Below are 274,627 nucleotides of genomic sequence, written 5' to 3' on the forward strand. Positions count from 1 at the left end.
CAAAAAAAAAAAGAGAGGATAATTCGTTGAATGCCGATCGATGACCGCGTAATAATCCAGTAAAGATGCGAGACAGTAAAAAAAAAAAAAATCAACGAGAAAAAAAAAAATTGCAGCAGGTTTTGTGCATTTCTGATTTTTTTTTTATCCACACGATCCGTTTTAACTCTTCAAACAAATGTTTTTTCCTGTAGATTTTTTTTTCTTCGTTGAATGTATAAAATATCGCAGCTGGATCGCTTTTTTTCTCCGTTTGTCAGACGCGGTGTCGGCTCCTCGTGTCCGTTTCAGTTTTTCCTTGACGGTTTTTTAATTTTTTTTTCACTTAAAATTGCAGATTTAATAAATATATATTTATAACTTTCAGTTTTTAAAGAATTTTTTTTCTTCAAAAATGTTTATTATTATTATTACTACGATTTCTTAGGACGCGCTCAGTTTTATAAGACATTCCAGTATGGAGCCACCGGAGCTCGGGAAGGTTCGCCATGGTCCGCGGGGGGAGGAAAGGGTTAACCCAATAAAGTGCAATTCAAAAAGTTGCGTGTTCAGGCTTCCGGCTGAGTTCACTTCAAGGCGGTGACGTCACCATTTGGCAAAAAGTTGTTCACCCAAGTTTTTTTGGACTGATCTTTTTTTTTTCCCCCGGATCAGACTAAGGAAAATTCCGCTTGGAATCCGGAACTTCTCCGCGTTTTTGGGCTACATTTGGTCAACATGGAAATCTGGGTGCTGAAGTTGGTCCCGTTGCTGCCCACCGAGGGGTGGTGGTACTTCATGTCCTTTCCGGGGCACCTCTCCAGGTGCCATCTTCTCCATTTACGCTTTAGCTCTGCTTGAACCTATTAAAAAAAAAAAAATTAAAATTTTTTAAAAAAATTATTGGTACAAGATTTTAATGTATAGACGCCCCTGCAGGTAGGAGAAGTACAGAGGGTGAGAAAACCTTCTTGACTGCTATACTTCTCTAGATATCTGTGCTGTTTGCTATCAAACTCATGATGCCTCAGCACAACATCACATGGGCAACTAGAAGATAATCCATCCTTCTCTCCATAACCTCTTAAAAATCTAAGGGACCATAAGTAGACAGTCAGGGAGGCTGCACGGTCATCTACTAGGTAATCATCAGTAGTAACTGTGAGAGGAGCTCCCCCCGTGGTAGAATCTGTTTGGTACAGTCCACACTTTGCATTATCCCAGTGCCTGGGGAGGTGACTCCTATGAAATAACAGAAGGGATTGGATTTCACGAGGAGTCACAAGAGCCAATGAAAACAGGAGATCCCCATAATTCTGCAGGTCATGGGTGAAATTGTAACAATTGTGATTGTTTTTGTAAAGGTTGAAAAGCTCCAAATTCTCTGAATTGTGCCAAATAATACAAACTGAAAAATTCTGTGTATAACCATAGGCCACTAAATGGAGATAAGGAGCTGATTGTGGACTCTTTATACCATGAGCTCTAAAGTAACACAGAGCGTCTGAGCGCCTCCTAGTGGTGACTGCAGGAAGTAAAAATTTTGAAAATATGAAAATATTTTGCTTCTTACCTCTCCATTTAGAAAGCAATAAAGAATGGCCACCACGAAACCCTAAAAAGCGAGAAAATATTCCATGTCATGTATGTACACAGTGACTGCACCAGCAGCAGAATAGTGAGTGCAGCTCTGGAGAATAATACAGGATGTAACTCAGGATCAGTACAGGATAAGTAATGCCATGTATGTACACAGTGACTGCACCAGCAGCAGAATAGTGAGTGCAGCTCTGGAGAATAATACAGGATGTAACTCAGGATCAGTACAGGATAAGTAATGCCATGTATGTACACAGTGACTGCACCAGCAGCAGAATAGTGAGTGCAGCTCTGGGGTATAATACAGGATGTAACTCAGGATCAGTACATGATAAGTAATGTCATGTATATACACAGTGACTGCACCAGCAGCAGAATAGTGAGTGCAGCTCTTGAGTATAATACAGGATGTAACTCAGGATCAGTACAGGATAAGTAATGTCATGTATGTACACAGTGACTGCACTAGCAGCAGAATAGTGAGTGCAGCTCTGGGGTATAATACAGGATGTAACTCAGGGTCAGTACATGATAAGTAATGTCATGTATGTACACAGTGACTGCACCAGCAGCAGAATAGTGAGTGCAGCTCTGGGGTATAATACAGGATGTAACTCAGGATCAGTACAGGATAAGTAATGTCATGTATGTACACAGTGACTGCACCAGCAGCAGAATAGTGAGTATAATACAGGATGTAACTCAGGATCAGTACAGGATAAGTAATGTCATGTATGTACACAGTGACTGCACCAGCAGAATAGTGAGTGCAGCTCTGAGGTATAATACAGGATGTAACTCAGGATCAGTACAGGATAAGTAATGTCATGTATGTACACAGTGACTGCACCAGCAGAATAGTGAGTGCAGCTCTGAGGTATAATACAGGATGTAACTCAGGATCAGTACAGGATAAGTAATGTCATGTATGTACACAATGACTGCACCAGCAGAATAGTGAGTGCAGCTCTGAGGTATAATACAGGATGTAACTCAGGATCAGTACAGGATAAGTAATGTCATGTTTGTACACAGTGACTGCACCAGCAGCAGAATAGTGAGTGCAGCTCTGGGGTATAATACAGGATGTAACTCAGGATCAGTACAGGATAAGTAATGTCATGTATGTACACAGTGACTGCACCAGCAGCAGAATAGTGAGAGCAGCTCTGGAGTATAATACAGGATGTAACTCAGGATCAGTACAGGATAAGTAATGTCATGTATGTACACAGTGACTGCACCAGCAGCAGAATAGTGAGTGCAGCTCTGGGGTATAATACAGGATGTAACTCAGGATCAGTACAGGATAAGTAATGTCATGTATGTACACAGTGACTGCACCAGCAGCAGAATAGTGAGTGCAGCTCTGGGGTATAATACAGGATGTAACTCAGGATCAGTACAGGATAAGTAATGTCATGTATGTACACAGTGACTGCACCAGCAGCAGAATAGTGAGTGCAGCTCTGGAGTATAATACAGGATGTAACTCAGGATCAGTACAGGATAAGTAATGTCATGTATGTACACAGTGACTGCACCAGCAGAATAGTGAGTGCAGCTCTGAGGTATAATACAGGATGTAACTCAGGATCAGTACAGGATAAGTAATGTCATGTATGTACACAGTGACTGCACCAGCAGCAGAATAGTGAGTGCAGCTCTGGAGTATAATACAGGATGTAACTCAGGATCAGTACAGGATAAGTAATGTCATGTATATACACAGTGACTGCACCAGCAGCAGCAGAATAGTGAGTGCAGCTCTGGGGTATAATACAGGATGTAACTCAGGATCAGTACAGGATAAGTAATGTCATGTATGTACACAGTGACTGCTCCAGCAGCAGAATAGTGAGTGCAGCTCTGGAGTTTTGCCCTCTTTCCTACCTGGAAGGATCCCAGGATGAGCTCGAACACCATCTTCACCTCCACCTTGTACTGGTCGGGGAAGAAGGCGAAGATGATATAATGGATTCCAAAGAGGGGGATGAGCAGAAGAGTTGACTTTGCAAGTCTCCTGGAAGACACAAGTTAATTATTGGCCATTAGTGTCAGGTAAGTGTCCTCCGTGTGGAGCTGCGCTGTGGTGTCTGCAGTCACCCGGAGCTGCGCTCCTGTGGGGGGGGCAGCAGGTGATGTAACAGGGGATGAGCCATTGTCCTCTCACATCCATCACCTTCCTATAACGGGGCAGAATATAATCTGTCATTACCAGGACCCCACGTACTGAGGAGGGAAGTATCACACTGGACGAGGGACTAGATACACAGATCAGCACACAAGATATTATTAGATACATAGCTCAGCAGTCAGTATCACACAGGATGGGATTAGATACACAGCTCAGCAGACAGTATCACACAGGATAGGATTAGATACACAGCTCAGCAGACAGTATCACACAGGAGAGGATTAGATACAGAGCTCAGCAGACAGTATCACACAGGATAGGATTAGATACACAGCTCAGCAGACAGTATCACATAGGAAAGGATTAGATACACAGCTCAGCAGTCAGTATCACACAGGATAGGATTAGATACACAGCTCAGCAGATAGTATCACACAGGATAGGATTAGATACACAGCTCAGTAGACAGTATCACACAGGATAGGATTAGATACACAGCACAGCAGTCTGTATCACACATAATAGGATTAGATACACAGCTCAGCAGACAGTATCACACAGGAAAGGATTAGATACACAGCTCAGCAGACAGTAGCACACAGGATAGGATTAGATACACAGCTCAGCAGGCAGTATCACACAGGATAGGATTAGATACACAGCTCAGCAGTCAGTATCACACAGTATAGGATTAGATACACAGCTCAGCAGACAGTATCACACATGATAGGATTAGATACACAGCTCAGCAGTCAGTATCACACAGGATAGGATTAGATACACAGCTCAGCAGTCAGTATCACACAGGATAGGATTAGATACACAGCTCAGCAGTCAGTATCACACAGGATAGGATTAGATACACAACTCAGCAGTCAGTATCACACAGGATAGGATTAGATACACAGCTCAGTAGTCAGTATCACACAGGATAGGATTAGATACACAGCTCAGCAGACAGTATCATACAGGATAGGATTAGATACACAGCTCAGCAGACAGTATCACACATCATAAGATTAGATACACAGTTCAGCAGACTATATCACACTAAGGAGTATAAAGGTAATCTCTAATAAAACCAAACAATGAGGGGCGGGGCCTGGAGCGCGGCTGTTTCGGGGGTCACATGACGAGTGACCCGTACAGTCCTTTATACTTGTGCGTTTCGCTGGCGGATGACATTCACGTTTGATTTGTCGTTCCGGCTGATGCAGCAGATTCCGGCTGTAAATGTCCTCGGCAGATATTAAATAGGAAATGGAAATTGATTTCCCTCCTCCGCCTGCGCTGCAATCGCTTTTATGATCAGTCATTTTCTTAAGAGCCCTAATTAAAGGCATCCTGCAAGGATCCGGGATCTGAACTGCTCACCCTGCAGCTGCCACTAGATGGCGCTCACAACACAGGCTCTGCCCAGCTGAGGTCTGTAATCATCCCAAGAGCTCCCCCTAGTGGTGGCAACAGGAAGTTAGACTTTTACTGTGAGGAGCAGGGGATTTGTAGCTCTGTGTAAGATATTGGGGCAGATTTATCAAGTGTCTGAAAGTCAGAATATTTCCAATTGCCCATGGCAACCAATCACAGCTCCCCTTTAAAATATTCATGAGCACTGGTGAAATGAAAGCTGAGCTGTGATTGGTTGCCATGGGCAACTGGAAATATTCTGACTTTCAGACTGCTTGATAAATCTGCCCCATTGTATAACACAAACAGAACTTTGTCATTCAGCTAGATGCAATCTTTAAAGGGACCATGTCAACAATTCTGACTTTAACCACCTTTTAAAGCCACCCTGTAGCTATATTGTAGCTTCTTCCAAGTATGTTATCGGTGTTATCGTATGTTATCACACTGCTGTGCTCTGTGCTCTCTGCAGCCAGTGTTATGTATTGTCCCTGGAGAGATGGATAACCAGACCTCACACTGCTGTGCTCTGTGCTCTCTGCAGCCACTGTTATGTATTGTCCCTGGAGAGATGTGTAATCAGACCTCACACTGCTGTGCTCTGTGCTCTCTGCAGCCAGTGTTATGTATTGTCCCTGGAGAGATGTGTAATCAGACCTCACACTGCTGTGCTCTGTGCTCTCTGCAGCCAATGTTATGTATTGTCCCTGGAGAGATGTGTAATCAGACCTCACACTGCTGTGCTCTGTGCTCTCTGCAGCCAATGTTATGTATTGTCCCTGGAGAGATGTGTAATCAGACCTCACACTGCTGTGCTCTGTGCTCTCTGCAGCCAGTGTTATGTATTGTCCCTGGAGAGATGTGTAATCAGACCTCACACTGCTGTGCTCTGCAGCCAGTCTTATGTACTGTCCCTGGAGAAATGTGTAATCAGACCTCACACTGCTGTGCTCTGTGCTCTCTGCAGCCAGTGTTATGTATAGTCCCAGGAGAGATGTGTAATCAGACCTCACACTGCTGTGCTCTGTGCTCTCTGCAGCCAGTGTTATGTATTGTCCATGGAGAGATGTGGCATCAGACCTCATACTGCTGTGCTCTGTGCTCTCTGAAGCCAGTGTTATGTATTGTCCCTGGAGAGATGTGTAATCAGACCTCACACTGCTGTGCTCTGTGCTCTCTGCAGCCAGTGTTATGTATTGTCCCTGGAGAGATGTGTAATCAGACCTCACACTGCTGTGCTCTGTGCTCTCTGCAGCCAGTGTTATGTATTGTCTCTGGAGAGATGTGTAATCAGACCTCACACTGCTTTGCCCTGTGCTCTCTGCAGCCAGTGTTATGTATTGTCCCTGGAGAGATGTGTAATCAGACCTCACACTGCTGTGCTCTCTGCAGCCAGTGTTATGTATTGCCCCTGGAGAGATGTGTAATCAGACCTCACACTGCTGTGCCCTGTGCTCTCTGCAGCCAGTGTTATGTATTGTCCCTGGAGAGATGTGTAATCATACCTCACACTGCTGTGCTCTGTGCTCTCTGCAGCCAGTGTTATGTATTGTCCCTGGAGAGATGTGTAATCAGACCTCACACTGCTGTGCTCTGTGCTCTCTGCAGCCAGTGTTATGTATTGTCCCTGGAGAGATGTGTAATCAGACCTCACACTGCTGTGCTCTGTGCTCTCTGCAGTCGGTGTTATGTATTGTCCCTGGAGAGATGTGTAATCAGACCTCACACTGCTGTGCCCTGTGCTCTCTGCAGCCAGTGTTATGTATTGTCCCTGGAGAGATGTGTAATCATACCTCACACTGCTGTGCTCTGTGCTCTCTGCAGCCAGTGTTATGTATTGTCCCTGGAGAGATGTGTAATCAGACCTCACACTGCTGTGCTCTGTGCTCTCTGCAGCCAGTGTTATGTATTGTCCCTGGAGAGATGTGTAATCAGACCTCACACTGCTGTGCTCTGTGCTCTCTGCAGTCGGTGTTATGTATTGTCCCTGGAGAGATGTGTAATCAGACCTCACACTGCTGTGCTCTGTGCTCTCTGCAGCCAGTGTTATGTATTGTCTCTGGAGAGATGTGTAATCAGACCTCACACTGCTTTGCCCTGTGCTCTCTGCAGCCAGTGTTATGTATTGTCCCTGGAGAGATGTGTAATCAGACCTCACACTGCTGTGCCCTGTGCTCTCTGCAGCCAGTGTTATGTATTGTCCCTGGAGAGATGTGTAATCAGACCTCACACTGCTGTGCTCTCTGCAGCCAGTGTTATGTATTGCCCCTGGAGAGATGTGTAATCAGACCTCACACTGCTGTGCCCTGTGCTCTCTGCAGCCAGTGTTATGTATTGTCCCTGGAGAGATGTGTAATCATACCTCACACTGCTGTGCTCTGTGCTCTCTGCAGCCAGTGTTATGTATTGTCCCTGGAGAGATGTGTAATCAGACCTCACACTGCTGTGCTCTGTGCTCTCTGCAGCCAGTGTTATGTATTGTCCCTGGAGAGATGTGTAATCAGACCTCACACTGCTGTGCTCTGTGCTCTCTGCAGTCGGTGTTATGTATTGTCCCTGGAGAGATGTGTAATCAGACCTCACACTGCTGTGCCCTGTGCTCTCTGCAGCCAGTGTTATGTATTGTCCCTGGAGAGATGTGTAATCATACCTCACACTGCTGTGCTCTGTGCTCTCTGCAGCCAGTGTTATGTATTGTCCCTGGAGAGATGTGTAATCAGACCTCACACTGCTGTGCTCTGTGCTCTCTGCAGCCAGTGTTATGTATTGTCCCTGGAGAGATGTGTAATCAGACCTCACACTGCTGTGCTCTGTGCTCTCTGCAGTCGGTGTTATGTATTGTCCCTGGAGAGATGTGTAATCAGACCTCACACTGCTGTGCCCTGTGCTCTCTGCAGCCAGTGTTATGTATTGTCCCTGGAGAGATGTGTAATCAGACCTCACACTGCTGTGCTCTCTGCAGCCAGTGTTATGTATTGCCCCTGGAGAGATGTGTAATCAGACCTCACACTGCTGTGCCCTGTGCTCTCTGCAGCCAGTGTTATGTATTGTCCCTGGAGAGATGTGTAATCATACCTCACACTGCTGTGCTCTGTGCTCTCTGCAGCCAGTGTTATGTATTGTCCCTGGAGAGATGTGTAATCATACCTCACACTGCTGTGCTCTGTGCTCTCTGCAGCCAGTGTTATGTATTGTCCCTGGAGAGATGTGTAATCAGACCGCACACTGCTGTGCTCTGTGCTCTCTGCAGTCGGTGTTATGTATTGTCCCTGGAGAGATGTGTAATCAGACCTCACACTGCTGTGCCCTGTGCTCTCTGCAGCCAGTGTTATGTATTGTCCCTGGAGAGATGTGTAATCAGACCTCACACTGCTGTGCTCTCTGCAGCCAGTGTTATGTATTGCCCCTGGAGAGATGTGTAATCAGACCTCACACTGCTGTGCCCTGTGCTCTCTGCAGCCAGTGTTATGTATTGTCCCTGGAGAGATGTGTAATCATACCTCACACTGCTGTGCTCTGTGCTCTCTGCAGCCAGTGTTATGTATTGTCCCTGGAGAGATGTGTAATCAGACCTCACACTGCTGTGCTCTGTGCTCTCTGCAGCCAGTGTTATGTATTGTCCCTGGAGAGATGTGTAATCAGACCTCACACTGCTGTGCTCTGTGCTCTCTGCAGTCGGTGTTATGTATTGTCCCTGGAGAGATGTGTAATCAGACCTCACACTGCTGTGCCCTGTGCTCTCTGCAGCCAGTGTTATGTATTGTCCCTGGAGAGATGTGTAATCAGACCTCACACTGCTGTGCTCTGTGCTCTCTGCAGTCGGTGTTATGTATTGTCCCTGGAGAGATGTGTAATCAGACCTCACACTGCTGTGCCCTGTGCTCTCTGCAGCCAGTGTTATGTATTGTCCCTGGAGAGATGTGTAATCAGACCTCACACTGCTGTGCTCTCTGCAGCCAGTGTTATGTATTGCCCCTGGAGAGATGTGTAATCAGACCTCACACTGCTGTGCCCTGTGCTCTCTGCAGCCAGTGTTATGTATTGTCCCTGGAGAGATGTGTAATCATACCTCACACTGCTGTGCTCTGTGCTCTCTGCAGCCAGTGTTATGTATTGTCCCTGGAGAGATGTGTAATCAGACCTCACACTGCTGTGCTCTGTGCTCTCTGCAGCCAGTGTTATGTATTGTCCCTGGAGAGATGTGTAATCAGACCTCACACTGCTGTGCTCTGTGCTCTCTGCAGTCGGTGTTATGTATTGTCCCTGGAGAGATGTGTAATCAGACCTCACACTGCTGTGCCCTGTGCTCTCTGCAGCCAGTGTTATGTATTGTCCCTGGAGAGATGTGTAATCAGACCTCACACTGCTGTGCTCTGTGCTCTCTGCAGTCGGTGTTATGTATTGTCCCTGGAGAGATGTGTAATCAGACCTCACACTGCTGTGCCCTGTGCTCTCTGCAGCCAGTGTTATGTATTGTCCCTGGAGAGATGTGTAATCAGACCTCACACTGCTGTGCTCTCTGCAGCCAGTGTTATGTATTGCCCCTGGAGAGATGTGTAATCAGACCTCACACTGCTGTGCCCTGTGCTCTCTGCAGTCAGTGTTATGTATTGTCCCTGGAGAGATGTGTAATCATACCTCACACTGCTGTGCTCTGTGCTCTCTGCAGCCAGTGTTATGTATTGTCCCTGGAGAGATGTGTAATCAGACCTCACACTGCTGTGCTCTCTGCAGCCAGTGTTATGTATTGCCCCTGGAGAGATGTGTAATCAGACCTCACACTGCTGTGCCCTGTGCTCTCTGCAGCCAGTGTTATGTATTGTCCCTGGAGAGATGTGTAATCATACCTCACACTGCTGTGCTCTGTGCTCTCTGCAGCCAGTGTTATGTATTGTCCCTGGAGAGATGTGTAATCAGACCTCACACTGCTGTGCTCTGTGCTCTCTGCAGCCAGTGTTATGTATTGTCCCTGGAGAGATGTGTAATCAGACCTCACACTGCTGTGCTCTGTGCTCTCTGCAGTCGGTGTTATGTATTGTCCCTGGAGAGATGTGTAATCAGACCTCACACTGCTGTGCCCTGTGCTCTCTGCAGCCAGTGTTATGTATTGTCCCTGGAGAGATGTGTAATCAGACCTCACACTGCTGTGCTCTGTGCTCTCTGCAGTCGGTGTTATGTATTGTCCCTGGAGAGATGTGTAATCAGACCTCACACTGCTGTGCCCTGTGCTCTCTGCAGCCAGTGTTATGTATTGTCCCTGGAGAGATGTGTAATCAGACCTCACACTGCTGTGCTCTCTGCAGCCAGTGTTATGTATTGCCCCTGGAGAGATGTGTAATCAGACCTCACACTGCTGTGCCCTGTGCTCTCTGCAGTCAGTGTTATGTATTGTCCCTGGAGAGATGTGTAATCATACCTCACACTGCTGTGCTCTGTGCTCTCTGCAGCCAGTGTTATGTATTGTCCCTGGAGAGATGTGTAATCAGACCTCACACTGCTGTGCTCTGTGCTCTCTGCAGCCAGTGTCATCATTGCACTGCACAAAACTGGCCGAACAGGGAAGAGTATCGCAGCCAGAAAGATGTATTCTGCAGGATATTCTGCAGGAGGTGCAGGGAGTGGACGCTGAGGACTGGGGGAAAGTCAGTGTCTCTGATGAATCCCCTTTCCGATAGTTGGGAGAAGACAAGGTGAGCGATGCCCCCAGTCCTGTCTCCTGCACCTGTAAAGCTCCTGCAGCCATTCATGTGGGGGGGGCGGCTTCTCAGCCAAGGGAATCGCCTAATAACACCTCCATGAATAAGGAATGGAGCAGAATGTCCTCCAGGAGCCGCTTCTCCCGACCCTCCAGGAGCAGATGGTGATGAGCAGAGCCTCCTCCAGCATGATGGAGCACCGGCCATAAAGGGGAGAACTAAATGGTGCAGGGAACAGAACACAGAGATTCTGGGTCCATGGCCCGGGAACAGAACACAGAGATTCTGGGTCCATGGCTCCAGGAACAGAACACAGAGATTCTGGGTCCATGGCTCCGGGGACAGAACACAGAGATTCTGGGTCCATGGCCCGGGAACAGAACACAGAGATTCTGGGTCCATGGCCCGGGAACAGAACACAGAGATTCTGGGTCCATGGCTCAGGGGACAGAACACAGAGATTCTGGGTCCATGGCTCCGGGGACAGAACACAGAGATTCTGGGTCCATGGCCCGGGAACAGAACACAGAGATTCTGGGTCCATGGCCCGGGAACAGAACACAGAGATTCTGGGTCCATGGCTCCGGGGACAGAACACAGAGATTCTGGGTCCATGGCCCGGGAACAGAACACAGAGATTCTGGGTCCATGGCTCCGGGGACAGAACACAGAGATTCTGGGTCCATGGCCCGGGAACAGAACACAGAGATTCTGGGTCCATGGCCCGGGAACAGAACACAGAGATTCTGGGTCCATGGCCCGGGAACAGAACACAGAGATTCTGGGTCCATGGCTCCAGAAACAGAACACAGAGATTCTGGGTCCATGGCTCCGGGAACAGAACACAGAGATTCTGGGTCCATGGCTCCGGGAACAGAACACAGAGATTCTGGGTCCATGGCTCCGGGAACAGAACACAGAGATTCTGGGTCCATGGCTCCGGGAACAGAACACAGAGATTCTGGGTCTATGGCTCCAGGAACAGAACACAGAGATTCTGGGTCCATGGCTCCAGGAACAGAACACAGAGATTCTGGGTCCATGGCTCCGGGAACAGAACACAGAGATTCTGGGTCCATGGCCTGGGAACAGAACACAGAGATTCTGGGTCCATGGCCCGGGGACAGAACACAGAGATTCTGGGTCCATGGCCCGGGAACAGAACACAGAGATTCTGGGTCCATGGCCCGGAAACTCCCCGGATCTTATCCCATTGAGAACTTGTGGTCAATCATCAGGAGACGGGGGACAAACAAAACCGACACATTGTGACAGAATGCAGCAGTGATAGTGCAGGAATGGACGGCGATCAGTCAGGATCTGGTGCAGGAGGTGAGTGAGAGCTGCCAGGGAGAATTGCAGAGGTCCTGAAGAAGAAGGAGAGGTCCTGCAGATACTGACTGGCTGCAGTAACTCCTCCCACCTGACAATAAAAGCTTCTGCTCCCCATAATATGATTTCACTTGTATCTCTGGATGTGATAAACATCTGACAAACCAGAGGGACACATCATGTGACAGGAGGAGATTGGGTCATTCTCAGGACTTATGGCCAGGACTGTAGACTGCAGATATTTTCCCATTCAGTTTTTGTTTACCCCAAATACTACTTTTGGGGTATCATATTGGGTTGAGGATAATGGTGCCCCCTGGCCTAGCGCCAGCGCCACCTCTGGCTCTTAGAGGTACTGCACAGTCAATGGGCTGCAGCATAATACATGGACATGGTGGCTCCTCCTCCTCCTTACAGGGTGACATGTGATGCGTCTGATCTCGTATTTTGGATTTTTACGTTTTTACAGACTTCACCTTCAAATGGACTTTAGTGGTGACTGTAAAATCTATATTTATATTTATAATTGGGAACCTGAACCTCAGATGGGAAGAAGCGATAAAATGTCACCTTCCCCGGGTTATCGGCGTAGAATCACGAGCCTCGCGCTGCGGAAATGTCACGCGCCATAAAGGGCAGGCGGTCGCCTTCTGATGCTCGTGCGCTTCCATTATTCACAAATTTCCATTTGTTTTCCTGACCATCTGCTTTGGTTGTGATAAGAGCGCGGGTTATTACTCCGCATATGAGGCCCGGACGCTAATTGCACCCCAAGGCGTCCGACTTCTTATAGCAGCAGATATACAATTTTCTTAAAGGAAACCTCCCATGTGATTTGAAGCATTATGAACCAAACATATGTAGAGAATTCTGTAGCTGCACTGACGCAGAAACATATCTTGTTTAATCCCTGAGCTGAGTGGTTTTGCGGAAAAAATAATAATAACATTCAGGACTTTGGAAAAGCTGGGTTGCACGCTGCATGACATTCATAAACACATTACATGGAGCTTCCTCAACTGTGCAGGCAAGACTAATCAACCTGAGCTGGGTGACTTATACACAGAAGCTGGGGGATGGTGCAGTGATTGATTACTTCTGCTTGTCGGGCTCAACACCGTAATTACATCAATCTCTAAAGCAGTGCAATAGGAGAAGCACCGAACCAGAAAAAAACGCAGGGATTTAACAAGATATGTTTCTGCATCAGTGTAACTACATCATTCTCAAGGTATGTTTGGTTCACAATGCATCAAATCAAATGGGAGGTTTCCTTTAAAGGACCAATCACAGAGAATCCGAACTTGTAACAACATCAACAACAGAAACAATGTCCCCTCATCCATGTGACAAAGCTGGAAACGAAGATCCATTTACAAAAACAAAAATGAGATGCAGTACCACATGCAGCCTCAGACCAGGGGGGGCGCTATTTATAAACTGTAATTATGTATTTCTAGAGAACTGACAGCCTGGAAGCGGGGGATGTTTTATATCCCAATGTTTATCTCCTCTTAATCTGATAACGCTCTGGAGATCCGCCAGGTTCCTGGGAAGGATTCTGCTAATGAGAGCGAGAGAGGAAGATATTTCTCATTGTTATTGTAAGGAGAAGCTGCGAGTGACGCGAGGATTTCCCCGCTGAGACGCTCTGCCTCATCCTCACGCTGGATACATTGTGGTGTGGGCGCGGTCGATAAAACGTTTAAGAGGAAATAGTGAATTTACGGTTTTATAATCCTTTCCATGCCATAAACATCACTGATACATCACATGGGAAAGAGGACTCCGCCCCAAAGGTCACTGATACAATGTGTCAGAAATGTCATAACTGTGCAAAAGGGAACGCAACATCCAAAGATAAAGGAAGGTGAGACTTTCACAAATTCTAGGGATTATACAGATAATACACCACCACTAGGGGGAGATCACTACATACAGATTATACACCACCACTAGGGGGAGCTCACTACATACATATTATACACCACCACTAGGGGGAGATCACTACATACAGATTATACACCACCACTAGGAGGAGATCACTACATACAGATTATACACCACCACTAGGAGGAGATCACTACATACAGATTATACACCACCACTAGGGGGAGATCACTACATACAGATTATACACCACCACTAGGAGGAGATCACTACATACAGATTATACACCACCACTAGGAGGAGCTCACTACATACAGATTATACACCACCACTAGGGGGAGATCACTACATACACATTATACACCACCACTAGGGGGAGATCACTACATACAGATTATACACCACCACTAGGAGGAGATCACTACATACAGATTATACACCACCACTAGGAGGAGATCACTACATACAGATTATACACCACCACTAGGGGGAGATCACTACATACAGATTATACACCACCACTAGGAGGAGATCACTACATACAGATTATACACCACCACTAGGAGGAGATCACTACATACAGATTATACACCACCACTAGGGGGAGCTCACTACATACAGATTACACACCACCACTAGGGGGAGATCACTACATACAGATTATACACCACCACTAGGAGGAGATCACTACATACAGATTGTACATCCCCACTAGGGGGAGATCACTACATACAGATTATACACCACCACTAGGGGGAGATCACTACATACAGATTATACACCACCACTAGGGGGAGATTACTACATACAGATTATACACCACCACTAGGAGGAGATCACTACATACACATTATACACCACCACTAGGGGGAGATCACTACATACAGATTATACACCACCACTAGGAGGAGATCACTACATACAGATTATACACCACCACTAGGAGGAGATCACTATATACAGATTATACACCACCACTAGGGGGAGATCACTACATACAGATTATACACCACCACTAGGAGGAGATCACTACATACAGATTATACACCACCACTAGGGGGAGATCACTACATACAGATTATGCACCACCACTAGGGGGAGCTCACTACATACAGATTATACACCACTACTAGGAGGAGATCACTACATACAGATCACACACCACCACTAGGAGGAGATCACTACATACAGGTTATACACCACCACTAGGGGGAGATCACTACATACAGATTATACACCACCACTAGGGGGAGATCACTACATACAGATTATACACCACCACTAGGAGGAGATCACTACATACAGATTATACACTACCACTAGGAGGAGATCACTACATACAGATTATACACCACCACTAGGAGGAGATCACTACATACAGATTATACACTACCACTAGGAGGAGATCACTACATACAGATTGTACATCCCCACTAGGGGGAGATCACTACATACAGATTATACACCACCACTAGGGGGAGATCACTACATACAGATTATACATCACCACTAGGGGGAGATCACTACATACAGATTATACACCACCACTAGGAGGAGATCACTACATACAGATTTTACACCACCACTAGGGGGGGCTCACTACATACAGATTATACACCACCACTAGGGGGAGATCACTACATACAGATTATACACCACCACTAGGAGGAGATCACTACATACAGATTATACACCACCACTAGGAGGAGATCACTACATACAGATTATACACCACCACTAGGGGGAGATCACTGCATACAGATTATACACCACCACTAGGGGGAGATCACTACATACAGATTATACATCACCACTAGGGGGAGATCACTACATACACATTATACACCACCACTAGGGGGAGATCACTACATACAGATTATACGCCACCACTAGGGGGAGATCACTACATACAGATTATACACCACCACTAGGAGGAGATCACTACATACAGATTATACACCACCACTAGGGGGAGATCACTACATACAGATTATACGCCACCACTAGGGGGAGATCACTACATACAGATTATACACCACCACTAGGAGGAGATCACTACATACAGATTATACACCACCACTAGGGGGAGATCACTACATACAGATTATACACCACCACTAGGGGGAGATCACTACATACAGATTATACACAACCCCTAGGGGTAGATCACTACATACAGATTATACGCCACTATTAGGGGGAGATCACTACATACAGATTATACACCACCACTAGGGGGAGATCACTACATACAGATTATACACCACCACTAGGGGGATATCACTACATATACATTATACATCACCACTAGGGGGAGATCACTACATACACATTATACACCACCACTAGGGGGAGATCACTACATACAGATTATACACCACCACTAGGAGGAGCTCACTACATACATATTATACATCACCACTAGGGGGAGATCACTACATACATATTATACATCACCACTAGGGGGAGATCACTACATACAGATTATACATCACCACTAGGGGGAGATCACTACATACACATTATACACCACCACTAGGGGGAGATCACTACATACATATTATACATCACCACTAGGGGGAGATCACTACATACACATTATACACCACCACTAGGGGGAGATCACTACATACATATTATACACCACCACTAGGAGGAGATCACTACATACACATTATACACCACCACTAGGGGGAGCTTACTACATACACATTATACACCACCACTAGGGGGAGCTCACTACATACAGATTATACACCACCACTAGGGGAAGATCACTACATACAGATTATACATCACCACTAGGGGGAGATCACTACATACAGATTATACACCACCACTCGGAGGAGATCACTACATACAGCTTATACACCACCACTAGGGGGGGATCACTACATACAGATTATACATCACCACTAGGGGGAGATCACTACATACACATTATACACCACCACTAGGAGGAGATCACTACATACAGCTTATACACCACCACTAAGGGGGGGATCACTACATACAGATTATACATCACCACTAGGGGGAGATCACTAAATACACATTATACACCACCACTAGGGGGAGATCACTACATACAGATTATACACCACCACTAGGAGGAGCTCACTACATACAGATTATACACCACCACTAGGAGGAGATCACTACATACAGATTATACACCACCACTAGGGGGAGATCACTACATACACATTATACACCACCACTAGGAGGAGATCACTACATACACATTATACACCACCACTAGAAGGAGATCACTACATACAGATTATACACCACCACTAGGAGGAGCTCACTACATACAGATTATACACCAACACTAGGAGGAGATCACTACATACAGATTATACACCACCACTAGGGGGAGATCACTACATACACATTATACACCACCACTAGGAGGAGATCACTACATACAGATTATACACCACCACTAGGGGAAGATCACTACATACAGATTATACATCACCACTAGGGGAAGATCACTACATACAGATTATACACCACCACTCGGAGGAGATCACTACATACAGCTTATACACCACCACTAGGGGGGGATCACTACATACAGATTATACATCACCACTAGGGGGAGATCACTACATACAGATTATACACCACCACTAGGAGGAGATCACTACATACAGCTTATACACCACCACTAGGGGGGGATCACTACATACAGATTATACATCACCACTAGGGGGAGATCACTACATACAGATTATACACCACCACTAGGGGGAGATCACTACATACAGATTATACACCACCACTAGGAGGAGCTCACTACATACAGATTATACACCACCACTAGGAGGAGATCACTACATACAGATTATACACCACCACTAGGGGGAGATCACTACATACACATTATACACCACCACTAGGAGGAGATCACTACATACACATTATACACCACCACTAGGAGGAGATCACTACATACAGATTATACACCACCACTAGGAGGAGCTCACTACATACAGATTATACACCAACACTAGGAGGAGATCACTACATACAGATTATACACCACCACTAGGGGGAGATCACTACATACACATTATACACCACCACTAGGAGGAGATCACTACATACAGATTATACATCACCACTAGGAGGAGATCACTACATACACATTATACACCACCACTAGGGGGAGATCACTGCATACAGATTATACTCCACCACTAGGAGGAGATCACTACATACAGATTATACACCACCACTAGGGGGAGATCACTACATACAGATTATACACCACCACTAGGGGGGATCACTACATACAGATTATACACCACCACTAGGAGGAGATCACTACATACACATTATACACCACCACTAGGGGGAGATCACTACATACAGATTATACACCACCACTAGGGGGAGATCACTACATACACATTATACACCACCACTAGGGGGAGATCACTACATACACATTATACACCACCACTAGGGGGAGATCACTGCATACACATTATACAGCACCACTAGGGGGAGCTCACTACATACAGATTATACACCACCACTAGGAGGAGATCACTATATACAGATTATACACCACCACTAGGGGGAGATCACTACATACAGATTATACACCACCACTAGGAGGAGATCACTACATACAGATTATACACCACCACTAGGGGGAGATCACTACATACAGATTATGCACCACCACTAGGGGGAGCTCACTACATACAGATTATACACCACTACTAGGAGGAGATCACTACATACAGATCACACACCACCACTAGGAGGAGATCACTACATACAGGTTATACACCACCACTAGGGGGAGATCACTACATACAGATTATACACCACCACTAGGGGGAGATCACTACATACAGATTATACACCACCACTAGGAGGAGATCACTACATACAGATTATACACTACCACTAGGAGGAGATCACTACATACAGATTATACACCACCACTAGGAGGAGATCACTACATACAGATTATACACTACCACTAGGAGGAGATCACTACATACAGATTGTACATCCCCACTAGGGGGAGATCACTACATACAGATTATACACCACCACTAGGGGGAGATCACTACATACAGATTATACATCACCACTAGGGGGAGATCACTACATACAGATTATACACCACCACTAGGAGGAGATCACTACATACAGATTTTACACCACCACTAGGGGGGGCTCACTACATACAGATTATACACCACCACTAGGGGGAGATCACTACATACAGATTATACACCACCACTAGGAGGAGATCACTACATACAGATTATACACCACCACTAGGAGGAGATCACTACATACAGATTATACACCACCACTAGGGGGAGATCACTGCATACAGATTATACACCACCACTAGGGGGAGATCACTACATACAGATTATACATCACCACTAGGGGGAGATCACTACATACACATTATACACCACCACTAGGGGGAGATCACTACATACAGATTATACGCCACCACTAGGGGGAGATCACTACATACAGATTATACACCACCACTAGGAGGAGATCACTACATACAGATTATACACCACCACTAGGGGGAGATCACTACATACAGATTATACGCCACCACTAGGGGGAGATCACTACATACAGATTATACACCACCACTAGGAGGAGATCACTACATACAGATTATACACCACCACTAGGGGGAGATCACTACATACAGATTATACACCACCACTAGGGGGAGATCACTACATACAGATTATACACAACCCCTAGGGGGAGATCACTACATACAGATTATACGCCACTATTAGGGGGAGATCACTACATACAGATTATACACCACCACTAGGGGGAGATCACTACATACAGATTATACACCACCACTAGGGGGATATCACTACATATACATTATACATCACCACTAGGGGGAGATCACTACATACACATTATACACCACCACTAGGGGGAGATCACTACATACAGATTATACACCACCACTAGGAGGAGCTCACTACATACATATTATACATCACCACTAGGGGGAGATCACTACATACATATTATACATCACCACTAGGGGGAGATCACTACATACAGATTATACATCACCACTAGGGGGAGATCACTACATACACATTATACACCACCACTAGGGGGAGATCACTACATACATATTATACATCACCACTAGGGGGAGATCACTACATACACATTATACACCACCACTAGGGGGAGATCACTACATACATATTATACACCACCACTAGGAGGAGATCACTACATACACATTATACACCACCACTAGGGGGAGCTTACTACATACACATTATACACCACCACTAGGGGGAGCTCACTACATACAGATTATACACCACCACTAGGGGAAGATCACTACATACAGATTATACATCACCACTAGGGGGAGATCACTACATACAGATTATACACCACCACTCGGAGGAGATCACTACATACAGCTTATACACCACCACTAGGGGGGGATCACTACATACAGATTATACATCACCACTAGGGGGAGATCACTACATACACATTATACACCACCACTAGGAGGAGATCACTACATACAGCTTATACACCACCACTAAGGGGGGGATCACTACATACAGATTATACATCACCACTAGGGGGAGATCACTACATACACATTATACACCACCACTAGGGGGAGATCACTACATACAGATTATACACCACCACTAGGAGGAGCTCACTACATACAGATTATACACCACCACTAGGAGGAGATCACTACATACAGATTATACACCACCACTAGGGGGAGATCACTACATACACATTATACACCACCACTAGGAGGAGATCACTACATACACATTATACACCACCACTAGAAGGAGATCACTACATACAGATTATACACCACCACTAGGAGGAGCTCACTACATACAGATTATACACCAACACTAGGAGGAGATCACTACATACAGATTATACACCACCACTAGGGGGAGATCACTACATACACATTATACACCACCACTAGGAGGAGATCACTACATACAGATTATACACCACCACTAGGGGAAGATCACTACATACAGATTATACATCACCACTAGGGGAAGATCACTACATACAGATTATACACCACCACTCGGAGGAGATCACTACATACAGCTTATACACCACCACTAGGGGGGGATCACTACATACAGATTATACATCACCACTAGGGGGAGATCACTACATACAGATTATACACCACCACTAGGAGGAGATCACTACATACAGCTTATACACCACCACTAGGAGGAGATCACTACATACAGCTTATACACCACCACTAGGGGGGGATCACTACATACAGATTATACATCACCACTAGGGGGAGATCACTACATACAGATTATACACCACCACTAGGGGGAGATCACTACATACAGATTATACACCACCACTAGGAGGAGCTCACTACATACAGATTATACACCACCACTAGGAGGAGATCACTACATACAGATTATACACCACCACTAGGGGGAGATCACTACATACACATTATACACCACCACTAGGAGGAGATCACTACATACACATTATACACCACCACTAGGAGGAGATCACTACATACAGATTATACACCACCACTAGGAGGAGCTCACTACATACAGATTATACACCAACACTAGGAGGAGATCACTACATACAGATTATACACCACCACTAGGGGGAGATCACTACATACACATTATACACCACCACTAGGAGGAGATCACTACATACAGATTATACATCACCACTAGGAGGAGATCACTACATACACATTATACACCACCACTAGGGGGAGATCACTGCATACAGATTATACTCCACCACTAGGAGGAGATCACTACATACAGATTATACACCACCACTAGGGGGAGATCACTACATACAGATTATACACCACCACTAGGGGGGATCACTACATACAGATTATACACCACCACTAGGAGGAGATCACTACATACACATTATACACCACCACTAGGGGGAGATCACTACATACAGATTATACACCACCACTAGGGGGAGATCACTACATACACATTATACACCACCACTAGGGGGAGATCACTACATACACATTATACACCACCACTAGGGGGAGATCACTGCATACACATTATACAGCACCACTAGGGGGAGCTCACTACATACAGATTATACACCACCACTAGGAGGAGATCACTATATACAGATTATACACCACCACTAGGGGGAGATCACTACATACAGATTATACACCACCACTAGGAGGAGATCACTACATACAGATTATACACCACCACTAGGGGGAGATCACTACATACAGATTATGCACCACCACTAGGGGGAGCTCACTACATACAGATTATACACCACTACTAGGAGGAGATCACTACATACAGATCACACACCACCACTAGGAGGAGATCACTACATACAGGTTATACACCACCACTAGGGGGAGATCACTACATACAGATTATACACCACCACTAGGGGGAGATCACTACATACAGATTATACACCACCACTAGGAGGAGATCACTACATACAGATTATACACTACCACTAGGAGGAGATCACTACATACAGATTATACACCACCACTAGGAGGAGATCACTACATACAGATTATACACTACCACTAGGAGGAGATCACTACATACAGATTGTACATCCCCACTAGGGGGAGATCACTACATACAGATTATACACCACCACTAGGGGGAGATCACTACATACAGATTATACATCACCACTAGGGGGAGATCACTACATACAGATTATACACCACCACTAGGAGGAGATCACTACATACAGATTTTACACCACCACTAGGGGGGGCTCACTACATACAGATTATACACCACCACTAGGGGGAGATCACTACATACAGATTATACACCACCACTAGGAGGAGATCACTACATACAGATTATACACCACCACTAGGAGGAGATCACTACATACAGATTATACACCACCACTAGGGGGAGATCACTGCATACAGATTATACACCACCACTAGGGGGAGATCACTACATACAGATTATACATCACCACTAGGGGGAGATCACTACATACACATTATACACCACCACTAGGGGGAGATCACTACATACAGATTATACGCCACCACTAGGGGGAGATCACTACATACAGATTATACACCACCACTAGGAGGAGATCACTACATACAGATTATACACCACCACTAGGGGGAGATCACTACATACAGATTATACGCCACCACTAGGGGGAGATCACTACATACAGATTATACACCACCACTAGGAGGAGATCACTACATACAGATTATACACCACCACTAGGGGGAGATCACTACATACAGATTATACACCACCACTAGGGGGAGATCACTACATACAGATTATACACAACCCCTAGGGGGAGATCACTACATACAGATTATACGCCACTATTAGGGGGAGATCACTACATACAGATTATACACCACCACTAGGGGGAGATCACTACATACAGATTATACACCACCACTAGGGGGATATCACTACATATACATTATACATCACCACTAGGGGGAGATCACTACATACACATTATACACCACCACTAGGGGGAGATCACTACATACAGATTATACACCACCACTAGGAGGAGCTCACTACATACATATTATACATCACCACTAGGGGGAGATCACTACATACATATTATACATCACCACTAGGGGGAGATCACTACATACAGATTATACATCACCACTAGGGGGAGATCACTACATACACATTATACACCACCACTAGGGGGAGATCACTACATACATATTATACATCACCACTAGGGGGAGATCACTACATACACATTATACACCACCACTAGGGGGAGATCACTACATACATATTATACACCACCACTAGGAGGAGATCACTACATACACATTATACACCACCACTAGGGGGAGCTTACTACATACACATTATACACCACCACTAGGGGGAGCTCACTACATACAGATTATACACCACCACTAGGGGAAGATCACTACATACAGATTATACATCACCACTAGGGGGAGATCACTACATACAGATTATACACCACCACTCGGAGGAGATCACTACATACAGCTTATACACCACCACTAGGGGGGGATCACTACATACAGATTATACATCACCACTAGGGGGAGATCACTACATACACATTATACACCACCACTAGGAGGAGATCACTACATACAGCTTATACACCACCACTAAGGGGGGGATCACTACATACAGATTATACATCACCACTAGGGGGAGATCACTACATACACATTATACACCACCACTAGGGGGAGATCACTACATACAGATTATACACCACCACTAGGAGGAGCTCACTACATACAGATTATACACCACCACTAGGAGGAGATCACTACATACAGATTATACACCACCACTAGGGGGAGATCACTACATACACATTATACACCACCACTAGGAGGAGATCACTACATACACATTATACACCACCACTAGAAGGAGATCACTACATACAGATTATACACCACCACTAGGAGGAGCTCACTACATACAGATTATACACCAACACTAGGAGGAGATCACTACATACAGATTATACACCACCACTAGGGGGAGATCACTACATACACATTATACACCACCACTAGGAGGAGATCACTACATACAGATTATACACCACCACTAGGGGAAGATCACTACATACAGATTATACATCACCACTAGGGGAAGATCACGACATACAGATTATACACCACCACTCGGAGGAGATCACTACATACAGCTTATACACCACCACTAGGGGGGGATCACTACATACAGATTATACATCACCACTAGGGGGAGATCACTACATACAGATTATACACCACCACTAGGAGGAGATCACTACATACAGCTTATACACCACCACTAGGGGGGGATCACTACATACAGATTATACATCACCACTAGGGGGAGATCACTACATACAGATTATACACCACCACTAGGGGGAGATCACTACATACAGATTATACACCACCACTAGGAGGAGCTCACTACATACAGATTATACACCACCACTAGGAGGAGATCACTACATACAGATTATACACCACCACTAGGGGGAGATCACTACATACACATTATACACCACCACTAGGAGGAGATCACTACATACACATTATACACCACCACTAGGAGGAGATCACTACATACAGATTATACACCACCACTAGGAGGAGCTCACTACATACAGATTATACACCAACACTAGGAGGAGATCACTACATACAGATTATACACCACCACTAGGGGGAGATCACTACATACACATTATACACCACCACTAGGAGGAGATCACTACATACAGATTATACATCACCACTAGGAGGAGATCACTACATACACATTATACACCACCACTAGGGGGAGATCACTGCATACAGATTATACTCCACCACTAGGAGGAGATCACTACATACAGATTATACACCACCACTAGGGGGAGATCACTACATACAGATTATACACCACCACTAGGGGGGATCACTACATACAGATTATACACCACCACTAGGAGGAGATCACTACATACACATTATACACCACCACTAGGGGGAGATCACTACATACAGATTATACACCACCACTAGGGGGAGATCACTACATACACATTATACACCACCACTAGGGGGAGATCACTACATACACATTATACACCACCACTAGGGGGAGATCACTGCATACACATTATACAGCACCACTAGGGGGAGCTCACTACATACAGATTATACACCACCACTAGGAGGAGGTCACTACATACAGATTATACATCACCACTAGGGGGAGATCACTACATACACATTATACACCACCACTAGGGGAGATCACTACATACAGATTATACACCACCACTAGGGGGAGATCAGTACATACACATTATACACCACCACTAGGGGGAGCTCACTACATACAGATTATACACCACCACTAGGAGGAGATCACTACATACAGATTATACACCACCACTAGGGGGAGATCAGTACATACACATTATACACCACCACTAGGGGGAGATCACTAGATATGGACATATATATTGCTAGCATCGATGGCAAGATATAGTGTGCAGTCAGCTCCCCCCTCATGGTAGCTTTAGTTTTACAGAATTTCAAATTGTAACAAGACACATTGTGGCTCATTTACTAAGGGTCCGCAAAGCACATTTTTGTTGGGTTTCCCGACGATATCCGTTTTGCGTCGAATTGCCCCGGTATTTTAGTGCATGCGATCAGATTTTGGTGCATCGGTCCCGGCTTGCACGCGGCACAAATCGGGGGGCGGGTCGTCGGACAACGCGCGGGATTGAACATTTAGAAATGTGTGGCAAGACATGCAGTTACAAGCACCGGGAAAAAGCAGGTGAACTCCGGCGGACCTCGTCGCAGAAGTAACGGATGCAGGATATCAGGCGTCCAATCTTAGTGAATCGCGGAAGACCCGAATCCTCGTCGGACAACGCACCGCGGGATCGTGACAGGACCAGGTAAGTAAATGAGCCCCATTGTATATATGTTAATGTGGTTTAATGTTGTAATGAGTTCCTGGAATGACACATTGTCACGTTCCCAGCAGTAGCGCAGGACGCTTTGCCGCATTTGCAGGATGTTTTTATTATTTATTGATAACCCTCCTGGAGACAATGTAACGAGTGAACAGAACGCGGCTCATTAGCGGTAACAAGAGTTAATGAGAACAAATCTGAAACAAGTATTTCCCTGGTAGTCGCATCCGTGTCCAGCACAAAGGGGCCATCGCATGGATGAGCTACAGCCGCTCGGCACGAAATGCCACTGGAAAGCTGCCTGGCGGGAGCGCTCACGCCCCAATAACCCGGAGCATCAGAACCAGACACTGAGGAGGAATGCGCCATCATTAGGAAGCACAGACTGTGACCCAGTGCCAGGAGGAGGCGCAATGTGCTGCAGATCTATGGAAAGTCAACAGTACAAACTTTCCTTACAGTTTTTCCCAATCAATTTCAAATACATTAGTTTTTACATAATGGTGTAATACCAGTCATAGCCTATAGGCAGGGGTGGCGCTATTCTAGCCACTTCTCCTCCTCCTGGACATCTATTATGATGACCCTTTAATAAACAGTGAAGTAACACGACACGGGAAGCAGACACCTACGTGTATTGGCTGTTCTCATTTCTTCCAACGTCGGGCGAATGTAACTTTTGGACCAAAATTCTGATGATGCAGATGAAAAGAATAAAATTTACCTAAAAAAAGAAGGGAAAAAAAAAAAAAAAAAGAGTCAAATTATTTAAAACATAAAAAAAAAAGAAACATAAAAATCTAAAAACAAAATAGAAATGAAACAAAACGATGCGCCTGATTGGTCGATGGACCTGTCTTCTACTTGACCTCACGACCCCGGCGGGGGCTTATAGCTGGATAGGATGGCAGCCATCTTGGGCCTGACATCAACCTGCTTGGGACTTTGTGTCATACATCGCAAGTATGATGATGTCAAGCCCATAGAGCACAGCTATGCGAGGCGGCGGCGTCAGGAGGCGGGCCGGAGACGTGGTGGGCGGAGTCAGGCGGAACCGGGAATTATACAAAAAACAGCAAATACAAGGAAATACAAGGCAGATAGAGAAATAAGAGGAAACATACAAAAAAAGAAAAAATTCTACAATAAAAATTTTAGGCGGCGTGCGGAATTACATGCGGATTCCGTGCAGATTTTATGCACAGATTTTGGTGCGGAAAATTCACAATGTAATGAAGTAGCAACTATGTGGCACATTTACTTACCTGGTCCATTCGCGTTCCAGCGGCGGCTTCTCGGACCAGCGTTCAGCTCCTGCGCCCGTCCACCAGGTGTCGCTGCTGCACCGAGGTCCACCGAGGCGCCCCGGAGTTCACTGATCTCTTCCTGGTGCATGTAAGTATGGCGCGTGCGACCAAATTTTTTTTAAAAATACAGAGGTTTTTACGAATCCGTCGGGTTTTCCGACGGCCACCCCCCCCCCAAACCCCGATTTCCGTCGCATGCAACCCGGGGGCCGAAATCGGATCGCGTGCGCCAAAATCCCAGCGGAATTCGGCGCAAAATGGTGCAAATCGGAAAAAAAAAAAAACCAGACGGAAAAACGTGAATCGGGCCGTTAATAAATGTGCCCCTATGTGTTTTAGAGAAAGTCGTGTAGACAATGGGGCTCATTCACTAAGGTCCTTGCGCCAGTTTTCTGTTGGACTTTGCACATGTATATAAGAAGAGTCCGCACCACATGTGTCACACGTGACATTGTCGCACTATTATGGCACAGCTGCACTAGGCACCATACGGCACATATTAGGGCGCGTTCCGGTGATAGACCGTGCGCCAGACTTAGTGCATTTAGTGCAGTTTGCTTTCTTCTTTGTAAATTTGCCCGAATGTGTTTTTTTTCCCCCTCTCGGAAATTGTTCAGTGTGGAAAATAAAATACTGATTGTGTCACTTTTCTTGTGCGCCCTCGCAGAAAATCTGCAACAAATTTGCAAAGAGAATTTGCACCAAATCCGCACCACGATGCTGAGTTGATGCTGAATTTTTGCTTGAAAAGATGTCAGATAAGGTGAAAAAAAAACAAAAAAAACCCCACAATCTGCATAAAAAATACAAAATAAAAGGCAACACTAAGCAGAAAAATCCGCATGAAATCTGCTGGAAAAGCACACAAAAACCGTGCGCACCGGATACAGATTTTCCACATGACAATCCGCAGCGTGCGTGTAGCTACTGTTTATTAAATTAAAAAAAACATAAAAAACAAACACAATATAAACAGCACAATTTATTTTTCACACACAGTTACAAATGTTTGTTTATTCTTATAACATTTGCTTTCTTTTAAAAAAAAGTAAATCTTTCATCAATATCCATCCTGATAATCCAGGGACATTACTCATAGATCCGGGCACCGGGACTGCGGTATCTTCTTATATCTGTTATCCATGGCCTCCCTCCTTCTAAAATCAGCTTTTATAATTATGCTAATGAGCCTGTAGGATTCAGGAGGGCGTTACCAGAGCCCCTCTGTGCTGTAGTTTCACAAGCCGAACTTATAAAGCAAATTTAGGTAAGGGGGGGGGGGGAGTGGTGAGTGTTTAAATATTAAAACTTGACTTTTATTTATTGTCTATTGTTTATTTATTGTTTATTTATTGTCTATTGTTTATTTATTGTTTATTTATTGTCTATTGTTTATTTATTGTTTATTTATTGTCTATTGTTTATTGGTAAATATACATTTTTATGATTTCACATATATAAGAATGAGTGACACCAGTATAATTTCTTGGGTTGGACTCCTGAGATTTGGGCATTTTCCTCCCTAGGACCCGGGAACCAGCCTACCACCCTAAATAACCCCTGGAGGTACTGTCCTTATCAGTGTGGGGTTGTCCTCACTTTGGGGGAGTTATACGACACAATTGGGGGACCTCCCTCTGAAACGTTCCCTTTGATTGCATTTTTGTGGGAATTATACTCACCACTTTCCCTCCTCTTTCCCTCCTTATCTAATATCCCCTATAAGTTCATTTATCCTTATGGGTGGTGCACACCAAGGGTGTTTGTTCTTTAAATTCACACTCAACATCCTGTAGTTTCACAGGCTGTTACACTGTGCAGGAGCACTTTCCCCCTTCCACTGTGTTAGATTACAGAAGGCAGAGGGAGGGTGAAGAGCTAATGTAGCAAGGGGGGTGGGCAGACAGTGTAACAGCCTGTGAAGCTACAGCCCAGAGGGGCTCTGGTAACACCCCTTCAGGCTCATTAGCACAATTATAATATAATAATAGCATAAATATAAAGTCGGGGTCAGACTCCTCCAATCAAGCATCGATGGGAAACCTGAAAAGCTCAGACCCCACCAATCAATCCCTGATGTATCAAGGGCGGGCACTGTCTCCCCTGTCATAACCACTACATTCCTTTACTGATTGAGTTTATTATAATTAGTATTTTATAATAATTCCGTAATGTGAAATACTTTACCGATATGGAGACCAGGATGGGACCTCGGATGATCCACCACCAAATCGGGGATTCAATGGTATCCCAGCACCTAGAGGGGAAGCACAGTGATCAGCGCCTGCAGGTCGCTAGGGACAAGGTTTCGTTCACATTCAAAGTTTTTGGAACATTTCTGCCGCTGGGGGGAAAATATTACAAAAACAACCGAAAAAAGGCAACGAAAACCTGCAGCGGAAATGTGCAATGTGAACGGTAACGATGTACAGTGTTGTAACGTTTTGTAACATTATTTGCTGAAATCGGGTCACAGTTTGGCCAATCTGACCGATATTTTATGTAGACATTTGGTCTGTATTCACACACGACGGGTTTTATGGTGCGTTTTTTGCAAAAGTCACAATTCTAGAACAACAGAAAAATGACATTTTTTAGATCTGGATGCCCTTTGCTGCTCCCTCCTGGATTCTCATCCTGGTCTCCCAGTATGAACAAGACTCCAGTACTAGGGATCCGGCACACATAACATGGACGCCTTAAAGGGATCACTAGGATGTTTAAGGCTCATCCTCAGGGTATAGATATATCTCCATACAGGGGTGCACCTCCCATGAGGCAAGTTGAGAATCTCACCTCAGGCGGCGCACCTCCTGCTGGACGAGGGGGCGGCACCATGCACCCGCCTGCCACCGCGTTCCACCCCTCCGCCCTGGCATTGTGCTCCCGCCCGCCCTCTGGCTGGCTCCAAGCGCCCCCCACCCCACTCCCTGCATACCTCCACCCCCAGTTTTCCCCTCCGCTCCCGGCTTCCCCCACTATCTATTGGTGGAGCGCTGGATCATCTTGAAGTTTACAGGTAGCGCTCCTTACTTCTCATCGTGGCCATGGCTGGTATTGCAGCTCTTTCCTTTTCCCTGCAGGTCATGGAGCTGTAATACCAGTCGCAGCCACTATCAATGGTTTGGCGCCTCTTGGTGCAGGTGTCAGAGCCCCAGCGATCTGATATTGATGAGCAATCCTAAGGCCATCTTAAGGTCATCAGTGTAATAGTCTCATTCCATCCCTTTAAGGCGTCCTTCATCTACTATAACTTACCCGGTGTCATCATAATATATCCTGGCGAACGTCCACGCGGTGATGAATACGGTCGGGGCTCCTGCGGGGGGGAGGAAAGAAATATGTTCTGATGATCAAAGAGAAATTCATTTGGAAAATACTCTCTTCTGTCTATTGATTTTATGCCAGAGATAATTTGTCGGGGGTCTCGGAGGGGGTGGGAGTTCATTCCCCGCAGAAATTGAACGTATTGATCCTGGAAATCTGTAGTAGTCACAGGACTCATAGATTGTGACTACTCCGACTAATAGAGAAGGGCGACCTCTGACCCTCGCTCCATTGTATGGACCCGGGAGCTATTTAGGAGAATTAAGCCAATTGCAAAAGAAAAATTTGTAGTAAGACCCCTAAACTAGGGTCCTACCAAAGGTCACAGGGGCATTAGGGTCCTACCAAAGGTCACAGGGGCATTAGGGTCCTCCCAAAGCTCACAGGGGACTTGGGGTCCTCCCAAAGGTCACAGGGGCCTTGGGGTCCTCCCAAAGGTCACAGGGGCCTTGGGGTCCTCCCAAAGGTCACAGGGGCCTTGGGGTCCTCCCAAAGGTCACAGGGGCCTTGGGGTCCTCCCAAAGGTCACAGGGGCCTTGGGGTCCTCCCAAAGGTCACAGGGGCCTTGGGGTCCTCCCAAAGGTCACAGGGGCCTTGGGGTCCTCCCAAAGGTCACAGGGGCCTTGGGGTCCTCCCAAAGGTCACAGGGGCCTTGGGGTCCTCCCAAAGGTCACAGGGGCCTTGGGGTTCTCCCAAAGGTCACAGGGGCCTTAGGGTCCTCCCAAAGGTCACAGGGGCCTTAGGCTCTGTGGTCTCAGTACAGTGGGGTCTGGAGGTGGGCTCAGGGACAGGTCAGGGGTGGGGCTTAATTTTCCCAAATTTTTAGAGTCAGTCCTAATATTTTCAGGCTTCCCCTGGGCCAATAGGAGTTGAAGATTACAAGACCCTGGGACAACATGGACGACCTCATATTGGTGAAAGACCAGTTTGGGGTGGGGCTGAGTCTCCTGGAGGCGAGCCCAGTGGGTCCGCCCATGGGTGGAGTTTAAATGTCTCTATTAAACCAACTGCAAATTTACCCTAATTTTTAGAGACCGTCTCACCATATTAGAATATGCCCTTATTAAACCAGAGATTACAAACCACACCCCTAAGTGGGCCGTCTCACCGGAATTAAAGGTGGAGCTGGGTCTTCTGAAGGCACACCCAGGAGTGGAGCTTAAATGTCCCTTTTATACCAATTACAAATTTAGCCCAAATTTTGAGAAACAGTTGCAGCGTATTAAGGTATGTCCCAAAATGAGTCAGATATTACAAAACCGCACCCCATAAGACGGGATCCTACTTAAATTTGGGTTGGTCTATGGTGTGGTCTGGGACCAGCGTGATATAGGAGGGGCTTAAATCAACCTATGATTCTAATTATGGTTTGTCTGATCTCTAGCTCCTCCCTCAACACACTGGAAATCCCATTTAGCCAATAACAGGACACCACCCTGGGCACTGATTGGCTGAGTGACTTTGTCCTATATGTTGTGGGACTTGGAAGTCAACACCATATGAATGAACCCAAAAATATTAGAACAGGACCAAATATTGATCAGTAAGGGGAAAATTTCCTGACCCATTTTCAGCATTTTGGTAAAAGTGGACACCCCCTTTAAGGGGCTAGTGGACAGAGGGGTCTAGTAATGGTTTGTTTTTGCCCTATTTAGGACCTTGATAGGGGGAAAATATTAACAAGGTCCGAAATCTGGCCCCATAATGTACCAATATCGCCCCCCCTCTGGCCCAACACAACAAAAATGAATGTGATAGGACGAGACAATATACATAATAATGAGATATTTATAAACATCTCATTATCTTTCTATAATGTGGTAAACACAAATTATTTTACCTCTAATTACAATATAACCTAATGTTCCCAAGATTCCCAGAAGCCATTACTGCGTCTATGTCATTACCGCGAGGTCAAGCGTTCCACTCACGTAACAGAATAATGGAGTTTATGGAGGAGAAGCTATAGGGGGCGCTGTAATTGCAGATGCCCTTGGTCATGGAGCCCACAAATGTCCCTCTGGGTCGGGTTAGTGTTATTTATAAAGCAATTTTGAGTTGAAATCCCCCCCCCAAAAAAAATTCCTGTAGAGGAATTCAAAAAATTTCCAAAAATATTTAAAATAGAGATTTCACACAAAAAAAACATGGAGAGAATAACGCAGCTTACCCCATCCGATCAAGATGTACCACCAAAAATACTTCCTTTCCGAGAAGAAGGAGATGACCAAGAGCGTATGGAGGTAGAGGCCCTCCACCAGCAGCCAGAAGAAGTTGGCCATGATGCAATACTGGAAGAACACGATGGCCGCTTTACACCCAACCTGCAGAGAACATTATTTAAGGTTAAAAAGTGAAATTTTGGTCAAAAGTACATGATGAAGTCTAGGTGCACACAAAACCCAAAGTAGCCTCTCGTCTAAGTAAGAATAGGTTGTCCATCCAACTCCGAGTATTGGATCCACAGCCAATTCCTCCACATCCATGAGAAGCTGCTCATGAACCCTACTTCTAGTGGTGGCTCATTGTCCATGGGACCTAAGGATCAGTTATGATGGACCCTTCATTCCCTTGACATCTAATAAAAGTAGACCTTTCCATTCTTCGTAGATGGCCAATCCCAATTTTAGGTTCTGCTAAATTCCCTTTTATGTCTTTGGAAACCTTCAGTAGTTGAGATGCGAGGATCTGTTGGGTAAGGTTATCACTATCGAGAACTGGTGGCCAATACTGCTCGATCAGGATTTGGTGACCTGGTAAGTAAAATGAATCCCTTTAAGCCTCAATGAAAGTCATGGCTGACCAGAACTGAGGACACCAGTGTCCTCCTATCTTCATGGAGGACCAGAACTGAGGACACCAGTGTCCTCCTATCTTCATGGCTGACCAGAACTGAGGACACCAGTGTCCTCCTATCTTCATGGAGGCCCAGAACTAAGGACACCAGTGTCCCCCTATCTTCATGGAGGACCAGAACTGAGGACACCAGTGTCCTCCTATCTTCATGGCTGACCAGAACTGAGGACACCTGTGTCCTCCTATCTTCATGGCTGACCAGAACTGAGGACACCAGTGTCCTCCTATTTTCATGGATGACCAGAACTAAGGACACCAGTGTCCTCCTATCTTCATGGATGACCAGAACTAAGGACACCAGTGTCCTCCTATCTTCATGGCTGACCAGAACTGAGGACACCAGTGTCCTCCTATCTTCATGGCTGACCAGAACTGAGGACACCAGTGTCCTCCTATCTTCATGGCTGACCAGAACTGAGGACACCAGTGTCCTCCTATCTTCATGGCTGACCAGAACTGAGGACACCAGTGTCCTCCTATTTTCATGGATGACCAGAACTGAGGACACCAGTGTCCTCCTATCTTCATGGATGACCAGAACTAAGGACACCAGTGTCCTCCTTTCTTCACGGATGACCAGAACTGAGGACACCAGTGTCCTCCTATCTTCATGGAGGACCAGAACTGAGGACACCAGTGTCCTCCTATCTTCATGGAGGACTAGAACTGAGGACACCAGTGTCCTCCTATCTTCATGGCTGACCAGAACTGAGGACACCAGTGTCCTCCTATCTTCATGAATGACCAGAACTAAGGACACCAGTGTCCTCCTATCTTCATGGAGGACCAGAACTGAGGACACCAGTGTCCTCCTATCTTCATGGATGACCAGAACTGAGGACACCAGTGTCCTCCTATCTTCATGGATGACCAGAACTGAGGACACCAGTGTCCTCCTATCTTCATGGCTGACCAGAACTGAGGACACCAGTGTCCTCCTATCTTCATGGATGACCAGAACTAAGGACACCAGTGTCCCCCTATCTTCATGGAGGACCAGAACTGAGGACACCAGTGGATATATGTCCTCCTATCTTCATGGATGACCAGAACTGAGGACACCAGTGTCCTCCTATCTTCATGGCTGACCAGAACTGAGGACACCAGTGTCCTCCTATCTTCATGAATGACCAGAACTGAGGACACCAGTGTCCTCCCATCTTCATGGATGACCAGAACTAAGGACACCAGTGTCCTCCTATCTTCATGGATGACCAGAACTAAGGACACCAGTGTCCTCCCATCTTCACGGATGACCAGAACTGAGGACACCAGTGGATAAATGTCCTCCTATCTTCTGGACTTCTCTGGTGGAATGGGACCTCTGAGGATCTAGGAGAAGGGATTAGGTGGTGAAGGGACACAGAATTGTGGCTTCAATAGGCAAATGTCCCAAAAAACATCTAGTAGGAGACCAAGTCCTATAAATGGGTTTTTGGGTTGTCGATATTGACGACATGTCCATAGAACAGATCATCAATTTCAGATCATTTGGTGTCCAATCATTGAGCCCTATCAAATAGATGTTGAATAGGATCTAAGCGGGAGTAACCTACCTTGGCCACCTCACGTAGAATCAAGTTTTTCCTCTGGAGAGATGTGTAATCAGTCATCTGTGTATGTTATTAGTAGCAGCAGGACTGTGATATATGGATTCATATTCCAGGATTGTAGCTTCTCCTGGAGCACTTGGGGTGTGTCCATAGGTATTGTCCATAGAGAGTTGTAGGGTGTGTTGTTAGTAGCAGCAGCAGGACTGTGATCACTGTGCATTGGTGGTATTTCCTCACACTGCTGTGCTCTGTTCTGAATAGCTCCACAGTCCCTCCTATACACGTAGGTCTGATTACACATCTCTCCAATGACAATGCATAACACTGGCTGCAGAGAGCACAGAGCACAGCAGTGTGAGGTCTGATTACACATCTCTCCAAGGACATTACGTAACACTGGCTGCAGAGAGCACAGAGCACAGCAGTGTGAGGTCTGATTACACATCTCTCCAGGGACAATACATAACACTGTCTGCAGAGAGCAGAGAGCACAGCAGTGTGAGGTCTGGTTACACATCCCTCCAGGGACAATACATAACACTGGCTGCAGAGAGCACAGAGCACAGCAGTGTGAGGTCTGATTACACATCTCTCCAGGGATAATACATAACACTGGCTGCAGAGAGCACAGAGCACAGCAGTGTGAGGTCTGATTACACATCTCTCCAGGGACAATACATAACACTGGCTGCAGAGAGCACAGAGCACAGCAGTGTGAGGTCTGATTACACATCTCTCCAGGGACAATACATAACACTGGCTGCAGAGAGCACAGAGCACAGCAGTGTGAGGTCTGATAACACATCTCTCTAGGGACAATACATAACACTGGCTACAGAGGGAACAGAGCGCAGCAGTGTCTGGACGCATTCCCAGTTCACCAAGTGAAGCTGCAATCCTGGAATATAAATCCATTTTTCCAGTCCTGCTGCTATGACATATGACTGAGACCCTTATATTATACAGGATGGTGACTCCCTGCAGTAAATAACTGGTTAAAACAAACCCCAGGACAATTTTTGCCTCATTGAATTCTCAATAAATGATACAGAAGATGTAAAATTTCCATCATTTAATATCGTTCCACTTAATCTGAATCCCCAGCTGGGAATATTTCATTAGACGGAGCAGATGTAAATCCCGCTCCGCGCTGCGGTCATGAGGCCGTGGGCGGATATATGCAAATGCCCCGTCTATCGAAGAAACTATTAGGATCTAATCAGGTTGATTAGTTCAGTGTGGAAACGTCGCTGTGACTGCCCGGAAGAGCAAATCCTCGGAATCTGGTCCCAGAGATTAAGACTTTACAGGATGCTCATTATAATGTGCAGGATGTGCTGTGAGCGTGCTCCATCCACTCCACGCTACTGTGCAGCTACTACATTGTAGGTAGACTAATAGAAGGGCATAGTCATGTGATGGGGAAGCTCCGCCCAGGGAGGGTCTTGTTATCCAGAAATGGAAAATGTGGCATTATCTGTAAAAAATGGGCAGTGATAGGATTTCTCCACCGGCAACCACCTGGTCACTGCCCGAACAAGCCTCTGATTAGTGACAGCTCAGACAGGTCTCACAATATTGTAGCATGGTACAAAAGGATCAGGCAGAGACCATAGTCTGTAACCAAGCCGAGGTCAGGGCAGGCGGTGTTCTACCACAAGCCGAGGTCAGGGCAGGCGGTGTTCTACCACAAGCCGAGGTCAGGGCAGGCGGTGTTCTACCACAAGCCGAGGTCAGGGCAGGCGGTGTTCTACCACAAGCCGAGGTCAGGGGAGGCGGTGTTCTACCACAAGCCGAGGTCAGGGCAGGCGGTGTTCTACCACAAGCCGAGGTCAGGGCAGGCGGTGTTCTACCACAAGCCGAGGTCAGGGCAGGCAGTGTTCTACCACAAGCCGAGGTCAGGGCAGGCGGTGTTCTACCACAAGCCGAGGTCAGGGCAGGCGGTGTTCTACCACAAGCCGAGGTCAGGGCAGGCGGTGTTCTATCACAAGCCGAGGTCAGGGCAGGCGGCGTTCTACCACAAGCCGAAGTCAGGGCAGGCGGTGTTCTATCAGGAGCCGAGGTCAGGGCAGGCGGTGTTCTATCAGGAGCCGAGGTCAGGGCAGGCGGTGTTCTATCACGAGCCGAGGTCAGGCAGGCGGCGTTTTACCACAAGCCGAGGTCAGGGCAGGCAGTGTTCTACCACAAGCCGAGGTCAGGGCAGGCAGTGTTCTACCACAAGCCGAGGTCAGGGCAGGCGGTGTTCTACCACAAGCCGAGGTCAGGGCAGGCGGTGTTCTACCACAAGCCGAGGTCAGGGCAGGCGGTGTTCTATAAGGAGCCGAGGTCAGAGCAGGCAGTGTTCTACCACAAGCCGAGGTCAGGGCAGGCGGTGTTCTACCACAAGCCGAGGTCAGGGCAGGCGGTGTTCTACCACAAGCCAAGGTCAGGGCAGGCAGTGTTCTACCACAAGCCGAGGTCAGGGCAGGTGGTGTTCTACCACAAGCCAAGGTCAGGGCAGGTGGTGTTCTACCACAAGCCGAGGTCAGGGCAGGCGGTGTTCTATCAGGAGCCGAGGTCAGGGCAGGCGGTGTTCTACCACAAGCCGAGGTCAGGGCAGGCGGTGTTCTACCACAAGCCAAGGTCAGGGCAGGCAGTGTTCTACCACAAGCCGAGGTCAGGGCAGGTGGTGTTCTACCACAAGCCAAGGTCAGGGCAGGTGGTGTTCTACCACAAGCCGAGGTCAGGGCAGGCGGTGTTCTATCAGGAGCCGAGGTCAGGGCAGGCGGTGTTCTACCACAAGCCGAGGTCAGGGCAGGCGGTGTTCTACCACAAGCCGAGGTCAGGGCAGGTGGTGTTCTACCACAAGCCGAGGTAAGGGCAGGCGGTGTTCTACCACAAGCCGAGGTTTGGGCAGGCGGTGTTCTACCACAAGCCGAGGTCAGGGCAGGCGGTGTTCTACCACAAGCCGAGGTCAGGGCAGGCGGTGTTCTATCAGGAGCCGAGGTCAGGGCAGGCGGTGTTCTATCACAAGCCGAGGTCAGGCAGGCGGCGTTTTACCACAAGCCAAGGTCAGGGCAGGCGGTGTTCTACCACAAGCCAAGGTCAGGGCAGGCAGTGTTCTACCACAAGCCGAGGTCAGGGCAGGTGGTGTTCTACCACAAGCCAAGGTCAGGGCAGGTGGTGTTCTACCACAAGCCGAGGTCAGGGCAGGCGGCGTTCTACCACAAGCCGAGGTCAGGGCAGGCGGTGTTCTACCACAAGCCGAGGTCAGGGCAGGCGGTGTTCTACCACAAGCCGAGGTCAGGGCAGGCGGTGTTCTATCAGGAGCCGAGGTCAGGGCAGGCGGTGTTCTACCACAAGCCGAGGTCAGGGCAGGCGGTGTTCTACCACAAGCCAAGGTCAGGGCAGGCAGTGTTCTACCACAAGCCGAGGTCAGGGCAGGTGGTGTTCTACCACAAGCCAAGGTCAGGGCAGGTGGTGTTCTACCACAAGCCGAGGTCAGGGCAGGCGGTGTTCTATCAGGAGCCGAGGTCAGGGCAGGCGGTGTTCTACCACAAGCCGAGGTCAGGGCAGGCGGCGTTCTACCACAAGCCGAGGTCAGGGCAGGCGGTGTTCTACCACAAGCCGAGGTCAGGGCAGGCGGCATTCTACCACAAGCCAAAAAATAAGCCCTCATATACTCCAAAAAAATTTAAAAGTTATGGCACTTGGAAGGGGCATTGCAAAAACAAAAATTCCCCCAAAAAGTATTTTATTATGCAAAGGAAGGCTTAAAATATACTTGGTATCACTGGGTGCATATTGACCCGGAGAAAATAGTTAACAGGGCTTATTTACTAAGGGTTGCGGATCTCACTTTTGTCGGACTGGTCGCTGTTTTCGGGATTTGCACAGCTGGGACCGGTATTTAACAGGGATCTGTGCTGGGATTGTGTCGCACGTGATCGTTTTTTTGGGCGCAGCTGCGCTGCTTCCATGCTTCCGTGCCGTTGGACAATCCGAGATTCGGACTGAGCGCGGGATTTAACTTTTAAATTGTGTTGCATGACAATGCACTTACATGCACCAGGAAGAAGAAGGTGAACATTGGGGGTCATTTACTAAGGGCCCGATTTGCGCTTTCCCGACGTGTACCCTGAATATTTCCGATTTGCGCCGATTTCCCCTGAATTGCCCCGGGATTTTGGCGCACGCGATCGGATTGTGGCGCATCGGCGCTGGGATGCACGCAACGGAAAATGGGGGGGGGCGTGGTCTAACGAAAACCCAACGGATTCGGAAAAACCGCCGCATTTAAAAAAAAAAATTTGTTCCGGAGCTTGCACTTACCTTCACTAGGAATAGGCCAGTGAACTTGAGCGCGTTCCGATGCTCTTCAGCGCCTTAATAAATCCTGGCCGGACCCAAATCCACCGCAGAGAACGCGCCGCTGGATCACGAATGGACCGGGTAAGTAAATCTGCCCCATTATATTTGATAAAGGCAGAAAATTTAGAAAACAAATTTGCATTTAAAAATATGCTGCACAGAAAGGGTTAATAAAAGTCCACCAGTAGGACTTACAAAACGCACAATTGTGCTACGGGTAAGTACATTTTGTCTCGAAAAAAACAACATTTACAGTGACAGAAAAAGTTCTAGCTTCTTGCAGGCATTGCTTTTACAACTTAAATCAACAAAATGGGCGGGGCACATAAAAAAGAGGCGGGGTTTAGGTTGCATTAGAAAATTTTCTGACGTACCATGGGCATTTTTCTTCCAAAAACGGGACCATAAAAAAAACTTTGTTACTCCCTTTGAGAAGCAGAGCCACACATGTTAATGGGTAGTACCTGGTACTGCAGGATAGCTCCGCAATACCACCAGCAACCTGTACGTGGTGCTATTTCTGGAAAATGTATCTATCATGTTGTCTTTGAAACATTCTTGCCGGACGACTCCCTTCATGTATAATGTGATAGGAAGTACTAGGAAATCTTTCGGTGAGTTCATAAATTGGAGGCTTATCACACACGTCAATAATGGAATGTCCCAAGACAAATGGTTATAGGGGGGTCATAAATGTTCATTTCTGAAGACTTCCCATTCATCACATCTCTGATAAAGTCAATATTGTGACTCAATATAAACCATATGCAAGAATTTCCTAGATAAAGCTGAAGGAGAATGGATGATGTGATGACAGCGGGAATGCGGGGAAGGCACCGAGCTCCATGGATCTCTTAGTAGGGCAGAGATTACTAGGGGTACCGATGGTTCTTAAAGGGGATCTTCATACTGGACCTCCTCTAAGAAGTCGCTCTCTCATAGTGGATTCACATGTTCTTACACAAAAATATTTTACAATTGTTATCAACCTCCTGGTTGATTTTCATGACCACCCAACTTGCAGTGGATGGTTGCCAAAGTGGAACATGAGGGGACTGGCCATGGGGTCCCACTTCACCCCCAAATACTTCTCAGTGTTTGTTTAAATCTATGATGTGATGTCTTTGCTGTGATCATTGGGTAACATTGACTTCTGGACTTTGAAGGTATCTAACACATAATTGCTTTACCAGACTGATTACACATAATTACCCTAAAGTATTTTAGAATTGTATAAATATCTTCCTTCCTCCTCCCTCGGAAGGTGAACAGGTCTGCAACAGTATAAACTGGTATTTCATCATGACCACCAAGCTAGCAGTGATTATCCTGACTCGTGGATGGCGGCCAGAGTGCGGTGGTGAGTGGACTGGCTATGGGGTCCTACTTCACCCCAGATTTATTTTTCTATCTTGGTTTAAAATTTTACAGTGATGCCTTAAAATTCCGGCTTGGACTTCAATGACTTCCGGACAATTAGAGCATCATAAGACGGATGACACACTAAAATCATTAGTATTTCTATATGTGTCTATCTCAGAAGGTGAACGGGTTTGGTATAATATATACTGGCCTTTATGTCATGACCCTCTAGGGAGCTGGTGATGATCATACACTGTGGATGGCTGCCATATTGAAGGACACGTGGACTAGCAATGGACTGGCCATGGGGTCCCACTCCACCCCATGTGCCTATTCAGTGTTTGTGTTATTCTACTGGAAGTTCTGCAGTTAGTAGGTGATGATTTCAACAATTTAAGGGCATCTAAAACATACTTCAAAAGAATCTGATTAACATGTTTCTATAATATAAGGCTACATTCACACTACAGTATGGGGGACGTATATACGGCCGATATACGTCCCCCATAGACGGCAATGGGCGCACGGCGCCCTACGGGAGCGGTACACGTGCGGCACCGTACCGCTCCGTACCCGGGGAAAAGATAGGACCTGTCCTATCTTTACCCGTAATACGGCGCCGTGTGCCATGTATCCCTATGGAGAGGGGCGGGGGGGAGCTGCACTCACCTCCTGCTCCTCTCCCCGTGCACTGCTGTTGCCCGCTACGGTACAGTACGGACGGGCAACGGCAGTGTGAATATAGCCTAAGACTAATATATCCCCCTCCTGTTATAAATCAGGTCTATGGATCTTTAGTATGGTCTATTATGCTCTATTATAACGTTACCTTTCTCCTAACTACCTTGCTTTTATTGATGATAAGACAAATGGACTGGACATGGGGTCCCACCACACCCCACATGCCCATTCTTGTTATGGTTAGCTGCAATCCTCTGATGTCTGTACCTTGGGGGTATCCACAACATGCTTGTACATGGTGACCCCCTTAGAAAGAGGCTAGCCTTAAAGGGAACCTGCCACCACATTTTTCACAAACACAGCTAGTGGCAGGTTCCTATAGAGCCCTAGTAACTATCTGACACCCTCCTTTCAGCGAAAAATAGGTCCTCCAAGATCCCAATAAAATCATATAGTTATAATCTTGCCTGGTATCTATGCATCTTTGGAGCAAGTTGAGGGGAGTGGCCTAATGTCATGTGACCAGGGTGACATAATCGCAGGTCCTTTAGCTTCTTAACATTAGCAAACTATACCCCATGTACATATCTGACCACATAAAACAATCGCAGGAGCAGCCTCCATGGACTTCTACTCCTCTCCATGCCGGCTGCTGTGATTTCATGTGATATATGCTTGGTGTACAGTTTTCGAATGCTAAAAAGCTGAAGGACCTGCACAGGGAGAGGATGGGGAGGAGCATCTGGATTCAGCCCGAGGAGGCCACGCCCACCTCGACTCACTGTAGCTAGGCTCTATGGGAGCCTATCCCTTTAACCAAGCCTAAATTGAGGATGAATTCAGATGACATAGTGTTCCCAGAATTCTATGACTTGTTACACATTATACATCTACTCAGCTGCAAGAAATTGCTCAAAACAGGTTTTCTCCGGATGATGAATTAGTCAAAATCCATTTGTCTCCATCACTCCGATGATTTGCCCCCCCCCCTCCTCCTGGAAATACCTTCCTCTACCTTCCACTTCAGGGTCAGGGGTCATCTCTCAGAGACCATCACTAATAGTTCAATGACTCCGGAGCCGCATCTATTCCTGGAATGTCTCCCGGAATCTCACGCTCCTCCGACTCACAGACACTAATGGGATTTATCCAAAATCAGAGAATCTAAACTATTATTAGATGTGGGAGACACTTACCTGCCCCAATCTCCTCCTAATGATAACAGAAACAACGTGATAATAGTAACAAATCCTCAGTAAGAAGGGGTTAAAAAAGCGAATTATGACCTATTTACTTCCATTTTTGGAGGCTGTAGGGTGTCGGCATCAGTGTAACACTTCCAGGTCCACTAAGGGCAAGTCCTCACACTGCTGTGCTCTGAGCTCTCTGCATGGAGCTTTTGTACAGCCCCTTCATTCTGCTCTGAGAAAAACAAGTTTTTGGACCAGGGGGGGGAGGGTGGGGGCTGTGAAGAACTTTTTGAGATCACATCACAGGTGCCCTGGGAGAGTCTATAATCCAGGAATATAAATCTATCTATGTTTAACAGTCCTGCTTCTACTGACAACATACACAAAGGTTTGATAACAAACATCTCCATGAACAAAACCTAACACTGACTGCAGATAGCACAGAGCACAGCAGTGTGAGGACGCAGTGCGCTTGGAGAAGTTACAATCCTGGAATATAAATCCATATTTCACAGTCCTGTTGCTACTAACAACATACACAAAGGTCTGATTACACCTCTCCCCAGGGATAATACTTAACACTCGCTGCAGAGAGCACAGAGCACAGCAGTGTGAGGTATAATAACACATCTATCCAGGGACAATACATAACACTGGCTGCAGAGAGCACAGAGCACAGCAGTGTGAGGTCGGATTACACATCTCGCCAGGGACCATACATAACAGTGGCTGCACAGAGCACAGCAGTGTGAGGTCTGATTACACATCTCTCCAGGGACAATACATAACACTGGCTGCAGAGAGCACAGAGCACAGCAGTGTGAAGTCTGATTACACATCTATCCAGGGACAATACATAACACTGGCTGCAGAGAGCACAGCAGTGTGAGGTCTGATTACACATCTCTCCAGGGATAATACATAACACTGGCTGCAGAGAGCACAGAGCACAGCAGTGTGAGGTCTGATCACACATCCCTCCAGGGACAATACATAACACTGGTTGCAGTCTGTATGGTCACAGCTGCTGACAGGTTCCCTTTAAGGTAGAGTAACCATTACCCAAATCTTCATTTCCGTTTTCTCATTTTATTTTCCCGTATCCCATCAATAAGAGTCGGATGTGGGGGCGAGAAATTCATTGTATGGAGAACACAAAACATCAAATATACATCACATGCCCCCAGCTGTTCGGCGTTGCGCTGCTTTATGGCTCATCATCAGTTTCTTCCTTCTGGGTGACTACAAAAATATATTACTCCTAATTCTAGAAAAACAAGAAAAAATGGCGCCAGACCTGGAAACGCTTGACATTACAGGTAGGGGGGAAAATTCCCGGATAACAGAGCAGCAATCCCTCCGGTTATGGCCATCTGCCATAGGCAGCTGCTGTATCACAGCATTACTTCTGCTACACTGTATCATCCTCTATAAAGCTGCTCACTGGCCAACTATGGGGACTCGTAATTGTAGGGATCACTAGACTGGAATCTGATAATTATGCATCATCATAACACATTGGGAGCAATTAGATTTCATTGCAATACCACATCTGACCACTCGGGGCGCTGTTACCAGGAGATACACAACACTCTGGAAGCACTTTCATTCAGATAAATGTAATGTAGTAATAATGGCCATGCAAAAGACAGCACAGAGCACAGCAGTGTGAGGATATAACCCAACTGCTACAATCCAGCAATATAAACCTAAATGATAACAGTCCAGCTGCTACTACCAACATACACATAACTCAGCACGTAACATACACAAGGTGTGATGACTATCTCTAATTAACACTCACTGCAGAGAGCACAGGACACAGCAGTGTGAGAGCACTAGGAGAAATTACAATCCTGGAATATAAATCCATATTTCATTGTGCTGCTGCTACTAAGAACATACACAAAGAGGAAAAGCTGAATGAAGCACTTACCGAGCCCTCCGAGCAGTGATCCGACTCTCCTCTTTCAAAGAGGACGATGTCCTTGATGAACACAGCGATGGCCCTCATAATGAACGACATGAAGAGATGCATGTGAATATAATTCCTAGTGCAGTGCAGCTTCCTGTAACAAGAAGAAGACAGAGAGGAGCATCACAAGCCATCCGCAAGATGGTAACTATCCTTCATGACACTCAGCCGGCGGAATAGTGAGTGCAGCTCTGGGGTATAATACAGGATGTAACTCAGGATCAGTACAGGATAAGTAATGTCATGTATGTACACAGTGACTGCACCAGCAGCAGAATAGTGAGTGCAGCTCTGGAGTATAATACAGGATGTAACTCAGGATCAGTACAGGATAAGTAATGTCATGTATGTACACAGTGACTGCACCAGCAGCAGAATAGTGAGTGCAGCTCTGGGGTATAATACAGGATGTAACTCAGGATCAGTACAGGATAAGTAATGTCATGTATGTACACAGTGACTGCCCAAGCAGCAGAATAGTGAGTGCAGCTCTGGGGTATAATACAGGATGTAACTCAGGATCAGTACAGGATAAGTAATGTCATGTATGTACACAGTGACTGCCCAAGCAGCAGAATAGTGAGTGCAGCTCTGGGGTATAATACAGGATGTAACTCAGGATCAGTACAGGATAAGTAATGTCATATATGTACACAGTGACTGAACCAGCAGCAGAATAGTGAGTGCAGCTCTGGAGTATAATACAGGATGTAACTCAGGATCAGTACAGGATAAGTAATGTCATGTATGTACACAGTGACTGCACCAGCAGCAGAATAGTGAGTGCTGGATCATTCTGCTGTGAACTGCTGTGGGTGTGGTTGTCTGTGACTGAGCTCCTGCACCACCTGGAGGAAGATCAATCCACCCAGGCCTGCTCTCTCCTCCCCAGGGAGGGAGTGGGATCTGTGGGATGAGTGAGCCAGGAAAATCCCAGGCTCCTGTCTCCCGGACCAGGCCGGCGGGGGGCAGGAGAATCCAGTTACCGGCCAAAGCGCAGGGGGTGAGAAGATCTGCCCGGAGCCAAGGACGCAGCGATGTGACCTCGGCTGCCACCCCCAAGACCCAGGGAAGCTGCAAGGTCTCCGGAACACAGAATATTAAGGCAAGTAACATCAGCCTAAGTGCTCCTCCTGGAAAGCTGAGTGACTGTGCGGGAAAGCTGGGTGGTTCAGCTGAAAAGCTGGGTGCTCACGGAGGTGTTGAAAAAGCATGGGGTGATCTTAAGGCCCGGGAGTCTGCTACCATCTATGGCTCCCGGATTGCTGAGCACCTCCGTGAGTACGAGGAAGCTGGAAAAGCGCTGAGGAGGCTCCAGGAGGAGATAAGGGAGACCTTGGCCCTAGCGGGGGTGGCCACTAAGAAGAAAAAGTCTGATCTTCTTAACACCATAGACAGACTAAAAGCCGAGGTCACCGCTCTGGAAGAAAAGCGACATCTAATCCGGGAGCACAGCGGTCCGTTTCGTGAGAAATTAGAAAACGACGCCCGGTTTGATGATATGCGCCAGGATAAGCTGAGAAAGCAAAAGGGGCTTGAGATCCAGGCGGATGATGGCGATGATGAGGAGGATGAGGAAGACCTGCCGTGTCCGTCTGGTGGCCTGCACCAACACCAGCAGGCCTCGCACGACAGGCTGCCTGCGGAGCAAGCGCCATTACCATCAGGCTGCGGCTCTGCCAACCTGGAGGAGGAAAGTGATGACAGCGGCCAGGGGGGGGCGCTAATGGCTCAGATCCGTCAGCTCGAGTCCCCAGTTCACCTCCAGAACTTCTCCTTCGGCGATGATTTGCCAGATGACGACCTAAAGAGAAAGAAGACGAGACCCAAGAAGACCAAGGCGTCTCAGGAGGTGAATCTGGTGTTTCGTCCCCTCCCTGTTCCCTCCGGGCGGGCAGCAGTGTCAGCCTGTCGTGTAGGCCCCGTTACCCAGCCCAGCACGAATCCTGCAGTGGACTCGGTGCCAGGGTGCGGGGAGATTGCAAAGCCACGTTCCATCATGGCGCAGAGCACCATCCTTGTTTGTAGTAGCAAGGATGGTGCAGGGAAGGCATCGGCCGAAAGGTCGGACAGTGAGGGCGATCCGGCAGGTCCTGGTACTGTGCGCTGCCCCCTAGTGGGAGGGGGGGGTGGCCCGGTGCCAGGGGCAGTGGCTCCTGTGGCCCCTAGCGCTGTTGCTTGCTCCGGTGAGCAGCGGCAGCGTGATGGGGCTGCTGGGGCTTGTAGTGCGGCGCCTCCCAAACATCCCGTGCAGCCTGCAGAGAAAGTCGCAGGAAAAGTGTTATTCTGTATTGGTGCATCAAACTCTGAAGATATGAAAGGGGCAAAAAAACTGTCTGGAGTCTGTAAGGACAAGAGGCCTCTACCACCAATCGAGCAGCGATGCTCAAACATCATAAAAACTGCTGGACAACAAGGGGTTAATGCCAATGAGGCAGAGGGCACAAGTAAGATCGGGGTTGGAGCTGCCTCTTCTCAGGCTGAATCAGCTATGGAGGTGGCTCTACCCCCAGTGCCCAGTGACGCCGAGGCAACCCCAGGTCCTCCTGGCCCAGCTGGTGTGAGTGATGCAAGGAAGCGAGGCGGTAATGTACATAGTGTGGTGAATGTTAGGGTGGTGAATGGCGCTGAGGGGGATCCTGGTGTGAGTGCTGGTCCATCTGCACCCCCAGTGGTGGCCGCTCCCATAAGGAGCTATGCGAGTGTCACCGCTGGGGCAAGTGGGGTTAACTCCTTGTCTCCTGGCTCTGGGAACAGCGTTTTGCAAAGGCGTCTTCTGGAGGCTCTCAGGAGAGGGGAAAAGTCAATCAATGTAGAGGGGAGAGAGGTTGATCTGTCCTTCTGGACAGACAGGCATGGCCTGGCAGCCTTCCAAGAGAAAAGGGGGGGAGAGACTGTATGGTCTTTACCCACAACCGGGCCCGGAGCTGCCCGTAGGAATGTGGTTCGTCTTCGCTGGAGGGGCAGTGACGCATGCCCACCCAGGTCAAGGGTGGTGGAGCTCCTCCTGAAGATGAACTTCAGGGCTAGTGACATCTTTGCCCTGATACATCCTTATGGTACTCCGGAGTTCGATGTCAGCTTTGTTCGGCCGGAGGGCTTAGAGCTCTTCTGGTCGAATTATGAGCTGGCAAAGAACGAGCCCGCATGGCGAGACTTTGCTGTGCAAGCAGTGTCTCGCCAAAACACAGTCAAGAAGGTGACCGTTTTGACCCGTAACGAGTCACTTTCTTGCATGGACATCATGACTTGGCTCAGTCGTTATGGTGAGGTTGTACAGGTACCTCAGAAAAACCGCGATGAATTTGGCATTTGGTCTGGGGCCTGGACCTTCATGATGAAGTTGAAGTGTTCAGGCGGCACAGTCGCCCACATTCCCTCTTCAGCCTTTCTTGGGCGGGACAGAATCCTGATTTTCTACCAGGGGCAGCCGAAGGTCTGTCACAGGTGCGGTGACCCCACACACTTTAGCGCCAGCTGCCAAGTGCAGAAGTGCGCTTTGTGTGGTGGGCTAGGTCATCTCGCTGCATCCTGTGAGGACATTAGGTGTAACCTGTGTGGTGAGCTCGGTCACCCTTTCAGCCGTTGTCCTCGCTCCTTTGCCAATGCGGTTGTGACCCCAGTGGAGGAGAGCCATGAGGTTGCTTCTGCTGGGGAAGGTACCAGCAGAGGTGGAGGAGCTGAGGGGCCTGTGAAGAAAAGTAAGAAGAAGTCGCCTTCTCAGTTAAGGCGGCTTGAAGCCAGACAAAAAGGGAGAGAACTGGGGAAGCCTCAGGTTGCTGGGGTGACCCTTGGTCCTTCCTCAGAGGCTGGTCATGCTACTGAGGCCCTGAGGGATGATGAGTTGGATGAGGAGGTCAGGAGGATGGAGCGCGAGAAAGGTGCCATGTCCTCCACGTCCTCCCATTATGAGAGTATGGATGAGGATAATAGGATTTGGCTAGAAAATAAGCGCAAGCAGAAAAAGAAAAAACGCGGCGTATCTAAGGTACCTAAGGAAGGGAAAACTTCCTCCCCTCTGGTTGAGCTTTCCAACCAGTTCCTCACCCTCGATGAGATCGCCTCCTCGGAAGGAGAGGCTGAGGGTGGGGTTCTGGAGGTGGCGGCGGAGCAGCCTGCAGGGGGCGCCGAGTCTCTATCCTCTGGGGATGCTGGGTCCTCAGAGTGGGAGACTGACTCAGAGCCAGGAGACAAGGACGAAGGAGAGGGTGGTCCGGGTGGGTCCTTGGGGGCCAGTAATAACATGGACACCTCAATTTCGTTAAAAAGAAGTTGCCCCAATTCTGAAGGGAAAAGGGAAAAGGGATCATCCTCAGAGGACAGTAGAGGGAAGGGAGGTAGTAAGAAAAAAGCCGTCTAACTCAATCATTCATGATGGCGGCACCCACTCCGTTGACGCTGGCGTCCATTAATGTCGCCAGCATTAAGTCTGATGCGGCTAGATTTGCGGCCTTTGATTTTCTCGGCCGTGTTGAAGCCGACATTTTATTTTTGCAGGAGACCAGGCTGCCAGATTTGGCGGCCGTGTTTAAAGCTAAGAGGGAATGGAGACACGGGCCTTCCTATTGGTCTCTTGCGGCCGAGCCGTATAGCGGAGTGGCGGTCCTTTTTACCGCACCGGTAGAATGCCGACGAGTTATTGAGTTAGAAATGGGGAGGTGCCTGATCCTGGATGTCCTCATGAAGGGACAAGAACTTCGTCTTATTAACATCTATGGTCCCCAGTCCAAGTGGGACAGGAAGTGTCTCTTTATGAGGATCAAGCCCTACCTTTTTACAAGTCGGCAGGTGGTCTTTGGAGGGGACTTCAATGCTGTCACGAGGTCCCAGGATAGGGGAGGTTCCAGAGACAAGCTGACTTATGATAGCGTCGCTCTTAATAGCATAGCCAGTGAGGCTCGCCTGGTGGATGTCCACATCCGGCACACCCCAGGTCACACGGGGTTCACCTATTATAGGGGGAGCTGCAGGTCTAGAATAGACAGGTTTTATTTAAAGGAGGAAGCCATCTCTTCAGCAGTGTCCGTTGTTGAGGTGGAGTTCTCCGACCACTGTTTAATTTTGTTTTCTCTGAATGTTACAGAGACCCCCCGGATGGGAAGAGGCTACTGGAAGCTCAATTCGTCTCTCCTGGAAGAAGCGGAGATCAGACAATCCTTTGAGGACTTTCTTCAGAGCCAGGTACCTTTGCTGGGCCTTTGTAGCAGTAAGTCAGAGTGGTGGGAGATGCTCAAGAAAAGGGTGGCGAGATTCTTCCGCCAGCTCTCGAGCCTCAGGAGCCTGGACAGGTACCGCCTGTATCAGGGCCTGAGGAGGAAACTCGAGCATCTCGTCTCGACTGGAGGTAGTCGTGAGGACATCTCCAGAGTGAAATCCTTGCTGAAGAGGTGTCAGTACGATAGACACGCATCTTTGGTTTTTGAGAGGGATTACGGGAAATACCGCTCGCCCGACCCTTACAGAAACTGCAAGATGTCAGTGAATGGTAAAGTTGTCACGGGACTGGTTGACAGTACGGGATCCCTGAAAAGGTCCAGATCAGGGATTCTGGAGGTCGTCAGATCCTTCTACTCGCACCTCTTGGGCAGGAAGGATCTAGATCGGGATGTGATGTCGGCTTTCCTGGCTGAAACTGTCCCTGAGCCAGGAGTAGACCCCTCTCTTGATGTTTTGACAGAGATGATCAGGGAAGAGGAAGTCAGCCGGGCGATTGAAGGGCTCGCCCTCAAGAAATCGCCGGGTCCGGATGGCTTAACATCTGAGTTTTATAAGACCTTTAAGGACGCCTTGGTTCCCCTCTTGACTGAGGTATTCAATGAGTGTCTTTCCTCGGGCGCTCTGCCGAAGTCAATGAGGAGGTCAGCCCTGATCATCCTGTCAAAGGGTAAGGACCGATCTCGTATTGAGAACTGGCGTCCCATAGCGCTTCTCAATACGGACAGAAAGGTTTTGGCAAAGGTGCTGTTTAATCGGCTGGTGCAGTTTGCACCCCGGCTCCTTTCGGGGACCCAGCACTGCTCTGTTCCAGGCCGCAGTACATTTAGTGCTGTGCTTTGTGTTCGGGAGGCAGTGGAGCAGGGCAGGGCTGGTAACTGGAAGGGGTACTTGCTGTCCTTGGATCAGGCAAAAGCGTTTGATCGGGTTAACCACGAGTACCTCTGGTCTGTCCTTCTGAGGTATGGCCTGCCGGGGGAGTTTGTCAATTGGCTAAAGGTTTTGTACGCAGGGGCAGAGAGTTTCCCGCTTGTGAACGGTTGGATTGGCCGCTCTTTTGAGGTTGGGTCTGGTGTTCGCCAGGGTTGTCCTCTGAGCCCACTTCTATACGTGTTTGCGATTGACCCATTCATTAGGAGGGTTGATCGTGGGCCGTTGGTGGGAGTCGGGATGGACCGGGCGGCACCGGAAGCCACTCTAAGGGTGGTAGCGTATGCTGATGATGTCACCGTTTTTGTGTCCTCGAGAGGGGAGGCGCAATGGGTGATGTCAGAGGTTGACCGCTACTCAGAGGCTTCTGGGTCCAAGATCAACCGGGATAAGTGTGAGAGTCTCTGGCTGGGAGAGGGGGATCCAGGGTTTGATCTCCCGGACACTCTTCCAGGGCCCCAAGACTCTGCCAAAGTTCTCGGCATCGAATTTGGCCAGGGGGATTACCCCATGCAAAACTGGGACGGCAGGCTTAAGATCGCCGCCCAGAAGGTGGACCAGTGGAAGGGTTGGTCTTTGACCCTCAGGGAAAGGGTGAACTTGATTAAAACTTACCTGCTCCCATTGCTGATATATCTGGGCAGTGTGTGCATGTTGCCAGAACCCCTCTGGACTCGGGTGTACAGTCTGTTCTTCCAGCTGTTATGGGGGAATAGGCTGAACCTAATCAAGAGGGAGGTTACTTACCGCACGAGGAGACAAGGAGGGTTGTGTATGGTCAACCCTGTGGTGTTCCTAGTGAATACCTTTCTTAAGATCAATATCGCAAACCTCTGGAAAGAGAGGGCTCCTCCGTGGGTATACTCCTGCAGGGGATGGTTTCGGCCTTTCTTCCAGGAATGGGAGACAGGAGGGCGAGTGAAGGATCTCCGCACACCGCATGGGCATCTTCCGGCTTACGCTACCCCGGTTCTGAAGGTGATTCGCCGGTGGGGTCTGGGAATGTGGGAGATCAGGACCATGTCGAGGAAAGTCCTTGACAAAAGGGTTCTGTTGACCCATTTCCAGAAGCCTCTGGCCCTCAGGGATTGCCCAAGTCGGGATCTTGGGGTGGGTTTAGGTCTTTTGAATTCCATCAGGATCCCCTTGAAGTTTTGGGACTTGACTTGGCGCTGCTTCCATGGAAAGCTGTGTGTGAGGGACAATCTGAAGTGTAGGAGCTCTGAGGAAAGGGGTTGTCCCCGGGAGGAGTGCGGTGGCCTGCTGGAGAGCATGGACCACTTCCTGCTTCAGTGCCCCTTTAACACAGAGGTGTACAACCGGGTGGGCGCTTCCATCCATTGGCCCGGGTTGGCCGGTCTCTCCTATGCGGAGTGGGCCTATGGAGCATTCAGAGGCCTGGGTGGCCAGGACCGCTGCACGTTATTCCTAGTTAGTCTAGTGGTCAGGTACCACACGTGGAACGCACGGTGTTTAGTATCGACGCAGCGTAAAATCCTCCCGGTGGTTGAGGTGGTTAGGAACATTGTGGGTGACCTGGTGAAGGTGCGCTCTCTGGAGTATGAGGGGCTGGGCACGGGGAGGACCTCTCTCCTTAGTGTCCCTTAGTCTGTCCTCTCCCCTCCTGGTGAAGGTGCGCTCTCTGGAGTATGAGAGGCTGGGCACGGGGAGGGCCTCTCTCCTTTGGAGGGGGTTCTCCTTTAGTGTCCCTTAGTCTGTCATCTCCTCTCCTGGTGTTGGGCTGAAGCTGACACTGTAGATTTTTGTTTTGTATCTGAGGTTATAGTGATGTAGCGGCTTGCAGGCGCCGAACCTGGGCTTTATGTGGTTTGGATTTGTTATGTTGATATGTTTAATATGTTTGTATTTTGTGTACAGTGTGTATTTATGTAGTTATAGTTAATGTGTATATAGCTTGGTTGGTTTTTGGGGTGTTGGTGTTAGGGTGTTAGGTTGGGAGGGGGGTGGACGGGATTTGGACAATATGATCCTGGGCACTGGTCTGGACTATATAGCGCGAACTTTGGACGTTAGACCAGTGTCTGGGTGGGAGGGTGATGGGCGTGGGATTTAGTTAGTTATATTTAATGTTTTTATTTCCTGTTTGTCTTTTTTTTGCTGTGTATTCTTTAGTTATTTATGGAAAAAAAAAAAAAAAAATTATTATAAAAAATTATATTAAAAAAAAAAAAAAAAATTAGGTGGTGGGATTGGGTGAAGGTTTTGTTTTATAATGCTGATTGTGTGGTGTGTGTGTGGCTGGGCCAGGAGATTTTCGTAAGTCTCTTTTAGTTTGTATTATTGTTTTGTTATTATTATTATTGTTTTGTTTTGCCAGAAGTTATGGCTTGATTTATGTTTATTGTTGTAATGTTTTTCATTTTTATATATAAAATAAAAGATTTACAGGATGTAACTCAGGATCAGTACAGGATAAGTAATGTCATGTATGTACACAGTGACTGCACCAGCAGCAGAATAGTGAGTGCAGCTCTGGGGTATAATACAGGATGTAACTCAGGATCAGTACAGGATAAGTAATGTCATGTATGTACACAGTGACTGCACCAGCAGCAGAATAGTGAGTGCAGCTCTGGTGTATAATACAGGATGTAACTCAGGATCAGTACAGGATAAGTAATGTCATGTATGTACACAGTGACTGCAACAGCTGCAGAAGAGTGAGTGCAGCTCTGGGCTATAATACAGGATGTAACTCAGGATCAGTACAGGATAAGTCATGTCATGTATGTACACAGTGACTGCACCAGCAGCAGAATAGTGAGTGCAGCTCTGGGGTATAATACTGGATGTAACTCAGGATCAGTACAGGATAAGTAATGTCATGTATGTACACAGTGACTGTACCAGCAGCAGAATAGTGAGTGCAGCTCTGGAGTATAATACAGGATGTAACTCAGGATCAGTACAGGATAAGTAATGTCATGTATGTACACAGAGACTGCACCAGCAGCAGAATAGTGAGTGCAGCTCTGGGGTATAATACAGGATGTAACACAGGATCAGTACAGGATAAGTAATGTCATGTATGTACACAGTGACTGCACCAGCAGCAGAATAGTGAGTGCAGCTCTGGGGTATAATACAGGATGTAACACAGGATCAGTACAGGATAAGTAATGTCATGTATGTACACACTGACTGCACCAGCAGCAGATAGTGAGTGCAGCTCTGCAGGATAATGCAAGTAAATAGTGCAACACCCCTGCCGATGCAAGGCAGAGGGGTTGTTGCGAATATGTCCCACCATGTAGCTTGCAGCCTGTTAAGGGTCTGATCAACCCCACAGCAGGTCACTACATAACACAGGGGAGCACTGCAGCGATAGAGTCTTCCTGGTAAGGCAGGAGTTAAGTATTAAATGTGATGTAATATGTGTCAGCCAATCACATGTGTTCATACCTTGTATCTGTAAGCTGGGATGCAATTGGAGGAGTAACCACCACCTGACCAGTGGGAGTAACAAAACCCCTGGTCAGGAAAGTTCTAGAGAGCAGAGGAAGACTGGAGTTAATCCGGTCAACTGTCCTGAGACTCTGTCCCATATTTACTTACCTCAGTCAAGAGACTCTCCTTGAACTGCCCGCTGTCCTGTGCTATGATAGCACCTCTTCCTCTGCCACAGCAGAGATCCCTTCAAAGGACTCTGTCCCTCTACACAAAGAGGAGACCCTTTGCTTCTTTATTGCACTTTTCCCCACATCAAGGGCTGTACCCAGAAGATGGACTTTGTTATTAAAGACCTTCTGTGAGACTTTTGCCACCTTAAGTTGCTACTTTATTGACTTTTTGTATTGCACTTAATGGGGGGTCATTTACTAAGGGCCCAATTCGCGTTTTTGCCCGACATGTTACCCGAATATTTCCGATTTGCAACGATTTTCCCTGAATTGCCCCGGGATTTTGTCGCACGCGATCGGATTTTGGCGCATCGGCGCAGGCATGCAAGCGACGGAAATTGGGGGGCGTGGCCGAACAAAAACCTGACGGATTCGGAAATACCGCCGCATTTAAAAAAAAAATGTGAAGCGAAACTTGCACTTACCTTCACCAGGTATAGGCCGGTGAATTTCAGGGCATTCAAGCGGGCCTCGGCGGACTTGAGTAAAGCAGCGACATCTGGTGGACGGCGGAGGAACTGCCTTAGTGAATCGCCGGAAGACCCGAATCCACCGAAGAGAACGCGCCGATGGATCGCAAATGGACCGGGTAAGTAAATCTGCCCCAATGCCTTCCTTTTAGGTATCGACATTCTGCATGCACTATTATGCCTTTTCCTTTTTAGGTAAAGAGACATTTGCTATCCTGCTACCCTGAGTAGCCTACCTCTGTAACGATGGCAACGTTAATATTATAAGATGTGTACCCATTGGGCTCCTAAGCCAATGAGAGTGTACAACATGTTTGCACACTGTCAATGTTATGCCAGTAGTTTTTTACAGTAACCTTTCATAGGCTTTCCAGATTGTAGTGTGGCTGTGTCGGACCGTTTATATTTAAACCCTGACCGCTATCTTATGCCTCAATCTGAAGCTTCGTAAGTGGGGGTAGTCCGTAAACTGCGGGTCCTTAGGGGACCGGGGGTGTTAAAGATGCAGCACCTGGAAACCACTCATACAGGGGTAAGAATGTCAGTCGGCAGGTACTTGTACATTGTATAATGTCTTATTGTGTCACATATGCCGATGTAATGCATATACACACTATATATTTGTCGCCAGGGAAGAAGTGTTCATGAAACAAATATACAGGCCCTGGTGCAAGGAGTGGATTACAGTACATGACACCACACCTTTCCTACTGTACAGTTTGGTTTAATGGCGTCAGCGACCAACTGTCACACTTCGCAATCACATGTCCTTGTCTTAGTCCGACATCAACCCAGGTGCCTGTCTCCAGGACCATGGGCGGTTTGTCCCTACAAGATCGCTTAGCCTGCACTTCACACAAGTGCCCTTTTTGTAATTCACCTCTACCGGTCATCACTGGCACGGACCCCCCAGAGGTTCCGCGCTGCTGGTCAGCGGTTGGTCCTCTGCTCCCCAACCGAGGGCGGCTCTTTCAACTGCCCCGGGGGTATGCAACACCGCTGCCGATGCAAGGCAGAGGGGTTGTTGCGAATATGTCCCACCATGTAGCTTGCAGCCTGTGAAGGGTCTGATCAACCCCACAGCAGGTCACTACATAACACAGATGAGCACTGCAGCGGTAAGTCTGCCTGGTAAGGCAGGAGTTAAGTATTTAATGTGATGTAATATGTGTCAGCCAATCACATGTGTTCATACCTTGTATCTGTAAGCTGGGATGTGATTGGAGGAGTAACCACCACCTGACCAGTGGGAGTAATAAAACCCCTAGTCAGGAAACTTCTAGAGAGCAGAGGAAGACTGGAGTTAAGCCGGTCAAGTTCCAGTCCAGTCTAGTTAGACAGGAAGACAGACCAGAGCAGGAGAGCTCAGATCACTGCCTGGGTGGAGTGAGTTAGTTAGTGAGGAAAGGGGTATCATCCTACCTTCAAGGGTGATATCTGAAGCAACCCAGGACAAGCTGAAGCTTCCTACCAGGACACAGCTACCTCCCAGCCTGCCATTGCATCCAGGCTGGTGATCTACTCCTGTGACTCCCTCCAACTGCATCTCCAGCGTTCTACCATTTGTCAAGGCACGTTGCTACTGTTCCTATCCTATCCACTACACAGGGACTCATACTCCCGACTCCAAAGTGTTGCCCCAGGGAGAACCGCTACAACAGCCTCTCCCTCCAACACCACCCTGCTCGAGACCTGCCAGGCTGTAGGACAGCCCTCCGGTTCCCCATACCAAGCACGGTGACACTAGCGTGCCTAGGCCGCAACCGCCAGCCACTCAGGTACTGCGGGCCCCGGCTGACTCCAGGCCCCGAGAAAAGGCTAGGCCCCGGTGGGGGATGTTGCAATAGCATGACTCAGTAGAGGATGTGTGTATTTCTCCTGTATGATGGGGGTTGTAGTGCATATATATAGTGCGGTGTTAGTAGTGGGATATATATGAGCTGTACTCATGACTCCATGGTATATTCTCCGGTTGCTATCACCCTGTGGTGCTGAGATCCCGTCATTCCTCTTCTCTCCTGTCAGTCGGCAGATTTAACGGCTTCACTTTAGGTGTCAGATTGTTGTGATAGAGGCGATGACACTGTGACACTTTAATACGTTTCGGCACCTTTTATAGCCACCTTGGCGCCGGGCGGATGTGGGGGAGGGGGGGCAGACAGACTGATGGGACCAGATACACACCGGACGTCACAGATTATACTCCCCAATTAGAGGTGAATAAATGTAGAGTAAGACGTCTGTGTATGAGCACATTATATACATATATCATTATATACAGGAGATCCCCAGGTTATACCGGCTGTACATATATCATTATATACAGGAGATCCCCAGGTTATACCGGCTGTACATATATCATTATATACAGGAGATCCCCAGGTTATACCAGCTGTACGTATATCACTATATACAGGAGATCCCCAGGTTATACCGGCTGTACATATATCAGTATATACAGGGCATCCCCAGGTTATACCAGCTGTACATATATCATTATATACAGGAGATCCCCAGGTTATACCGGCTGTACATATATCACTATATACAGGAGATCCCCAGGTTATACCGGCTGTACATATATCACTATATACAGGAGATCCCCAGGTTATACCGGCTGTACATATATCATTATATACAGGAGATCCCCAGGTTATACCGGCTGTACATATATCATTATATACAGGAGATCCCCAGGTTATACCGGCTGTACATATATCACTATATACAGGAGATCCCCAGGTTATACCGGCTGTACATATATCATTATATACAGGAGATCCCCAGGTTATACCGGCTGTACATATATCATTATATACAGGAGATCCCCAGGTTATACCGGCTGTACATATATCATTATATACAGGAGATCCCCAGGTTATACCGGCTGTACATATATCATTATATACAGGAGATCCCCATGTTATACCGGCTGTACACATATCATTATATACAGGAGATCCCCAGGTTATACCGGCTGTACATATATCACTATATACAGGAGATCCCCAGGTTATACCGGCTGTACATATATCACTATATACAGGAGATCCCCAGGTTATACCGGCTGTACATATATCATTATACACAGGAGATCCCCAGGTTATACCGGCTGTACATATATCATTATACACAGGAGATCCCCAGGTTATACCGGCTGTACATATATCATTATATACAGGAGATCCCCAGGTTATACCGGCTGTACATATATCATTATATACAGGAGATCCCCAGGTTATACCGGCTGTACATATATCATTATATACAGGAGATCCCCAGGTTATACCGGCTGTACATATATCATTATATACAGGAGATCCCCAGGTTATACCGGCTGTACATATATCATTATATATAGGAGATCCCCAGGTTATAGCGGCTGTACATATATCATTATATATAGGAGATCCCCAGGTTATAGCGGCTGTACATATATCATTATATACAGGAGATCCCCAGGTTATACCGGCTGTACATATATCATTATATACAGGAGATCCCCAGGTTATACCGGCTTTACATATATCATTATATACAGGAGACCCCCAGGTTATACCAGCTGTACATATATCATTATATACAGGAGATGCCCAGGTTATACCGGCTGTACATATATCATTATATACAGGAGATGCCCAGGTTATACCAGCTGTACATATATCATTATATACAGGAGATCCCCAGGTTATACCGGCTGTACATATATCATTATATACAGGAGATCCCCAGGTTATACCAGCTGTACATATATCATTATATACAGGAGATCCCCAGGTTATAGCGGCTGTACATATATCATTATATACAGGAGATCCCCAGGTTATACCGGCTGTACATATATCATTATATACAGGAGATCCCCAGGTTATACCGGCTGTACATATATCATTATATACAGGAGATCCCCAGGTTATACCGGCTGTACATATATCATTATATACAGGAGATCCCCAGGTTATACCGGCTGTACATATATCATTATATACAGGAGATCCCCAGGTTATACCGGCTGTACATATATCATTATATACAGGAGATCCCCAGGTTATACCGGCTGTACATATATCATTATATACAGGAGATCCCCAGGTTATACCGGCTGTACATATATCATTATATACAGGAGATCCCCAGGTTATACCGGCTGTACATATATCATTATATACAGGAGATCCCCAGGTTATACCGGCTGTACATATATCATTATATACAGGAGATCCCCAGGTTATACCGGCTGTACATATATCATTATATACAGGAGATCCCCAGGTTATACCGGCTGTACATATATCATTATATACAGGGAGATGTAGAGTTCGTTCCTTCCACATCTGGGCGCACACTGTGATACTTGTAGTATTGTAGATACAATGTATCAGTGTGGAGTAAATATTATAATGAGTCTTGTATATTGTTACTCATTGGTTTGGATCAGTGATTCCTGGAGGTGGAATATGATCCATAACTATGAGGAATTACACTGTGGATCAGGGACCGGAGCGCTGCAGGATGTGACTGCACAACCAGGACCCGCACACGTCTGCAGCCACACGGACGCGCTTATTAGTAACAGCTAAATGTGTAACCTCTGACCCTGGAAGGGGTGGGGCACATGTGACACTGCTGAGCTGTGTATCTAATCCTATCCTGTGTGATACTGTCTGCTGAGTTATGTATCTAATACTATCCTCTGTGATACTGTCTGCTGAGCTGTGTATCTAATCCTATCATGTGTGATACTGCCTGCAGAGCTGTGTATCTAATCCTATCCTGTGTGATACAGTCTACTGAGCTGTGTATCTAATCCTATCCTATGTGATACTGTCTGCTGAGCTGTGTATCTAATCCTATCCTGTGTGATACTGTCTGCTGAGCTGTGTATCTAATCCTATCCTGTGTGATACTGTCTGCTGAGCTGTGTATCTAATCCTATCATGTGTGATACTGCCTGCAGAGCTGTGTATCTAATCCTATCCTGTGTGATACTGTCTGCTGAGCTGTGTATCTAATCCTATCCTCTGTGATACTGTCTGCTGAGCTGTGTATCTAATCCTAACCTGTGTGATACAGTCTGCTGAGCTGTGTATCTAATCCTATCCTGTGTGATACTGTCTGCTGAGCTGTGTATCTAATCCTATCCTGTGTGATACTGCTGAGCTGTGTATCTAATCCTATCCTGTGTGATACTGCTGAGCTGTGTATCTAATCCTATCCTGTGTGATACTGCTGAGCTGTGTATCTAATCCTATCCTGTGTGATACTGTCTGCTGAGCTGTGTATCTAATCCTATCCTGTGTGATACTGCCTGCAGAGCGGTGTATCTGATCCCATCGGAATAATACCTCTGTATAGTGACTGGTTGCCTCCATACTGCTGCCACCATTGGTGGAGGGCTCAGTTACTATAATACCGCCCTCCTGATATTTCGTATCACGGCCGCAGCGTGTGATGTATCCAGTCTCGCAGATTTCATTACTGAGAGAACTTTATTGCGCTGAGGAGAGCGGCGGCTCCTGGGCTGAGGGTGAATCCTGTGTAGATGGTGAATACGGTGGATCGTGTGTTCTTACCTTTTGTTCTGGGAAGTTAATTAAAGCGTTACAATGTATCAGCGCGGAGGAGCGCCACATTTTTTGTGGCCAATTTAATCAGCAGAAGTAAAAAAGAAATGACTGAACCAATCACATTGTATGGAAAGTGGTGGACGAAGAGGCTCCACCCCCCTGGGGCGGAGGGGGCGTCACTCCTAGCACATAGGTGCACATTTACTTACCCGGTCCATTTGTGATCCCGCGGCGCGTTGTCCGACGCTGATTCGGGTCTGCCGCGAGTCACTAACATCCTGCACCCGATATCCTGCCGCTGCTGCACCCAGAGGTCCCCCAGGGTCCACCTTCTTCGCCCCGGTGATCTTGCGACACAAATTATTTTTTAAATTCCGCTGTTTTTCCGAATCCGTCGGGTTGTCCGTCGATTGTCTGGCGCCGATGCAACACAATCTGATCGCGTGCGCCAAAATTCCAGGGCTACTCGCCGCAAATCGGAAATATTTGGGAAACCCGATAAAAGTTCGGCGTCCGGACCCTTAGTAAATGAGCCCCATTGTGTCAGTCTCCACTGCTTCCCCAGCATTCCGCTCATAACCCGGGAATTACCGGAAGGAGACGCTCTATATTCCATTCATCATTCGTCTGACATCAATTACCACTGATACCTGCAGATCCTGCAATACAGATGTATAATCTTCTAAAAGTGTTTCCTCACACTGCTGTGCCCTGTGCACTCCCCTCTGCTAATGATCACCCTGCAGGGAACTGCTCAACATGCTCAAAGGTCTGATTACACACCTCTCCAGGGGCAGTGCCTAAAACTGGCTGCATGTCCACACAGAGCACAGCAGTGTGAGGACACGCCACCAGTGCACTTCCTGCAACTACAATCCTCGAATATAAATCCAAGTATCACAGTCCTGCTGCTACTAACAACATACACAAAGGTCTGTTTACTCATCTCTCCAAGGACAATGCCTAACACTGCCTGCAGAGAGCACAGAGCACAGCAGTGTGAGTACACCCCCCCAATGCACTTGGTGCAGCTACAATCCTGGAATATAAATCGATGTATCACAGTCCTGCTGCTCAGCAGGGTGAGAACTCATTCCCCATGCACTTGCAGAAGTTAGAATCTTAGAATATAAATCCATATATCAAAGTGCTGCTGCTACTTACAACATAAACAAAGCTCTGCTTACTCATGTCAGAGAGCACAGCAGTGTGAGGCCACACCCTCAGTGCACGTGGATAAGATACAATCCTGGAATATAAATCCATAAATTACAAGGTTCCAAAGAGCGGATGGTCCCATATTTGCGGCACATCATAGAGTAGCAGAGTTTCTGTTTCTTACCTGAAGAGGCAGAGGATGATCATGGCTGCGGTCAGAGAGATGAGGGATAAGCTGTGCCCGATGGTGTATCCCGTCTGAATGAGGGCATAGAACGCTTTCTGCCAAGAAAGGAGGATAGAGCTATGTGTCACCATGGTTACAGACAGCAAACCCTAAGTAGTCATGTGTAACTCCAGGTCCTCTTCATCATGTTTACAAAAAAGATACATTGCAATTGTGAGACGCGCTGGACTGTAAGAATACGGCGCCCGTGAGCTGCTCGCAGTCTGTACGATCAGTTTACGTCTGACAAAAACGGGTGTGTGCATGAGGTCTAAGACAATGATAAACTTCACAAGCAGAGATCATAAAGGGAACCCATCAGCAGGTGTCACCATACAGACTGCAGCCAGTGTTATGTATTGTCCCTGGAGAGATGTGTAATCAGACCTCACACTGCTGTGCTCTGTGCTCTCTGCAGCCAGTGTTATGTATTGTCCCTGGAGAGATGTGTAATCAGACCTCACACTGCTGTGCTCTGTGCTCTCTGCAGCCAGTGTTATGTATTGTCCCTGGGGAGATGTGTAATCAGACCTCACACTGCTGTGCTCTGTGCTCTCTGCAGCCAGTGTTATGTATTGTCCCCGGAGAGATGTGTAATCAGACCTCACACTGCTGTGCTCTGTGCTCTCTGCAGCCAGTGTTATGTATTGTCCCTGGAGAGATGTGTAATCAGACCTCACACTGCTGTGCTCTGTGCTCTCTGCAGCCAGTGTTCTGTATTGTCCCTGGAGAGATGTGTAATCAGACCTCACACTGCTGTGCTCTGTGCTCTCTGCAGCCAGTGTTCTGTATTGTCCCTGGAGAGATGTGTAATCAGACCTCACACTGCTGTGCTCTGTGCTCTCTGCAGCCAGTGTTATGTAATGTACCTGGAGAGATGTGTAATCAGACCTCACACTGCTGTGCTCTCTGCAGTCAGTGTTATGTATTCTCCATAGAGATGAATAATCAGACCTCACACTGCTGTGCTCTGTGCTCTCTGCAGCCAGTGTTATGTATTGTCCCTGGAGAGATGTGTGATCAGACCTCACACTGCTGTGCTCTGTGCTCTCTGCAGCCAGTGTTATGTATTGTCCCTGGAGAGATGTGTGATCAGACCTCACACTGCTGTGCTCTGTGCTCTCTGCAGTTAGTGTTATGTATTCTCCATAGAGATGAATAATCAGACCTCACACTTCTGTGCAGAACACTGGTCTGCATGATCACTCCTGCTGACAGGTTCCCTTTAAAGAAACATTGCAGTTTGTCAGGCAGCTCCATGATATGTCTCCACTTGGCAGCTGGCACTGAGAACAAACTTCATGCATCTGGATATCTGGGAATGTTGTGGATAGAGGCAGCTGTGTAGCTGTTTACAGGTGACACATTGTAACGCTGGGCTCAGGGCCAGCTGTGATAAAGATGTGTGTCACAGGGATGAGGAAGAGGACAACCACATGTTATCACTCAGATAAGACGCCGTCTATTAAAATGTAAATAATATACAGTAATATAATCAATTAGATGAGATTACTAAATATTACCGCCATATAGTATCATGTGTAATATATTACTGATAAGACGCTGCATAATAACTGAAAACTGAGAGATAACCCCAGAAATACATATCATCTGGTGCAGTATTTCTTGTACATAGGGGGCAGTATTATAGTAGTTATATTCTTGTACATAGGGGGCAGTATTATAGTAGTTATATTCTTGTACATAGGGGGCAGTATTATAGTAGGTATATTCTTGTACAAAGGGGGCAGTATTATAGTAGTTATATTCCTGTACATAGGGGGCGGTATTATAGTAGTTATATTCCTGTACATAGGGGGCAGTATTATAGTAGTTATATTCTTGTACATAGGGGGCAGTATTATAGTAGTTATATTCCTGTACATAGGGGGCAGTATTATAGTAGTTATATTCCTGTACATAGGGGGCAGTATTATAGTAGTTATATTCTTGTACATAGGGGCAGTATTATAGTAGTTATATTCCTGTACATAGGGGGCAGTATTATAGTAGTTATATTCTTGTACATAGGGGGCAGTAATATAGTAGTTATATTCCTGTACACAGGGGGCAGTATTATAGTAGTTATATTCCTGTACATAGGGGCAGTATTATAGTAGTTATATTCTTGTACATAGAGGGCAGTATTATAGTAGTTATATTCTTGTACATAGGGGGCAGTATTATAGTAGTTATATTCCTGTACATAGGGGGCAGTATTATAGTAGTTATATTCTTGTACATAGGGGGCAGTAATATAGTAGTTATATTCTTGTACATAGAGGGCAGTATTATAGTAGTTATATTCCTGTACATAGGGGGCAGTATTATAGTAGTTATATTCGTGTACATAGGGGGCAGTAATATAGTAGTTATATTCCTGTACATAGGGGGCAGCATTATAGTAGTTATATTCTTGTACATAGAGGGCAGTATTATAGTAGTTATATTCTTGTACATAGGGGGCAATATTATAGTAGTTATATTCCTGTACATAGGGGGCAGTATTATAGTAGTTATATTCCTGTACATAGGGGGCAGTATTATGTTAGTTATATTCTTGTACATAGGAGGCAGTATTATAGTAGTTATATTCCTGTACATAGGGGACAGTATTATAGTAGTTATATTCCTGTACATAGGGGGCAGTATTATGTTAGTTATATTCTTGTACATAGGAGGCAGTATTATAGTAGTTATATTCCTGTACATAGGGGGCAGTATTATAGTAGTTATATTCTTGTACATAGGAGGCAGTATTATAGTAGTTATATTCCTGTACATAGGGGACAGTATTATAGTAGTTATATTCCTGTACATAGGGGGCAGTATTATAGTAGTTATATTCTTGTACATAGGGGCCAGTATTATAGTAGTTATATTCTTGTACATAGGGGGCAGTATTATAGTAGTTATATTCCTGTACATAGGGGGCAGTATTATGTTAGTTATATTCTTGTACATAGGAGGCAGTATTATAGTAGTTATATTCCTGTACATAGGGGACAGTATTATAGTAGTTATATTCCTGTACATAGGGGGCAGTATTATAGTAGTTATATTCTTGTACATAGGGGCCAGTATTATAGTAGTTATATTCTTGTACATAGGGGGCAGTATTATAGTAGTTATATTCCTGTACATAGGGGGCAGTATTATAGTAGTTATATTATTGTACATAGGGGGCAGTATTATAGTAGTTATATTCTTGTACATAGGGGGCAGTATTATAGTAGTTATATTCCTGTACATAGGGGGCAATATTATAGTAGCTATATTCCTGTACATAGGGGGCAGTATTATAGTAGTTATATTCCTGTACATAGGGGGCAGTATTATAGTAGTTATATTCTTGTACATAGGGGCCAGTATTATAGTAGTTATATTCTTGTACATAGGGGGCAGTATTATAGTAGTTATATTCCTGTACATAGGGGGCAGTATTATAGTAGTTATATTCTTGTACATAGGAGGCAGTATTATAGTAGTTATATTCCTGTACATAGGGGGCAGTATTATGTTAGTTATATTCTTGTACATAGGAGGCAGTATTATAGTAGTTATATTCCTGTACATAGGGGACAGTATTATAGTAGTTATATTCCTGTACATAGGGGGCAGTATTATAGTAGTTATATTCTTGTACATAGGGGCCAGTATTATAGTAGTTATATTCTTGTACATAGGGGGCAGTATTATAGTAGTTATATTCCTGTACATAGGGGGCAGTATTATAGTAGTTATATTATTGTACATAGGGGGCAGTATTATAGTAGTTATATTCTTGTACATAGGGGGCAGTATTATAGTAGTTATATTCCTGTACATAGGGGGCAATATTATAGTAGTTATATTCCTGTACATAGGGGGCAGTATTATAGTAGTTATATTCCTGTACATAGGGGGCAGTATTATGTTAGTTATATTCTTGTACATAGGAGGCAGTATTATAGTAGTTATATTCCTGTACATAGGGGACAGTATTATAGTAGTTATATTCTTGTACATAGGTGGCAGTATTATAGTAGTTATATTCTTGTACATAGGGGGCAGTATTATAGTAGTTATAGTCCTGTACATAGGAGGCAGTATTATAGTAGTTATATTCTTGTACATAGGGGGCAGTATTATAGTAGTTATATTCCTGTACATAGGGGGCAGTATTATAGTAGTTATATTCTTGTACATAGGGGGCAGTATTATAGTAGTTATATTCCTGTACATAGGGGGCAGTATTATAGTAGTTATATTCTTGTACATAGGGGGCAGTAATATAGTAGTTATATTCTTGTACATAGAGGGCAGTATTATAGTAGTTATATTCCTGTACATAGGGGGCAGTATTATAGTAGTTATATTCGTGTACATAGGGGGCAGTAATATAGTAGTTATATTCCTGTACATAGGGGGCAGCATTATAGTAGTTATATTCTTGTACATAGAGGGCAGTATTATAGTAGTTATATTCTTGTACATAGGGGGCAGTATTATAGTAGTTATATTCCTGTACATAGGGGGCAATATTATAGTAGTTATATTCCTGTACATAGGGGGCAGTATTATAGTAGTTATATTCCTGTACATAGGGGGCAGTATTATGTTAGTTATATTCTTGTACATAGGAGGCAGTATTATAGTAGTTATATTCCTGTACATAGGGGACAGTATTATAGTAGTTATATTCCTGTACATAGGGGGCAGTATTATGTTAGTTATATTCTTGTACATAGGAGGCAGTATTATAGTAGTTATATTCCTGTACATAGGGGGCAGTATTATAGTAGTTATATTCTTGTACATAGGAGGCAGTATTATAGTAGTTATATTCCTGTACATAGGGGACAGTATTATAGTAGTTATATTCCTGTACATAGGGGGCAGTATTATAGTAGTTATATTCTTGTACATAGGGGCCAGTATTATAGTAGTTATATTCTTGTACATAGGGGGCAGTATTATAGTAGTTATATTCCTGTACATAGGGGGCAGTATTATGTTAGTTATATTCTTGTACATAGGAGGCAGTATTATAGTAGTTATATTCCTGTACATAGGGGACAGTATTATAGTAGTTATATTCCTGTACATAGGGGGCAGTATTATAGTAGTTATATTCTTGTATATAGGGGCCAGTATTATAGTAGTTATATTCTTGTACATAGGGGGCAGTATTATAGTAGTTATATTCCTGTACATAGGGGGCAGTATTATAGTAGTTATATTATTGTACATAGGGGGCAGTATTATAGTAGTTATATTCTTGTACATAGGGGGCAGTATTATAGTAGTTATATTCCTGTACATAGGGGGCAATATTATAGTAGCTATATTCCTGTACATAGGGGGCAGTATTATAGTAGTTATATTCCTGTACATAGGGGGCAGTATTATAGTAGTTATATTATTGTACATAGGGGGCAGTATTATAGTAGTTATATTCTTGTACATAGGGGGCAGTATTATAGTAGTTATATTCCTGTACATAGGGGGCAATATTATAGTAGTTATATTCCTGTACATAGGGGGCAGTATTATAGTAGTTATATTCCTGTACATAGGGGGCAGTATTATGTTAGTTATATTCTTGTACATAGGAGGCAGTATTATAGTAGTTATATTCCTGTACATAGGGGACAGTATTATAGTAGTTATATTCTTGTACATAGGTGGCAGTATTATAGTAGTTATATTCTTGTACATAGGGGGCAGTATTATAGTAGTTATAGTCCTGTACATAGGAGGCAGTATTATAGTAGTTATATTCTTGTACATAGGGGGCAGTATTATAGTAGTTATATTCCTGTACATAGGGGGCAGTATTATAGTAGTTATATTCTTGTACATAGGGGGCAGTATTATAGTAGTTATATTCCTGTACATAGGGGGCAGTATTATAGTAGTTATATTCTTGTACATAGGGGGCAGTATTATAGTAGTTATATTCCTGTACATAGGGGGCAGTATTATAGTAGTTATATTCTTGTACATAGAGGGCAGTATTATAGTTGTTATATTCCTGTACATAGGGGCCAGTATTATAGTAGTTATATTCTTGTACATAGGGGGCAGTATTATAGTAGTTATATTCCTGTACATAGGGGGCAGTATTATAGTAGTTATATTCTTGTACATAGGGGGCAGTATTATAGTAGTTATATCCTTGTACATAGGGGGCAGTATTATAGTAGTTATATTCCTGTACATAGGGGGCAGTATTATAGTAGTTATATTCCTGTACATAGGGGGCAGTATTATAGTAGTTATATTCTTGTACATAGGGGGCAGTATTATAGTAGTTATATTCTTGTACATAGGGGGCAGTATTATAGTAGTTATATTCTTGTACATAGGGGGCAGTATTATAGTAGTTATATTCCTGTACATCGGGGGCAGTATTATAGTAGTTATATTCTTGTACATAGGGGGCAGTATTATAGTAGTTATATTCCTGTACATCGGGGGCAGTATTATAGTAGTTATATACTAGGTGATATCCTGTAATAATGTATCTCTCTATGAATCCTGGTATTTCCTCCTGTATTGTTCCTATTCTGTGTCTCCTGGTGACATCACTGGATTTCGGGTCTCGCTGTGTCCCCACGTTCTCTATGAGTCACTCCTATGTTATTGCTGGATGTAATGTGACATTTGTTGCGACTCTCCTATAAATTTCGATAACTGCCTCTTTTTGCTGTCATTTGCCTCCTCTCTTCCCTGGTCGCTGCTTCATCCTTCCCCTGTGATTGCTATCATCAGATTTGCGCTCCCCTTCCCCCCTCTGATTCACCCGGCGCCCATCAATATTAGGCAGCGGATCACATCTTGGAGGGTGCTGACATTTAGGAGTGCGGTGACTAATGCCACTTCATTCTGCTTTTCATAAAAATGTTTGTAGTGTTGGGGAGAACAAGGTGCGAGCGGCGGATGAGACAAGTAAACTGCTGGAGCTGCGTCACCGGTAGCCGACCGCCATCACTTATCGCGGATCGTAGGCTCCGAGCAGACGTCAGCTATGTGAGCACAATACTGATCGTGTGGGCATGGATATGTCTAGATAGTTTACGGGATATGAAGGATACTTGTGCAGTATTTGGCGTAGTCGTAGTCGTCCTCCAGCACAATGCAAATTTTTTTTTATTTTACCTGGGTGCTTAAAATAGGCAGTGGCTTAAGGCGCCATCAATCCAGAAGACATCAGTCCTTATATCCATATCTACCAATAATCCCATCCGCCCTCCTATGGACACCTGTCCTTATATTTGTACCCCTCCCCCTCCATAATAATATAGAAGGTCTCCAATGATTATATAAATCCCGACCTTCTTCTACTTTGTATCACTAAAGTTGCCCATATCCAAGAATCTTTGTGGACTTAGCAGGACACTACTAGATTTTTGGTGCTGTCCCGCTGTCCCGAGCAGTTGGTGGTTTGTCCCGCATCCTCCGGAACAAGAAGAGTGGGCACTCTAGGGGGCGTGGATTGGGGAGGGGTAAGAGGTGTACTTCAATAAACTTAACGATTTTGCAGACTTCTGAAGTTACGCCGCAGCCTGTGCTCCGCGGGGGAGTGGCTTGCTCTGCAGTGGGTGGGTTTAGTTTGTCTCCCAGTAGAAGAGAGGGGGTGTGACATTTATATATCGAAAAGTCTTGCCATACCTGATCCGTTCGTGAGTCATTGCCAAAGAATTCACAGGCCACGAAGTAGGATGGAAACATTTCGGACCACCCCTCGCTCGTGCACTGCTTGGAGACATTCCCTGAAAAACAGAAGTTACAAGTCATGCAGATTATAAAACTCTGGAGATACAATGTTTATTATTTGTTATATCTTTAAATAATCTTAAAGGGTAACTCCACTTATATTAGCATTAAACGGAATCTACCAAGAAAATCCAAATATTAAATGATAGAGAAATAATTGTACAAAAATAAAAGGAAAATTGTTCAGATATTGTATATTATAATCTCCTTATTATATAACGGTGAGAAATTATATGACACAAGATTTATTACAACGAAGAGGATTTCATTAAGTAACAAGAATTGAAGGAAAAAGATTGAACAAGTATTAGACGAAACCTTCCCCCGTGGTGATAAATGACCAGCGACGACCGAAAAATCTGCGACCAGACGGAAAAACTCCGGACACATCATCAAGAAGTAATTATAGGATTCCATTCACACTGCGGGTACAGCGCCCGGTACCTCCTCCTGTCACATGGTGTCATTACAGCCGCACCAAGGACTGACAGTACAGAGGACACAACCCATAATCCTGTATAGTGACCACAAGTAACACCGAAATATACAAGAGCATCACAAGGGTCTGAATCTACAATGGAAAAACTATCCAGAGCTGCACTCACTATTCTGCTGCTGGTGCAGTCACTGTACATACATGACATTACATATCCTGTACTGATCCTGAGTTACATCCTGTAAATCTTTTATTTTATATATAAAAATGAAAAACATAACAATCATAAACATAAATCAAGCCATAACTTCTGGCAAAATAAAACAATAATAATAATAACAAAACAATAATACAAACTAAAAGAGTCTTACGAAAATCTCCTGGCCCAGCCACACACACACCACACAATCAGCATTATAAAACAAAACCTTCACCCAATCCCACCACCTAATTTTTTTTTTTTTTTATAATTTTTAATATATTTTTTTTTTTCTTTCTATATAATTTTTTATAATATTTTTTTTTTTTTTTTTTAATAAATAACTAATGAATACACAAAAAAAAGAGATAAACATGAAATAAAAACATTAAATATAACTAACTAAATCCCACGCCCATCACCCTCCCACCCAGACACTGGTCTAACGTCCAAAGTCTGCGCTATATAGTCCAGACCAGTGCCCAGGATCGGATAGTCCAAGTCCCGTCCACCCCCCTCCCAACCTAACACCCTAACATCGACACCCCAAAACCAACAAACCTACAAGAACTATAACTACATATAACTATATACACACTGTACACAAGATACAAACACATTAAACAAATCAACATATAACAAATCCAAACCACATAAAGCCCAGGTTCGGCGCCTGCAAGCCCCTACATCACTATAACCTCAGGACACAAAACAAAAATCTACAGTGTCAGCTTCAGCCCAACACCAGGAGCGGAGATGACAGACTAAGGGACACTAAAGGAGAACCCCCTCCAAAGAAGAGAGGCCCTCCCCGTGTCCCAACCCCTCATACTCCAGAGAGGGCACCTTCACCAGGGGGGAGAGGACAGACTAAGGGACACTAAGGAGAGAGGTCCTCCCCGTGCCCAGCCTCTCATACTCCAGAGAGCGCACCTTCACCAGGTCACCCAGAATGTTCCTAACCACCTCATCCACCGGGAGGATTTTACGCTGCGTCGAAACTAAACACCGTGCGTTCCACATGTGGTACCTGACCACTAGACTGACTAGGAATAACGTGCAGCGGTCCCGGCCACCCAGGCCTCTGAATGCTCCATAGGCCCACTCCGCATAGGAGAGACCGGCCAACCCGGGCCAATGGATGGAAGCGCCCACCCGGTTGTACACCTCTGTGTTAAAGGGGCACTGAAGCAGGAAGTGGTCCATGCTCTCCAGCAGGCCACCGCACTCCTCCCGGGGACAACCCCTTTCCTCAGAGCTCCTACACTTCAGATTGTCCCTCACACACAGCTTTCCATGGAAGCAGCGCCAAGTCACGTCCCAAAACTTCAAGGGGATCCGGATAGAATTCAATAAACTCAAACCCACCCCAAGATCCCGACTTGGGCAATCCCTGAGGGCCAGAGGCTTCTGGAAATGGGTCAACAGAACCCTTTTGTCAAGGAGTTTCCTCGACATGGTCCTGATCTCCCACATTCCCAGACCCCACCGGCGAATCACCTTCAGAACCGGGGTAGCGTAAGCCGGAAGATGCCCATGCGGTGTACGGAGATCCTTCACTTGCCCTCCTGTCTCCCATTCCTGGAAGAAAGGCCGAAACCATCCCCTGCAGGAGTATACCCACGGAGGAGCCCTCTCTTTCCAGAGGATGGCGATATTGATCTTAAGAAAGGTATTCACTAGGAACACCACAGGGTTGACCATACACAACCCTCCTTGTCTCCTCGTGCGGTAAGTAACCTCCCTCTTGATTAGGTTCAGCCTATTCCCCCATAACAGCTGGAAGAACAGACTGTACACCCGAGTCCAGAGGGGTTCTGGCAACATGCACACACTGCCCAGATATATCAGCAATGGGAGCAGGTAGGTTTTGATCAGATTAACCCTTTCTCTGAGGGTCAAAGACCAACCCTTCCACTGGTCCACCTTCTGAGCGGCGATCTTAAGCCTGCCGTCCCAGTTTTGCATGGGGTAATCCCCCTGGCCAAATTCGATGCCAAGAACTTTGGCAGAGTCTTGGGGCCCTGGAAGAGTGTCCGGGAGATCAAAGCCTGGACCTCCCTCTCCCAGCCAGAGACTCTCACACTTATCCCGGTTGATCTTGGACCCAGAAGCCTCTGAGTAGCGGTCAACCTCTGACATCACCCATTGCGCCTCCCCTCTCGAGGACACAAAAACAGTGACGTCATCGGCGTACGCTACCACCCTTAGAGTGGCTTCCGGTGCTGCCCGGTCCATCCCGACTCCCACTAACGGCCCACGATCAACCCTCCTAAGGAATGGGTCAATCGCAAACACGTATAAAAGTGGGCTCAGAGGACAACCCTGGCGAACACCAGACCCAACCTCAAAAGAGCGGCCAATCCAACCGTTCACAAGCGGGAAACTCTCTGCCCCTGCGTACAAAACTTTTAGCCAATTGACAAACCCACCCGGCAGGCCATACCTCAGAAGGACAGACCAGAGGTACTCGTGGTTAACCCGATCAAACGCTTTTGCCTGATCCAAGGACAGCAAGTACCCCTTCCAGTTACCAGCCCTGCCCTGCTCCACTGCCTCCCGGACACAAAGCACAGCACTAAATGTACTGCGGCCTGGAACAGAGCAGTGCTGGGTCCCCGAAAGGAGCCGGGGCGCAAACTGCACCAGCCGATTAAACAGCACCTTTGCCAAAACCTTTCTGTCCGTATTGAGAAGCGCTATGGGCCGCCAGTTCTCAATACGAGATCGGTCCTTACCCTTTGACAGGATGATCAGGGCTGACCTCCTCATTGACTTCGGCAGAGCGCCCGAGGAAAGACACTCATTGAATACCTCAGTCAAGAGGGGAACCAAGGCGCCCTTCAATCGCCCGGCTGACTTCCTCTTCCCTAATCATCTCTGTCAAAACATCAAGAGACGGGTCTACTCCTGGCTCAGGGACAGTTTCAGCCAGGAAAGCCGACATCACATCCCAATCTAGATCCTTCCTGCCCAAGAGGTGCGAGTAGAAGGATCTGACAACCTCCAGAATCCCTGATCTGGACCTTTTCAGGGATCCCGTACTGTCAACCAGTCCTGTGACAACTTTACCATTCACTGACATCTTGCAGTTTCTGTAAGGGTCGGGCGAGCGGTATTTCCCGTAATCCCTCTCAAAAACCAAAGATGCGTGTCTATCGTACTGACACCTCTTCAGCAAGGATTTCACTCTGGAGATGTCCTCACGACTACCTCCAGTCGAGACGAGATGCTCGAGTTTCCTCCTCAGGCCCTGATACAGGCGGTACCTGTCCAGGCTCCTGAGGCTCGAGAGCTGGCGGAAGAATCTCGCCACCCTTTTCTTGAGCATCTCCCACCACTCTGACTTACTGCTACAAAGGCCCAGCAATGGTACCTGGCTCTGAAGAAAGTCCTCAAAGGATTGTCTGATCTCCGCTTCTTCCAGGAGAGACGAATTGAGCTTCCAGTAGCCTCTTCCCATCCGGGGGGTCTCTGTAACATTCAGAGAAAACAAAATTAAACAGTGGTCGGAGAACTCCACCTCAACAACGGACACTGCTGAAGAAATGGCTTCCTCCTTTAAATAAAACCTGTCTATTCTAGACCTGCAGCTACCCCTATAATAGGTGAACCCCGCGTGGCCTGGGGTGTGCCGGATGTGGACATCCACCAGGCGGGCCTTACTAGCTATGCTATTAAGAGCGACGCTATCATAAGTCAGCTTGTCTCTGGTACCTCCCCTATCCTGGGACCTCGTGACAGCATTGAAGTCCCCTCCAAAGACCACCTGCCGACTTGTAAAAAGGTAGGGCTTGATCCTCATAAAGAGACACTTCCTGTCCCACTTGGACTGGGGACCATAGATGTTAATAAGACGAAGTTCTTGTCCCTTCATGAGGACATCCAGGATCAGGCACCTCCCCATTTCTAACTCAATAACTCGTCGGCATTCTACCGGTGCGGTAAAAAGGACCGCCACTCCGCTATACGGCTCGGCCGCAAGAGACCAATAGGAAGGCCCGTGTCTCCATTCCCTCTTAGCTTTAAACACGGCCGCCAAATCTGGCAGCCTGGTCTCCTGCAAAAATAAAATGTCGGCTTCAACGCGGCCGAGAAAATCAAAGGCCGCAAATCTAGCCGCATCAGACTTAATGCTGGCGACATTAATGGACGCCAGAGTCAACGGAGTGGGTGCCGCCATCATGAGTGATTAAGTTAGACGGCTTTTTTCTTACTACCTCCCTTCCCTCTACTGTCCTCTGAGGATGATCCCTTTTCCCTTTTCCCTTCAGAATTGGGGCAACTTCTTTTTAAGGAAATTGAGGTGTCCATGTTATTACTGGCCCCCAAGGACCCACCCGGACCACCCTCTCCTTCGTCCTTGTCTCCTGACTCTGAGTCAGTCTCCCACTCTGAGGACCCGGCTTCCCCAGAGGATAGAGACTCGGCGCCCCCTGCAGGCTGCTCCGCCGCCACCTCCAGAACCCCACCCTCAGCCTCTCCTTCCGAGGAGGCGATCTCATCGAGGGTGAGGAACTGGTTGGAAAGCTCAACCAGAGGGGAGGAAGTTTTCCCTTCCTTAGGTACCTTAGATACGCCGCGTTTTTTCTTTTTCTGCTTGCGCTTATTTTCTAGCCAAATCCTGTTATCCTCATCCATACTCTCATAATGGGAGGACGTGGAGGACATGGCACCTTTCTCGTGCTCCATCCTCCTGACCTCCTCATCCAACTCATCATCCCTCAGGGCCTCAGTAGCAAGACCAGCCTCTGAGGAAGGACCAAGGGTCACCCCAGCAGACTGAGGCTTCCCCAGTTCTCTCCCTTTTTGTCTGGCTTCAAGCCGCCTCAACTGAGAAGGTGACTTATTCTTACTTTTCTTCACAGGCCCCTCAGCTCCTCCACCTCTGCTGGTACCTTCCCCAGCAGAAGCAACCTCATGGCTCTCCTCCACTGGGGTCACAACCGCATTGGCAAAGGAGCGAGGACAACGGCTGAAAGGGTGACCGAGCTCACCACACAGGTTACACCTAATGTCCTTACAGGATGCAGCGAGATGACCTAGCCCACCACACAAAGCGCACTTCTGCACTTGGCAGCTGGCGCTAAAGTGTGTGGGGTCACCGCACCTGTGACAGACCTTCGGCTGCCCCTGGTAGAAAATCAGGATTCTGTCCCGCCCAAGAAAGGCTGAAGAGGGAATGTGGGCGACTGTGCCGCCTGAACACTTCAACTTCATCATGAAGGTCCAGGCTCCAGACCAAATGCCAAATTCATCACGGTTTTTCTGCGGTACCTGTACAACCTCACCATAACGGCTGAGCCACGTCATGATGTCCATGCAAGAAAGTGACTCGTTACGGGTCAAAACGGTCACCTTCTTGACTGTGTTTTGGCGAGACACTGCTTGCACAGCAAAGTCTCGCCATGCGGGCTCGTTCTTTGCCAGCTCATAATTCGACCAGAAGAGCTCTAAGCCCTCCGGCCGAACAAAGCTGACATCAAACTCCGGAGTACCATAAGGATGTATCAGGGCAAAGATGTCACTAGCCCTGAAGTTCATCTTCAGGAGGAGCTCCACCACCCTTGACCTGGGTGGGCATGCGTCACTGCCCCTCCAGCGAAGACGAACCACATTCCTACGGGCAGCTCCGGGCCCGGTTGTGGGTAAAGACCATACAGTCTCTCCCCCCCTTTTCTCTTGGAAGGCTGCCAGGCCATGCCTGTCTGTCCAGAAGGACAGATCAACCTCTCTCCCCTCTACAGTGATTGACTTTTCCCCTCTCCTGAGAGCCTCCAGAAGACGCCTTTGCAAAACGCTGTTCCCAGAGCCAGGAGACAAGGAGTTAACCCCACTTGCCCCAGCAGTGACACTCGCATAGCTCCTTATGGGAGCGGCCACCACTGGGGGTGCAGATGGTCCAGCACTCACACCAGGATCACCCCCCTCAGCACCATTCACCACCCCAACATTCACCACACTATGTACAATACTGCCTCGCTTCCTTGCATCACTCACACCAGCTGGGCCAGGAGGACCTGGGGTTGCCTCGGTGTCACTGGGCACTGGGGGTAGAGCCACCTCCATAGCTGATACAGCCTGAGAAGAGGCAGCTCCAACCCCGATCTTATTTGTGCCCTCTGCCTCATTGGCATTAACCCCTTGTTGTCCAGCAGTTTTTATGATGTTTGAGCACCGCTGCTCAATGGATGGTAGAGGCCTCTTGTCCTTACAGACTCCAGACAGTCTTTTTGCCCCTTTCATATCTTCAGAGTTTGATGCACCAATACAGAATAATACTTTTGATGCGCCTTTCTCTGCAGGCTGCACGGGATGTTTGGGAGGCGCCGCACTACAAGCCCCAGCAGCCCCATCACACTGCCGCTGCTCACCGGAGCAAGCAACAGCCACAGCGCTAGGAGCCACAGGAGCTACCGCCACTGCCCCTGGCACTTGGCCACCCCCCCCTCCCACTAGGGGGCAGCGCACAGTACCAGGACCTGCTGGATCGCCCTCACTGTCCGGCCTTTCAGCCGATGCCTTCCCTGCACCATCCTTGCTACTACAAACAAGGCTGGTGCTCTGCGCCATGATGGAACGTGGCTTTGCAATCTCCCCGCACCCTGGCACTGAGTCCACTGCAGGATTCGTGCTGGGCTGGGTGACGGGGCCTACACGACAGGCTGACATTGCTGCCCGCCCGGAGGAAACGGAGGGGACGAAACACCAGATTCACCTCCTGAGACGCCTTGGTCTTCTTGGATTTCTTCTTTCTCTTTAGGTCGTCATCTGGCAAATCATCGCCGAAGGAGAAGTTCTGGAGGTGAACTGGGGACTCAAGCTGACGGATCTGAGCCATTAGCGCCCCCCCCTGGCCGCTGTCATCACTTTCCTCCTCCAGGTTGGCAGAGCCGCAGCCTGATGGTAATGGCGCTTGCTCTGCAGGCAGCCTGTCGTGCGAGGCCTGCTGGTGTTGATGCAGGCCACCAGACGGACACGGCAGGTCTTCCTCATCCTCCTCATCATCGCCATCATCCACCTGGATCTGAAGCCCCTTCTGCTTTCTCAACTGCTCCAGGCGCATCTCCTCAAACCGGGCGTCATTCTCCAATTTTTCGCGAAACGGACCACTGTGCTCGCGGATTAGATGTCGCTTCTCCTGCAGAGCGGTGACCTCGGCTTTTAGTCTGTCTATGGTGGTAAGTAGATCAGACTTTTTCTTCTTAGTGGCCACCCCCGCTAGGGCCAAGGTCTCCCTTATCTCCTCCTGGAGCCTCCTCAGCGCTTTTCCAGCTTCCTCGTACTCACGGAGGTGCTCAGCAATCCGGGAGCCATAGATGGTAGCAGACTCCCGGGCCTTAAGATCACCCCATGCTTTTTGCACACCCCCGTGAGCACCCAGCTTTTCAGCTGAACCACCCAGCTTTCCCGCACAGACACCCAGCTTTCCAGGAGGAGCACTTAGGCTGATGTCACTTGCCTTGATCTTCTGTGTTCCGGAGACCTTGCGGCTTCCCTGGGTCTTGGGGGTGGCAGCCGAGGTCACATCGCTGCGTCCTTGGCTCCGGGCAGATCTTCTCACGCCATCAGTTTTGGCCGGTAACTGGATTCTCCTGCCCCCCGCCGGCCTGGTCCGGGAGACAGGAGCCTGGGACTTTCCTGCAGGATTCATCCCACAGAACCCACTCCCTCCCTGGGGAGGAGAGAGCAGGCCTGGGTGGATTGGGTTTGCTCCAGGTGGTGCAGGAGCTCAGCAGAACACAACCACACCCGTCAGCAGTTCACAGCAGAATGATCCAGCACGAACTATTCTGCTGCTGGTGCAGTCACTGTGTACATACATGACATTACTTATCCTGTACTGATCCTGAGTTATATCCTGTATTATACTCCAGAGCTGCACTCACTATTCTGCTGCTGGTGCAGTCACTGTGTACATACATGACATTACTTATCCTGTACTGATCCTGAGTTACATCCTGTATTATACACCAGAGCTGCACTCACTATTCTGCTGCTGGTGCAGTCACTGTGTACATACATGACATTACTTATCCTGTACTGATCCTGAGTTACATCCTGTAGATCTTTTTATTTTATATAAAAGTAAAAAACATAACAATACAAACAAAACATAATATACAATACATACAATATCTTACCTGCTGGTCCAGCCCCATTCACACCTAGCAAAAAACAATAACTTAAAATACACCGAAATGATTAAACACCAAATACCACAACCCCCACCCAACCGATTATCACAACCTAAACCAAACCAATAAACAATGACAAGCCACACCCACAAATAAACATAAATGACCATAAATATACATAAACCCACCCCACACCCTCTAATAACAAACCACCCACCAACTTTTTTTTTTTTTTTTTTTTTTTTTTTATATATATAATAACAAATACACACAACACTACACTAAACTAAATCCCTCGCCCGCACCCTCCCCTTCCCCCCAGACACTGGTCTAACGTCCAAAGTTTGCGTTAAGTAGTCCAGACCAGTGCCCAGGGTCATAGAGTCCAAGGTCAGTTCATAAGTCCCACCACCATCACCCCCCTCCCAACCTAACACTAATCCCAAACCCCACTATATACAATATATACAATATATACAGTATTTACAACACAACATAAAGAAAACAGAATACAAATAAAATCTCAACAACATCAATCCAAACCACATAAAGCCCAGGTTCGGCGCCTGCAAGCCGCTACATCACTATAACCTCAGATACAAAACAAAAATCTACAGTGCAGCATCAGCCCAACACCAGGAGAGGAGATGACAGACTAAGGGACACTAAAGGAGAACCCCCTCCAAAGAAGAGAGGCCCTCCCCGTGCCCAGCCTCTCATACTCCAGAGAGCGCACCTTCACCAGGTCACCCAGAATGTTCCTAACCACCTCATCCACCGGGAGGATTTTACGCTGCGTCGAAACTAAGCACCGTGCGTTCCACGTGTGGTACCTGACCACTAGACTGACTAGGAATAACGTGCAGCGGTCCCGGCCACCCAGGCCTCTGAATGCTCCATAGGCCCACTCCGCATAGGAGAGACCGGCCAACTCGGGCCAATGGATGGAAGCGCCCACCCGGTTGTACACCTCTGTGTTAAAGGGGCAATGAAGCAGGAAGTGGTCCATGCTCTCCAGCAGGCCACCGCACTCCTCCCGGGGACAACCCCTTTCCTCAGAGCTCCTACACTTCAGATTGTCCCTCACACACAGCTTTCCATGGAAGCAGCGCCAAGTCACGTCCCAAAACTTCAAGGGGATCCTGATGGAATTCAATAAACTCAAACCCACCCTCAGATCCCGACTTGGGCAATCCCTGAGGGCCAGAGGCTTCTGGAAATGGGTCAACAGAACCCTTTTGTCAAGGATTTTCCTCGACATGGTCCTGATCTCCCACATTCCCAGACCCCACCGGCGAATCACCTTCAGAACCGGGGTAGCGTAAGCCGGAAGATGCCCATGCGGTGTACGAAGATCCTTCACTCGCCCTCCTGTCTCCCATTCCTGGAAGAAAGGCCGAAACCATCCCCTGCAGGAGTATACCCACGGAGGAGCCCTCTCTTTCCAGAGGTTTGCGATATTGATCTTAAGAAAGGTATTCACTAGGAACACCACAGGGTTGACCATACACAACCCTCCTTGTCTCCTCGTGCGGTAAGTAACCTCCCTCTTGATAAGGTTCAGCCTATTCCCCCATAACAGCTGGAAGAACAGACTGTACACCCGAGTCCAGAGGGGTTCTGGCAACATGCACACACTGCCCAGATAAATCAGTAACGGGAGCAGGTAAGTTTTGATCAGATTAACCCTTTCTCTGAGGGTCAAAGACCAACCCTTCCACTGGTCCACCTTCTGAGCGGCGATCTTAAGCCTGCCGTCCCAGTTTTGCATGGGGTAATCCCCCTGGCCGAATTCGATGCCGAGAACTTTGGCGGAGTCCTGGGGCCCTGGAAGAGTGTCCGGGAGATCAAAGCCTGGACCTCCCTCTCCCAGCCAGAGACTCTCACACTTATCCCGGTTGATCTTGGACCCAGAAACCTCTGAGTAGCGGTCAACCTCTGACATCACCCATTGCGCCTCCCCTCCCGAGGACACGAAAACGGTGACATCATCGGCATACGCTACCACTCTAAGAGTGGCTTCCGGTGCTGCCCGATCCATCCCGACTCCCACCAACGGCCCACGATCAACCCTCCTAAGGAATGGGTCAATCGCGAACACGTATAAAAGTGGGCTCAGAGGACAACCCTGGCGAACACCAGACCCGACCTCAAAAGAGCGGCCAATCCAACCGTTCACAAGCGGGAAACTCTCTGCCCCTGCGTACAAAACTTTCAGCCAATTGACAAACTCCCCAGGCAGGCCATACCTCAGAAGGACAGACCAGAGGTACTCGTGGTTAACCCGATCAAACGCTTTTGCCTGATCCAAGGACAGCAAGTACCCCTTCCAGTTACCAGCCCTGCCCTGCTCCACTGCCTCCCGAACACAAAGCACAGCACTAAATGTACTGCGGCCTGGAACAGAGCAGTGCTGAGTCCCCGAAAGGAGCCGGGGCGCAAACTGCACCAGCCGATTAAACAGCACCTTTGCCAAAACCTTTCTGTCCGTATTGAGAAGCGCTATGGGACGCCAGTTCTCAATACGAGATCGGTCCTTACCCTTTGACAGGATGATCAGGGCAGACCTCCTCATTGACTTCGGCAGAGCGCCCGAGGAAAGACACTCATTGAATACCTCAGTCAAGAGGGGAACCAAGGCGTCCTTAAAGGTCTTATAAAACTCAGATGTTAAGCCATCCGGACCTGGCGATTTCTTGAGGGCGAGCCCTTCAATCGCCCGGCTGACTTCCTCTTCCCTGATCATCTCTGTCAAAACATCAAGAGAGGGGTCTACTCCTGGCTCAGGGACAGTTTCAGCCAGGAAAGCCGACATCACATCCCGATCTAGATCCTTCCTGCCCAAGAGGTGTGAGTAGAAGGATCTGACGACCTCCAGAATCCCTGATCTGGACCTTTTCAGGGATCCCGTACTGTCAACCAGTCCCGTGACAACTTTACCATTCACTGACATCTTGCAGTTTCTGTAAGGGTCGGGCGAGCGGTATTTCCCGTAATCCCTCTCAAAAACCAAAGATGCGTGTCTATCGTACTGACACCTCTTCAGCAAGGATTTCACTCTGGAGATGTCCTCACGACTACCCCCAGTCGAGACGAGATGCTCGAGTTTCCTCCTCAGGCCCTGATAAAGGCGGTACCTGTCCAGGCTCCTGAGGCTCGAGAGCTGGCGGAAGAATCTCGCCACCCTTTTCTTGAGCATCTCCCACCACTCTGACTTACTGCTACAAAGGCCCAGCAATGGTACCTGGCTCTGAAGAAAGTCCTCAAAGGATTGTCTGATCTCCGCTTCCTCCAGGAGAGACGAATTGAGCTTCCAGTAGCCTCTTCCCATCCGGGGGGTCTCTGTAACATTCAGAGAAAACAAAATTAAACAGTGGTCGGAGAACTCCACCTCAACAACGGACACTGCTGAAGAGATGGCTTCCTCCTTTAAATAAAACCTGTCTATTCTAGACCTGCAGCTACCCCTATAATAGGTGAACCCCGCGTGGCCTGGGGTGTGCCGGATGTGGACATCCACCAGGCGAGCCTCACTAGCTATGCTATTAAGAGCGACGCTATCATAAGTCAGCTTGTCTCTGGAACCTCCCCTATCCTGGGACCTCGTGACAGCATTGAAGTCCCCTCCAAAGACCACCTGCCGACTTGTAAAAAGGTAGGGCTTGATCCTCATAAAGAGACACTTCCTGTCCCACTTGGACTGGGGACCATAGATGTTAATTAGGCGAAGTTCTTGTCCCTTCATGAGGACATCCAGGATCAGGCACCTCCCCATTTCTAACTCAATAACTCGTCGGCATTCTACCGGTGCGGTAAAAAGGACCGCCACTCCGCTATACGGCTCGGCCGCAAGAGACCAATAGGAAGGCCCGTGTCTCCATTCCCTCTTAGCTTTAAACACGGCCGCCAAATCTGGCAGCCTGGTCTCCTGCAAAAATAAAATGTCGGCTTCAACACGGCCAAGAAAATCAAAGGCCGCAAATCTAGCCGCATCAGACTTAATGCTGGCGACATTAATGGACGCCAGCGTCAACGGAGTGGGTGCCGCCATCATGAGTGATTGAGTTAGACGGCTTTCTTTTTAGCCATCTTACCACCACCCTCGGGAAATGAACACCCCCTTTTTAGACATATTGTGGTGTCCATCTCCCGCACCTCTGATGTTTCAGGGGCAGATCCAGGACCTGCCCCCTCATCCTCGTCTCCAGACTCTGGGCCAGTCTCCCCTCCTGAGGACCCTGACTCCCCAGGGGGAGACTCGGCACCCCCTGCAGGCTCCGCCACCTCTGGCCCTTCACCCTCAGCCCCTCCATCGGCAGGAGAGGCTCCATCCAGGGCCAGGAATCGATTTGAAAGTTCGACCAGCGGGGGGTCGGTTGCACCTTCCTTGGGTACCTTAGTCAGGGAGGGAGAAGATCTTACACCTCCCTTCTTTTTACCCTTTTTCTTCTTTTTGGCGCCATGCTTACGCTTTTCCTCTAGCCACGCCCTATTATCCTCATCCATACTCTCATAATGGGAGGAGTCTGAGGACGTGGCACCTTCCTCTCTCTCGATCCTCCTGACCTCCTCATCCAGTACATCATCCCCTGGGGCCTCAGCGACAGGTGTGGTCTCCAGGATAGCGCCAGAGGTTGTCCCAGCAGCCCGAGACTCCCCCCGCTCTCTCTCCTGTTGACGCTTCTCTAGACGCCTTAGCTGGGCAGGCGTCTTTTTCCTGTCTTTCTTCCCTGGCCCCTCCACTCCTCCGCCTCTGCTAGTCCCCTCCCCAGCAGATTCAGCCTCATGGCTTTCATCCGCTGAGGTTGAGCCTGCATTAGCGAAGGAAAGAGGACAACGACTGTACGGGTGACCGAGATCACCACACAGGTTACACCTAATCTGCCCTGTACAGGATGCAGCGAGATGGCCGACACCCCCACACAACGCACACTTCTGCACGGTGCAGTTTGCGCTGAAATGTGTGGGGTCACCGCACCTGTGACACAGCTTAGGCTGCCCCCGGTAGAAGATCAGGATCCGATCCCTCCCCAGGAAGGCTGATGAAGGGATGTGGGCGACTGAGTTACCTGAACGCCTCAACTTCACCATGAAGGTCCAGGCCCCTGACCAGATACCAAACTCGTCTCGATTTTTCTCGGGTACTCCCAGTACCTCTCCATAACGATTCATCCAGGTCATGATGTCAAAGCAAGATAGTGATTCGTTACGGGTAAGAACGGTCACTTTCTTGAGTTCGCTCTGGCGGGACACTGCTTGCACAGCAAAGTCCCGCCACTCGGGCTCGTTGTATCTCAGCTCATAGTTGGACCAGAAGAGCTCAAGCCCCTCCGGCCGAACAAAGCTGATATCAAACTCAGATGTACCATAGGGATGGATCAAGGCAAAGATGTCAGCCGCCTTGAAGTCCATCTTCAGCAGCAGCTCAACTACCCGTGCCCGAGGGGGACACACATCACTGCCACGCCACCGAAGACGGACCACATTCCTACGGTTAGCACCCGGCCCGGTTGTCGGGAGCGACCATGATGTCTCCCTGCCTCTTTGCTCTCGGAAGGCAGACAGGCCGTGCCTCTCTATCCAAAACGACAAATCAACCTCCTGCCCCGCTACATTGATCGTCCTTTCACCCTTCTGTAAGGCCTTCAGGAGGCGCCGTTGCAAAAAGCCGTCCCCAGAGCCCAGAGACGAGGATGATGGAACCCTACTTCCCCCAGCAGCGACACTGGCATAGCTCTTAATAGGGGCCGCCACTGGGGGAGCAACCGGACCAACCCCTGCACCCACCACATTAACACTACCCACCTCAGCCGCGCCACCCACACCACCAGTCACTCCATCACTCACCCCCAAAGCTGGAAAAGATTCAGCACCACTCACACCATTCACATTATCCACCACAACATTACTGACACCATTCACACTGGCTGGACCAGCACCAACATCAGGGGACATGACCACCTCCGCATCTTCAGGCACAAGGGACGGGGGTCCCCCCACAGCGCATCGCCCAGAGGGGACCCCAACTTGTGTCACACTTGTGCCCTCCGCATCATCGGTAGCAGATGTTATTTTACTTTTCTTAGGGGAAGGTAAGAGTCGCCGCTGATCTTTGGCCGGTGTGAGGCGCCGCTGATCCCCACCTTCCTCAGCACTTCTCTGCAGATTATCTCCAACTCCTACGCAAAACAGGACTTTAGGTTTGGGAGGTTCGGAGCCCTCAGCCTCAGCAACCCCTCCACGCTGCCGCCGCCCCATAACCAAGTGATCAGCGGCAACAGCATGAAGAGGCGCCGAGGCACCGGAAGCAGCCACCAGTGCCGGGCTATCCCCCCCTCCCACTGGGGGACGCACCACAGCACTGGATTTCGATGGTATCGCCACTGCCGAGCCGCCCTTACTGTCCGGCCTTGCGGCCGATGTCTCCCCTGCTCCCCCACTGTTACCACAAACAGAGACGGAGCCCATCGCCACATCAGATGTCACACCTGTAATCTCCCCGCTCCCTGGCACTGAGTCCACTGCAGGACCCGCGCTGGGCTGGGTAACGGGGCTCGCACAGTGAGCTGACCCTGCGGCCGACTCGGGTTTTACGGGGAGGGGGCTGTAAACTAGACTCACCACTTCCACGGATTTGGTCTTCTTGTTTCGTGGTTTGCTGCCCCCCGGTGCATCCTCCGGCAGATCGTCTCCAAAAGTAAAGTCCTGGAGGTGCACAGGGGACTCGAGCCGTCTGATCTCCTCCATCAGCGCCCCTCCCTGGTGGCTGTCACTATCCTCACCCGGGCCGGCAGAACCGCAGCCAGATGACAAGGCCGCTTGTCCTGCAGGGGGCCCACTGTACGGTACCGGACTTTCCTCCTCCGTCTGACTCTCAGGCTGAAGCCCCATCAGCCGCCTCTGCTTCTCCTCCTCCATCTCCCGGAACCGCTCATCATTAAGGATCTTTTCCTTGAATGGTCCGCTCCTCTCCAGCAGGTAAACCTTCCTCTCCTCCAAGGCCTGGATGTTAGTCTGGAGCCTGGAAATCTCTGCCATAATCTGCTCCTTCTTCCTCTTTGGGGCAGAGCTTGCCCTGGCATGGGCGCACCTGAGCTCCTCCCGCAGTCTCCTCACCGTCTTGCTGGCTTCTTCGTACTCAGAGAGGTGGCCCAGAGCCCGGGAGGCATAGCTGGAAATAGACTCCCGGGTCCTCAGCATTCCCCAGCCCTCTTCACTGAGGTCAGCCTCACCTCCCTGAGCACTCAGCTTTCCCGCAGTATCCAGCTTTTCCTTGGTACCCAGCTTTCCCGAGGTATCCAGCTTTCCTGGGGTTTTGGTGCTTTTTGAAGCCTTAGCTGGCCTGGGGGTACTTGGAGCAGCATTGCTGCTGTTCCTCGCAGATCTTCTTACCCCCAAGGCTTCCGCAGCGCTGGCCGGTTCCTGGCTACCCCTGCCTCCCGCCGGCCTAGACCGGGAAGCAGGAGCCTGGGACTTGCTGCCCTGGCTCATGCCTGGAAACCCACTCCCTCCCTGGGAGAGGAGAGAGCAGGCCCCAGGTGGAGGTGGTTTTCCCTGGAGCTCAGGAGCAGCGGCAGCACACAGCCTCTCACAGCAACAGACAGCTAACGAGGTAACGAGGCACACCAGAGATGCACTCACTATCTGCTGCTGGTGCAGTCACTGTGTACATACATGACATTACTTATCCTGTACTGATCCTGAGTTACATCCTGTATTATACTCCAGAGCTGCACTCACTATCTGCTGCTGGTGCAGTCACTGTGTATATACATGACATTACTTATCCTGTACTGATCCTGAGTTACATCCTGTATTATACTCCAGAGCTGCACTCACTATTCTGCTGCTGGTGCAGTCACTGTGTATATACATGACATTACTTATCCTGTACTGATCCTGAGTTACATCCTGTATTATACACCAGAGCTGCACTCACTATTCTGCTGCTGGTGCAGTCACTGTACATACATGACATTACTTATCCTGTACTGATCCTGAGTTACATCCTGTATTATACACCAGAGCTGCACTCACTATTCTGCTGCTGGTGCAGTCACTGTGTACATACATGACATTACTTATCCTGTACTGATCCTGAGTTACATCCTGTATTATACCCCAGAGCTGCACTCACTATTCTGCTGCTGGTGCAGTCACTGTGTACATACATGACATTACTTATCCTGTACTGATCCTGAGTTACATCCTGTATTATACCCTAGAGCTGCACTCACTATTCTGCTGCTGGTGCAGTCACTGTACATACATGACATTACTTATCCTGTACTGATCCTGAGTTACATCCTGTATTATACCCCAGAGCTGCACTCACTATTCTGCTGTGATTTATATTATAATTTGGTAAAATCCTGAATATTTCTGCAGATGAAGTAATAAAAAGTTGTGACTTCCTGGTAAACGCTCTGAATATCATCAATGTATCTAGTGACAACTTGAAAAGCAGATGAGGCGGGGGGGCTAGGGGGGGGGGGATCTACTGCTCCACTAGAGACTGACCCTCATTATTATGTGTTCCTTGAACAGTGGTTTGTTGTATCCAAGTGTATCTAAGCTCACAATGTGTGATACTCTCCTCAAAGTACATCCGTTGAAGTTACGGTTTTGAGTTTTTGTGTTAAACCTGCCCGTATGCCGAACCTATGTATCTAACCCTATGTATCTAAGCCTGTCAAACTGTATGTGATACTGTATACCTTTCTGGGTATCTAAGCCTATTGTTCATTCATACGTCGGTAGAAATGATGTATCTAAGCCTGCAGAGTGTGATACTATATCTCCGTTCCTACTAATCTACTATTCTCGTAGTGTACAGGGACACCAGACAGTGTAAGATCTGCCGGAGTTATCCGCACGTCCGATGCTGGAGGAGAAATTTATTGCATCGTTTGGTTTAGTCGCAGGAGAAGAAATGAAGAGATTTATGTCCAAATCCTCAGAAACTGCTGCACCTTCTCCTCTGCATCATAAGTGCAGTATAACAGGGGGCATCCACCACTTACACATCTCTCCAGGGACCATACATAACACTGGCTGCAGAGAGCACAGAGCACAGCAGTGTGAGGTCTGATTACACATCTCTCCAGGGACAATACATAACACTGGCTACAGAGAGCACAGAGCACAGCAGTGTGAGGTCTGATTACACATCTCTCCAGGGACAATACATAACACTGGCTGCAGAGAGCACAGAGCACAGCAGTGTGAGGTCTGATTACACATCTCTCCAGGGACAATACATAACACTGGCTGCAGAGAGCACAGAGCACAGCAGTGTGAGGTCTGATTACACATCTCTCCAGGGACCATACATAACACTGGCTGCAGAGAGCACAGAGCACAGCAGTGTGAGGTCTGATTACACATCTCTCCAGGGACAATACATAACACTGGCTGCAGAGAGCACATAGCACAGCAGTGTGCGGTCTGATTACACATCTCTCCAGGGACAGTACATAACACTGGCTGCAGAGAGCACAGAGCACAGCAGTGTGAGGTCTGATAACACATCTCTCCAGGGACAATACATAACACTGGCTGCAGAGAGCACAGAGCACAGCAGTGTGAGGTCTGATTACACATCTCTCCAGGGATAATACATAACACTGGCTGCAGAGAGCACAGAGCACAGCAGTGTGAGGTCTGATTACACATCTCTCCAGGGACAATACATGACACTGGCTGCAGAGAGCACAGAGCACAGCAGTGTGAGGTCTGATTACACATCTCTCCAGGGACAATACATGACACTGGCTGCAGAGAGCACAGAGCACAGCAGTGTGAGGTCTGATTACACATCTCTCCAGGGACAATACATAACACTGGCTGCAGAGAGCACAGCAGTGTGAGGTCTGATTACACATCTCTCCAGGGACAATACATAACACTGGCTGTAGTCTGTATGGTGACACCTGAGGACAGATCCCTTTAAGGAAGGAGTGTTGCACTTCATAGTAATAAAGTATTCATAGAGTTTATTCTCCTCTGTAGACAAGAGATGTGACGACCTCATTTCTTGGGCTGCAAATCTGTCAGTTCTGATATTTGCAAAAGGTCTTTTGTGTCTGAGGCTATTAAAGGGGCGGTGGCATGAGAAGATCTTATGGATTTAGGGAAAATATAAACAAAATATCTCATATTTATGACCGTGTTTGCGTCCAGGTCCTGGCAGCACAATATGAAGACGCTGACAGGACCATTGGGCTTCTAGCACTAAATGTGACCTTGCCCCTACAGTTTTTGGGGATAATTCTAGAAAATCTGTGACTATTAGAAACCCTTCTATTGTTTTAGCCTTGTATTTTTAGGCAATGAATCATAATCTGTGAATAAATCCGATATCGATTGTGACGTTTACCTGCAGCGCCCCCACAGGAGAACAGAGGTATTACACCATGTGTAATCATATTAATAGGATGTCTATGTGGTCAAGGGCAGGACCTCCCGAGCAAACGAGGATCTCTGTATCTGCTCTGCCAAAAAGTAGACGCGAATCCCAAAAAGTAGAAGTTTAGATCGAACAGATTGAATGGAATTGGGTTTATAGACTGGAAAATCAACTGTTTCGTAATGTTCTTCCTCCATTTTTAATTAGATGGAAGCCACATGGAATTTTGTTTTTGGTCTGTAGGACCAAAGTGTCTTAAAATTAGGCAATCTGCCCATTATAATATGGATCATGCAATACCTCATTTGTCCAGAGGGGGCACTGCAGGGAAATTGAACAGTTCTTTCCAGGTTCTCCTGAAGATCACTGGCAGAAAGAGGGGCCTGGTCCACGTTCTGGAAGATTTTTGGAAATGTTTTTTTAATGGAATCAGTTTCAGACTGGACCACAAGGTTACCAAAGGATTCTGGAGGGACTATTATCCAGGAGCATCTAAGGGGGACGTCTTAGTTGAAGACAACCCAATTTGGAGGCTGCTAAGGTCTAGTAGAGGTTGAGCAGAAGACAACTCATTTTGGTGGCTTATAGTATATAGATCCTAATGGAGGCCCAGAGGAAGACAAACTTAATTTGATGGCTACTAGGGACTATAATCTACTAAAGATCCAGCAATATACAACTGAATTCTAAATTTTTTAGGGTCTATTTCCGAGAATGAGGTACAGCAGAAGACAAACCCAATTTGGAGGTGGTTAATGTCTAGTAGAGGTTGAGCAGAAGACAACTCATTTTGGTGGCTTCGGAGGCGGCTACGGTCTAGTAAAGTTTGAGCAGAAGACATCTCATCTAGATCCTAAAGGAGGCCCAGAGGAAGATAAACTTAATTTGATGGCTACTAGGGACTATTATCTACTGAAGGTCCAGCAATGTAAAACCCAATTCTGAATTTGTTAGGGTCTATTTCCTAAAATGAGGTACAGCAGAAGACAAACCCAATTTGGAGGTGGCTAAGGTCTAGTAGAGGTTGAGCAGAAGACAACTCATTTGGGTGGCTTCAGAGGCTGCTAAGGTCTAGTAGAGTTTGAGCAGAAGACATCTCATCTAGATCCTAATGGAGGCCCAGAGGAAGACAAACTTCAAGGGGCACTGCAGGGAAATTGAACAATTCTTTCCAGGTTCTCCTGAAGATCACAGCTGATTTTTTTGGGAAATTTCCGAAAACCACTGGATAGTCCCAAGTGGACAATGTGCAGTAAGTGCAGGAAGCGGGTGGACGCGGGTTCTCAGGCTGGTTTAATACGGCGCTGATGTCATCCTTAAAATCATTATTGGTCACGGACCAAGATATCAAGTGCCGCAGCTTAAACCCTCGGAAGAAATTCCTAAACAAATGATGGATTCAGTCTCGGGATTTCCAGCTGACGTTTTATGGGCTTCACCGTGAATGTCAAACTCAAGTGAGGTTTACGAAAACAGAAATTTATGGAAATCGGCACACGGCGCGTTCATCATCGCCTTATCGCCGAATGTCACGTAGAATCGCAGCGCTACGCTTTATGGCCGCAAATATTAGCTGAGGATTTGATGAATGATCTTCACTTTTCATCTATATTAAGGTTTTGATGAGAAACACGGAAGCAGAAAATCACTTTCATAAATTCTTAGAACCAGGAGAGATGGAGGCAAATGAGAAAGATTTGTACCTGCCTTAAAGGGATTGTCCATAATCAAAAGTTATATATCTAGGAGCATCTAAGTGACATCTAGCAGAAGGCAACCCAATTTGGAGGCTGCTAAGATCTAGTAGAGGTTGAGCAGAAGAAAACTCATTTTGGTGGCTTCTAGGATCTACATCCTAATGGAGGCCCAGAGGAAGACAAACTTAATTTGATGGCTAATAGGGACTATTATGTAGTGAAGGTCAAGGAATATACAACCCAATTCTGAATTTGTTAGGGTCTTTTTCCTAAAATGAGGTACAGCAGAAGACAAACCCAATTTGGAGGTGGCTAAGGTCTAGTAGAGGTTGAGCAGAAGACAACTCATCTATATCCTAATGGAGGCCCAGAGGAAGACAAACTTAATTTGATGGCTACTAGGGACTATCATCTACTGAAGGTCCAGCAATATACAACCCAATTCTGGGTCTGTTAGGGTCTAAAATGAAGTATAGCAGAAGACAAACCCAATTTGGTGGCTACTCGGGTCTACAATCCAGGATAAGTCCAGAAATATACAACCCAATTTGGTGGGTAGTAGGGTCTATGTCTTAGGGGAGGTCCAGCAATAGTCAACGGAATTTGAAGGCCACTTAGGTCTATTTTGTAGGGGAGGTCTAGTAGAAGAAAAAAACTATTTGAAGGCTTGTAGGGCCTATTCACTAGGGGAGTCCCATCAAAAGATATAATTTGGAGGCTACTCAAGTCTACTTTCTTGGGGTTTAATGGTGTATGGCGCCTAAAATAATTTCATCTGGATCTAAACACTGGATCTAAACAAGCACCGCTGGTATCAAAGATGAGGTGAAAACCGTACAAATCCCCATAGAACGGGAAGAGTTGGACCTCCAGGACACATAAGAGTTCCAGGACTCTGTATAGGGAAACTAGATCTGGTACAGGAACCTTGTATATATACAGTAGGTGAACTATGAAATGCTGGGGTCAGAGTTTCAGGACCATGGATAGGGGGATCATGACCAGGTCCCACTGGCCAGAGCTTGGGATCCTGGAAGAAGAACGTAGAAAACATGAATAATGTTCCCAGTCTTTGGAGGGTTCATTGGAAAGACTTGAGAAAACTGTCCGTCAACCTCTCTGAGGCTCCTGGCTGTGGCCTTCAGCACCAAATCTCAGTCCCCATTTCTATGGAACCTCCAAGAGGAGGTGGACAATTTCCTTGACTGGCTGTGCTTTACCTTTTATCAACTTCAAGGATCCCAGATAGGAAATCCAGGAACTGGGATCTCTGCCAAAGGAAAGTGACCTCATTGATGTAGGTGGGTGGCCTCCTGTAGTTGTCCCACTGAACCTTCCATAAAGTGGTCAGGCCTACCAGAACCATCCACTGTTCAAGGTTTTTGACCTTCTAAGGCTCCTGGTGGCCTCCTGGTGGCCTCTAAAAACACTTAGCAGAAACAACCTGCCTTGGTTGGGAAGGTCCGTACCTCCATTGTTGAGGGTTCCTTCTTGGTAAATTGTGCTACACTGAAGCACATTTTCATGATGGATGATGATGGTAATAGCCTTTCAGGAATGCTGGGTGGCCACATGACAGCCTCCACTGAGGACGAGTCATCACTTGTGAGATAGCGTGACCAGGTCCTGATGAGTCCACAGAAAGTCCGGGGAGTGCCCCAAGACTCCGGGGAGATCAAAGCTTTTCATTTTCAAGACCAAAATCGAGAATCCCAGATAAGAAGCTGCGCGATGCTCTGCACAGGTCCAGCGCCGGTCACATCTCCAGTGACCTGTATCCGGCTCCGGTCACATCTCCAGTGACCTGTATCCGGTGCTGGTAACATCTCCAGTGACCTGTATCCAGCACCGATCACATCTCCAGTGACCTGTATCCAGGGCCGATCACATCTCCAGTGACCTGTATCCAGGGCCGATCACATCTCCAGTGACCTGTATCCGGCACCGACCACATCTCCAGTGACCTGTATCCGGCACCGACCACATCTCCAGTGACCTGTATCCGGCACCGACCACATCTCCAGTGACCTGTATCCGGCACCGACCACATCTCCAGTGACCTGGGTCCAGCGCCGATCACATCTCCAGTGACCTGTATCCGGCACCGATCACATCTCCAGTGACCTGTATCCGGCACCGATCACATCTCCAGTGACCTGTATCCGGCACCGATCACATCTCCAGTGACCTGTATCCGGCACCGATCACATCTCCAGTGACCTGTATCCAGCACCGATCACATCTCCAGTGACCTGTATCCGGCACCGATCACATCTCCAGTGACCTGGGTCCAGTGCCGATCACATCTCCAGTGACCTGTATCCAGTGCCGATCACATCTCCAGTGACCTGTATCCAGCACCGATCACATCTCCAGTGACCTGTATCCAGCACCGATCACATCTCCAGTGCACTGGGTCCAGTGCCGATCACATCTCCAGTGACCTGTATCCGGCACCGATCACATCTCCAGTGACCTGTATCCGGCACCGATCACATCTCCAGTGACCTGTATCCGGCACCGATCACATCTTCAGTGACCTGTATCCGGCGCCGGTCAATGGCAAGTGATGGGCTTACAACCTGCCGACTTATCTCTGCTAAACACAGGATCCGTCAGGACTCGAGAGTCGCTGAGGTTTATAACGATGGATTTTCCAGAATTGGGGATTATTCGGTCTCCTGGGACCGAGATTAAGGGAATTGTCCAAGGTTAGAAGGAGAAATGGAAGGTTAAAAACATCAGAAAATTGCCTTAAAAATTGGGGCTTGTCCCTGCACTGCTGTACTCCTAGTGCTGTGGATACAAAGTCCACCCGAAATGCAAGATGCAAGAGCACAGCAGTGTGAGGACACATGCACAGTCCTGCTGCTACTAACATACAACAAGTGAGCATATGCTGACCTTTAACATATGATTAGATACACAGTATCACACAGTATAGGATTAGATACACAGCTCAGCAGACTGTACGACACATAGGATTAGATACATAGCACAGGAGACAGTATCACACAGGATAGGATTAGATACACAGCTCAGCGTACTGTATCACACAGGATAGGATTAGATACACAGCTCAGCAGTCAGTATCACACAGGATAGGATTAGATACACAGCTCAGCAGTCAGTATCACACAGGATAGGATTAGATACACAGCTCAGCAGTCACTATCACACAGGATAGGATTAGATACACAGCTCAGCAGACAGTATCACACAGGATAGGATTAGATACACAGCTCAGCAGACAGTATCACACAGGATAGGATTAGATACACAGCTCAGCGTACTGTATCACACAGGATAGGATTAGATACACAGCTCAGCGTACTGTATCACACAGGATAGGATTAGATACACTGGCCATTATTTACAGGTAACGTTCAGAAAATTAAGAGTTGATACAAATATCAGATAACCTTTAGATTCTTTGGATCTTTTAGAAAATTGTGATACATTTTGCCCATAAATATATATATAATCCCCTCCCCCCCCCTAACGCTGTCAGTATAACGAGTCCCTTGAAGTTGTGCGCTGAGTATTTGCTCGTCTCCGGGTCCCAGGTGTAAGAAGAGTCTGTAGTATCTGCGCTGTCACCGTCCATTAGGCTCAGAGATTTTGACATACAGTCCCCCCTCCCTCTCCCCCCTCCCCTCTCCCTCTCCCCCCTCTTCTCCTCTCCCCCCTCCCCTCTCCATTACTACTACACGGAGTCTGCAGTTTTTTTTTTTTCATCTTGTTTTTTTATCGGTGACTTTGCCAAAAGTAAAAGTTGCAGAAATGAAACCCCTGCAGAGGGAGCGGCGCTGTATGTAGGGAGCGGCGCTGTATGTAGGTCGTCCTCCGCACCTGTCATGTTCCGGGGGATTAAGCGGAAAAGACATTTTCTTCACTTTGAATTATTAACAATCTTGGTTTTTTTAGAGGAATTTTACAGCTAATTGAAGAGGAATCGCACAAAGAGACTTCATTACTGAGGGGATTCGCTCCGTGTAACTGATAGAGCACCCGGCAGCAGCCGCCGCAGCCATCGTTACATCATGGACACATGGACCCCCCGACACTGCCCGCCGGGCTCCGACCCTTCTGGTTACTTGTGTCAGTCTTTACTGCAGCTCTGACATTACAGGCATCTTAAAGCGTCTGTCCTGGTTATACCGGGGGGTGTAAGAGAAGAATTCTGCACAGTATATACATTAGTATTAGATTACAGCATTGGTCTGTTTTATTCATTTAGGCGTCTGGTCTGGGGTCTGTATTAGTTTAGGGGTCTGGTCTGGGGTCTGTATTAGTTTAGGGGTCTGGTCTGGGGTCTGTATTAGTTTAGGGATCTGGTCTGGGGTGTGTATTAGTTTAGGAGTCTGGTCTGGGGTCTGTATTAGTTTAGGGCTCTGGTATGGGGTCTGTATTAGTTTAGGGGTCTGGTCTGGGGTCTGTATTAGTTTAGGGATCTGGTCTGGGGTGTGTATTAGTTTAGGAGTCTGGTCTGGGGTCTGTATTAGTTTAGGGGTCTGGTCTGGGGTCTGTATTAGTTCAGGGATCTGGTCTGGAGTCTGTATTAGTTTAGGGCTCTGGTCTGGGGTCTGTATTAGTTCAGGGATCTGGTCTGGAGTCTGTATTAGTTTAGGGCTCTGGTCTGGGGTCTTGTATTAGTTTAGGGCTCTGGTCTGGGGTCTTGTATTAGTTTAGGGGTCTGGTCTGGGGTCTTGTATTAGTTTAGGGGTCTGGTCTGGGGTCTGTATTAGTTTAGGGGTCTGGTCTGGGGTCTATATTAGTTTAGGGGTCTGGTCTGGGGTCTGTATTAGATTAGGGGTCTGCTCTGGGGTCTGTATTAGTTTAGGGGTCTGGTCTGGGGTCTGTATTAGTTTAGGGGTCTGGTCCAAAGTCTGTATTAGTTTAGGGGTCTTGGGTCTGTATTAGTTTAGGGATCTGGTCTGGGGTCTGTATTAGATTAGGGGTCTGGTCTGGGGTCTGTATTAGATTAGGGGTCTGGTCTGGGGTCTGTATTAGTTTAGGGGTCTGGTTTGGGGTCTGTATTAGTTTAGGGGTCTGGTCTGGGGTCTGTATTAGTTTAGGGGTCTGGTCTGGGGTCTGTATTAGTTTAGGGGTCTGGTCTGGGGTCTGTATTAGTTTAGGGGTCTGGTCTGAGGTCTGTATTAGTTTAGCGGTCTGGTCTGAGGTCTGTATTAGTTTAGGGGTCTGGTCTGGGGTCTGTATTAGTTTAGGGGTCTGGTCTGGGGTCCTGTATTAGTTTACGGGTCTGGTCTGGGGTCTGTATTAGTTTAGGGGTCTGGTCCAAAGTCTGTATTAGTTTAGGGGTCTGGTCCAAAGTCTGTATTAGTTTAGGGATCTGGTCTGGGGTCTGTATTAGATTAGGGGTCTGGTCTGGGGTCTGTATTAGATTAGGGGTCTGGTCTGGGGTCTGTATTAGATTAGGGATCTGGTCTGGGGTCTGTATTAGTTTAGGAGTCTGGTCTGGGGTCTGTATTAGTTTAGGAGTCTGGTCTGGGGTCTGTATTAGTTTAGGGGTCTGGTCTGGGGGTCTGTATTAGTTTAGGGGTCTGGTCTGGGGTCTGTATTAGATTAGGGGTCTGCTCTGGGGTCTGTATTAGATTAGGGGTCTGGTCTGGGGTCTGTATTAGTTTAGGGATCTGGTCTGGGGTCTGTATTAGTTTAGGAGTCTGGTCTGGGGTCTGTATTAGTTTAGGGGTCTGGTCTGGGGTCTGTATTAGTTTAGGGGTCTGGTCTGGGGTCTGTAGTAGTTTAGGGGTCTGGTCTGGGCTCTGTATTAGTTTAGGGGTCTGGTCTGGGGTCTGTATTAGTTTAGGGGTCTGGTCTGGGATCTGTATTAGTTTAGGGATCTGGTCTGGGGTCTGTATTAGTTTAGGGGTCTGGTCTGGGGTCTGTATTAGTTTAGCGGTCTGGTCTGGGGTCTTTATTAGTTTAGGGGTCTGGTCTGGGGTCTGTATTAGTTTAGCGGTCTGGTCTGGGGTCTTTATTAGTTTAGGGGTCTGGTCTGGGATCTGTATTAGTTTAGGGATCTGGTCTGGGGTCTGTATTAGTTTAGGGGTCTGTTCTGGGGTCTGTATTAGTTTAGCGGTCTGGTGTGCGGTCTGTATTAGTTTAGGGGTCTGGTCTGGGGTCTGTATTAGTTTAGGGGTCTGGTCTGAGGTCTGTATTAGTTTAGCGGTCTGGTCTGAGGTCTGTATTAGTTTAGGGGTCTGGTCTGGGGTCTGTATTAGTTTAGGGGTGTAGTCTGGGGTCTGTATTAGTTTAGGGGTTTGGTCTGAGGTCTGTATTAGTTTAGGGGTCTGGTCTGGGGTCTGTATTAGTTTAGGGGTGTAGTCTGGGGTCTGTATTAGTTTAGGGGTCTGGGGTCTGTATTAGTTTAGGGATCTGGTCTGGGTCTGTATTAGTTTAGGGGTCTGGTCTGGGGTCTGTATTAGTTTAGGGGTCTGGTCTGGGGTCTGTATTAGTTTAAGGGCCTGGTCTGGGGTCTGTATTAGTTTAGGGGTCCGGTCTGGGGTCTGTATTAGTTTAGGGGTCTGGTCTAGGGTCTGTAATAGTTTAAGGGTCTGGTCTGGTGTCTGTATTAGTTTAGGGGTCTGGTCTGGGGTCTGTATTAGTTTAGGGGTCTGGTCTTGGGTCCTGTATTAGTTTAGGTGTCTGGTCTGGGATCTGTATTAGTTTAGGGATCTGGTCTGGGGTCTGTATTAGTTTAGGGGTCTGTTCTGGGGTCTGTATTAGTTTAGCGGTCTGGTGTGCGGTCTGTATTAGTTTAGGGGTCTGGTCTGGGGTCTGTATTAGTTTAGGGATCTGGTCTGGGGTCTGTATTAGTTTAGGGGTCTGGTCTGGGGTCTGTATTAGTTTAGGGGTCTGTTCTGGGGTCTGTATTAGTTTAGTGGTCTGGTCTGCGGTGTGTATTAGTTTAGGGGTCTGGTCTGGGGTGTGTATTAGTTTAGGGGTCTGGTCTGGGGTCTGTATTAGTTTAGGGGTGTAGTCTGGGGTCTGTATTAGTTTAGCGGTCTGGTCTGGGGTCTGTATTAGTTTAGGGGTCTGGTCTGGGGTCTGTATTAGTTTAGGGGTCTGGTCTGGGGTCTGTATTAGTTTAGGGGTCTGGTCTGGGGTCTGTATTAGTTTAGGGGTCTGGTCCAAAGTCTGTATTAGTTTAGGGGTCTGGTCCAAAGTCTGTATTAGTTTAGGGGTCTGGTCCAAAGTCTGTATTAGTTTAGGGGTCTAGGGTCTGTATTAGTTTAGGGATCTGGTCTGGGGTCTGTATTAGATTAGGGGTCTGGTCTGGGGTCTGTATTAGATTAGGGGTCTGGTCTGGGGTCTGTATTAGTTTAGGGATCTGGTCTGGGGTCTTGTATTAGTTTAGGGGTCTGGTCTGGGGTCTGTATTAGTTTAGGGGTCTGGTCTGGGGTCTGTATTAGTTTAGGGGTCTGGGGTCTGTATTAGTTTAGGGGTCTGGGGTCTGTATTAGTTTAGGGGTCTGGGGTCTGTATTAGTTTAGGGATCTGGTCTGGGGTCCTGTATTAGTTTAGGGATCTGGTCTGAGGTCTGTATTAGTTTAGGGGTCTGGTCTGGGGTCTGTATTAGTTTAGGGGTCTGGTCTGGGGTCTGTATTAGTTTAGGGGTCTGGTCTGGGCTCTGTACTAGTTTAGGGGTCTGGGGTCTGTATTAGTTTAGGGGTCTGGTCTGGGATCTGTATTAGTTTAGCGGTCTGGTCTGGGGTCTGTATTAGTTTAGCGGTCTGGTCTAGGGTCTGTATTAGTTTAGGGGTCTGGTCTGGGGTCTGTATTAGTTTAGGGGTCTGGTCTGGGGTCTGTATTAGATTAGGGGTCTGGTCTGGGCTCTGTATTAGTTTAGGAGTCTGGTCTGGGGTCTGTATTAGTTTAGGGGTCTGGTTTGGGCTCTGTATTAGTTTAGGGGTCTGGTCTGGGGTCTGTATTAGTTTAGGGATCTGGTCTGGGGTCTGTATTAGTTTAGGGGTCTGGTCTGGGGTCTGTATTAGTTTAGGGATCTGGTCTGGGGTCTGTATTAGTTTAGGGATCTTGTCTGGGGTCTGTATTAGTTTAGGGGTCTGTTCTGGGGTCTGTATTAGTTTAGCGGTCTGGTCTGCGGTCTGTATTAGTTTAGGGGTCTGGTCTGGGGTGTGTATTAATTTAGGGGTCTGGTCTGGGGTCTGTATTAGTTTAGGGGTGTAGTCTGGGGTCTGTATTAGTTTAGGGATCTGGTCTGGGGTCTGTATTAGTTTAGGAGTCTGGTATGGGGTCTGTATTAGTTTAGGGGTCTGGTCTGGGGTCTGTATTAGTTTAGGGGTCTGGTCTGGGGGTCTGTATTAGTTTAGGGTTCTGGTCTGGGGGTCTGTATTAGTTTAGGGGTCTGGTCTGGGGTCTATATTAGTTTAGGGGTCTGGTCTGGGGTCTGTATTAGATTAGGGGTCTGCTCTGGGGTCTGTATTAGTTTAGGGGTCTGGTCTGGGGTCTGTATTAGTTTAGGGGTCTGGTCCAAAGTCTGTATTAGTTTAGGAAGTAGAATAGGTCCCGAGGAATGAAAATGGATTTCGGACCGGCGCTGCCCTTGTGATATTGATTCCGACTCAAAATGTCATTTAAAGGAATAAACGACTGATTTTATTTTTAAAAAAAGGTTGCAACGCGTTTCTGCTCCGGACTGGAGCCTTCGTCAGGCATAACAGAACATGTAACAATTCAACATTAAATACATTACCGTGACACCGGGACCCCGGAAGTGATAGAATACCGGTCACATGATAGAGTTCAACCCGGTAACACAAGTAACGGGGATTCATCATACACCGAGGCGCACAGTCGATCATGTGTACAATTCATAAAATTCATAAAAAATCACTATAGGACATATATATATCATAAAACACATTAGATACAATTCATAGCTGACTAAAATTATTTGTACTGACCTATTCTATGTTTTAGTGAACCAGGGGGATGACGTGATTCAAGCCGCGATGCCTATTCCCGGCGTCACGATCTCAACTACGGGTCGCTGGATGGATCAAAATAAGACATAAGCGTTCGCGCGTCAAGAGGATTAGGTGGCTTCAATAAGGGTGATTTTCATATCGCAGGGGACAACCGTGAGTAAAAGGATGATAATGCAGGTGTATACTAAACTGACTCAATAACTTCATTAAGGCCGTTCGGAGCCAGTGTGTTCAACTTAAAAATCCAGAACGATTCCCTCCGATTCAGGGTCTTTAGACGATTGGTATTATTTTCGTGAATCTGTTCTATAGGTGTTATTTTTATGCAGTTAAAATCACCATTATGCTCTAAAAAAATGTGTTTTGACAAGCTCTGTTTTAAAAACCCTATTTTGGTTTTATGCCGGTGGCCATTGAGTCTCACTCTGAGAGACTGGATGGTCCGACCAACATACTGCTTTCCACATAAGCAGTCTACCAAGTAAATCACAAAATTTGAGGAGCATGACATTTTCGATTTTATCTTAAATGTTTCCTTAGTAGTTTCCGATGTAAATGTGGTTGTCCCCTCTCTGATGGAATCGCAACATAAGCATAATTTGTGATTACACTTTTCGACTCCTGGTTTTTGGTTTCTACTAGTCATCATTATTTTGTCAGTTTTTAGCCTACTCGGAGCCACTACATTTTTGATAGTCGTGGCTTTTCTAAATGTTATAAGGGGGCGAACGGGGAGAACATCTTTAAGAATGGGGTCTTTTTTAAGTATTTTCCAATGTTTCTCTAGGGTTTCCCTAATCCTAGTATTACCTCTATCGTATGTGGTAATAAAATTGAATGCTGTTCTTTTTGCTTCCCTTTTTACTGAAAAGTTCTTGTCCCTAGGTAACAGGCATTCTTTTTGAGTTTTCCTGGCATACTTCGAGAAGGCTTCATCTATAATCTTTTGGGGATATTTTTTCTCCTTAAATCTTCTTTTCAGGACTTGTGCTTGTGTCTTATAATCCTCTACGTTAGTACAATTTTTCCTGATTCGGTGGAATTGGCTGAAGGGAATATTCTTCAGCCATTTAGAATAGTGTGCACTTTCGAACTCAAGAAAACTGTTACTATCCACACTCTTGAAGTGTGTGGTAGTAACAATCCTATTTCCAGTAGCTTTTAGTTCAAGATCAAGAAAAACTATCATATCACGATTAAGACTCTTTGTGAATTTTAAACCCCAATCATTTCTATTGAGGGTTTCCACAAATTCAATGGCCTCTTTTTCATCCCCTTGCCAGATACAGAATAGGTCATCAATATAACGTTTATAATAAACGATGTTTTTAGACCAATATTCCGTGTTGTAAATGAAAAGGGACTCGAACCGCCCCATAAATAAATTAGCATAGCTGGGAGCGGCCCGAGTCCCCATGGCCGTACCGCGGACCTGATGATAGACCTGCTCCTGGAAATCAAACACATTATGTTTGAGGACAAATTCAAGTCCTTTATAGATAAAGTCTATTTGTTGTTTCGGTAGACTGGTGTTATGTGCAAGGAACCAGTGAATTGACTGAAGTCCTAAATCATGTTGAATATTAGAGTACAAAGATGATATATCTAGTGTTAAAAACATATATGTATCCTTCCATTCAATGTGGTCTAGCTCCATAATCAGACTACTCGAGTCACGTAAAAATGAGGGTAATTGCACTACTAGAGGTTGTAGGTATAAATCGATGTAGTGGGAAAGGTTGCTGGTTAAAGAACCAATCCCGGAAATTATTGGTCGGCCGGGGGGATGTTCCTGGTTCTTGTGGATTTTTGGCAAGTGATAAAAGACTGGTAGGGGAGGATGTAAAACAGTAAGGAAGCCTTTTTCTTTTTTATTTAAGATTTTCTTCTCAAATGCATCTTTAATAATTTCATTGTATTCCTTAAGGAATGTGGAAGTTGGATCTTTCTTAAGGGGTTTGTAATATTGTGTGTCACCAAGGATATTGAGGGCTTCCTTGATGTACTCCCTCCTATCTTGGATGACTATTCCTCCCCCCTTATCTGCTGACCGAATCACTATTTCTAAATTAGAACTCAGATCTTTCAAGGCTTCGAGTTCTCCTTTCGACAGATTACTACCTGGATTCTGGGAGGTTTTGATGCTTCTAAATTCATCAGATACCAACGCAAGGAAGGTCTCTAGATAGTGACCTCTTTGCGGTATAGGGTTAAAATTAGATTTCTTACAGACTTCTTGATGTAAAAATAAGTCTAATTCTGGTATGGCTTCCTCAGTTATCCCTTTTAATTGTTTATTCTCTTTTATCAAGAAAAACCTCTGTTGGGTGAGCTTTTTGATAAACATATTTAGATCTACAAATAATTGAAAGTCATCCGTAGTTTTTTCCGGACAGAAGTTTAAACCTCTTGACAACACTAATTTTTCGTTATGTGTGAGAATATGACCGGATAGGTTGAAAATTTTTACTGTATTAGTGGTCCTATCTGTCTTTGTTGGAGATTTTTCTTTGAGCATCGAGCCAATGGCTTTCAAGTTCTCTTTCCCTTTTTTCTTTTTTCTACCTCCTCTACACCCTCTAGTTCTCTTTTTCTTTTGGTGGTTGTGGGACTCGGAGAGTCCAACGGGATGAAATATTTCAGAATTCTGTTTTGAAATAACGAATGCTTGGTGTGCTTCATAGTTGGTGTGATTGGAGGAGCTGGGGTGAGGCAAATACTGGGGTCCAAGGGTGGTTGTAATGGGGTGCTTGGTCGAGTAGGGCCCAACTCTAAAAAAGAACTATTGCTGGCTGGGGTGGTAGTGTCTGACATAGATGGCAATTCTTCTGTGTAGATGGAGCCTCCGTTGTTACTGATACCTACAGGTGATTGTTCTATGTCATGTGTCGTTAGCCAAGAGATATTATCTAAAGAGACTGGGTCTATGGCAGCCTCAAAAGGTATTGTTGTCTCCCTAAGCTCTTGTCCCGATCTAGTACTTTTTTGTTGTTGTAGAACCTCCTTATTCGTACTTACAATTTCCAAAGTGTCTTTTGTTTGCGGAAGATTGGGATATCTTATTGCAGGTATCGTCCTATTACTATTGTGAAAAATTCTTCCCCCTGTTTTGGTATATCTTGATTGGTTATTTTTATTTCTATTTTTATTTTTATTTGTATTTATATATTGGGATATTTCTTTGGGCACTGACTGCTGTGTCATGGGTTGGGAAACCTGATGATTCTGAGTTTTCATGTCGGTCGAGGTCCTATTATTATTTTTATTTTTATTATCGATGTGATGGTTCAAGGGAGCTATATCTTTATCTGGAATGTAATTCCCGCTTGAACGAAGATTACGGGAGACATCCCTAATTGGGGGCCTAGTAAGGCAAGTTTTTAATTTTTTGATCTTTCTCTCAGAGGTGTCCTTCTCTAGTGATAGTAATCTCCCTTGTATTCCTACGTTGATAGTGTGGAAATCAGGGTGTTTGGTAAATTGTTGTAATTTTTCGCCAATGGTCATAATTTTATCTGTTAGTAAATCACATTCTTGGGATCTTTTAGTGATAATACGGGATACCAGATTCATAGAACAGTTATGTAGATATTTTTCCCACTCTTCAGTATACTTAATATCGTCGGGAAATGCTGAAGGGATATTAATTCTTAAACCTTTAGGGCTTAAACCCTTCTGGAGATACACTTCTAGAAACATGATGTCTAGACTATGCAAGAGTTCCTTTTTACAGTGGTCTTCAAAGTCTTTTAATAGAGATGACATTAGGTTGAAATCCCACCAACCTTTGTCCTCAGTACAGTCACGATTGTTTACGTTGTTGGACGTAATTTCCAACTCATTATCCTTTAGCAATTTGGAAAGTCTCTCCTTCCTTGATTGCAAACGGTTTCTGAACAGTTCCATTCTCGTATGGCTGGTGCTGCTCCTTTCGTCCTTCCTTCCCGCCTTAAAAAAGACCCCATTCTTAAAGATGTTCTCCCCGTTCGCCCCCTTATAACATTTAGAAAAGCCACGACTATCAAAAATGTAGTGGCTCCGAGTAGGCTAAAAACTGACAAAATAATGATGACTAGTAGAAACCAAAAACCAGGAGTCGAAAAGTGTAATCACAAATTATGCTTATGTTGCGATTCCATCAGAGAGGGGACAACCACATTTACATCGGAAACTACTAAGGAAACATTTAAGATAAAATCGAAAATGTCATGCTCCTCAAATTTTGTGATTTACTTGGTAGACTGCTTATGTGGAAAGCAGTATGTTGGTCGGACCATCCAGTCTCTCAGAGTGAGACTCAATGGCCACCGGCATAAAACCAAAATAGGGTTTTTAAAACAGAGCTTGTCAAAACACATTTTTTTAGAGCATAATGGTGATTTTAACTGCATAAAAATAACACCTATAGAACAGATTCACGAAAATAATACCAATCGTCTAAAGACCCTGAATCGGAGGGAATCGTTCTGGATTTTTAAGTTGAACACACTGGCTCCGAACGGCCTTAATGAAGTTATTGAGTCAGTTTAGTATACACCTGCATTATCATCCTTTTACTCACGGTTGTCCCCTGCGATATGAAAATCACCCTTATTGAAGCCACCTAATCCTCTTGACGCGCGAACGCTTCTGTCTTATTTTGATCCATCCAGCGACCCGTAGTTGAGATCGTGACGCCGGGAATAGGCATCGCGGCTTGAATCACGTCATCCCCCTGGTTCACTAAAACATAGAATAGGTCAGTACAAATAATTTTAGTCAGCTATGAATTGTATCTAATGTGTTTTATGATATATATATGTCCTATAGTGATTTTTTATGAATTTTATGAATTGTACACATGATCGACTGTGCGCCTCGGTGTATGATGAATCCCCGTTACTTGTGTTACCGGGTTGAACTCTATCATGTGACCGGTATTCTATCACTTCCGGGGTCCCGGTGTCACGGTAATGTATTTAATGTTGAATTGTTACATGTTCTGTTATGCCTGACGAAGGCTCCAGTCCGGAGCAGAAACGCGTTGCAACCTTTTTTTAAAAATAAAATCAGTCGTTTATTCCTTTAAATGACATTTTGAGTCGGAATCAATATCACAAGGGCAGCGCCGGTCCGAAATCCATTTTCATTCCTCGGGACCTATTCTACTTTCATCTGCACGCCCCCGGGATCCTGGTCCTGTGCAAATTGGAGCGTGATCTACTACGACCGGCAGCTTGGATCCGCACATGTGACATGCCCTCTTGTACCATCGACCAGGTGAGAGTCCACTATACCTTTAGTGTACACACATCAATTTACCTACAATAATACACGAGGTTGCGCTCCTCCGTTTCTTCCTTTATATCTCTTTCAAACGGGGTAACTTGGAGTTCCTCTGAGCCCCCCCCGCTCCAGGTCAGTTGATGTATTAGTTTAGGGGTCTTGGGTCTGTATTAGTTTAGGTGTCTGGTCTGGGGTCTGTATTAGATTAGGGGTCTGGTCTGGGGTCTGTATTAGATTAGGGGTCTGGTCTGGGGTCTGTATTAGTTTAGGGATCTGTTCTGGGGTCTGTATTAGTTTAGGAGTCTGGTCTGGGGTCTGTATTAGTTTAGGGGTCTGGTTTGGGGTCTGTATTAGTTTAGGGGTCTGGTCTGGGGTCTGTATTAGTTTAGGGGTCTGGTCTGGGGTCTGTATTAGTTTAGGGGTCTGGTCTGGGGTCTGTATTAGTTTAGGGGTCTGGTCTGGGGTCTGTATTAGTTTAGGGGTCTGGTCTGAGGTCTGTATTAGTTTAGCGGTCTGGTCTGGGGTCTGTATTAGTTTAGGGGTCTGGTCTGGGGTCCTGTATTAGTTTAGGGGTCTGGTCTGGGGTCCTGTATTAGTTTACGGGTCTGGTCTGGGGTCTGTATTAGTTTAGGGGTCTGGTCCAAAGTCTGTATTAGTTTAGGGGTCTGGTCCAAAGTCTGTATTAGTTTAGGAATCTGGTCTGGGGTCTGTATTAGATTAGGGGTCTGGTCTGGGGTCTGTATTAGATTTGGGGTCTGGTCTGGGGTCTGTATTAGTTTAGGGATCTGGTCTGGGGTCTGTATTAGTTTAGGAGTCTGGTCTGGGGTCTGTATTAGTTTAGGAGTCTGGTCTGGGGTCTGTATTAGTTTAGGGGTCTGGTCTGGGGGTCTGTATTAGTTTAGGGGTCTGGTCTGGGGTCTGTATTAGATTAGGGGTCTGCTCTGGGGTCTGTATTAGATTAGGGGTCTGGTCTGGGGTCTGTATTAGTTTAGGGGTCTGGTCCAAAGTCTGTATTAGTTTAGGGGTCTTGGGTCTGTATTAGTTTAGGGATCTGGTCTGGGGTCTGTATTAGATTAGGGGTCTGGTCTGGGGTCTGTATTAGATTAGCGGTCTGGTCTGGGGTCTGTATTAGTTTAGCGATCTGGTCTGGGGTCTGTATTAGTTTAGCGATCTGGTCTGGGGTCTGTATTAGTTTAGGAGTCTGGTCTGGGGTCTGTATTAGTTTAGGGGTCTGGTTTGGGGTCTGTATTAGTTTAGGGGTCTGGTCTGGGGTCTGTATTAGTTTAGGGGTCTGGTCTGGGGTCTGTATTAGTTTAGGGGTCTGGTCTGGGCTCTGTATTAGTTTAGGGGTCTGGTCTGGGGTCTGTATTAGTTTAGGGGTCTGGTCTGGGATCTGTATTAGTTTAGGGATCTGGTCTGGGGTCTGTATTAGTTTAGGGGTCTGGTCTGGGGTCTGTATTAGTTTAGCGGTCTGGTCTGGGGTCCTTATTAGTTTAGGGGTCTGGTCTGGGGTCTGTATTAATTTAGCGGTCTGGTCTGGGGTCTTTATTAGTTTAGGGGTCTGGTCTGGGATCTGTATTAGTTTAGGGATCTGGTCTGGGGTCTGTATTAGTTTAGGGGTCTGTTCTGGGGTCTGTATTAGTTTAGCGGTCTGGTGTGCGGTCTGTATTAGTTTAGGGGTCTGGTCTGGGGTCTGTATTAGTTTAGGGGTCTGGTCTGAGGTCTGTATTAGTTTAGCGGTCTGGTCTGAGGTCTGTATTAGTTTAGGGGTCTGGTCTGGGGTCTGTATTAGTTTAGGGGTGTAGTCTGGGGTCTGTATTAGTTTAGGGGTCTGGTCTGAGGTCTGTATTAGTTTAGGGGTCTGGTCTGGGGTCTGTATTAGTTTAGGGGTGTAGTCTGGGGTCTGTATTAGTTTAGGGGTCTGGTCTGAGGTCTGTAGTAGTTTAGGGGTGTAGTCTGGGGTCTGTATTAGTTTAGGGGTCTGGGGTCTGTATTAGTTTAGGGATCTGGTCTGGGTCTGTATTAGTTTAGGGGTCTGGTCTAGGGTCTGTATTAGTTTAAGGGCCTGGTCTGGGGTCTGTATTAGTTTAGGGGTCCGGTCTGGGGTCTGTATTAGTTTAGGGGTTTGGTCTAGGGTCTGTAATAGTTTAAGGGTCTGGTCTGGTGTCTGTATTAGTTTAGGTGTCTGGTCTGGGATCTGTATTAGTTTAGGGATCTGGTCTGGGGTCTGTATTAGTTTAGGGGTCTGTTCTGGGGTCTGTATTAGTTTAGCGGTCTGGTCTGGGGTCTGTATTAGTTTAGGGGTGTAGTCTGGGGTCTGTATTAGTTTAGGGGTCTGGTCTGAGGTCTATATTAGTTTAGGGGTCTGGTCTGGGGTCTGTATTAGTTTAGGGGTGTAGTCTGGGGTCTGTATTAGTTTAGGGGTCTGGTCTGAGGTCTGTAGTAGTTTAGGGGTGTAGTCTGGGGTCTGTATTAGTTTAGGGGTCTGGGGTCTGTATTAGTTTAGGGATCTGGTCTGGGTCTGTATTAGTTTAGCGGTCTGGTCTAGGGTCTGTATTAGTTTAAGGGCCTGGTCTGGGGTCTGTATTAGTTTAGGGGTCCGGTCTGGGGTCTGTATTAGTTTAGGGGTCTGGTCTAGGGTCTGTATTAGTTTAAGGGCCTGGTCTGGGGTCTGTATTAGTTTAGGGGTCCGGTCTGGGGTCCGTATTAGTTTAGGGGGGTCTGGTCTGGGGTCTGTATTAGTTTAGGGGTCTGGTCTGGGATCTGTTTCAATTTACGGGTCTGGTCTGGGGTCTATATTGGATTAAGGACTATGGGCTGGGGTCTGTAGGATTTAAAGGTCCCTGGTTAAAAATTAATATTAGTTTGTGGGTCTGAACAGGTTCTGTATTCATTTAAAAGGGGTTTTCCAACCAAAGAAGGTAAGCCATATCCGCAGGATAAGACCCAACTTGCTGATCGGTAGGGGTCGCAGTGATGAGACCCCACAGATCATGAGAACAGGGAGTCTGAGGTACCTATGTCAGACCCCTCATCCCTCCCCGAGATGACTGGAGCAGACGGCCACGCATGACGGTTCTGCTCCATTCCTCTCTATGGAGCTGACGAAGATTGCTGAGCATGGATTAGTCCTAGGATCAGAGTTCTGTTCTGATATCTCGGGTCAGTATAAGGGGGTCTGATCAAAGGTCTGCACTCGTCTGAGTGGTCTAAGTTATGCGTTGGTTTTGGGGGTCTATTCTGGGGTCTACTTCATGTGACGTTTTTCACCTTCCTCCTTAAATGCTGGACTCCTAGACTCTTCATGAATCTAAACCCCTAAGAAAGGAATGGGGTATAATGGAGACCTCTCATTGTCACATTGTGTCCTGGACTATTCATGAGACCCGGTGATATCACAGAATCAGGAGGCGCTGCCTGTACACCCATCACAATGGCGCCCCCCGCTGCTCCACCCTAATGGGGTCTCATTAATTACCTTGGAATTTGCATGAAAAGGATTTTTTCTTCTTTGATTTGGGAACATTTCAATGAATTTGAGGCTTAACTCCTCGGATCCTTGCGCCACTTAACATATTCTAGAAACCTCCTGGAAGAAGTGAATGTTCTCTGGCAGAAAGACAGAGACTCGGTAAACAAGCAAACAATGAGCGGACAAGCCGAGGCTCTTGTCCAACGTCACGTTTCTTATCAAAAGAGAAAGCTACAAGTGCGATGCCGAAATCCCGGCCAACCACGAGCAAGGGCTCCGCAAAGAAGCCCAAGACTCGCTGGAGGAACAGAGATGTTACAAGATCCATGTGACACCCAAAGAACTTCCAGAGAAGTGACGGAAAAGCTTGGTGACCTCTCTGGTCCAGTCCACCAGCCGTCAATGCAAGGGGGTCCCGTGCACCCACCACCAACAATATGTTCTTAGCTGTCAGTGCTGAAGGGACTTCCTCTTATCTTGTTTTGTTTTGTATCTATTCATAAGTTAAAAAAAACTTATACAGACCCCAGACCCGACCCCCAAAACTTATTTATACTAAACCCTAAATTCAGACCTTGTACAACCCATACAGATGCCTATCCAGACCCCTAATCCCTAATCTAAAATAATACAGAAGCTAAACCGGACCCCAATACTAATATAGACCCAAGACCAGAACCCCTAAACTAATCCCAGACAAAACCCCTCTAATCTACTACACACACCAGACAAGACCCCTCTAATCTACTACACACCCCAGAGAAGACCCCTCTAATCTACTACACACACCAGACAAGACCCCTCTAATCTACTACACACCCCAGAGAAGACCCCTCTAATCTACTACACACACCAGACAAGACCCCTCTAATCTACTACACACCCCAGAGAAGACCCCTAGACTTCCCAAACTAACCAGACCCAAGACCAGAAATCCTGAACAAATGCAGACCCTAGAGTGGACCCCTAAACCAAACGGATGTCAAACAAGACCCCTAAACTTTTACAGACCTCATACACTAACCAGACCCACTAAACAAAGCCAGACCCCCGAGCCAGAACTCCAAAACCAATACAGATGCCAAACCAGATACCTAAACTATGACAAAACTCTAACCACACCATAGAACAGACTGCCAGACCCCTGAACTAATACAGACCTGAGACCAGACCACCTAATATAATACAGACTCCAGACCTCTAAAACATTGCAGGCCCCATACTAGACCAAAAACCAATACAGATGTCAAAAAATACCTATAAACTTATACAGACCTTATAAACTAGCCAGACCCCAGGCAATCCTCCTAAAGTTATATAGAACTCATAGTATATCAGAAGATGTAAACCCTAGCTCCCAACCATCCCGGATTCAGCGGGACAGTCTCGGTTTTTCATCTCTGCTCCGCTGTCACGGGCAGCTGGGAGATTGTCCCGGATATTCCTTCCAGGTCCCGCACTGGCTGGGGTTGTCCCGGCTCCCTGTCCCGCATAGTAAATACTTTTAAAGCCTAAACTTGCGTTTCCGAACGGCTTCTACAGACATCGGGCAGGGAATCCTTTTGAGAGATGTGTCAGGTTAGCGCAGAGCATAGACCACGTTATCAGGGAGACATCACCATCTTACCATATATGATTTCTACATCTTCTAGGGATCCCCCAGACACAAGGCTCTATTTAATTCAATTAAATACATTTTTGCCCAGCCAGGGATTCGAACCCCGACCTCACAGCTCCACCTGCCATTGAGACAGACAGCCTCAATCCACTACTAAGGTATGAGCTCAGTGATTATCTATTAGTGGATTTTTGGAAACTAAGATCTGGTAACTGCTCCTATTACACTGTGACACAGACTTAATGCCCTGATATATAGAGAGGGATCTTCCCAGAGATTATTAGTCTAATTATGGAGACTATTATTATTATTATTATTATAAATTTGATTATTTTTATTATTATGGAGACAATTAGACAATCAGACCAGACCCCTAAACTAATACAGACCCCAGACCAGACTCCTAAACTAATACAGACCCCAGACCAGACCCCTAAACTAATACAGACACCAGACTCCTAAACTAATACAAGACCCCAGACCAGACTCCTAAACTAATACAGGACACAGACCAGACTCCTAAACTGATACAAGACCCCAGACCAGACCCCTAAACTAATACAAGACCCCAGACCAGACCACTAAACTAATACAGACCCCAGACCAGACCCCTAAACTAATACAGACCCCAGACCAGACCACTAAACTAATACAAGACCCCAGACCAGACTCCTAAACTGATACAAGACCCCAGACCAGACCCCTAAACTAATACAGACCCCAGACCAGACCCCTAAACTAATACAGACCCCAGACCAGACCCCTAAACTAATACAGACCCCAGACCAGACCCCTAAACTAATACAGACCCCAGACCAGACCCCTAAACTAATACAGAGCGCAGACCAGACCCCTAAACTAATACAGGACACAGACAAGACCCCTAAACTAAAACAGACCCCAGACCACACCCCTAAACTAATACAGACCCCAAACCAGACCCCTAATCTAATACAGACACCAGACCCCTAAACTACTACAGACCCCAGACCAGACCCCTAAACTAATACAGATCCCAGACTAGACCCCTAAACTAATACAGAGCCCAGACCAGACCCCTAAACTAATACAGACCCCAGACCAGACCCCTAAACTAATAGAGACCCCAGACCAGACCCCTAAACTAATACAGACCCCAGACCAGACCCCTAAACTAATACAGACCCCAGACCAGACCCCTAAACTAATACAGAGCCCAGACCAGACCCCTAAACTAATACAGACCCCAGACCAGACCCCTAAACTAATACAGACCCCAGACCAGACCCCTAAACTAATACAGACCCCAGACCAGACTCCTAAACTAATACAGGACCACAGACCAGACCCCTAAACTAATACAGACCCGAGACCAGACTCCTAAACTAATACAGACCCCAGACCAGACGCTATGACTAATGGAGATCCTACACTAGACCCTATAGCAAAAAAGACTCTACGGAAGACCCCAAATTAGATTCCTCCGAAACGACAAACAAAGACTATATAGAATCCACACCAGAATCTCTAAACTAACACCCAACCATAACCTTATACACACCCATAGGTGCAGTGTGTCACCCACCATCAGGAGCCCAATGTATTGTATCCTGACATATCATCCAATCATAGAAGAAGATTATAACTTCCTTCAAGATTTATGAATCCTGTTAAATAATTTTCTCACCTTTGGCTTCAGAAAAGAAGGTAAAGTAATCAGGACATGAAAGCACCACAACATCCCCCTCCGCTGCTGCCGGCCAACACGTCAGGTTATCCCAGGTCCGAGGACAAGCTGCAAGAAAAAGATACAATTATAAGAATATAACTACTATAATACTGCCCCCCAATGTACAAGAATATAACTACTATAATACTGCCCTCTATGTACAAGAATATAACTACTATAATACTGCCCCCCTATGTACAAGAATATAACTACTATAATACTGCCCCCCAATGTACAAGAATATAACTACTATAATACTGCCTCCTATGTACAGAAATATAACTACTATAATACTGCCCCTATGTACAGGAATATAACTACTATAATACTGCCCCCTATGTACAGGGATATAACTACTATAATACTGCCCCCCTATGTACAGGAATATAACTACTATAATACTGCCCCCTATGTACAGGAATATAACTACTATAATACTGCCCCCTATGTACAGGAATATAACTACTATAATACTGCCCCCTATGTACAGGAATATAACTACTATAATACTGCCCCCTATGTACAAGAATATAACTACTATAATACTGCCCCCTATGTACAGGAATATAACTACTATAATACTGCACCCTATGTACAAGAATATAACTACTATAATACTGCCCCCTATGTACAAGAATATAACTACTATAATACTACCCCCTATGTACTAGAATATAACTACTATAATACTGTATTTATGTACAGGAATATAACTACTATAATACTGCCCCCTATGTACAAGAATATAACTACTATAATACTGCCCCCTATGTACAAGAATATAACTACTATAATACTGCCCACGGTGTACAAGAATATAACTACTATAATACTGCCCCCTATGTACAGGAATATAACTACTATAATACTGCCCCCCAATGTACAAGAATATAACTACTATAATACTGCCCCCCTATGTACAAGAATATAACTACTATAATACTGCCCCCCAATGTACAAGAATATAACTACTATAATACTGCCCCCCTATGTACAAGAATATAACTACTATAATACTGCCCCCTATGTACAAGAATATAACTACTATAATACTGCCCCCTATGTACAAGAATATAACTACTATAATACTACCCCCTATGTACTAGAATATAACTACTATAATACTGCCCCCTATGTACAAGAATATAACTACTATAATACTGCCCCCTATGTACAAGTATATAACTACTATAATACTGCCCCTATGTACAGGAATATAACTACTATAATACTGCCCCCTATGTACAAGAATATAACTACTATAATACTTCCCCCTATGTACAGGAATATAACTACCATAATACTGCCTTCTATGTACAAGAATATAACTACTATAATACTGCCCCCTATGTACAAGAATATAACTACTATAATACTGCCCCCAATGTACAAGAATATAACTACTATAATACTGCCCCCTATGTACAAGAATATAACTACTATAATACTGCCCCCTATGTACAAGAATATAACTGCTATAATACTGCCCCCTATATACAGGAATATAACTACTATAATACTGCCCCCTATGTACAAGAATATAACTACTATAATACTGCCCCCTATATACAGGAATATAACTACTATAATACTGCCCCCTATGTACAAGAATATAACTACTATAATACTGCCCCTATGTACAAGATTATAACTACTATAATACTGCCCCCTATGTACAAGAATATAACTACTATAATACTGCCCCTATGTACAAGAATATAACTACTATAATACTGCCCCCTATATACAGGAATATAACTACTATAATACTGCCCCCTATGTACAAGAATATAACTACTATAATACTGCCCCTATGTACAAGAATATAACTACTATAATACTGCCCCCTATGTACAAGAATATAACTACTATAATACTGCCCTCTATGTACCGCAGTGGTTCTCAAACTTTCTAATGCTGTGACCCCGCAATACAGTTAATCATGTTGTGGTGACCCCAAAACATGCAACTCGCAGTAAAAACACAATAAAATTGCGGCTCCGATGGCTTTAGGCGACCCCCGGTTTTGGTCGTTCGACCCCCAATGGGGTCCCGACCCACAGGTTGAGAATCGCTGATGTACAGGAATATAACTACTATAATACTGCCCCCTATGTACAGGAATATAACTACTAGAATACTGCCCCATATGTACAGGAATATAACTACTATAATACTGCCCACTATGTACAACAATATAACTACTATAATACTGCCCCCTATGTACAAGAATATAACTACTATAATACTGCTCCCTATGTACAGGAATATAACTACTATAATACTGCCCCCTATGTACAAGAATATAACTACTATAATACTGCCCCCTATGTACAAGAATATAACTACTATAATACTGCCCGCTATGTACAGGAATATAACTACTATAATACTGCCCCCCATGTACAAGAATATAACTACTATAATACTGCCCCCTATGTACAGGAATATAACTACTAAAATACTGCCCCCTATGTACAAGAATATAACTACTATAATACTGCCCCCTATGTACAGGAATATAACTACTATAATACTGCCCCCTATGTACAAGAATATAACTACTATAATAATGCCCCCTATGTACAGGAATATAACTACTATAATACTGCCCCCTATGTACAAGAATATAACTACTATAATACTGTCCCCTATGTACAGGAATATAACTACTATAATACTGCCCCCTATGTACAAGAATATAACTACTATAATACTGCCCCCTATGTACAGGAATATAAGTACTATAATACTGCCCCTATGTACAGGAATATAACTACTATAATACTGCCCCCTATGTACAGGAATATAACTACTATAATACTGCCCCCTATGTACAGGAATATAACTACTATAATACTGCCCCCTATGTACAGGAATATAAGTACTATAATACTGCCCCTATGTACAGGAATATAACTACTATAATACTGCCCCTATGTACAGGAATATAACTACTATAATACTGCCCCCTATGTACAGGAATATAACTACTATAATACTGCCCCTATGTACAAGAATATAACTACTATAATACTGTCCCCTATGTACAGGAATATAACTACTATAATACTGCCCCTATGTACAAGAATATAACTACTATAATACTGCCCCCTATGTACAGGAATATAACTACTATAATACTGCCCCTATGTACAAGAATATAACTACTATAATACTGCCCCCTATGTACAAGAATATAACTACTATAATACTGCCCCCTATGTACAAGAATATAACTACTATAATACTGCCCCCTATGTACAAGAATATAACTACTATAATACTGCCCCCTATGTACAAGAATATAACTACTATAATACTGCCCCCTATGTACAGGAATATAACTGCTATAATACTGCCCCCTATGTACAGGAATATAACTACTATAATAATGCCCTCTATGTACAAGAATATACCTACTATAATACTGCCCCCTATGTACAAGAATATAACTACTATAATACTGCCCCCTATGTACAAGAATATAACTACTATAATACCGCCCCCTATGTACAAGAATATAACTACTATAATACTGCCCCTATGTACAAGAATATAACTACTATAATACTGCCCCCTATGTACAAGAATATAACTACTATAATACTGCCCTCTATGTACAGGAATATAACTACTATAATACTGCCCTCTATGTACAGGAATATAACTACTATAATACTGCCCCCTATGTACAAGAATATAACTACTATAATACTGTCCCCTATGTACAAGAATATAACTACTATAATACTGCCCCCTATGTACAAGAATATAACTACTATAATACTGCCCCCTATGTACAAGAATATAACTACTATAATACTGCCCCCTATGTACAGGAATATAACTGCTATAATACTGCCCCCTATGTACAGGAATATAACTACTATAATAATGCCCTCTATGTACAAGAATATACCTACTATAATACTGCCCCCTATGTACAAGAATATAACTACTATAATACTGCTCCCTATGTACCAGAATATAACTACTATAATACTGCCCCCTATGTACAATAATATAACTACTATAATACTGCCCCCTATGTACAAGAAAATAACTACTATAATACTGCCCCCTATGTACAAGGATATAACTACTATAATACTGCCGCTTATGTACAAGAATATAACTACTATAATACTGCCCCTATGTACAAGAATATAACTACTATAATACTGCCCCCTATGTACAAAAATATAACTACTATAATACTGCTCCCTATGTACAGGAATATAACTACTATAATACTGCCCCCTATGTACAATAATATAACTACTATAATACTGCCCCCTATGTACAAGAAAATAACTACTATAATACTGCCCCCTATGTACAAGGATATAACTACTATAATACTGCCGCTTATGTACAAGAATATAACTACTATAATACTGCCCCCTATGTACAAGAATATAACTACTATAATACTGCCCCCTATGTACAAGAATATAACTACTATAATACTGCCCCTATGTACAGGAATATAACTACTATAATACTGCCCCCTATGTACAAGAATATAACTACTATAATACTTCCCCCTATGTACAGGAATATAACTACTATAATACTGCCCCCTATGTACAAGAATATAACTACTATAATACTTCCCCCTATGTACAGGAATATAACTACCATAATACTGCCTTCTATGTACAGGAATATAACTACTATAATACTGCCCCCTATGTACAAGAATATAACTACTATAATACTGCCCCCTATGTACAAGTATATAACTACTATAATACTGCCCCTATGTACAGGAATATAACTACTATAATACTGCCCCCTATGTACAAGAATATAACTACTATAATACTTCCCCCTATGTACAGGAATATAACTACCATAATACTGCCTTCTATGTACAAGAATATAACTACTATAATACTGCCCCCTATGTACAAGAATATAACTACTATAATACTGCCCCCAATGTACAAGAATATAACTACTATAATACTGCCCCCTATGTACAAGAATATAACTACTATAATACTGCCCCCTATGTACAAGAATATAACTGCTATAATACTGCCCCCTATATACAGGAATATAACTACTATAATACTGCCCCCTATGTACAAGAATATAACTACTATAATACTGCCCCCTATATACAGGAATATAACTACTATAATACTGCCCCCTATGTACAAGAATATAACTACTATAATACTGCCCCTATGTACAAGATTATAACTACTATAATACTGCCCCCTATGTACAAGAATATAACTACTATAATACTGCCCCTATGTACAAGAATATAACTACTATAATACTGCCCCCTATATACAGGAATATAACTACTATAATACTGCCCCCTATGTACAAGAATATAACTACTATAATACTGCCCCTATGTACAAGAATATAACTACTATAATACTGCCCCCTATGTACAAGAATATAACTACTATAATACTGCCCTCTATGTACCGCAGTGGTTCTCAAACTTTCTAATGCTGTGACCCCGCAATACAGTTAATCATGTTGTGGTGACCCCAAAACATGCAACTCGCAGTAAAAACACAATAAAATTGCGGCTCCGATGGCTTTAGGCGACCCCCGGTTTTGGTCGTTCGACCCCCAATGGGGTCCCGACCCACAGGTTGAGAACCGCTGATGTACAGGAATATAACTACTATAATACTGCCCCCTATGTACAGGAATATAACTACTATAATACTGCCCCCTATGTACAAGAATATAACTACTATAATACTGTCCCCTATGTACAGGAATATAACTACTATAATACTGCCCCCTATGTACAAGAATATAACTACTATAATACTGCCCCCTATGTACAGGAATATAAGTACTATAATACTGCCCCTATGTACAGGAATATAACTACTATAATACTGCCCCCTATGTACAGGAATATAACTACTATAATACTGCCCCCTATGTACAGGAATATAACTACTATAATACTGCCCCTATGTACAGGAATATAACTACTATAATACTGCCCCTATGTACAGGAATATAACTACTATAATACTGCCCCCTATGTACAGGAATATAACTACTATAATACTGCCCCTATGTACAAGAATATAACTACTATAATACTGTCCCCTATGTACAGGAATATAACTACTATAATACTGCCCCTATGTACAAGAATATAACTACTATAATACTGCCCCCTATGTACAGGAATATAACTACTATAATACTGCCCCTATGTACAAGAATATAACTACTATAATACTGCCCCCTATGTACAAGAATATAACTACTATAATACTGCCCCCTATGTACAAGAATATAACTACTATAATACTGCCCCCTATGTACAAGAATATAACTACTATAATACTGCCCCCTATGTACAAGAATATAACTACTATAATACTGCCCCCTATGTACAGGAATATAACTGCTATAATACTGCCCCCTATGTACAGGAATATAACTACTATAATAATGCCCTCTATGTACAAGAATATACCTACTATAATACTGCCCCCTATGTACAAGAATATAACTACTATAATACTGCCCCCTATGTACAAGAATATAACTACCTTAATACCGCCCCCTATGTACAAGAATATAACTACTATAATACTGCCCCTATGTACAAGAATATAACTACTATAATACTGCCCCCTATGTACAAGAATATAACTACTATAATACTGCCCTCTATGTACAGGAATATAACTACTATAATACTGCCCTCTATGTACAGGAATATAACTACTATAATACTGCCCCCTATGTACAAGAATATAACTACTATAATACCGCCCCCTATGTACAAGAATATAACTACTATAATACCGCCCCCTATGTACAAGAATATAACTACTATAATACTGCCCCTATGTACAAGAATATAACTACTATAATACTGCCCCCTATGTACAAGAATATAACTACTATAATACTGCCCTCTATGTACAGGAATATAACTACTATAATACTGCCCCCTATGTACAGGAATATAACTACTATAATACTGCCCCCTATGTACAGGAATATAACTACTATAATACTGCCCTCTATGTACAGGAATATAACTACTATAATACTGCCCCCTATGTACAGGAATATAACTACTATAATACTGCCTCCTATGTACAGGAATATAACTACTATAATACTGTCCCCTATGTACAAGAATATAACTACTATAATACTTCCCCCTATGTACAGGAATATAACTACTATAATACTACCCCTATGTACAAGAATATAACTACTATAATACTGCCCCCTATGTACAGGAATATAACTACTATAATACTGCCCCCTATGTACAGGAATATAACTACTATAATACTGCCCCCTATGTACAAGAATATAACTACTATAATACTGCCTCCTATGTACAAGAATATAACTACTATAATACTGTCCCCTATGTACAAGAATATAACTACTATAATACTGCCCCCTATGTACAAGAATATAACTACTATAATACTGCCCCTATGTACAAGAATATAACTACTATAATACTGCCCCCTATGTACAGGAATATAACTACTATAATACTGCCCTCTATGTACAAGAATATACCTACTATAATACTGCCCCCTATGTGTATATCCCAGTATGACCTCATCTATTTTTTTCCATTCTTAGACATTTGGTTTTTTGGTTCAGTTTTATAAAGTTCACATCTTGTTGTTTTCCAGTCTCTTATTATGGGGCAGGAGATGGAGGACGGATGATTATGCCTCGGTTTGGGCGGATGATAAGGTCAGAGCGGGGGATTTGTGATGAGAACCTCAGCAAAGTGAGGAAGGAGAACATCGGCTTCATGGCAGATCCTGGACAACTTCACCTTTAAATTCAAAAATTACAATACCTTGTTTATGTTATTGGATTTAAAGGGGAAGTCTCTTTCCTTCGGTGTAATTATGGATAATGGTCAAATATTTTTTGTTTTTTGTTTTTTGCTGCTGCTTTTTGGATTTAAACCCTTTCAGATGATCCCGGGTCTCTCCATTACCATAAGAAGCCGTCGATTCGATACTTTTCCCGTTTCCTAGGATCCTTCTGCTGATTACGATTATTTCCTGTGGCGACATTCTGCAGGCGCGATCCTCCGGCCCTCGTGTACATCCGCAGGAATCTCCTATCTCATCCCCATCAATCACTCGGGTTTATTTATCGGAGCCGCCGCCGCTAATAGGGATCTCAGTCATTGCCAGAAAATTTGGAAAAAAAAATAAATGATTTAAAAAAAAAAAAAAAAATTACAATTTGGACGTCTTGCACTTTCTCACCAGAGGGAATCAAACACAAGATCTGATTAAATAAATAATCTGGATGATTGCGCTGGAGCAGAACAATCCGGGGTCAAAAGGATTCACCACCATCAGGATTTTGGAATAGGAGGCGCAAAACGTTTTAAAAAAATGCAGCGACCCCCCCCCCCCCCCCCCGACACACACAGAGACTGCCACAGGTGTGACCATACAGGCTGCAGCCAGTGTTATGTATGACTCTCACACTGCTGTGCTCTGTGCTGTCTGCAGCCAGTGTTATGTATTGTCCCTGGAGAGATGTGTAATCAGACCTCACACTGCTGTGCTCTGTGCTCTCTGCAGCCAGTGCTATGTATTGTCCCTGGAGAGATGTGTAATCAGAGCTCACACTGCTGTGCTCTGTGCTCTCTGCAGTCAGTGTTATGTATTGTCCCTGGAGAGATGTGTAATCATACCTCACACTGCTGTGCTCTGTGCTCTCTGCAGCCAGTGTTATGTATTGTCCCTGGAGAGATGTGTAATCAGACCTCACACTGCTGTGCTCTGTGCTCTCTGCAGCCAGTGTTATGTATTGTCCCTGAAGAGATGTGTAATCAGACCTCACACTGCTGTGCTCTGTGCAGCCAGTGTTATGTATTATCCCTGGAGAGATGTGTAATCAGACCTCACACTGCTGTTCTCTGTGCTCTCTGCAGCCAGTGTTATGTATTGTCCCTGGAGAGATGTGTAATCAGACCTCACACTGCTGTGCTCTGTGCTCTCTGCAGCCAGTGTTATGTATTGTCCCTGGAGAGATGTGTAATCAGACCTCACACTGCTGTGCTCTGTGCTCTCTGCAGCCAGTGTTATGTATTGTCCCTGGAGAGATGTGTAATCAGACCTCACACTGCTGTGCTCTGTGCTCTCTGCAGCCAGTGTTATGTATTGTCCCTGGAGAGATGTGTAATCAGACCTCACACTGCTGTGCTCTGTGCTCTCTGCAGCCAGTGTTATGTATTGTCCCTGAAGAGATGTGTAATCAGACCTCACACTGCTGTGCTCTGTGCAGCCAGTGTTATGTATTATCCCTGGAGAGATGTGTAATCAGACCTCACACTGCTGTTCTCTGTGCTCTCTGCAGCCAGTGTTATGTATTGTCCCTGGAGAGATGTGTAATCAGACCTCACACTGCTGTGCTCTGTGCTCTCTGCAGCCAGTGTTATGTATTGTCCCTGGAGAGATGTGTAATCAGACCTCACACTGCTGTGCTCTGTGCTCTCTGCAGCCAGTGTTATGTATTGTCCCTGGAGAGATGTGTAATCAGACCTCACACTGCTGTGCTCTGTGCTCTCTGCAGCCAGTGTTATGTATTGTCCCTGGAGAGATGTGTAATCAGACCTCACACTGCTGTGCTCTGTGCTCTCTGCAGCCAGTGTTATGTGTTGTCCCTGGAGAGATGTGTAATCAGACCTCACACTGCTGTGCTCTGTGCTCTCTGCAGCCTGTGTTAGTTATTGTCCCTAGAGACATGTTAAATCAGAACATTTTGAATGTCGTTTGTAGCAGCAGGACTGTGATATATGGAGTTATATTCAATAATCGAAGCATTGCGAACTTCACTGGGGCGTGTCCTCACACAGCTGTGCTCTGTGCTCTCTGCAGCCAGTGTCATGTATTCTCCCTGGATCACAGATCCATAGCCCTTTCATTCCTCCTACAATGTTCATTGAAATACAGTTTTCTCTGTGTCTTCACTGTTCGTCTGTTATTCTCTTCCAGAATCAGGAGGCTCTGGATGAGCAGTAACATTTACAGCATGGAACTTCAATGCAGAAAAAAATCCTTAATAAAGTAGAATTTTAATGGCCATATAATGTGATAATGATGATTTGTAATGTTCTGTGATTGTTGTATATTATACATAGCGGCAGGGATCTGTATGGGGGGCACAGTGGGGGGCTAGGACCCCGCTTTTTCTCCCGTTATGTCATCCCTTTGATTTTCCTTTGATCATGTAGATCCTCCGGCACTCGCCGCCCCGTGAATCCGTATTGAAGCCTCATTAGAGACTGGGAATGGCGGCCGTAATACCTGGCGGCTGCGGCTGTAAGTGGCCGCGACTCCCCGGGGGGCAGAAATACGAATACTGCGAGCAGCGCAGATAATACTGGGGCAGATAATTACTGGGACACACAGAGGGGGGGCAATGATCTGCCTCTGCTTAACCCATAACATCCCACAGGTAACGCTGCCACACTGGGGGCCACACCGGGGACCACACCAGGGGCCACACCAGGGGCCACACCAGGGGACCACACCAGGGGCCACACCAGGGGACACACCAGGGACCACACCAGGGGCCACACCAGGGACCACACCAGGCGCCACACTGGGGGAACCTCTTACACTCATTGTTGAGTGCGTTGGGGGTGATAGTTGGGGTCCCTGAGTGAGGACTCGCTGCACGGGGTCTATAGCAGATAATACATTAGTGACATGATAGAAACCTTCACACTCGCAGTTTTGCAATGCGGAAATAATCATCAGCTAATAACGAGCGCGGTAATAACGGGAAGTCACTGCAGAACTCCACCGGGAAGGATCAATAACAGAGAGAACTACATAAAGGAGACGCAGAGATTATCACCAGCAACAGCTACTTACTTATAAATGATAGTGCTGCCTCCTCTGCTCTATACAGGACACATGAAGGTCACTGCAGGAAATACAGGACTAAGCGAAGCCACCAGTAATACCCAGCATGCACCAGACAGGTCAGAGGTCACCAACGACAACAAAGGGGGCAGTATTATAGTAGTTATATTCCTGTACATGGGGGGGCAGTATTATAGTAGTTATATTCCTGTACATAGGGGCAGTATTATAGTAGTTATATTCCTGTACATAGGGGGCGGTATTATAGTAGTTATATTCTTGTACATAGGGGGCAGTATTATAGTAGTTATATTCCTGTACATAGGGGAGCAGTATTATAGTAGTTATATTCCTGTACATGCTGAGCAGTATTATAGTAGTTATATTCTTGTACATGGGGGGCAGTATTATAGTAGTTATATTCTTGTACATGCTGAGCAGTATTATAGTAGTTATATTCTTGTACATAGGGGGCAGTATTATAGTAGTTATATTCCTGTACATAGGGGAAGTATTATAGTAGTTATATTCTTGTACATAGGGGGCAGTATTATAGTAGTTATATTCTTGTACATAGGGGGCAGTATTATAGTAGTTATATTCCTGTACATAGGGGGCAGTATTATAGTAGTTATATTCTTGTACATAGGGGGCAGTATTATAGTAGTTATATTCCTGTACATAGGGGGCAGTATTATAGTAGTTATATTCCTGTACATAGGGGCAGTATTATAGTAGTTATATTCTTGTACATAGGGGGCAGTATTATAGTAGTTATATTCCTGTACATAGGGGCAGTATTATAGTAGTTATATTCTTGTACATAGGGGCAGTATTATAGTAGCTATATTCTTGTACATAGGGGGCAGTATTATAGTAGTTATATTCTTGTACATAGGGGGCAGTATTATAGTAGTTATATTCTTGTACATAGGGGGCAGTATTATAGTAGTTATATTCTTGTACATAGAGGGCAGTATTATAGTAGTTATATTCTTGTACATAGGGGGCAGTATTATAGTAGTTATATTCCTGTACATAGGGGGCGGTATTATAGAAGTTATATTCTTGTACATAGGGGGCGGTATTATAGTAGATATATTCTTGTACATAGGGGGCGGTATTATAGTAGTTATATTCTTGTACATAGGGGGCAGTATTATAGTAGTTATATTCTTGTACATAGGGGGCAGTATTATAGTAGTTATATTGTTGTACATAGGGAGCAGTATTATAGAAGTTATATTCCTGTACATAGGGGGCAGTATTATAGTAGTTATATTCTTGTACATAGGGAGCAGTATTATAGAAGTTATATTCCTGTACATAGGGGGCAGTATTATAGTAGTTATATTCTTGTACATAGGGGGCAGTATTATAGTAGTTATATTCCTGTACATAGGGAGCAGTATTATAGTAGTTATATTCTTGTACATGCTGAGCAGTATTATAGTAGTTATATTCTTGTACATGGGGGGCAGTATTATAGTAGTTATTTTCTTGTACATAGGGGGCAGTATTATAGTAGTTATATTCCTGTACATAGGGGGCAGTATTATAGTAGTTATATTCCTGTACATAGGGGCAGTATTATAGTAGTTATATTCTTGTACATAGGGGGCAGTATTATAGTAGTTATATTCTTGTACATAGGGGCAGTATTATAGTAGCTATATTCTTGTACATAGGGGGCAGTATTATAGTAGTTATATTCTTGTACATAGGGGGCAGTATTATAGTAGTTATATTCTTGTACATAGGGGGCAGTATTATAGTAGTTATATTCTTGTACATAGGGGGAAGTATTATAGTAGTTATATTCTTGTACATAGGGAGCAGTATTATAGTAGTTATATTCTTGTACATATGGTGCAGTATTATAGTAGTTATATTCCTGTACATAGGGGCAGTATTATAGTAGTTATATTCTTGTACATAGGGGGCAGTATTATAGTAGTTATATTGTTGTACATAGGGAGCAGTATTATAGTAGTTATATTCCTGTACATAGGGGGCAGTATTATAGTAGTTATATTCTTGTACATAGGGAGCAGTATTATAGAAGTTATATTCCTGTACTTACGGGGCAGTATTATAGTAGTTATATTCTTGTACATAGGGGGCAGTATTATAGTAGTTATATTCTTGTACATAGGGGAAGTATTATAGTAGTTATATTCTTGCACACAGGGGGCAGTATTATAGTAGTTATATTCTTGTACATAGGGGGCAGTATTATAGTAGTTATATTCTTGTACATAGGGGGCAGTATTAAAGTAGTTATATTCTTGAACATAGGGGGCAGTATTATAGTAGTTATATTCTTGTACATAGGGGCAGTATTATAGTCGTTATATTCTTGTACATAGGGGCAGTATTATAGTAGTTATATTCTTGTACATAGGGGGCAGTAATATAGTAGTTATATTCCTGTACATAGGGGGCAGTATTATAGTAGTTATATTCTTGTACATAGGGGGCAGTATTATAGTAGTTATATTCTTGTACATAGGAGGCAGTATTATAGTAGTTATATTCTTGTACATAGGGGGTAGTATTATAGTAGTTATATTCCTGTACATAGGGGGCAGTATTATAGTAGTTATATTCTTGTACAAAGAGGGCAGTATTATAGTTGTTATATTCCTGTACATAGGGGGCAGTATTATAGTAGTTATATTCCTGTACATAGGGGGCAGTATTATAGTAGTTATATTCTTGTACATAGGGGCAGTATTATAGTAGTTATATTCCTGTACATAGGGGGCGGTATTATAGTAGTTATATTCTTGTACATGGGGGGCAGTATTATAGTAGTTATATTCTTGTACATAGGGGGCAGTATTCTATTAGTTATATTCTTGTACATAGGGGCAGTATTATAGTAGTTATATTCCTGTACATAGGGAGCAGTATTATAGTAGTTATATTCCTGTACATAGGGGGCAGTATTATAGTAGTTATGTTCTTGTACATAGGGGGCAGTATTATAGTAGTTATATTCTTGTACATAGGAGGCAGTATTATAGTAGTTATATTCTTGTACGTAGGGGGCAGTATTATAGTAGTTATATTCCTGTACATAGGGGGCAGTATTATAGTAGTTATATTCTTGTACATAGAGGGCAGTATTATAGTAGTTATATTCCTGTACATAGGGGGCAGTATTATAGTAGTTATATTCCTGTACATAGGGGGCGGTATTATAGTAGTTATATTCTTGTACATGGGGGGCAGTATTATAGTAGTTATATTGTTGTACATAGGGAGCAGTATTATAGTAGTTATATTCCTGTACATAGGGGGCAGTATTATAGTAGTTATATTCTTGTACATAGGGAGCAGTATTATAGAAGTTATATTCCTGTACTTACGGGGCAGTATTATAGTAGTTATATTCTTGTACATAGGGGGCAGTATTATAGTAGTTATATTCTTGTACATAGGGGGAAGTATTATAGTAGTTATATTCTTGTACATAGGGGAAGTATTATAGTAGTTATATTCTTGCACACAGGGGGCAGTATTATAGTAGTTATATTCTTGTACATAGGGGGCAGTATTATAGTAGTTATATTCTTGTACATAGGGGGCAGTATTAAAGTAGTTATATTCTTGAACACAGGGGGCAGTATTATAGTAGTTATATTCTTGTACATAGGGGCAGTATTATAGTCGTTATATTCTTGTACATAGGGGCAGTATTATAGTAGTTATATTCTTGTACATAGGGGGCAGTATTATAGTAGTTATATTCCTGTACATAGGGGGCAGTATTATAGTAGTTATATTCTTGTACATAGGGGGCAGTATTATAGTAGTTATATTCTTGTACATAGGAGGCAGTATTATAGTAGTTATATTCTTGTACATAGGGGGCAGTATTATAGTAGTTATATTCCTGTACATAGGGGGCGGTATTATAGTAGTTATATTCTTGTACATGGGGGGCAGTATTATAGTAGTTATATTGTTGTACATGGGGAGCAGTATTATAGTAGTTATATTCCTGTACATAGGGGGCAGTATTATAGTAGTTATATTCTTGTACATAGGGAGCAGTATTATAGAAGTTATATTCCTGTACTTACGGGGCAGTATTATAGTAGTTATATTCTTGTACATAGGGGGCAGTATTATAGTAGTTATATTCTTGTACATAGGGGCAGTATTATAGTCGTTATATTCTTGTACATAGGGGCAGTATTATAGTAGTTATATTCTTGTACATAGGGGGCAGTATTATAGTAGTTATATTCCTGTACATAGGGGGCAGTATTATAGTAGTTATATTCTTGTACATAGGGGGCAGTATTATAGTAGTTATATTCTTGTACATAGGAGGCAGTATTATAGTAGTTATATTCTTGTACATAGGGGGTAGTATTATAGTAGTTATATTCCTGTACATAGGGGGCAGTATTATAGTAGTTATATTCTTGTACATAGAGGGCAGTATTATAGTTGTTATATTCCTGTACATAGGGGGCAGTATTATAGTAGTTATATTCCTGTACATAGGGGGCAGTATTATAGTAGTTATATTCTTGTACATAGGGGCAGTATTATAGTAGTTATATTCCTGTACATAGGGGGCGGTATTATAGTAGTTATATTCTTGTACATGGGGGGCAGTATTATAGTAGTTATATTCCTGTACATAGGGGGCAGTATTATAGTAGTTATATTCCTGTACATAGGGGGCAGTATTATAGTAGTTATATTCTTGTACATAGGGGCAGTATTATAGTAGTTATATTCCTGTACATAGGGGGCGGTATTATAGTAGTTATATTCTTGTACATAGAGGGCAGTATTATAGTAGTTATATTCCTGTACATAGGGGGCAGTATTATAGTAGTTATATTCCTGTACATAGGGGGCAGTATTATAGTAGTTATATTCTTGTACATAGGGGGCAGTCATATAGTAGTTATATTCCTGTACATAGGGGGCAGTATTATAGAAGTTATATTCTTGTACATAGGGGGCTGTATTATAGTAGTTATATTCCTGTACATAGGGGGCAGTATTATAGTAGTTAAATTCCTGTACATAGGGGGCAGTCATATAGTAGTTATATTCTTGTACATAGGGGGCAGTATTATAGTAGTTATATTCTTGTACATAGGGGACAGTATTATATTAGTTATATTCCTGTACATAGGGGGAAGTATTATAGTAGTTATATTCCTGTACATAGGGGGCAGTATTATAGTAGTTATATTCCTGTACATAGGGGGCAGTATTATAGTAGTTATATTCTTGTACATAGGGGACAGTATTATATTAGTTATATTCCTGTACATAGGGGGAAGTATTATAGTAGTTATATTCCTGTACATAGGGGGCAGTATTATAGTAGTTATATTCCTGTACATAGGGGGCAGTATTATAGTAGTTATATTCCTGTACATAGGGGGCAGTATTATAGTAGTTATATTCCTGTACATGGGGGCAGTATTATAGTAGTTATATTCCTGTACATAGGGGCAGTATTATAGTAGTTATATTCTTGTACATAGGGGTCAGTATTATAGTAGTTATATTCCTGTACATAGGGGGCAGTATTATAGTAGTTATATTCCTGTACATAGGGGGCAGTATTATAGTAGTTATATTCTTGTACATAGGGAGCAGTATTATAGTAGTTATATTCTTGTACATATGGTGCAGTATTATAGTAGTTATATTCTTGTACATAGGGGCAGTATTATAGTAGTTATATTCCTGTACATAGGGAGCAGTATTATAGTAGTTATATTCCTGTACATAGGGGGCAGTATTATAGTAGTTATGTTCTTGTACATAGGGGGCAGTATTATAGTAGTTATATTCTTGTACATAGGAGGCAGTATTATAGTAGTTATATTCTTGTACGTAGGGGGCAGTATTATAGTAGTTATATTCCTGTACATAGGGGGCAGTATTATAGTAGTTATATTCTTGTACATAGAGGGCAGTATTATAGTAGTTATATTCCTGTACATAGGGGGCAGTATTATAGTAGTTATATTCCTGTACATAGGGGGCGGTATTATAGTAGTTATATTCTTGTACATGGGGGGCAGTATTATAGTAGTTATATTCTTGTACATAGGGGGCAGTATTCTATTAGTTATATTCTTGTACATAGGGGCAGTATTATAGTAGTTATATTCCTGTACATAGGGAGCAGTATTATAGTAGTTATATTCCTGTACATAGGGGGCAGTATTATAGTAGTTATGTTCTTGTACATAGGGGGCAGTATTATAGTAGTTATATTCTTGTACATAGGAGGCAGTATTATAGTAGTTATATTCTTGTACGTAGGGGGCAGTATTATAGTAGTTATATTCCTGTACATAGGGGGCAGTATTATAGTAGTTATATTCTTGTACATAGAGGGCAGTATTATAGTAGTTATATTCCTGTACATAGGGGGCAGTATTATAGTAGTTATATTCCTGTACATAGGGGGCGGTATTATAGTAGTTATATTCTTGTACATGGGGGGCAGTATTATAGTAGTTATATTGTTGTACATAGGGAGCAGTATTATAGTAGTTATATTCCTGTACATAGGGGGCAGTATTATAGTAGTTATATTCTTGTACATAGGGAGCAGTATTATAGAAGTTATATTCCTGTACTTACGGGGCAGTATTATAGTAGTTATATTCTTGTACATAGGGGGCAGTATTATAGTAGTTATATTCTTGTACATAGGGGGAAGTATTATAGTAGTTATATTCTTGTACATAGGGGAAGTATTATAGTAGTTATATTCTTGCACACAGGGGGCAGTATTATAGTAGTTATATTCTTGTACATAGGGGGCAGTATTATAGTAGTTATATTCTTGTACATAGGGGGCAGTATTAAAGTAGTTATATTCTTGAACACAGGGGGCAGTATTATAGTAGTTATATTCTTGTACATAGGGGCAGTATTATAGTAGTTATATTCCTGTACATAGGGGGCAGTATTATAGTAGTTATATTCTTGTACATAGGGGGCAGTATTATAGTAGTTATATTCTTGTACATAGGAGGCAGTATTATAGTAGTTATATTCTTGTACATAGGGGAAGTATTATAGTAGTTATATTCTTGCACACAGGGGGCAGTATTATAGTAGTTATATTCTTGTACATAGGGGGCAGTATTATAGTAGTTATATTCTTGTACATAGGGGGCAGTATTATAGTAGTAATATTCCTGTACATAGGGGGCAGTATTATAGTAGTTATATTCCTGTACATAGGGGGCAGTATTATAGTAGTTATATTCTTGTACATAGGGGGCAGTATTATAGTAGTTATATTCCTGTACATAGAGGCAGTATTATAGTAGTTATATTCTTGTACATAGGGGGCAGTATTATAGTAGTTATATTCTTGTACATATGGGGCAGTATTATTGTAGTTATATTCTTGTACATAGGGGGCAGTATTATAGTAGTTATATTCTTGTACATAGGGGGCAGTATTATAGTAGTTATATTCCTGTACATAGGGGGCAGTATTATAGTAGTTATATTCCTGTACATAGGGGCAGTATTATAGTAGTTATATTCTTGTACATAGGGGGCAGTATTATAGTAGTTATATTCTTGTACATAGGGTGTAGTATTATAGTAGTTATATTCCTGTACATAGGGGGCAGTATTATAGTAGTTATATTCTTGTACATAGGGGGCAGTATTATAGTAGTTATATTCCTGTACATAGGGGGCAGTATTATAGTAGTTATATTCTTGTACATAGGGGGCAGTATTATAGTAGTTATATTCTTGTACATAGGGGGCAGTATTATAGTAGTTATATTCCTGTACATAGGAGGCAGTATTATAGTAGTTATATTCTTGTACATAGGGGGCAGTATTATAGTAGTTATATTCTTGTACATAGGGGGCAGTATTATAGTAGTAATATTCCTGTACATAGGGGGCAGTATTATAGTAGTTATATTCCTGTACATAGGGGGCAGTATTATAGTAGTTATATTCTTGTACATAGGGGGCAGTATTATAGTAGTTATATTCCTGTACATAGGGGCAGTATTATAGTAGTTATATTCTTGTACATAGGGGGCAGTATTATAGTAGTTATATTCTTGTACATAGGGGGCAGTATTATAGTAGTTATATTCTTGTACATAGGGGGCAGTATTATAGTAGTTATATTCCTGTACATAGGGGGCAGTATTATAGTAGTTATATTCCTGTACATAGGGGCAGTATTATAGTAGTTATATTCTTGTACATAGGGGGCAGTATTATAGTAGTTATATCCTTGTACATAGGGGGCAGTATTATAGTAGTTATATTCCTGTACATAGGGGCAGTATTATAGTAGTTATATTCTTGTACATAGGGGGCAGTATTATAGTAGTTATATTCTTGTACATAGGGGGCAGTATTATAGTAGTTATATCCTTGTACATAGGAGGCAGTATTATAGTAGTTATATTCCTGTACATAGGGGCAGTATTATAGTAGTTATATTCTTGTACATAGGGGGCAGTATTATAGTAGTTATATTCTTGTACATAGGGGGCAGTATTATAGTAGTTATATCCTTGTACATAGGAGGCAGTATTATAGTAGTTATATCCTTGTACATAGGGGGCAGTATTATAGTAGTTATATTCCTGTACATAGGGGGCAGTATTATAGTAGTTATATTCCTGTACATAGGGGGCAGTATTATAGTAGTTATATTCCTGTACATAGGGGGCAGTATTATAGTAGTTATATTCTTGTACATAGGGGGCAGTATTATAGTAGTTATATTCCTGTACATAGGGGCAGTATTATAGTAGTTATATTCTTGTACATAGGGGAAAGTATTATAGTAGTTATATTCTTGTACATATGGGGCAGTATTATTGTAGTTATATTCTTGTACATAGGGGGCAGTATTATAGTAGTTATATTCCTGTACATAGGGGGCAGTATTATAGTAGTTATATTCCTGTACATAGGGGCAGTATTATAGTAGTTATATTCTTGTACATAGGGGGCAGTATTATAGTAGTTATATTCCTGTACATAGGGGCAGTATTATAGTAGTTATATTCTTGTACATAGGGGGCAGTATTATAGTAGTTATATCCTTGTACATAGGGGGCAGTATTATAGTAGTTATATTCCTGTACATAGGGGCAGTATTATAGTAGTTATATTCTTGTACATAGGGGGCAGTATTATAGTAGTTATATTCTTGTACATAGGGGGCAGTATTATAGTAGTTATATCCTTGTACATAGGAGGCAGTATTATAGTAGTTATATCCTTGTACATAGGGGGCAGTATTATAGTAGTTATATTCCTGTACATAGGGGGCAGTATTATAGTAGTTATATTCCTGTACATAGGGAGCAGTATTATAGTAGTTATATTCCTGTACATAGGGGGCAGTATTATAGTAATTATATTCTTGTACATAGGGGCAGTATTATAGTAGTTATATTCCTGTACATAGGGGGCAGTATTATAGTAGTTATATTCCTGTACATAGGGGGCAGTATTATAGTAGTTATATTCCTGTACATAGGGGGCAGTATTATAGTAGTTATATTCTTGTACATTAGGAATATGATATCCTTTCTCCATTGTTAGGGGGAGTCTGGGGAGACGTAATCTAATTTGCTATATACGGTATGTGTGTGGGCTGTAATAACCTCTTGCGGTATAAACGCTTCGGTTCTGTATAATCTTCCACTTATCATCTCTCTGCTCTCTGTATCTTCTCCACACGTGTAGCAGGTGATAGAAGTATGTGCTGTTATTGCTATGAGGCAGATATAATAGCGTCTTGTGTGCACTGTGCAGCCGAGCAGCAGAATATCCTACAGAAGTCTTTGTGTATTTGGGATCTGTTATATGACTTTTCTGCATCTGGTTGGTAACCTCTGCCCACCAGGGCTATGGAATCACATCCACCCATTCCTCTTGTATGGCAGAGGCTCCAGTCTTGTATTGGTCAGAAATATGCAACGAGGGTCAATGTAGAGAAGGATCTTGTGTTTTTGGGTGGATGGACCCATGTAGACAATACTCTATGTCCACATTATCTAGAAGTCACGAAATCTGTGGAGGTTCTCCGCCTCCAGGACCCTGTATATACCCAGACATTATCCATTCCATGCAGCCTCATCCCTAAGAGCGAGGCAATTGTCTCCTAATCCCGTTATCTCCACCCTGATCCCTGCTGTCAGTCTCACTCCTAGGACACAATACAAGAGGGCGACAGCTTGTCATAAACAGGCGAGGGCTCCAGAGACGAGCGCTTAGTGTCTGACACATCCTAAAGAGCGCGACACACATCACACAAAGGGAGATCCGAAACACAGGATCAATAGCCAAAGCCATGACGTTAAGAGTCTGACCATCTACTTCTGGCTGATAGTGGGATTAGTGCAAGAAAAGTTTAACATTGTCATCCCGAAGCTTCAATTCTTAGAGATTCTGATTACAACTTATCATCTTCTGGTCTCTGTGACCATCAGTGTTATCATAGGGACATTGGGTAATCTCATTGCTATTTATATCCTACAAGAAAGTGACACTTGTGGGTAATGTGAGAACATGTAAGGAGCCCAAACTTCTGGTTATGTGGTCGTGGTGGGACTACAACTATCAGCATGGGGAGGGGCGGGGGAGAGTCAAAATGTCTCAAGTTGCCATCTGTAACTTTAACAAAAAAATTAATTATGAGTAAAGTTCATGTGCCCTACATGTAAATTGTCTTAAAGGGAACCTACCACCACGATTCTACCTATAAAGGTAGATCGGGTGGTAGGTGGATGTAAGGGACGTGAGGAAAGCCCTTTTTAGAGCTAATCCTCACGTCCCCGCTAACTTTTGGGAAACTTTATTGGACTAATATGCAATTTCTGTTATGCGGCTACTCCACGCCCCAGTAGCCACGTTACTCCTCCTACCCTGTTGTGTGCGGAGCCCTCATCCGACATGCTGGCGTTCTGCGCATGCGCAGAGCGCAGACCCATGGCTGAGCAGTCCCAGCTCCGAGGCCGGAGCTACTGAGCATGCGCAGAACTCCGGCTTGTCGGACGAGGGCACGCAGCTACGAGGAGCTGCGCGCAGCACACAACAGGGTAGGAGGAGTAACGTGGCTATTGGGGTGTGGAGTAGCCGCGCTGTGTAGCCTCGTGCCCGGCTACTCCACGCCCCAGTAGCCGCATAACAGAATTTGCATATTAGTCCAATAAAGTTTCCCAAAAGTTAGCGGGGACGTGAGGATTAGCTCTAAACAGGGCTATCCTCACATCCCTTACATCCACCCACCACCCGATCTACCTTTATAGGTAGAATCGTGGTGGTAGGTGCCCTTTAAGTTGTTCTACCATCTAAAGTACAAAAACTTGATCACAAGAAGTTGCATTGCAGGATTTTATTTAGAATTGTGCTTGGACTGTATGCTGTGAGAGAGGGAGAGAGAGATGCTTCATTTACAGTACAGGCAGTCCCTGGGTTACGTACAAGATAGGTTCCTTGGGTTTGTATGTAAGTTGAATTAGTATGTAAGTTGGTACTGTATACTTTATCATTGGAACCAGTGACAATCGGAGTTTCACATTTTTTTAATGGGACCAAGGATTATTAATAAAGCTTCAAGACAGGCACCTTACAGCTGATCATTACAGCCTGGGACTAAAGTAAAGGGTCAAGAGAGCTTCACAGGAGGTCAAAGTGGACAAAAGGGTCCGTCTGTAACTAGGGGTCGTCTAAGTCAAGTGTCCTTAAGTAGGGGACCGCCTGTGCTTGTAACAATGTTGCCTCAGGGATCAAATGGTATTTTAATGAAAAAAATATGATAAAATCAAATTAACCAAATTTTTAAGATAATCAGATTACAAATAATCGGAACAAGTATGAATAAATTTGATTTTATCCAAATAGAAATGATAAAATCCAAAAAAAAAAAAAAATAATATTGGCCAGTTCTTCTACCCCTAGGTCTTCTAACCTCAAAAATGACAGAGATTAGGTCAAAAATGTTGAGTAGCTGACTTTAATGATCCTTTAGATTCTGCTGAGACTGTATGCTGTGAGAGGGGAAGAGAGGGCATAATCACTCAGAGTCATTTACTAAGTGCCCGAATCGCGTTTTTCCGTCGGGTTTCCTGAATATTACCGCTTTGCGCCGAATTGGCCCAGATTTTTGGCGTACGCGATCGGAATGTGGCGCATCGGTGCCGGCATGGAAATCGGGGGCGTGGCCATCGGAAAACCCGACGGATTTGGAAAAAAACACCGTATTTTTTAAAAAAAAAATGTGTCACTTGACACGCAACCAGCCTAGCTTGGTGAACTCCAGTGTACTCTGACGGACTTCAGCGTGGCAGCGACACCTGGTGGACATCGGGCGCACTACCTTAGTGAATCCCGGCCGGACCCGAATCAGCGTCGGAGAACACGCTGCTGGATCGCGAATGCACCGGGTAAGTAAGTCTGTCCCAAAAATTGGTAGTGAAGCCAAATCCGAAAGGAAAGGTTCCAGCTAATCAGACCAATTCCTAAATTAATAAAAATCATTTTATAGCTGAATTTGATCCAACAAATATAAAAATATGATTCAAAGTATCTGCAAGAAATCTATTAATAGTACAATAATAATAAATTTAAAAAATACTTAATACTTATAAGCAGAAAAGGGGATGGAATTATTTTAGATGTTAAATTGTACTTGAGTTACTGCTGGGATTGTATGCTGCGGGAGGGGAGGGGAGAGCTGGGAAAATGTTCCAAAAAATCCATAAATATAATTACATTAAAAATAGAATAGAACAGATGCAGCATCAGAAAAGATTGTAATCAAAATTGGTTTGTAAAATGGAAATAAATCAATAATTTTACACGGTGGAACCTTTTGTTTAAAGGATGGTTTCCGCATAAATTCTGTAAAATGCTAAATGTTTAGTTTTTTTTTGTTACATTCATGGGTTAAGCCAAACGTTCTACATCCAAAATATAAAAATCTGGTTACAAGTAGCTGAATGGTTGCATTTTAATCAGCTTTGAATTCATTTTATATACTGTGCTGGGATTTATCCTGCGGGAGGGGAAGAGGGAGCTGCATCAATCACAGAATTAATTAATGAACTTTTTTCCAGTTGCTATGGAAAAGATTGAGAAGTCCTGAGATTTTTTATGACATAACAACACGTAGTATACGAGATACTCTCTGAGTAGGAGACCCCTCCCCATATGTACAACAAAATTTTCATGAAATTAATTTATTACATTAATTAGTACAAAACAATAAAATTACTGTGGAAGCTTAAGTCACCTGCAAGTGGATCTGATCCAAGATTCCTAAAATATCTGAAACATTCGGGATAAAAATAAAGCTTTGTCCCTGTTACATAAAGCAATTAGAGTCTAAAAATAATGTGAAACGTTACATAACGAGGTACAAGCCGAGTGCACCGAACAATGATGACCCCGGTGATCCCCGCGCGTCTGAGACATCAGAGAGAGAGACACAAAGCAACAACAGAGAGACAACAAAGAGACATCAGACGTCTATGTATGGGGTGTGCAAAACACAGTATATACAGAGTATAAAGCTACATTCACACTGCCGTGTGCTCACCCCTCCCCTCTCCATAACGAAGCTCGGACGTACATACAGTGTAAGATACAGCATGTTCTATCTCCTCCCTGCGCCAGGCATCATAGCCATACACCCCCCATTATACAGGGGGCAGTATTATAGCAGTTATAGATCCTGTACTGATCCTGAGTTACATCCTGTATTATACTCCAGAGCTGTACTCACTATTCTGCTGCTGGTGCAGTCACTTTGTACATACATGACATTACTTATCCTGTACTGATCCTGAGTTACATCCTGTATTATACCCCAGAGCTGCACTCACTATTCTGCTGCTGGTGCAGTCACTGTGTACATACATGACATTACTTATCGTGTACTGATCCTGAGTTACATCCTGTATTATACCCCAGAGCTGCACTCACTATTCTGCTGCTGGTACAGTCACTGTGTACATACATGACATTACTTATCCTGTACTGATCCTGAGTTACATCCTGTATTATACTCCAGAGCTGCACTCACTATTCTAGTGCTGGTGCAGTCACTGTGTACATACATGACATTACTTATCCTGTACTGATCCTGAGTTACATCCTGTATTATACCCCAGAGCTGCACTCACTATTCTGCTGCTGGTGCAGTCACTGTGTACATACATGACATTACTTATCCTGTACTGATCCTGAGTTACATCCTGTATTATACCCCAGAGCTGCACTCACTATTCTGCTGCTGGTGCAGTCACTGTGTACATACATGACATTACTTATCCTGTACTGATCCTGAGTTACATCCTGTACTATACTCCAGAGCTGCACTCACTATTCTGCTGCTGGTGCAGTCACTGTGTACATACATGACATTACTTATCCTGTACTGATCCTGAGTTACATCCTGTACTATACTCCAGAGCTGCACTCACTATTCTGCTGCTGGTGCAGTCACTGTGTACATACATGACATTACTTATCCTGTACTGATCCTGAGTTACATCCTGTATTATACCCCAGAGCTGCACTCACTATTCTGCTGCTGGTGCGCAGTGTAACATTATAGATTGTAGTATATAAAGTTCTTATCCCTTGCAGTGTCTCTAATCTCCTGGAACCTCATCCAACTCTAAATAGAATTTCTTCTTCCAAAATATATAAATTAATGAATTTAATAAAACATTTCCCAGACATTTTCTTGCTGTGATGTTAAAACTGAGATGAGGGAAATTTTTTTACATCATTTTTTTAATTTGTACTTGCGAAGCATTTTACCCACATTATTTATTTATACTTATTAATAATAAATCCGCCAAACCATGTTCCAGACACTAACTGTGACTGCCAGCACCATAACACACATCTCCCGAGAACCCAGACACAGCAAGGGAGATGGGAACTACATCTCATCTAACAGTCACCAAATCCATGGAAATATTTGTTTTTACATTTAGACAACAAAAGTAAAATTCAGTGGCCCAGAACAGACTCTACATATCATAATACTGCCCCTATGTACAGGAATATAACTACTATAATACTGCCCCCTATGTATAGGAATATAACTACTATAATACTGCCCCCTATGTACAAGAATATAACTACTATAATACTGCCCCCTATGTACAGGAATATAACTACTATAATACTGCCCCCTATGTACAAGAATATAACTACTATAATACTGCCCCCTATGTACAGGAATATAACTACTATAATACTGCCCCCTATGTACAGGAATTTAACTACTATAATACTGCCCCCTATGTACAAGAATATAACTACTATAATACTGCCTCCTATGTACAAGAATATAACTACTATAATACTGCCCCCTATGTACAGGGATATAACTACTATAATACTGCCCCCTATGTACAGGAATATAACTACTATAATACTGCCCCCTATGTACAGGAATATAACTACTATAATACTGCCCCCTATGTACAGGGATATAACTACTATAATACTGCCCCCTATGTACAGGAATATAACTACTATAATACTGCCCCCTATGTACAAGAATATAACTACTATAATACTGCCCCCTATGTACAAGAATATAACTACTATAATACTGGCCCCTATGTACAGGAATATAACTACTATAAAACTGGCCCCTATGTACAGGAATATAACTACTATAATACTGCCCCCTATGTACAAGAATATAACTACTATAATACTGCCCCCTATGTACAAGAATATAACTACTATAATACTGCCCCCTATGTACAGGAATATAACTACTATAATACTGCCCCCTATGTACAGGAATATAACTACTATAATACTGCCCCCTATGTACAGGAATATAGCTACTATAATACTGCCCCCTATGTACAGGAATATAACTACTATAATACTGCCCCCTATGTACAGGAATATTACTACTATAATACTGCCCCCTATGTACAAGAATATAACTACTATAATACTGCCCCCTATGTACAGGAATATTACTACTATAATACTACCCCCTATGTACAAGAATATAACTACTATAATACTGCCCCCTATGTACAAGAATATAACTTCTATAATACTGCCCCCTATGTACAGGAATATAACTACAATAATAATGCCCCTATGTACAAGAATATAACTACTATAATACTGCCCCCTATGTACAAGAATATAACTTCTATAATACTGCCCCCTATGTACAGGAATATAACTACAATAATAATGCCCCTATGTACAAGAATATAACTACTATAATACTGCCCCCTATGTACAAGAATATAACTTCTATAATACTGCCCCCTATGTACAGGAATATAACTACAATAATAATGCCCCTATGTACAAGAATATAACTACTATAATACTGCCCCCTATGTACAGGAATATAACTACTATAATACTGTCCCCTATGTATAAGAATATAACTTCTATAATACTGCCCCCTATGTACAGGAATATAACTACTATAATACTGCCCCCTATGTACAAGAATATAACTACTATAATACTGTCCCCTATGTACAAGAATATAACTACTATAATACTGCCCCCTATGTACAAGAATATAACTACTATAATACTGCTCCCTATGTACAAGAATATAACTACTATAATACTGCCCCCTATGTACAGGAATATAACTACTATAATACTGCCCCTATGTACAGGAATATAACTACTATAATACTGCACCATATGTACAAGAATATAACTACTATAATACTGCCCCCTATGTACAGGAATATAACTACTATAATACTGCCCCCTATGTACAGGAATATAACTAGTATGATGATTCTATGTTACTATTATACATTATATACAGTATGATGTACACTGATGCAGTGAGTAGTTGTTGCGGTTGTTGTTACTTAGTCTCAGTCTATTGAGTGCAGTTCTGTAAATTGCGGAATACTTTGGGTTATTCTGCTGTATCTGCTCTGTAGTGTCTGTGTTTGTTGGCATCCGCTGTATTTCAGGCCATTATAGGGGATTGTGTCTCTCCAGGATGATTATTGCTCTGATTATTATTATTATTATTTTAGGTCTTTGTGCCGTTTATTCGCTGTGATCATAGTGCGGTCCTGCTCCTCCGCTCATTGTAAGTGTAAATTGGGAATGTTGCGCCAATCTTTGGTGATTTGGGCTCAGTTCACACATCAGAAATATCCATCCAGACCCAAATATGTATAGATATAGACCTGAGGGAGGGTTCAGCTGATCTGTGCCCTCTGCACTGTAGGATAAGATAGGATGGTTGTTATCCCTCTGTATAGTAACACCGTAGCCCCACACTGACAGATCCGGCCCTGCTACATCACTCTGCGTTCCATTAATCACACTGTTGCGTCTCATTAATCTATTGTTGTACAACCAGAAGCAGCCAAGTCGTTGCACTAATGTTGCGGATGACACATCGTATTTGTTACCCGTTCCATCCATGGCATCTAACGAGCGCAGAAACATGACATTACTCTCCGGAGACGTCACATGGAATGAGTGTGATCGGGGATGATAACGTTCCAATGATCAGAATTTACATATCAGGATGGGGACGGCTGCAGGGCTCGGTGTACGGCTAGAAAATGGATGAGGTCACCACTTGGCCAAGGTCGGCATATGCCACGGCCAATAAAACTAAGAGGGTCCAATGCCCACTAGTTAAGCTGCCGTACACTTGGTAGGTGCACACTCTTCCTCTCCAACAACCGACCCCATTTATGTGTCCGCAACATGGACAGGGAATAGGCTGATGCCAGAGATCCCCAACAGAACAAAAATATTGGGGGCACTGAATGTCAACTTGTCAAAATTTTCCTTGCCCCAAGTCCACTGCCGTAACCATTGCACGGTTGGCCAATCCGGCACAAGTAGCCTTCATATTCCCAGTGTGTATTTCCAACTTTTGATGTATTTAACCCGTTGTTTGCCATGTAAACTTGAGGTGCCCCCAACCCAGACCAAGCTGAGCCAACCTTGATAGCGTCTAAGCCTAGGTCCCAGCTGAGAGCCAACTGTCAAGTTTCTTCTTGTAACCTTGACATGGCCCAAACCACAAGCTCAAATCTTTCAGTTTAGTGCATTGACCATCTCTTATATTGGCTCTAGTTGACAACATTTTTGTGGAATGATGGTACTTTGTTGGACTCTTTGGTAACTCCAGAGCTTGTCGTAGTATAATCGTTCTTTTGAGAGAAAGTCCTGAGGAGCAGTGACCTGCAGAGGTGCTTGTTGGACTCTTTGGCAATCCAAAGATCAAACAACCAGAAAACTTCCCACAGAGGTATGGGAGGTGTGGACACCCTTAATCATTGAATAGTCACCCTCACCTGTTGGGCTCAGTAAGCTTGGCCGCCATACACTTAGCATACATTGCTACTTTTCAAGTTGAGATTCCATCTACTCATCCCTTGTTTGCCAACCTCAGCTCATACTATAACAAATGTTTTTGCTTGGTCCATCCGTAATGTCAAATGACCATCTTGGCCCCTGTTGACTATCAAATGGAACATTCTTTCTCCTCAACTTTCCTTTTACGTAGTATTAATAATCCTTTCAAGAGGAAATTCTGAGGAGCACAATCGGATAGGTCTTGGTAGCAATCTTGTTAAAATAAAGTTCTCTTTAGACTCTTTGGGAAAAGACTGGATCAGATATAACTACCCATATTTTCGATAAAGTAATATGTTTTTTGGTCTTTGAGCGCATACAAGTTCAATACGATGACTTTGAAGCCAAATCACCAATTGTGGAAGATGTCGGAGAAGAAGCAATCATTGACTCCTACTCAGGTCCTTCAAGTACAACATGTCCTTCAACTAAGATCAAAGCTCCTGAGTTGGAGATTCACCTCTTAAACTAATAGAGTCAATCATGATGTATAATTCTGGCACCAGAAATGGAAAGGAATTGGCGAAACAAAGGATCAGTAAGTCAAGACATCACATGATTTTTCTACATCTTCTTACTCCTTGGTACAGGACACTTGTAGGTCAGAGCTGTAATTGTTGGGGACCTTGTCCCATCTAGACTAGTTGTCTATCGGAAGCTGCATGGTCAGACCTGAATGAAAATAATCATAACAATCCAATGGCTTCACCTTCGCAGACAGGAGGTCATCTTTGTTTGAAGACAAAGGCTTGACCCTGGAGGGTCCTTAGGCAAGAAGGGCGTAAAGATCAGTGGGTCACTAAAGACATTTAATAGCACAAAAATTTGGATGAATAAGCCACTGTCAAATTCTCTCGTTCCTCCTCCAGACTCCTCCATCTCCTCCAGATCTCTTTGTCTTCCCTTAGACCTCCCCAGATTCTCCAGCCCTTCTTTCTACTGGAGACTCCACAAGAAACTCCTCGGAAATATACAGACACCCCACTGTAAAGTCCAGGCCCCTATTTCCACTCCAGACAACTCTGTTCCTTTCAGACATCTCTGACCTTCTCCAGGCTCTAAAGACTTCCCAAGACTCCTCTTTCCTCTTGAGACCCCTCTGTCCACCCAAACTCCTCTGTCCCCCTGAGAACCCTCTGACCTCCTCCAGACAACTCTGTTTCTTCCAGACCTTTCTGTCCTCTCCTCTCCTCTGGCTCCCCTTTAGACTCTTCTATCCTCTTTTCCACAGAACCAAACACATTGGATGGTCAGCCGAACATACAAGAACCCATGAGGGTCAGCAATATAGCTTAATTATTATATCTTATGTATGAGATAGAAGTAACAAGACTCAATAGGGCAGACAATAGGGCAGACTCAATTTAGGCCGTGTAAAGTTGGTCCGCACGGTCTTCTAGTGAGCCAGGTTTATCAAAGTATCTGATACTGGATAGTCAACATGTCAGTGTGGGGCTGTCTAGTCTTACCGTCCACCTTCTATTTGTTGGCTTAGTCCATGTTACAATGAGACATAATTTGTCTCACAATGTGTCCCACCTTAGGTGAAACTTTTGTGACGCCATAAAAAAGTTATAAAAGTGTCTCAGAACTGTCAGAAATGCCGGAATGTGGTGCGATGCATCGGAGACAGAATTCTGGCCCATTTCGTCCCCTAATATGGCTAAATCCCCTACATACAGCTCACGAGTGGAGGTGATAAATGATGAAAGGTAATATTTATCCTGTTATTAGTGCGGATACACAATGCGCTGGACAAACACAGCTAAATCTACATCCCGCCATGTATAGAATGTGCGCCGCTGGTGGGAGGTGCTAGACGGACTTTGCTCTTCAAGGCACAAACAAATTATTGTGTAAGAGTAATGGATGCCCCTATGTACAAACACAGTGAGTGTCTATTATAAGGTTATTATGTTCTGGCTGCTTTAGCTAAACGTCCTATAGAGCGTGAATGGAAAAATCGACATGTCCACGCCCGGGTGACAGCCGCCCATTCAGCTATGGAGTGCCTTCCACCATCATATTGTGTTCCCACAATGGCCTCTAAGAACTAACATGACCTGCTCAGCACACATCTCCAGACAGCAAGAACCGGATCCTGTTACGTTAAGCTCCACGCTGTCTGTGTCTTATACGCCGTCCTGGAATTTCCTGGACAAGACGTAGCTCACTGCCTGACACATACGTCCGAATCCTCAATCATGTGCCGGCCAATGGACATCATTATACGGCAACACAAAGACCTCCATCCAACCTAAACCCAGGCGGTTTACAGTAGAAGAGGAAGCTACTTCCTGTCTGCCTTCCTTATGCCTAAGCTACTTCCTGTCTGACTTCCTTATGCTTAAGCTGCTTCCCGTCTGCCTTCCTTATGCCTAAGCTACTTCCCGTCTGCCTTCCTTATGCTTAAGCTACTTCCCGTCTGCCTTCCTTATGCCTAAGCTACTTCCTGTCTGCCTTCCTTATACTTAAGCTACTTCCCGTCTGCCTTCCTTATACTTAAGCTACTTCCCGTCTGCCTTCCTTATGCTTAAGCTACTTCCCGTCTGCCTTCCTTATGCTTAAGCTACTTCCTGTCTGCCTTCCTTATGCTTAAGCTACTTCCTGTCTGCCTTCCTTATGCTTAAGCTACTACCCGTCTGCCTTCCTTATGCTTAAGCTACTTCCTGTCTGCCTTCCTTATGCTTAAGCTACTACCCGTCTGCCTTCCTTATGCTTAAGCTGCTTCCCGTCTGCCTTCCTTATGCTTAAGCTACTTCCTGTCTGCCTTCCTTATGCTTAAGCTACTACCCGTCTGCCTTCCTTATGCTTAAGCTACTTCCTGTCTGCCTTCCTTATGCTTAAGCTACTTCCTGTCTGCCTTCCTTATGCTTAAGCTACTTCCTGTCTGCCTACCTTATGCTTAAGCTACTTCCTGTCTGCCTTCCTTATGCTTAAGCTACTTCCTGTCTGCCCTCCTATCGTTTATTCTGGTTTGTTTTTAAAGCCAATTTACTTATCTTCAAAATGACCTCAGAAGCATAAGTCTAGGTGCTGTAGATCTCACTGTGTCGGCGATTTTACTCCTCTAGGTCAATCAGTGATTTTTAACATAAGAGGGATTACTATAGGGATATTTCATACCTGAGGAAGTTGTTAGTTTCCTCCTGAAAATGCTGGTGACAGGTTCCCTTTAATGAAGAGAAAGATAAAACCCGAAGAATCTACAGCACGGTCCCAGCGTAGAGTTATAGTCCCAGCGGAGAGACACATCCTCAGCAGTTACGTGCTCACATCGGCCTAATGACTCATTGTTTACTTCTTAATTAACGCTCCTCTGGTTTTAATGACTTTACTGCCTGAAAAACTTATGGAGGTTTTTGACCCATTTTGGAAGGAATAATCTCAAGGGAGCGGAATTCATCAGGAAAATCACTCAATTACAATTAGTCACGACCGGGGAGAGACAACGGAGGTCAAGAGACAATTCCTTGTAGGAAAACCGTGTCGGTAGCGATTGGTCATTTCCTCACACCCCTTAAATACCGCAGCACTTCAGCGGTGGAGACGCTACAGACAGGCGGCTGTTGGCTGCACATCAGAATTGTGTTCACAGGACAGAACTCGGGCTCATAAAGTGGGTCTTCCGGTAGGGGACTTGCTCTGTGATGACCTTAAAGGGCTTCTCCAGGGTCTCCATTACCGCTACACAGTGTTCTGAACCGCTCTATCCCTCGACTCCTGGGATCGTTGGGAGCGCCAGGTGTCGGATCCCCACCAATCTGATACTCCTGACCTGTCTAACCTCACGAGACAACCCTAAAGTGACAACTACAGCCATGACACCACTTTACAAGATTCCGACGCTTGACCTGGTTTCGGGATAACATCGGAGCGACGCTTCTTCCGTGAACTATCATATTTACACATTGTGATATTGAGGTGAGAAGAAAGAGATGAGAGCGTGACCTCCCCCTCGAAGAGCGTCACCTCCTCCTCTACACCACAAATGGAGGGGGCGCATTAAAATTCATGCAGTTTCAGTAAATCCCCAGATTCAATGTTTGCCGTCATCTGGGAAGGGAAATGTTGGGATTTGTGAAATTGAACAATGGGATTTTCGCCCGTGGTGAATGGTGATTTTCTGCTTCGGATGAATATTGTGCATTAGGGCTCTAAAGGCATAACTAATTCATCCAGACCTAGACCCATATTCCTACCATTGCCGATGAGATTTTGGAGATCGTTAATGGGGGAGCCGTTTCATTATGGCTACTCACGTATTGGCGACTGCTCTTCCGCATTGGCGGCTTGTTAATCTATTTAAAGGGCCATATGTCTATTTGCTCTATAGATCAGCAAGAATTACTTCAACAACGGGCACTTAGGTAATGAAAAGTGGGGGATGTGGATTAGGAATTGCTTTCGAGTTCCCCCTTATCTGATATTTCCTGCATATAACCTTTCGGAATTCAATATACCGTATATACTCGAGTATAAGCCGACCCGAGTATAAGCCGAGACCCCTAATTTTGACACAAAAAACCTGGAAAAAACTATTGACTTGAGTATAAGCCGAGGGTGAGAAATGCATTGGTCACAGCCCCCGCCAGTATATAGCCTGCCAGCCCCCTGGAGTATATAGCCAGCCCCCTGGAGTATATAGCCAGCCCCCTGGAGTATATAGCCAGCCAGCCCCATCAAGTATAAAGCCTGCCAGCCCCATCAAGTATAAAGCCTGCCAGCCCCATCAAGTATATAGCCTGCCAGCCTGCCCCCTTGAGAATATAGCCTGTCAGCCCCTCTCGATCCGTCGCAGGCACCATGACGTCAGCCACGAGCTGACATCATAGTGTGTGCCGATGCGGCTGACGTCACAAAGACTGACGGACCAGGACCCGATGTCGGAGCTGCAATGGATGCCGGGGAGCGTCAGAAGGCGAGTTCACTTTTTGTTTTTTTTCCCTTGACTCGAGTATAAGCCAAGTTAGGGTTTTCAGCCAATTTTTTGAGCTGAAAAACTAGGCTTATACTCGAGTATATACGGTATATATGGTAATCCTATATGGAATATACCATTTGCAATATAGAATTTCTGTATCAACCTCTAAGGTTTGGTAGTTTAATGTTTCCAAACTTAAAGCATAATACCAGTATAATTCATCATTACTCAGGACAAGTTTCGGTCTCAGCTCTTGGGCCCCGGAGCACCAAAGTTTTGCTTCCTGCTAATGATGTAATATACGGCCATATGTGATGGTCACACAACGCCAGTTCCACCCATGTGATCCATCATTGTGTATTAGTACAGCACAAGTATAATGTGTTACAGCTCAGGGCACACCTCAAGGACGGACATTAATAACATAAAAATCAAACATGTTGTAAGGGTTATTAACTGTGACCTGTGAACTAAGCACTGAGAAAACAATCCTGGGATGTAATAATGTCGATATGATGGTGGGTGGGGAGTGAGCTTATAATCAAAATAATTGTGAGTATCTTTATAATAGTAATAATTTAATAAAGACAGTGGCCAAATCACCGGCATTCGTGCCATCACTTCGTCCCAGACGAGCCCCAAATTTTCAGATCTGTAATATCATGGGGTGTAGTAAGGTTAAGATATAGATGGGTCTTGATATTTACATTAATAAGACAAATGCCTACACTGGTCAGCATTAGTGGTGATGTCTGGTCCCAAACAAACCCCCAATATTCAGATCTGTAATATTAGGGGGTGTTTAAAGGTCAAGATATTGATGGGTCTTGATATTTACATTAATAAGACCAATGTCTACAGCATTGGTAGACATTACAGCAATGGTCAGCATTAGTGGGTTTGCCTGGTCCAATTTTGTCCACAGCTTGAAATGAACTCACAGTAAAATATAAGCATTATATATAATGTTATGGAACAACCTATCACACACTACACATACAGATGTTAATAACATAACATAAAATTATCATGACTGCTGTGACCTACAAGATCCATCACATTTAATGGTGATGTATCCAAGTTCACAATCTTTATGCACTTGCATATCTACTTGAGCTTCAGTAGAAGAAATAAGAATACGAAAAATTTGCATATATTTCACAAGTAACAGAGCATCTCATAAATTTTAAAGGGTCGTATGTAGAGATGAGCGAGCACTAAAATGCTCGGGTACTCGTTATTCGAGACGAACTTTTCCCGATGCTCGAGTGCTCGTCTCGAATAACGAGCCCCATTGAAGTCAATGGGAGACGCGAGCATTTTTCAAGGGGACCAAGGCTCTGCACAGGGAAGCTTGGCCAAACACCTGGGAACCTCAGAAAAGGATGGAAACACCACGGAAATGGACAGGAAACAGCAGGGGCAGCATGCATGGATGCCTCTGAGGCTGCTTAATCGCACCATTATGCCAAAATTATGGGCAACAGCATGGCCATGACAGAGTGACAGAATGAAGCTAGATAGCATCTAAAACATGCAATAATTGACCCTGACACTATAGGGGACGGCATGCAGAGGCAGCGGCAGCAGCGGCAGGCTAGAGAGTGGCATGGCGACATACCCTAAATGGACTCAGGTTTCACCAAAGGAGGTGAAATGATTTCCTATGGGAACAAAAGGTTGACGGTATATTTAGTCGATAACACAGCATGGTGGCGACATAGTGACCAAGTTCCATAATGTATCTGGTGAAACACCCGAAAAATTAGCCTGACACAGCTCTTTTGATAAGGGGGCGACATGTGGAGGCAGCCATGGAGACGACTTCCATGATTAAGAGCGACAGTATGGGGCATTCATATTGCGCTGCTATGATTGCAACTTCAGGTCTCCAGCATGGCGGCGACAGATGGGCCGAGTTCCACTATGTATCTGGTGAAACACCCGAAAATTCTGCCTGACACAGCTCGTTTGATAAGGGGATGATGTGCTGCATATCCTCTCGTGCTCCAGCATCTGGGGTATAGAGAGTTGAAATGAGACATTGGTGGACGCTGTGGAGGATCGTGGGGGCAAAATAGACAGGAAACAGCAGGAGCAGCATGCATGGATGCCTCTGAGGCTGCCTAATCTTGGGATGGAGCTGGCGGTCCACCGCCAGGCGAGCTTTTGCCTATCCAAGCCCCTGTCTCTCGGCTACTCCCCAAACAGCACTTCTAAGAACCTTTTGTATAAGATCAAGTGTAGTAGTGTTCTTATAAGTAATTGGCTTGGTTATGGCGGTTATTGAGGTTGAGCTTCTTTCACCTGGTGGAGAATGTAAATCCTGAGAAATCCAGGCTTTATTCATCTTGATAAGCGTCAGCCTGTCAGCGCTGTCAGTCGACAGACGTGTACGCTTATCGGTGATGATGCCACCAGCTGCACTGAAAACCCGCTCGGACAACACACTAGCGGCAGGGCAGGCAAGAACCTCCAAGGCGTACAGCGCCAGTTCGTGCCACATGTCCAGCTTTGAAACCCAGTAGTTGTAGGGAGCTGTGTGATCATTTAGGACGATGGTATGGTCAGCTACGTACTCCCTCACCATCTTTCTGTAAAGATCAGCCCTACTCTGCCGAGACTGGGGATGGTGTTCACCCGGCCTCTCAACCCAGCTTGGGTCTGTCACCTCATCATCCTCCGATCCCTCAGTCTGCTCCCCCCTCGGACTTCCTGCCCTGACAACAACTTCCCCACTGTCTGACAACCGTGTCTCCTCATCGTCGGACACCTCTTTACACACTTCTTCCACTACGTCAATAATGTCATCATCACCCACAGACTGCGACTGGTGGAAAACCTGGGCATCGGAAAATTGCTCAGCAGCAACCGGACAAGTGGTTTGTGACTGTGGGAAGGGTCCAGAAAACAGTTCCTCAGAGTATGCCGGTTCAAATGCCAAATTTTGCTGGGAGGGGGCAGACTGGGGGGGAGGAGGCTGAGGTGGAGGAGCCGGAGGAGTGCTGATTTCGGTGACATGGGTGGACTGCGTGGAAGACTGACTGGTGGACAAATGGCTAGAAGCATTGTCCGCAATCCACGACATCACCTGTTCGCACTGTTCTGGCCTCAACAGTGCTCTACCACGAGTCCCAGTAACTTGAGACATGATGAACCTAGGGAGTGTAACTCTGTGGCATTCCTGGGACCACGGCCTCTGACCCCTGCAGTAGTTGGACGCCCACGCCCTCGTCCTCTACCCCTACCCCTCGGGTTCAACATTTTCAAAATTAAAGTGTAAACTGTAAAAAAATGTTGTGTTTTTTTGTGTTTTTTAATGTTTTTGTATTTTTTTTTTTAACAAAACGATCAGAAGACTGTGCCTAATTCAATCAAACCCCTAATAAATTGTCCCACTTTGGTGTTTGAGGTGGATATGTGCGCCACTAAGAGCTAAACACAACGGTAGCAAGTCCCCCTGCTAATTCCTCACAATATGGTACTAGCTGCACTACTAGTGCCAGCAAGCCCAGCCACAAGCTTTCCCTGACCAGCAGCAGCTCTCTCCCTAGCGGCATCCAGACACAGAATGATCCGAGCAGCGCGGGCAGGGGCTAGTCTATTCCAGGGTCACCTGATCTGGCCAGCCAACCACTGCTATCGACGTGTAAGGGTACCACGTCATGCTGGGTGGAGTGCAGAGTCTCCTGGCTTGTGATTGGCTCTGTTTCTGGCCGCCAAAAAGCAAAACGGCGGGAGATGCCATTTTCTCGAGCGGGCGAAGTATTCGTCCGAGCAACGAGCAGTTATGGGTACGCTAATGCTCCAACCAGCATCAAGCTCGGACGAGTATGTTCGCTCATCTCTAGTCGCATGTCTTCTATATGTGATTTACATTATCCATCTGCATCAATGCTAATGCCTGGTCCCGAACGAGCCCCCAATTTTTGGATTCTTTATAACATGCCTGATTCATATCCATGGCTACATATCTACTACTCTGACCCATCACTGTGTATTATTACTACATTAGCAAAGTACAGGCATTAAGAATGTAACATAAAATCATTCATATCATAAGGGTCATTGTGACTGTGATATGTGCTCCATCATTATCCATGGTGATGCTTATAAAATGCCTGATCCGTATTCAAGCCCATGTCCATTAATAAGAGAGCTACCACTATAATCTGTCACTGTGTCTTAGTAGTAACATAATAAAATGTGCATGATATGCCTTGACTCACAGCACAACTGCATAATGCAAGCCATGCAATTTAGCTTTCTTGAGCAATTCATTTTATACAATCTGATAAAGAGATTAAAATTGGACTATCGTGGCGAAGTATAAAAGCTTTAAGTCCATTAAACATGATTTCACAAACTGTAATCAAATCCATTCAATGCAATAGAGTCCATGACGTTCCACCAGTTATGGGCTTCACTGAATTAACAGGTACATACTGCAACATTTTGGAGGCCACGCCTCCTTCTTCAGACATGAGGATATGCATTCATTGAAGTTTTTCTTTTGTTACTTGTGGTATGACTCAAAGCACACCTGACATACAGAAATATGGACAAACCCCCAATTTTGTAATGCTTATAATATGCCTGATCAAATCTTGAGTCGATCGTTAAATTAGATTACACTTCTCCAACTTTACTACTTTACTGTGCAACTCACAGCACATGTCAATTACAGACAATACTGACAGACAATGGAAGATCACACTGTGATATTTGATTTATAGATGCATCATTATCAATGATCCCGGACGAGCCCCCAATTTTACGATCTATGTTGAAGTGACATTCTGTTGTAAGGGAGGTTAAGGAGCTACCTGATTTAAGAACTATGTGGGATTTTACCCTTTGCACTCTTAAAGGCAATACAGTTATGAGTCAGCACAGCCAATTGCCAAACACATTGTATCACTAATTCTACTTTATGTAAAGGAATTCACAGCGGCCACAACATGCAAGAAACGTGATTGTAACTCAGGAACTGCTGTCAAGCCCCGGCTTTACAATCACGTCCTACTTGAGATAACAAAGATATTAGTGTTTACAGAAGCCCGGCGCGTTCTCAGGCAGAGGAGTGTTTTGTTGGACAGCAGTAGAAGGTATTCTCTCCCTCCACAATGTATGTGCGGCCTCAACAACCAATATGACAGAGCAAATATTTGATCATGGGATAACCGGAGAAAATAGCAACAAGATTTCCCATCTTGGCTTTGTAGGGTTCCAGAACAGCCCAAGTCTTTGTCTCGTGAATGGAGAGACGGATTACGAGACGTGAAGACAAAGCTCGTTACTTCATTGGGTTTAATAGTTTCTATAAATGGAAGATCCATTGTATATGTAAGAGACTTAATGTGCAAATAGACTCAAAATAAGGATGACCTGAGACGAGGGAAGGACTGGGGGTTATACGGGTCTAACACGATAATGCTGGGTCACACTGGACAATTCCCATCTTAGGACTTCTAGGTATGTTAGAAGGTGGGTTGTTCTAAGGGTGTTGTGACGACCTTCCTACTATTAGGGGCCTTTACCAGGAGTCCTCCAAGATGCCACTTTAGCTCACAATTTTGGTGTTGGTTCCATGTAGAAGTGAAAGAGGCCTCCAAGATTTAATTTGTAGAAGCCTCATCAAAATTTTCAAAAGATTCTTTTTGGGTCTGTATCAAAATGGTCTAAACCGATGTCGCTTCAATGGTCCTGGAAGTTGGTTTGTAACCTCCTCTAACCCACTAAAACACAGAATTCTCATAAAAAGTTCAGTCGCGCCCTAATTTCTGAGAGGACTGACAGGATTAGATAGCTGTTGTTTTTTTTTTTTTTTTACAGATTCTTATATAGTGAATCAGAAAAAAATGTGTCTGAAAATTGCCAAAATTACAGAATCTATGAATCAACAAATACATTTGCTCACACCGTTATCTCTTACTCCATCGCGGAGCAACCTATTCGAAACCTTTCAAACGTAAACCTAAAAAACCCACCTGTTCAGGATCTACAACACACAATCACTGCTCTGCTCCGTCACCTCGTGTCTCCATCCACCCTCCCATATAGATTGTGAGCCCTCATGGGCAGGGTCCTCCTTCCACTTCTCTGTAGATCTCTGCAGATTTTGTAATTTGTTCTAGTCTTAATTTAAAGTATGTGAAGCCCTTACTGATTGTACAGCACCAGGGTATTCCTGCTGGTCTATAATTATATGTATAACCTGGGCTCATTCAGTAAAAGCTTCAGCCGTGCGCATGAGACTCTCCACTAAGCCCACCATGATAGCAGGACCACCATAACTGCATGGAGACCCCCACCTATCCCTGATGGTCGAAAGAAGGATAACATTGGGGCATGTGCTATTCCTCTCTCCCCATACAGAACACATGCATGCCCGGCTAAACCACCAGGGTCTACATGTACAGTATGTATGGGAGGGTAAAGCTGTCACCAGACGGGTATTCATTTATCATCTATGTGTCATCCATCTCTACTGTGACCTGGGGGCCCTCCTACCCCTGGGGCCCTTACAGGTGGTAGGTCACATTATTAGACACATTTTTGGAGCCACTCGCCGTTGCTGTAACCGTTTTTCTCCCGAGAAGCTCAGCAATCCACAAGTTCCCCAAAATCAACAAATCTAACACATTAATTACAGTCAAACAGCGACACGACGTCCCTGGAGGTGAGAATATTCTGGCCTGGATATTTCGGAATTAATTCACCATTAGCGACGGTGCCAAAGTAAATATGATCTCCGGACTGGTGGAGCAGGCGCTGAGCTCAGCACGGGAGGCGGCGGGGCCCCGGGGCCACCGGGAGGTTTTATCTCCAGTCATTAAACATATGGATAAGAAAACAAACACAATCAGCAGCCGAAGGAGAAGGGATTGGATCGAGGGCCATTAGATTAAGAGATGGGGGGGGGGGGCAGGGGCGGGAGAGGGGGAATTAGGAGATTAATGCATTTTACACCAAATGTTTGTGCAAAAACAAATCAATCATTTCCTGGGCCTCCCTCCGCCCGGCGCTTCTGTCCTCAGACCTTGTTAAGATAACACAATTGATGGATATGCGGTTTCCAGGTTAGCACAAAGCAATTAAGATAAAGTGACCATTCCGAGGATTCGGCCTCCTGGGAAATCTGGAAGTGTTCTGCCGAGGAGAAACGTGGAGGCAGAGAATGAGTTTTACCCGGGGCAGGTTCTCGCATGAAGTCTCTGGAGTCCAAAGATAAGTATAAACTAACAGGTGAGGAGGATAAACATCACCAAACACTTGGGCAGGAGGCCGAAACATCACCAAACACTGGGGCAGGAGGCCGAAACATCACCAAACACTGGGGCAGGAGGCCGAAACATCACCAAACACTGGGGCAGGAGGCCGAAACATCACCAAACACTGGGGCAGGAGGCCGAAACATCACCAAACACCGGGGCAGGAGACTAAACATCACCAAACACTGGGGCAGGAGGCCGAAACATCACCAAACACTGGGGCAGGAGGCCGAAACATCACCAAACACTGGGGCAGGAGGCCGAAACATCACCAAACACCGGGGCAGGAGGCCGAAACATCACCAAACACTGGGGCAGGAGGCCGAAACATCACCAAACACCGGGGCAGGAGACTAAACATCACCAAACACTGGGGCAGGAGGCCGAAACATCACCAAACACTGGGGCAGGAGGCCGAAACATCACCAAACACTGGGGCAGGAGGCCGAAACATCACCAAACACTGGGGCAGGAGACTAAACATCACCAAACACTGGGGCAGGAGACTAAACATCACCAAACACTGGGGCAGGAGGCCGAAACATCACCAAACACCGGGGCAGGAGGCCGAAACATCACCAAACACCGGGGCAGGAGGCCGAAACATCACCAAACACTTGGGCAGGAGGCCGAAACATCACCAAACACTGGGGCAGGAGGCCGAAACATCACCAAACACTGGGGCAGGAGGCCGAAACATCACCAAACACTGGGGCAGGAGGCCGAAACATCACCAAACACTGGGGCAGGAGGCCGAAACATCACCAAACACCGGGGCAGGAGACTAAACATCACCAAACACCGGGGCAGGAGGCCAAAACATCACCAATCACCGGGGCAGGAGGACGAAACATCACCAAACACCGGGGCAGGAGGCGGTGATCAACATAAGTATAGGGAGCGTCCTGTGTAACTGATGGGTATAGGGAGCGTCCTGTGTAACTGATGGGTATAGGGAGTGTCCTGTGTAACTGATGGGTATAGGGAGCGTCCTGTGTAACTGATGGGTATAGGGAGCGTCCTGTGTAACTGATGGGTATAGGGAGCGTCCTGTGTAACTGATGGGTATAGGGAGCGTCCTGTGTAACTGATGGGTATAGGGAGCGTCCTGTGTAACTGATGGGTATAGGGAGCGTCCTGTGTAACTGATGGGTATAGGGAGCGTCCTGTGTAACTGATGGGTATAGGGAGCGTCCTGTGTAACTGATGGGTATAGGGAGCGTCCTGTGTAACTGATGGGTATAGGGAGCGTCCTGTGTAACTGATGGGTATAGGGAGCGTCCTGTGTAACTGATGGGTATAGGGAGCGTCCTGTGTAACTGATGGGTATAGGGAGCGTCCTGTGTAACTGATGGGTATAGGGAGCGTCCTGTGTAACTGATGGGTACAGGGAGCGTCCTGTGTAACTGATGGGTATAGGGAGCGTCCTGTGTAACTGATGGGTATAGGGAGCGTCCTGTGTGACTGATGGGTATAGGGAGCATCCTGTGTAACTGATGGGTATAGGGAGCATCCTGTGTAACTGATGGGTATAGGGAGCATCCTGTGTAACTGATGGGTATAGGGAGCATCCTGCGTAACTGATGGGTATAGGGAGCATCCTGTGTAACTGATGGGTATAGGGAGCGTCCTGTGTAACTGATGGGTATAGGGAGCGTCCTGTGTAACTGATGGGTATAGGGAGCTTCCTGTGTAACTGATGAGTATAGGGAGCTTCCTGTGTAACTGATGGGTATAGGGAGCTTCCTGTGTAACTGATGGGTATAGGGAGCGTCCTGTGTAACTGATGGGTATAGGGAGCGTCCTATGTAACTGATGGGTATAGGGAGCTTCCTGTGTAACTGATGGGTATAGGGAGCGTCCTGTGTAACTGATGGGTATAGGGAGCTTCCTGTGTAACTGATGGGTATAGGGAGCTTCCTGTGTAACTGATGGGTATAGGGAGCATCCTGTATAACTGATGGGTATAGGGAGCATCCTGTGTAACTGATGGGTATAGGGAGTGTCCTGTGTCACTGATGGGTATAGGGAGCGTCCTGTGTAACTGATGGGTATAGGGAGCGTCCTGTGTAACTGATGGGTACAGGGAGCATCCTGTGTAACTGATGGGTATAGGGAGCGTCCTATGTAACTGATGGGTATAGGGAGCGTCCTGTGTAACTGATGGGTATAGGGAGCGTCCTGTGTGACTGATGGGTATAGGGAGCGTCCAGTGTCACTGATGGGTATAGGGAGCATCCTGTGTAACTGATGGGTATAGGGAGCGTCCTGTGTCACTGATGGGTATAGGGAGCGTCCTGTGTAACTATCTGTATCTATCTATCTGTCTCTGTATCTTTCCATCTTACTCTCTCATTACTGATAATAGAATATTCGGATTAATAATTTCTGGAGAGTTTTGTAACTTTTATTGATAAGAAGCTTTGTATCTCTCAGCAGACGAGTGCGAGGTCCTCCTAGACACTCCGTTATCTGCAGCGCCAGGGCCAAGTCCTCCCTCCAGCGGCTGCTCCGGCACAGACGCCGCGTCCTCCACGCGCTGCCAAACCCCCAGAATCACATCCAGATTTCCACTAATTTGAAAAGTCTCAATTCTAGGAAAACAATTGTTCCAAGTGACAGATCCAGATGTGACATCCCAGACCTGTCCCTCCAGATCCTCCCATCAGCCCCATATGTCCTCCTGCTCATAGGAATCTATCTCCTATCTATCTATCTCCTATCTATCTATCTCCTATCTATCTCCTATCTATCTCCTATCTATCTATCTATCTCCTATCTATCTATCTATCTCCTATCTATCTATCTCCTATCTATCTCCTATCTATCTCCTATCTATCTATCTATCTCCTATCTATCTATCTATCTCCTATCTATCTATCTATCTATCTATCTCCTATCTATCTATCTATCTCCTATCTATCTATCTCCTATCTATCTATCTATCTCCTATCTATCTATCTCCTATCTATCTATCTCCTATCTATCTATCTATCTATCTATCTAACCTTCACACCCCCCTACTGATGAATGGGCCCCTTGTAGAGGCTTATATGTGGCCCCAAGTCCTATCTGTCACATTGGGGATCAGTTTTCCTCTTGTACACAGTAATATCGGGGGTCAGGGGTTATTTTCCATGTATTTTATTTAGCTATAAAAAGTTTGGAAGGAACTTTCTCAGAGTCTCCAGATCATCCACGATACATTTGGAGAGAAGAAAGAGCAGGAAACACAAACCTCTCCATCACCCGGGAAGAGATTACTGTACGGCGGCTTCTGGTACAAGATCCATAGATACTTCTACATATAAAGATGTGGGGGGAAACTTCAGCGCCTCAAAATCTGAGAAGCCCCTATTAGGACCCACTGGACAGACATCAGGAGGACCCCAATAATATGGGAAGATGGATGATGATAGATCATCCCAGAAGCCGACCATCTACCAGGGTCTACAGAGAGACTACAGACCGGTTCTGGAGAACCTGCTGGACCCCAGAGACTGCCGGATCCTGAGGCGCTACAGACTGAGCCCCCAGAACCTCCTGGCCATGGAGTCCGGGCACAGACAGACGTACCTGCCCAGGGAGAGGAGACTGTGCCAACAGCGCCAGGACCAGGAGGCACCGAGGATGAGCTCCACCTCCTGCTACACTGCTCCAAATCCTCAGCAGTGAGGGACACTCCTCCCGGACTTCTCCTCCATGGAGGAGGGAGAGAAGACCACAATGGCCATAGCACAATATGTCATGTGATACCATGGACTATAATAAGTCCCAAACCCCATGTCCCCCATCAACCTGTACCCCACCTTATCCCCTAATCCAATATTTTATAAATGCTTTGGCAATGATTACTTATATTTTATCTTGCCAATAAAGCTTCTATTAATTGAATGAGAAATAGATAAATGATTGATAGATAGCTAGGAGATAGATAGATAGATAGATAGATAGGAGATAGATAGATAGGAGATAGATAGATAGATAGATAGGAGATAGATAGATAGGAGATAGATAGATAGATAGATATGAGATAGATAAGAGATAGATAGATAGATAGATAGATATGAGATAGATAGATAGGAGATAGATAGATAGATAGATAGGAGATAGATAGATAGGAGATAGATAGATAGATAGATAGATAGGAGATAGATAGATAGGAGATAGATAGATAGATAGATATGAGATAGATAAGAGATAGATAGATAGATAGATAGATATGAGATAGATAGATAGATAGATAGATAGATAGATATACAGATAGATAGGAGATAGATAGATAGATAGATAGATAGATAGATAGATAGATATACAGATAGATAGGAGATAGATAGATGATAGATAGATAGATAGATAGGAGATAGATAGATAGGAGATAGATAGATAGATAGATAGATAGGAGATATATAGATAGATAGATAGATAGATAGATAGATAGGAGATATATAGATAGATAGATAGATAGATAGATAGATAGATAGATAGATAGATAGGAGATAGATATGAGATAGATAGATATGAGATAGATAGATAGGAGATAGATAGATAGATATGAGATAGATAGATATGAGATAGATATGAGATAGATAGATAGATAGATAGATAGATATACAGATAGATAGGAGATAGATAGATGATAGATAGATAGATAGATAGATAGATAGATAGATAGGAGATAGATAGATAGATAGATAGATATTGATCCATTGAATAGAACTTTCTCTCTCTCTTACCTATGCTGTCGTTGTAATAGTCTGGATGGTTTATGCACTCGTTACGTTTTCGCTCTATTGTGTACATGATGTTACACTCTGGCACTCCGAGGATCTGCAGGCAGAAAAACCACATGTGAGGCACAAATTATCAGAAGAAACCAAAGCCAACCCCCCCACTAACACCCCCCCCCCCAATAACAACCCCTCCCCCCCCCCCCCCCCAGCACATGCAGCCCTGGAGTCCTCATGGTCGGTGGCTTCGGCTGGTCCTGCTCCAGGGCTCCCCATGTGTCCTCCATCCCTCCTGAATATTTGTCCGCTGACTCCTCCACATTGTTTTGTGGCAAGTGAAGTTGTCAAGACGCGACCGGGTGTCGCTGGGAGGCATTTACATAATTACATAATAACAAATCTCACACAGAAAAAGCAGCCTGCCCCCTGACACAGCCCAGAGGACCCTGACAGCACAACACGGAACACTTAAAGGGAACGTCCATCCGCAACTGCAGGCTGCACCTTTGTCCTTACAGTCAGCCCTGCACCTGCTCCATGCTGGTCACATGACTCCATAACTTAGGAGTTCAGGCTTAGTTCGGTCACATGATCAGACATCCCAAACTACAACTTTTATAGGGCATCAAGTTTGCCTGAAGCGGCAAAGTGGTTCCAACTCCTAACTTCGTGCGTGTCCAAAAATGTATCTCAGTGCCAGAGGTGGCACTCAGAGCCCTTTCTGTGGGCACCCAGGCCTTCACCCCAGCACAAAATTTGTTAGACATGTCTCAAGGCTTCCTCCTGCTGTCCAAAGCTATTTTAAAGCAACACCTTTTTGGCTGCCAGGACTAGACAAGAAGCAAGAAGGACAGAGACAGAGATGGACAGAGATGGATTATGGTTGGAGCTCCTGCTCTGGGCCCCCTGATTCTTCCTCTTCAGGGGACCCTGGAAGGAAGCTACAATCCAAATTTTCTTTCTATTGTATTGGTGTCCTCAGAACACCAATACGATTAAGACTTATGATACAGTTTGGATCAATAGGTTACGGCTTAAAATGTCATCTTGGCACTTTGCAACATAAAAGTAGGTTTTGCATGTAGTTTGGGCACTATGTGTCTAAAAGGTTCGCCATCACTGCTGATAACATTGGAGGATGAAGAAGCCCAAAGACAATGGACCAAGCTCCGCCAAACCCTGGTCCAAAGTTGCTTCTCACCTTAGTCCTCAGCGTACAGACCTGTCTGTAGACTAACTTTTTGGACAAAGGCAAACTGTACATTCAGTTATGGAGAGATCCGACACTCAATTGGACAACACAACTACTTTATCTAAATACAGCAGATCCATGAGCTCAGAAGTTGTGACGGTGATGAAGGTTTTCTACATTTAGGATATCCAAAAAGTTTCAAAGGAGTCAGATCATCTGCTCCAACAACTACAAGGACAACCCAACCCATTTATTGGGGATATCGTTTGGACCCATGAACTTGGATGTTTTCCACTAAGAAGATTAGGTTTGGTCTTCATGTGACAAAGATCTAATCTTAGAACATCTAAAAAATGACAAAATATCCAAATGAACAGATATCCAGGAGAGGCAGGGGTGGAGTAAGATGGCCGTCACTACAAGTCTTATTATTTCATGGCATTTACTTCCTTCATCTGGTACAAGAATCAAGCTACTTGCGAAAGGAAGGATCTCTTCTGTCCACTTTTAGTTCTTCAGTTTGAGGACCTTTGGAGGGCCTTTGTATAAATATGTGTTGAGAGATTGAGGATTTCATGGCCGGAGGTCCGTCTTTACAGGACAGTATCAGAGTTGCCGATTGGTTCAGGTGCTAATTCATAAGGTTAAAAAAGATTATGTCACCATAGAAAAGGAAAAGGACTGACGCGTTTTGAATCATAGTCTGATACTAGTCTGATGCTTTGGTGCCATAATCTTTTTTAACCTTTTCCTTCAAGGATTTGTACCCTCACTTCTTTCACTTCTTTCGGTGCATGTGCTGATTCTGGCTCAGATCCTCCGTGCACCGGTCCATTTGGGACAGATGAGTGGGGGAGCTGAATGGACTTTAAGATACTTTTTATCTTATTCGGTGTTCCAAACTGTTCAATGGTACCAAGAAGAAGCCCCACCCCTTTATTTTGGACATCCTGTGGGTTTAGATCCTTGAGTGTGGATGTTGTCTTCTTAGTCGTGTAATTGTCTGGAATGCACTTTAGAAGACGACCAAATTATTTAGGAGGACTTCTCCATGTAACCGCTTCCCACACTCTACTGGATACTGTCATCTATTGAGATCCATGGTGTCTACTAAGAGGTCTAAATCTTTTGAAGAAACACATTTTAGGACATATACAAGATACCATATCATGCAGAAGAGCCACGGAGCCCACCACAAGTTCTCCAATAATACCAATAGTAGAGGGGGTGTTTGAAATTGTGCTGTTAGGTGGAACCAAATATGGGATCCTACTTTTCAGACTTACAAAAATCAACCCAGGCAACCAACCCCTCTATATAGGACATGGGTCAAGGTCCACAAAAATGGATGTTGTCTTCAAAGACGTCTAGACGTTTGAAACATCAGAAGACCTGATTTCATATGAGAGCATCTACAAGATGCCATAACCTTCAGAATAGCAGCTAAACCTACCAAAGGTCCTAGTGCTACACCAATCAGAGGTGAGCACATGGTGACAGTGGGGTTCCCTATTCTAAATATGATCTGTGCGTAATATGGGGTGCAGTGAGGTCCGCTAGTCTCCTAAATATTATGCTTGTGGAATATGGGGGTACAGTGAGGTCCCCCTTTCCCCCTGTGTGACATATGGGGGTACAGTGAAGTCCTCTACTCTCCTAAATATTATCTGTGTGACATATGGGGGTACAGTGATGTTCCCCTTCCCCTGCTGTGTGGCATATGGGGGTACAGTGATGCACCCCCATGTGGCATATGGGGGTACAGTGATGTCCCCCCCCCATGTGGCATATGGGGGTACAGTGATGTTCCCCTCCCCCCATGTGGCATATGGGGGTACAGTGCCCCCCCCATGTGGCATATGGGGGTACAGCGATGTTCCCCTTTCCCCCCATGCGACATATGGGGGTACAGTGATGTCCCCCCCTCCATGTGGCATATGGGGGTACAGTGATGTCCCCCCCATGTGGTATATGGGGGTACAGTGATGTCCCCCCCCCATGTGGCATATGGGGGTACAGTGATGTTCCCCTCCCCCCATGTGGCATATGGGGGTACAGTGCCCCCCCCATGTGGCATATGGGGGTACAGCGATGTTCCCCTTTCCCCCCATGCGACATATGGGGGTACAGTGATGTCCCCCCCCTCCATGTGGCATATGGGGGTACAGTGATGTCCCCCCCATGTGGTATATGGGGGTACAGTGATGTCCCCCCTCCATGTGGCATATGGGGGTACAGTGATGTCCCCCCTCCATGTGGCATATGGGGGTACAGTGATGTCCCCCCTCCATGTGGCATATGGGGGTACAGTGATGTCTCCCCCCATGTGGCATATGGGGGTACAGAGTGGCCCTCTACATCTCTATGTGTTTGGCCTGAGCTGCTCCGGTTGTGATCGGCTTTTCTGTAGAAGCCCAGAAATAAAGTGACATAAGAAAAGGATTAAACGCCTGTCTATAGGGGGAGAAGGGCGTGTCCAGGAGGAGGGGCCTAATGTGCGTGGACCTATGGAAAGAGATAAAGAGGAAGGTACAAAGTAAAAAAATAAAAAAAACTTTCTTTGTTGTCTTTGGCAGAGACTAAAATTATGTGAATTATTTACAAAGTTCCCACTGCGCCCCGGAGGCAAATCCTCGAATCCTCGTCCTTTGGAGACGCTAACAAATGACTTGTCCGGAGATAATGGGATGTGAACGCGAGTCACCGCGGAGACAAAGTCATTGTGTGCAAGAGGAGAAGCCCCCGGGGGAGGCCGAAACGCGTCACAGGATGAGATCTCCTCATTACCGGGATGTACAATCAGAAAGATGGGAAAGGTATGCGGTGCCCAAAATGGGACGCTGGGCGCAGCGGACGTCATGTCTAACTACTCCCTGCCGGCCACCAGGTCCTACTACTAGACTGCTCCCCACAAGTCCAGCCTGATACTGCCCCCCAGCCTGATACTGCCCCCCAGGTGGTTGTATCAGTCGTCCTACACGTTCTCCGTGGGAAAATATCACAAACTGAAACGGGACAGGAACATAAGATCAAGGTAACTTATTGCTCAGGCAATTTATCCAGTGGGAAGGTGCCTGAGCAATAGGGTACCTAATCCAAAATCCTGATCCTCCTTTTTCAGAGTATTGTATCCAGTCTGGAAAGTTCTGATACTTTGTTACAATGTATCAGAGCAGGTAAGATGTAACAACGTAACTTATTACTCAGGCTCCTCAGACCCTTGACCCTTAATCCAAAATCTGAATCTGTTCCACCTGTTCTGCCTTTTCCAGATTATTACATCCAGTCTAGAAAGATTAGAGTTTTCTACAATGTATCAGAGCAGGTAAGATGTAACAAGCTAACATATTATTCAGGCAACTTATCCACTGTGTAGGTGCCTGAGCAATAAGGTACCTAAATGCAACGTTTCAACCTGTTCCACCTATTCTGACCTCTGCCAGATTACAGGATCCAGTCTAGAAACATTTGATATTTTGTTACAATGTATCAGAGCAGGTTAGATGTAACAAGCTAACATGTTGCTCAGGCAATTTATCTACTGTGTGGGTGCCTGAGCAATGCGGTACCAAATCCAAAGTGTGAACCTGTTCCACCTGTTCTTCCCTCTGCCAGATTACAGGAAGTTTTGATAGTGTGTTACAATGTATCAGAGCAGGTAAGATGTAACAAGCTAACATATTGCTCAGGAAACGTATCCACTGGGAAAGTGCCTGAGCAATAAGGTACCTAATCCAAGTCTGAATCTATTCCACCTGTTCTGACCTGTGCCAGATTACAGGATCCATTATAGGAAGTTTTGATAGTTTGTTACAATGTATCAGAGCAGGTAAGATGTATCAGTTTAGTTCCATCCCTGTTTAGGGAAGTCATCACCCCTCCAGCTGAAGGGCGCAGACAGTAAAGGTTACAATCGGATGTGGGAGATTGTACAGAGATGAGGATGTCCCCAATGGGGGGCACTATACGGTAGGGGGTGGCATTCTTCACTACAAAGCCATTAGACTGGATACAATGTAACAGGTTGGAAAACAAAATCGATTAGAAAGTTGCAGAATTTAGGAAAGCCGTGACGTCCGTTGCGTGTAATCCCGCTATTGTGTGTCTGATAAACCCTCGCCATGAATACGCCGTTACCATCGGCAACAATAAACCTCCATAAACTTCAAGCAAAGAGCGACGTCCTAAATCCTCCCATAATCCCTCGCTCTAATTTGTTTGCACTCGAGGCAATTAGTTTGGATGAACACAAAGGGAAGGCGGCGGTTTAGCGAGCGGCACTTTAAGGAAAAATCAAAGGAATGTTTTTTATTTGCCCGGTTCCATTAACACCGCAGAACAAGCCCCGACCTGCCCCGCTCTGCCCGACCCTCTGGGTATCAGTCAATATCAACAGCCTGAGGATAAATATGTCTGCTGACCGCAGGATCAGATACTGAGGAAATGCTGAAATACTCTGCGCTGCTGATAACCTCTTCTGCTATGTAAACTCTCGCTGAAATCCTCTGTGCTGCCAGGACCCTGCACTGTCCTACACATGGCTCACAATCATCGGGTTCCTCTCCTGAAATCGTCTGTGCTGCCAGGACTCTGCTCTGTCCTACACATGGCTCACAATCATTACGTTCCTCTCCTGAAATCCTCTGTGCTGCCAGGACTCTGCTCTGTCCTACACATGGCTCACAATCAGCACGTTCCTCTCCTGAAATCCTCTGTGCTGCCAGGACCCTGCACTGTCCTACACATGGCTCACAATCATCGGGTTCCTCTCCTGAAATCCTCTGTGCTGCCAGGACCCTGCTTTGTCCTACACATGGCTCACAATCAGCACGTTCCTCTCCTGAAATCCTCTGTGCTTCTGTGATGACCTCTCTGTATTTGAATAGATAGGATTCCAGATAACACAGAGAGCAATAAGCTGAAGAGCAAATAGAAATTCACCATAAAGACGAAGGATTGACATAAAGAGTAAAGGGCAAAGTATCAGGTATAGAACATTGCGTCCTGGAGACAAGATAGCATGTACATGTGGCATCCTGCGGCGGAGGGACTACAACCCTCAGCATGTAGATATATCACACCACATCCTAGAGACAGGACCATATGTACAGAGAAAGATCTGTGTCATCCTGCAGTGGAGTGACTACAACCCCCAGCATGTAGATATATCACACCGCGTCCTAGAGACAGGACCATTTGTACAGAGATAGATCTGTGTCATCCTGCAGTGGAGGGACTACAACCCCCAGCATGTAGATACAGCACACCCCGACCTGGAGACAGGACCATATATGTACAGATAAAGGTCTGTGTCATGCTGCAGTGGAGGAACTACAACTCCTAGCAGCTAGATACAGTGCACTGCGTCCTAGGGACAGGACCATATATGTACAGAGAAAGATCTGTATCTTCCTGCAGTGGAGGGACTACAACTCCCAGCATGTAGATACAGCACACCAAATCCTAGGGAAAGGACCATATGTACAGAGAAAGATCTGTGTCATCCTGCAGTGGAGGGACTACAACCCCCAGCATGAAGATACAGCACGCAGCATCCTAGGGACAGGACTGAATGTACAGAGAATGATCTGTGGCATCCTGAGGCATATGGACTACAACTCTCAGCATGTAGATACATGAGGTGGAGAATAGGTTTGTGTCTACGTTGATCATGGTGTTACCAGTTCTATGCAAAACCAGAGAAAACTCATTGCAGCTGTATATACCCATGACAAACTCAGCGCAAGCCCGGCACTGCTACATCCTCTGTACACCGTGCCCAGACCAGCTCTTCTGCATCCGACCAACTCATCTCATCCAAACTCAACCCTGCTGCTACTCCTGACAACCTTGACTCTGCTCCAGGTCCCAATATGTATCACTGTGTCCATCAATAACCGAAACACTGCTACATCCAATAATCCCCCCCTCTACATCCCACAAACTGATCCCATCCGTCAAACTCGTCTATACTGCTCCTGACAACCTTGGTCCTATTCTATATGACAAACTCATCCTTCTGATTTCAACTCTGCTGAGTCTCACTTTATTTAATGACCAATATGTATCCACATCATCCAACAAACCCAGCACTGCTACATCCAGATATTCTGCCCTGCTCCATGCAAAAACTGATGGCTTCCCCAACAACCTCAGCTCTGCGAATGTCCCTCTCCACCGTATACAACACACTCAGCCCTGCTACATCTGCACATATTTATGACTCCTGCATTGCAACCTATGGAGATACAAGAAAACCCCAGATACAATCTCGCGTGATAAATCTCAGGATAAATATTGACTATGTGAGAACTTATGATATTGACTCTGAGATCAATGGAGATGTAACCGGGCGCCGCGTTCGCCAAACAGAAACCGGAAGATAATTAGGACCAATTCATTTCCTTAAATAACTAATTAGAAACAAGGAAGATAAGAAAAAAAGCATTAAAAATGATGTATCACTGAACCGTCCCGGATTCCCGAGTCTTTCCCGCAACAGTGGAGCCGGCAGCCAGAGACTCCTCTCTCCACCATTGTTCCTGCTCCACCATGTAATGACATCATCGCACCGCTGCAGACATGGAGGGAACCAGGGGAGGGCGCTATAAGCAGAGGCTAAAAGACAGGACCACACCTTATCAGGCATTATGTGTGGGGGGCTATAGGGAAGGGGGTAATGGTAATGGTAAGAGGTATTATACCACAGGAGGAGGGGCATTACACCACAAGTAGGGGGCAGTATACCACAGGAGGAGGGGCATTACACCACAAGTAGGGGGCATTATACCACAGGAGGAGGGGCATTACACCACAAGTAGGGGGCATTATACCACAGGAGGAGGGGCATTACACCACAAGTAGGGGGCATTATACCACAGGAGGAGGGGCATTACACCACAAGTAGGGGGCATTATACCACAGGAGGAGGGGTATTACACCACAAGTAGGGGGCATTATACCACAGGAGGAGGGGCATTACACCACAAGTATTGGGCTTTACACCACAAGTAGGGGGCATTATACCACAGGAGGAGGGGCATTACACCACAAGTAGGGGGCATTATACCACAGGAGGAGGGGCAGTATACCACAGGAGGAGGGGTATTACACCACAAGTAGGGGGCATTATACCACAGGAGGAGGGGCATTACACCACAAGTATTGGGCTTTACACCACAAGTAGGGGGCATTATACCACAGGAGGAGGGGCATTACACCACAAGTAGGGGGCATTATACCACAGGAGGAGGGGCAGTATACCACAGGAGGAGGGGTATTACACCACAAGTAGGGGGCATTATACCACAGGAGGAGGGGCATTACACCACAAGTAGTGGGCATTATACCACAAGTATTGGGCATTATAACACCAGTAGGGGGCAGTATAACAGAAGTAGGGTGCATTATACAGCAAAAAGGGAGGCATTCTACCACACTAGGAGGTATAATAACACATATATTATACTACAAATAGGGTAGGGGGGCATTGTACCATAGTAATGGGTGCATTATACGCCAGGAAGAGGGGTACATTTTACCACTGGTAGGGGGGAATGCTACCACAAGTCAGAAGGTAAGAGTTCTCCTTATGCAGAGGTTGCCTTAAAGGCATGTGGAGACTTTAAGCCATAGATGCTCCACTAGGGAATTCTGGGAAGAATGCAAATATGTGTCCAAGGTGTTAAATGGAAAACATTGCCCCCCTAACCATCAAGTATGACCTACAAGAAGCCTAAAATCATTAAGCCAAACCAGTATATCTATTCCAGAAGGAACAGACTCCCATCTGCAGACAGCGCTGTTTCCACCTGGTTGGGTCTCCTCAGTACAGAACCAGAGGAGACCCAACCAGGTCAAAACAGTTGGGAGTCTGTTCCTTATGGAATAGATATACTGGTTTGGCTTAATCCCACATCATGTTTTTAGGCTTCTTGTAGGTCATACTTGTTGTTAAAGGGGCGGCCTTTCGAGGAAGAAAAATGAGGCAATGTTTTCCATTTAACACCTTGGAAAACATATTTGCATATTTACCACCAGTAGCATTGGCGTAACTTGAGGGGGTGCAGAGGTTGCAGTTGCAACCGGGCCTATGAGGCCTAGGGGGCCCATATGGTGTATTTTTCCTATATGATAAGACAAGTACTATAAACAGTACATTACAATCGGGGGCCTGACACGCATTGTGCACTGGGGCCCAGAAGCTTCAAGTTACGCCACTGACCAGTAGAGGGCATTATACTACAGGAGGGGGGCATTATTCCATAGGTAGGGGGCATCATTCAGTGAGGGGTATAGCAGGTTCACAGGTCTAGGGGCTCTACGCTATGTGGAGCCACTAAAAGGGACATTTTACAACGCAGGGGCCATTACATGGGGGGCAGATCACATGAGAATTACTTTAACATAATATTTACAATCAAAGGATACAATGTATCAACAATGTATCATCCTGAGTCTGTCCTCCCTCATTGACTGAAACATTGCCCCAAACCCTCTGCATGGATGTGCCTGTTATCCCGCAGCTGTCTAGATGAGTTGTGGTTGCTCTGGCATCTGCACTGGCTGCCACCTGGCACATGCCAACCTCCCTGATGCCACCCACAGCCGCAGTGCCAGCCATGAAATGCCATTCCTGCAGGGTTTTCATTGTTTATGAGGTTCTCAGATACTTCTCCTCTCTCTGGTGTTTGGAGGCGAGGCGACCGCTCTGTGACCTCATCTTAGAAGTAAAGATCTTCTTCTTCCCAGATTTGGGATTAAAAAAAGAAGCCGGAATAGAAAAAAAAAAAAACACAGCAAGTAAATACAAGCAGGGAAAATAATACTGTAACGCAGCGCTACAACACTGAGCCAAGTTATGCCAGGGTAAAGTGATGAATACCGCCATATAGTGAGCCAAAATACTGCAGAATATACAGCGCCTCAATAATACCGCCATATAGTGAGCCAAAATACTGCAGAAAATACAGCGCCTCAATAATACCGCCATATAGTGAGCCAAAATACTGCAGAAAATACAGTGACTCAATAATACCGCCATATAGTGAGCCAAAATACTGCAGAAAATACAGTGACTCAATAATACCGCCATATAGTGAGCCAAAATACTGCAGAATATACAGTGCCTCAATAATACCATCATATAGTGAGACAAAATACTGCAGAAAATACAGTGACTCAATAATACCGCCACATAGTGAGCCAAAATACTGCGGAAAATACAGCGCCTCAATAATACCGCCATATAATGAGCCAAAATACTGCAGAAAATACAGCGCCTCAATAATACCGCCATATAGTGAGCCAAAATACTGCAGAAAATACAGTGACTCAATAATACCGCCATATAGTGAGCCAAAATACTGCAGAAAATACAGTGACTCAATAATACCGCCATATAGTGAGCCAAAATACTGCAGAATATACAGTGCCTCAATAATACCATCATATAGTGAGACAAAATACTGCAGAAAATACAGTGACTCAATAATACCGCCACATAGTGAGCCAAAATACTGCGGAAAATACAGCGCCTCAATAATACCGCCATATAATGAGCCAAAATACTGCAGAAAATACAGCGCCTCAATAATACCGCCATATAGTGCTCCATATAGCCACCATACAGTATTCTAACAGGACCACATCTCAGTAACCCATACAGTGACCATCATCATAAAGTATCCAACATAATAAGCTTAGATACAGTATAACACTTCAGCAGACCATAACAGGATTAGATACACAACGTCTGGAAGCGGAGAATCCCGGGAGATTGTATCCGGTGACATTCCTCCTCTGCTTTAAGTGTCACGACTGATGGCGGAGGATCAGGACTTCACATGACTCACATCCATCGTAGAATAATAATTCCCATCATCTCCCCGCAGTCCACAGATCAATATTACTGCACCGTCCATAGACTGCGCGACTCACCGCTCCGCAATCCATTACCGTGCCACATACAATGTAATTACACATCCCCCTCCCATCATTTCTCACCACATCTCCGGAATCTTCTTGATTTATTGATTTTCTGAACTTTACGGAGATAATTTCTTCTGCCCAAATTTAAGGATATAGATAACACTAGAAATCCAGCAACAACTCCATCCTCCAGAGCTGCACTCACTATTCTGCTGCTGGTGCAGTCACTGTGTGCATACATGACATTACTTATCCTGTACTGATCCTGAGTTACATCCTGTATTATACCCCAGAGCTGCACTCACTATTCTGCTGCTGGTGCAGTCACTGTGTACATACATGACATTACTTATCCTGTACTGATCCTGAGTTACATCCTGTATTATACTCCAGAGCTGCACTCACTATTCTGCTGCTGGTGCAGTCACTGTGTACATACATGACATTACTTATCCTGTACTGATCCTGAGTTACATCCTGTATTATACCCCAGAGCTGCACTCACTATTCTGCTGCAGTCACTGTGTACATACATGACATTACTTATCCTGTACTGATCCGGAGTTACATCCTGTATTATACCCCAGAGCTGCACTCACTATTCTGCTGCTGGTGCAGTCACTGTGTACATACATGACATTACTGATCCTGTACTGATCCTGAGTTACATCCTGTATTATACCCCAGAGCTGCACTCACTATTCTGCTGCTGGTGCAGTCACTGTGTACATACATGACATTACTTATCCTGTACTGATCCTGAGTTACATCCTGTATTATACCCCAGAGCTGCACTCACTATTCTGCTGCTGGTGCAGTCACTGTGTACATACATGACATTACTTATCCTGTACTGATCCTGAGTTACATCCTGTATTATACTCCAGAGCTGCACTCACTATTCTGCTGCTGGTGCAGTCACTGTGTACATACATGACATTACTTATCCTGTACTGATCCTGAGTTACATCCTGTAAATCTTTTATTTTATATATAAAAATGAAAAACATTACAACAATAAACATAAATCAAGCCATAACTTCTGGCAAAACAAAACAATAATAATAATAACAAAACAATAATACAAACTAAAAGAGACTTACGAAAATCTCCTGGCCCAGCCACACACACACCACACAATCAGCATTATAAAACAAAACCTTCACCCAATCCCACCACCTAAATTTTTTTTTTTTTTTTTTTTTTTATATAATTTTTTACAATTATTTTTTTTTTTTTTTTTTTTTCCATAAATAACTAAAGAATACGCAGCAAATAAAAGACAAACAGGAAATAAAAACATTAAATATAACTAACTAAATCCCACGCCCATCACCCTCCCACCCAGACACTGGTCTAACGTCCAAAGTTCGCGCTATATAGTCCAGACCAGTGCCCAGGATCATATTGTCCAAATCCCATCCACCCCCCTCCCAACCTAACACCCTAACACCAACACCCCAAAACCAACCAACCTATATACACATTAACTATAACTACATAAATACACACTGTACACAAAATACAAACACATTAAACATATCAACATAACAAACCAACCACATAAAGCCCAGGTTCGGCGCCTGCAAGCCCTACATCACTATAACCTCAGATACAAAACAAAAATCTACAGTGTCAGCTTCAGCCCAACACCAGGAGCGGAGATGACAGACTAAGGGACACTAAAGGAGAACCCCCTCCAAAGGAGAGAGGCCCTCCCCGTGCCCAGCCTCTCATACTCCAGAGAGCGCACCTTCACCAGGTCACCCAGAATGTTCCTAACCACCTCATCCACCGGGAGGATTTTACGCTGCGTCGATACTAAACACCATGCGTTCCACGTGTGGTACCTGACCACTAGACTAACTAGAAATAACGTGCATCGGTCCCGGCCACCCAGGCCTCTGAATGCTCCATAGGCCCACTCCGCATAGGAGAGACCGGCCAACCCGGGCCAATGGATGGAAGCGCCCACCCGGTTGTACACCTCTGTGTTAAAGGGGCACTGAAGCAGGAAGTGGTCCATGCTCTCCAGCAGGCCACCGCACTCCTCCCGGGGACAACCCCTTTCCTCAGAGCTCCTACACTTCAGATTGTCCCTCACACACAGCTTTCCATGGAAGCAGCGCCAAGTCAAGTCCCAAAACTTCAAGGGGATCCTGATGGAATTCAAAAGACCTAAACCCACCCCAAGATCCCGACTTGGGCAATCCCTGAGGGCCAGAGGCTTCTGGAAATGGGTCAACAGAACCCTTTTGTCAAGGACTTTCCTCGACATGGTCCTGATCTCCCACATTCCCAGACCCCACCGGCGAATCACCTTCAGAACCGGGGTAGCGTAAGCCGGAAGATGCCCATGTGGTGTACGAAGATCCTTCACTCGCCCTCCTGTCTCCCATTCCTGGAAGAAAGGCCGAAACCATCCCCTGCAGGAGTATACCCACGGAGGAGCCCTCTCTTTCCAGAGGTTTGCGATATTGATCTTAAGAAAGGTATTCACTAGGAACACCACAGGGTTGACCATACACAACCCTCCTTGTCTCCTCGTGCGGTAAGTAACCTCCCTCTTGATTAGGTTCAGCCTATTCCCCCATAACAGCTGGAAGAACAGACTGTAGACCCGAGTCCAGAGGGGTTCTGGCAACATGCACACACTGCCCAGATATATCAGCAATGGGAGCAGGTAAGTTTTAATCAAGTTCACCCTTTCCCTGATGGTCAAAGACCAACCCTTCCACTGGTCCACCTTCTGGGCGGCGATCTTAAGCCTGCCGTCCCAGTTTTGCATGGGGTAATCCCCCTGGCCAAATTCGATGCCGAGAACTTTGGCAGAGTCTTGGGGCCCTGGAAGAGTGTCCGGGAGATCAAACCCTGGATCCCCCTCTCCCAGCCAGAGACTCTCACACTTATCCCGGTTGATCTTGGACCCAGAAGCCTCTGAGTAGCGGTCAACCTCTGACATCCCCCATTGCGCCTCCCCTCTCGAGGACACAAAAACGGTGACATCATCAGCATACGCTACCACCCTTAGAGTGGCTTCCGGTGCCGCCCGGTCCATCCCGACTCCCACCAACGGCCCACGATCAACCCTCCTAAGGAATGGGTCAATCGCAAACACGTATAGAAGTGGGCTCAGAGGACAACCCTGGCGAACACCAGACCCAACCTCAAAAGAGCGGCCAATCCAACCGTTCACAAGCGGGAAACTCTCTGCCCCTGCGTACAAAACCTTTAGCCAATTGACAAACTCCCCCGGCAGGCCATACCTCAGAAGGACAGACCAGAGGTACTCGTGGTTAACCCGATCAAACGCTTTTGCCTGATCCAAGGACAGCAAGTACCCCTTCCAGTTACCAGCCCTGCCCTGCTCCACTGCCTCCCGGACACAAAGCACAGCACTAAATGTACTACGGCCTGGAACAGAGCAGTGCTGGGTCCCCGAAAGGAGCCGGGGTGCAAACTGCACCAGCCGATTAAACAGCACCTTTGCCAAAACCTTTCTGTCCGTATTGAGAAGCGCTATGGGACGCCAGTTCTCAATACGAGATCGGTCCTTACCCTTTGACAGGATGATCAGGGCTGACCTCCTCATTGACTTCGGCAGAGCGCCCGAGGAAAGACACTCATTGAATACCTCAGTCAAGAGGGGAACCAAGGCGTCCTTAAAGGTCTTATAAAACTCAGATGTTAAGCCATCCGGACCTGGCGATTTCTTGAGGGCGAGCCCTTCAATCGCCAGGCTGACTTCCTCTTCCCTGATCATCTCTATCAAAACATCAAGAGAAGGGTCTACTCCTGGCGCAGGGACAGTTTCAGCCAGGAAAGCCGACATCACATCCCGATCTAGATCCTTCCTGCCCAAGAGGTGTGAGTAGAAGGATCTGACGACCTCCAGAATCCCTGATCTGGACCTTTTCAGGGATCCCGTACTGTCAACCAGTCCCGTGACAACTTTACCATTCACTGACATCTTGCAGTTTCTGTAAGGGTCGGGCGAGCGGTATTTCCCGTAATCCCTCTCAAAAACCAAAGATGCGTGTCTATCGTACTGACACCTCTTCAGCAAGGATTTCACTCTGGAGATGTCCTCACGACTACCTCCAGTCGAGACGAGATGCTCGAGTTTCCTCCTCAGGCCCTGATACAGGCGGTACCTGTCCAGGCTCCTGAGGCTCGAGAGCTGGCGGAAGAATCTCGCCACCCTTTTCTTGAGCATCTCCCACCACTCTGACTTACTGCTACAAAGGCCCAGCAATGGTACCTGGCTCTGAAGAAAGTCCTCAAAGGATTGTCTGATCTCTGCTTCTTCCAGGAGAGACGAATTGAGCTTCCAGTAGCCTCTTCCCATCCGGGGGGTCTCTGTAACATTCAGAGAAAACAAAATTAAACAGTGGTCGGAGAACTCCACCTCAACAACGGACACTGCTGAAGAGATGGCTTCCTCCTTTAAATAAAACCTGTCTATTCTAGACCTGCAGCTACCCCTATAATAGGTGAACCCCGCGTGGCCTGGGGTGTGCCGGATGTGGACATCCACCAGGCGAGCCTCACTGGCTATGCTATTAAGAGCGACGCTATCATAAGTCAGCTTGTCTCTGGAACCTCCCCTATCCTGGGACCTCGTGACAGCATTGAAGTCCCCTCCAAAGACCACCTGCCGACTTGTAAAAAGGTAGGGCTTGATCCTCATAAAGAGACACTTCCTGTCCCACTTGGACTGGGGACCATAGATGTTAATAAGACGAAGTTCTTGTCCCTTCATGAGGACATCCAGGATCAGGCACCTCCCCATTTCTAACTCAATAACTCGTCGGCATTCTACCGGTGCGGTAAAAAGGACCGCCACTCCGCTATACGGCTCGGCCGCAAGAGACCAATAGGAAGGCCCGTGTCTCCATTCCCTCTTAGCTTTAAACACGGCCGCCAAATCTGGCAGCCTGGTCTCCTGCAAAAATAAAATGTCGGCTTCAACACGGCCGAGAAAATCAAAGGCCGCAAATCTAGCCGCATCAGACTTAATGCTGGCGACATTAATGGACGCCAGCGTCAATGGAGTGGGTGCCGCCATCATGAGTGATTGAGTTAGACGGCTTTTTTCTTACTACCTCCCTTCCCTCTACTGTCCTCTGAGGATGATCCCTTTTCCCTTTTCCCTTCAGAATTGGGGCAACTTCTTTTTAACGAAATTGAGGTGTCCATGTTATTACTGGCCCCCAAGGACCCACCCGGACCACCCTCTCCTTCGTCCTTGTCTCCTGGCTCTGAGTCAGTCTCCCACTCTGAGGACCCAGCATCCCCAGAGGATAGAGACTCGGCGCCCCCTGCAGGCTGCTCCGCCGCCACCTCCAGAACCCCACCCTCAGCCTCTCCTTCCGAGGAGGCGATCTCATCGAGGGTGAGGAACTGGTTGGAAAGCTCAACCAGAGGGGAGGAAGTTTTCCCTTCCTTAGGTACCTTAGATACGCCGCGTTTTTTCTTTTTCTGCTTGCGCTTATTTTCTAGCCAAATCCTGTTATCCTCATCCATACTCTCATAATGGGAGGACGTGGAGGACATGGCACCTTTCTCGCGCTCCATCCTCCTGACCTCCTCATCCAACTCATCATCCCTCAGGGCCTCAGTAGCAAGACCAGCCTCTGAGGAAGGACCAAGGGTCACCCCAGCAACCTGAGGCTTCCCCAGTTCTCTCCCTTTTTGTCTGGCTTCAAGCCGCCTCAACTGAGAAGGCGACTTCTTCTTGCTTTTCTTCACAGGCCCCTCAGCTCCTCCACCTCTGCTGGTACCTTCCCCAGCAGAAGCAACCTCATGGCTCTCCTCCACTGGGGTCACAACCGCATTGGCAAAGGAGCGAGGACAACGGCTGAAAGGGTGACCGAGCTCACCACACAGGTTACACCTAATGTCCTTACAGGATGCAGCGAGATGACCTAGCCCACCACACAAAGCGCACTTCTGCACTTGGCAGCTGGCGCTGAAGTGTGTGGGGTCACCGCACCTGTGACAGACCTTCGGCTGCCCCTGGTAGAAAATCAGGATTCTGTCTCGCCCAAGAAAGGCTGAAGAAGGAATGTGGGCGACTGTGCCGCCTGAACACTTCAACTTCATCATGAAGGTCCAGGCCCCAGACCAAATGCCAAATTCATCGCGGTTTTTCTGAGGTACCTGTACAACCTCACCATAACGACTGAGCCAAGTCATGATGTCCATGCAAGAAAGTGACTCGTTACGGGTCAAAACAGTCACCTTCTTGACTGTGTTTTGGCGAGACACTGCTTGCACAGCAAAGTCTCGCCATGCGGGCTCGTTCTTTGCCAGCTCATAATTCGACCAGAAGAGCTCTAAGCCCTCCGGCCGAACAAAGCTGACATCGAACTCCGGAGTACCATAAGGATGTATCAGGGCAAAGATGTCACTAGCCCTGAAGTTCATCTTCAGGAGGAGCTCCACCACCCTTGACCTGGGTGGGCATGCGTCACTGCCCCTCCAGCGAAGACGAACCACATTCCTACGGGCAGCTCCGGGCCCAGTTGTGGGTAAAGACCATACAGTCTCTCCCCCCCTTTTCTCTTGGAAGGCTGCCAGGCCATGCCTGTCTGTCCAGAAGGACAGATCAACCTCTCTCCCCTCTACATTGATTGACTTTTCCCCTCTCCTGAGAGCCTCCAGAAGACACCTTTGCAAAACGCTGTTCCCAGAGCCAGGAGACAAGGAGTTAACCCCACTTGCCCCAGCGGTGACACTCGCATAGCTCCTTATGGGAGCGGCCACCACTGGGGGTGCAGATGGACCAGCACTCACACCAGGATCCCCCTCAGCGCCATTCACCACCCCCACATTCACCACACTATGTACATTACCGCCTCGCTTCCTTGCATCACTCACACCAGCTGGGCCAGGAGGACCTGGGGTTGCCTCAGCGTCACTGGACACTGGGGGTAGAGCCACCTCCATAGCTGATACAGCCTGAGAAGAGGCAGCTCCAACCCCGATCTTACTTGTGCCCTCTGCCTCATTGGCATTAACCCCTTGTTGTCCCGCAGTTTTTCTAAGGTTGGAGCATCGCTGCTCACTAGATGCAAGAGGCCTCCTGTCTTTATTAACTCCGGACAGTCTCTTTGTGCCCTCTCCAGGGTCAGATGAGCCAATACAGAATAATATTTTTCCTGTGCCCTTTTGCACAGGCTGCACAGGATGATTGGGAGGCGCTGCACCACAAGCCCCAGCAGCCCCATCACACTGCCGCTGCTCACCGGAGCAAGCAACAGCCACAGCGCTAGGGGCCACAGGAGCCACCGCCACTGCTCCTGGCACTGGGCCACCCCCCCCTCCCACTAGGGAGCAGCGCACAGTACCAGGACCTGCCGGATCGCCCTCACTGTCCGGCCTTTCGGCCGATGCCTTCCCTGCACCATCCTTGCTACTACAAACAAGGCTGGTGCTCTGCGCCATGATGGAACGTGGCTTTGCACTCTCCCCGCACCCTGGCACCGAGTCCACTGCAGGATTCGTGCTGGGCTGGGTAACGGGGCCTACACGACAGGCTGGCACTGCTGCCCGCCCGGAGGGAACAGGGAGGGGACGAAACACCAGATTCACCTCCTGAGACGCCTTGATCTTCTTGGCTCTCTTCTTTCTCTTTTGGTCGTCATCTGGCAAATCATCGCCGAAGGAGAAGTTTTGGAGGTGAACTGGGGACTCAAGCTGACGGATCTGAGCCATTAGCGCCCCCCCCTGGCCGCTGTCATCACTTTCCTCCTCCAGGTTGGCAGAGCCGCAGCCTGATGGTAATGGCGCTTGCTCTGCAGGCAGCCTGTCGTGCGAGGCCTGCTGGTGTTGGTGCAGGCCACCAGACGGACACGGCAGGTCTTCCTCATCCTCCTCATCATCGCCATCATCCGCCTGGATCTGAAGCCCCTTCAGCTTTCTTAACTGCTCCTGGCGCATATCATCAAACCGGGCGTCATTCTCCAGCTTTTCACGGAACGGACCACTGTGCTCGCGGATAAGATGACGCTTCTCCTGCAGAGCGGTGACCTCGGCTTTAAGTCTGTCTATGGTGGTAAGAAAGTCAGACTTTTTCTTCTTAGTGGCCACCCCCGCTAGGGCCAAGGTCTCCCTTATCTCCTCCTGGAGCCTCCTCAGCGCTTTTCCAGCTTCCTCGTACTCACGGAGGTGCTCAGCAATCCGGGAGCCATAGATGGAAGCAGACTCCCGGGCCTTAAGATCACCCCATGCTTTTTCAACACCTCCGTGAGCACCCAGCTTTTCAGCTGAACCACCCAGCTTTCCCGCACAGTCACTCAGCTTTCCAGGAGGAGCACTTAGGCTGATGTTACTTGCCTTGATCTTCTGTGAACCGGAGACCTTGCGGCTTCCCTGGGTCTTGGGGGTGGCAGCCGAGGTCACATCGCTGCGTCCTTGGCTCCGGGCAGATCTTCTCACCCCCTCCATGTTGGCCGGTATCTGGCTTTTCCTGCCCCCCGCCGGCCTGGTCCGGGAGACAGGAGCCTGGGACTTTCCTGCAGGATTCATCCCAGAGAACCCACTCCCTCCCTGGGGAGGAGAGAGCAGGCCTGGGTGGATGGAGATTGCTCCAGGTGGTGCAGGAGCTCAGCAGCACACAACCACACCCACAGCAGTTCACAGCAGAATGAGTCAGCACGAACTATTCTGCTGCTGGTGCAGTCACTGTGTACATACATGACATTACTTACCCTGTACTGATCCTGAGTTACATCCTGTATTATACCCCAGAGCTGCACTCACTATTCTGCTTTTACCAAGTTAATACCTTTGGTGTGACTCAGCTCTGCTATATTGTTGTGCATGTGACCAGCTCAGCTCTGCTGCATATAGATGGATGTGTCATTGTTGCGGTATTATCACCATGTGGCGGAGACATTTTCACTTCTTCATACAAAATGTAATTTTGCAGTGAATATTGATTGTTCACATTAGGATCCTGACACCAGCGTTAGTCACAGACACGACTCCTCCGGCGGCGTCTCCAGGGTCCTGTCCTAGTGACTGGTTATAAAGGGACACGTCAGGCGCATGCGGTGATGACGATAATCTACATAGCACCCACTTCCTAATATCTGACGGTGATCAGCTGAGGACACCCTCAGGGTAATGGAGCGGAGCAGGTTATATGCCCGGGGTCGGGATTTTCCTATCCCTTCTCTATACACTGGCAGGAGAATACACACATACAGGCTGCCTGCAATGTACATGCACGTCATCATACAATAACACACATGTACTACATACAGTAACACACATGTACTACATACAGTAACACACATACACACATGTACTACATACAGTAACACACATGTACTACATACAATAACACAGATACACACATGTACTACACACAGTAACACACATACACACATGTACTACACACAGTAACACACATACACACATGTACTACACACAATAACACAGATACACACATGTACTGCATACAGTAACACAGATACACACATGTACTACATACAATAACACAGATACACACATGTACTGCATACAGTAACACAGATACACACATGTACTACATACAATAACACACATACACACATGTACTACATACAGTAACACACATGTACTACATACAGTAACACACATACACACATGTACTACATACAGTAACACACATACACACATGTACTGCATACAGTAACACAGATACACACATGTACTACATACAGTAACACAGATACACACATGTACTACATACAGTAACACACATACACACATGTACTACATACAGTAACACAGATACACACATGTACTGCATACAGTAACACACATACACACATGTACTGCATATAGTAACACAGATACCTCTGCCCCTTTAAATGCCACTACACACCTCTCCGATGTCCTGGAAATATTCTAGTGGGCCCGGTGCCATGTGTGCGGCACAGAACCATTAATGAGCTCATTAGACGCCGATCACTGATTACTGATCTGATAACAGCGCAAAGCAATTACCCTGCGATTGTGATGTTTATATAACGATTAGCGGCTGATACGAGGGCGAGAGAGGAATCCGAGACACCCGGAATACGCCGCATCTACTCTCCTCACCATGTATACTGTGTACTCAGAGTGTACTGACCCTTAACTGAAACCATATGGGGGTAACATGGCTGCCCAGGACCCTCATAACTGCTGGGTCATATACATCATGTATGTATCAGTATAATGTATCATGTATGTATCAGTATCAGTATAATGTATCATGTATGTATCAGTATCATGTATCATGTATGTATCAGTATCATGTATCATGTATGTATCAGCATAATGTATCATGTATGTATCAGTATCATGTATGTATCAGTATCATGTATGTATCAGTATCATGTATCATGTATGTATCAGTATCATGTATCATGTATGTATCAGTATAATGTATATTATATATCAGTATTATGTATAATGCATGTATTAGTATCATGTATGTAGCAGTATCACATAATGTACAGGATACTGATACATACAGGATACATGTTACTGATACATACATGATACTGATACATACAGGATACATGTTACTGATACATACAGGATACACATGATAAATGATAGTGATACAAACATGATACCAGATACTGATACATAATGTACATTATGTGACAGACACATATCAGTATAATGTATCATGTATGTATCAGTATCATGTATGTATCAGTATCATGTATGTATCAGTATCATGTATCATGTATGTATCAGTATCATGTATCATGTATGTATGTATCAGTATCATGTATCATGTATGTATCAGTATCATGTATCATGTATGTATGTATCAGTATCATGTATCATGTATGTATCAGTATCATGTATGTATCAGTATCATGTATGTATCAGTATCATGTATCATGTATGTATCAGTATCATGTATGTATCAGTATCATGTATCATGTATGTATCAGTATCATGTATGTATCATGTATCATGTATGTATCAGTATCATGTATGTATCAGTATCATGTATGTATCAGTATCATGTATGTATCAGTATCATGTATGTATCATGTATCATGTATGTATCATGTATCATGTATGTATCAGTATCAGGTATCATGTATGTATCAGTATCATGTATCATGTATGTATCAGTATCATGTATGTATCAGTATCATGTATCATGTATGTATCAGTATCATGTATCATGTATGTATCAGTATCATGTATCATGTATGTATCAGTATCATGTATCATGTATGTATCAGTATCATGTATCATGTATGTATCAGTATCATGTATCATGTATGTATGTATCAGTATCATGTATCATGTATGTATCAGTATCATGTATCATGTATGTATGTATCAGTATCATGTATCATGTATGTATCAGTATCATGTATGTATCAGTATCATGTATCATGTATGTATCAGTATCATGTATGTATCAGTATCATGTATCATGTATGTATCAGTATCATGTATGTATCATGTATCATGTATGTATCAGTATCATGTATGTATCAGTATCATGTATGTATCAGTATCATGTATGTATCATGTATCATGTATGTATCAGTATCAGGTATCATGTATGTATCATGTATCATGTATGTATCAGTATCATGTATGTATCAGTATCATGTATCATGTATGTATCAGTATCATGTATCATGTATGTATCAGTATCATGTATCATGTATGTATCAGTATCATGTATGTATCAGTATCATGTATGTATCAGCATCATGTATGTATCAGTATCATGTATGTATCAGTATCATGTATGTATCAGTATCATGTATCATGTATGTATCAGTATCATGTATGTATCAGTATCATGTATCATGTATGTATCAGTATCATGTATGTATCAGTATCATGTATCATGTATGTATCAGTATCATGTATGTATCAGTATCATGTATCATGTATGTATCAGTATCATGTATGTATCAGTATCATGTATCAGTTTTAGCCCTTGTCCCTGTCCCTGCACCTGCCTCTCCTTTCCTGTGTCAGTCTTCACTGCGGCTCTATCATCACATTCCCAAATCTCAAGAAAAGCAAAGCTATTGCCCAGAAATTTGTCATTTTGTATGAAATTGTATTTTTCGGTGAAGTTTTGGCTTCCTCCGTGTAACATTCCACCTCATTACTCGGAAAGTCTTTCCCGTCGGACACATAAAGGTATGAATTAGTAGAGAATATTCGGGAGCGTAGGCGTGCGACAATGTGCGGCGGATTACGGGCTTCATTCAGCTGCGGACGCCCCGGAGATCCGAACCTGCGGCCTCAGACGACTCCTGATGAATGGAAGCGCGAATAATGAGAACGCGCGAGGATTACGGGGGAAAAATGTTGTTTTATAAAGTTCCTAAAATTGCTTCTAAGAGTTTTACATCATAGAGTTCTTTTCTCCAATTCTGCAATATTGTCACAGCGCCCCCGAAGGACAAGGAGGGTATTACACATTTTTATTGCAATTTATTTACATTTTATTTCATTTTGAATTTTTAGTAATTTTATATTTATTGCTTTTTTGTTACCCTAATACCTCAAAAGGGGAACCTGCAAATTTTGGAGCCTGCACAAGTGTATACTAAACAGTATTAGTGTAGAGAGCACAGAGCACAGCAGTGTAAGGACACCCCCCAAGTACATTTGGAGAAGGTACAATCCTGGAATATACATCCATATATAACAGTCCTGCTGCTACTAACATTATACATAAAGGTCTGTTTACACATCTTTCCAGGGACAATACCTTACACTGGCTGCAGAGAGCACAGAGCACAGCAGTGTGAGGTCTGATTACACATCTCTCCAGGGACAATACATAACACTGGCTGCAGAGAGCACAGAGCACAGCAGTGTGAGGTCTGATTACACATCTCTCCAGGGACAATACATAACACTGGCTGCAGAGAGCACAGAGCACAGCAGTGTGAGGTCTGATTACACATCTCTCCAGGGACAATACATAACACTGGCTGCAGAGAGCACAGAGCACAGCAGTGTGAGGTCTGATTATACATCTCTCCAGGGACAATACATAACACTGGCTGCAGAGAGCACAGAGCACAGCAGTGTGAGGTCTGATTACACATCTCTCCAGGGACAATACATAACACTGGCTGCAGAGAGCACAGAGCACAGCAGTGTGAGGTCCGATTACACATCTCTCCAGGAACAGTACATAACACTGGCTGCAGGGAGCACAGAGCACAGCAGTGTGAGGTCCGATTACACATCTCTCCAGGAACAGTACATAACACTGGCTGCAGAGAGCACAGAGCACAGCAGTGTGAGGTCTGATTATACATCTCTCCAGGGACAATACATAACACTGGCTGCAGAGAGCACAGAGCACAGCAGTGTGAGGTCTGATTACACATCTCTCCAGGGACAATACATAACACTGGCTGCAGAGAGCACAGAGCACAGCAGTGTGAGGTCCGATTACACATCTCTCCAGGAACAGTACATAACACTGGCTGCAGGGAGCACAGAGCACAGAAGTGTGAGGTCCGATTACACATCTCTCCAGGAACAGTACATAACACTGGCTGCAGAGAGCACAGAGCACAGCAGTGTGAGGTCTGATTACACATCTCTCCAGGGACAATACATAACACTGGCTGCAGAGAGCACAGAGCACAGCAGTGTGAGGTCTGATTACACATCTCTCCAGGGACAATACATAACACTGGCTGCAGAGAGCACAGAGCACAGCAGTGTGAGGTCTGATTACACATCTCTCCAGGGACAATACATAACACTGGCTGCAGAGAGCACAGAGCACAGCAGTTTGAGGTCTGATTACACATCTCTCCAGGGACAATACATAACACTGGCTGCAGAGAGCACAGAGCACAGCAGTGTGAGGTCTGATTACACATCTCTCCAGAGACAGTACATAACACTGGCTGCAGAGAGCACAGAGCACAGCAGTGTGAGGTCTGATTACACCTCTCTCCAGGGACAATACCCAACACTGGCTGCAGAGAGCACAGAGAACAGCAGTGTGAGGTCTGATTACATATCTCTCCAGGGACAATACATAACACTGGCTGCAGAGAGCACAGAGCACAGCAGTGTGAGGTCTGATTACACATCTCTCCAGGGACAATACATAACACTGGCTGCAGAGAGCACAGATCACAGCAGTGTCAGGTTTGATTACACATCTCTCCAGGGACAATACATAACACTGGCTGCCGAGAGCACAGAGCACAGCAGTGTGAGGTCTGATTACACATCTCTCCAGGGACAGTACATAACACTGGCTGCCGAGAGCACAGAGCACAGCAGTGTGAGGTCTGATTACACATCTCTCCAGGGATGTCTATGGTCACACTTGCTGACAGTTTCCTTTTAGATAAATACATCTGGGTTATATTTGTGTATTTTTTGCACCAAAATCTAATTATACGAAGTGACAATAATCACAAAGCAAATAAAATCACAGATACATTGTATTTCCTCACATTCCCCGCAGACAGCGTGGGCAGTAACATTGTTAACCTGGAGGATGTGAGAAGGTTGGCGCGACGCCACCTTTAATAGATCTGTATAATGTACAATACCCAGTGCTCCACTGTCGCTTCACCTGCTGTCATCATGGCGGCCAGGGGTGGCGGTTGTATAATAACGCAGGGGGCGGTGTAATTATAGCTGTCACCTGTATATACAGATGACAGGCAGAGCATGGACAACCTCCTGTGTTATATAATACTGCCATCTATAGAACTAAAAACGGACCGAAACGCGTCACTCACATGGGATTGTGGAGATCCTGATAACACTGAGATAACACATCTCAGATATCATCAACGTCTATAGGTTGTAGGACCTGCGAAACATGAAATGTGGCAGCACCCCCCCCCCCCCCACGTGTGTATCAGGGGCTCAGGCGCTCATTTTCCGACACCTGGTGCCAATCTATGGATACTACTGAGGTGCCCACAATATCACCAATGTCCAATCTGGACTAAAACGCATAGGAACAAGTCTAGCTTGATCCCTGTCATGTCCTGGTTGGCCATAGGTTCAGGGTTAGGTCCTGATTACAGCAGCTCATCGGAGGTACTAAAAAGGTGCCTTATCAAGGTCCAAAACGCGCCAGTGTACTCTCTCTTATGTACTACAAAAGTATAGCAGCCAGTCAGGTACAGTCTGAAGGACCAACGCTCCGCTCTGGAAGTTGTGATGAACTAATTAGTGAATTGTTGGAGATCAAAACGCGTTTCAGATCTTCACAAGGGTTTTACCCATGTAATGTCCACAATTATCTGCAGGTTCAATGCAATCTGAACATTATGTGAAGTCTTATGGTTCATGTGCAGACCAAAACGCGTTTCAATTCTGGAAAAAGCATGGCAGGGTAAGGAATGGCTGCATTATAGATTATGTAAATAACCAAGACCTACTGACCAAAATGCGTTAGAAAGTGTTTTATTTTTAACTCACATCAAACCAAATGTGACTAAGTCAATCTCTCTGCTCGTGAATCGCACCGTACACCAGTTAAATAATAAATAGCTCCGCACAGAGTGACTGGGCTAAGGCTAAATCATAGTACAGAGTGAAATGCGTGAGTTTCCATCTATTACAGTCTATAAATGCCCAGTGATGACTGAAGGACTGTGATAATCGTCATTTCCTATAAAGCCATATTTGAAGTCGTCCCATATAACTTTAGTCTCAGTAAGCCTGAAACGCGTCACTTTTCAGATTTCCATTAATATAGGGTTTGCAGAGTCTTGTATCAGCTGTAGTGTAGGAGGCCACCTACCAAACATTGCTGAGTAGACTCAGGACTTGGACATGAAGGTGCCCCTCCTGTTCCAATGGACACTAAAAGAACCAAATGCGTTAGCCTCACATGTCCATACAAGAGGTAGCCAGGATCCTAACCAGCCAAATTTACAGTCATTTGAAATACTTTTGATCATGTGATTCATGTCTACAAACCAGTACAGACCGAAACGCGTAAGTTAATAAGACATTGTCTTGACACCTTTCTCCCACCGTAAGGAAGAAGCGCTGGAATGGCAGCACCAGGCAGGTTACGGGGCTACTGAGACATCACAACGCATTTCAGTCCCATCATGGAATTTGCTTCCGGTGGCTTATTTGACCTCGGCCGTCACATCAGGAACCTTGAATTTACCAGGATCTTTATGACTTTCTCTGTTAAACGGTAACAGTTCTGATCGGTATGTGAGCAAAACGCGTGTGTGACATTCCTGGCATTAATTGTCAACAAGTGCGTAAAAAATATTGTGTAACACAAGAAAGAATCTGCTGGACGGAAGGTGAGAGGTCTAGTATTTATCTGATACAGAGATACAAATTCTGTGATGTGTCATCAGCTTTATTATACAAATGTATCTTTCATCAGTGACCACTAAGGGAGGGAATCATTGTAGACAATGTAGTGGTGGTGTATAATCTGTATGTAGTGAGCTCCTCCTAGTGGTGGTGTATAATCTGTATGTAGTGATTTCCTCCTAGTGGTGGTGTATAATGTGTATGTAGTGAGCTCCCCCTAGTGGTGGTGTATAATCTGTATGTAGTGATCTCCCCCTAGTGGTGGTGTATAATCTGTATGTAGTGATCTCCTCCTAGTGGTGGTGTATAATCTGTATGTAGTGATCTCCCCCTAGTGGTGGTGTATAATCTGTATGTAGTGATTTCCTCCTAGTGGTGGTGTATAATGTGTATGTAGTGAGCTCCCCCTAGTGGTGGTGTATAATCTGTATGTAGTGATCTCCCCCTAGTGGTGGTGTATAATCTGTATGTAGTGATCTCCCCCTAGTGGTGGTGTATAATATGTATGTAGTGATCTCCTCCTAGTGGTGGAGTATAATCTGTATGTAGTGAGCTCCTCCTAGTGGTGGTGTATAATGTGTATGTAGTGATCTCCCCCTAGTGGTGGTGTATAATGTGTATGTAGTGATCTCCTCCTAGTGGTGGTGTATAATCTGTATGTAGTGATCTCCCCCTAGTGGTGGTGTATAATCTGTATGTAGTGATCTCCTCCTAGTGGTGGAGTATAATCTGTATGTAGTGATCTCCTCCTAGTGGTGGAGTATAATCTGTATGTAGTGAGCTCCTCCTAGTGGTGGTGTATAATCTGTATGTAGTGATCTCCCCCTAGTGGTGGTGTATAATCTGTATGTAGTGAGCTCCCCCTAGTGGTGGTCTATAATATGTATGTAGTGATCTCCCCCTAGTGGTGGTGTATAATCTGTATGTAGTGATCTCCCCCTAGTGGTGGTGTATAATCTGTATGTAGTGATCTCCCCCTAGTGGTGGTGTATAATATGTATGTAGTGATCTCCCCCTAGTGGTGGTGTATAATATGTATGTAGTGATCTCCCCCTAGTGGTGGTGTATTATATGTATGTAGTGATCTCCCCCTAGTGGTGGTCTATAATATGTATGTAGTGATCTCCCCCTAGTGGTGGTGTATAATCTGTATGTAGTGATCTCCCCCTAGTGGTGGTATATAATATGTATGTAGTGATCTCCCCCTAGTGGTGGTGTATAATCTGTATGTAGTGATCTCCTCCTAGTGGTGGTATATAATATGTATGTAGTGATCTCCCCCTAGTGGTGGTGTATTATATGTATGTAGTGATCTCCCCCTAGTGGTGGTGTATAATATGTATGTAGTGATCTCCCCCTAGTGGTGGTGTATTATATGTATGTAGTGATCTCCCCCTAGTGGTGGTGTATAATCTGTATGTAGTGATCTCCCCCTAGTGGTGGTGTATAATGTGTATGTAGTGATCTCCTCCTAGTGGTGGTGTATAATCTGTATGTAGTGATCTCCTCCTAGTGGTGGTGTATAATCTGTATGTAGTGATCTCCTCCTAGTGGTGGTGTATAATCTGTATGTAGTGATCTCCCCCTAGTGGTGGTGTATAATCTGTATGTAGTGATCTCCCCCTAGTGGTGGTGTATTATATGTATGTAGTGATCTCCACCTAGTGGTGATGTATAATCTGTATGTAGTGATCTCCCCCTAGTGGTGGTGTATAATCTGTATGTAGTGAGCTCCCCCTAGTGGTGGTGTATAATCTGTATGTAGTGATCTCCCCCTAGTGGTGGTGTATAATCTGTATGTAGTGAGCTCCTCCTGGTGGTGATGTATAATGTGTATGTAGTGATCTCCCCCTAGTGGTGGTGTATAATCTGTATGTAGTGATCTACCCCTAGTGGTGGTGTATAATGTGTATGTAGTGATCTCCTCCTAGTGGTGGTGTATAATCTGTATGTAGTGATCTCCCCCTAGTGGTGGTGTATAATCTGTATGTAGTGACCTGCCCCTAGTGGTGGTGTATAATTTGTATGTAGTGATCTCCCCCTAGTGGTGATGTATAATCTGTATGTAGTGAGCTCCCCCTAGTGGTGGTGTATAATCTGTATGTAGTAATCTCCCCCTAGTGGTGGTGTATAATGTGTATGTAGTGATCTCCCCCTACTGGTGGTGTATAATCTGTATGTAGTGATCTCCCCCTAGTGGTGGTGTATAATCTGTATGTAGTGATCTACCCCTAGTGGTGGTGTATAATGTGTATGTAGTGATCTCCTCCTAGTGGTGGTGTATAATCTGTATGTAGTGATCTCCCCCTAGTGGTGGTGTATAATCTGTATGTAGTGACCTGCCCCTAGTGGTGGTGTATAATTTGTATGTAGTGATCTCCCCCTAGTGGTGATGTATAATCTGTATGTAGTGAGCTCCCCCTAGTGGTGGTGTATAATCTGTATGTAGTAATCTCCCCCTAGTGGTGGTGTATAATGTGTATGTAGTGATCTCCCCCTACTGGTGGTGTATAATCTGTATGTAGTGATCTCCCCCTAGTGGTGGTGTATAATCTGTATGTAGTGATCCCCCCCTAGTGGTGGTGTATAATCTGCATGTAGTGATTTCCCCCTAGTGGCTGTGTATAATCTGTATGTAGTGAGCTTCTCCTAGTGGTTTTTGTATTTATAGAATGTAAGCTCCCCCTGGTGGTGGCTGTATATAGATAGTGCTACATGTACCTTTGTCTTGCCTTTTTCTTTAATTTTTGACACTATTCATGGTGCTTGCTTATTTGCGACCAGCAGAAAAAGCCAAGAAAAGTCCCAAAGATCAAACGGGCAAAGCTGGACTTATGCTACACGTGCCCCAGTATGTAGTAATCTCCTGAGCTCCCCTAGTGGTGGCTGTGTATACAGTATGCAGTAATCTCCTGAGCTCCCCCTAGTGGTGGCTGTATATATAGTATCTAGAAATCTCCTGTGTTCCCCCTAGTGGTGGCTGTATATACAGTATGTAGTAATATCCTGAGCTCCCCCTAGTGGTGGCTGTATATACAGAATGTAGTAATCTCCTGAGCTCCCCCTAGTGGTGGCTGTATATACAGTAATCGCTGGAGCTCTCACTAGTGGTGGCTGTACATACAGTATGTAGTAATCTCCAGAGCTCCTCCTAGTGGTGGCTGTATATACAGTATATAGTAATCCCCTGAGCTCCCCCTAGTGGTGGCTGTATATACAGTATGTAGTAATCTCCAGAGCTCCTCCTAGTGGTGGATGTATATATAGTATGTAGTAATCTCCTGAGCTCCCCCTAGTCGTGGCTGTATATACAGTATGTAGTAATCTCCTGAGCTCCTCTTAGTGATGGCTGTATATACAGTATGTAGTAATCTTCTGAGCTCCCCCTACTGGTGGCTGTATATACAGTATGTAGTAATCCCCTGTGCTCCCTTTAGTGGTGGCTGTATATACAGTATGTAGTAATCTCCTAAACTACTCCTAGTGGTTGCTGTATATACAGTATGTAGTAATCTCCTGAGCTCCCCATAGTGGTGGCTGTATATACAGTATGTAGTAATCTCCTGAGCTCCCATTAGTGGCGGCTGTATATACAGTATGTAGTAATCTCCTGAGCTCCCCTTAGTGGTGGCTGTATATACAGTATGTAGTAATCTCCTGAGCTCCCCCTAGTGGTGGCTGTATATACAGTATGTAGTAATCTCCTGAGCTCCCCTTAGTGGTGGCTGTATATTCAGTATGTAGTAATCTCCTGAGCTCCTCCTAGTGGTGGTGTATATACAGTATGTAGTAATCTCTTGAGCTCCCCCTAGTGGTGGTGTATGTACAATATGTAGTAATCTCCTGGGCTACTCCCTAGTGTTGGCTGTATATACAGCATGTAGTATTCTTCTGTGCTCTCTAGTGGTGGCTGTATATACAGCATGTAGTATTCTCCTGTGCTCCCTAGTGGTGGCTGTATATACAGTATGTAGTAATCTCCTGAGTTCCCCCTAGTGGTGGTGTATGTACAATATGTAGTAATCTTCTGGGCTACTCCCTAGTGTTGGCTGTATATACAGCATGTAGTATTCTCCTGTGCTCCCTAGTGGTGGCTGTATATACAGTATGTAGTAATCTCCTGAGCTCCCCCTAGTGGTGGTGTATGTACAATATGTAGTAATCTTCTGGGCTACTCCCTAGTGGTGGCTGTATATACAGCATGTAGTATTCTCCTGTGCTCCCTAGTGGTGGCTGTATATACAGTATGTAGTAATCTCCTGAGCTCCCCCTAGTCGTGGCTGTATATACAGTATGTAGTAATCTCCTGAGCTCCTCTTAGTGATGGCTGTATATACAGTATGTAGTAATCTTCTGAGCTCCCCCTACTGGTGGCTGTATATACAGTATGTAGTAATCCCCTGTGCTCCCTTTAGTGGTGGCTGTATATACAGTATGTAGTAATCTCCTAAACTCCTCCTAGTGGTTGCTGTATATACAGTATGTAGTAATCTCCTGAGCTCCCCATAGTGGTGGCTGTATATACAGTATGTAGTAATCTCCTGAGCTCCCATTAGTGGCGGCTGTATATACAGTATGTAGTAATCTCCTGAGCTCCCCTTAGTGGTGGCTGTATATACAGTATGTAGTTATCTCCTGAGCTCCCCCTAGTGGTGGCTGTATATACAGTATGTAGTAATCTCCTGAGCTCCCCTTAGTGGTGGCTGTATATACAGTATGTAGTAATCTCTTGAGCTCCCCCTAGTGGTGGTGTATGTACAATATGTAGTAATCTCCTGGGCTACTCCCTAGTGTTGGCTGTATATACAGCATGTAGTATTCTTCTGTGCTCTCTAGTGGTGGCTGTATATACAGCATGTAGTATTCTCCTGTGCTCCCTAGTGGTGGCTGTATATACAGTATGTAGTAATCTCCTGAGTTCCCCCTAGTGGTGGTGTATGTACAATATGTAGTAATCTTCTGGGCTACTCCCTAGTGTTGGCTGTATATACAGCATGTAGTATTCTCCTGTGCTCCCTAGTGGTGGCTGTATATACAGTATGTAGTAATCTCCTGAGCTCCCCCTAGTGGTGGTGTATGTACAATATGTAGTAATCTTCTGGGCTACTCCCTAGTGGTGGCTGTATATACAGCATGTAGTATTCTCCTGTGCTCCCTAGTGGTGGCTGTATATACAGTATGTAGTAATCTCCTGAGCTCCCCCTAGTGGTGGCTGTACATACAGTATGTAGTAATCTCCTGAGCTCCCCCTATTGGTGGCTGTATATACAGTATGTAGTATTCTCCTGTGCTCCCTAGTGGTGGCTGTATGTACTGTATGCAGGTATCTCAGTAGCCATTCACACTTACTATCTGACCACATCGATCTCCTACAGCTGCAGTATAAAGCATTAGGATGAGGGGCAGCACAAGGCATTGGTGTAACAGAAGGAAAATCTTAGACGTCTACCGAATTTCATCTTAGATGACATTGACACTTCTTTTCTTTCGTAACCATTTGTGTACGGTGCGCTGCATGTACCAGTCTCAAGCTGCGGGGGGCGCTGTGTACAAATGTACATGTTATGTTAGGAGGACCTGGAACACTTTGATTATGTAAGACACAGGAAGAAGCTACTGGTTGCCACACAGAATCCTGTCCACATAGGAGGAAGTTACTCACAAGAGATGAACATCAAGCTGAATTAGTGACAGATACACGACATTGGGTGCTACTTAAAGGGGTCTTATCACAAAGTATGAAATGCCACATGTCATAAATCATGTGATTCTCCCCATGTCCCTGATAAATTTGGCTTTTGTTTTTTTAACATCAGTTCAACCGTTCAAAAGATACGGCTTCTGGAAGATAATATATAAATCAACTCATACTAATAAAGGGGGCGTAACCTAACATGTCCCCGCCCATTGGCTAGTATTGTATAATTCTCATAGAAACTTATAGAGGTCATATCTTGTGAATGGGTGGATGGATTTTTAAATAACAAACACCAAATTGATCGGGGGCTCGGGGGCAATAACATGAGTTTTATCCATTAGCTTTTTGCACTGGATGTAAATTTTACTTAAAGTGATCAGAATCCACACATTTCCCAGAAAAGTTGTGGCATTCCCCCTGTGGCACTGATTGACTTCTGGAATCTTCAAAAGTTCTGATCCAGCTTTCCTCTTCTACTGAGCACCAAATCTGGATAATAAAAGGGGGAACAGTGGAAGAGTTGTGTGACAACCACTTTTGGAGTTGTCATCGTGCAAGAACTCAACTTTTCCAGGACCAGATACAATCAGCAGTCGGTTTATCAGAATTAATAACAATGTAACAAGACAAAGCATCAGGGACAATCACTCTGGTTCTGTGCACTGGGGGTAAGTGCTCACTCAGGGGAGGATTCTCTCACGCTCCGGCAGGAATTGTTGCTTCAGCAAATATTCTGTGAGGTTGATTAAAGGTAACGGAACCGCAGCGAGACATGAACGACAGGTACAGGATGGAAAAACCGCCACGTGTACAACAACCGTCATACAGTGCAAGAATCTGACTAAAAATAAGCTGCATATGCAGGGGGGTGACATCACAGCAAAGGATTGTGGGAAGAGAAAGGGGCAGTATTATAGTAGTTATATTCTTGTACATAGGGGGCGGTATTATAGTAGTTATATTCTTGTACATAGGGGGCAGTATTATAGTAGTTATATTCTTGTACATAGGGGCAGTATTATAGTAGTTATATTCATGTACATAGGGGGCAGTATTATAGTAGTTATATTCTTGTACATAGGGGACAGTATTATAGTAGTTATATTCTTGTACATAGGGGGCAGTATTATAGTAGTTATATTCCTGTACATAGGGGCAGTATTATAGTAGTTATATTCTTGTACATAGGGGGCAGTATTATAGTAGTTATATTCTTGTACATAGGGGGCGGTATTATAGTAGTTATATTCTTGTACATAGGGGGCAGTATTATAGTAGTTATATTCTTGTACATAGGGGGCAGTATTATAGTAGTTATATTCTTGTACATAGGGGGCGGTATTATAGTAGTTATATTCCTGTACATAGGGGGCAGTATTATAGTAGTTATATTCCTGTACATAGGGGGCAGTATTATAGTAGTTATATTCCTGTACATAGGGGGCAGTATTATAGTAGTTATATTCTTGTACATAGGGGGCAGTATTATAGTAGTTATATTCTTGTACATAGGGGGCAGTATTATAGTAGTTATATTCTTGTACATAGGGGGCAGTATTATAGTAGTTATATTCTTGTACATAGGGGGCAGTATTATAGTAGTTATATTCCTGTACATAGGGGGCAGTATTATAGTAGTTATATTCCTGTACATAGGGGGCAGTATTATAGTAGTTATATTCCTGTACATAGGGGGCAGTATTATAGTAGTTATATTCTTGTACATAGGGGCAGTATTATAGTAGTTATATTCCTGTACATAGGGGGCAGTATTATAGTAGTTATATTCCTGTACATAGGGGGCAGTATTATAGTAGTTATATTCTTGTACATAGGGGGCAGTATTATAGTAGTTATATTCTTGTACATAGGGGGCAGTATTATAGTAGTTATATTCTTGTACATAGGGGGCAGTATTATAGTAGTTATATTCTTGTACATAGGGGGCAGTATTATAGTAGTTATATTCTTGTACATAGGGGGCAGTATTATAGTAGTTATATACCTGTACATAGGGGGCAGTATTATAGTAGTTATATTCCTGTACATAGGGGGCAGTATTATAGTAGTTATATTCTTGTACATAGGGGCAGTATTATAGTAGTTATATTCCTGTACATAGGGGCAGTATTATAGTAGTTATATCCCTGTACATAGGGGGCAGTATTATAATAGTTATATTCCTGTACATAGGGGGCAGTATTATAGTAGTTATATTCTTGTACATAGGGGGCAGTATTATAGTAGTTATATTCCTGTACATAGGGGGCAGTATTATAGTAGTTATATTCTTGTACATAGGGGGCAGTATTATAGTAGTTATATTCCTGTACATAGGGGGCAGTATTATAGTAGTTATATTCCTGTACATAGGGGGCAGTATTATAGTAGTTATATTCCTGTACATAGGGGGCAGTATTATAGTAGTTATATTCCTGTACATAGGGGGCAGTATTATAGTAGTTATATTCTTGTACATAGGGGGCAGTATTATAGTAGTTATATTCCTGTACATAGGGGGCAGTATTATAGTAGTTATATTCTTGTACATAGGGGGCAGTATTATAGTAGTTATATTCTTGTACATAGGGGGCAGTATTATAGTAGTTATATTCTTGTACATAGGGGGCAGTATTATAGTAGTTATATTCTTGTACATAGGGGCAGTATTATAGTAGTTATATTCTTGTACATAGGGGGCAGTATTATAGTAGTTATATTCTTGTACATAGGGGGCAGTATTATAGTAGTTATATTCTTGTACATATGGAGCAGTATTATAGTAGTTATATTCTTGTACATAGGGGGCAGTATTATAGTAGTTATATTCATGTACATAGGGGGCAGTATTATAGTAGTTATATTCATGTACATAGGGGGCAGTATTATAGTAGTTATATTCCTGTACATAGGGGGCAGTATTATAGTAGTTATATTCTTGTACATAGGGGGCAGTATTATAGTAGTTATATTCATGTACATAGGGGGCAGTATTATAGTAGTTATATTCATGTACATAGGGGGCAGTATTATAGTAGTTATATTCCTGTACATAGGGGGCAGTATTATAGTAGTTATATTCCTGTACATAAGGGGCAGTATTATAGTAGTTATATTCCTGTACATAGGGGGCAGTATTATAGTAGTTATATTCCTGTACATAGGGGCAGTATTATAGTAGTTATATTCCTGTACATAGGGGGCAGTATTATAGTAGTTATATTCCTGTACATAGGGGCAGTATTATAGTAGTTATATTCTTGTACATAGGGGCCAGTATTATAGTAGTTATATTCCTGTACATAGGGGGCAGTATTATAGTAGTTATATTCCTGTACATAGGGGGCAGTATTATAGTAGTTATATTCCTGTACATAGAGGGCGGTATTATAGTAGTTATATTCTTGTACATAGAGGGCGGTATTATAGTAGTTATATTCTTGTACATAGGGGGCAGTATTATAGTAGTTATATTCTTGTACATAGGGGGCAGTGTTATATTATTGTATTATTCTGTAGTGAAGTGAATGACCTATATGGCAGGTCCAGCACATGATGGTCAGTATATGTCCTCTGCCTGTGAAATTCTGGGGTGTTGAGTACATGGTGGATATTACAGGGGTCTCCCGCTATGAGACATTATGGGAATATCCTCAGGCTCCGCCTCCTATGACCCGGTGAGGTCTATGATGTTATTTCAGTTGGGTCTGTGGCTCACAGTAAATATGAGAGGTCGGGGATAAGAGAGACAGTGGATTTATTTTTGTTTTGTTTTTGCCGATGCTGATACACTGTAACAAACTCCCCTCCCCCTGGACCAATGTGGCTTCAGTACAATCCTGTTATAGTTTCAGGGCGATTTTCTCTGCAGATGATTGTTACATTGTATTATAACAGCCAGTGCAGGTCTGTGTAGTCTGAGCCAGGGGGGAGGGGGGATGGGTTATCATTGAGCTTCTCTAGGAGACGGTTTATCTAGAAGCTTCCGCTGCATAGACATAGAGCAGGAGCACAATGGGCGCCAGGATAAGGGACATAAAGCAGCGATGATGAAGATGTGAATGTGTATTAGCCACAGCAGAGCAAGAAGATGTCTACCCAATACTACAAGGATCTTCACTAAGTACTATGCTGAAAGCTATGGATCCGCTTCCCCGACTACTAACTACAAGAAACTCCCTGAATGCCAATACTGCAGGAGCTCCCACCATTACTGAGATCAAATAAAGCTTTATTCATATAGCGTCATCATGCTCTTTACAGATCAATTACTACTTTATATACAGAACTCTCCCTATTACCACATGGAACTCCTCTAGTTACTATACAGCACTCCCCTGAGTATCCCAAGGAACTCCCCCAATTACTACAAGGAACTCCCCCAAATGCTAAAATGACCTCCCCCAATTACTACAAGGAACTCCCCCGATTACTACAAGGAACTTCCCCGATTACTACAAGGAACTTCCCCGAATACTACAAGGACCTCCCCCAATTACTACAAGGAGCTCCCTCAATTACTACAAGGAGCTCCCCCAATTACTACAAGGAGCTCCCCCAATTACTACAAGGAGCACCCCCAATTACTACCAGGAGCTCCCCCAATTACTACCAGGAGCTCCCCCAATTACTAAAAGGAACTCCCCCAAATACTACAAGGAACTCCCCCAAATACTACAAGGAACTCCCCCAAATACTACAAGGAACTCCCCCAAATACTACAAGGAACTCCCCCAATTACTACAAGGAACTCCCCCAATTACTACAAGGAACTCCCCCAATTACTACAAGGAACTCCCCCAATTACTACAAGGAACTCCCCCAATTACTACAAGGAACTCCCATGAGTATTTCAAGGAACTCCCCCAAATGCTAAAATGACCTCCCCCAATTACTACAAGGAACTCCCCCAATTACTACAAGGAACTCCCCCAATTACTACAAGGAACTCCCCCAATTACTACAAGGAACTCCCCCAATTACTACAAGGAACTCCCCCAATTACTACAAGGAACTCCCCCAATTACTACAAGGAACTCCCCCAATTACTACAAGGAACTCCCCCAATTACTCCAAGGAACTCCCCCAAATACTCCAAGGAACTCCCCCAAATACTCCAAGGAACATCCCCAAATACTACAAGGAACATCCCCGAATACTACAAGGAGCTCCCCCAATTACTACCAGGAGCTCCCCCAATTACTACCAGGAGCTCCTCCAAATACTACAAGGAACTCCCCCAAATACTAAAAGGAACTCCCCCAAATACTAACTGGACCTCCCCCAAATACTAAATGGACCTCCCCCAAATACTAAAAGGAACTCCCCCAAATACTAAAAGGAACTCCCCCAAATACTAAAAGGAACTCCCCCAAATACTAAAAGGAACTCCCCAAATACTAAAAGGACCTCCCCCAATTACTAAAAGGACCTCCCCCAAATACTAAAAGGACCTCCCCCAAAAACTAAAAGGACCTCCCCCAAAAACTAAAACTTCTACTTTTACCCTTATGGCCTGTCCCCAGTTACTGAGAGAAACTCCCCTGATTATGACATGGACTGCCCCCCGATTACTGACAGGAACTCCCCCCGATTACTACATGGACTGCCCCCGATTACTGACAGGAACTCCCCCCGATTACTACATGGACTGCCCCTTACTGAGAGGAACTCCCCGGATTACTACATGGACTGCCCCTGGTTACTGTTAAGAACTCCCCCGATTGCTACATGGACTGCCCCTTACTGAGAGGAACTCCCCCGATTGCTACATGGACTGCCCCTTACTGAGAGGAACTCCCCCGATTGCTACATGGACTGCCCCTTACTGAGAGGAACTCCCCCCGATTGCTACATGGACTGCCCCTTACTGAGAGGGACTCCCCCGATTATGACATGGACTTCCCCTTACTGAGAGGAACTCTCCTAATTATGACATGGACTGCCCCTTACTAAGAGGAACTCCCCCGATTACTACATGGACTGCCCCTTACTGAGAGGAACTCCCCCGATTGCTACATGGACTGCCCCTTACTGAGAGGGACTCCCCCGATTATGACATGGACTTCCCCTTACTGAGAGGAACTCCCCTAATTGTGACATAGACTCTCCCTTACTAAGAGGAACTCCCCCGATTACTACATGGACTGCCCTTACTAAGAGGAACTCCCCCGATTACTACATGGACTGCCCTTACTAAGAGGAACTCCCCCGATTACTACATGGACTGCCCTTACTAAGAGGAACTCTCCTGATTACTACATGGACTGCCCTTACTAAGAGGAACTCCCCTAATTATGACATGGACTGCCCCTTACTAAAAGGAACTCCCCCGATTACTACATGGACTGCCCCTTACTAAGAGGAACTCCCCTAATTATGACATGGACTGCCCTTACTAAAAGGGAACTCCCCTAATTATGACATGGACTGCCCCTTACTAAGAGGAACTCCCCTAATTATGACATGGACTGCCCTTACTAAGAGGAACTCCCCCGATTACTACATGGACTGCCCTTACTAAGAGGAACTCCCCTAATTATGACATGGACTGCCCTTATTAAGAGGAACTCTCCTGATTACTACATGGACTGCCCCTTACTAAGAGGAACTCCCCTAATTATGACATGGACTGCCCCTTACTGGGAGGAACTCCCCTAATTATGACATGGACTGCCCCTTACTAAGAGGAACTCCCCTAATTATGACATGGACTGCCCCTTACTAAAAGGAACTCCCCCGATTACTACATGGACTGCCCCTTACTGAGAGGAACTCCCCCGATTACTACATGGACTGCCCCTTACTAAGAGGAACTCCCCTAATTATGACATGGACTGCCCTTACTAATGAGGAACTCCCCTAATTATGACATGGACTGCCCTTACTAAGAGGAACTCTCCTGATTACTACATGGACTGCCCCTTACTAAGAGGAACTCCCCTAATTATGACATGGACTGCCCCTTACTTAAAGGAACTCCCCCGATTACTACATGGACTGCCCCTTACTAAGAGGAACTCCCCTAATTATGACATGGACTGCCCTTACTAAGAGGACCTCCCCTAATTATGACATGGACTGCCCTTAATAAGAGGACCTCCCCTAATTATGACATGGACTGCCCCTTACTAAGAGGAACTCCCCTAATTATGACATGGACTGCCCTTACTAAGAGGAACTCCCCCGATTACTACATGGACTGCCCTTACTAAGAGGCACACCCCTAATTATGACATGGACTGCCCTTACTAAGAGGAACTCTCCTGATTACTACATGGACTGCCCCTTACTAAGAGGAACTCCCCTAATTATGACATGGACTGCCCCTTACTGGGAGGAACTCCCCTAATTATGACATGGACTGCCCCTTACTAAGAGGAACTCCCCTAATTATGACATGGACTGCCCCTTACTAAAAGGAACTCCCCCGATTTCTACATGGACTGCCCCTTACTGAGAGGAACTCCCCCGATTACTACATGGACTGCCCCTTACTAAGAGAAACTCCCCTAATTATGACATGGACTGCCCCTTACTAAAAGGAACTCCCCCGATTACTACATGGACTGCCCCTTACTGAGAGGAACTCCCCCGATTACTACATGGACTGCCCCTTACTGAGAGGAACTCCCCCGATTACTACAAAGAACCTCCCTATAACTACAGGAAACTCCCCCAGTTACTCTATGGGACTGCTACTATTACTACAAGGAACTACTACAATGAGCACCAGGAACTCCCCGATTATCACATGGACCCCCAATAATTACTACAAGGATCTCCTACAATCACCGGGAACTCCCCCGATAACTGCACGGTAATCTCTGTGTATAATAAAATTAGCTTCTCCTGATACTAAAGCCGAGGACATCGTGAGCTGCCCCCTAGTGCTCAGCACACTGCACTACATAGCAGGGAGAGCCCAGCCCCCGAGGAGCGCAGCAATGGGAGTAGGGACCTCTGTATCCCATAAAAGTCTCATTGAGTCCCATAAATCCCCAAGGAGGTGAATGACCAGACACCAACCTGGGACCTCTACGCCCGCCCCTTTAAATGTGACTTTTTTTAATTCTAGGAGGAAATTCTCTCTAGAATAAACCAATCCCAGCAATCCCGCGGGTGCATCAGCGCCCTAACACCCAGACACCCAGCGGGGGCCGACGTCACACCCCGTCCCTTATGTCTCTACGGTACAGACTGTACGTAATAACCTTCACATTTACAGCTTATAAACTGCGGAGCCTCCATGAGGCCAATGACGTCCCCCAGCGCTCCGCCCTCTTCTTACTCAATGTGTCAGCAGTCAGTTGGTTCACGTGTCTTTTACCTTTCACCTCCGCACCACTTCCTTAACCTCTACACGTCTGAGACCTCCACTTAAAGGGGAGCTCCAACTAAATGTACAGGTCGGACTATGACATCACCCCTTTAAGAGACTGAAATCAGTGACACAAACTTCAAAGCTCCCGCAGAGGCTCTGTGCTTAGTGGTTACAGTCAGCCCAAGACTACAGCTCCCACCATCATCCTGACTACGCCATAGTGGCATGCTGGGAGTTGTAGTGTCCACAGATTACAGGCTGTAAATCTCCAGCTCCAGCCGTACGCGCCCATAAAATCCTCGGCTCCTGGGTTTACGAGGGCGACCTTGGCTCTGCCGCTGAAGGGTGAGAACTCCAACATTAAACTCAAAGTTTTATGACTTTTTTCATAATAAAAACTCAGGTCGGCTACAGGCGGCGGCTACTACATGTGGCCGGACCCCGACTCTACACGGCCAGGAAGACGTCTACTGATCTCATGGGCTCCGCCTGAGCTCCTGCTCAATCTACAGTCATTTCATGGTGACACTGAGGAGGAGGAAGGTCCTGGCAGGGCACTACCTAAATATCTCCTAAACTTTAATAAAGTTCTTTAGTAAAACTGCAACCTTCATCGCAACAAAATAAGGAGTGTGCATAAAAATTCAAATGATAAAATTGAGGAGGAAGGTCCTGGCAGGGCACTACCTAAATATCACTTTATCCTAATCCTGCAGATTAGGTCAACTAGAGCTTGGAGTAAAAAGTTCTTTATTAAAACTTCAACCTCCCTCACAATGAAATAAGGACTGTGCATAAATACTCACACCCCCATAATGGACATTGGTGACAATGATAAAGTTAGAAGGTGGAAGGTCCTGGCAGGGCACTAGATCAGTGTCACTTTATTCAGAAATCTGTGACAACAGGGGAGAAAGCTCAATGTTAGAACTGTAACCCAATGGCAAGCAAGGGTGGTGCATAAATATTCACACCCCATAGGAAGTAGTGCTGAGGAGGAAGGTCCTGGCAGGGCACTACCTAAATATGTCCTAATCCTACACCTGCAGAAATCAGTGACACCTACAGCTTGGAGTAAAAAAAGTTATTTATTAAAACTTCCACCTCCTTCACAAAGAAATAAGGACTGTGCATAAATACCATAAATACTCACACCCCCATAATGCACATTGCCGAAAATGAAAAAACTGAGGAGGAAGGTCCTGGCAGGAAACTAGCTTAGTGTCTCTTAATTTAAAAAATTGGTGACACCAGGGGGAAAGCTGACTGTTGCAGCTGTAGCCCAATGGCAAGCAAATAAATATTCACACCCCAATAGTAAGTACTGCTGAGGAGGAAGGTCCTGGCAGGGCACTACCTAAATATCACCTAATCCTACACCTGCAGAAATAGGTGACACTCAGAGCCTGGAGTCAAAAGTTCTTTATTACAAACTCCAACCTTCATCACAATGAAATAAAGGCTGTGCATAAATACTCACACCCCCATATTGAGCATTACTGAAAATGTTAAAACTGTGGAGGAAGGTCCTGGCAGGGCACTACCAAACTATCTTTGAATCTAAAAATCTGTGACACTCACGTGTTAAAGTAAAAACTTTACTATCACTGAAACTTCCATTGCAATGAAATAAGGACTGTGCATAAATATTTACACCCCCCATAAAAGTATCTAAGCAGAGGGTCAACAACATAAAAGTATCTAAGCAGAGGGTCAACAACATAAAAGTATCTAAGCAGAGGGTCAACAACATAAAAGTATCTAAGCAGAGGGTCAACAACATAAAAGTATCTAAGCAGAGGGTCAACAACATAAAAGTATCTAAGCAGAGGGTCAACAACATAAAAGTATCTAAGCAGAGGGTCAACAATGACGTCAGTAAGGAGGAAGGTCCTAGCAGGGCACTGGCTAAATATCTTCTGCTCCATTAATCTGGGACACCCATAGTCTAAACTAAAAATTCATTAATACAATTTACACCCCCATCCCTAGGGACCAGACCAGACCCCCCCCCATGTCAATGAGGAGCAAGGTCCCAGCAGGGCACTATCCAAATAGTTACTGATTCAATGGCAGGCGACCCTCTTACTAGCTACAGGTGCATGTTCAGAGTGTGTATGGGCATTAAAGGGGTTGGTCCTCCACACAGCGACACCCCTCGTGACCCAAGGCATTGTGGGAAAAAAGAAAACCTTCCATTAGAATGAGTTCAATGCAGAGAGGAAAGAACATCACAGCGTGAGGTCATGACCCCTATGATATATGAATATAAATCTATATGTAACAGTCCTGCTGCTACTAACAACATACACACAGGTCTGATTACACATCTCTCCGGGGACAATACATAACACTGGCTGCAGAGAGCACAGAGCACAACAGTGTGAGGTCTGATTACACATCTCTCCAGGGACAGTACATAACACTGGCTGCAGAGAGCACAGAGCACAGCAGTGTGAGGTCTGATTACACATCTCTCCAGGGACAATACATAACACTGGCTGCAGAGAGCACAGAGCACAGCAGTGTGAGGTCTGATTACACATCTCTCCGGGACAATACATTATACTGGCTGCAGAGAGCACAGAGCACAGCAGTGTGAGGTCTGATTACACATCTATCCAGGGACAATACATAACACTGGCTGCAGAGAGCACAGAGCACAGCAGTGTGAGGTCTGATTATACATCTCTTCCGGGACAGTACATAACACTGGCTGCAGAGAGCACAGAGCACAGCAGTGTGAGGTCTGATTACACATCTCTCCAGGGACAATACATAACACTGGCTGCAGAGAGCACAGAGCACAGCAGTGTGAGGTCTGATTACACATCTCTCCGGGACAATACATTATACTGGCTGCAGAGAGCACAGAGCACAGCAGTGTGAGGTCTGATTACACATCTATCCAGGGACAATACATAACACTGGCTGCAGAGAGCACAGAGCACAGCAGTGTGAGGTCTGATTATACATCTCTCCAGGGACAATACAAAACACTGGCTGCAGAGAGCACAGAGCACAGCAGTGTGAGGACCCAGCACTGGGGAACCCTTTAGAAGCTACTGTTCTGAAAGATAAATCCATATTTCACAGTCCTGCTGCTACTAACAACAACACTCCGGTCTGATAACACATCTCTCCAGAAATAATACATAACACTGGCTGCAGGCTGTATAGTCACACAGGCTGACAGGTTCCCTTTATGCAATGTGGACCTCTTAGTAGCCGTCACCAGGGCGTGTGCTGATCTGTGGCTGTCAGATAGGGGAGTCCAGGAATTATCAGATGTAGCAGAGCTGATTATGTGAGATGAGTTTGTGGCATTTACAAGAACTGTAGAAGCCTCAGCATCATCTGATGTAGCAGAGCTGAGTGTGCGGGAGCAGAGAGGGAGAAGAACTGAGGCTGGGAATAAGCTTTATAGTTCTGACTGTTTGCCATACAACATACACACAGGTCTGATTATACATCTATCCAGGGACAATACATAAAACTGGCTGCAGAGAGCACAGAGCACAGCAGTGTGAGGTCTGATTACACATCTCTCCAGGGACAATACATAACACTGGCTGCAGAGAGCACAGAGCACAGCAGTGTGAGGTCTGATTACACATCTCTCCAGGGACAATACATAAAACTGGCTGCAGAGCACAGAGCACAGCAGTGTGAGGTCTGATTACACATCTATCCAGGGACAATACATAAAACTGGCTGCAGAGAGCACAGAGCACAGCAGTGTGAGGTCTGATTACACGTCTCTCCAGGGACAATACATAAAACTGGCTGCAGAGAGCACAGAGCACAGCAGTGTGAGGTCTGATTACACATCTCTCCAGGGACAATACATAAAACTGGCTGCAGAGAGCACAGAGCACAGCAGTGTGAGGTCTGATTACACATCTCTCCAGGGACAATACATAACACTGGCTGCAGAGAGCACAGAGCACAGCAGTGTGAGGTCTGATTACACATCTCTCCAGGGACAATGCATAACACTGGCTGCAGAGAGCACAGAGCACAGCAGTGTGAGGTCTGATTACACATCTCTCCAGGGACAATACATAACACTGGCTGCAGAGAGCACAGAGCACAACAGTGTGAGGTCTGATTACACATCTCTCCAGGGACAATACATAACACTGACTGCAGAGAGTACAGAGCACAACAGTGTGAGGTCTGATTACACATCTTTCCAGGGACAATACCCAACAATGGCTGCAGAGAGCAAAGAGCACAGCAGTGTGAGGTCTGATTACACATCTCTCCAGGGACACTACATAACACTGGCTGCAGAGAGCACAGAGCACAGCAGTGTGAGGTCTGATTATTCATCTCTATGGAGAATACATAACACTGACTGTAGAGAGCACAGAGCACAGCAGTGTGAGGTCTGATTACACATCTTCCCAGGGACAATACATAACACTGACTGCAGAGAGCACAGAGCACAGCAGTGTGAGGTCTGATTATTCATCTCTATGGAGAATAAATAACACTGACTGTAGAGAGCACAGAGCACAGCAGTGTGAGGTCTGATCACACATCTCTCCAGGCACAATACATAACACTGGCTGCAGAGAGCACAGAGCACAGCAGTGTGAGGTCTGATTACACATCTCTCCAGGGACACTACATAACACTGGCTGCAGAGAGCACAGAGCACAGCAGTGTGAGGTCTGATTACACATCTCTCCAGGGACACTACATAACACTGGCTGCAGAGAGCACAGAGCACAGCAGTGTGAGGTCTGATTATTCATCTCTATGGAGAATACATAACACTGACTGTAGAGAGCACAGAGCACAGCAGTGTGAGGTCTGATTACACATCTTCCCAGGGACAATACATAACACTGACTGCAGAGAGCACAGAGCACAGCAGTGTGAGGTCTGATTATTCATCTCTATGGAGAATAAATAACACTGACTGTAGAGAGCACAGAGCACAGCAGTGTGAGGTCTGATCACACATCTCTCCAGGCACAATACATAACACTGGCTGCAGAGAGCACAGAGCACAGCAGTGTGAGGTCTGATTACACATCTCTCCAGGGACAATACATAACACTGGCTGTAGAGAGCACAGAGCACAGCAGTGTGAGGTCTGATTACACATCTCTCCAGGACAATACATAACACTGGCTGCAGAGTGCACAGAGCACAGCAGTGTGAGGTATCATTGCACATCTCTCTTGGGACAGTACATAACACTGGCTGCAGAGAGCACAGAGCACAGCAGTGTGAGGACTCACCCCCAGTGCAATTGGAAAATACAAATCCATATATCACAGTCCTGCTGCCACTAACAATATACACATTTGTCTGATTACAAATTAACTCCAGGGGACAATACAGAACACTGGCTGCAGTCTGCTGACAGGTTCCCTTTAATGCTATTCTCACTATTATTGCTCCAAACTGGACCAGACCTACAAATAAATCATTTATTGGACTTATAGAATAAGTAAAGTCGTGGTTTTCCGGGTCCCTGACTATGAGACGTCCCTGTGGGGACCTCGCTGTCTCCTCCGTATCTGTGGCGTCACATTGTTGGTGATAAGCGCTCGTCCCCGGGCAGCTGGCAGCGCCACGATAAACCTGTCTTTGTAATCTCCAGCCGCCCATGAAGACGCCCCCCCTGTATTATCTCCTCACACCAAAAGCCCCTCAGAACGCGGACCCCCCTGGCATCCGTAATTCTGTACACGGCGATGTATCAGGTGTCAGTCCTCACTGCAGCGCTGGAATTATAGTCATGAATGAGCAGAGAAATGTCCATTGTCTATTATACGGATCCTCCGCGCGTCGAGTGCCGCTCCGGAATTCTATTGTCAGAGAAATGTTACATTGTATGGAATTGTCATCAGTAACAATGTCACATATCCCATTGTCTATGCCCCCAGTGTCAGTCCTCACCGCACTACTGGAATTGTATACATGAACCAGGAAGATCTGGATAAACAGATTAGTTGTTGCATTGTATGGAATGTGTAAGGAATAGAGAAGGTGGAGGCTGCCATTTATTCTATAGGAGATGCCAGTCGTTATATAAGAGCTGGCGATGCCAATTATACACGGAGGGTGTACCAGAGCCAGGTGGGTGCCAGGCTGCAGCGCCATCCTGACCCACCCTGGCACCACCCTGCTGCGCCACCAGGGAAGCCACCTGAGCCACTGACTGCAGGGCAAAAGCAGAACGTGCTGACACTATGCCACATGTAGCAGAGCCGACTGTGTACAGACCTACCCAAGACATGAAGACATATGTGACATATGGAAAACTCAGCACTACTACATCTCAGCACTACTACATCAGACCAGGACGGCTCTGCTATGCTACATCTGACAAACACAGCTCTATCTGTCCCTATACAGTGCACACTGACAAACTCAGCTCCTTACATCTGCCCAACATATGGCCGAACGCAACACTGCTACATCACGAAACACAACGCGTCCCAACTCTGAGACCAATATATGACAAACTCAGCTCAGCCCAATCCAGACACACAGCCCTGCCCCATAGAGTCCACATAGCAATGCCGCATATTGACAAACACCATAAAGTCACACCCAGCTCTGCTACATAGGAACAGACTCTGCGCTGCCTGATGATTTATACCACTGACAAACTCAGCTCTACTACATCGGACATTTATGGAAGGAACTGGGTGTCTGCTGTCAAACTCAGCTCTGTTCATGGCACACAATGAGAAATAGGTGCTGCAGCAGCTGCGGCCGGTACTTACCGGGGAGATGAGGCTGAGGAGCAGCAGGAGGTGGAGGGAACCCATCATCAGGCAGGGGGTCTCTTCTCCAAACTTCCTTAAATCTGTAATGTCCCCCGGTGTAAGGAGCAGGTGCAGTCCTCAGGGAGCCATAGACATCCACATGAAGCAGCTGCCGGGGTGTAGTGTGCGGCTCCGCTCTGCTATCTCTCTGCTGGGGTGTAGACTTATACCGTGTTATCCATAGGGAGCAGAAGAAGAGTGAAGAAATCAGGCGATCCCCCGGTGTAGCGGCTCCACTCTGCTGTGTTATCTCTCTGCTGCTCGGGTGTAGTGTGCGGCTCTGCTCTGCTGTGTTATGTCTCTGCTGCTCAGGAGTAGTGTGCGGCTCCGCTCTGCTGTGTTGTGTTGTCTATCTGCTGCCCAGGTGTAGTGTGCGGCTCTGCTTTGCTGTGTTGTGTTATGTCTCTGGTGCCAGGGTGTAGTGTGTGGCTCCGCTCTGCTGTGTTATGTCTCTGGTGCCAGGGTGTAGTGTGCGGCTTTGCTCTGCTGTGTTGTGTTATGTCTCTGCTGCCAGGGTGTAGTGTGCGGCTTTGCTCTGCTCTGCTGTGTTATGTCTCTGCTGCTCAGGTGCGGATAGCAGTGTAGACTTGTACCGTGTGAGCCATAGAGAGCAGAAGAAGAGTGAAGAAATCAGGCGATCCCTCCGGTTTAGCGTCTCCGCTCTGCTGCGCGGGTCTAGTGTGCGGCTCCGCTCCTGCACTTTCCTGCCATCGCTCTGCACTTTCATTAAGAAACTCATCCAGGACCGAGCAGCCAATCCCTGGGCCAAGAGCAGAGCCAATCAGCAGCCTGCAAGGGAAGGGCTACCCGACTCTGCTGCATGGGAGGAGCCGACACTACACACTGCACAGCAGAGCAGAGAGAAGGCAGACAATACATGCTTCTACAGGAGGAGGCGACAAGACACCGGTGTAGCAGTGCTGGGATTGTTATCTACGGATACTGAATAAAGTGACATAGTGAACTCAATTCTACGATGTACAATATGTGACAAACTCAGCTCTACTACATGTGACATATCAAGTTCCATAATATCTGACAAACCCATCCATGGTAAATTTGACAAACCTGGACCTGTAATATCTGACAAACTCAACACCACTACATCTGACATACTAATCCCTGTGATGTCTGACAAACTCAACTCCACTACATCTGATTTACCTAGTACTGTAATATCCAAAATTCAAGTTTTCTACACCGGACATAACAGCTATAATATATATCTGCTACTACATGGATAAGATTTGTTGTGCTGTATGTGACATTCTAGCTCTGCTACATCTTACAAACCATTCCTGCTCTATTGCACCTCTGCAGCATTGTACAAACTCATCTTTACTACACCACAGACGCAGTTATCTTTTATAGATCTAGCTTTATCATGCCTGACAAACTTAACTCAACTGTTTCTAACCCACCCAGCTCTGCTACATGTGACAATCTCAGTACCACAACATATAAGACGCCTTTATCAGACCCAGCTTTGAAGCATTTTGCAAACTCATCATTACTACAGACTGGCTCAGCTGCGCTGCATCACACCACCATCCACCCACTCAGCTCAGCTACATCATCCAACACTTAGAAATCAGAAGAACATGACTCTATTACACCTGACAACCTCAGCTCAGCTATTTCTGAGATGCTTAGCCCCATCACATGCCTAGCTCTGTTGCATCTCTGGCCATAATGCCAATAACAAACTCAACACCTCTACATCTTACAGACTTTTCTGTGTCAGGAACCTGAGATGCCTAGTCCTACAGCACATGACAAACCCGACTCTGCTGTGCTTTATAAACCCATCCCTGTGGCATTAGCTAAACACAACTCTACTACATCTTATAGCCTTATCATTGTCGTATCCTACAAAACCATCTCAACACTGCTACATCTGAGGGGTCAAGCCCTGTGTCACCTATCTCTATTTCTATGGCGCCATCATATTCCGTTGCTTTACAAATCATAGGGGACACAAATTTGTCTATAAGGATGAGGGGGTGACACAAGGGCTTACAGCCTATGAGGAGGGGGTGACACAAGAGCTGTGGCTACCTATCTACTGGGGGGCATGTGCTGTGGCTACCTGTATACTTGGGGACATGTGCTGTGGCTACCTATCTACTGGGAGTATGTGCTGTGGCTACCTATCTACTGGGGCATGTGCAGTGGCTACATATCTACTGGGGGCATGTACTGTAGCTACCTATCTACTGGGAGTATGTGCTGTAGCTACCTATCTCCTGGGGACCATGTGCTGTGACTACCTATATGCTGGGAGTATGTGCTGTGGCTACCTCTCTACTGGGAGTATGTGCTGTGGTTACCTATATACTGGGGTATGTACTGTAGCTACCTATCTACTGAGAGTATGTGCTGTGGCTACCTATCTACGGGGGCATGTGCTGTGGCTACCTATTTACTGAGAGTATGTGCTGTGGCTACCTATCTACTGGGGACCATGTGCTGTGGCTACCTATCTACTGGGAGTATGTGCTGTAGCTACCTATCTACTGAGAGTATGTGCTGTGGCTACCTATCTACTGGGAGCATTTTCTGTGGCTACCTATCTACTGGGGGCATGTGTTGTGGCTACCTATCTACTGGGAGTATGTGCTGTAACTACCTATCTACTGGGAGTATATGCTGTGGCTACCTATCTACTGGGAGCATTTTCTGTGGCTACCTGTCTACTGGGAGTATATGCTGTGGCTACCTATCTACTGGGAGCATTTTCTGTGGCTACCTGTCTACTGGGAGTATGTGCTGTGGCTACCTATCTACTAGGAGTATGTGCTGTGGCTACCTATCTACTGGGGGAATGTACTGTAGCTACCTATCTACTGAGAGTATGTGCTGTGGCTACCTATCTACTGGGGGCATGTGCTGTGGCTACCTATCTACTGGGAGTATGTGCTGTGGCTACCTATCTACTGGGAGTATGTGCTGTGGCTACCTATCTACTGGGAGTATGTGCTGTGGCTACCTATCTACTGGGGGCATGTGCTGTGGCTACCTATCTACTGGGAGTATGTGCTGTGGTTAACTATATATTGGGGTATGTACTGTAGATACCTATCTACTGGGAGTATGTGCTGTGGCTACCTATCTACTGGGAGTATGTGCTGTGGCTACCTATCTACTGGGGGCATGTGCTGTGTCTACCTATCTACTGGGGGCATGTACTGTAGCTACCTATCTACTGAGAGTATGTGCTGTGCCTACCTATCTACTGGGAGTATGTGCTGTGGCTACCTATCTACTGGGAGTATGTGATGTGGCTACCTATCTACTGGGGGCATGTGCTGTGGCTACCTATCTACTGGGAGTATGTGCTGTGGTTACCTATGTACTGGGGTATGTACTGTAGCTACCTATCTACTGAGAGTATGTGCTGTGGCAACCTATCTACTGGGGAATGTGTTGTGGCAACCTATCTACTGAGAGTATGTGCTGTGGCTACCTATCTACTGGGGGCATGTACTGTAGCTACCTATCTACTGAGAGTATGTGCTGTGGCTACCTATCTACTGGGAGTATGTGCTGTAGATACCTACCTACTGAGTGTATGTGCTGTAGCTACCTATCTCCTGAGAGCATTTTCTGTGGCTACCTGTCTACTGGGAGTATGTGCTGTGGCTACCTATCTACTGGGAGTATGTGCTGTGGCTACCTATCTACTGGGGGCATGTGCTGTGGCTACCTATCTACTGGGGGCATGTGCTGTGGCTACCTATCTACTGGGGGCATGTACTGTAGCTACCTATCTACTGAGAGTATGTGCTTTGGCTACCTATCTACTGGGGGCATGTGCTGTAGCTACCTATCTCCTGGGGACCATGTGCTGTGACTACCTATATGCTGGGAGTATGTGCTGTGGCTACCTATCTACTGGGAGTATGTGCTGTGGCTACCAATATGCTGGGAGTATGTGCTGTGGCTACCTATCTACTGGGAGTATGTGCTGTGGCTACCTATCTACTGGGAGTATGTGCTGTGGCTACCTATCTACTGGGGCATGTGCTGTGGCTACCTATCTACTGGGAGTATGTGCTGTGGTTACCTATATACTGGGGTATGTACTGTAGCTACCTATCTACTGAGAGTATGTGCTGTGGCTACCTATCTACTGGGGCATGTGCTGTGGCTACCTATCTACTGAGAGTATGTGCTGTGGCTACCTATCTTCTGGGGGCATGTGCTGTGGCTACCTATCTACTGGAAGTATGTGCTGTGGTTAGCTATATACTGGGGTATGTACTGTAGCAACCTATCTACTGGGAGTATGTGATGTAGCTACCTATCTATTGAAAGTATGTGCTGTGGCTACCTATCTACTGGGAGCATTTTCTGTGGCTACCTGTCTACTGGGAGTATGTGCTGTGGCTACCTATCTACTGGGGGCATGTGCTGTGGCTACATATCTACTGGGAGTATGTGCTGTGGCTACCTATCTACTGGGGGCATGTGCTGTGGCTACCTATCTACGTGGGGCATGTACTGTAGCTACCTATCTACTGAGAGTATGTGCTGTGGCTACCTATCTACTGGCGGCATGTGCTGTAGCTACCTATCTACTGAGAGTATGTGCTGTGGCTCCCTATCTACTGGGGGCATGTGCTGTAGCTACCTATCTACTGAGAGTATGTGCTGTGGCTACCTATCTACTGGGAGTATGTGCTGTGGCTACCTATCTACTGGGGGCATGTGCTGTGGCTACATATCTACTGGGGGCATGTACTGTAGCTACCTATCTACTGAGAGTATGTGCTGTGGCTACCTATCTACTGGGAGTATGTGCTGTGGCTACCTATCTACTGGGGGCATGTGCTGTAGCTACCTATCTACTGAGAGTATGTGCTGTGGCTACCTATCTACTGGGAGTATGTGCTGTGGCTACCTATCTACTGGGGGCATGTGCTGTGGCTACATATCTACTGGGGGCATGTACTGTAGCTACCTATCTACTGAGAGTATGTGCTGTGGCTACCTATCTACTGGGAGTATGTGCTGTGGCTACCTATCTACTGGGGGCATGTGCTGTGGCTACCTATCTACTGGGGGCATGTACTGTAGCTACCTATCTACTGAGAGTATGTGCTGTGGCTACCTATCTACTGGGGGCATGTGCTGTAGCTACCTATCTACTGAAAGTATGTGCTGTGGCTACCTATTTACTGGGAGTATGTGCTGTGGCTACCTATCTACTGGGGCATGTGCAGTGGCTACAAATCTACTGGGGGCATGTACTGTAGCTACCTATCTACTGAGAGTATGTGCTGTGGCTACCTATCTACTGGGAGTATGTGCTGTGGCTACCTATCTACTGGGGGCAAGTGCTGTGGCTACCTATCTACTGGGGGCAAGTGCTGTGGCTACCTATCTACTGGGGGCATGTACTGTAGCTACCTATCTACTGAGAGTATGTGCTGTGGCTACCTATCTACTGGGAGTATGTGCTGTGGCTACCTATCTACTGGGGGCATGTGCTGTGACTACCTATATGCTGGGAGTATGTGCTGTGGCTACCTATCTACTGGGAGTGTGTGCTGTGGCTACCTATCTACTGGGAGTATGTGCTGTGGCTACCTATCTACTGGGAGTATGTGCTGTGGCTACCTATCTACTGGGGGCATGTGCTGTGGCTACCTATCTACTGGAGGCATGTACTGTAGCTACGTATCTACTGAGAGTATGTGCTGTGGCTACCTATCTACTGGGAGTATGTGCTGTGGCTACCTATCTACTGGGGGCATGTGCTGTTGCTACCTATCTACTGGGAGGATGTGCTGTGATTACCTATATACTGGGGTATGTACTGTAACTACCTATCTACTGGGAGTATGTGCTGTGGCTACCTATCTACTGGGAGTATGTGCTGTGGCTACCTATCTACTGGGGGCATGTGCTGTGGCTACCTATCTACTGGAGGCACGTACTGTAGCTACGTATCTACTGAGAGTATGTGCTGTGGCTACCTATCTACTGGGAGTATGTGCTGTGGCTACCTATCTACTGGGAATATGTGCTGTAGCTACCTATCTACTGGGGGCATGTGCTGTGGCTACCTATCTACTGGGAGTATGTGCTGTGGTTACCTATGTACTGGGGGCATGTACTGTAGCTACCTATCTACTGAGAGTATGTGCTGTGGCTACCTATCTACTGGGGAATGTGCTGTGGCTACCTATCTACTGGGAGTATGTGCTGTGGCTATCTATCTACTGGGAGTATGTGCTGTGGCTACCTATCTCCTGGGAGTATGTGCTGTGGCTACCTATATACTTGGGGGCATGTGCTGTGGCTACCTATATACTTGGGGGCATGTGCTGTGGCTACCTATCTACTGGGAGTATGTGCTGTGGCTACCTATATACTTGGGGGCATGTGCTGTGGCTACCTATCTACTGGGAGTATGTGCTGTGGCTACCTATCTCCTGGGAGTATGTGCTGTGGCTACCTATCTACTGGGAGTATGTGCTGTGGCTACCTATCTACTGGGGGCATTTACTGTAGCTACCTATCTACTGAGAGTATGTGCTGTGGCTACCTATCTACTGGGAGTATGTGCTGTGGCTACCTATCTACTGGGGGCATGTGCTGTGGCTACCTATCTACTGGGGGCATGTACTGTAGCTACCTATCTACTGAGAGTATGTGCTGTGGCTACCTATCTACTGGGAGTATGTGCTGTGGCTACCTATCTACTGGGAATATGTGCTGTGGCTACCTATCTACTGGGAGTATGTGCTGTGGTTACCTATGTACTGGGGGCATGTACTGTAGCTACCTATCTACTGAGAGTATGTGCTGTGGCTACCTATCTACTGGGGAATGTGCTGTGGCTACCTATCTACTGGGAGTATGTGCTGTGGCTATCTATCTACTGGGAGTATGTGCTGTGGCTACCTATCTCCTGGGAGTATGTGCTGTGGCTACCTATATACTTGGGGGCATGTGCTGTGGCTACCTATATACTTGGGGGCATGTGCTGTGACTACCTATCTACTGGGAGTATGTGCTGTGGCTACCTATATACTTGGGGGCATGTGCTGTGGCTACCTATCTACTGGGAGTATGTGCTGTGTCTACCTATCTCCTGGGAGTATGTGCTTTGGCTACCTATCTACTGGGGGCATGCACTGTAGCTACCTATCTACTGAGAGTATGTGCTGTGGCTACCTATCTACTGGGGGCATGTACTGTAGCTACCTATCTACTGAGAGTATGTGCTGTGGCTACCTATCTACTGGGAGGCATGTGCTGTGGCTACCTATCTCCTGGGAGTATGTGCTGTGGCTACCTATCTACTGGGGGCATGTACTGTAGCTACCTATCTACTGGGAGTATGTGCTGTGGCTACCTATCTACTGAGAGTATGTGCTGTGGCTACCTATCTCCTGGGGACCATGTGCTGTGACTACCTATCTACTGGGGGTATGTGCTGTGGCTACCTATCTACTGGGGGCATGTACTGTAGCTACCTATCTACTGGGAGTATGTGCTGTGGCTACCTATCTACTGGGAGTATGTGCTGTGGCTACCTATCTACTGGGAGTATGTGCTGTGGCTACCTATCTACTGAGAGTATGTGCTGTGGCTACCTATCTCCTGGGGACCATGTGCTGTGACTACCTATCTACTGGGGGCATGTGCTGTGGCTACCTATCTACTGGGAGTATGTGCTGTGGCTACCTATCTACTGGGAGTATGTGCTGTGGCTACCTATCTACTGGGAGTATGTGCTGTGGCTACCTATCTACTGGGGGCATGTGCTGTGGCTACCTATCTACTGGGGGCATGTGCTGTGGCTACCTATCTACTGGGGGCATGTGCTGTAGTAATACTGGGAGGCATGTGGTGGGTGTCAGGATTTGGAGTAGTGAACCCCCTGGACTAGCGGTGACAATGTTATAAGCAGACACCTGGGACCGGAATCTTAGTGGCACCCGTTTTTCACCAGAGCCCGCCGCAGAGCATGATGGTCTGGCTGCAGCGTGGTACCACCAGGTCGTTCCACAGGTGTGACTTGTCCACGGTGCTTCCAAGGTCGAGGTACAGGATCACTACGCAGTCTCGTGGTCAGGATCCGAGGTCGGGGACGGAGGTCAGGGCTGGCAGCAAAGGAGCAGAATCAGGAACAGGTCCGGGGTCACAACAGGAGGTCAACACTTGGGAAGGAAACCCTTCCTCATAGGCAAGAAGCACTAAGATCCGGCAGGGAATGCTGGGAGACGCCGGTCTTTATAGGAACCCGGGAAGTGGGCAGCGCCAATCAGCGGCACGCACTGGCCAGCTGGGATGGGAGCAGGAACGTGGAGAGGTGAGTGAGGTCGGAAAGGGGCGCTGCCACAGAGAGGGGAACGGGTGTGCCTGTGATCCGAGACCTAGATGGCAGGGGCACCTGTGACTGTGACTACCCATCTACTGGGGGCATGGGCATATGGAACGGCTCTTACGGAATAACATTTTAAAATATGTGGGGTCCATGGCTCTCTCTGCTGACCCCTGTCATGGACTGTAAGCTCTCCCTGGTATCTCACAGTATGAGCTCTGCTATAGGTGACAGCTGAGGTTCTGCACTACAACATTAAACAATCTGAGCTCTGCTGCATCAGACAGACCGCTTTCTGCTGACTGGGGCGGATCACACAATCTCTCCCCTTCTCCATCTGACTCCATCATTTCTGTTCCATCTGATAAGGTCCCCACTACGATGTATGACAAACCCATCTGACAACACAATCAGCTCTGCTGCATCTGATAATGATCCCACATCCGCACAGGACAAACCCATTTTGAACATCTTGACATTTATTATCTTTGTGAGGTGTGACAGCTGTGACTCTGCAGCGCCTTACATGTCGCACAATCAGCTCTGCTACATCTAATGACAATGAAGGTGAAGCTCAACTTTCTGAAAACTATAATTTCCTCCTACAAAAGAGCCAAAAATATCTGCGAGACGTTTCCCCGACTTTAATATTAACTCTTACCTAAGATGTTGATTCAGGATATTTTCCTCACTTACCTTAAGGTTAAGGTCCTCTCAGTGTTCACTGTACATGAACCAGCAAGCTCAGGATGAACAGCAGTTAGTGACCATTGAATAGTAAGTCACAATGTGAGGCACGAGGTAGACTGCAGCCTCCATCACCCCAACTCCAGTCAGTTCATTCATAGGGTCAAACACTTGGTCCTATACATGGTGACAGATGTTGAAAAAACTACAATCCTGGAATATAATTCCTTATATCACAGTTCTGCTGCTACTAACAACATACACAAAGGTCTGATCACACATCTCTCCAGGGACAATACATAACACTGGCTGCAGAGAGCACAGAGCACAGCAGTGTGAGGTCTGATTACACATCTCTCCAGGGACAATACATAACACTGGCTGCAGAGAGCACAGTGCACAGCAGTGTGAGGTCTGATTACACATCTCTCCAGGGACAATACATAACACTGGCTGCAGAGAGCACAGAGCACAGCAGTGTGAGGTCTGATTACACATCTCTCCAGGGACAATACATAACACTGGCTGCAGAGAGCACAGAGCACAGCAGTGTGAGGTCTGATTACACATCTCTCCAGGGACAATACATAACACTGGCTGCAGAGAGCACAGAGCACAGCAGTGTGAGGTCTGGTTACACATCTCTCCAGGGACAATACATAACACTGGCTGCAGAGAGCACAGAGCACAGCAGTGTGAGGTCTGATTACACATCTCTCCAGGGACAATACATAACACTGGCTGCAGAGAGCACAGAGCACAGCAGTTTGAGGTCTGGTTACACATCTCTCCAGGGACAATACATAACACTGGCTGCAGAGAGCACAGAGCACAGCAGTGTGAGGTCTGATTACACATCTCTCCAGGGACAATACATAACACTGGCTGCAGAGAGCACAGAGCACAGCAGTGTGAGGTCTGATTACACATCTCTCCAGGGACAATACATAACACTGGCTTCAGAGAGCACAGAGCACAGCAGTGTGAGGTCTGATTACACATCTCTCCAGGGACAATACATAACACTGGCTGCAGAGAGCACAGAGCACAGCAGTGTGAGGTCTGGTTACACATCTCTCCAGGGACAATACATAACACTGGCTGCAGAGAGCACAGAGCACAGCAGTGTGAGGTCTGATTACACATCTCTCCAGGGACAATACATAACACTGGCTGCAGAGAGCACAGAGCACAGCAGTGTGAGGTCTGATTACACATCTCTCCAGGGATAATACATCACTGGCTGCAGTCTGTTTGGTTGCACCTGCTGATAGGTTTCCTTTAAGAAATAAGAATCTATAACTCTAACAATTGAATACACGGGTCTTAGTAGCTGTCACCAGGGCGTGTGCTGCTGTGTGGCTGTCAGATACGGGAGTCCAGGACTTATCAGATGTAGCAGAGCTGATGAGTTTGTGGAATTCACTAGAAATGTAGAAGCCTCAGCATCATCTGATGTAGCAGAGCTGAGTGTGCGGGAGCAGAGAGGGACAAGAACTGACGCTAGGAATAAGCTTTATAGTTCTGACTTTTGGATGGGTGAGAAATATAACGATAAAAAACTACAAATGACCCTAAATAATAAGTTGTGAAGTTCTGTGTTTGTAGAGACTGTAACAAATCACGAGCCTCAGGTATCAAATAACCCAAAACCGGCACCTGATGCTGATTTATTAAAACAATTTCTTGCAATTTATTTCTTACAATAAAAAATGCATTTTACGGAAGGAAAATATTATCAAAGAAAAAAAAAATTGGAAACTGTCCCACCATGATAGGGTTTTCAAAGGGTTAAACCAGGTCACTGAGCTATCAATAAAGAAGAGAAGCAGAGCAGAGAATTATGGGAGGATAATGTCTAATACAAACCCTCATAGACAGTTATGTAATAAAGTTCTGTCTTCCTGCAGGCACCACTAGGGGGAGCTCCGGAGCTTTCTGCAGACTGTTTGCACATTGGATCTATGGGAGTTCAGTTTGTTGCAAGCTCCAGAGCTCCCCCTAATGGTGACTGCGTGAATACATGTGACTCTGTATCTATGCAGGAGGTTTGGAGCTTTGACTCCACGTAAAGTAAATGATTGGATTTATTATGATTTACATCCCTGAGTTTCCAGAAAGCTGTTTGGATATGGGGGTCTCTGTGGAGTATGAGAGACCTCAGAATAACTGTCACAATGTGCCCACTTATATACAGAGCCCCCACTCATCACAACCCAAAAATGACTGCAGTATGAAAGATACACACCCCAGACCCCTAGAGAAATAGAGACCCCAGACCTCTGTATAGAGACCCCAGACCTCTGTATAGAGACCCCAGACCTCTGTATAGAGACCCCGGACCTCTGTATAGAGACCCCGGACCTCTGTATAGAGACCCCAGACCTCTGTATAGAGACCCCAGACCAGACCTTGTGGTAAACACAGACCTCAGAACAATCCACAATAAATAGAGACCCCATAGCCCCTAAATAAATACTGATATCCAACCCCATGTATGAATAGAGACCCCACACAAACCCCCTCAAGATGCTCCACCGACCAACTATCTAATTACAGATGGAAGGTGGGACCTCTGAAACTCATACACACTCTGTAGCAGACCAGGCAAACTAGTACAGGTTACGTACCCTAGACCCCTAAATAAATCCAGGCCCCAGACCTTCTAAATGAATCCAGACCCCAGACCAGATCTTCTCAATATATCCAGACTCGTAGGCCCACTAAATAAATCCAGACCCCAGACCAGACCTATTCAATAAATCCAGGCCGTAGACCAGACCCCTTTACAAAATCCAGACCCCAGACCTTCTAAATGAATCCAGACCCCAGACCAGATCTTCTCAATAAATCCAGACTCGCAGGCCCACTAAATAAATCCTGACGTCTGAGCAGACCTTCTAAATAAATCCAGGCCCCAGACCCTCCATAAATCCTGACCCTCTAAGTTAATCCAGGCCCCAGACCCACTAAATAAATCCAGGCCCCAGACCCACTAAATAAATCCAGGCCCCAGACCCTCTATAAATCCAGGCCCCAGACCCACTAAATAAATCCAGGCCCCAGACCCACTAAATAAATCCAGGCCCCAGACCCACTAAATAAATCCAGGCCCCAGACCCTCTATAAATCCAGACCCCAGACCCACTAAATAAATCCTGACGCATGAGCAGACCTGCTAAATAAATCCAGGCCCCAGACCTTCTATAAATCCAGACCCACTAAATAAATCCAGGCCCCAGACCTTCTATAAATCCAGACCCACTAAATAAATCCAGGCCCCAGACCTTCTATAAATCCAGGCCCCAGACCCACTAAATAAATCCAGACCATCTAAATGAATCCAGTCTCCTGGCATGGACCTGGTCCGAGCATCAGACCCCAGACCCGGCTGCAGACGTCTCTCTTGCTCTCGGTGTCTTGATTTGTTGCACAAGATGAGAGTAACCACAGGGACCTCATCTGCTGAGCTGTAGATTTCCTCCGGCTCCGGAGTCATAAAGAGGAAACCGCATCATCACCGGGTGACGGCACAAGAAGCGGAACACAGGAGGAGGAGTTATCTTCAGCCGCCACAGAACACAAGAAGAAAGATACAAAATCACAAAGACAACGAGTAAAGGACTAGCGAGGAAGTGACAGCAAAACCAACCTAATAAATGCATAAAACCAACACAAATACCACAAATACTATGGGCGAGAATTTGTTCTGATGATCCGATGTGTCCTGCAGGTCCAATCATTGTGGGGTCTGGGTCTGGGGGATGAGTGGGGGACAGGCAGACTCATTTCATATACATATCCAACAATGCGACAAACCGCTGGTGATCCCATAAGTAGGGAAGTCCCACAGTCAGAAGCTTGTCCCAGATATTATATAATATTATGATGGAATTTCTCTACTCATGTGTAGCAGTTTCCAAGGCGATAAAAAAATACAAAAAGTAACAGATACAACATACAACCAACAGAAGGATAGCCTGTGGCAGGAGGAGAGAACAGGTTTTCAAGGGCTTAAAAGTTCTATTGCCCAGTAAGAAGGACGTGGCTGACGTGGGACTTGTAGTACTCTCCGTTATCATCCCCGATAATTAGGAATCTTCGGACAATCATTGAATGTCATGTCGTTACTAATCCCATCGGGAGTTGCTATCACTGGGGCCTGGGGAGTGTAACCAGAACATGATCATTGGTTAAACACTTACGAGGATGACACCGCGTGCACCTTTCCCTCAGCTCTCATTCCACGTGACGTCAATCACTTTTCGGTCCGTTATGCGGTGGCTAAGAACGTGGAGCCACCTAATTGGATGAAGGTTATTCCAGCGGACTAGAGGTACGTGGGACTTATAGTCAGGGGGGCACCACCCATGAGGTGAGTTGATCCTCTTGCCTCAGGCGGCACCACCTGCAGCAATATTGGGGGCAGCATGGGGGAACAGTCACCTGCTACAAAGCCGGACCTGACTGTTAATAAAGTGGGGCAGATTTACTTACCTGTTCCTGTCGCGATCCCGCGGTGCGTTGTCCGGCGAGGATTCGGAGCTGCCACCATTCACTAAGCTCTTGCGTCCGAGTTCCTGCATGTGTCGTTTCCCCGCCGAGGTCCGCTGGAGTTCACCTGCTTCTTCCCGGTGTATGTGAGTGCTGATCTTGTGACACAATTCTGTTTTTAAATACCGCGGTTTGTCCGAATCCATTGGGTTGTCCGACGGCCACTCCCACTATTTCTGTCGCGTGCAAGCCAGCACCGGTGCGCCACAGTCCGATCGCGTGCGCCAAAAACCCCAGGCAATTCGGCGCAAAATGGAAATATTCGGAAAACCTAACGGAATCGCGGTCCGCGGACCCTTAGTAAATGAGCCCCAGTGTCTCTTTGCATCCTCATTAGCAGGGACACGTGACGCTGCATGGAGAACCCACCTACTGATATGTTACTACCGGATGGGGCAGAGGGGGCGCTGCTCTAATGCTCTACTACCCGGCTCGTACTGCGGCGGTCCTGCTCCGGGACTCTTCAGTCTTTGAGGTCACCAGTGTTTGTATCCAGTCATGGAGGATCCTGGTCCACAGTTCTCAGTACTGAGAGGTCCTACAAGCCGCTCGTTGTGTGGTCTAAGTGCCCTGAAGTGCAGCGCAACGTCGCCCCAGCTGTGCCAGACGCGTTTCGGAGCCTGCGGCGCTCCTTCCTCTGTGGCTATAAATACTTATATATAAACCGAACTTATTGAGGTTACAAATAATGTAAAATATCTGAATAAAAACATAAAGTCTAATACAAATAAAATAATATAAAATAAAAACACATGAAATGGAATAACTGCTCCTGGTGTCAGCAGATCCCAGTGTGATAATAATGTATCAATAACAAAAGCTTCATAACAGTACAAAACGTAAGGTGCAGGTGGTACCCGACTTACAGACGACCCCTAGTTACAGACAACCTCTAATTACAGACAACCAATAGATACATACGACCCCTAGTTATTAACAACCTCTAGTTACAGATGACCCCTAGTTACAGATGACCCCTAGTTACAAACAACCTCTAGTTACATATGACCTCTAGTTACAGATGACCCCTAGTTACAGATGACCCCTAGTTACAAACAACCTCTAGTTACAGATGACCCCTAGTTACAGACAACCTCTAGTTACAGACAACCTCTAGTTACAAACAACCTCTAGATACATACGACCCCTTGTTATAAACAACCTCTAGTTACAGACGACCCCTAGTTACAGACAACCTCTAGTTACAAACGATCTCTAGATACATATGACTCCTAGATACAGATGACCCCTAGTTACAGACAACCCTTAGTTACAGATGACCCCTTGTTACAGACGATCTCTAGTTGCAGACGATCCCTAGTTACAGATGACCTCCCAGCCCACAGTGACCTCTCTGGATGTTACGTTAGTCCCTGGCTGTAAGTTAGTACAAGAGCTGTGATGTCTCTGTAATGAAGCTTTATTGATAATCCTTGTTCCCATGATGGCACAAATTTGTGAAAATCCAATCATCAAACTATTTTTTCCAGCATTACAATGCTAACATATACCTGTTCTCATTTACATACAAACTCAACTTAAGTGCAAACCTAAATAACTTATCTATCATGGTTAAATAATAAGTAGGGATTGACCCAAAGTCAATCTTAAAAGTCCCCAAATTGTATGTGCCAGATTAGGAGGATGGGATCCATGGAAGTGTATGGAAGTATACAGCCCGACATTCCATGGCTCCTGCGTAGATCGACCGGACCCAACGTCCAGGAATTTGTTCCTCGTCTGGGTTCAGCTTCCCGACCCTGACGTATAGCCGGATTGGTGGCTCAACATTCCCCCTAGGAATGAGCTATGGCTATAATTAGACAGGGAAACTGACCAGACCAGAACCCGAAACTAATACAGAGCCCAGACCAGACCTCTAAACTAATACAGACCCCAGACCAGATACCTCAACTAATACAGACCCCAGACCAGACCCCTAAACTAATACAGACCCCAGACCAGACCCCTAAACTAATACAGACCCCAGACCAGATCCCTAAACTAATACAGACCCCAGACCAGACCCCTAAACTAATACAGAGCCCAGACCAAACCCCTAAACTAATACAGATCCCAGACCAGACCCCTAAACTAATACAGACCCCAGACCAGACCCCTAAACTAATACAGACCCCAGACCAGACCCTTAAACTAATACAGACCCCAGACCAGACCCCTAAACTAATACAGACCCCAGGCCAGACCCCTAAACTAATACAGAGCCCAGACCAGACCCCTAAACTAATACAGACCCCAGACCAGACCCCTAAACTAATACAGACCCCAGACCAGATCCCTAAACTAATACAGACCCCAGACCAGACCCCTAAACTAATACAGAGCCCAGACCAGACCCCTAAACTAATACAGACCCCAGACCAGACCCCTAAACTAATACAGACCCCAGACCCCTAAACTAATACAGACCCCAGACCAGACCCCTAAACTAATACAGACCCCAGACCAGACCCCTAAACTAATACAGACCCCAGACCAGACCCCTAAACTAATACAGACCCCAGACCAGATCCCTAAACTAATACAGACCCCAGACCAGACCCCTAAACTAATACAGAGCCCAGACCAAACCCCTAAACTAATACAGATCCCAGACCAGACCCCTAAACTAATACAGACCCCAGACCAGACCCCTAAACTAATACAGACCCCAGACCAGACCCCTAAACTAATACAGACCCCAGACCAGACCCTTAAACTAATACAGACCCCAGACCAGACCCTTAAACTAATACAGACCCCAGACCAGACCCTTAAACTAATACAGACCCCAGACCAGACCTCTAAACTAATACAGACCCCAGACCAGACCCATATACTAATACAGGACCCCAGACCAGACCCCTAAATTAATACAGACCCCAGACCAGACCCCTAAACTAATACAGACCCCAGACCAGACCCCTAAACTTATACAGACCCCAGACCAGACCCCTAAACTAATACAGACCTCAGTACCCTAAACTAATACAGACCCCAGACCAGATCCCTAAACTAATACAGACCCCAGACCAAACCCCTAAACTAATACAGATCCCAGACCAGACCCCTAAACTAATACAGACCCCAGACCAGACCCCTAAACTAATACAGACCCCAGACCAGACCCTTAAACTAATACAGACCCCAGACCAGACCCCTAAACTAATACAGACCCCAGACCAGACCCCTAAACTAATACAGACCCCAGACCAGACCCATATACTAATACAGGACCCCAGACCAGACCCCTAAATTAATACAGACCCCAGACCAGACCCCTAAACTAATACAGACCCAAGACCAGACCCCTAAACTAATACAGACCCCAGACCAGACCCCTAAACTAATACAGACCCCAGACCAGACCCCGAAACTAATACAGACCCCAGACCAGACCCATATACTTTTACAGGACCCCAGACCAGACCCCTAAACTAATACAGACCCCAGACCAGACCCCTAAACTAATACAGACCCCAGACCAGACCCCTAAACTAATACAGACACCAGACCAGACCCCTAAACTAATACAGACCCCAGACCAGACCCCTAAACTAATACAGACCCCAGACCAGACCCCTAATCTAATACAGACCCCAGACCAGACCCCTAATCTAATACAGACCCCAGACCAGACCTTTAAACTAATACAGGATCCCAGACCAGACCCCTAAACTAATACAGGAACCCAGACCCCTAAACTAATACAGACCCCAGACCAGACCCCTAAACTAATTCAGACCAGACCCCTAAACTAATACAGACCCCGGACCAGACCCCTAAACTAATACAGACCCCAGACCAGACCCCTAAACTAATACAGACCCCAGACCAGACCCCTAAACTAATACAGACCCCAGACCAGACCCCTAAACTAATACAGACCCCAGACCAGACCCATATACTAATACAGACCCCAGACCAGACCCCTAAACTAATGTAAACTCCAGATCTGCCCCTTTTATTTATTTTTTAAAACTTTAATTTAAAAAGTAAAAAAAATATATCTCTCTATCCTGTGCTGTGGTAACTCCTAGTTGTCCCATGTGACTTCCCTTCTTGGCTTTGCCCCGGTCCCTCTGTTCGTGATCGATGTCCCTGAGCGTCTGCTGTGACCTATGATTGTGATTTACGACGGCAATATCCATCAGGTCTGCACACAGCGTATACATCTGAGTGTTACACATCCGCCTATGGGAAGCGCAGGATAAATTACAGGGTGACATGGAAAAAGCGGAAGTCTGATACCGTCACAATCATATAGGAAGGCAACAAGTCACATCAAACCCATGCGAACACGGCTGATAACAAAGAGTTAATGTTACATTATCAACATTACAAGATGTTCTCTTAAATTTTAAATCTGCCTGAGCTTGAGGGGCTTTGGGGGTGTTACCAGAGCCCCTCCGTGCTGTAGGAGTGTTATGCACAGGCTGTTACACTGTACATGAGCACCCTCCTCCCCCCACACTGTCTGAGATAACATGAGGCAGAGGGAGGGGGGAAGTGCTGACATCCGCTCTTACTGTGAATCTGCAGCACAGAGGGGCACTGGTAACACCCCCTCATTAGCTCATTAGCAGGAGGCCATGGATAACAAATATAAGATTACCACAGTCACGGTGCCTGAATCTATGAGTAATTGTTAAATGAACAAATGCAAGAATAAAATAATTTTTTTAATTTTAGGGAAAAATCTGAAGAAATCCCTGGATCCATGTCCCTGCTCTTACAGCAAAGAATCCTGATACTGACAGAACCTCAGACCTTGGCCTGGAAAGATCTCACTACTCGTACAGTAAAGAATAATAATAATAATTTTTATATAGCGCACACAGATTACGCAGCGCTGCACGGAGTTTGTCAGATCAGTCCCTGTTCCCAATGGGGCTCACAATCTAATCAAACTACCTGGAGGTTGTGGAGTGCGGGAGGAAACCGGAGGACCCGGAGGAAACCCGTACAAACACGGAGAGAACATACAAACTCTTTGCAGACGTTGACCTGGATGGAATTTGAATACCGTACCACAGCGCTGCAAGGCTGTACTGCTAACCACTGAGCCACTGTGCTGTAAGGCTGTAGTGCTAACCACTGAGCCACTGTGCTGCAAGGCTGTACTGCTAACCACTGAGCCACTGTGCTGCAAGGCTGTAGTGCTAACCACTGAGCCACTGTGCTGCAAGGCTGTAGTGCTAACCAGTGAGCCACCTCCATGTCTTTCTTCCCTCCAGGAGAGGAGAATGTCTGACTGTGACTTATAGTCCCACGATCTCACTGCTCTTACAGTAAAGAACCCTGCTCTATGTCGTTGCAGTTTTTATATTCTTATGATTGTTCCTACACTGATGGAGAAGTCCTCGCTCCTGCGGCTCCGGCGGTGTCCCCTGGATGGCGGCCATGATGTGGGTGACTTGTTTACTTTCTCGTTTCTCCTAATGACTTTGTTACTTCCTGCTATGAGGCGCTGGATGCGGAGGACTCTGTTGTCCTTGGTCTCTGTGATACTCTGTGGGGTTTGTAGTAATCGTGCGATAGAACCAGCGACTTATCTCTGATGTCACTCTGTCCAAATACTAAGATTACTGTAGAGTAATGACCCCGAACCCAGGAGCAAACACAGGAGGACGCAGGAGCCTAGACTCTATACTATATCTCTGCTCCTTGTCTCTTCCCCCTCCCTCTCTCTATATCTCTGCTCCTTGTCTCTTCCCACTCCCTCTCTCTATATCTCTGCTCCTTGTCTCTTCCCCTCTTTCTCTCTATATCTCTGCTCCCTGTCTCTTCCCTTTCCCTCTCTCTATATCTCTGCTCCTTGTCTCTCCCCCCTCCTTCTCTCTATATCTCTGCTCCTTGTTTGTTCCCTTTCCCTCTCTCTATATCTCTGCTCCTTGTCTCTTCCCCCTCCCTCTCTCTATATCTCTGCTCCTTGTTTGTTCCCTTTCCCTCTCTCTATATCTCTGCTCCTTGTCTCTTCCCCCTCCCTCTCTCTATATCTCTGCTCCTTGTCTCTCCCCCTCCCTCTCTCTATATCTCTGCTCCTTGTCTCTCCCCCCTCCCTCTCTCTATATCTCTGCTCCTTGTCTCTTCCCCTTCCCTCTCTCCATATCTCTGCTCCTTGTCTCTTCCTCTCCTTCTCTCTATATCTCTGCTCCTTGTCTCTTCCCCCTCCCTCTCTCTATATCTCTGCTCCTTGTCTCTTCCCCCTCCCTCTCTCTATATCTCTGCTCCTTGTCTCTCCCCCTCCCTCTCTCTATATCTCTGCTCCTTGTCTCTCCCCCCTCCCTCTCTCTATATCTCTGCTCCTTGTCTCTTCCCCTTCCCTCTCTCTATATCTCTGCTCCTTGTCTCTTCCCCCTCCCTCTCTCTATATCTCTGCTGCTTGTCTCTCCCCACTCCCTCTCTCTATATCTCTGCTCCTTGTCTCTTCCCCTTCCCTCTCTCTATATCTCTGCTCCTTGTCTCTTCCCCTCCTTCTCTCTATATCTCTGCTCCTTGTCTCTTCCCCTCCTTCTCTCTATATCTCTGCTCCTTGTCTCTTCCCCTTCCCTCTCTCTATATCTCTGCTCCCTGTCTCTTCCCTTTCCCTCTCTCTATATCTCTGCTCCTTGTTTGTTCCCTTTCCCTCTCTCTATATCTCTGCTCCTTGTCTCTTCCCCCTCCCTCTCTCTATATCTCTGCTCCTTGTCTCTTCCCCCTCCCTCTCTCTATATCTCTGCTGCTTGTTTCTCCCCCTCCCTCTCTCTATATCTCTGCTCCTTGTCTCTTCCCCTTCCCTCTCTCTATATCTCTGCTCCTTGTCTCTTCCCCTCCTTCTCTCTATATCTCTGCTCCTTGTCTCTTCCCCCCTTCTCTCTATATCTCTGCTCCTTGTCTCTTCCCCTTCCCTCTCTCTATATCTCTGCTCCCTGTCTCTTCCCTTTCCCTCTCTCTATATCTCTGCTCCTTGTTTGTTCCCTTTCCCTCTCTCTATATCTCTGCTCCTTGTCTCTTCCCCCTCCCTCTCTCTATATCTCTGCTCCTTGTCTCTTCCCACTCCCTCTCTCTATATCTCTGCTCCTTGTCTCTTCCCCTCTTTCTCTCTATATCTCTGCTCCTTGTCTCTTCCCCCTCCCTCTCTCTATATCTCTGCTCGTTGTCTCTTCCCTTTCCCTCTCTCTATATCTCTGCTCCATGTCTCTTCCCCCTCCCTCTCTCTATATCTCTTCTCCTTGTCTCTTCCCCCTCCTTCTCTCTATATCTCTGCTCCTTGTTTGTTCCCTTTCCCTCTCTCTATATCTCTGCTCCTTGTCTCTTCCCCCTCCCTCTCTCTATATCTCTGCTCCTTGTCTCTCCCCCTCCCTCTCTCTATATCTCTGCTCCTTGTCTCTCCCCCCTCCCTCTCTCTATATCTCTGCTCCTTGTCTCTTCCCCTTCCCTCTCTCTATATCACTGCTCCTTGTCTCTTCCTCTCCTTCTCTCTATATCTCTGCTCCTTGTCTCTTCCCCCTCCCTCTCTCTATATCTCTGCTGCTTGTCTCTCCCCACTCCCTCTCTCTATATCTCTGCTCCTTGTCTCTTCCCCTTCCCTCTCTCTATATCTCTGCTCCTTGTCTCTTCCCCTCCTTCTCTCTATATCTCTGCTCCTTGTCTCTTCCCCTCCTTCTCTCTATATCTCTGCTCCTTGTCTCTTCCCCTTCCCTCTCTCTATATCTCTGCTCCCTGTCTCTTCCCTTTCCCTCTCTCTATATCTCTGCTCCTTGTTTGTTCACTTTCCCTCTCTCTATATCTCTGCTCCTTGTCTCTTCCCCCTCCCTCTCTCTATATCTCTGCTCCTTGTCTCTTCCCCCTCCCTCTCTCTATATCTCTGCTGCTTGTCTCTCCCCCTCCCTCTCTCTATATCTCTGCTCCTTGTCTCTTCCCCTTCCCTCTCTCTATATCTCTGCTCCTTGTCTCCTCCCCTCCTTCTCTCTATATCTCTGCTCCTTGTCTCTTCCCCCCCTTCTCTCTATATCTCTGCTCCTTGTCTCTTCCCCTTCCCTCTCTCTATATCTCTGCTCCCTGTCTCTTCCCTTTCCCTCTCTCTATATCTCTGCTCCTTGTTTGTTCCCTTTCCCTCTCTCTATATCTCTGCTCCTTGTCTCTTCCCCCTCCCTCTCTCTATATCTCTGCTCCTTGTCTCTTCCCCTCCTTCTCTCTATACCTCTGCTCCTTGTCTCTTCCCCTCCTTCTCTCTATACCTCTGCTCCTTGTCTCTTCTCCTTCCCTCTCTCTATATCTCTGCTCCTTGTCTCTTCCCCTCCTTCTCTCTATATCTCTGCTCCTTTTCTCTTCCCCCTCCTTCTCTCTATATCTCTGCTTCTTGTCTCTTCCCCCTCCCTCTCTCTATATCTCTGCTCCTTGTCTCTTCCCCTCCTTCTCTCTATACCTCTGCTCCTTGTCTCTTCCCCTCCTTCTCTCTATACCTCTGCTCCTTGTCTCTTCTCCTTCCCTCTCTCTATATCTCTGCTCCTTGTCTCTTCCCCTCCTTCTCTCTATATCTCTGCTCCTTGTCTCTTCCCCTCCTTCTCTCTATATCTCTGCTCCTTGTCTCTTCCCCTTCCCTCTCTCTATATCTCTGCTACCTGTCTCTTCCCTTTCCCTCTCTCTATATCTCTGCTCCTTGTTTGTTCCCTTTCCCTCTCTCTATATCTCTGCTCCTTGTCTCTTCCCCCTCCCTCTCTCTATATCTCTGCTCCTTGTCTCTTCCCCCTCCCTCTCTCTATATCTCTGCTCCTTGTCTCTCCCCCCTCCCTCTCTCTATATCTCTGCTCCTTGTCTCTTCCCCTTCCCTCTCTTTATATCTCTGCTCCTTGTCTCTTCCCCTCCTTCTCTCTATATCTCTGCTCCCTGTCTCTTCCCTTTCCCTCTCTCTATATCTCTGCTCCTTGTTTGTTCCCTTTCCCTCTCTCTATATCTCTGCTCCTTGTCTCTTCCCCCTCCTTCTCTCTATATCTTTGCTCCTTTTCTCTTCCCCCTCCCTCTCTGTATATCTCTGCTCCTTGTCTCTCCCCCTCCCTCTCTCTATATCTCTGCTCCTTGTCTCTTCCCCTTCCCTCTCTCTATTTTCTCTGCACCTTGTCTCTTCCCCTTCCCTCTCTCTATATATCTTCTCCTTGTCTCTTCCCCCTCCTTCTCTCTATACCTCTGCTCCTTGTCTCTTCCCCTCCTTCTCTCTATATCTCTGCTCCTTGTCTCTTCCCCTCCTTCTCTCTATATCTCTGCTCCTTGTCTCTTCCCCTCCTTCTCTCTATATCTCTGCTCCTTGTCTCTTCCCCTCCTTCTCTCTATATCTCTGCTCCTTGTCTCTTCCCCTCCTTCTCTCTATATCTCTGCTCCCTGTCTCTTCCCTTTCCCTCTCTCTATATCTCTGCTCCTTGTTTGTTCCCTTTCCCTCTCTCTATATCTCTGCTCCTTGTCTCTTCCCCCTCCTTCTCTCTATATCTTTGCTCCTTTTCTCTTCCCCCTCCCTCTCTGTATATCTCTGCTCCTTGTCTCTCCCCCTCCCTCTCTCTATATCTCTGCTCCTTGTCTCTTCCCCTTCCCTCTCTCTATTTTCTCTGCACCTTGTCTCTTCCCCTTCCCTCTCTCTATATATCTTCTCCTTGTCTCTTCCCCCTCCTTCTCTCTATACCTCTGCTCCTTGTCTCTTCCCCTCCTTCTCTCTATATCTCTGCTCCTTGTCTCTTCCCCTCCTTCTCTCTATATCTCTGCTCCTTGTCTCTTCCCCTCCTTCTCTCTATATCTCTGCTCCTTGTCTCTTCCCCTCCTTCTCTCTATATCTCTGTTCCTTGTCTCTTCGCCTTCCCTCTCTCTATATCTCTGCTCCTTGTCTCTTCCCCCTCCCTCTCTCTATATCTCTTCTTCTTGTCTCTTCCCCTCCTTCTCTCTATATCTCTTCTCCTTGTCTCTTCCCCTTCCCTCTCTATATCTCTTCTCCTTGTCTCTTCCCCTTCCCTCTCTATATCTCTTCTCCTTGTCTCTTCCCCCTCCTTCTCTCTATATCTCTGCTCCTTGTCTCTCCCCCCTCCCTCTCTCTATATCTCTGGTCCTTGTCTCTTCCCCCTCCCTCTCTCTATATCTCTGCTCCCTGTCTCTTCCCCTTCCCTCTCTCTATATCTCTGCTCCTTGTCTCTTCCCCCTCCCTCTCTCTATAGCTCTGCTCCTTGTTTGTTCCCTTTCCCTCTCTCTATATCTCTGCTCCTTGTCTCTTACCCCTCCCTCTCTCTATATCTCTGCTCCTTGTCTCTTCCCCTTCCCTCTCTCTATATCTCTGCTCCTTGTCTCTCCCCCTTCCCTCTCTATATCTCTTCTCCTTGTCTCTTCCCCTTCCCTCTCTATATCTCTTTTCCTTGTCTCTTCCCCCTCCTTCTCTCTATATCTCTGCTCCTTGTCTCTCCCCCCTCCCTCTCTCTATATCTCTGGTCCTTGTCTCTTCCCCCTCCCTCTCTCTATATCTCTGCTCCCTGTCTCTTCCCCTTCCCTCTCTCTATATCTCTGCTCCTTGTCTCTTCCCCTCCTTCTCTCTATATCTCTGCTCCTTGTCTCTTCCCCTTCCCTCTCTCTATATCTCTGCTCCCTGTCTCTTCCCTTTCCCTCTCTCTATATCTCTGCTCCTTGTTTGTTCCCTTTCCCTCTCTCTATATCTCTGCTCCTTGTCTCTTCCCCCTCCCTCTCTCTATATCTCTGCTCCTTGTCTCTTCCCCCTCCCTCTCTCTATATCTCTGCTGCTTGTTTCTCCCCCTCCCTCTCTCTATATCTCTGCTCCTTGTCTCTTCCCCTTCCCTCTCTCTATATCTCTGCTCCTTGTCTCTTCCCCTCCTTCTCTCTATATCTCTGCTCCTTGTCTCTTCCCCCCTTCTCTCTATATCTCTGCTCCTTGTCTCTTCCCCTTCCCTCTCTCTATATCTCTGCTCCCTGTCTCTTCCCTTTCCCTCTCTCTATATCTCTGCTCCTTGTTTGTTCCCTTTCCCTCTCTCTATATCTCTGCTCCTTGTCTCTTCCCCCTCCCTCTCTCTATATCTCTGCTCCTTGTCTCTTCCCACTCCCTCTCTCTATATCTCTGCTCCTTGTCTCTTCCCCTCTTTCTCTCTATATCTCTGCTCCTTGTCTCTTCCCCCTCCCTCTCTCTATATCTCTGCTCGTTGTCTCTTCCCTTTCCCTCTCTCTATATCTCTGCTCCATGTCTCTTCCCCCTCCCTCTCTCTATATCTCTTCTCCTTGTCTCTTCCCCCTCCTTCTCTCTATATCTCTGCTCCTTGTTTGTTCCCTTTCCCTCTCTCTATATCTCTGCTCCTTGTCTCTTCCCCCTCCCTCTCTCTATATCTCTGCTCCTTGTCTCTCCCCCTCCCTCTCTCTATATCTCTGCTCCTTGTCTCTCCCCCCTCCCTCTCTCTATATCTCTGCTCCTTGTCTCTTCCCCTTCCCTCTCTCTATATCACTGCTCCTTGTCTCTTCCTCTCCTTCTCTCTATATCTCTGCTCCTTGTCTCTTCCCCCTCCCTCTCTCTATATCTCTGCTGCTTGTCTCTCCCTACTCCCTCTCTCTATATCTCTGCTCCTTGTCTCTTCCCCTTCCCTCTCTCTATATCTCTGCTCCTTGTCTCTTCCCCTCCTTCTCTCTATATCTCTGCTCCTTGTCTCTTCCCCTCCTTCTCTCTATATCTCTGCTCCTTGTCTCTTCCCCTTCCCTCTCTCTATATCTCTGCTCCCTGTCTCTTCCCTTTCCCTCTCTCTATATCTCTGCTCCTTGTTTGTTCACTTTCCCTCTCTCTATATCTCTGCTCCTTGTCTCTTCCCCCTCCCTCTCTCTATATCTCTGCTCCTTGTCTCTTCCCCCTCCCTCTCTCTATATCTCTGCTGCTTGTCTCTCCCCCTCCCTCTCTCTATATCTCTGCTCCTTGTCTCTTCCCCTTCCCTCTCTCTATATCTCTGCTCCTTGTCTCCTCCCCTCCTTCTCTCTATATCTCTGCTCCTTGTCTCTTCCCCCCCTTCTCTCTATATCTCTGCTCCTTGTCTCTTCCCCTTCCCTCTCTCTATATCTCTGCTCCCTGTCTCTTCCCTTTCCCTCTCTCTATATCTCTGCTCCTTGTTTGTTCCCTTTCCCTCTCTCTATATCTCTGCTCCTTGTCTCTTCCCCCTCCCTCTCTCTATATCTCTGCTCCTTGTCTCTTCCCCTCCTTCTCTCTATACCTCTGCTCCTTGTCTCTTCCCCTCCTTCTCTCTATACCTCTGCTCCTTGTCTCTTCTCCTTCCCTCTCTCTATATCTCTGCTCCTTGTCTCTTCCCCTCCTTCTCTCTATATCTCTGCTCCTTTTCTCTTCCCCCTCCTTCTCTCTATATCTCTGCTTCTTGTCTCTTCCCCCTCCCTCTCTCTATATCTCTGCTCCTTGTCTCTTCCCCTCCTTCTCTCTATACCTCTGCTCCTTGTCTCTTCCCCTCCTTCTCTCTATACCTCTGCTCCTTGTCTCTTCTCCTTCCCTCTCTCTATATCTCTGCTCCTTGTCTCTTCCCCTCCTTCTCTCTATATCTCTGCTCCTTGTCTCTTCCCCTCCTTCTCTCTATATCTCTGCTCCTTGTCTCTTCCCCTTCCCTCTCTCTATATCTCTGCTACCTGTCTCTTCCCTTTCCCTCTCTCTATATCTCTGCTCCTTGTTTGTTCCCTTTCCCTCTCTCTATATCTCTGCTCCTTGTCTCTTCCCCCTCCCTCTCTCTATATCTCTGCTCCTTGTCTCTTCCCCCTCCCTCTCTCTATATCTCTGCTCCTTGTCTCTCCCCCCTCCCTCTCTCTATATCTCTGCTCCTTGTCTCTTCCCCTTCCCTCTCTTTATATCTCTGCTCCTTGTCTCTTCCCCTCCTTCTCTCTATATCTCTGCTCCCTGTCTCTTCCCTTTCCCTCTCTCTATATCTCTGCTCCTTGTTTGTTCCCTTTCCCTCTCTCTATATCTCTGCTCCTTGTCTCTTCCCCCTCCTTCTCTCTATATCTTTGCTCCTTTTCTCTTCCCCCTCCCTCTCTGTATATCTCTGCTCCTTGTCTCTCCCCCTCCCTCTCTCTATATCTCTGCTCCTTGTCTCTTCCCCTTCCCTCTCTCTATTTTCTCTGCACCTTGTCTCTTCCCCTTCCCTCTCTCTATATATCTTCTCCTTGTCTCTTCCCCCTCCTTCTCTCTATACCTCTGCTCCTTGTCTCTTCCCCTCCTTCTCTCTATATCTCTGCTCCTTGTCTCTTCCCCTCCTTCTCTCTATATCTCTGCTCCTTGTCTCTTCCCCTCCTTCTCTCTATATCTCTGCTCCTTGTCTCTTCCCCTCCTTCTCTCTATATCTCTGCTCCTTGTCTCTTCCCCTCCTTCTCTCTATATCTCTGCTCCCTGTCTCTTCCCTTTCCCTCTCTCTATATCTCTGCTCCTTGTTTGTTCCCTTTCCCTCTCTCTATATCTCTGCTCCTTGTCTCTTCCCCCTCCTTCTCTCTATATCTTTGCTCCTTTTCTCTTCCCCCTCCCTCTCTGTATATCTCTGCTCCTTGTCTCTCCCCCTCCCTCTCTCTATATCTCTGCTCCTTGTCTCTTCCCCTTCCCTCTCTCTATTTTCTCTGCACCTTGTCTCTTCCCCTTCCCTCTCTCTATATATCTTCTCCTTGTCTCTTCCCCCTCCTTCTCTCTATACCTCTGCTCCTTGTCTCTTCCCCTCCTTCTCTCTATATCTCTGCTCCTTGTCTCTTCCCCTCCTTCTCTCTATATCTCTGCTCCTTGTCTCTTCCCCTCCTTCTCTCTATATCTCTGCTCCTTGTCTCTTCCCCTCCTTCTCTCTATATCTCTGTTCCTTGTCTCTTCGCCTTCCCTCTCTCTATATCTCTGCTCCTTGTCTCTTCCCCCTCCCTCTCTCTATATCTCTTCTTCTTGTCTCTTCCCCTCCTTCTCTCTATATCTCTTCTCCTTGTCTCTTCCCCTTCCCTCTCTATATCTCTTCTCCTTGTCTCTTCCCCTTCCCTCTCTATATCTCTTCTCCTTGTCTCTTCCCCCTCCTTCTCTCTATATCTCTGCTCCTTGTCTCTCCCCCCTCCCTCTCTCTATATCTCTGGTCCTTGTCTCTTCCCCCTCCCTCTCTCTATATCTCTGCTCCCTGTCTCTTCCCCTTCCCTCTCTCTATATCTCTGCTCCTTGTCTCTTCCCCCTCCCTCTCTCTATAGCTCTGCTCCTTGTTTGTTCCCTTTCCCTCTCTCTATATCTCTGCTCCTTGTCTCTTACCCCTCCCTCTCTCTATATCTCTGCTCCTTGTCTCTTCCCCTTCCCTCTCTCTATATCTCTGCTCCTTGTCTCTCCCCCTTCCCTCTCTATATCTCTTCTCCTTGTCTCTTCCCCTTCCCTCTCTATATCTCTTTTCCTTGTCTCTTCCCCCTCCTTCTCTCTATATCTCTGCTCCTTGTCTCTCCCCCCTCCCTCTCTCTATATCTCTGGTCCTTGTCTCTTCCCCCTCCCTCTCTCTATATCTCTGCTCCCTGTCTCTTCCCCTTCCCTCTCTCTATATCTCTGCTCCTTGTCTCTTCCCCCTCCCTCTCTCTATATCTCTGCTCCTTGTCTCTCCCCCCTCCCTCTCTCTATATCTCTGCTCCTTGTTTGTTCCCTTTCCCTCTCTCTATATCTCTGCTCCTTGTCTCTTCCCCCTCCCTCTCTCTATATCTCTGCTCCTTGTCTCTTCCCCTTCCCTCTCTCTATATCTCTGCTCCTTGTCTCTCCCCCCTCCCTCTCTCTATATCTCTGCTCCCTGTCTCTTCCCCTTCCCTCTCTCTATATCTCTGCTCCTTGTCTCTTCCCCCTCCCTCTCTCTATATCTCTGCTCCTTGTCTCTTCCCCTTCCCTCTCTCTATATCTCTGCTCCCTGTCTCTTCCCTTTCCCTCTCTCTATATCTCTGCTCCTTGTCTCTTCCCCTTCCCTCTCTCTATATCTCTGCTCCTTGTCTCTCCCCCCTCCCTCTCTCCATATCTCATCTCCTTGTCTCTTCTTCTCTGCTCTCTCTTCTCTCCTTTTCTTCCTCTCTCCCATCATGCATGTGGCCCCTTTATTTATGGACCCCCCTCTTATCTCACATCTGTGACCCAGTAGGAAAGTGAATGCTCCTCATTATTTCTTAATGCACGCACAAAAGATACAAATTATCAACTAGAGATTAATAATGATGACTGACCCCCCCCCAGTCCATTATTCCCCCTACAATGATCTAGGCTCCTCCATGCCCGCTCCAGCCCCGCTCCGCTCCTCCATGCCCGCTCCAGCCCCGCTCCGCTTCTCCATGCCTGCTCCAGCCCGCTCCGCTCCTCCATGCCCGCTCCAGCCCCGCTCCGCTCCTCCATGCCTGCTCCAGCCCCGCTCCTCCATGCCCGCTCCAGCCCCGCTCCGCTCCTCCATGCCCGCTCCAGCCCCACTCCGCTCCTCCATGCCCGCTCCAGCCCCGCTCCGCTCCTCCATTCCTGCTCCAGCCCCGCTCCGCTCCTACATGCCCGCTCCAGCCCCGCTCCGCTCCTCCATGCCCGCTCCAGCCCCACTCCGCTCCTCCGTGCCTGCTCCAGCCCCGCTCCGCTCCTCCATGCCCCCTCCAGCCCCACTCCGCTCCTCCATGCCCGCTCCAGCCCCGCTCCGCTCCTCCATGCCCGCTCCAGCCCCGCTCCGCTCCTCCATGCCCGCTCCAGCCCCGCTCCGCTCCTCCATGCCCGCTCCAGCCCCACTCCGCTCCTCCATGCCCGCTCCAGCCCCTCTCCGCTCCTCCATGCCTGCTCCTGGCCCGCTCCGCTTCTCCATGCCTGCTCCAGCCCCGCTCCGCTCCTCCATGCCTGCTTCAGCCCCGCTCCGCTCCTCCATGCCTGCTCTAGCCCCGCTCCGCTTCTCCGCTCTGTGATGCCCGCTACGTTTCGCTCCAGCACTTCAGTCCCGCTCCGCTCCTCCACCGTTCGGCACGCGTGTCTTCGGATAAGTTAGCAGATGTTCGGAACATCTGCAATGTGTTCTTCACTGTTCACTGTTTTCATTTGTTCTTCATTGTTCTTCACTGTCTTTTCTTAATTAAATGCTCGATCTCGAGCAGGGGAAAGACTCGTCCGAGCAACGAGCCGTTCCGAGTACTCTAATACTCGAACGAGCATCAAGCCCTGACAAGTATACTCGCTCATCTCTAGTAATGTTCCTCTCTGTATGAATGGAGATTTTATGTCGGTCCTGGGCACCTGCTCCATGTGTCCAGGACTAACATCACCCGATGTGTCCTCGCCCCCATCACTCCAGATGTGACCGGGCTCATTGCTGTTCTAATGCCCCAGAAATTAGGGTTTCCATGTGCTGAAAACTGTTTTTCATATTTCTTACTGATCCAATACTGAGATATCGCAGAGAAGCTTTTGTAACTGAATTGTCTTTTCTGCCATTTTCTTGGAGTTTCACTGGATCTTCCATGGGAGAGAATAATGTTTCCCTAAAGTGCAGACGACTCCTGCCGATTACATTGTGACTCTACCTCCTTGGATTGGACTTTTGGTCCTAGTTCTCTACTCTCGGTCTCGAGCTCTTCATACGATTCTGTCTCTGTTTTCCTACTGACAGCCACTTGGCTTTGTATTTCGATGGACCTGAAGGACATCAACCGCATCAACATACAAAGCCAAGGGGGTGGAGACAGAATCATATGAGGAGCTCGGGCTCAGACTTAGAGTAGAGAACTAGAGACCAAAAGTCAAATCCAAGGAGGCTGCATGTAAGGGACTACCCGGGGGCCCATGATGCTCTGTTCCGGCTATGTCCCTCTACAGTGGACCAGTGTGGCCTCCATTGGTCATTCACCCAATGCTTGATGCCATGGAGAAGCACATTGTGATGAATCGGTAGGGGTCTAGTTATAGCATGGAAGTTATGGTGAGACCTGGAGGGGAGGCCGGGGGCGGTGGGACACCTCAGTAGACGTCTGCTGAAGACTGGTGAAGAAGAGGAAAGTCTATGGTGTGTGGAAGTCTAAGCATCGTACAAACCCGTTATAACAGGCAGAGGGTGAGACCGAGTCATCCAGTCACACAGAAAAAATTAGAGACAAAAGATACAAATGTCTAAAATGTTGCAATGTATAAATGTGAGTGGTCAGTGTGTAATGCCTCATCCTTCCTGCGGGGGAGCTGCAGGGACACTGAACACTTGCTGCTCCTGGTTCCTAATGATGTATCTATTGCCCAAGGATCTATCTAACAAACAGAAATGGCCCAAATTTAGCGCCCCGTCCATTAACGTAATGGGGCTCTGGGGATACGACAGCCCCCATATAATGGGATCATCTTCTTGCCGCACACGTCAGGAGCTCCGAGTCTCTCTACATGTAATGGACACGGGATGCATTTTGTGCTTAATTAAATGTGCGCTCGTTGGGGGATAATGATGTTGTTGTGTTTTGTCATGAGCTCTATAGGATTATATTGCCAGGATCAATCAATACTTCAATCAATGGCATCTCCTGCAGCGCCCCCGCAGGCAGCCGCCAGCACACGCCTCCCAACATGCATTCACACACAGAGGACCAGAAGAATATTTAGCGGATTTCTGAGAATCTTATTAAAAGTTCAATCTTCTCCTCTAGATTATACTCCGCCATCTCCGAGGACGCACACGGAATAATAGAGACCCAGGTCCCAGCACTGACGGAACAACAGAACCTATATTATATCTATCTCCTATCTATCTATCTATCTCCTATCTATCTCCTATCTATCTATCTATCTGCTATCTATCTATCTATCTATCTATCTCCTATCTATCTATCTATCTATCTATCTATCTATCTCCTATCTATCTATCTATCTATCTATCTATCTATCTCCTATCTATCTATATATCTATCTATCTATCTATCTATCTATCTATCTATCTATCTATCTATCTCCTATCTATCTATCTATCTATCTATCTATCTATCTCCTATCTATCTATCTATCTATCTATCTATCTCCTATCTATCTATCTATCTATCTATCTCATATCTATCTATCTATCTATCTATCTATCTCATATCTATCTATCTATCTCATATCTATCTCCTATCTATCTATCTATCTATCTATCTATCTATCTATCTATCTATCTCATATCTATCTATCTATCTCCTATCTATCTATCTATCTATCTATCTATCTATCTATCTATCTCATATCTATCTATCTATCTATCTATCTATCTCATATCTATCTATCTCCTATCTATCTATCTATCTATCTCATATCTATCTATCTATCTATCTATCTCCTATCTATCTATCTATCTATCTATCTATCTATCTATCTATCTCAGATCTATCTATCTATCTATCTATCTCCTATCTATCTATCTATCTATCTATCTATCTATCTATCTATCTATCTATCTATCTATCTATCTATCTCCTATCTATCTATCTATCTCCTATCTATCTATCTCCTATCTATCTATCTATCTCAGATCTATCTATCTATCTATCTATCTATCTATCTCCTATCTATCTATCTATCTATCCATCTTTATCCTCAGTGTTGGAAAACTGGTACATTTCATATAAAATCTTTAGCGTCAGTTCAGTTTTAGACATAATCGATACAGATTTCCTGTGGAAGAAAACACTTGCGCCATTGACCTCTTCATAAAATGATGCACAAAACTCCACGTGGGGAATCGAATCCTTTAATAATTCTTGGTTACATTTGTGCAGCGTATAATTCATCAGACGGATCCGTATGGAATCTCTGCAGGGAGTAGACGGCATCTGATGCTGCATTCACCTATGGATTTATATACAGTCATGGCCAAAAGTTCTGAGAATGATACAAATGTTAATTACAAAGTCTCCGGCATCAGGTGTTATAATGGTAATTTGCATATTCTCCAGAATGTTATAAAGAGCAATCAGCTTAACAGCAATTCATTGCAAAGTCAATATTTGCCTAGAAAATGAACTTTTCCCCCAAAACACATTTCCCCTTCATTGCAGGCGCCTTAGGCGGAGCAGCGGCCATGGTGTCAGTGATGTCTCCAGTAACACAGGTGCGGGGGCTGATGGGGACAGGGCTGGGGACAATGTGTCAGGATTAAGTAACAATCACACCCCTGGACGCTTTACAAGGAGGCTGGTGCTTGGCATCATTGTTTCTCTTCTGTTACCCATGGTTATCTCTAAAGAACCACGTGCAGTCATCATTGCCCTGTACAAAACTGGCCGAACAGGGAAGAGTATCGCAGCGAGAAAGATGTCACCTCAGTCACCAATCTATCGCATCATCAAGGAATCCAAGGAGAGAGGCTCCATTGTTACCAAAAACTGGAGGCAGCCGGATGACATGAAGAGGATTCCCTGGATGACCCCATATTCCTTTCCAGGACCCTGGAAGTACGACCCCGGTTGTGCCTAGTAATAAGGTGATAACATGAAGAAGAGTTCCTGTACTGGAGGTTGAAGTGTGGAAATTGGCAGGAGAAATGATGACACAAGGAATGATGACATGTTGTGTCTGTCTATAGGACGGTTCATGTCTTGATAAGCCCCGCCCCTTCTGCTCCGCACTTTTCCCGGAGTTTTCCTTTTATCTCCCGTTTTGTGACAGCCTCTTGCAGAAAGAGAAGCTCAGCATATTTTGTGAAATCCCGGCGGTTTCTCTGTTCATCACTTTTTAATCTTTTTTGATTCCGCTTTAAACATTGGCATTAGACGCGGCGCACAGAACCTTTGATGAATTAATCAGAAGCTTTTTAGAAGTTGGAGCTGAAATCATCTGTGCAGGAACTCGGTAATGGTTTTCGATTCATCCTGAAAGACTCAAAAAGTTAAAAAGTACACAGTGACTGCACCAGCAGCAGAATAGTGAGTGCAGCTCTGGAGTATAATACAGGATGTAACTCAGGATCAGTACAGGATAAGTAATGTCATGTATGTACACAGTGACTGCACCAGCAGCAGAATAGTGAGTGCAGCTCTGGAGTATAATACAGGATGTAAATCAGGATCAGTACAGGATAAGTAATGTCATGTATGTACACAGTGACTGCACCAGCAGCAGAATAGTGAGTGCAGCTCTGGAGTATAATACAGGATGTAACTCAGGATCAGTACAGGATAAGTAATGTCATGTATGTACACAGTGACTGCACCAGCAGCAGAATAGTGAGTGCAGCTCTGGGGTATAATACAGGATGTAACTCAGGATCAGTACAGGATAAGTAATGTCATGTATGTACACAGTGACTGCACCAGCAGCAGAATAGTGAGTGCAGCTGTGGGGTATAATACAGGATGTAACTCAGGATCAGTACAGGATAAGTAATGTCATGTATGTACACAGTGACTGCACCAGCAGCAGAATAGTGAGTGCAGCTCTGGGGTATAATACAGGATGTAACTCAGGATCAGTACAGGATAAGTAATGTCATGTATGTACACAGTGACTGCACCAGCAGCAGAATAGTGAGTGCAGCTCTGGGGTATAATACAGGATGTAACTCAGGATCAGTACAGGATAAGTATTGTCATGTATGTACACAGTGACTGCACCAGCAGCAGAATAGTGAGTGCAGCTCTGGAGTATAATGCAGGATGTAACTCAGGATCAGTACAGGATAAGTAATGTCATGTATGTACACAGTGACTGCACCAGCAGCAGAATAGTGAGTGCAATCTCATTCTGCTGTGAACTGCTGACGGGTGTGGTTGTGTGCTGCTGAGCTCCTGCACCACCTGGTGGAAGACCAATCCACCCAGGCCTGCTCTCTCCTCCCCAGGGAGGGAGTGGGTTTCTGGGATGAGTGAGCCAGGAAAATCCCAGGCTTCTGCCTCCCGGACCAGGCCGGCGGGGGGCAGGAAAAGCCAGATACCGGCCAACATGGAGGGGGTGAGAAGATCTGCCCGAACCCAAGGACGCAGCGATGTGACCTCGGCTGCCACCCCCAAGACCCAGGGAAGCCGCAAGGTCTCCGAAACACAGAAGATCAAGGCAAGTAACATCAGCCTGAGTGCTCCTCCTGGAAAGCTGAGTGACTGTGCGGGAAAGTTGGGTGGTTCAGCTGGAAAGCTGGGTGCTCACGGAGGTGTGCAAAAAGCATGGGGACACCTAAAGGCCCGGGAGTCTGCTACCATCTATGGCTCCCGGATTGCTGAGCACCTCCGTGAGTACGAGGAAGCTGGCAAGGCGATGAATAGGCTCCAGGAGGAGATAAGGGAGACCTTGGCCCTAGCGGGGGTGGCTACACAGAAGAAAAAGTCTGATCTTCTTAACACCATTGACAGACTTAAAGCCGAGGTCACCGCTCTGCAGGAAAAACGACGGTTGATCCGGGAGCACAGCGGTCCGTTCAGGGAAAAGTTGGAGAACGACGCCAGATTTAATGACATGCGCCAGGAGAAGCTGAGAAAGCTGAAGGGGCTTGAGATCCAGGCGGATGAAGGCGATGGCGATGATGAGGAGGATGAGGAAGACCTGCCGTGTCCGTCTGGTGGCCTGCACCAACACCAGCAGGCCTCGCACGACAGGCTGCCTGCAGAGCAAGCGCCATTACCATCAGGCTGCGGCTCTGCCAACCTGGAGGAGGAAAGTGATGACAGCGGCCAGGGGGGGGCGCTAATGGCTCAGATCCGTCAGCTTGAGTCCCCAGTTCACCTCCAAAACTTCTCCTTCGGCGATGAGATCCCGGATGACGACCTAAAGAGAAAGAAGAGAGCCAAGAAGACCAAGGCGTCTCAGGAGGTGAATCTGGTGTTTCGTCCCCTCCCTGTTCCCTCCGGGCGGGCAGCAGTGTCAGCCTGTCGTGTAGGCCCCGTTGCCCAGCCCAGCACGAATCCTGCAGTGGACTCGGTGCCAGTGTGCGGGGAGATTGCAAAGCCACGTTCCATCATGGCGCAGAGCACCAGCCTTGTTTGTAGTAGCAAGGATGGTGCAGGGAAGGCATCGGCCGAAAGGCCGGACAGTGAGGGCGATCCAGCAGGTCCTGGTACTGTGCGCTGCCCCCCAGTGGGAGGGGGGGGTGGCCCTGTGCCAGGGGCAGTGGCGGTGGCTCCTGTGGCCCCTAGCGCTGTGGCTGTTGCTTGCTCCGGTAAGCAGCGGCAGTGTGATGTGGCTGCTGGGGCTTGTAGTGCGGCGCCTCCCAAGCGTCCTGTGCAGCCTGCAGGAAAGGGCGCAGGAAAAGTTTTATTTTGCATTGGATCATCTGACCCAGGAGATGGTAACAAGAGACTGTCCGGACTTCATAAAGAAAAGAGACCTCATGCATCTAGCGAGCAGCGGTGCTCAAACATTAAAACTGCGGGACAACAAGGGGTTAATGCCAATGAGGCAGAGGGCACAAGTAAGATCGGGGTTGGAGCTGCCTCTTCTCAGGCTGTATCAGCTATGGAGGTGGCTCTACCCCCAGTGTCCAGTGACGCCGAGGCAACCCCAGGTCCTCCTGGCCCAGCTGGTGTGAGTGATGCAAGGAAGCGAGGCAGTATTGTACATAGTGTGGTGAATGGTGCTGAGGGGGGTGATCCTGGTGTGCGTGCTGGACCATCTGCACCCCCAGTGGTAGCCGCTCCCATAAGGAGCTATGCGAGTGTCACCGCTGGGGCAAGTGGGGTTAACTCCTTGTCTCCTGGCTCTGGGAATAGCGTTTTGCAAAGGCGTCTTCTGGAGGCTCTCAGGAGAGGGGAAAAGTCAATCAATGTAGAGGGGAGAGAGGTTGATCTGTCCTTCTGGACAGACAGGCATGGCCTGGCAGCCTTCCAAGAGAAAAGGGGGGGAGAGACTGTATGGTCTTTACCCACAAGTGGGCCCGGAGCTGCCCGTAGGAATGTGGTTCGTCTTCGCTGGAGGGGCAGTGACGCATGCCCACCCAGGTCAAGGGTGGTGGAGCTCCTCCTGAAGATGAACTTCAGGGCTAGTGACATCTTTGCCCTGATACATCCTTATGGTACTCCGGAGTTCGATGTCAGCTTTGTTCGGCCGGAGGGCTTAGAGCTCTTCTGGTCGAATTATGAGCTGGCAAAGAACGAGCCCGCATGGCGAGACTTTGCTGTGCAAGCAGTGTCTCGCCAAAACGCAGTCAAGAAAGTGACCGTTTTGACCCGTAACGAGTCACTTTCTTGCATGGACATCATGACGTGGCTCAGTCGTTATGGCGAAGTAGTTCAGGTACCTCAGAAAAACCGCGATGAATTTGGCATTTGGTCTGGGGCCTGGACCTTCATGATGAAGTTGAAGTGTTCAGCCGGCACAGTCGCCCACATTCCTTCTTCAGCCTTTTTTGGGCGGGACAGAATCCTGATTTTCTACCAGGGGCAGCCGAAGGTCTGTCACAGGTGCGGTGACCCCACCCACTTTAGCGCCAGCTGCCAAGTGCAGAAGTGCGCTTTGTGTGGTGGGCTAGGTCATCTCGCTGCATCCTGTAAGGACATTAGGTGTAACCTGTGTGGTGAGCTCGGTCACCCTTTCAGCCGTTGTCCTCGCTCCTTTGCCAATGCGGTTGTGACCCCAGTGGAGGAGAGCCATGAGGTTGCTTCTGCTGGGGAAGGTACCAGCAGAGGTGGAGGAGCTGAGGGGCCTGTGAAGAAAAGTAAGAATAAGTCATCTTCTCAGTTGAGGCGGCTTGAAGCCAGACAAAAAGGGAGAGAGCTGGGGAAGCCTCAGGTTGCTGGGGTGACCCTTGGTCCTTCCTCAGAGGCTGGTCTTGCTACTGAGGCCCTGAGGGATGATGAGTTGGATGAGGAGGTCAGGAGGATGGAGCGCGAGAAAGGTGCCATGTCCTCCACGTCCTCCCATTATGAGAGTATGGATGAGGATAACAGGATTTGGCTAGAAAATAAGCGCAAGCAGAAAAAGAAAAAACGCGGCGTATCTAAGGTACCTAAGGAAGGGAAAACTTCCTCCCCTCTGGTTGAGCTTTCCAACCGGTTCCTCACCCTCGATGAGATCGCCTCCTCGGAAGGAGAGGCTGAGGGTGGGGTTCTGGAGGTGGCGGCGGAGCAGCCTGCAGGGGGCGCCGAGTCTCTATCCTCTGGGGATGCTGGGTCCTCAGAGTGGGAGACTGACTCAGAGTCAGGAGACAAGGACGAAGGAGAGGGTGGTCCGGGTGGGTCCTTGGGGGCCAGTAATAACATGGACACCTCAATTTCGTTAAAAAGAAGTTGCCCCAATTCTGATGGTAAAAGGGAAAAGGGATCATCCTCAGAGGAGAGTCGGGGGAAGGGAAATGGAAAGAAAAAAGCCGTCTAACTCAATCACTCATGATGGCGGCACCCACTCCGTTGACGCTGGCGTCCATTAATGTCGCCAGCATTAAGTCTGATGCGGCTAGATTTGCGGCCTTTGATTTTCTCGGCCGTGTTGAAGCCGACATTTTATTTTTGCAGGAGACCAGGCTGCCAGATTTGGCGGCCGTGTTTAAAGCTAAGAGGGAATGGAGACACGGGCCTTCCTATTGGTCTCTTGCGGCCGAGCCGTATAGCGGAGTGGCGGTCCTTTTTACCGCACCGGTAGAATGCCGACGAGTTATTGAGTTAGAAATGGGGAGGTGCCTGATCCTGGATGTCCTCATGAAGGGACAAGAACTTCGCCTAATTAACATCTATGGTCCCCAGTCCAAGTGGGACAGGAAGTGTCTCTTTATGAGGATCAAGCCCTACCTTTTTACAAGTCGGCAGGTGGTCTTTGGAGGGGACTTCAATGCTGTCACGAGGTCCCAGGATAGGGGAGGTTCCAGAGACAAGCTGACTTATGATAGCGTCGCTCTTAATAGCATAGCTAGTGAGGCTCGCCTGGTGGATGTCCACATCCGGCACACCCCAGGCCACGCGGGGTTCACATATTATAGGGGTAGCTGCAGGTCTAGAATAGACAGGTTTTATTTAAAGGAGGAAGCCATCTCTTCAGCAGTGTCCGTTGTTGAGGTGGAATTCTCCGATCACTGTCTAATTTTGTTTTCTCTGAATGTTACAGAGACCCCCCGGATGGGAAGAGGCTACTGGAAGCTCAATTCGTCCCTCCTGGAGGAAGCGGAGATCAGACAATCCTTTGAGGACTTTCTTCAGAGCCAGGTACTATTGCTGGGCCTTTGTAGCAGTAAGTCAGAGTGGTGGGAGATGCTCAAGAAAAGGGTGGCGAGATTCTTCCGCCAGCTCTCGAGCCTCAGGAGCCTGGACAGGTACCGCCTGTATCAGGGCCTGAGGAGGAAACTCGAGCATCTCGTCTCGACTGGAGGTAGTCGTGAGGACATCTCCAGAGTGAAATCCTTGCTGAAGAGGTGTCAGTACAATAGACACGCATCTTTGGTTTTTGAGAGGGATTACGGGAAATACCGCTCGCCCGACCCTTACAGAAACTGCAAGATGTCAGTGAATGGTAAAGTTGTCACGGGACTGGTTGACAGTACGGGATCCCTGAAAAGGTCCAGATCAGGGATTCTGGAGGTCGTCAGATCCTTCTACTCACACCTCTTGGGCAGGAAGGATCTAGATCGGGATGTGATGTCGGCTTTCCTGGCTGAAACTGTCCCTGAGCCAGGAGTAGACCCCTCTCTTGATGTTTTGACAGAGATGATCAGGGAAGAGGAAGTCAGCCTGGCGATTGAAGGGCTCGCCCTCAAGAAATCGCCGGGTCCGGATGGCTTAACATCCGAGTTTTATAAGACCTTTAAGGACGCCTTGGTTCCCCTCTTGACTGAGGTATTCAATGAGTGTCTTTCCTCGGGCGCTCTGCCGAAGTCAATGAGGAGGTCTGCCCTGATCATCCTGTCAAAGGGTAAGGACCGATCTCGTATTGAGAACTGGCGTCCCATAGCGCTTCTCAATACGGACAGAAAGGTTTTGGCAAAGGTGCTGTTTAATCGGCTGGTGCAGTTTGCGCCCCGGCTCCTTTCGGGGACCCAGCACTGCTCTGTTCCAGGCCGCAGTACATTTAGTGCTGTGCTTTGTGTCCGGGAGGCAGTGGAGCAGGGCAGGGCTGGTAACTGGAAGGGGTACTTGCTGTCCTTGGATCAGGCAAAAGCGTTTGATCGGGTTAACCACGAGTACCTCTGGTCTGTCCTTCTGAGGTATGGCCTGCCGGGGGAGTTTGTCAATTGGCTAAAGGTTTTGTATGCAGGGGCAGAGAGTTTCCCGCTTGTGAACGGTTGGATTGGCCGCTCTTTTGAGGTTGGGTCTGGTGTTCGCCAGGGTTGTCCTCTGAGCCCACTTTTATACGTGTTCGCGATTGACCCATTCCTTAGGAGGGTTGATCGTGGGCCGTTGGTGGGAGTCGGGATGGACCAGGCGGCACCGGAAGCCACTCTAAGGGTGGTAGCGTATGCCGATGATGTCACCGTTTTTGTGTCCTCGAGAGGGGAGGCGCAATGGGTGATGTCAGAGGTTGACCGCTACTCAGAGGCTTCTGGGTCCAAGATCAACCGGGATAAGTGTGAGAGTCTCTGGCTGGGAGAGGGAGGTCCAGGCTTTGATCTCCCGGACACTCTTCCAGGGCCCCAGGACTCTGCCAAAGTTCTCGGCATCGAATTTGGCCAGGGGGATTACCCCATGCAAAACTGGGACGGCAGGCTTAAGATCGCTGCTCAGAGGGTGGACCAGTGGAAGGGTTGGTCTTTGACCCTCAGAGAAAGGGTTAACCTGATCAAAACTTACCTGCTCCCATTGCTCATTTATCTGGGCAGTGTGTGCATGTTGCCAGAACCCCTCTGGACTCGGGTCTACAGTCTGTTCTTCCAGCTGTTATGGGGGAATAGGCTGAACCTAATCAAGAGGGAGGTTACTTACCGCACGAGGAGACAAGGAGGGTTGTGTATGGTCAACCCTGTGGTGTTCCTAGTGAATACCTTTCTTAAGATCAATGTAGCAAACCTCTGGAAAGAGAGGGCTCCTCCGTGGGTGTACTCCTGCAGGGGATGGTTTAGGCCTTTCTTCCAGGAATGGGAGACAGGAGGGCAAGTGAAGGATCTCCGTACACCGCATGGGCATCTTCCGGCTTACGCTACCCCGGTTCTGAAGGTGATTCGCCGGTGGGGTCTGGGAATGTGGGAGATCAGGACCATGTCGAGGAAAGTCCTTGACAAGAGGGTTCTGTGGACCCATTTCCAGAAGCCTCTGGCCCTCAGGGATTGCCCAAGTCGGGATCTGGGGGTGGGTTGAGTTTATTGAATTCTATCCGGATCCCCTTGAAGTTTTGGGACGTGACTTGGCGCTGCTTCCATGGAAAGCTGTGTGTGAGGGACAATCTGAAGTGTAGGAGCTCTGAGGAAAGGGGTTGTCCCCGGGAGGAGTGCGGTGGCCTGCTGGAGAGCATGGACCACTTCCTGCTTCAGTGCCCCTTTAACACAGAGGTGTACAACCGGGTGGGCGCTTCCATCCATTGGCCCGGGTTGGCCGGTCTCTCCTATGCGGAGTGGGCCTATGGAGCATTCAGAGGCCTGGGTGGCCGGGACCGATGCACGTTATTTCTAGTTAGCCTAGTGGTCAGGTACCACACGTGGAACGCACGGTGCTTAGTGTCGACGCAGCGTAAAATCCTCCCAGTGGATGAGGTGGTTAGGAACATTCTGGGTGACCTGGTGAAGGTGCGCTCTCTGGAGTATGAGAGGCTGGGCACGGGGAGGGCCTCTCTCCTTTGGAGGGGGTTCTCCTTTAGTGTCCCTTAGTCTGTCATCTCCGCTCCTGGTGTTGGGCTGATGCTGACACTGTAGATTTTTGTTTTGTATCTGAGGTTATAGTGATGTAGGGCTTGCAGGCGCCGAACCTGGGCTTTATGTGGTTTTGATATATGTTGATATGTTTAATGTGTTTGTATCTTGTGTACAGTGTGTATATAGTTATATGTAGTTATAGTTCTTGTGTGTATATAGGTTGGTTTTGGGGTGTTGGTGTTAGGGTGTTAGGTTGGGAGGGGGGTGGACGGGACTTGGACTGTACGATCCTGGGCACTGGTCTGGACTATATAGCGCGGACTTTGGACGTTAGACCAGTGTCTGGGGGGGGGGGGGGGGAGGGTGATGGGCGTGGGATTTAGTTAGTTATATTTTATGTTATTTATTGTTATTAATGTTATTTCCGTTATATTCATTGTTATTTCTGTGTTTATTTATTGTTTATTTATTTATGTGTATTTTGCTGTGTATTTTGATATAAAAAAAAATAAAAAAAAATTAGGTGGTGGGACTGGGTGAAGGTTTTGTTTGTTTTCATGCTGAGTGTGTGGTGTGTGTGTGGCTGGGCCAGGAGGTTTTGTAAGTTTATTTTCGTTTATATTTGTTCTTTTGTAATTCTTTTGCCAGAAGTTATGGCTTCATTTATGTTTATTATTGTTATGTTTTTCACTTTTATATAAAATAAAAGATTTACAGGATGTAACTCAGGATCAGTACAGGATAAGTAATGTCATGTATGTACACAGTGACTGCACCAGCAGCAGAATAGTGAGTGCAGCTCTGGAGTATAATACAGGATGTAACTCAGGATCAGTACAGGATAAGTAATGTCATGTATGTACACAGTGACTGCACCAGCAGCAGAATAGTGAGTGCAGCTCTGGAGTATAATACAGGATGTAACTCAGGATCAGTACAGGATAAGTAATGTCATGTATGTACACAGTGACTGCACCAGCAGCAGAATAGTGAGTGCAGCTCTGGGGTATAATAAACGATGTAACGCAGGATCAGTACAGGATAAGTAATGTCATGTATGTACACAGTGACTGCACCAGCAGCAGAATAGTGAGTGCAGCTCTGCAGTATAATACAGGATGTAACTCAGGATCAGTACAGGATAAGTAATGTCATGTATGTACACAGTGACTGCACCAGCAGCAGAATAGTGAGTGCAGCTCTGGCGTATAATACTGGATGTAACTCAGGATCAGTACAGGATAAGTAATGTCATGTATGTACACAGTGACTGCACCAGCAGCAGAATAGTGAGTGCAGCTCTGGGGTATAATACAGGATGTAACTCAGGATCAGTACAGGATAAGTAATGTCATGTATGTACACAGTGACTGCACCAGCAGCAGAATAGTGAGTGCAGCTCTGGGGTATAATACAGGATGTAACTCAGGATCAGTACAGGATAAGTAATGTCATGTATGTACTCAGTGACTGCACCAGCATCAGAATAGTGAGTGCAGCTGTGGGGTATAATACAGGATGTAACTCAGGATAAGTACAGGGTACAGTAGAATAGTGAGTGCAGCTCTGAGACATGTTCCCTCTAAGCACCACCTCATGGATGCCCAATCTCCTTTCTAAAACATATGAAACCTTCTCCTGATATATTATGGATTCGCATCTATAAGTCATCTGAGGATTGTGTAACAATAGATGAAATTCCGGCAGCCGGGAGGAAGATGCAGATATAACAATGTAAACGTCTCTGCTGATTAAAACTGATGCCAGAAAAGCAGATTCACAATTCTCGCTTTCATAAATTTTGTAGATGACACCCCCCCCCACCCCCCACTTTGAGTAAATTCTGAGGGTGCGAGGACAGTACAGAGCGGTCACCTCAGGCTTCCCTGTGTGTAGTGTCAGGTAGCTGCACGTAAAGCCTAAACTATTTAGTCAACCAAAGTGACGGCATCTGTCAAGGACAATTAAATGCTTAGAATTTTTTTTTAAGTTCATTTTTTTAATTTGTTTTCAAGAAATCAGCCGCAACGTCGCGTTACAGAACAATTAGTATTTGTCAGGTTGGAATCAATTAGACAGAAGACAAAGATTTTTGGATGTATTCAGGATATTCACACAATGTGGGGGAGATTTCTTCTGTATCCATAGAAGAAGAGGTGAAGGGGAGTCACAAAGATTATATTTCCCTAACTGAAGTAACTGGGTCACAGAGCAGCCCGGAGAGTGGGGGTCCACCACTAAGAACATGGTCCAGGAATGATGTGGTGGGTCCATGAATGATGTGGTGGGTCCATGAATGATGTGGTGGGTCCATGAATGACGTGGTGGATCCATGAATGACGTGGTGGGTCCATGAATGATGTGGTGGGTCCCTGAATGATGTGGTGGGTCCATGAATGATGTGGTGGGTCCATGAATGACGTGGTGGGTCCATGAATGATGTGGTGGGTCTATGAATGATGTGGTGGGTCCATGAATGATGTGGTGGGTCCAGGAATGATGTGGTGGGTCCATGAATGATGTGGTGGGTCCATGAATGATGTGGTGGATCCATGAATGATGTGGTGGGTCCAGGAATGATGTGGTGGGTCCATGAATGATGTGGTGGGTCCATGAATGATGTGGTGGGTCCAGGAATGATGTGGTGGGTCCATGAATGATGTGGTGGGTCCATGAATGATGTGGTGGGTCCATGAATGATGTGGTGGATCCATGACTGATGTGGTGGGTCCATGAATGATGTGGTGGGTCCATGAATGATGTGGTGGATCCATGACTGATGTGGTGGGTCCATGAATGATGTGGTGGGTCCATGAATGATGTGGTGGGTCCATGAATGATGTGGTGGGTCCATGAATGATGTGTTGGGTCCATGAATGATGTGTTAGGTCCATGACTGATGTGGTGGATCCATGACTGATGTGGTGGGTCCATGAATGATTTGGTGGATCCATGAATGATGTGGTGGTTCCATGAATGATGTGGTGGTTCCATGAATGATGTGGTGGATCCATGACTGATGTGGTGGGTCCATGAATGATGTGGTGGATCCATGAATGATGTGGTGGGTCCATGAATGATGTGGTGGGTCCATGAATGATGTGGTGGGTCCATGAATGATGTGGTGGATCCATGACTGATGTGGTGGGTCCATGAATGATGTGGTGGGTCCATGAATGATGTGGTGGATCCATGACTGATGTGGTGGGTCCATGAATGATGTGGTGGGTCCATGAATGATGTGGTGGGTCCATGAATGATGTGGTGGGTCCATGAATGATGTGTTGGGTCCATGAATGATGTGTTAGGTCCATGACTGATGTGGTGGATCCATGACTGATGTGGTGGGTCCATGAATGATTTGGTGGATCCATGAATGATGTGGTGGTTCCATGAATGATGTGGTGGTTCCATGAATGATGTGGTGGATCCATGACTGATGTGGTGGGTCCATGAATGATGTGGTGGATCCATGAATGATGTGGTGGGTCCATGAATGATGTGGTGGGTCCATGAATGATGTGTTGGGTCCATGAATGATGTGTTGGGTCCATGAATGATGTGGTGGGTCCATGAATGATGTGGTGGGTCCATGAATGATTTGGTGGATCCATGAATGATGTGGTGGTTCCATGAATGATATGGTGGGTCCATGAATGATGTGGTGGGTCCATGAATGATGTGGTGGATCCATGAATGATGTGGTGGGTCCATGAATGATGTGGTGGGTCCATGAATGATGTGGTTTGTCCATGAATGATGTGTTGGGTCCATGAATGATGTGGTGGGTCCATGAATGATGTGGTGGGTCCATGAATGATGTGGTGGGTCCATGAATGATTTGGTGGTTCCATGAATGATATGGTGGGTCAATGAATGATGTGGTGGATCCATGACTGATGTGGTGGGTCCATGAATGATGTGGTGGGTCCATGAATGATGTGGTGGATCCATGACTGATGTGGTGGGTCCATGAATGATGTGGTGGGTCCATGAATGATGTGGTGGGTCCATGAATGATTTGGTGGATCCATGAATGATGTGGTGGTTCCATGAATGATATGGTGGGTCCATGAATGATGTGGTGGGTCCATGAATGATGTGGTGGATCCATGAATGATGTGGTGGGTCCATGAATGATGTGGTGGGTCCATGAATGATGTGGTTTGTCCATGAATGATGTGTTGGGTCCATGAATGATGTGGTGGGTCCATGAATGATGTGGTGGGTCCATGAATGATGTGGTGGGTCCATGAATGATTTGGTGGTTCCATGAATGATATGGTGGGTCAATGAATGATGTGGTGGATCCATGACTGATGTGGTGGGTCCATGAATGATGTGGTGGGTCCATGAATGATGTGGTGGATCCATGACTGATGTGGTGGGTCCATGAATGATGTGGTGGGTCCATGAATGATGTGGTGGGTCCATGAATGATGTGGTTTGTCCATGAATGATGTGTTGGGTCCATGAATGATGTGGTGGGTCCATGAATGATGTGGTGGGTCCATGAATGATGTGGTGGGTCCATGAATGATTTGGTGGTTCCATGAATGATATGGTGGGTCAATGAATGATGTGGTGGGTCCATGAATGATGTGGTGGATCCATGAATGATGTGGTGGGTCCATGAATGATGTGGTGGGTCCATGAATGATGTGGTGGGTCCATGAATGATGTGTTGGGTCCATGAATGATGTGGTGGGTCCATGAATGATGTGGTGGGTCCATGAATGATTTGGTGGATCCATGAATGATGTGGTGGTTCCATGAATGATATGGTGGGTCCATGAATGATGTGGTGGGTCCATGAATGATGTGGTGGATCCATGAATGATGTGGTGGATCCATGAATGATGTGGTGGGTCCATGAATGATGTGGTTTGTCCATGAAGGTAGTGGAAAGGAGGACAAATGATGGAAAGGGCCATATAGACTACAACAATGCCAACCAAACTCAACAACTTGGGAAAAATTGTACAACGTTCTGATGAGCATGAGGACATCCCAACATTCTTCTTCTAACACAGGAAGACAAGCAGGTCAACCAGACGTCTAAGACTGGAGAACAAGCAGGTGCCATTGGAGAACACTTGGACTTGGAGATTAAACACGACCACTTGATCTTTTAGTCTCAATGAAGTTGACAATTCTCCCCTTCCCACCATTGTTCTGACTCTTGAGAATTTTTCTGAATCCCCTCACGACATCAGTCCTGCTCTAGTGTGATCCCAAGATTCAGTCCTACAAGCAGTAGGATGAGGCTGTTGAATGTCACCAGTCCCTTTGCTTTCATTGGAGATTCTTGGAAGAAGATCCCTCTTCCGATTGAAGACACATGGAAATTATAGGTTATAAAAAATGGCCTTCTGAGAGAGTTTTGGTTGGTAGTTGGGTTTGGCCGGAAGTTCTTGGGAAGTTCTCCTTTAGTTAGGACAACGAGATTTTCTAGGAGTGTAGGTTTTTTCCAGGGTTCACCACCCAAGACATGATGGTTTTAGCCTTTGAATCTTCCCCCACCAAAAAATTAACCTATTGATTTTCCATTTATAATTGATTTATGATCCCAGAAAAAAAAAGCCAATACTGACCAGCCGAATAAAGATTAGCAGATCAATCTCTGTCCAGATATCTGCTGTTTTCACCTTGTATGATTGTGTTGACCTTGAACACCATAATCAGTTGTGGTAGATCTTCTGAATGTCTACAGGCCATGTGGATGAAGTCTTTGTGGACCAAGACTCATTTAGATCTTCTAGAAACTATTGTGTGGACTCAACTAAGCATCTACATAAATATCTACCTCCTAAGTGGCTTTAGCATTGGCAGTTGTAGGTGACCCTTGATGTAGATGGTCATTCAGGTTCTTCTCAGTAGTGCAGCCTCAGGCTATATACCTGTAACTTATAATGATCATATTGTGGTCTGCAAGTCAAATATCAAAAAATGAATTTCATATTTTTTATCTATGATCCCGGGATCAGGGCGTAAGGTACTCAGGTCATGTCATCCTATAGAAGCCAATCCCAATGGTTTACAAAGCTCTGGACGTAGTTGGATGTTTGTCACTTTAAGATGTACTCATACTCCACAGTGAAGCAACCACAGATGGCCCAGAACCCTGCCAACCCTGGGAGCTCTATCAAATCACATTTTTGCAGGGAAGACTTCAGCTCTTAAACGGCCTCAATGGGTCCAAGGTGATCTCCATTTTACTAAATAGATAAATGTGATGCTGCTGCTAGGGAATGGACAATAAGATGGAAAGCTCAGCTATCCCTACCTGCCTGACTATCCTTTTCTAGGTGGTAGGTAACAACTGGTCAATGTTCCCTTCCAGCACCAAAGTGGAAACACAGAGACAAAAACAGGACAATCGAAACCCAGAAGAAGGGTGGTACAAATACAGTTCAAAACCAAGAGGACAATGCAGTACAGAATCAGGAGACAAAAGGATCAAAGGAAAGTCCAGAAAAAGTCCAGAAAATGCTTGCAATAATAATAAAAATTCTTTATTTATATAGAGCACACAGATTACACATGCGCTGCACAGAGTTTGCCAAATTGGTCTCTGTCCCCATGGGGCTCACAATCTAATCTACCTACCAGTATGTTTTGGAGTGTGGGAGGAAACCGAAGGACCTGGAGGAAACCCACAAAAACACAGAGATGACCCCGGGACTTGAACCCAGGTCCCCAGTGCTGCAAGGCTGAGGTGCTAACCACTGAGCCACTGTGCTGCTCATAAAGCTCCAAGGAAGACTCATAGCAAGCACTGGGATGTGGGCAGACACTCCTGTTCCAAAGAGTGCTTGGATCTGTCTCCTGACACCCAGACAAACCAGACTAGCAGTGGAGGAATGTGAGAGGAGCAGGTATCTGTCCATTACAGCGCACTTAACTGACTGCAGCCCAGAAAAAAGTCAACAGGAGACAGGCAGGTGTGCTGGAAATCAATGCAGAGAGTCAGGAATGGAATAAGGCAGTGTTCAGACTAGTGCAGGACAGAATGTATAAAATCACAGTCTGCTGCGCAACTTCTGCAGTACTTCAGAGACATTACAATGAACTTTTTCCTTCTGAACCTTCCCTTTAAGAGCCAAGTTACTGTCTCTAAGCCACTTCTTTGATTCCCTCTTTTCTGCCTTCTTTGATAGCTTTGTGTTGTCCTATACGATCTTCGCTGAGCGCCTCTTCTTCGAGACGCGTCCTATACCCTCTGGAGAAATATACATCCCAAATGCAAAGAAAATATAAAAATAGCAAAAAAATAAAATAAAAAATACAATGTAAAAGCAAAATGGCTAATGACTTCCTCGGGGAGACTTTGCTGTGGAGCGTGACGTCACGGCATTGCCCTAGTTTAGTGTCTGCGGAGGCTTTCAGACTGTGCGCCGCACCAGGGATGGATGAACTTTAGGTTTTCTTTTTTCTCCGGGTCCTTCTTTGGTATCTGGGAGCTCGGCAGCTGCGCCCGAGGACCTCGCGGAGACGCGGGAGCTTAAAGGAGGACGCCGAGGTCAAGGAGACTCCTTGAAATAGGCGCTGGGAGGCAGCCGGGGGAGGTGGCGGAGGACATTTGTCATTCATTAGCAAGTCCTATGTCCCAGGGAGACTCCTTAAAGGGGCTTCATTGTCACAGACTGTAAGAAGTGGGACATCTCCTCTAAGGCCAAAGAGGTCGAAGTTCTTAAAGGAGAAGCCACAATTCTGCAACTTTTTAAAATCTTAAAGTTACAAATGTAATAACTATGTGACAAAACTTATCATATGTCCTGGATTTTCTCAGGGGGTTCCTGTGGTGTACAGCGTCCCCCATTATAAGGCAGCCGCTCCTGTCCCACCCTCTATACAGATGATAGAGGAGATATCTTCTCTCCTATTATACAGCAGTGCCTCCTGCTTTACTGTGCCCCTATCCTGCCCCCCTCTATGCTGTTCCCCATCTTACTCCCTGTATAAAGCCCCCGAGCTACTCTGTGCCCACTATCCTGAACCGTTCTATACAGCACCCCCCATTATACAGCTCGTCCCCCTCTTCATGACTGATTTTTAAGTACAACACTCACTCTCTCTACATTCCAGACTGTAACTTTAACAACGGATACAGGCAGTTTATCTGCAGCTCACACATTCAGCTATTTCTATCACTGCCAATGTGATAACAAGCCTGATGTCATGGAGATCAGGGGAAGTGCTGCCAGACCCTCCTGACCGCTGTCCTGGAGATCAGGGGAAGCGCTGCCAGACCCCCCTGACCACTGTCCTGGAGATCAGGGGAAGCGCTGCCAGACCCTCCTGACCGATGTCCTGGAGATCAGGGGAAGCGCTGCCAGACCCTCCTGACCGCTGTCCTGGAGATCGGGGGAAGCGCTGCCAGACCCTCCTGACCACTGTTCTGGAGATCAGGGGAAGCGCTGCCAGACCCTCCTGACCACTGTCCTGGAGATCAGGGGAAGCGCTGCCAGACCCTCCTAACCGATGTCCTGGAGATCAGAGAAAGCGCTGCCAGACCCTCCTGCCCACTGTCCTGGAGGTCAGGGGAAGCGCTGCAAGACCCTCCTGACCGCTGTCCTGGAGATCAAGGAAAGCACTGCCAGACCCTCCTGACCGCTGTCCTGGAGATCAGGGGAAGTGCTGCCAGACCCTCCTGACCGCTGTCCTGGAGATCAGGGGAAGTGCTGCCAGACCCTCCTGACCGCTGTCCTGGAGATCAGGGGAAGCGCTGCCAGACCCTCCTGACCACTGTCCTGGAGATCAGGGGAAGTGCTGCCAGACCCTCCTGACCGCTGTCCTGGAGATCAGGGGAAGCGCTGCCAGACCCACCTGACCACTGTCCTGGAGATCAGGGGAAGTGCTGCCAGACCCTCCTGACCGCCGTCCTGGAGATCAAGGGGAAGCGCTGCCAGACCCTCCTGACCACTGTCCTGGAGATCAGGGGAAGCGCTGCCAGACCCTCCTGACCGCTGACCTGGAGATCAGGGGAAGCGCTGCCAGACCCTCCTGACCGCTGTCCTGGAGATCAGGGGAAGCGCTGCCAGACCCTCCTGACTGATGTCCTGGAGATCAGGGGAAGCGCTGCCAGACCCTCCTGACCGCTGACCTGGAGATCAGGGGAAGCGCTGCCAGACCCTCCTGACCACTGTCCTGGAGATCAGGGGAAGCGCTGCCAGACCCTCCTGACTGATGTCCTGGAGATCAGGGGAAGCGCTGCCAGACCCTCCTGACCGATGTCCTGGAGATCAGGGGAAGCGCAGCCAGACCCTCCTGACCGATGTCCTGGAGAACAGGGGAAGCGCTGCCAGACCCTCCTGACCACTGTCCTGGAGATCAGGGGAAGCGCTGCCAGACCCTCCTGACCACTGTCCTGGAGATCAGGGGAAGTGCTGCCAGACCCTCCTGACCGCTGTCCTGGAGATCAGGGGAAGCTGCCAGACCCTCCTGACCGCTGTCCTGGAGATCGGGGGGGCTGAATGCTGCCAGACCCTCCTGACCGCTGTCCTGGAGATCAGGGGAAGCGCTGCCAGACCCTCCTGACCGCTGTCCTGGAGATCGGGGGGGCTGAATGCTGCCAGACCCTCCTGACCGCTGTCCTGGAGATCAGGGGAAGCGCTGCCATACCCTCCTGACCGCTATCCTGGAGATCAGGGGAAGCGCTGCCAGACCCTCCTGACCGCTGTCCTGGAGATGGGGGGAAGCGCTGCCAGACCCTCCTGACCACTGTTCTGGAGATCAGGGGAAGCGCTGCCAGACCCTCCTGACCACTGTCCTGGAGATCAGGGGAAGCGCTGCCAGACCCTCCTAACCGATGTCCTGGAGATCAGAGAAAGCGCTGCCAGACCCTCCTGCCCACTGTCCTGGAGGTCAGGGGAAGCGCTGCAAGACCCTCCTGACCGCTGTCCTGGAGATCAAGGAAAGCACTGCCAGACCCTCCTGACCGCTGTCCTGGAGATCAGGGGAAGTGCTGCCAGACCCTCCTGACCGCTGTCCTGGAGATCAGGGGAAGCGCTGCCAGACCCTCCTGACCACTGTCCTGGAGATCAGGGGAAGTGCTGCCAGACCCTCCTGACCGCTGTCCTGGAGATCAGGGGAAGCGCTGCCAGACCCACCTGACCACTGTCCTGGAGATCAGGGGAAGTGCTGCCAGACCCTCCTGACCGATGTCCTGGAGAACAGGGGAAGCGCTGCAAGACCCTCCTGACCGATGTCCTGGAGATCAGAGAAAGCGCTGCCAGACCCTCCTGCCCACTGTCCTGGAGGTCAGGGGAAGCGCTGCAAGACCCTCCTGACCGCTGTCCTGGAGATCAAGGAAAGCACTGCCAGACCCTCCTGACCGCTGTCCTGGAGATCAGGGGAAGTGCTGCCAGACCCTCCTGACCGCTGTCCTGGAGATCAGGGGAAGTGCTACCAGACCCTCCTGACCGCTGTCCTGGAGATCAGGGGAAGCGCTGCCAGACCCTCCTGACCACTGTCCTGGAGATCAGGGGAAGTGCTGCCAGACCCTCCTGACCGCTGTCCTGGAGATCAGGGGAAGCGCTGCCAGACCCACCTGACCACTGTCCTGGAGATCAGGGGAAGTGCTGCCAGACCCTCCTGACCGCCGTCCTGGAGATCAGGGGAAGCGCTGCCAGACCCTCCTGACCACTGTCCTGGAGATCAGGGGAAGCGCTGCCAGACCCTCCTGACCGCTGACCTGGAGATCAGGGGAAGCGCTGCCAGACCCTCCTGACCGCTGTCCTGGAGATCAGGGGAAGCGCTGCCAGACCCTCCTGACTGATGTCCTGGAGATCAGGGGAAGCGCTGCCAGACCCTCCTGACCGCTGACCTGGAGATCAGGGGAAGCGCTGCCAGACCCTCCTGACCACTGTCCTGGAGATCAGGGGAAGCGCTGCCAGACCCTCCTGACTGATGTCCTGGAGATCAGGGGAAGCGCTGCCAGACCCTCCTGACCGATGTCCTGGAGATCAGGGGAAGCGCAGCCAGACCCTCCTGACCAATGTCCTGGAGATCAGGGGAAGCGCTGCCAGACCCTCCTGACCGATGTCCTGGAGAACAGGGGAAGCGCTGCAAGACCCTCCTGACCACTGTCCTGGAGATCAGGGGAAGCGCTGCCAGACCCTCCTGACCACTGTCCTGGAGATCAGGGGAAGTGCTGCCAGACCCTCCTGACCGCTGTCCTGGAGATCAGGGGAAGCTGCCAGACCCTCCTGACCGCTGTCCTGGAGATCGGGGGGGCTGAATGCTGCCAGACCCTCCTGACCGCTGTCCTGGAGATCAGGGGAAGCGCTGCCAGACCCTCCTGACCGCTGTCCTGGAGATCGGGGGGGCTGAATGCTGCCAGACCCTCCTGACCGCTGTCCTGGAGATCAGGGGAAGCGCTGCCATACCCTCCTGACCGCTATCCTGGAGATCAGGGGAAGCGCTGCCAGACCCTCCTGACCGCTGTCCTGGAGATGGGGGGAAGCGCTGCCAGACCCTCCTGACCGCTGTCCTGGAGATCGGGGGAAGCACTGCCAGACCCTCCTGACCGCTGTCCTGGAGATCGGGGGAAGCACTGCCAGACCCTCCTGACCGCCGTCCTGGAGATCAGGAGAAGCGCTGCCAGACCCACCTGACCACTGTCCTGGAGATCGGGGGAAGCGCTGCCAGACCCACCTGACCACTGTCCTGGAGATCGGGGGAAGCGCTGCCAGACCCTCCTGACCGCTGTCCTGGAGATCAGGGGAAGTGCTGCCAGACCCTCCTGACCGCTGTCCTGGAGATGGGGGGAAGCGCTGCCAGACCCTCCTGACCGCTGTCCTGGAGATGGGGGGAAGTGCTGCCAGACCCTCCTGACTGCTGTCCTGGAGATCAGGGGAAGTGCTGCCAGACCCTCCTGACCGCTGTCCTGGAGATCAGGGGAAGCGCTGCCAGACCCTCCTGACCGCTGTCCTGGAGATCGGGGGAAGCGCTGCCAGACCCTCCTGACCACTGTCCTGGAGATCAGGGGAAGTGCTGCCAGACCCTCCTGACCGCTGTCCTGGAGATCAGGGGAAGCTGCCAGACCCTCCTGACCGCTGTCCTGGAGATCGGGGGGGCTGAATGCTGCCAGACCCTCCTGACCACTGTCCTGGAGATCAGGGGAAGCGCTGCCAGACCCTCCTGACCACTGTCCTGGAGATCAGGGGAAGTGCTGCCAGACCCTCCTGACCGCTGTCCTGGAGATCAGGGGAAGCGCTGCCAGACCCTCCTGACTGCTGTCCTGGAGATCAGGGGAAGCGCTGCCAGACCCTCCTGACCGCTGTCCTGGAGATCAGGGGAAGCGCTGCCAGACCCTCCTGACCGCTCTCCTGGAGATCAGGGGAAGTGCTGCCAGACCCTCCTGAGCACTGTCCTGGAGATCAGGGGAAGCGCTGCCAGACCCTTCTGACCGCTGTCCTGGAGATCAGGGGAAGCGCTGCCAGACCCCCCTGACCGCTGTCCTAGAGATCAGGGAAAGCGCTACCAGACCCTCCTGACCGCTGTCCTGGAGATCAGGGGAAGCGCTGCCAGACCCTCCTGACCGCTGTCCTGGAGATCAGGGGAAGCGCTGCCAGACCCTCCTGACCACTGTCCTGGAGATCAGGGGAAGCGCTGCCAGACCCTCCTGACCGCTGTCCTAGAGATCGGGGGAAGCGCTGCCAGACCCTCCTGTAGGCTAAAATTTTGTCTTATAGTCTAAAAATATGGAAATCTTGTCTTTCTTTCTGCAGCCGACAGGAATTGCAGACCTGGGAATGGGGAAACTTTCATCCAATTTTGAAGATTTTTGAAGATTGGAGAAGTGAAGGTCTTGGTGCAGCGAGTGTGAGCCGAGCCCCGTGCCCTTTACATCTGGATCCAAGTGGAACTGAATAAACAACCAAGGATTTTCCTTCTCAGTTTTGGAGGATTATGAACGTTACAAACCAGTCCGACTGGAAACTGGGGCGGGAGGGGAAGGGGTCAGGGTGCGGGGGCAGCCGCGGTGTGAATATGTTTACCGGACCTTCATCCCTAGGACTGACCCTTATAATATGGGATTAGGTGGATTATAATCCTCCAAATCCCTAAACCAAAACCTCCATTACTGGCCACTAGGGGCAATGACAGAGACCTGACATCACACACTGATACATGATGTCTGTGCCTGAGCCAATCACACGCTGGTACCGAGATATTAACATCAACATAACATAAGATAATTATAAGAATAGTAAAACAGAGAAAGATGGGAAAAATAGATGTGTATCACATGGTAGGCTTAGATACAGAACAGTCAGTATCACACAGGATAGAATTAGATACACATCTCAGCAGACAGTATCACACAGGATAGGAATTAGATACACAGCTCAGCAGACAGTATCACACAGGATAGAATTAGATACACAGCTCAGCAGACAGTATCACACAGGATAAGATTTGATACACAGCTCAGCAGACAGTATCACACAGGATAGGATTAGATACACGGCTCAGCAGGCAGTATCACACAGGATAGGATTATACACACAGCTCAGCAGACAGTATCACACAGGATAGGATTAGATACACAGCTCAGCAGACAGTATCACACAGGATAGGATTAGATACACAGCTCAGCAGACAGTATCACACAGGATAGGATTAGATACACAGCTTAGCAGACTGTATCACACAGGATAGGATTAGATACACAGCTCAGCAGACTGTATCGCACATGATAGGATTAGATACACAGCTCAGCAGACTGCATTATACAGGATGGGATTAGATACACAGCTCAGCAGACTGTACGACACATAGGATTAGATACACAGCTCAGCAGTCAGTATCACACAGGATAGGATTAGATACACAGCTCAGCAGTCAGTATCACACAGGATGGGATTAGTCTCTCTGACTCTCTCTCTCTCTCTCGGACTGTTCCTGAACTTTTCTGTCTCTGACTGTCTCTGTCTCTCGTTGTCTCTGCTATCTCTTTCTGTCTCTGACTGTCCCTGTCTCTTTTTGTCTCTGTTTCTGTCTGTGACTATCTCTTAATGTTTCTATCTCTGAGTGTCTCTGTCTGTCTGTGACTGTCTCTGACTACGACTGTCTTTGTCTCCAACTGTCTCCATCTCTGTCTGTCTCTAACTCCGTCTTTCTCCGACTCTGGTTTTCTCTGTCTCTCTTTGACTGTCTGTCTCTGACTGTGACCGTCTCTGTATTTGTCTGTATTTGTCTGTGTTTCCGGTTTTCTCTGTCTGTCTCCGACGGTCTGTTTCTGACTGTGACTATCTCTGACTATCTCTGTATTTGTCAGTGGCTGTCTTTGTCTCTAACTGTCACTTTGTCTATGGGGGGGATTTGTCAGAAGTATCTGAGAGCAGAACTTTTCTAGTTGCCCATCGCAACCAATCAAAGCTCAAGTTTAATTTTAATTTTTTTATAAAATTACAGTTGATCCCTGACTGGTTTTGTGCAGTATTTCTGTTTAGTGCCCAGTTCTGGTACTGTATGTTTGCGTGGAGTTAAGTTCTGGTGCTGTATTTTTGAAGAAAGTAGAGTTCTGGTGTTGTATTTCTAAGTGGAGTTCAGTTTTGGTACTGTATGTTTGTGTGGAGTCCTGTACTGGTGCTGTATTTATGTAAAATACACAGTTCTGGTGCTGTATTTCTGGATAAAGCATAGTGCTGGTTCTGTTCTTTTGAGTCTGGTTCTATTGCTGTATTTCTGTTCAGAGCCAGGTTCTGGTGCTATTTTTTTTTTTTTTTTTTTTTTGCATTAAGCCCATTCTGGTGTTATTTTTGATATGGAGACAGATCCTGGTGCATTTTTTTGTATAGAGCTTGGTTCTAATGCTGTATTTCTGTACAGAGCCAGGTTTAAGTACTGCATTTATGCATGTAGCCTGGTTCTAGTGGTGTATTTTTCTATGGAGCTGGGTTGTGGTGCTGTTTTTTTTGTATGGAGCCCAGTTGTAGCTCAGCATTTCTTTAAGGAGTCATGTTCTAGTACTGTATTTTTATACAGAGCCTGGTTCTGGTGCTTTATTTCTATACAGAACTTAATTTTGATTCAGTATTTTCTGTACTTAGCTTGGTTCTGGTCATCCTGTTGATTATAAACTGCCCTGATAAGATACAGTATCTCAGCAGACAGTATCACATACAAGTGGCTTAGATACAGCAGTATCAGCACTACAACTTCCTTACTAATACAATCTATGCAGATTACGGGGTCTGTGACCTTCCCTCTTATTCAATCGATTTCCTGTGATTTCACCCCCTGACAGTCACTTCCCGCTGGTTTATGGGGTTCAAAATCCTTTTTCTGTCCGGCTAAAAATAATCCCTCATATATCACCGGAAAAATGGGAAGTGGAGCCGCAGCTCGTATGGGGCACGCAGCTCCCCTGCCCGGCCATGCAGCACCGAGCCCTGTTATGTAACCGGGATATTAGATAAGGAGACCTGTGCTGCTGAGATACATCGGCTACATGTGGCCGTCCTCCTATTGTATTACCAGTTATTGCAACATTGTATCAGATGTATCAAATATCTAAAGAATCTACAGAATGTGCACAACGTCCCCAACACCTTGTGCTATCCTATAACCTGCAGTCCTATGTAACACTGAGTACAGATCATGTAGTAGATGTGTCCTGCAGTCCTATGTAACACCACAGATAACAGTGATATCTCTGAGTACAGATCATGTAGTAGATGTGTCCTGCAGTCCTATGTAACACCACAGATAACACAGTGATATCTCTGAGTACAGATCATGTAGTAGGTGTGTCCTGCAGTCCTATGTAACACCACAGATAACAGTGATATCTCTGAGTACAGATCATGTAGTAGATGTGTCCTGCAGTCCTATGTAACACCACAGATAACACAGTGATATCTCTGAGTACAGATCATGTAGTAGATGTGTCCTGCAGTCCTATGTAACACCACAGATAACACAGTGATATCTCTGAGTACAGATCATGTAGTAGATGTGTCCTGCAGTCCCATGTAACACCACAGATAACACAATGATATCTCTGAGTACAGATCATGTAGTAGATGTGTCCTGCAGTCCTATGTAACACCACAGATAACACAGTGATATCTCTGAGTACAGATCATGTAGTAGATGTGTCCTGCAGTCCTATGTAACACCACAGATAACACAGTGATATCTCTGAGTACAGGTCATGTAGTAGATGTGTCCTGCAGTCCTATGTAACACTACAGATAACACAGTGATATCTCTGAGTACAGATCATGTAGTAGATGTGTCCTGCAGTCCTATGTAACACCACAGATAACACAGTGATATCTCTGAGTACAGATCATGTAGTAGATGTGTCCTGCAGTCCTATGTAACACCACAGATAACACAGTGATATCTCTGAGTACAGATCATGTAGTAGATGTGACCTGCAGTCCTATGTAACACCACAGATAACACAGTGATATCTCTGAGTACAGGTCATGTAGTAGATGTGTCCTGCAGTCCTATGTAACACCACAGATAACACAGTGACATCTCTGAGTACAGATCATGTAGTAGATGTGTCCTGCAGTCCTATGTAACACCACAGATAACACAGTGATATCTCTGAGTACAAATCATGTAGTAGATGTGTCCTGCAGTCCTATGTAACACCACAGATAACACAGTGATATCTCTGAGTACAGATCATGTAGTAGTGTCCTGCAGTCCTATGTAACACCACAGATAACACAGTGATATCTCTGAGTACAGATCATGTAGTAGATGTGTCCTGCAGTCCTATGTAACACCACAGATAACACAGTGATATCTCTGAGTACAGATCATGTAGTACATGTGTCCTGCAGTCCTATGTAACACCACAGATAACACAGTGATATCTCTCTGAGTACAGATCATGTAGTAGATGTGTCCTGCAGTCCTATGTAACACCACAGATAACACAGTGATATCTCTGAGTACAGATCATGTAGTAGATGTGTCCTGCAGTCCTATGTAACACCACAGATAACACAGTGATATCTCTGAGTACAGATCATGTAGTAGATGTGTCCTGCAGTCCTATGTAACACCACAGATAACACAGTGATATCTCTGAGTACAGATCATGTAGTAGTGTCCTGCAGTCCTATGTAACACCACAGATAACACAGTGATATCTCTGAGTACAGATCATGTAGTAGATGTGTCCTGCAGTCCTATGTAACACCACAGATAACACAGTGATATCTCTGAGTACAGATCATGTAGTAGATGTGTCCTGCAGTCCTATGTAACACCACAGATAACACAGTGATATCTCTGAGTACAGATCATGTAGTAGATGTGTCCTGCAGTCCCATGTAACACTACAGATAACACAGTGATATCTCTGAGTACAGATCATGTAGTAGATGTGTCCTGCAGTCCTATGTAACACCACAGATAACACAGTGATATCTCTGAGTACAGATCATGTAGTAGATGTGTCCTGCAGTCCTATGTAACACCACAGATAACACAGTGATATCTCTGAGTACAGATCATGTAGTAGATGTGTCCTGCAGTCCTATGTAACACCACAGATAACACAGTGATATCTCTGAGTACAGATCATGTAGTACATGTGTCCTGCAGTCCTATGTAACACCACAGATAACACAGTGATATCTCTCTGAGTACAGATCATGTAGTAGATGTGTCCTGCAGTCCTATGTAACACCACAGATAACACAGTGATATCTCTGAGTACAGATCATGTAGTAGATGTGCCCTGCAGTCCTATGTAACACCACAGATAACACAGTGATATCTCTGAGTACAGATCATGTAGTAGATGTGTCCTGCAGTCCTATGTAACACCACAGATAACACAGTGATATCTCTGAGTACAGATCATGTAGTAGATGTGTCCTGCAGTCCTATGTAACAGCACAGATAACACAGTGATATCTCTGAGTACAGATCATGTAGTAGATGTGTCCTGCAGTCCTATGTAACACCACAGATAACACAGTGATATCTCTGAGTACAGATCATGTAGTAGATGTGTCCTGCAGTCCCATGTAACACCACAGATAACACAGTGATATCTCTGAGTACAGATCATGTAGTAGATGTGTCCTGCAGTCCCATGTAACACCACAGATAACACAGTGATATCTCTCTGAGTACAGATCATGTAGTAGATGTGACCTGCAGTCCTATGTAACACCACAGATAATACAGTGATATCTCTCTGAGTACAGATCATGTAGTAGATGTGTCCTGCAGTCCTATGTAACACCACAGATAACACAGTGATATCTCTGAGTACAGATCATGTAGTAGATGTGTCCTGCAGTCCTATGTAACAGCACAGATAACACAGTGATATCTCTGAGTACAGGTCATGTAGTAGATGTGACCTGCAGTCCTATGTAACACCACAGATAAAACAGTGATATCTTTGAGTACAGATCATGTAGTAGATGTGTCCTGCAGTCCTATGTAACACCACAGATAACACAGTGATATCTCTGAGTACAGATCATGTAGTAGATGTGTCCTGCAGTCCTATGTAACAGCACAGATAACACAGTGATATCTCTGAGTACAGATCATGTAGTAGATGTGTCCTGCAGTCCTATGTAACACCACAGATAACACAGTGATATCTCTGAGTACAGATCATGTAGTAGATGTGTCCTGCAGTCCCATGTAACACCACAGATAACACAGTGATATCTCTGAGTACAGATCATGTAGTAGATGTGTCCTGCAGTCCTATGTAACAGCACAGATAACACAGTGATATCTCTGAGTACAGATCATGTAGTAGATGTGACCTGCAGTCCTATGTAACAGCACAGATAACACAGTGATATCTCTGAGTACAGATCATGTAGTAGATGTGTCCTGCAGTCCTATGTAACACCACATATAATACACATATGACATTAGGGGGCAGCACTGGGCCTATATGTTTCTGGTCTTCGGGCTCCGCATGATTATGGTAATTAATAAAACATGTGAAAAGATAAACATTGGGTTCCGTCTCCTCCTTCATCACACAACTTTATTGGTCGCTAATAATTCCTCGTTATCGGTTACGACTATAAAAGTGCAGCGGATTTTATGGAGGGAAATAATAGATGATAATTTAACCCCTTACAGGATAAGACAAGGTGTAAATTACTGCAACTAACCCCTCCCTTTCCTGCGCAGAGCTACATATGACATAGGAGTCTAGTATTGGGGTAAGTCATGTATTTAGGGTCTGGTGTGGGGTCAGCATTTATTTAGGGGTCAGAAATGGGCTCAGCAGTATCTTTAGGGGGTCTAGTATTGGGTCAGCAGTTTCTGTAGTGGTCTGGTATGAAGTCAGCAGTTTCATTAGGGGTCTGGTGTGGGGTCAGCATTTTTTTTTAGGGTCTGGTATGAGGTCAGCAGATTATTTAGGGGTGTAGTGTGTGGTCAGTACTTTATTTAGGGGTCTGGTATGGGGTTAGTAGTTTATTTAGGGGTCTGGTGTGGGGTCAACATTTTCTTTAGGGTCTGGTATGAGTGTTAGAAGATTATTTAAGGGTCTGATGTGTGGTCAGTAATTTATTTAGGAGTGTAGTGTGCGGTCAGTAGTTTATTTAGGGGTGTAGTGTGGGGTCAGTAGTTTATTTAGGGGTCTGATGTGTGGTCAGTAGTTTATTTAGGAGTGTAGTGTGCGGTCAGTAGTTTTTTTAGGGGTGTAGTGTGGGGTCAGTAGTTTATTTAGGGGTCTGATGTGTGGTCAGTAGTTTATTTATGAGTGTAGTGTGTGGTCAGTAGTTTATTTAGGGGTGTAGTGTGGGGTCAGTAGTTTATTTAGGAGTCTGATGTGTGGTCCACAGATTATTTAGGGGTGTAGTGTGGGGTCAGTAGTTTATTTAGGGGTCTGATGTATGGTCCGCAGATTATTTAGGGATGTAGTGTGGGGTCAGTAATTTATTTAGGGGTGTAGTGTGGGGTCAGTAATTTATTTAGGGGTGTAGTGTGCGGTCAGTAGTTTATTTAGGGGTGTAGTGTGGGGTCAGTAGTTTATTTAGGGGTCTGATGTGTGGTCCACAGATTATTTAGGGGTGTAGTGTGGGGTCAGTAATTTATTTAGGGGTGTAGTGTGGGGTCAGTAATTTATTTAGGGGTGTAGTGTGCGGTCAGTAGTTTATTTAGGGGTCTGATGTGTGGTCCACAGATTATTTAGGGGTGTAGTGTGGGGTCAGTAGTTTATTTAGGGGTCTGATGTGTGGTCCGCAGATTATTTAGGGATGTAGTGTGGGGTCAGTAATTTATTTAGGGGTGTAGTGTGCGGTCAGTAGTTTATTTAGGGGTGTAGTGTGGGGTCAGTAGTTTATTTAGGGGTCTGATGTGTGGTCCACAGATTATTTAGGGGTGTAGTGTGGGGTCAGTAGTTTATTTAGGGGTCTGATGTGTGGTCCGCAGATTATTTAGGGATGTAGTGTGGGGTCAGTAATTTATTTAGGGGTGTAGTGTGGGGTCAGTAATTTATTTAGGGGTGTAGTGTGGGGTCAGTAGATTATTTAGGGGTGTAGTGTGGTCAGGATTAAATTTGTTACGTAAGTTTGGTACCTATAAAAGAATTCACCATAGCAACAACAATCCACTTCAAGTTAGAAACTGATAACTGAAATCTAATTGGCTGCTATGATAAATATTTGTTATATTGATTTTACTGGTTTCAAAAACTTTATTAGGCGTCTTTCTTCACAGACAATCGTCTCTCTTTGGTAGGACTTGGCTCCTGATTGGTTGCTATGACGGGCAGTATCGGGAGGTGTAGGCTGCGCCATCTACGTTCTTAATCTTTGCTTGTGTATTTTTTTAAAATTTTGGCCGAACTGTTGGCAATTGTCAAAATGTAACAATTTATCTTCCTATAGGTCAATATTGACCCATGTGGAGTGCAGACTCCGCCCCTCCCTGTACAGATGTACAGACCGGGATCTAAGCGACCCCGCGCTCCCCTGGGAAGAGCCACGAGGGGTCTGATGCTCTCCAGCAGGACAGGAGCAGAGGTCGGGCCCCTGCCGTTGTCCCATATTAGGAGACTGTTCACACGTGATGATTTGTCTGCAGTGTCAGTCCTTACTGTAGTCCTGGAATTATATTCCTAATCCAGGAAGTCACTGTAAGCAATGTCCTAGGCTCCGCCTCCCCATAGACAGGGGGCGGATCTTATATCTCATGTGTAAATAAGAGGAGAAGAGTCATTTTTACCTGACTTTGGGAGGAGAATTATTATAGGTAAACGCGTGAAATTTCACATGTGAAATTGCAGCCTAGATACCGGCTGATATATCTCCACGGTAACAGACTACCAACACCCCCTCTGTAGTCTGACCCTGCAGTCATTCTTCCTTCTTTCTGTCTGTGCACACAAGGTTATTAGATCTTTTTTTACATGTATTCATTTACATAACATTTTATTGTTCTATTATGGAGGATTTCCAAGATATTGTAATATGTCTTTTAGTACTGGATTTCCAGCTTTGCAGCTTCTCCCTGTGCATTACAATAGGAGGGACTGCAGAGTGGATAAATGCAGAAAGCTGAGAGCACAGCAGTGTGAGGACATGCCTCTGTTTGCTTGGAAAGGCTACAATCCTGGAAAATAAATCCATATATCACAGTCCTGCTGCTACTAACATCATACACACAGGTCTGATTACACATCACTACATGGACAATACATAACACTGGCTGCAAAGAGCACAGAGCACAGCAGCGTGAGGTCTGATTACACATCTCTCCAGGGACAATACATAACACTGGCTGCAGAGAGCACAGAGCACAGCAGTGTGAGGTCTGATTACACATCTCTCCAGGGATAATACATAACACTGGCTGCAGAGAGCACAGAGCACAGCAGTGTGAGGTCTGCTTACACATCTCTCCAGGGACAATACATAACACTGGCTGCACATACCACAGAGCACAGCAGTGTGAGGTCTGATTACACATCTCTCCAGGGACAATACATAACACTGGCTGCAGAGAGCACAGAGCACAGCAGCGTGAGGTCTGATTACACATCTCTCCAGGGACAATACATAACACTGGCTGCAGAGAGCACAGAGCACAGCAGTGTGAGGTCTGATTACACAACTCTCCAGGGACAATACATAACACTGGCTGCAGAGAGCACAGAGCACAGCAGTGTGTGGTCTGATTACACATCTCTCCAGGGACAGTACATAACACTGGCTGCAGAGAGCACAGAGCACAGCAGTGTGAGGTCTGATTACACATCTCTCCAGGGACAATACATAACACTGGCTGCAGAGAGCACAGAGCACAGCAGTGTGAGTTCTGATTACACATCTCTCCAGGGACAGTACATAACACTGGCTGTAGAGAGCACAGAGCACAGCAGTGTGAGCTCTGATTACACATCTCTCCAGGGACAATACATAACACTGGCTGCAGAGAGCACAGAGCACAGCAGTGTGAGGTCTGATTACACATATCACTAGGGACAATACATAACACTGGCTGCAGAGAGCACAGAGCACAGCAGTGTGAGGAATGATTAAACATCTCTCCAGGGACAATACATAACACTGGCTGCAGAGAGCACAGAGCACAGCAGTGTGAGGTATAATAACACATCTATCCAGGGACAATAAATAACACTGGCTGCAGAGAGCACAGAGCACAGCAGTGTGAGGTCTGATTACACATCTCTCCAGGGACAATACATAACACAGGCTGCAGAGAGCACAGAGCACAGCAGTGTGAGCTCTGATTACACATCTCTCCAGGGACAATACATAACACTGGCTGCAGAGAGCACAGAGCACAGCAGTGTGAGGTCTGATTACACATCTCTCCAGGGACAATACATAACACTGGCTGCAGAGAGCACAGATCACAGCAGTGTGAGGTCTGATTATCTCTTGTGTAAAACATAGCACTGGCTGCAGTCTACATGGTCACTCCTGCTGATAAATCCATGTAAAGTGACACTCCAAATAAAAAAATCCCTTCTCTGCACACATGACTTGGACCATCAATACAACTAAAACCCTCTATAACATTTTTGCTGCCTTCTCCAGGAAACCTCTGGAAGTCCCCCCCCCCCCCCCCCGGGAGAATGGAGGGGGCGTCTGCGACACCTGGAAGCGTCTCTGGCTTTGGCCAAAATACAGAAGGTGAATGGCGCCAAAGATGCCCCTGGCGCCGGACGGTCTCCTAGTGTCAGAGTCAGATTCCCGCATGGACGACCCCTCTAAGAGTCCCAGCCGTTCTATAGTCGGAGTTCTGTCCAGTGGTCTGTTTGGTCAGCGCCGCTCGGGTGGCTGTGGGGCGGAGGCTGATTTATAGCTTTGTATAATATTGTTGTCTCAGCCGTTAGTCCTGAGAAGTGTAAACTATGGTTTGTTCTAGAACTTTCCGCCCTCCTCCTCCCGGCGCCTACACATTGTTTCTCACACTTGCAGGTGATTATTTGTTGTGTGGACTGTCCCCGCGGACTGTTTACTGACTGCTTCATATAGAACAGGGCGGCTCACGTGGTCCAGGTCACACCAGGTGGCGGCACTACTGTGCCAAAATATCTCGAATTATCTCCTGTCCAAAAATTCTGACTGTAGACAGTGGCACATACAGGAGAGAGGGGGCGCCATAACATAGGTCACCCATTATCATACACATATGTATATTACTTTATATATAAATGTTTCCCTCTTTGTTTCATTTCAGCCAATTAGTAAGATAATTAATGTGCACTCTGCCTCCATCTAGACAGAAAAACTACAATATCACATGTTCATAAATATTCAGAGCCTTTGCTGTGACTCATATGTAACTCACATGCTGTCCATTTCCTACTGATCCTCCTTGAGATGGTTCTACTCCTTTGTTAGAGTCCAGCTGTGGTACATTAGACTGATTGGTTGTGATTAGGAAAGGCCACATTTGTCTATATAAGACCCCACAGCTCACAGTGCAGGTCACAGCACATGAGAATCATGAGGTCTAAGGAACTGCCCAAGGAGCTCAGAGACAGAATTATGGTAAGGCACAAACCTGGCCAAGGTTAAAAAAGAATATATGCAGCACTACAGATTCCTAATAGCACAGTGGCCTCCATAATCATTAAATAAAATAAGTTTGGGATGACCACAGCTTGGTACAAACACAACATAAGAGCCTTGGTGAGAGGTAAAGAAGCCCCGGGATCCCCGTGTCTAAGCTCCAGAGATGCAGCAGGGAGATGGGAGTCACCTATTACTGTGGTAGGTAGGTGGGGGTCACCTATCACTGCAGCCTCCAGCAGACGGGGCTTTATGGCAGAGTCTGGAAGCTTCTCCTCAGTGTAAGACACATGAAAGCCGCATACAGTGCACAACACATGGAGGACCCGGACTATGAGGAATAAGATTCTCTGCTCTGATGAGACCAAGATTGAAGGCTTCAGAACATCTCTGTTACCATTCCTGACCAACCCAGCCAGAGCTTGGACCTAAACCCAATGGAGCATCTCTGAAGGGACCTGAAAATGGCCTCCACCACCCTTCACCATCCAACCTGAGGGAACTGGAGAGGATCTGCAGGGAAGAGGCAGAGCATCCCCAAATCCAGGGGTGAGATCTCACAGCTCACAGTGCAGGTCACAGCACATGAGAATCATGAGGTCTAATGAACTGCCCATGGAGCTCAAAGACGGAATTGTGGTAAGGCACAGATCTGGACAGGGTTACAAAATCATTTCTGCAGCACTCAATGTTCCTAAGAGCAAAGTGGTCTCCATAATCATAGAATGGAAGAAGTTTGGGACAACCACAACAGAAAAGCCTTGGTGAGAGCTAAAGAAGCCCCCCAAGATCCCTGTGTCTGAGCTCCATAGATGCAGCAGGGAGATGGGAGTCACCTATTACTGTGGTAGGTAGGTGGGGGTCACCTATCACTGCAGCCTCCAGCAGTCGGGGCTTGTGTGTAAGACACATGAAAGCCGCATACAGTGCACAACACATGAAGGACCCGGACTATGAGGAATAAGATTCTCTGCTCTGAGGAGATGAAGATTGGACTTTTTGGTAATAAGTCTAAGCGGTGGAGAAAACCGGGCGCCGCTCATCACCTGCAAAATCCAATCCCAGCAGTGACACATGGGGGGCAGCATCGGTCTATGGGGGGGTGGGGCAGGACCACTGGGGGTAATGGAGGGAAAGATGAATGTTGCCAAGTGCAGAGAGATCCTGGATGAGAACCTCTACCAGATGCTCTGGACCTCAGACTGGGCCGAACCTTCCAACAAGACAATGACCCAAAGCACAAGCTTCAGAACATCTCTGTGACCATTCCTGACCGGCCCATCCAGAACCCAATGGAGGGACCGGAAAATGGCCTCCACCAACGTTCACCATCCAACCTGAGGGACCTGGAGAGGATCTGTAAGGAAGAGGCAGAGGATCCCAAATCCCTCAGTTTATGAGGATGAGGGGGTAACACAAGAGCTTACAGTCTATGAGGATGAGGGGGTAACACAAGAGCTTAGAGTCTATGAGGATGAGGGGGTAACACAAGAGCTTACAGTCTATGAGGATGAGGAGGTGGCACAAGAGCTTACAGTCTATGAGGATGAGGGGGTAACACAAGAGCTTAGAGTCTATGAGGATGAGGGGGTGACACAAGAGCTTACAGTCTATGAGGATGAGGGGGTGACACAAGAGCTTACAGTGTATGAGGATGAGGGAGGACACAAGAGCTTACAGTCTATGAGGATGAGGGGGTGACACAAGAGCTTACAGGCTATGAGGATGAGGGGTGACACAAGAGCTTACAGTCTATGAGGATGAGGGGTGACACAAGAGCTTACAGTCTATGAGGATGAGGGGGGACACAAGAGCTTACAGTCTATGAGGATGAGGAGGTGACACAAGAGCTTACAGTCTATGAGGATGAGGGGGTGACACAAGAGCTTACAGTCTATGATGATGAGGGGGTGACACAAGAGCTTACAGTCTATGAGGATGAGGGGGTGACACAAGAGCTTACAGTCTATGAGGATGAGGGGGTGACACAAGAGCTTACAGTCTATGAGGATGAGGGGGTGACACAAGAGCTTACAGTCTATGAGGATGAGGGGGTGACACAAGAGCTTATAGTCTATGAGGATGAGGGGGGGACACAAGAGCTTACAGTCTATGAGGATGAGGGGGGACACAAGAGATTATAGTCTATGAGGATGAGGGGGTGACACAAGAGCTTACAGTCTATGAGGATGAGGGGGTGACACAAGAGCTTACAGTCTATGAGGATGAGGGGGTGACACAAGAGCTTACAGTCTATGAGGATGAGGGGGTGACACAAGAGCTTACAGTCTATGAGGATGAGGGGGGACACAAGAGCTTACAGTCTATGAGGAAGAGGGGGGACACAAGAGATTACAGTCTATGAGGATGAGGGGGGACACAAGAGCTTACAGTCTATGAGGAAGAGGGGAGGACACAAGAGCTTACAGTCTATGAGGATGAGGGGGGACACAAGAGCTTACAGTCTATGAGGAAGAGGGGGGACACAAGAGATTACAGTCTATGAGGATGAGGGGGACATAAGAGCTTACAGTCTATGAGGATGAGGGGGTGACACAAGAGCTTACAGTCTATGAGGATGAGGGGGTGACACAAGAGCTTACATTCTATGAGGATGAGGGGGGGACACAAGAGCTTAAGGTCTATGAGGATGAGGGGGACACAAGAGCTTACAGTCTATGAGGATGAGGGGGGTGACACAAGAGCTTACAGTCTATGAGGATGAGGGGGTGACACAAGAGCTTACAGTCTATGAGGATGAGGGGTGACACAAGAGCTTACAGTCTATGAGGATGAGGGGGTGACACAAGAGCTT

The 274,627-nt window shown here is 46.2% G+C and overlaps 1 protein-coding gene across 2 annotated transcripts; it reads right to left on the reverse strand.

Annotated features, from left to right (window-relative positions):
• Positions 1-570: 570 nt before the first annotated feature.
• Positions 571-207,295, reverse strand: VIPR1 (vasoactive intestinal peptide receptor 1). Of its 2 annotated transcripts, none has more exons than XM_072154434.1 (13): positions 206,534-207,295; positions 158,328-158,421; positions 112,049-112,156; positions 70,074-70,174; positions 62,376-62,473; positions 45,173-45,305; positions 33,415-33,568; positions 31,176-31,236; positions 30,105-30,174; positions 27,243-27,334; positions 3,472-3,601; positions 1,553-1,594; positions 571-842 (listed from the first exon to the last, which is right to left on the reverse strand). In XM_072154434.1, the coding sequence occupies exons 1-13, from the start codon at positions 206,579-206,581 to the stop codon at positions 651-653; spliced, it is 1,323 nt and encodes a 440-aa protein (XP_072010535.1). In that variant the 5' UTR covers positions 206,582-207,295; the 3' UTR covers positions 571-650. The 2 variants fall into 2 exon arrangements, with proteins under 2 accessions (XP_072010535.1, XP_072010534.1); XM_072154433.1 differs by lacking the exon at positions 206,534-207,295 and adding an exon at positions 165,979-166,068.
• Between the last annotated feature and the right edge of the window lie 67,332 nt (positions 207,296-274,627).

Source organism: Engystomops pustulosus, chromosome 5 (assembly GCF_040894005.1).
Source record: "Engystomops pustulosus chromosome 5, aEngPut4.maternal, whole genome shotgun sequence".
NCBI lineage: Eukaryota > Metazoa > Chordata > Amphibia > Anura > Leptodactylidae > Engystomops > Engystomops pustulosus.

What these genes read in the sequence shown, in the direction of transcription:
- VIPR1 (XM_072154433.1), bottom strand. Translation starts at nt 166,050, where the DNA reads ATGGTGGAGAGAGGAGTCTCTGGCTGCCGGCTCCACTGTTGCGGGAAA. An exon ending in CTATTACAACGACAGCATAG is followed by an intron (nt 112,157 to 158,327) that starts GTAAGAGAGAGA and finishes TTTTTCTTGCAG; the next exon opens with CTTGTCCTCGGACCTGGGAT. An exon ending in CCATCCTGGTCTCCATATCG is followed by an intron (nt 27,335 to 30,104) that starts GTAAAGTATTTC and finishes TTCTTTTTTTAG; the next exon opens with GTAAATTTTATTCTTTTCAT.